Source organism: Plecotus auritus (genome assembly GCF_963455305.1).
Source record: "Plecotus auritus genome assembly, chromosome: 8".
Lineage (NCBI taxonomy): Eukaryota > Metazoa > Chordata > Mammalia > Chiroptera > Vespertilionidae > Plecotus > Plecotus auritus.
Window position 1 is genome coordinate 52,070,199 of NC_137782.1, and position 285,209 is coordinate 52,355,407.

Sequence of the window (285,209 nt, forward strand, 5' to 3'; positions counted from 1 at the left end):
TAGGAATACTGGATTTCCCTTTGGGCTCCACTGCACTGAGGTGATTTGTCCTAGTGCTGGAGAGTGAGCCTACCAGCTTCTGATTTTCACTATTCAAATAAAGGTATGTTAACCTGTTCTCATGCTTAAGAGCCCCTCAAAGAATCGAAAATGGTTGTGGCTTTGTGGGAGAAGTTTTCCAGGGATCTCCTCTATGCAACCTCGATCTACTTCCTTTATAACACCTAGCCTTCATAATAACAACAAATAGAAGGGCTGCAAGATCAATTATTTCTATTAGTCACAAGGTCCATGTCCCGTTGGGTGTTTTTCCCTTCCAAAAAAACAAACAAACAAAACCCCAAAGGCAGAAATATCTGGTAACTCCAAATCCAAGCTATTATGACTGTCTGCAAGACACATCTGGCTGCTGAGACAAAAGCAGATGAGTGCAATACTTGTAAATTTTGCATTTATTTTAACAAAAATTATGACATGTTCATCTGTGCATTCGGCTTTAATGTAACTGTTGGTATGTAAATGGTCTAACTGGACTCTACAATCATGCTGATTGTGGCAGCAGAAAGGAACACAATTAGAAAGTGTCTGCAAAAGTCAAGAGGCTGGGTAGGCAGGAGAGGACGGGAAAGGGCTCAGAGGACCCTTGGGTGCAGTTCTTTTCCAGTGGCCTAAGAGGCACCTTATTTGAATGGAAATGCTCTTCGTTGCTCAGCCTCATCATTGAATGAACTAGTGTGGGTTAGGAGGTGGGTGAGGGCGGGAAGGCTCCTCAGAAGGGGAGGGAGGGAAAAGTCATTTGTTTAGACTGTGTCTTTATGCCAAAACTACAAAACATCTGAAGCATCACTATACAACACGGAGCTATTTACAATAGAAATTTCTCAATCAACTGTTCTCTCAGAGAAAATTAGTGAATCCCAGTGACTAAAGTCACCTGACAGAGTAAAGCAACTCCTAGGAGTTAGTCTCCATATTCTACAAATGTCTATCATTTTCAAGACAAAAAAAAAAAAGCCTTTCCCCCCAGAATTACAATATTATTAAATCATTGAGCACTGGCAACCTGCCCTGCCTTCCAAACAAACAAAACAATACAAAGCCATTTTAAAAAATATTACATTATCATTAACTGTTTCTCTGTAATATATTAAACCTTTTGTTCTTTGTTTTTACACATCTGATATGTTAGGAAAAGAAGTTAACAAATTTAAATCATATTGGTAAAGCATCACTAGAAGAAAAGTGGTAATTATTTTAAAAATCACCAACAGGAGGAACCTACAGACTAGCTGCAAAGACAGGTTGGGAGAGAGTCTGGGAGAAGGGTGTGGAGTAAACCCCTGGTTTAATGCGAGCCTGGGAGACTCTTGCAACTCCGTCTTTCTTGGTTAGTTTGTTAAGTGGCGCCTGCGGGTCATAGCGGTGTGTCGCAGTAGTCCGGCAGCGGGTCGGCCGGGCACTGCCGCGGAGGCTGCAGGGGGAGCTGCACGGGCGGCTGCTGCTGCTGGTGGTGCTTCATGATCTCCTTGACCTCCTCCTCTAGCTCGGGCGGTATGATAAACTGATCCTCGGGATCTGGCTGGGCCGGGGCCGCAAAGTAGCCTCCATGCTTGCGGAGAGGCGCTTCCGTGGCCACCTCTATCACATTGTGGCTCCTTTCTTGGGGCGCCACGGAGCCGTTAGCCCTCCGGCGCCCGATGGTCCCCACGCTGGCGAAGTCCACCTTCCTGGGCAGCCCAGGCTCGTCCTCGTTGGCGCTGATGACGATGCCCTCGTCGCTGGCCTCGGCCGGCACGTGCAGCAGATGCTGCTGCTTTTCCCTGTCCTTGGCACGACCGCAGTGGATGTCCACCTCCACCTCCACCCGGCTGCCGTTGCTGAAGACGCCTTCGATGGGTTCTTCATCGTCGCTGTCCAAGCCGTTGTCAGAGAAGGCGCTGGAGAAGGTGGCGCTGGACAGCTGGCGCTGGAAGGCGCTGGACAGGCAGGCGGGGTGCAGCAGGCAGCGCTGCTCGCCGGGGTAGGCGGGGCCGCTCTCGCTCAGGGCCCCGGGCGGGGGCTCGTCCGAGGCCGTGGAGCCCACCTCGCTGCTCATCTCGGAGGTGGACAGCTCACTGCTGATCTCGGAGGCCATACCGCTGCTGGACGATGGCACGCCCAGCCCGTCCGACGGCCGGTCCTTGATCACCATGCTGACCGAGGGCGGGAAGATGCCCGGGCTGGGCGGCGGGCCGGCCCCGCCCGCACCCAGGTCGCAGCAGCAGAAGCTGTCCTCGGTGACGCTGAGCTGCACCACCACGGCGCTGAGGCTGTCCCGGCAGCCGTAGCTCTGGGCCAGGGTGCAGAGCTTCTTGGCGGCAGCCAGGGCATCGGGCACATTGCGCACGGCCCCCACGGCCTCCTCTATGGACAGGCTGTCCCACAGCCCCTTGCTGCCCAGGATGAAGAACTCGTCCTGGGGCGTCAGGGCCACGGACTGCACATGGGGGCGCGGCACCACGCTGGGGTGGAGGAAGGTGTAGCCCAGGATGCGCGTGGACTCCGTCACTCCGTTCACCTTGCCATCCTGGAAGAAGGGGGTTTCCAAGCAGACGTTAACACGGAGCCCACCCACGTGGCAACTTCCCTGGGCCTCCTGCCTGAAGGCCCCAGAGAGCATGCTGTGTGTACCCAAGGGAAGGACTGCTCTCTCTCTCTGATGAGTGGCCAGTATCCATCTCTCATCAGAAACCAGGGCAGTGGCCTAGGCAGGGCAGAAACAGGAGGGACAAGAGGGACCATGTTCACACTGGATTCTAGCAAACCGCGATCTAGCCTGTCACAGCACCTCTCACAGCACCTTGGGGATGCTTCTGTAGCCACAGGAAAGGGCTTTCTGAAACAAGCCAGTCCTGAGCAGACACAGGCAGGTCTGGTCAAAACAATGCCCCATGCCTTACATTCCTCACCATCAGTCCAGCAATCATAGGGCCCCAGGAGACACTGCTTTACACTTAAGAAGGTAAAAAATAATTGGGTGGGGAGAATCTCGGTGTGACTCACTAGGTCAGAATGCCCACGCTGGAGAGGCAGATTCTGAGGGAGAAGGGACAGTTCCCATCACTGGCTTTGCTTATGGCAAAGGGAGAAGACAAAGTCCCTCAGCTTCGGATCAGTTGGGTTCGTGCCATTTAAATAATGAGTCAAAGTTTCAGACCATTTGCCGGTTAAAGACCTTTACTCTGAAACTAGAGGGGAGGACGGGGTGACCCTGTGTACCACTTAGTTCTTTATTAAAGTTCGAGGGTCTCAGGTCCATAACGTGCCTCTCTGTGACCCTATTTTTAACAACTTTGCCAGGAAAGCTTCATGATGACAAATACAACTTTCAGCAGTATGTGTCTAGGATGAGGTAACAGGGATGGTCCCCTAAAGCTGCTATTTCTTCCAGAGAGTGGTGTTTCCTTCCCAACCCTACCTCCTTCCCTTGTGTGGGATTTTGTGAGGTGTTTGATTAGTGTTCTAGGGGTGCCCTCTGCGACTCCACACACAATCCCACCATGATACTCTCACGAGCAGGCAGAGTTCTTAGAAGGAAAATTACCAAAATGGGGCTTCAAGCATAATTTTCAGCTCCCTTGACTCTACTGATGGAATTCTTTGCTCCATGAAGTGTGGAATTGGCCAGAAATTACCCTTGCTGTTCTGCCCAATCCTTTAGCTCTTGATCCCATCAGAACCAATGGTCTTGTGTCTATGTGCGCACAGGTGCACATGTGTGTGTTTGGGGAGTGTGCCTCAAAGTGGAGAAGTAACAAAACCAGCAATGCAGACAAAAGTGAGTAGGAAATAGGGTGGTGAAGACCTGGGGGATGGAGGGTGAGTAGGGGCTGGGAGGAGAAGGGTGGGAAAATGGGAGACATATGTAATACTATCAACAATAAAAAAATATATTTTTTAAAAAGTGAAGAGAAGAGGCAGGGAAAATAGGAGAAAAGTTCTGAAGCACAAACTGTGAGGCATTTATGCAGCAGAAACTGTTCATCTTTGCATGGTGTAATGTTGAGTGTTTAATTCAATTACATCTGTCCCATCTTAGACTGTCTGCTCCCTGAGAGAGTGTCTATGATCTACTTTAATCCTCTCTGCTCCCAGACAGGCAGACAGGGAACTAAAACCAACCCACAGACTCATTTCTAGAGTCTCACAGTGGATCCCAACTCTTTCCTATCTTCCTCATGGTCCTTATCAGAGCCTGTCCGGACACAACAGACTCATCTCTACTGAACTGTCTACCTGGTTACACAAGGCCTGTGGGTTTTTTCCACAATACAGACTGGACACCTCCTGCAGCAGATGTGTGTCTGCAGGGTCACTTCTATATCCCCTGTCATATGTCAGCGCCCACCAGGTGATAATATTGTTATGGTGAGTGGGTGAGTGGAGTTGGGCTGCTAGTGCCCAGGTGGAAGTTGTGCTGTAACAAACCTTGCTATAATGCAGACTGACTTATGTCAACCTTTCTCAACAGGGGCACGACTGACATGTTGGGCCAAGCAATTCTTTGTTGCAGCGCTGCCCTGTACACTGTGGAATATTTAGCAGCATCCCTGCCTCTACATGCCCTAAGCACTGACCCAGTTGTGACAACAAAAATGTGTCCAGGCATTGCGAAATGTCCCATTGGGGAAAAATGGCCCCTGGCTGTAAATCACTCACTGCCTTACTCAGATGCAACAGGAGGTATGACCCAAAGTACCAGAGAGTTCATTTCCACAGATACAGTAGCCTACAGGACAGATACACTACTCTTCCACTTTACAGATGAGGAAACTGAGGCTTTGATGAAGGTTTGAAGGTCACAGCCACCAGCCCCAAAGCGAGGAAGGGATACCAACAGTGTGATCTCAGGGGTAGAGCCCTCACCACCAAGCAAACCAGTATCTCCCATGAGGGCCAGATGGGGCAGCGCCACGGAGCACCTGCCACAGTCCGACACAGAGAGGCCATCAATAAGCGGTTTATTATTCTATACAGTATAAAGTCTTCACACCTATCCTACAAAAGAACTTGCTATATGACACCAGGGGTTTGGGATTTTAATTCTAAACCAACTTGAAAGAACATTCTTTGAAGGGAGATGCTCCCTGGCTGGTCCTGTCCTCCCACCCCCCGAGGAAAGTGGCTCTCTCCTCACCTCCGTGATAATGGCCTTGTGCTGCTTAATTCTCCTCAGCTCTTCCTCACAGCTCATGACATACGACCTGGACAGAGGCAGTGGCTTCCCGTTCCGACAGAGGACCGTCTGGCACTTGCCCACATTGGCAGAGGTCAAGGTGAAGGATCCTCCTGGGTCCACAGGGTCATGCTTGATGTGACAAAGGACAGCAGCACCTCCAAGTTTCTGGCCAGCAGTCCCAAGTTTCCTGGAATCCACAGAGAGGGCATAAAAACCCAACACAGCCTGTATTTGTCAGTTTTGCTAATTCAACAGGGCAAGGAGGAAACAGAACCTGGAGTCAGCCTCTCACCAAAGCAGGTGCCACTCAACTCCTCAGAGGAAAAGAGCCCATGGAATCGGCAGACACACCCACACAGAGGGGTCTGCTCACAACTGGGCAAAGTGTCCCTTTGCACTAAAGCTCCAGAGCTGATGTGCAAGAAAAGGGCCCTTGTGCGGCTGTGCCCAGTCTGCTACCCCGTCAGCACACTCCAGAGACAGCAACCAGTGACCACTGAAAGCCCTCCTACCCCTCTCCAAACCCCCTCTGCTCCCAGGAGGGGAACTCTGCAGGGACCACTTCAATAGGAGCAGGTGCAAACACCCCACCCACTGACGCACAAACCTCAAAAGCACCTGACCACCCTCTCCCCCTGCAATACGGATGTTTACTTGGAGGAGCTCTGACATACTGGGCCGTCCATGTTCTTGCTCTAGATGGTGTAGACTTGCTGGATCAGTAATGTCAATTCTAGAACATTCACAGAAAGGACATTCTAGTAATTAAGCGCCACAGCGCTTTTATTCTTGACCATCAATCCACTGACTTACGCAAAGCATCAAGTCCCAACCATCAAGGGGGCTTGAACTCCTGTTTTGAGCCCCATAGATGGTGGTGCCAACCACAATGATGCTGTGTGTGCAGGAGCACGAGATGAATACAAACAGATGCCTGTTTACAAGGGCAGATCCTCAGGTACTGCCAACTCCTGTCTCCTCTAGGTTAGCAAGTGGCAACACTAGCCATGGAAGCCAGGGCTGCCTTCAAGCATGCACTAGCATGTTACACAAAAAGAACATACAATTCTCCCAAGAATCGAAAAGGTCACACATCCCATATCCTATTAACAAACATGGAAAATAAGAGGCCTACAAATGACCCTAAAGATGGGCCAGTGGTTTGGATCTCAAATCCTAACTCCTGAATATCCATGGCGGATTTGGCACTAGGCCCTGCCAATGTAGCACTCCTTTCTTACTTTCAAAGGCACATGATTGATTTGAGCAAGGCCAGAAATAGGGTGGCATCTGTGGGAAGTACAGCTGGTAACCCAAGTTCAAGGTTCTTACATTTTTAATTCTTATTCAGTGCTGGAGGGTCTATAACAAGCAGACTCTTGGGGGTGTGCGAACGGTGTGTGTGTGTGTGTGTGGGGGGGGGGGAGGTTGGTGTGCATGTGCGTACATGTTATCTATTTGCTTTTTTGCTAGAACAAGCTGGGGTGAAAACAGAAAAGTAGATATATGTCCCTGGTAGTCAGAACATTTTCCAGAGTCTTACTGCCCGAGGCTGAATTCTGGCTGCACCCTCTACTAGCTTTTAGAGCAATGCACTTCACCACTCTTCCTCTAAGTTTCAACCAGTAAAATAACAACAGTAATACTACCTATCCCCTGGGTACAACTTATGGCACTAAGGTATTTGGAATAATAACTAGTACAGAGAAAGACTCATTGATATTAACTATGAGCAGAATTTAACTGTACATGCCCACTGCCATGTGAGTGACAGAGGTGAGTCTAGCAGCAAAGAGCCTCCCTGGGCTGCCTCTGCTGAGTTCGTCAAGAGGAACCAATTATTCAGGACTGATGGAAACTTTAAAGCCTTCTCCACTATTCCTTAGCAGAAGATGCCTTTTCTACCCCTATTTCAAATCTACCCTCTGGCAGATTATCAAGGGAGAGAAAAAATAGTCATTGTTCCCATGACCTTTAGAGCACTCTTCACTTCCTGGTCCCACATAGGCAAATGTTTGAGTGCAATATTAATAGATAGGCAATGTCTTTACAATGTACAAAAGCCAGTAGAGAATGAGCAATCCTTTGAATGAGAGAATGCTTATACCATTCAATCCTAAGAGTTACAATTATTCTAAAATTTCTATGGTGTCCATAAGCTCCGGACTAGGATTCTGCTAGTAACACTGACTTAAACATTTAATAAGGGGGAAAAACAACATATGAAGAATGATTTAATTTCCGGCCTAAATTTCGACCATCTTCTTTACAAAGGACTGCACTGTCTCGAACCAGTCATAGTATTTCATAAAGGTGAACAATCTGAGACAGGAACAGTCCCTTTCAAAGAGAAGTCCACACACCAAAAGGGCTAAGGAGCCTCCGGAGTTCGAGTGACTTGGGGGAAGTGGGAAATGTGTTGTAAGCAAGTGTGAAACCCTGGAATCATGACATGCCTGTGAGGTCATTCTAAGAGAAACTAAATTCCTGTCATTGATGTGGCCTCTTACAAAGTTGTTGAAATATCCGTATGTCTCAGGGGAAGCACAGTCCATTCCTGATGCTTGGGCAAAACCAAATTGCCTGAATGCATCTTTTTAAATATATATTTTTATTGATTTCAGAGAGGAAGGGAGAGGGAGAGAGAGAAATATCAATGATGAGAGAGAATCATTGATTGGCTGCCTCCTGCACGCCCCCACAGAGGATTGAGCCTGCAACCCAGGCATGTGCCCTGACCAGGAATCACACCATGACCTCCTGGTTTATAGGTCAATGCTCAATCACTGAGAAACACTGGCTGGGCACCTGAATGCATTTGTACTCCCACATTCAACAACAGTGCTTTGAGATTACTGGGCATCTATTTTTCTAACCAGAGGCTAAACCAGGGGTGGGCAAACTTTTTGACTCGAGGGCCACAATGGGTTCTTAAACTGGACCGGAGGGCCGGAACAAAAGCATGGATGGAGTGTTTGTGTGAACTAATATAAATTCAAAGTAAAGGAGTAGAGGGGGAGAGCAAGAGAACCGGATAGAACAGCCGGATCCGGCCTGCGGGCCGTAGTTTGCCCAAGGCTGGGCTAAACACTCAAAGAACAAGAAAACACACAGTAGAGACTCTTAATTTTACCTTTGCATGACAACAAATGTATTGACCATGTACTCTTCTTCATTTTTTGTTTTCTGTAGCTCTTCCGCCAAAATGTCACTCATAGTACATTGGAGAAGGTAGGGCACCTCCACATTCCGGTCTCCATCAAATACACCATACAGGGCCTCCCGGTTGTCACAGAAGTTATTCACTGACAGGGCTGCCACACACAACCTGCAAGGCAAGAATGCTTTTGTGCTAAGTCCAATCTTTCCTTCTCCATGCCCAACCTGACTCTATAACAAGCAGACTTGTCTATCCCAGTCTTGTCTCTTTCTTCATGACTCAAGACAGAATAAGAATAGGTCAACGAACCTCAGCTAATTTTTATCAACTAATGTCTGTAAGCAAAGAAGAATGATTGATAGATGCTCATGCTTCACACATGGCTCCCTGGACCCTTATCTCCTGATGAATTATTTTAAATGGCAGTGAAAAGAGAATAAGAGACACGGGAAATAACATGATTACAAATCCATATGACCATATTCATTCACATAAAGTTATTAAGAGAAATTCCACATGGGGTAAAAATGGAGTAATAACAAAACACTGGAGAAATATGAATATAGGAAAAGTATATTAAAATACTAGAGGTCCGGTGGACGAAATTCGTGCATGGGAAGGGGGTGTTCCTCAGCCCATCCTGTACCCTCTCCAATCTCACAATCCAGGACTGTTGGCTCCCAACCGCTTGCCTGCCTCTGCCTGATTGCCCCTAACCGCTTCTGCCTGCCAGCCTGATCACCCCCTAACCACTCCCCTGCCAGCCTGATCGACGCCTAACTGCTCCCTGGCTAGCCCAATTGGCCCTAACTGCCCTCCCCTCCCGGCCTGGTCACCCCTAACTGCCCTCCCCTGCCAGTCTGGTTGCCCCTAACTGTCCTCCCTGTAGGCCTGGTCACCCCTAACTGCCCTCCCCTGCCAGTCTGGTTGCCCCTAACTGTCCTCCCTGTAGGCTTGGTCACCCCCAACTGCCCTCCCCTGCTGGTCCGGTCACCCCTAACTGCCCTCCCCTGCTGGCCTGGGTCCCCCCTCAACTGTCCTCCCCTGCAGGCCTGGTCCCTCCCAACTGCCCTCCCCTGAAGTCCTGGTCCTCCCCAACTGCCCTCCCCTGCTGACTTGGTCTCTCCCAACTGCCCTCCTCTGCTGGCCCAGTCACCCCTAACTGCCCTCCCTGCTTGCCTGATTGTCCACAACTGCCCTCCCCTGCAGGCCTGGTCCCCCCCAACTGCTCTCCCCTGCAGGCCTGGTCCCCCCAACTGCCCTCCCCTGCAGGCCTGGTCCCCCCAACTGCCCTCCCCTGCAAGCCTGGTTCCCCCACCCCCCAACTGCCCTCCTCTGCTGGCCTGGTCACCCCTAACTTCCCACAACTGCCCTCCCCTGCAGGCCATCTTGTGGTGGCCATCTTGTGTCCACATGGGGGCAGCCATCTTTGACCACATGGGGGTGGCCATCTTGTGTCTTGGAGTGATGGTCAATTTGCATATTACTCTTTTATTAGATAGGATATGAATGGTCTCAAATTCTGAGTCCTTCACTGTGTAACTCAGGCCATCCTGACATCAACCATATGAGCATAGGCAGTATTTTCAGTGCCATTTTACAGGTGAGGAAATTAGGCCAAAAGGAGGTTGGTTAACTGCCCAAGGTCATACAGCAAATAAGCACAGAGCCCAGATGCAAAGCCTGTAGCCCGGCTCTTATCTCAGCACTGTCCAACTCCTGCCTCCATTTACTCAGAAGAGTATGTCATCCCACGTTATACGGCAATTAGAGGCAGAGTGAAACTTAATAATATATATACTTGTCTTCTAATTCTGTCTTCCCTCTATAAGCTCTCCTTGCTAGTCAAAAGGGGGGGGGGCAATAAAAATGATGTTTTTAAGAAAGTACAGTGATGATTTTTCTTTTCTGCTGAAGTTTCCCATTTGTTGTTTAGTTTGAGGAGGAACCTAACTTATCCGATTGAAGCTCCCAGCTTGGGTTTTCCGGAGGATCGGCAGTAACCCAGTAGGGAGAGACAACCACAGTTCTTGCCTCCCCTCAAGATAGCAAGCAGCAAGCTCCTTGTTCACATAACCCTCTATCTACAAGTCTAAAACAAAACACTCGAGAAGCTTCCACTGGCAAAACCAAAGGTAAAAAGGTGAAGGGACTAAGAGAGGGCCGGGTGATGTGGGACTTCTGAGGTGCTGGTGATGGTCCATTTGTTGGTCGAGGTGGTGATTTGCAGGTGGGTTCACTTTAGGATGATTCCTAGAGCTGTACACTTACCACTTTTGTACGTTTCTGCACCTACGCTATCCTTTAACATAAAATTTTTCAAAAAAGTAATTGTGGAAGGATTGATTATGTAAAAAGGAGATTAACTGATCATTGCTTTATTAATATATATGAATGGATAATACGTTTTAATATCTACAGATGTTTTAAAAACCAATCTTGGATTTCACATTGGTGTTTGTTGAATTCAAAAGCAGTTTCACATACTTGTGTTTGCAAGCAAGACGTAAGGTCTTTTAATCTAAAAAGAAAGATCTCTAAGAAGAAACTCTGAGTGCTCCAAAGAATGTATAATTTCTTCCCCTCTTCCCCAAACACAATGACATACAGTGCAAAGCACACAGAAACAATGCGCCAGAACCCAGGCACCACTGGGGGCACATGGAACAGGGGGGCTGAAGTGGGGCCTCCTCTCCTTTTGCCAGCACAATGCCAAATCACACTCTTAAAGAGGAAAGGACCGTGTGTCAGATCCAGAACTTGAGCTGATTCTGTTTTCCGTCCCAAAGAAAAGCAGTTAGCAATAACCACAATTCCACCTTTTATTTTCCACGGAAGGTATTCAGCTATACAATGGTTCTCAAACCTGGGTACACATTAGGATCACCCGGGGAGATTTTAAAACATTCTGATTTAATGGACCGTTGGTTGGAGAGTTTTTTTTAAAATTTGTCATCTGATTGATTATCATTGCACCCAGGGTTGACTACTAATGTTAGCTATTATTGGCTCGTCCCCAACTTCTGTTCTTCCCCTACTCTCAATATGCTGTGTCCTTGTACCTTAGCTAATTAAATTGTGACTATTCTAATTTATATTCTTACTTTTCCAGTACTAGTTATTATATTAGCGCCTCTTAACAAAAAGCAAGCAAGCCTGAAGAGCTAGATTATAATTCTCAGGAAAATCAACATTTGCATACAAGACAAGGAAGGTTGGTGAGAATAAGGAAGAAAAAGAAATTCAGACGGACACGTCCTGGTGGCAAGACAAGAAGCTGACATTGTAGAAAACAGACATCAAACTCTTGCCAAGCTCATTTCAAAGGTAGAAATAGCTCAACAGAACCACTCACTGGTCAATAACATAAATGATGTCAAATGTGGACAATCAAGGGTACTTCTTTAACACGACCCATTTTGCTGGGCAAACAGGCTTCAGAGAAAGAGAAAGGGGCTTTTAAAACGTGCAGGGATGCATTTCAATACTTATGCCTTCTCTAAACACTGGAGTCTGAGGCAGATATAATGTGTCAGTTACACTGTATCCCAGCAACATTTCTCACAAAGAGAAAGTATGTGATGCCGAGTAGGGTTTAGCTTAATGTTTAAATAAGTCAGGAGATGCCCTCACTTTGGGGAAACATGTTCAGAGAAACCTCACGTGAGGCAAGTGTGTGATGGCACTGGGTTTCTTTCTACCCCATGAAAGAAGGAAAGGGAGCAGGAGGATTTCATTCCTAAGCTTCACCCACTCACTTGTTTTTCACTCCTGAAGCTTCGGTATAGCCATGGCTCCACACAGCTGGGGCTCCAGATGCATCTCCTGTAGAGGGTTGATCAATCCTGAAACAGCGGATATTACTAACAAGAGAAACAGAGGGACAGGAATCAATAAAACCAAACATGTACATGTTGCTCCCTTTATCCGAGAAATGAAAAACACTTGCTAAGTACTCTGTACTTACCATTTCTTACTGTGGTTAAAGTGTCTGAAATATATATTTTTAAATATTTTATTTATTGATTTTTTTTTAGAGAGAGTGAGAGAACAAGAGAAAGAGATTTGTTGTTCCACAAATCTGTATGCATTCATTGGTTGACTCTTGTATGTGGCCTGAGTGGGGATCAAGTCTGCAATCTTGGCATGTCGGAAAGGTGCTCTAAGCAACTGAGCTACCTGGCCAGGGCCTAAAGTGTCTAAAATATTTATCAGCAACAAGAACTAGCTACTATTCATAATAAAAACAAAGGGTTAAATATCCAGAGCATGAAAATTTGTTTTTATCAGCATTCTACTGGGATGTCAATTATTAGAGACTGTTGCATACACTGCACTAGATGGCTGCTCTCTCCTGAGAATAAAAAGGACAGCTCTGAACCTTGGTGCGAGAAAAGGAAATTAAACATGAACACCCAGATTTGAAAAGATGGAAACCCAAGTCACAATTATATTGTGTTTGGATGATGTGAGAGAATTCTGCAACATTCATCCTCAATACCAATTTCTGCTCACATCACGCCTTAAAATATTTCACAAAGATTACTGAGGACTTGCTATCCCCTGAAGCTTCCAATTCTTTACTCACTAGCACAGTCATCCATACTAAGACTAATATAATAAAATTACAAAGTAAATGAGGAGTATTTCAATAAGTTAGATGTTAACTACATATATTTAAATGGGAGATAAGCTGTTCTCTCACCTCCACTCTCATGGGCCATAATTGGTTCAATAGGACCCACATAGAAATACTAAAAGGGTAGACTCTCAAGTGGGGTTTATTAATAACCAGCCTACTGAAAGCAGTCAGTGCCCCCAAACAGGAAGTCACACAGATGTGAAGCAGGTTTTTGAAAGGCTGGCTTCCACATGGCAAAATAAATCCCTCCTACTTGTAAATTACCCACCCCCCATTACTTAAACAGTATGCATAATCTCCTAACTTCAACAGCACCTAAACACTTATCATGACTCCAAAATTTTTAATTATCTGTTGGCGTTCATTATCTCTAAGATAAAATAAATACTGAATACCTCTCCTGAGAACCACTCAACTCTAAGAAGTAAATCAATATTGAATAGTATTCACTTTAATTCTAGAAATAGCTGGTGGCAATTTCTTTGAAATTCAAAAACATTTTGTTAAAGTTTCTACTCTCAATTACTAGCAGACATTCACTTGTCCCTTTATTCTAGAAAGCTGGAAAACATAAAAATCACAGATGGTGCCAATAGAAAATCCCAAAATCAAATTAATATCTCATTTTCCAGCAGGGATATATACTAATATATGTATCTCCTCTTTTCAAAGTTTTCAATCTTCCCAGTAAGAGAGGGGCACTAAAAAAAGACAGGCTACCATTATTTGCTCTCCACATGACCTGGTGCCAAGTTTTATCCATGTACAATGCTAAGCGATGCAATGTTCTCTCTTAAAGTATGCCTAAGGGCTCTCACTACATCTCTGCTACTCTTCTGAATTTAGAGGAAAACTGAAGGGTCATTTCTAAAGACATTGTACTTTTTACAGATAGAACATAGAACCTTCAAAGAAATAATTCCATTCCCTAGCCTGATTATTAAAGAATACATAATCCTTAAACTCCCCCATAATCCTTTCCGGAGAAGCAGTGATTTCTCATTCTCCACCTAGCTGAGCAGCTGTCCGAAGTGACCTGAATGTTGACTCTCGTAGATCTTTAAGTGAGCATGAGATTACAGACTGGGAGCTGGAGTGCAGTCATACAGGAGAGTCACCAGAGGCACACCCTGGCTCGTGTAGAACAAACAGGCCAACCCTCTAAAAGTGCAAGTAATACATTAGTTATGGAGACTCTCCCAAGTTACTAAAAGGCCACCATCTTCTAGCTGTTAGAGAAGGTAACGTTTTTACTTAAGAGTATTATGATTTCATTGTTATATATTTAGTATTTTTAAGAGAATATTATTTTGCTTTAACTTACATGTTTAGAATATTTTAAAAATATATTTTTATTTATTTTGGAGAGGAAGGAAGAGGGAAAAATAGAAACATCAATGATGAGAGAATCATTGATCTGTTGCCTCCTGCACACTCCCCACCGGGGATTGAGCCCACAACCCTGGCATATGCCCTGACTGGGAATCGAACCGCAACCTCCTGGTTCTTAGGTTGACGCTCAACCACTGAGCCATACGGGCTGGGCTCATATTTTAATCTTTTTAAACCTTAGAGCACACATGTGCTTCACTATAGTAGCTCAGGCCCCTCCAGTGACATGCTCACTGTAGAGAACTTTAACAAGTAGGTTTCCTTTCATCTATATATATAAAAGCCTAAGCGACCATTACGACCTGACGATAGGCTGGTAGCTATGATGCACACTGACCACCAGGGGGCAGATGCTCAATGCAGGAGCTGCCCCCTGGTGGTCAGTGCACTCCCACAGCCAACCTCCTGTGGTCCCTCTCCCAGCCGGCTGGGTGGTCAGTGCACTTCCACAGCCAGCCTCCTGTGCTGGTCAACCTCCTGTGGTCCCTCCCCCAGATTGGCTCGATTGGAACTGGGCAAGATGCCCCGATCGCTGGTCAGGCTGAGGGACCCCACGCGTGCATGAATTCGTGCACCGGGCCTATAGTGTATATATACTAGCATGTCTGTCTGTCTGTCTACCTACCTCCTACATACCTACACTCCTACCTATCTATCTATAGCTTTGCATCTTTTTGTTCTGATTAAATCATGGACATTTTTCATTATTTTACATTGATCACAAATAAAATTAGAAATATCTTGATGACTATTCTGTACCCAAAACATATTTCTGATTATTTGTTAGAATAAATTTTTTCCAGAGAAAACCTTGGTCTCAGTATGAAAATATTTTGAGAAGCTTGATACACAGGGCCAGTAGATTTTAGGAAAAGTTATATTCATTTATAGTCCTAATGGAGCACCAAAGAGAGGGAGAAAATCATTATTATTTAAATATTTAACATTTCCTTGATGTACTAATAATGTTGAACACGATCTTTTCATGTAACTATCTGTATTTCTTTTGTTAAACGTTAATGTCCTTCACTTATTTTGTTTTGAGTGCTTTTCTCACTGACTTATAAGAACATTTTCTATTAAATATTAATGCTTTTATTTTCATACTTTTGGCAGTGTTTCTTCTTAGTTTGCCATTCCTTTTAGATTTAATCTTGATAGCTTTTGGAATAGACATTTAAACCTTTTATGCATAAATAGTATTATATATAAACTAGAGGCTCGGTGCATGAAAATTTATGCATGGGGGGGGGTCCCTCAGCCTGGTCTGCGCCCTCTCACAGTTTGGGAGTCCTCAGGGGAAGTCCTACTCATGGCTCCCTGTGGGGAGCGGGCCTAAGCCACAGTCTGGCCTCCCTCTGTGGGAGGCGACTGGGTCGGCTGATTGGGAACGGCACTGCCCCCATCACCCTGTCGCTGCCACCACCCAGCCTCCCTCTGTGGGAGGCAACTGGACAGGCGATCAGGGGACAGCACCGCCCCCATCACCTTGCCATTGCTGCCCGGCTCCCCCCTGCGGGAGGTGACCAAACGGGCTGATCAGGGGACGGTGCTGGCCCCCCCCCCCATTGCCCCTCCACCACTGCTGATTGCTGCCCCCCATTGCCATTCTCTCTTTCTGCCCACTGGCACATGCCTTGGCTGGCCTGGCACCACCTGCTCGCTGGCCCCACCCCTTGCCGACTAGTCATTCCGCCCTTTCGTCAATTTGCATATTATACTTTTATTATATAGGATATACATAACATAAACATAAAATCCAATCTACATATATTATAGATTTCTCTTCTTATGGTCCCCCCCCCCTTTTGGCTAAAAAATCCTTTTCTGGCTTGTGAATATATTCATATAATTTCTTCTTACTTTAAAAAATTATTTTATTTTAAAGGTTTAATTTAGCTGGAATCTATTTTAGTATGAGATAAGAATTCAACTTTTATTTTTCTCCAAACATCTAGTTGCATTTATTAGCAAATTTTGATGCAATTATTTTTAATACAAAATTTCATATTATATGGACTCTCATTCTGAGAAGTACCCTGGAAAGCATGTTGGCCATCCTCCCCATCCTAGAGAGAAGAAAACCAAGTTCTGGACAGACTGAGGGATTTGGGCCAAGGCTTCCCATACTGTTCGATGAACAGTAGAGAGAGTCCAGGTCTCTGTAGCTTCCTGAGGACACTACTAAGGCAGTATTCTTCAATTATATATTAAAATCAATGTGCTCATTCAGGACTTAAAATATCAATAAACAGGCATTGATTAGGCCAATTCATCTAGGAATCACCTTAAATGCTTTTCAAATTTTAGTTTGCACTAAAGGTTAGGATAGATTAATGAACCACAATTCTACTTTCAAAATTCTACCCTTTTTTCCTAAGATAACAGAGGATGACTTTCAGCAATAGATATTACAACAGGGTTTAAGAATATAAGGCATACATAATGACTGATAGCTGTCACTGTCCAAGACTGTTACTTTAAGATACATAGCAAAAAAGTCCAAAAATTCAGAAAAGTTTAAAGAAGAAAATTAAGACCACCCATAACCCTATTATCCCAAGAATAACACTATTTTAACTTTTTTTTTCCTATCCTTTCAGGCATTTTTCTAGATGTGCCTGAGCACATACATGATCACCCAATGCAGAGATTTATTTTTACAAAAAGTGGAATTATATTATACAAACTTTTTCTTTAACTTTCCTTTCACTTAACATTATACTGTGGAGTCCTCTCAAATTAGTAATATAACGTCACATCATTTTTAATGGCTGTATAATATTCAACTGTGGAGCATAATTCATTTAATTCTATTGATAGATATTTAGGGCTCTGAGGTAACATTCCTATAAAGACAGCTTTTCTAATGAGGTTACCTTTTCAGTATTTCACATAGAGAGCTTGAACCCTTGATTCTCCATCAACTTTAAGAATGAGACAGTATCTATGAACTCTTTCCCAAAACCCAAATAGAACATCACAGGACCTAATTATCCCACACTCCCAGTTTTGTTTAAATAATCTAAATGGTAATTTTCCCACATGCTTCCTCTCTCAAAATCCTACTGAAACATCTGCACTACACATCACCCATGTTGTCAGTAACTGAGATGGAAGTTCATGTCTTGGTCATTTGTTGCTCTCCCCTTTGTCTTTATCTACCATTTTCTTCTTTGTATTCAATATTCTTGCTTCTTTTTGTTTATTTATTTTTTTTAATTTCTGGAAGGACACTTGAGTGTCCAACTATTAGAATTTTTTGGTCCTCCATTTTGGTGAACTATAGACTTTCAAATGACTTCAAACGAGTGAAGATACCACTGGGATGTGAGTGGATGCCAGACTGATGTTCTTACTCAGCTATAAGCCTGTTGTCAATGCTTCATGAAACACTTACTTCAGCAGTTCCAAGGTTTTGTGATCGAGAGCCAACCGGGGGTTTCCAGTCAGGTCTAGTTCTTGCAATTTTGGAGGCAGGTTTTCTGGTAAAGTAACTTCACTTAGCTCATTACAGCTCAGGTCCACGCACTGAAGAAATAAGTGAAAACAAGGAGAGGGTCAGGCAGTTCAGAGCTTCTACGTCTCCCAGCAGAATCAGCCTAACCATTTGCTACACTTGCTGGTCAAATGCAGAAAAGTTTGGCTGCCACTCTGCCATAGATGTTGAAAACAGGTTTTGCTAAATGCAGTTTAAATTTTTACTGTCTTTGAATAATGCAAAAAAAAATCCATGCTCTTTCTTCTCCCCATCTTTATCCTTCAAAGTTTTCTGTACATTTAAAAATTAAGAGTTAACTGAAATATCCTCAGGATACTTTTTCTTATTGCTGACAAAAATCTCTGCACCTGTTGTGGCCATGAGGTAGTTACAACATCAAAATGGAACTTCTTAAAACAAACAAAAAACCATGCAAATGAGGAAAAAGCAGGGAACAAATACTCAGAATGAGATCTTCAAAAGAAGCTAAGTAAGATATCAGTAAAAGAGAGACTAGCACATGGGCCTGTCTACTGTATGCAATAGAAAAGGGCAGGAATTAAGTATGGATCCTGCTCTCCAGGCTGCAACTCCCACCTAATCTCATTAGAAAGCAAGCAGAAGGGTCAGCATATTGATTAGAGCAGAAATTCTGTGTTATTAGTGAATTGGAATAATGCCTCCTTTCTCACACCACCAGTGGAAGGCTTACATGAGGTGAGCCCTAACACCAGGGGCTGTGCTTCTGCTCCGGGAGCAGGGAATCAGGGCAGAAGGCTCGCATGCACAGGTCAGAACGAGAGTAACTGGTAAGTTTTCTGGATAAGAGAATATGGACCCCAAATTCAGCAGGATGAGGTGGAAAGCATTCAGTTCTCTGGCTTGAGCTGGCACCTGACTAAAATTTTATTTTTAAGTTAGAGGCCCAGTGCACGAAAAATTCGTGCACAGAGCGGGAGGTGGTTCCCTCAGCCCAGCCTGCACCCTCTCGAATCAGGGACCCCTTGGGGGATGTCCGACTGCCGGTTTAGGCCCACAGGGATCGGGCCTAAACCGGCTGTCAGACATCACTCTCACAATCTGGGATTGCTGGCTCCTAATCACTCACCTGCCTGCCTGCCTGCCTGATTGCCCCTAACCATTCTGCCTGCCTGATTGCCCCTAATCACCTCTGCCTGCCTGATCTTCCCTAACTGCTCCCCTGCTGGCCTGATCTCGCCCCCAACGGCCCTCCCCTGCCAGCCTGACTCTGCCTTGGCCCCCACCACCATGGCTTTGTCCAGAAGGAAGTCGGACGTCTGGAAGATGGCTGGTCAACCTGGTCTAATTAGCATATTATCCTTTTACTAGTATAGACAGATTATATAGGATAGGATTGCTTAAATGGAGGCGGGGGGTGGGGGGGGGGGAAGCCAGCCATATGCACTATACTGCCAAACTGGTCATTAAAAAATTGAGCCGCTTTCTTACACCTTACTCCAACTAGCTGTTGCCCTTAAAACCCCTCCTCAGCCCCCACCTTAGGTTATGCCTTCACAGTTCACCTAGATTAGGTTCTGATTGGTCGGATTCTATGCCAGTCAGCATCTCTGGGCCTATCCCTGGGCCTGATCCACAGCCACCACGGCAGCTGTGGATCAGGTCCTGCCTCTCTCTCTGGGCCTCTCTCCAGGCCAATCTCTGGGCCTGATCTGCAGCCTCTGCAGCAGCTGCGGATCAGGCCTTGCCTCTCTCTCTCACTGGGCCTTGCCAGCAGCCGCTTCTGGGCCTGATACGCATGTGTGCCCCTCCCACACTCCCCCCCCCACCCCCCCGCCACCGTGCTGTGATAGGAGCCTGTGGGCCATGGGGAAGGGACTGAGAGGTGCTCCATGCATTTCCTGGTGACCGGTCATCCTTCTGATTGTTTAGGTCTTGACGGCCCCTGGTCTTTTATAATGTAGATCTTTATTTTAGAAAGTATTACATATGTACACCATTTCCCCCCATTGAATCCTTCTAGCCCGCCCCCACCTCAAACCTTCCCCACACTATTGTTTGTCTATGTCCATGGGTTATGCATATATATGCATACGAGTTCTTTGGTTGATTTCTTCCCAGCCACAACCCACACCTGCCTTTTCTCTGAGATTTGAAAGTCTGTCCCATGCTTCTCTGTCTTTAGACCTATTTTGTTCATCAGTTTATTTTGTTCATTAGATTACACATATAAGTGAAATCATGGTATTTGTCTTTCTCTGACGGGATTATTTTGCTTAGCATAATACTCTTTATGTCCCTCCATGTTATCTCAAAGAGTAAGAGATCCTTCTTTTTCACTGTTGCATAGTATTCCCTGGTGTAAATGTACCACAGCCTATTAAAAACCTTAAGACAGTTTGAAAGCAAATTGTATTCAAGAATTTCGGAATCCTCAAAAGTGGACAAAATCATCGTTATTTGGAAAAATTCTTAAAGAACTTAAATCTATAATGGATTGGGGAGAGCTATAGACTAGGCAAAATGAGAACCTATATTTTTGGAGAAATGTGTTCTTAACTGATAATACAATGTTTCACACAAATTGTTTCATACTCTTGCTCCCAAACTCCAGCAATGATATGAAGTTATATTATAATCTTAAGTAATTACTTTTTACTACAAGAGCTTTATGACCCCATTACAAAAAGTTGGACAAACAGAAAAGCTTAGAAAACTTACCCTTAAATTCAGCACCTTAACACTACCAGTGTTAGCATTCTATATTTTTCTTATAGGTTTATCCTAATCTAGTGGCCTGGTGCACGAAATTCGTGCACATTAGAAGGCAACTAACTAGAGGAAATATTTCAATACTAGAGGCCTGGTGCATGAATTCGTGCATGGGTGGCGTCCGGCCAACCCACCCCGATGGGGGCCGAAAGGGCCAAGCCGGCAGGGGGGAGGGGACATTGGAGGTTGGCCGGCCAGTCCCACCCCCGATCCGGCTGGGGTCAGCCAGGGGAAAGGGCCACCCCAATCCCCTGATCAGACCTTTTGGCGCATCAGAGCCACCAGTCTTTCCGGTCATTCGTCGTTCTGTTCACTTGGCTTTTATATATATATAGATTGCTATTTTCCCTTTCTCTATAATAGAAGTGTCAGAGATGACAGAAAATTAGTAAAATGTATATGAAACTCTCCCTCCTGTCAGAGTCTGGGGCACGCCAAGGGACCCAGAGTCAAGTCCCTGCTCAACTGCACGTTCCTTGAAATTGCGCGAGACCCAGACCCGACTGGTCCCACCCCTGTCAAGCCCTGCTAGGTGGGGGGTGTGGTCTCAGGTCCCCTGGCCAGGTGCTGGGGCGGGGGATGTGGCCTCAGGTCCCCGGCCTCGACGCCAGGGCGGGGAGTGTGGCCTCAGGTCCCCTGGCCCCAATTATCAAAATGATAATTAGACCAGACAGTGGTATGACCTTACGGAATAACCAGTGGATGGAAGGTGGGGGCGCAAGGCAGCTGGGCAGCCAAGAGGGGCTACCAAAGGGGGCCGCCAAGGGAGGCTGCCAAAGGTGACCACCAAGGGGGGCCACCAGGGCCACGAGGGCCAAGCCCCTTGCACAAATTTCGTGCATTGGGCCTCTAGTTATTAATATAAAAAAACTTTAAAAGATCATAAATGTAGGTACCATTTCATTACATTTCAATTATTCCATATTTTCACTCCCAATACCTTTAACAGCCTTAATAATTTCAGTGTAAGTATAATAACTCACATAATCAAAACATTCATAATAGAAATATGGTCATCTCCTTTTTGTTTTATTTTCCAATTATAAATAATGGTTGCATGAGTAGTCAACTGGACTTTAATGAAAAATTTATAATACTGGTTAATAATGGTTTATTCTGCCAATACAGATAAGACAACAAATGGTATAAATATAATCCATTGGGTAATTTTGAAACCTGAGCTTAAGGGCTGGCAGGTGTGGGTAGCTTACAACATACGTGATTGACAAAAATAAATTCAGAGGTCAGAGCATGGATTATGGGAAAGATTCCCATAATCTAAAAAGGCATTTTAGAACATTACTAAATTTTATAAATTTGGTTAGCAATGTTTTATAATGTGATCTAAGGTTTTAAACTTTCAGAGTTCTGTCAATGTAAAATTGCTCATTCTTATATTACCAATTTATAAAATGAGTTCACTAGAGTGTTTATTTACAAAGATAATCACTGGCCATGGAAAGCAGACCTTCTTAGAGATGGTGCTTACACATTTACCCTGCCCAGGCCCATTTGGTCATCACGTGTTTAATTCACTGCAGCCAATTCCCTTCTGAGTCCTTCCTTATCCTGTCCATCACATTCCCCTAGAGCAGTGGTCGGCAAACTGCGGCTCGTGAGCCACATTCAGCTCGCGAGCCGCCGTTTGCCGCTCTGTTGACTAATGAGTTTGCTGACCACTGCCCAAGAGGACTATGACCCTCCCTAGCTTTGCTTTCAGTTTCCTTCCCTCTGACCCTCTCCCCACAATGCTGTCGTCAAGGTGATTCTCTGATGACATTTATTCCATCTGGTCACACTCCAGGTTTACACTCTTCCTGTCCTTAAATCTGCCACCAAACTTCTAAGATGTCAAACAAGGCACACGTCAACCAGGTAAATGTATAAAAACCACTGTCATAAAAAAAATTATGCATGCTATTTATAGTATCTTCAAATGTCTATGATATCAAGTTTATATCGGAAAGTGCCTGAAAAGTGAGGAATGGCTAAGTAGGACAGCTTTTGTTCCTTATTAGGAGACTAGAATATGCTCCAAAGTATATAGCCACTGAGTTATTTTTTATTAAGCATAAAACTGAGTATAAGCAGAAATGCCAAGATGCAAATGAAAAGCTACATTTTATGTCTATAAGGAATTCCTACTTTTGCACCCACCACCCCCCGACACACACAAACACATACACACACACAAATAAAAACCTGTTAGATGACTCATCCCAGTGAACAGATTTCACCCCATTATGTCTACCTGACTCAGGAATCACACCAATTACTGCCTTCATTTACATAGATCATTTCCTGTTTCAGCACCTCAGTTTCCTAACCTATCAAATGGGAGTATCTGTTCTATCCCATTTCATTAAATTGAAATGAATATTTGGTGACCTATACAGGGAATGATTATGAGTTGGGTGCTGTGGTGGTGAATACTACTTAATTAGGGGAGCTGGTAGGGAGGAGCACACTGGCACCATTAAGTTTCTCAGACTGCTATCATACGCCATTCAGTCTCTGAACCTGGAAATAAGTAGGAAAATAGATTAGGCAGATGGGAAACATTCGGTGGCTATGTGGCTAGCCTCATGTCATGCAGCTGGTAAGGGCTGGAATACAATTTCCCAATCCCAGTTCAGTGGTTTGGTTTCTGGTTGTTTTTTCCTTCTGCTGACTCAATAGTTTAGCTCAGTGGTTAGAAAGGATGGGGCAAAGACAACTGAGTGTCCATGCTGAGGAAGTCAATGGTGCAAATGCCCGAATAAGTGAATGAGAGACAAAATTCTCTCTTTGGACACCACAATTGATGGGCTGAAACCACACACCTTGATTTCTGGGAGGTGCATAACTTCAGGAAAGACCTCAATACAGTTGGAGTGGGCGATCACAGTGTGCATGCGCCGGCAGTTCGTGATGGTTGTTGGGATCGCTTTCAGTTTGTTCCCGCTGATATCGACTTCCTCAAGTTCCTCCAGTTTCGCCATTTTACTAAAACAAGAAAAAAACCCACGGCATAGGAAGTCATAATTATAGGGCAAGTTAAAAAGAAAATAATACATAATGAAAATCAAAGGTGGAATTTACTATGACTTTAAAGATTCACTTGTGCCCTAACTGATTTGGCTCAGTGGATAAAGCATCGGCTTGAGGACTGAAGGGTCCCAGGTTCGATTCGGTCAAAGGTATGTACCTCGGTTGTGGGCACATCCCCAGTAGGGGGTGTGCAGGAGGCAGCTGATCGATGTTTCTCTCTAATCAATGTTTCTAACTCTCTCTCCCTCTCCCTTCCTCTCTGTAAAAAATCAATAAAACGTATTTTAAAAAAATAAATATTCACTTGTAATAGTCATTTTAACAAGTAAAACTATTTTTTCACTATTGTTTTTTGAGTATCAAATTATTTTAACATCTCCTTTCCTACTACAAAACAAAAACTATTAACTTGAACTCTTTAAATTAGCAACAAGAAGGAAAACAGATATCCTTTTCCTCTGAAAACTGTGTGAATTAAGTTATCCTGACAACAACCTTGCTATGCAGGTTTAGTCTAAAAGCTAATGAAAATCCTGCTCAAATAGGTCAAAAGTCAGCATTAATCCAATATCAGTACTTTCAAATAGCTTAGTTGGAGAGTCTGATTTCTTTTGTATTGGCACTGAAAACTCAAGGGGTGCAGGGAAAAAGGATTATAGCTCCTATGAAGGTATGTTTTCTCCTAAAACCAAATTCCCGACATCACCTTGAGGACAGATGCTGGTGAGGAGTGGGTGGGGTGTGGGGGATGCTGAAAGGTCATCTGCATCATCTCTCCACTTGCTGGCAGGGCCCAAACTTAAATTGTGCCCCAAAGAAGTTTCTCTCAACTCCTCCCAAACACCCACAAAGAAGGACTCTCTCTGATGTTACCTTAATAATTTTCCTAATGTAATCTAACACTTTTGTTTAACTATGTCTTTTGTTGTCCAATCTTAATCTATAATTAATCTTAATAATATTAATCAATAGTTACAGTAATCAAATAAAGGAAAATTTCTGAGTTAGTGTATCTTGAGGAGGAAAAACCCCTCTACCTCCACAGTCCTATGATACACAGGCCATCTGACACTCAGCCATTCCTCCCTTTTTCTACCACTGTGATGCTGGTTTCCAAGAAGCTCAGGATTCCCAGTGAGTGGAACTCAAATCTGTAATGTGAATCATTTAGTTTACAGCAATTGGTATCTTCTCTGCTTGCTGTGGTTTTATTTGTCACAATAAACCTTTACAAATTTTAGCAAGAAAGCCATTATTACTTTTCTTTCTGTCATCTCTCACATATAAAAGTTACCTTATCTGCTTATCTTGAAAAAAAAAATACATGCCTAAGATACATAAGAACTAAGTTTTTGTCTATTGAAACCCAATCTTTCAATCTCATCAATATCCAACTTGGTATTAGGATATGCTACAAACAATATTACAGATGCAGACTGTGAAGTAATCCATTTACATTAGCCCGAATTTGTAAGACTATTATTTGAATATGCTATCATATTTTGAAAAGCAACGTGGAGAAATCAATGGGTAACGGGGCATAAAAAATGACTCAAAAGTTAGCAGTCGGGCCCAAGAAAGGAGAAGTTACAGAAGTTAATATGGAAAGAAGGTGGTCATGAACACCTTGACCATGGAGTACGTCCTTTAATTCAGCATCCATCCATGTAGTCTACCCTAGGCCAGACCTCGTGTGAGACATGAGGCTCAAGGAGACAGGTAAGTCCCAGTCTTGTCTTGTAGGGCAGCTGCTGTGCCACATCACAATCCCCAGGGAGACAGAAATGACACCAAGGTGTGTTTTGATGGAGTGCATAAAAAATTCTCTGTACTTTGGCTGATTACAACTGACATGGGTCCCTGGGGAACACCCGCAGGATCTGAGTTTGATAATCATTTCTCAGGCAGGGCTCGGACATTCACCATCTGAAATAGGACAATGAGCCCTTTCAGATATATTATCTTATGTAATTACTATGTTTTTGTCCCAAAATATCATCTCCTCATTCCACAGTAGACAGAAGTTTAAAAAAAAATCGAATCATTAACATCACGTGAAGGGAAAAACTGCAGAAAGAAATATATTCTACAAAAAAACAAAACAAAAAACACAGAGCAATACTTTAAGCCCATGCCTATTTGGGCCTTCCTCCTTCAGTAGGGTTTAAGCAAACAGGTAATCCTGAGGGCAGCAGAGGGAGGTTGTGCCAGTATTTTGCTTTGGCCCAGGCTCAGTGGCAGTTAGCAGAATACCAGAGAAGTTAGTGTTTGCTCCTTTGATGTGTGGGTATGTATTCTAAGTCTCAACTTGTGTGATGGATGAATGCCAATGAAGTGGACATGGATGGGGAGTGAATCCCTCAGGGCAGGCTCGGCGTGTGGATTCCTGCAGAGCTAGACACAATGCCATTGCTCGTAAAACAGAAATCAATACCAAAATATTAGAAACGGAATCTTCTGAGGGCCAGACATCCTTCGTAATGTCCCACAATTTCTATTATTGCACAAGCCACCACGGCTACCTATACCATAAGCAAAAACACAAAAACTGGTAGCTAATTGATGTTCTAATTAACAACCACCATATTAGGTTAAGTTTTCCAAAATTAATTTGGTTAAAAAGAAGCTAAAGAAAAAAATACATATGCTAAATAACATATCTTATTTCAAAACCATAAGAATGTTCTAGTGATTGGGTCTGTGGATATATTCATATTAGAAAAACCGACACATTTCTCTTTAGGAGAGTGCTGATCGTGGCTTATATAAAAGACAACCGTGAAGATGAATCAGGGAGAAAAAAGCTTTACATCATCTGGGAAATGACTGCTTCGCCTTTCCATCTGTGACTTGATTTTCAGGAGCACAGTGAAAAGCGTCCCTCGGTGGCCTTCTTTTACCTTGCCGGGAAGCTCTGAAGGCGGTTGTAGGCCATGTGCAGGATCTTCAGGTGGGGGTGTCCTGTTAACAAGGGCACACACTTGTCTGTGAGGTTGTTGTTTGTCAAATACAACTCCTGTAAGATGCTGTTCGTCTCTTCGGAAAGCGTGGCCACAGGAAGGGTTTCCAGTTTGTTGGCAGATGCATTCAGGAATCTCAGACTACAAGGACAAAATGCAACAAAATCCCGATGATAAGACAGAGTTCTAGTCCGGAATCCTCAAAAAGCCCAGTTTTCTGATGGATACCTCACTTATTAGAAACTGGGTTTAGAAATGGGAATTTAAGGACAGGACCTGGCATTAGCAGGCATATCGATACCTGACTCCCCTGTCTACGATGAACACAACAGCTATCTATGTGTCTTAAATACAAAGAGAGAGAAATTGATTTTTATGGAAGCACAAAGGTGACAGAAGTGACTAATTTTATAGCTGACGGGGAGTGGGAGAGAGAGTGATAAATATTTTGTCTTTAGGAAGAGAAAAATAATTGCCTTAAAAAAAAAAAGAGCTCTTATAGTAATAAAACAATTGGATATTAGATCACAACCCATCTAAAGCACATAGTGACTAAGCCCTGTCAGTATGTTGTCAAAACCACATTTTACTGACACAGATCCACAACTGCAGGAGCTGATTTGCTCTGATGAAGGAACACTATAAAGCCAGGGAAATGAAGAACTACAACTTCATGATCAACAGGACAAATCTCACAAAAGTAATGTGGAGTGAAAGAAGCCAGAGAACAGGGGATACACCATGTGAATCCCGAACGACAGGCAAGACGAACCTGAGGTATCAGAAGTCAGGGAAAAGGAAGCAGTGTCTAGGAGAGGACTCTGTTTTTTCCAACAGGATGACGTCTGGTTCTCGATCGGGATGCTGGTTACATCAGTGTGCTCACTTTGATAAAATTCATCATGTGCTACACTTATGATTTGGCCTCTTTTCTGTATTTATCTTATTCTTCAAAAAATTTTACATTAAGAACAAATAAATAGTATCTATATATGCAATTGGTTATCCAAATAACAGAGTGAACAATGGCTAAAATATGAAGAACGTTTTTATACCTAAGATAACTAATATTGTCAAACAGTAATCCTAGAGTTATTGTGAGACACAGATAAACGCAAAATGCAAAGCTGCAGAACTGAGACAGAATCCTTGCTGTGACAAGGTTCCAAACCATTTGGAAGGGAAAGGAAGGACAGCGCAGGAACTATGTGCAGCTCACGACTCTGACAAACCCTTGCTTCACAATGGATCTCCGTGATGTATGCTCCATGGTGAAGCTGCAGCTGCCCACAGGACTCAGCTGCTATAGTGCAAGGTCAAAGCTGCCCTGCCTCCACCCTAGAACTACTGTGTTAGTGAACCTCCATCCTCTCACTTCAAAATCACTTGGGTCTGAAACAGCACTCAGTTCAGGACTATTCTATCAGATCTTTGGAAAAAAGAATAAAATCTTCCTTAAAAAAAAAAATGGAATACCAGGTACAGTTATTTTTAATCTTGGATAAAAAGAAGGCTTTGCATTCAGGAGTCATCACCAGGATTGTCATTCCAAGCTCTCAACCCACTAATTTAATACTCCCCAATTTTGCAACCACACACGTACACACACACACACACACACACACACACACACACACACACACATACACACACCTAACTCCACTACTTATCTGAGGAAAAGCAGCTTCCCCAAAATAGAACATTTTCCATTAAAGAAACTTGTATTCTCTTGACTTTTTTTTTTTAAAGGGAAGTTAGAAAAGGGCTGTAGAGACCATAAATAGTCATGGGAAATTATAGTCATGTGTGCTGCAGAGAGGAAAATAAAGGTCATTCATGCCGCTTCTGAAATGGTTTTGAACTAGGAAGGAAACCAGTGTCAGCACCATATTTCTTTAAAGCATCTTATGAGTATCTCTTTATTTTATTTAGTTATTTTTTTAGTATCTCTTTAGGTCCCACTTGTATCACCTGACTTAAATGCCCTGTTAATAATTTCTTCAGTGTAGAATTAGGAAAAATTAAAATGCACTGCTCTAAAATAACATGGACTGAGGTTGGCTAGGAAACTATCTGACAATTTCATTAAAACAATTCTCCAGGAAATATGTAGTTATAGATTCAGGAAAAGAAAAGAGAGAAATTAATTCATAAAAATGTTTGCACACATTTAGGCCAGAAAAAGAGGGAGAAAGGAGAAAAGACTGAGAAGTGAGTGCTCATTTAGAAAGCTGCAGAGGGGACTTGGGAAACTGTTCACGCCATCTGAAAGAAGGCGAGACTGTGATTTCCAAAAACGTGTTCTCTTCTCTTGCTGAAATCCGCCTGTACTGAAGAAGCTATATACTCTTTATGGGAAATTAAGGGGGGAGGGAAATAAATTCCACATCCTACCCCTCCAGGAAATAAAACTAAGTTGAAACTACACTGGCTGGTTCCAAAGAATTTTCATTTGTGCTGAATAAAGCCTGACTGAGTCACCTTGTTAGTCAATGGGCAGAGAGCAAACAACTGGATTAAAAAGACCTTTTATTATAATGGTCTCAGGAAATTAAATTCAGCATCCACCCTCTTAAATATAAAAAACTTGTCCTACAACCTCACAACGTTTTAGGATACAAATTGGTTTAATGTAGGTGTTGTATTTCCACCAGAATGAGCAACTACTTTAATTCTGCAAAATTTAACAGTTTTACTCAATAAAGATGGTATATAACCCCACCCCCTGCTTTCAGTTAAATTCCTAAAGCACTGAGTTTAGCCTCAACCTCAATAGGATGTGACAACCTCATCAAGCTTCTTCCTTATAGGTTTCTGCATAAAATATTGTTTAATGTGCCAACAGATGTTTCACCCATTCAACACTCCTTACTATGCAACCCTCCTCTACTAATTAGAAAAAAAGCAGTAGCATCACTGCTTTCTTTTCATTTGTAAATTGCTTTGTAGAAACTACAGCTGGTTCCTATTTTCTATTTCATTCGATTCTCCCATCATCCTAGAGATGCCCCCTCATATTTCACAGAAGACAGAAACTGAAGCTGAGAAAAGTCAAATTACTAGGCAATGGTTAAATAGTAATTAGTGGCAGAGCCAGAAATAAAACACAGATCTCGTCAATCTTAAGAGTCCACTATTCCCTAACAGATCTCTCCAAATTTCAAAAAAAAAAAAAAAAATAGTAATAATAAAACATTTTTCCTGAGGACATTTTCATAGGCCCTTCTCTCCAAAAAAAAGCTGGAGGTCAAGCCAGACACCTTGCTGGGTAGCAGGAAGACCACATGTACACAGCACTTTAAACTAAATGCTTAAAATAACTCAATAACTAGCACAGTACTCAAAAACTTTCCTTAGCAGAAGTGCAAAAGTTGTAGGAAAAAGACATCATGTATGGCCCCTACCCTAAAATATTTGGAAAGCTGCCCACAAGAGCAGTGAAATGAGTCCACTTCCTGCTTCTTGAGCAATTGCTGTGTTCTTCTTTGGCACATTCTGTCCATCTTTCTGGCTCATCTAATTTTTTGCTTTGTTTTGTTTTAAATTGCTTTTTAGTATTTTCCAGTGTGCCCTTAAACTTTACAGCCAAACTATTCTTGAGATAAAGCACAGTATTTGGAATCACAACAGATTTACCTACTTGTAGGCATACCAAGCAGTCTGCATTTAAATATTTTTCCTGGATATCAGTACTGGGACTTGCAGTCTATTAAAAATGCAAAAGGTTAAGACTAAGCCCAGCAAACCTCTCCTACTTTTAGACAACCCCCTGACTTTTGGCCCCAAAATGTTCCAGAAGTGTCAAACAAAACAATCTATAATCCTTGTCATCTTTACAACACAGTACTTCTATTTCATACATCTTCATAAGGCTGGTAGCTCATAAAGGGCTTTCAAATTTTTTATGATGGTGACCAAGAGTACAAAATACATTTTACATGACCATCCAGCACAGTACACATGCAAAATACATATGTGTAACTGGAACAAAAGTTTCATGAAGCCATATTTAACCTTACTTTTACACTAGTATTTTCTATCCTATTTAATTTTTTAAGTGCTGAAAGAAATTCACTAAATCAACGTTATACCTCGCTAATCAGTTTGAAAAAAAAACAACAACCCCACAATTATTAATTGCCTAGCAACATCACCTAATAGTGGGGATTGCAAGTGAAGGAAAAGTGTATACAAGTCCAATGGAATTCACACACTTATTTTGTAAGGTCTGAAAATCTGCCTGGCTTGGGTAACAAAGATCATAAGTCTATAACATAAAGGAACAAAAGTTATATAGATATAAAAATTGTTAAATAAGAACTTGAAAAGAATTTTAAAAATTAAGTATAAGTAATTACTTCACACTGATGCAATACTTTAAATTAATGTACAGACCGTATCCTAATTTCATCAATGATCCCACTGATGTCCTCTATCTGGCCCAGGATCCAATCCGGGATCCCACTTGCATTTCATTATCATGCCCTTAGTCTCCTCCTCTAATCAACCTTATCTGTCTCAAATGATCTTGACATTTTTGAAAAGTATCAGACAATTATTTTGTAGAATACCTTTCAATTTAGGTTTTATCTTCATTAGTATACAGTGATGCATTTGGCAAAGGCACACAGAAGTTATATTGTACCCTCCTATCAGAAGATACATGATTCTCAAATTCAGCCCCCAGATATTCTTAAGTAGGTTAGAGGAAGGCCTCAAAATCTACAGAATTAAAAATTCTGTTGAGTGGCCAGTTGAAGCAGTGGAACTGAGATAAGGGCCAGGAACCTGCATGTTTAATAAGTACTTGAGGGGATTCTAAAGACACACTTTAAGAAATACTGTTTTATTTCACTATGGCTCTTAGAACTTCACAATATAGTTCTCTTCACTTAAAAAAAAAGTGTAGGCAACTTAGCTCTTCAAAATGCCAGAAGTATCTGTCTTTGCCAAAAGGCACCAGTTGTCATGGTCTATCGATTGTGCTCTCTCCAATTTTCTGTTCCCTTTTAGGCCCCTTGATATTTACACATATTCTGTCTGAGTCACTAAAACTTATGGTCTGTAATGTGACTAATACTCTGGAGATATTTATTAATTACCATGTACTTTATTTGTACATACACTCCCCCCATTCCTGCCTCCGAAAATGGCTTATACTGTTCTAACCAGGGATAAAAAACAGACCCTAATGTCCACCCACAACAGGAATCTATAAGTTGCCTTTAAAGGGTCCGTTGTGGCTTTGTTAATTTGAGTGATCTCATCAGGAGCAGCTCTTTGGCCATCAAATGAGTGTACAGATTCAAGATGGACAGGGAGCCAGGCATGGCAAGATTTCAGGAAGAACAGAAGGATGGCAATACCTCATCCATCCACTCTAGTGACCTATGGGGAATATCAACCTCCACTCTTGCCCATCTATTGATGAAAACTAACTATTTGTAATTCTTCTGGGGGTGTCCATCAAGAAAATCCTCAAATCTAAGCAAAGAGAGGTAAGAGGAGAGCTTTAGGCCAGTAAAATCCAGATTAGAATATTTACCAGTTCACCCATAAAACTAAAACCCGATCTATCCTAAGATCAAAATCACAGTCAATTTTTTTAATAACATATGGTCCATCATATTTCCAATCTATCTATAGTTTTTAAGCTGCCAGTGAAAAGCAAATAAAAATAAACAAAACTAAAAAATGAACATGGAGAGAAAACACATAAACTGAAATTCCTGATTCAATTCACAGGAATTTAAATAAAATTGGTCTAAAGTTTTTGGAGAGAGATAAAGATGTGAGTAAATGTCATCTAATTTAGAGTAGAGTCCCCCTTCCTATTTGGTTACCAAACATCTTCCTGCTACCAGGTAAAGCACATTAACATATACCATTCTAAAAGTGTAGTATTCAACAGACAATGCCATAGAACTAAACCAAGATACTAGTTTTAGCAGCCAAGATTTGTAGTAAAGAAAAACTCCCAAGAAAGAGTCTTTTGCTGTGTCCAACAATGCATGTTTTTCTGATAGTTCTCTTGAGATTTCCAAACATAACTTCTACTTAGAACACAAACGAAGACTTGTATTTGGGTCCTTTCTTCACTTACATAACCCAACAAAATTGGTAATGCTAATTTAGTACCACAAGAAATATATGAAAAAAGGTTGCCTATACATTTTTAAGATTAGTATTATGAAGCAAAAGGAGTGGAAGAACTGAAGCAGTTGCATTACTGCCTGACGCTATTTACCAAGCACACAGCTATGTAACATACAAGGAAGTGCTGGTCTTCATACCAGGAGCCAAATTAAAACCACTCGTATCATTCCTTCTCTTTTACCCTCTCAAACACATCTTTGTATTATTGTTTATTGTGTAGTTATTTTAAACTCTATGTTAGATTGTAAGCTCCTGGAGGGTAATGCCTATGTTAGTCATTTCAACCCCTACATCACTCAGCACAGTGACTTAAACGTACTTGGTCAGTAAGATGCTGGCTGCTTTGAACTCTGTGAACAACACAAATCACAGCTGAAACCACCTGCAAGAAACTGGCCACAGAGATTCTCCTGAAAAACCCTCTTCAATATTTTACACTTCATGGTTTCTGGGTGGACCTGCTCCTATAACTGTCAGTACTAGTTTATTCTTTCTGAGTCCTAACTGATAAGATCAGGTGCCACACTGGGATGGAGATGAGGCTATTATATTGATTGGAAAATAAATGCACCACAATGTCTCCTTGAAAAAGTTCCTATTTTAGCCTTTTTTTGGGGGGGGGGGGTCATTTGCTTTCTTCTCATAAAATAAAAGCAGGAGGATGCTTGCTTGCTCTAATTCCAGACCCCTTACTCCAGAACCTTCTGTACTAGAGAGGCACTTAGCACAGCCGGCCCTCTTCCCAAGACCAACAGAGGCCAGCTAGTTTCCCCACAACAGCACCTATTTCCAAAACACAGCTGGCTCTGGATAGGCCTGACTATCCAAACTATTGGGATGTCTGCCTAAATACCTTTAGCTTACACTGCAGCTCAGCTCTTCTGCTTCCCATGATAGCAACGGTCCTCTTCCAGTGGCCAATTCAGGTTCTGGATTTTCCATGTTGCATTACTAGAACTATTCCAGTTCACACAACCCTTCCTTTGCCAACTTATAGATTCCATCTGGAAACTATGAAATAGGCAATGTAGGAAAACCAAGACTCAGAGTGACCTGCACAGGGTCACAAGTCAGTTCACACAATGGTTCTAAGACCTTGGGAGTCAAAATCACCTGTGGAACAATGTAAATTAGTGTTGCTCCACTCAATGCCTTGTTTAAACACATCAAACATGAAAAGGGTCTCCTTGACTACACTAAGAGCCCTCAAGGTCGTGTTTTCAGACCCGCCCTGGCACTCAAGACTTCTTACTGACTGCTTCTATAGAATAAAAAATACATAGCATTGTCCTTTCCAATCAAATCCTCATAAATAAATAAGGGACGGTTAATATTTATTGGAGAGTTCCAGTGCTGTTTACCTACTCTATTAGCCATGAACTTAGCAGACTTAGCCAGATTCAGAAATATTTTCTCACTCAAAGACACCTAAAACTTGAATCCATTACCTACTTGTTTCTACAGATTCAGTGTAGTCCCAAGAAACAGGTGTATTTAAGCTGCACCCAAAGTTTGCCTAAGTTAAAGTTAAGAAAATACAAGGTGACAACCTAACTTAGATTTCTGCACAGGGAAGACACAAAATCCTACAGTATTCATAACAACAAAAAGCTCATGTCTAGAGCTACCTATACCTACCAGCACATTGTACTTTGATATAAATGCAAAAGTAAGAACAATTCTCTAAATGATCTTGAAACATTGCTCTTTTTTGTCAGAGGAATGATATACCACTGGTCAATTACCATATAAAAATCCTATTTTCTCACAATTCCATTATTTCTCTGTAATTATGCCAACAGAAATCATTATAACTTATTAAGTGCAGAGAATAAATGCTTTTAAAAGTGAGAAAAGGGAAGGAAAGGGGAAGGAGTACCAGAAATGTTCTCCATCCTAATCGGGTGGTGACGGCATATAGAATGTATGTAAAAACTCATTCAGCAGTATGTTTAGGAGTTGTACCCTCCCCCACCCCCCGAAAACGGTCTCAGATCATGAGACAAGAATGCTAAGGAGCGGACATTTTACAACTCAGATGAATAACCGAAACAATCACGCCGTGTTACCTGTCGGCCTTCATCAGCAGGTTGGGTGGCAGCTCCAGGAGCCGGTTGTGCTGCACATCTAAGACCTCCACTGAGGTTCTTTCTAGCCGTTCAGGTAGACTGGTCAGCTGGTTGTGTCCCACCAGCAGCTTCCGGAGACTGCCATTACAGAATAAGCTGTGCAACAAGGGACAGAGACAGAAGGAAACTTACTTAGAGCTAACGTGGGATAAATATGAGAAAATGATCAGGAGTGGAAGAATACTTACAATGATCTCTCCAAAAAACAAATTCACTCAGAGCAGCTGCAAATTCACTTTAACAGAAGCTCAAACTTGGAGCTGTTAATATTTATTTATTTTCTATACTTAAAAAAAAAAAAAAGGTGGCAAAAACCATGAAAAGGAATTTTAACAAAGAAGCTCTACTTAGTGAAAGAGAAGGACACATTTCATAGAAGATTCAGAAGAGAGCAGTCTAATCTTCTTAGGTTTACAAGGCAAGCTTTAAAAGGTGCAGGATTCTCAAGGTAGGGCTTGTGCCTTATACACCACGGAACTCGGACTGTTTTACCCACAACAGATTCTAAATAAATGCAGTCAAACAATTTTACCTACAAGATCAACATTCAATAAAAGATCCATCTATCCAATTAATTTTTTACAAATGCCAACTGGGAAAATGTTAATTATTTCTCCCTTTCCTCACTTCCCTAAATCTGTATATTTTTGTTTTCTCTTTGGTTTAACCCTAGACCAAAGTAGACACTCCCTCCTAAAGAGAACAGAATGCCCTTAATCCACTATTTTCTGCTGTGCCCTAAAGAGCTCTTTGGAAGCTTGGCTGTGTGTTTCTTCTGTGGATTTTCAAAACTGCAATAAATGATGAATACTTAATCTAAAAAGTCCACTCTATATCAAACATCAACAGTTGTAGAGAATAAAACAAACCATGGGTTTCAATACAGAAATCAATGGTCTGTGGGAAACGAAGGCTACGATATGCATCAGGATCACTTCACAGTGAGAATTCATTTATATACTGCTGTCAAAAAATGAGGCTTCCTAACCCACAGACTATTTCCCACCATTGTGACCTCATTCACTGACATCTGCTGTTAAAACAACTCTATGTTACAGCCATAACTTTATTCACTTTAAATATCAAAACCAGATTCTTCGCTCACAAAGATACCAGAACCTGTTCCAATGCTGTGACAACACAGGTCAACATTAATGACATCTAACATGATTCACTTGGCAGGTTTAGATATCAATGTGACAAGACAGATTATCTAGGACTGTCACTCAGTCACAGTTAACACAGGGTCTTTGTCACGGTCACTCAACCCAATAATTCAGGATCTGCTTCACCAATTTTACTGCCTTGCAGTGGAATTTAGAATTGGGTTGTTTATTATTTACATGCACACACACACACACTTTATTTTTAACAGATGGATAATTGAAAGACAGGTGACAAAATCTTTATCCTGATTTTTCCAATTAAAAAGGAGATATGATAACTAAGGATGAGTATTAAATGCTAATTACTGGATTTAATTCAATTCTTTTGGATACTAAGCACTAAAATACCTTCTTTTCTTTTTAGTACATTTCCACTTCTAAATACTAATTTCTGGTCTGTCAAACCCTTCATACACTTAGATAAACAGAGCTTGAATAGTAAGTCAACTTCTAATGAATCACTATCTTGTCTGAAATGTTACATGATTGATGGGCTAATACAAAGTTTGCAACTAAACATCACCATAAATGAGAAGACAATACATACTGTGTTTGTCCCACGGGTTAAAAACAGAAACACACAAAAACAAACACTGTTTAAATTCCCTGACAATAGAGCATTTGGGATTTGCTTTGAATAAGCATTTGTTTCATTCCCCCAAAAGGCTTGTACTAACGTAGAACAAATCAAAGATGAACTCTGGGGGATAATTTGATAAAATATGTGTTATCTTGGATTTATTTAATTGTTGATTTATGTATATAATATCATTGTTGTAGCCAACAGTGAAACAAAGGCCTTAGACTCCAATATGCTATATATCTGTGGATTGGGGTGGTTGGAGTGGGGAACAAAACAGAAGAAATAGAAAAGAAGATCAGAAAATATTTTTTAACTAATTATTTTCCCCTCTATTTAGTAGTAGCCTGTTTTCATCTTTGCTATTTGTTTTCTAAAAGCATCCCCCCCCCCCCCCCCCCCCCCCCCCCGCCACACACACACAATGCTGTCTGTCCACAGGGCACATCACTAAACCTTCTGCTGATAACGGTGATGAGCTGCACTGAGTCACCTAAATGCTCAGTCAACATAAAACTCTAGGGCAGAAAGCATTTTCAAATGATTGACTTTATTGGTATTATGTATGGCTGAAAAAGTAAAATGAACTGAGCTTTCTGGGGATTGAAAATGTAAACCATGATTTTCTTTATGAGAATTATATTCTAACACAGTGTTATCCAACAGAAATATAAGGCAAGCCACGTACGTAATTTAAAATTAAAGGTGAAAAGATTTAGGTAAATTAATTCTTACAGTACTTTTTATTTGACTCAACATATCCAAAATATTATTTTAACATGTAACTAATACACAACATTATTGAGATATTTTGCACCCAGTGTATATTTTCTAATTCAGCACTTCTTAATTAGGAATACTCACATTTCAATTGCCCGACCCTTGGCTAATAGTAGTGACTACATATTAAACAGCTTAACTCTTAATGCCTTTATTAGGCTTACCAAGCATGTATATATGTCACCATCTTTGTTCTTTACAAGAGACTATAGGAATACCAATCACATACCTTTAAAGAACATGCACCTAAAGTAAACTTAACTCCAAAATAGTGACATATTTCTACAGTATTTTCATTGATATTTTTTGACTATACATAGTTAGAAACAACTGACTTCCTTTGTTCAGTGATTGACTGAGAATGGTGCAAATAGCTAGATCTGAGTTGTAGCAGCCACTAGTCACAAATGGCTATTTAAATTTAAATTAACTAAAATGAAATAAAATTTAAAATTCAGTTCTTCAGTCACAGTAGCCACATTTCAAGTGTTCAACAGTCACATATGGTTAGTGGATAGTACACTGGACAGCACAGATTAGACCACTTCAACCATCACAGAAAGTCCAAAGGCCAGCACGAGGACAGACTGTCTTCCAGTTATTGATTGCATGGCTAGTCACTAACAGCCCCAAAATGCTTTGTACCACAATTAGTTAACTTGAAGATGTCCATGTCTATGGAGACATCATCACATGGCTGTTTTAGAAATCTTGGCATTAAAGTGAAAATTATGAAATAAAAAAGTATCTAGTTCGCTCTTTTTAGGTTTAATGATCTAATCATTTTTTCTCCCCCTAAGTTATGTTCAAGGAAAACCAAACATTGTTTGTGGGTTAAGGTAGCCATATCAAGTTAATGGACCGAAGGGGAGGATTCTGAAAGAGTGAAGATGAAAGAGTCACTAATCGTATTGTTTGGCGCATCTTTGAAAATTTCAGCTTATTTAAAAATCTCCATCAGGAACCACCCACTGCATGACTTTGAAAAGTCTGATGGAGAGTCACAGCCTCACTTCTCGAGGGAAGTTTATAACTTGAAGACACCACATGGGGTAGAGATAGTAAATATTAGGTTTAAAATATAAGGTTTAAAAAGCTCTTTTAGAGGAAGGTGCAGGAGGATATAGGGGAGATAAATGGTGATGGGAGGAGACTTCACTTGGGGTGGTGAACACACAATACAGTGGTATTTGGCACCTGAAACCTGTATAATTTTGTTAACCAGGTCACCCCAATAAACTTTATAAAAAGGAAAAAATAAACACACATACAAAAAAAACTCTTTTAGGGGTTCCTAGTAACAAGTTAAACACTGAATCAGCAATTTTCACAACTGCTTATCTGATTTGAGATTCTCTAACTCAATCTGTCATACTTACCGAGCAGGAAGTTCACATATTTGATTATGGCCAATATCTAAAACTTCAAGCTTTCTGCTTTCACATACCCACTCAGGCACATTTTCCAAGCAGTTCCTAAATATAAGAATATATAATAGTTTTCTTTGATTGGAATGTGGCCTAAAATATAGTTTGAAACTCAAAATAATTACATAGACTAAATAAAACTTCAAATGAAATACCAAAGTACAGCGAGTATAAATCCAAAGGATATGAGTATTCATCTTAATCTAAAAGCAAAATTGTGATAAGGAATAAAAAGTAAAAAAAAAAAAAAAAAAAAAAAAGGAAAGGACATTGTTACATCATTTCTAAAGTCTTTTTTTTTTTTTACTTTGGCTCCCAGAATTGCTTTTCTAAAAAGTCTATAAACCCACTCAAGTTTAGGAAGAGGAGGTCTTAGATTGGAAACAAACAAACAAGCATGCACTTCTAGTTAAGTTGAATAGTCAAATGGCATAAAAGTTTTATTTTCCAATTTACCTTTCACCCTTAACATTGAAATAGTTCTCAACTCCATTAGGCATCATGAAAGCACAACCATAGAGAAATGGAAAGATGGCAGCAGGGCAAGTGCACTGGCCCTTAACACTCAGAATTACCTGAAAACATTTACTTGGGCACTAGGTGGTAATTATAATTACCAGAAACAAGTGAACTAAACTAATAATGACTTTAATTATTAAATGAATTGACCTGTTCTTACACAAATTTATTATATTTGAATGTTTCCCTAATTATAGGTGGTTAGTTAACCTTTCACTTTAAAAACAAAACAAAACATGCAAAATGACCAGGCACAAGGAATCTAAAATGGTATGGATGTTAAGACTATTATTATTTAAAAACGGATGCACAATTCTGTAAAAATAAAATGCTTGGGAGAGGATTATATTAGAGCAAAAGTGAAAATAGTTATGATATTGGGGGTGGTGGCATTATGTGAGGCTTAAAAATCATGTTCTTTATTTTTGCTATTATATCAACTTTTCAATTACAATACAAAAACCATGCGTTATTTTCTGCTTAGTGTCTACATGGGCACATCAGGTTCTGGCTTTGGAGCCCTAAAGATTGATACACTTAATGATTTTATTTTGGTAGTAATTAACCACATCTTAGTAAGATAGGAGAATGTGCCTCTCAGTATAAGCAACCTCATCATAGCAATAAAACTCTTGCAAGTGTGGAACTCTGAACGTGAGGAGCTCTAAGGACCTAATAAACACCATTTTGGATGATGGCTCAGTTCCTTCAGATAACATAAATACTCACACAAAGGGAGGAGACTGAAATACTCAGGGCTATCTGAGGGGAATCAAAGGTTTTCTAACACAAAGTCCTGTGGTTTGGAAGGTGAATGAGGGAGAGCACGTTACAGTGAAGATTCTGGATATGAGAGTTACAAAGAAGGGGAATAGCATTTAAGTGGGAGAATTTAGGAATAAGCATGATGTAAGAGTTTCCAATTCTGTCTCACTTAGGGGCTTCAATGAGAACCAGTTGCCAATTACATACTATAAATAAAGGGAAAGTAGATTCACTCCATGGTCAATGCTCTAAAATAAATCTTTTCAAAATAAATCTTTTCTTGCAAACTCCACTCCAGTGCTGTTCTTATTTAAAAGATGAAGATAACAACCAAAGCTAATAGGAAAAATAAATAAATAACTTAACCAGGTAATATTGAATTTCAAGTACTTTAAAACTATTGACATGAATTTAGTAGGAAATGCATGAAGCACTACTACACATAAAGGATTTTACCAGTTTCTAAGAAAATTGTAATAGTAATAATTCTCACAATATCTAAATTCGAACACATTCTTATGTAACTATGATTGAGCATATCATTAACATATCCGATTTACACACTGAGATGAGTTAACAGTGGCACTTGGAGAGGACCACATCCTCCCAAATACTGTGGCTGTTCAGAAAGTATGGGGTATTTTGTTTGGAATTATGTTAAAAGTTAGTTTTCAATTTTAGCATGTTAAGATTATTAAAGTTTAATCTGTGTAAATACATACTTTATGTCTTCAGGAAAAAGTCTTGTATAATATTTTTGGAGACTGGAGTAGTGAGTTTGTATAAAAGGTGAGATGGTCTGCTTATTCACAAATAAACTGAGAAAAATGAGTAGGCGGCCTGGAAATACTACGTTGGAAGTTTAGTGGCTACTTTCTAAGAGTTCTTAGCAAGGAGATATATGTACAAAATAACAAAGAGGAAGAGGAAGAAAATCAAAGAAATATAACACAATATTTTTTAAATAAAATCAACATCATTTTGGAGAAAGACATGAAGATAAGGTTAATATAATTAAAGAACTATTGGAACTTCCAACCACGTGACCCAAACTCACTAATCTTCCAAACCCAAGCCTTGGTGTTCAAATTGCCATCCCCACCAACATAACACCTTGATTCTTCTAGCTTGAACTACAGTACACAAATGTAGTATTTTAATGGACAGATATTTATATACATTTTCAGAGGGTAAGTAAAAACTTCTGAATTTAATTTATGTTATTTACCTTCAAAACAAATAAAAAGTTTGTATGCATATGCTCAGAATTCTCTAAGTGATTTTCAAGCCTATTGTAGAGCATTCTAGGACTTGGCTTCTTACCTTGAAATGTCCATGTAGGACAGATAATTCGGAACTGGGTAAACATCAAGCTGAACAAGTTCTAGGAGGCGGAAAGAAACACAAAAGCGTTATCATTCAAGTGACACAGAGCCTCTTTGTGTGCAGAATATCATTACTGAGCTTTTTTCTCCATTGTTTGTTTAGGCTAGGAAGTACAATATGTCCATCTGTTCTACTTTGAAACTCCAGGAAAGGACAGAGAACTTCTAATTTAATCACAAGATCTTACTCAAGGTTTAAAACGAATCACTTGTTCTACTTTCCTACCTCAATCCCATCCACTTACTGTGGTTCTCCTATTGTTAGGCATGCCAAATTTTATCTGGAAGATGAATTGTATGAATACTGTGTTGTTGTTTTTAATATTCAGTGTTCCTTCCATAAAACCAAATGCATCCTGGCTTTTGCCTTTTTCACTCTACTGAAACAGCACTCCTGAGGACCACAAATGACATCCTCTACTCAGATTGAGAACCCTTCCTCAAAATTATATGGAACGTGTCACTACTGTCCACCTAAGGCTTTGTTTTTGGGACACAGTAGGTTCTAATCACAGGGTCAGTTCTCACCTGGTTGTCCATTCTGGCAACAGCTACCTGGGAGGGTTTGTAAGTCTACTTTCACCATCTTCTCTTTTCCAGTTACCTTAATTCCATGGTTTCAGGTACCACCTCTAAGTCTCAAATCAACATTTGCAGTCCTGACTGACAATTCCTATCAGCTCAGCAAAGACCACTACAATAACCTTAGCAGGAATGGGTGGCTCCACTCTTCTCCCACAAATGCACTCTGCACACTACTTTCACGTTAACGGTCCTATAGTGTCACTTCCATCACATGCCTCTTCAAAGCTTCACCAGGACTCCAAGCCATGAATCCATAATTATTTCTAACCACTTCAAAAAGTTCAGAACCCCCTGTCTTCTCCCATCTGCCAAGCACACTACATTCAAATTCTTTCTTCTTTGACACCTACTTTGTGCCTATGGCTATCCAAATCCTGTAACCCTTCAGGGGCCTGGAGCTGTTTAAGATTTGGCTTATTTCTCCAATGCGATAACAGTAAACGTATTTTTAAAAATTCCTTATCCTTTAGAATTCATATACTACACTATGCATAATACAAGTGCTTGTTAAACATTCTGCTTAACTTGTAGTAGTAAGTACTTGTTTTCATTCATGCTGGTAGGAACTAAAGTCTTCACGTTAGCAAATATATGCCCTGATGACCATTTCTTGATCAGAATGGCCATGATTTCCAAATTCTAAGAAAGAGAGCTTGTTAAATAAGTGAGACTCTTGCTTTGTGGTGTGCTTGTGGGTATATAATTTAGGTTTTCTCTTAAGGTGACTTCGTCAGTGGAGCATGAAATCTGAGACCCTGAATAGAATCCACAATGAATTCCTTTGCTTTCACTCTCCAGGATTAAATCAAGGTTCCAGATTGACTGTCATTAACAAGGTAGCTCAAGAAATAGTCACCCTCTCTCCTCTTCCTTTTAAGCAGAGGTGCCCAATCAAAAGTGGGAGCAACTTATCTAAATATCACAATATGACAAAAACAAATTAGGAACAATAAAATTTTGATTCCTTTAAGTACCAAACCAGAGTTCTTCTTTTGTGATTTTTTTATCTTAGCAAAATTTTACACTTATTTTACTAAAGAAATATCAAAGCAAGGCCGAGATGATGGAACCAGTTGAGAAACTTTGATGTGGTCTATGTTACATACCATTAGAAGAGGCATATAGTGCTTTGAGGAAATAGCCACAGATGTTTAACGTCACCAGTTGATTCCTTTCACAGTGTAAAACTTCAATATTGTTGAAAATCATGGCATCTAGATCACCAAGCTTATTGTCACGCAGATCAAGCTGAGTGATTTGCTGGAGAAAGTCCACTTCATCTGCTATTAACTTCCTAATTATGTTCAGTCTTGAAAGGAAAAGGACACAAATAGAGACTATAATTAACAGCAACACTATAAATAAATAGATACACCCTAATACGGTGAGATAAGGAGAAGGGACTCAGGTCGAACTATATTCTAGTCCTCCAGGATTTCTTTAATCTCAGCATCTAGCCTTCCTTAACAGGCCAGATTCTCTGGTTATTTTTAGCTGCAACTCCATGAGGTCTTAACCTTGGCAATATATTCTGAAACACAATTTAGACCCTTAAGGCTGGAGGAAAAGCATGATTTTACCTTAATTCATTTCAAGAGGAAAGAAATCCATTTATTTCCAAAGAATGTGGTTGAAAGAATACAAGAAACAAAACCCAGAACAGCCCAATAAGCACATTACAGCTGCACTGACTATAGTGAGCTGGTAGATGAGCAGCCATATAGGAAAGAATTAAAGGATGAACTTGGAAAGAAAAATAATGAATGAGAGCCACATATGCACCAGAGACTGGAATGCAAATATCTGGATTTTGGACAGGCTCAGAACCAAGAACAGATTACCAAAACTGTATCTTTAAAATATTGCTTGAAAGAGCAGACAGCAGAAAATACTAAAATTGGCATCTAGGATTCATTGAGAAATTATAAAATGAAGGACAACAGTGAAGAGCAACAAGTCTAGAATGGAGCAGGGCACAGGGAAAAGCTGGCAGAATCTCAGCCATGAGAACCAGATAGCCAATGGGCTGAAGTGGCTGGGGATGAGCTGCCAAGAAGGGAAGTACACAGGAATGGGGACTAGAAACTGATATAACAAAGACAGATTTAGCTTCAAAGGGGAGAAAAACAGATGAAAATCCCAATTCCCAGTTTGCTAGGCTATGCCCAACTTCTTTACAAACAAGAACCCTCTACTTCTCTTTGTAATGAGAACAAAATACTGAGACTGTGCACTTGGGTTAGAAGAGCATTAATATTAAGGCTGGAGCTTTGAAAAAAGCCCAGCACTCTCTGATAGAGTTTCTGACCTTTCAAAATGTAAATAAAATGATGGACTGAATTATTAATAGCAATAGCATAAAGCCACTGACACACAGGATGAGTGACAGCACAGAGTGAGGATTCATCAACCCGCAAGTACAGCATATGGTCTCTTCAAATGTCCCCAAGAGGATGCTTTTGACTCCTTCTCTTTTTCATTCCAGGTTGTAAGATTAAAAAACTGGCCTCATCCCAGCTTTTGATTATTTCCAAATGCTGGCTAGATTCCAGAATATGCATGTAGAATAAAAAGAAAAAAACAAATCTCATTTTGGATATAAAAGACTGCAAGAACTGAAATGCATATCCCATGATCTCCCTATTCTACACTTTATATTACCTTTGTAATATGGCATTATCATGTTCAATTGAAATAGCTACTCCCACAATTTCACCATAGTAATCCTAGCTAATAAAAGAGTAATATGCAAATTAACCATCACTCTGTTACACCCACAAGCCACGCCCACCAGCCAATCTGGAGCGAGTATACAAATTAACCCAACCAAGATGCTGTGGCCACGGAGCGAGCAGGAGGCTTGGGTTTCCCCGGCAATGGAGGAAGCCAAGCTTTCCGCACACCCTGGCTGGCCCAGGCCTCCACTCAAGGCTACAAAGTTTCAATTATAGAAAATAAATAAATCCCAACAAAAATGGCAGCAGCCATTGAGCTGAAGAGAGCAGGAGGCTTGAGTTGCCCCCGGCAATGGAGGAAGCCAAGCTCCCGCAGCCCTGGCCTGCCTTGGTTTCCACTCAAGGCTACAAAGTTTCAATTATAGAAGATAAATAAATCCCAGATCCCAAGGCCTCCCCTTGGGTCACCGGGGGGTGTGGCTGGCCTGCAAACCACCATAGGCCCCTCGCCCAGGCCGACCCATGCCCCAAGGGAACCCCCACTCTGATCCGGAGACACCCTTCAGGGCAAACCAGCTGGCCCCTACCTGTGCACCAGGCCTCTATCCTATCTAATAAAAGAGTAATATGCAAACTGACCATCACTCCAACACACAAGATGGCTGCCCCCATGTGGTCAAAGATGGCTGCCCCCATGTGGACACAAGATGGCCACCACAAGATGGCCACTAGGGGAGGGCAGTTGGGGGCAATCAAGCCTGCAGGGTAGGGGGGGGGACCCAGGCCAGCAGAGGAGGGCAGTTGGGGGGGACCCAGGCCTGCCGGGAACTAATTCCAGCATGTAATAATTACAAGAGTTCCATCAAAAGGTTGATGGGACTTGGTGGGCTCAACAAGGGTGAGCCACATATGTAATTTGCCTGTTGGAAACAGGTAAGGCACTTCCCCCAAATCTGAATGGGATTGTTAACTGCCAGACAGCTCAGGGCATTTTATTGCTTCCTGTTGGCCAAACACCTGAACAGCTGTAGGCTATTCCCCAAAATGACAATACCCTTTGATACCTTACCCTTTGAAGTGTATATTTTCACCTTGCCTTGGGACAAATTGTGTTTAATAAAAGCACGGGGTCCTGAGACAAGGAGAGTCTTTTAGCTCCTTCAGCTGAAGCTCCTCTGACCCCCAATGCCTTTCAAAACTATCTTTCGTCCATGGACTCCTTCTTAATCATCTACGCGCAGCCCCTTTCTCCAGAATGCTGAACCCTTTGTAAGGCTTGGAAAAGAACCCCGGCACAGGCCTGCAGGGGAGAGCAGTTGGGCGGGGGGGGGGGGGGGGGGGCGGGGGGAAGCCTGCAGGAGAGGGCAGTTAGGGGTGACCAGGCCTGCAGGGGAGGGCAGTTAGTGGTGACCAGGCCTGCAGGGGAGGGCATTTAGGGGCAAACAGGCTGGCAGGGGAGCAGTTAGGCATCAATCAGGCTGGCAGGGGAGTGGTTAGGGGGTGATCAGGCTGAGAGGCAGAAGTGGTTAGGGGCAATCAGGAAGGCAGGCAGGTGAGCAGTTGGGAGCCAGCAGTCCTGGATTATGAGAGGGATGTCCGACTGCCCGTTTAGGCCCGATCCTATCAGCATCGGGCCTAAATGGGCAGTCGGACATCCCTCGAGGGGTCCCAGATTGGAGAGGGTGCAGGCTAGGCTAGGCTAGGGACCCCCCTCCATCCCCCCCCCCCCCCCCCCCCCCGTGCACGAATTTCATGTACCGGGCCTCTAGTTTACAATAAACTTCTAAAGAGTCAAAATATGGTCCTGACCCGTTTGGCTCAGTGGATAGAGCATCGGCTTGTGGACTGAAAGGTCCCAGGTTTGATTCCAGTCAAGGGCATGTACCTTGGCTATGGGCACATCCCCAGTAGGGGGTGTGCAGGAGGCAGCTGATTGATGTTTCTCTCTCATCGATATTTCTAACTCTCTATCCCTCTCCCTTCTTCTCTGTAAAAAATCAATAAAATATATTTTTAAAAATATGGTTAAAATTTCCTTCCAACAACCCCCTCAATTAACAGTCATTTTATCTATTTCATAAATTCTCATTGAACATTACTTTGCAAACAGTGAAAGACTATGGTGATAATGATGATGATGACTTATGGTTTTATGTTCATAAGAAATAAATAAAACAAGGTGTCTTTCAACAGCTTCTGAAATTTAGTGAAGAAAAATCATATATGCTTTCATATATAAAGTATAAGGACTACAAGTAAGTGATAAGTGCCATAAATGATGTATAAATTCAGAGAATGGTCAAAAAAGATGCGATGGAAGAGGAAACATATCATCTGAATCCCAAGGGTAGGCAGAACTGAAAAAATGTAAATGGGAGAAGAAAACGGTCCCAAGGAAGCAGCAGGATGGCTTCTGGACTGAAGAGAAGGGCATGGGGTGAGCATCATGCATGAACAGCACAGAGTATGTGAGACAAGTGAGAATATGGCTACGAAAGTGGGCTAGTCAATTAATACTTATCAATTAACACTGCATCTGCTAAGAGCTAAATCTGGTGGATCAAGAACCAGTAAGAGCAGTGCTTCCCGGTTACTACGGTGAAATACCTATTTTCTAAACTTCTGATGTCATAGACTGATATGTAGTCACACTGCACACGACCAGCATGCAATTCACACCACTTCACCAACATGGAAACTAGTCTGTTCCCTGTACAATGAGATGAATCTACTTTTATGAGCCTACTTGGATATTGTGGCAATGCTGAATTACTGTATGTTTCTAAAATGTTGTCTCAATATCTATACATATCTTGCTGTGGAAAAGTAGCAAATAGTTGGCTTGCCAGCACAGGTCAGAGGACCACACTTTGAGCAGCTCTGAGCTAGAACCTCCTCCTCAAGGGATTCACAGACTAGTGGGTAGAAACCAGATATGAGAGCTTGGATACTTTGAACTGGAGTATTGAAGGCTCTGAGCAAGACTGTACTTGCTCAGCTAGGAAACAACAATAGCAATGAGAAGGAAAGGGAAAGGACTAGGGAGAAACTAGAGTGAAAGAAGAACTGATAGAACCTGGTGGTAAACCAGAAACAGAGTCAAAGCTGTGTGGGAAAAACCAATGAACAAACAGGAATCCAGGGGAAAGAAGTGGTTGAATAAAGAAAAGAAACTGAACTCTGTTTCACATGTATTTGGTTAAGTGTATCAGTAGGGGAAACCAAGGTGAAATTATCCAGTTGGCAGCTAAAGTGGAATTAGTTCCAAAAAGAGAAATAAGAGTTAGAGCAGCTGTGGGCAAACTATGGCCCGAGGGCCAGATCCGGCCCGTTCGGCTGTTCTATCCGGCCCGTGGAGCCGAAAGAGCGGAGGGTTCTCTTGCTCTCCCCTCCGCTCCTTTACTTTGAATTTATATTAGTTCACACAAACACTCCATCCATGCTTTTGTTCCGGCCCTCCGGTCCAGTTTAAGAACCCATTGTGGCCCTCGAGTCAAAAAGTTTGCCCACCCCTGAGTTAGAGAAAGACGGGAATAATTAATAAGGGGATAAAAGGTGAATGACAAAGCCCTGAGACTACAGGCAGAGAAGTGATCAAGGAGAGAGGTGTGGGTAACATCCACATTTTGAACAGAGAAGACAAGACGAAGGAATTATTAATGATGCCATAGAAGAAATACCAAACTCAAAGAATAGCAATACAAGAAAAAGAGTAAGATTAAAAGAAACGCGATCACTTTTAATCTGATGTAACATTTCCATCTGAATAAAAAATGAATCAATAAAATTAGCCCTTTGCTTACAGAAACTAAGTGAAACTCCTCCTAAATCATTCCACTAGCTTCAATTTAAAATATTAAGACAGACTTATAAGCAAATCGGACCAGATTCTCCCCTCCACAGATCAGTGGCCTAGTGGGAAGCAGTTATCTACTCACGTTTATTCAACCTTGACAGAATGACCAAAGTCTTTTCTAAATATGAAGGTTTTTTTTAAATCCAAGTGACTTAGAGGCAAGTAATGTTAACAATTTAGAAAGAAAGTTAACAAGACAAAGTGTTCAGTTCCCTCACTTGTCACATTCTCCAAGTCAGATAAATTAGACCATTTGCATTTCCTGAATTAAGAAATCTAGGTCTGCAAAACTGCTATCACTTTCCCAGGTGTGACGGGCTTGATTATTCCTTTAGTCCGAGGACAGGTTAAGCCAAGCAACAACTTGTGGGACAGGAATAAATGGGTTTCCTAGGCCCAGATCACATGAATGCAGAAGAAAGGAGATCAAAAGATGATGTTACTTTATACTGACACAACTCAACAGGTCTGAGTGAGGGCCTGGATTATCAACAGGAAGGAAAGCGGGTAGTAAGGCAAGGAAAGAACCACCTTTGACAAATGGAGAGGTGTAAAGATGCCAAGAATGACAGCTGAGCAGGTTCCATGAGTAGAAAAGCATCCTCAGTGAGGTGATAATAATAATAATAATACAATCACATTTGCTGGGAGAGTGAGGTTTGTACCTCAATTCCTTCCAAAACTCTATGAATTGGGTTCTATTAACTGTAATTTAGAGATGCTAACAGTTGCACAGAGACACCAAATATATCACCCAAGATTGAACATGGGGAATATATGGTTATCAACCCCTAGCTAGCGGGAGAGTTAGTTTGGTTGAAAAAGTGTCAAACTGGGCAAGTTAGTATGATAGCCTAAGCCCCATATGTTGTTTTTGCAGTAATTCAATCCCATGACAGGCTCTTGTTTTTCTTCAAATAGAGAAAGTTAGAATAGCTTCCTCCTTGTGGACTGGTTCTTTCTACATGAGAAGCGAAACTGAACCTTACGCACTGAGGGATGATTACTGAGCATCTCTGATGTAGCAAAGATTGTACTAGTGGTTTCCAGTTGAGTTTAGTGTGATTGGGATTCAAACTACAGGTTCCCTGCTCTTGCAAGGGGTGAGAGTGGAGGTTCTAGCCAAACCTTGGCCAAACAAGAGATTGTGAGTTCTATATTTTTGTAAAGACCAGTAAACTAGGCAGAACCACCTGATTGGAGAGATGGAAGAAAAACAAATTTAAAAAAGGAGATATACTCTATGATGTTAACTGTTTCAAGCCACAGAGAAGAAGGACTAAGAGAGTAAAATATCCATTTTGCTGTTAGTGATATGGTTTCATTCCCCATAAATAACTCTCCCTGGCTCAATGGCCCTTATCTATTCATGCAAATTAAAACAGGGTTCAAACCTACAAAACAAAGCAAGACCTTCAAGACATCTGATCATTCCATTAATGAGAAAATTTTAAAAGCAAGTATCAGGTATGAACAAATCTTACTATTAATCATTATTCTTCCTTCTGGACAGAAATAGAAAAATGGGCTCTAATTATAACTATCCAGCCTACAGCCCTTGGCAGGAAAATGTTACCAAAGGGGTTATAAACTAGCCCCCCAAATATAAATTAGCCACTCAAATGGGATATATTTCTTAAAAAGAGTTACCTTAGGTCCACATGTTTAATGTGAGGCATTTTCCGTAAGGCCTGCAGCCTAAGGGTCTCCATACAGTTTCCTGACATACATAGTTTATCCACAGCAGTCAGTTTCTCCAGTACCTCAGGAATGTCAGTGAATTCGTTGAAAGAAAGACCGAGATAATTAAGCTGATGCATGTTCTCCAACTCTGCAGGAAGGCTCTGCAGAAAGTTTCCATCCAACAAAAATGTCTGTAAGCTATTAAAGAAAACATAAGAATTATAAAGAGAATATGTAAATTTTACATCTTTATTATCAACATATAAGTTCCATTAAGTCTAGATCATATTACTAGGAAAAGAAAATGTACTTTCTTTGCAAAATATATGAGGGGAGGGCCTGAGGCAATAATACACCAGAGAAAAAAGATCAGATAAACATCTTAAACATTTATTGAAAACAAAAATTATGGTTAATTTCCCTATCTTGGATAGGCATAAATGGGAACAACGTGAGCTAATTGCAGTGTGAGTGCCATAGATGAAATCAGCCCAAATACCCATCTTTCATTGTTATTTTAAAAAAATTAACTTCTAAGTCTTAGAATTCAACAGAACCTAGAAAATGAGCAAGTAACCCCTCCTCCCATGTTTAGACACACTCATCCACAGGGATCTTTCTTTCTAAAGAGGGATATTTTAATTTTTTACAAGATACTAACAAGTATAAAAGCTAACAAATGAACTCCACATAAGAGCCTAATTGGGGCCAAGACTTATATGACCAACAGAAGTTAATATCATGTGCTATGGTCCTAACGTAGCCTCCTAAGGGGTTTGGAGGGACACTCCACAGTGGGGTCTCAAGTACGCACTTGTGCATGACTCCGACGGCTGCTGGGACTGCTCGAAGGGCATTGCAGGACACATTCAGCTCCGTCAGGGTTGGAATACTGCAGACGGCTAATGGGAAGTCCCCTAAATGATTATTGGAAAGGTTGAGACTCTTCAACTTGGTGAACCTATTACAATAAAACAAAACAAAAGGAAAGAAAAGACAAATGTCATAGATGTACAACTTCACATAATTTTAGCACAGCCTTAGAGATAATCCAGCCCAACTCAATTCAACTGAGGAGGAAACAGAGTCCTCAGAGGTTAAGCAAGCAGCAGAGCTGGAATGCACAGCTTCAGACTTGAACACCAGTGTTTTATCTGAAATATAAACATCACATTAAAAAAGCAAACATCACTCTACAGTTGGGGAGGTGACTTCTGCTGGAGCACAATATTTCTTGGCTTTCCTTTAGCCAGCTTAATTCACACACATGTGAATGATAACAGAGAGGGAGGATAAGAACATTATCTTCTGAATTTCTGGGTTATCCCACACAAGTCAAACACTTTTCTGCTTCCTTTCTCTCAAATCCAAACCTGAAATAATAAAAAGCTACACTCTCAAAGGCAAATAAGTTTGTAGTCCCAAATTTAAGCACCAATTATCATTCTTCAATCTCAATGCAGCCATTGGTATTGCTAACCAGACACCCTTGGAAAGGTCTTGTCACTTTAATGACACTTGACTCACCTAGCCTCTTCCTAGCTCTCTCAAAAACCTTTCTCCAATGTTTTTCTTCTTTATCTCCTCTTCCCCACCCCACAATTTGGTATTCCTTACAGATCTCTTGTTTGTCATTTCTTTTCTCTCCCTACGTTGTCTCCCTTGGAAATCATTTCGCTGTTGTGTGAGCAACTCTCTCTAACCTGTCATCTCTTCTCTCCAGACCCATCCTGTGCTTCCAGTCCAAAACCAAACTTACTATCCTCATCCCAGACCAGCACTTTTTCCTGTTCTAGTTTTCTCATTAATATGTTTTTATTGATTTTAGAGAGAAAGGGAGAGAGAACGAGAGACAGAAACATCAATGATGAGAATCATTGATCGGCTGCCTCCCGCACACTCCCTACTGGGGATCAAGCCTGCAACCCAGACATGTGTCTTTGACCAGAATCAAACCAGGGACCCTTTAGTCCGCAGGCCAACACTCTATCCACTGAGCCAAACTGGGGCTCTCCTGTTCTAGTTTTGTTAACAGCTCTTCCATTTTCTCAGTTGTCCAATAAATACTAAGTTTTACTTTTCTGTGCATTCCTATATTTGGCCCATTGCCAACTTACACACTTTTTCTATTTGAGATGAGAATCAGATGAGTTATTATAGTATGCTAAATATTTTTAAAACTGTCCAAGCCTAAATACTAGAAGTAAACATATGATATGCCCAGAATAGATATACACATATCTTAAAAATAAATCTAATTCAATCCAGTCAGCATTTTAAAGAAACTGTCATGTGAACTATTTATTATTGTTTTTTAAAATTGATTTTTTTGGGGGAGAGGGAAGGGATGGAGGGAGAAGAGAGAAACATCGATTTGTTGTTCCACCTATTTATTCAATCGTTGGTTATCTCTTGTATGTGCCCTGACTGGGAATCAAATCTGCAACCTTGGTGTATAGGGACGATGCTCTAACAACTGAGATACCTGGCCAGGGCCAGCCTATTTGTTGAGTTCTGTAATAAAAAGCGGTAAGCTTTGTTGTCAATAGTTACATATAGTTTATTCTAAACAGAAAGCTAACAATGTGCCTATTTTACAGGTTGAAAGAGTTACCTTGACTTTTTTATAATAGCTGTTTTCTTGGAAGGTGGAGTATAGACCTAATAGTATTTTAAAGACAGAAAAACTCCTTAACTTAAGAATGACTGCTAAACTTGAATAATCATTTTAAAATTTGTTTTCTATTTTACAATTTGATTCATTAGGCCTTCCTAAAACAAGAATGCTTATCCTCGATTCTGATTGTATATAATCTACATAACATAAGCTAGAATGACAAGGTTTGCTATTCCTAGTGGAGGGATTCTCAAAGTAATGCTGGGGACCCCAGAAGAGGTTCCTGAGAACTTTACAGGAGGTTCCCAAGTCCAAAATCATTTTCATAACAATACTAAGATGTCATCTGCCTTGTCACTCATTTTCATCTCAGTGTCCTTCAGAGATTTCCAGATAGAACCTGCCTTTGTGAGAGCACACCTGATTGGATTGGAGATTTCCAGACAGAACCTGCCTTTATGACTGCACACCTGATTGGATGCCTGCTAGATTTGGTCTAACATTTCATTAACTCACCCCTAGTGCCTTAGCAGGGCCAGACCAAATGATTTCTCGGGCTGGATGTTCCCCACCTCTGATCTAGGTTGACACACCTTTGAAATGCCCATTTTTCAGACCCCTCGGAAGCATAGCCACGAGAGCACACAATCTAAACTATCTTGTAATCCAATCCCCACCTTGCTTTCTCCTACCTTCATAACCTCCTCAATTTCAAATGCATAAAAGAAACTTGTAACTGCCCTTCTTAAAAACATTTGAGATTTTTGCTTCCTGGAATTGTCATCAATTTGGCTCAAATAAACTCTTATAAAAATTCTCTACAGGTCTGAGGTTTCTCATGTCTACAGGTACAAAGACTTTTCAGAAAGTGAAGAATGGAAGAATCACAATTCCAGTAATTACTCCAGATGGGAAATGGAAGCAATGAGTTTTGGAAAAGTATCTGTCAACAACGGGGGTGGGGGGGAGGTGGGGGGGGAGGTGAGATATTCATCTATGCAACCAAATTTACTAGGATCACACCATTCCTGAGAACAAAGAAAACAATAGTGAGTTTTATAAGCTTAAATGGGAGAGAGAGAAAAAGCAAACTCTTAACAATTACCCTCCATCAGTTTTATGTATATAACTTTTGTATTTTAAAATGGCCACTAGCTCTAAATATAAAGAAATGCAATTATTCTTTGCATCAATTCAAGGACAAAAGCACTATCAGACCTTATGGTGAAGACAACTGCCCACAGTCCTAGGAGTAAGAGACCCCCATGGAACAAGGAGTCTGGCACCCTTCCTTAGTTCTACTCTGTCCAATAGGATGCGATGGGCATTAGGTAGCTGCTGAGTACAAAAAAACTTAGTACAAAAAGAACGTAAACTTATTAATAATTTCTTAGAACTGATAATCTCGATATATTGAATTAAATCATATATATTATTAAAATCAGTTTCACCTCTTTTTTCTTACTTTTTTGAATGTGGCTACCAGAAAATTTAAACTTACTTACATGGTTCCCATAACATTTCTATTGAAGAAGTATTCTCTCCATTCTAACAGTAAACAGGACCCTGGAATTCCCTACCCAGATGATTCCAAATCTGTTTTCAGGGCTTGTGAGGGCCTCTTCCTTGGGCCCATCCTCCCATAATAGATCCAAGGACTTTACAGAGAAGTGTGGGCTGTGTGGCCACCACACCCCTACAGGGTGAAGGATGGAGCTAGAGAAAAGAAGAGATCTGGACCATTGGGCCCGCTCTCTCCACGATGCCACAGCCCTTATGTATGGAATCCCAAGGGATCTGAGGATTTTAGATTAGAATCTATGTCTGCAGATATGGGGGTTGGGAACAAGTCACCTGAAGATGTGCCTCTGTGGTGTAGTTTGTTCTGCCCCTCCCTTAACTACCTAGAACTTGAATTAGAGGCCTTGCCCATATTAAGAGAATATCAGAGGTAACATCTTTTGACCTGTCTGCAGAGCAGGACCATCTTGCAATGACCTTTCGAAGCCCTCAAGACATCTTACCTCATCCCTACCTCAGAACATCACATATTTTCTCTTTGTTTCTGAACCTTCCGTGCACACAGGCTTCCCATACATATATGTGTATTGAACTGGGTTGTTTCTCTTGCTAACCTGTCTTGTTTCTGTTTCAGCTGTCAGAACCTTGAGGATAGAGGAAAGTTTCCTCCTCCTCCACACAAGTCATCATACAAGCATACTTGTCAAGGTCGGAGGAGAGATTGTATTTTATTTAACAGCTTGTTAGCTTGGTTATAACTTAAATATTTAGATAAATGGCATGGGGCCTCCATTTATACTCTTTCCCTACACCTGTATATTGTAAGGGCTAATTCTGATTTATAAGTATCTTAAATTTCTCTTACTCCTTCTCACCACCGTCCCCACCCCCGCCTCATATTCCTCCCTGTGCAGCCCCTCCCCCAAACTCTCCCCAGAAAAGAACACGGGGTTCAGCATGCTTGTTCAGCTAACAAAGCACTGATTGTTTCTGAGAGCTCAAGTTCTTGATCAGAACACATTAAAGCTCATCTGTTTTGGAAATTCTATCCCTTAGCCTTCTTAGAGTCCCTCTTTTTCTTTATAGATATAGAAAGCAGTCAGATTACAGGCCTCTGCCAATTCAAAAACCCCTCCTGAGAAAGATAAGAGGGCTAGTCTACCTAGAATCTACTTCCACTTTGTCTTAAAATGGGTGGAAGAGATACCTGGAGGCAAAAGTAAGAGAGAAATACTACGAGATGAAAAATGGGGAGTGGATGTCTTTTCCTCCTTTTACCTTCCTTCAAAAAGAATGCAGAGGAGAGAGCTAGGTGACAACACATCTATGGAGGAAGACTAGAAACCTCTACGTCTCCTAAAAATAAAAGACTTACAGTTCTGTCTGTCATGCTAACAGGTGAGCCAGATATGTTATCAAATGTGCACAGCTCCAGATTCTAAAATAAAATTAGACGGCTTCAACAAAAATACATATTTGGTGAAATACTTTAAATAATTTTATTTTAAACTAGTATTAACAGTTTTTAAACCTTAAAATAAATCCTTAAAATGAAATTACATTATAGTACTTCAGGCTACAAGTATTTCCTCATAGCTTTTTGATGTAGGTAAGCAGAGCAAAATCAGAGCATCACAAAATTTAAGGTCAATAAAAATTATTTTAATGATGATTGTAATAACTATAGTGGTTGGTTTAGCAATGACAAGGGATGAGTCTTTTTGATGCTTTAGAAAGTAAAAGGAAAAGAAACTGTGGCTTGTTTTTTAAAAACATCTGTTACAGATGTATACTCACACCCAGTACCAAGGCTAAAGAGAGGTACTTGAAATAGATAGATCTTCCATATTCCTCAGGGTTATCAGAAGTGAGAATAAAAGGGGCTTTTGAAATCATTTTCTTTCATGTCCCAAGCTCATAAATTAAAAAAATAGGCTCAGAGAAACCATGTGACTAGCACATTCAACTTGAATCTACTGCATTTCATCATCAGTACTGCTTCTCATCTCACCTGCTCTTCTTTTATTACATTTTATTAAAGAGTTGAATGTAAACAGGTATCAATTACTAATAATTCTAAGTCACAGGTCAAAGAAGGGCCTCGGAGTAGTGTCTGGAAAGCATGCTTTCCCCTCTCTTTCCCCCTAGTGGGTGGCCTTCCCAACAACAATGGATATGTGGAACACTACACACACGAATATTCAAACCCATTCAGGCACAGCCCAGGGCTCTCCAAACCACCCAACACCTGAAAAGACTGACTTCACTTCCCACAGCAAGCAATATGCTTCAAGGAAAGAGACAGAACTCGTGTGCATTTGTTCTATAATAGAGCTCAGAGTAGGGAAAAGAAATCAAGTTAACATTTACCCAGAGTCTAATAAAAAGTAATCTTAGTTAATTCCTAAAATGAAGTTACAAGGTTCAGTATTTCAGTATTACATTAGCAAATGGTAATGGGCACTGTGTGTACTTTCAGAACTCAGGTCTGACTTAATACAACGTTCCAAGGCACACGTGTTTTTTAATACCAAGTGTCACAGAAAAGTACCATCAACCAAAATACTTGATAATCTACACTGACAGAAAAGTCTAATTGTGTGTGTTCACATAGAAACAATGAAGTCCCTTTCAAACTAAGTATCCTAAGGGACATATAACAAAGTGCATGATTATTTGCAAAGGGTGGGCCCGAGATGATAGAAGGTCAAAGTGGAGATAGGGAAAGATGGCAGAATAAAGCTTTAGAATCAATGCTTTGCCAAACTGACGACGTTTCTTTCATTTGCATTTCTTACTGTTTTCATATTATAAGACAAAGTTATAATAACAATGATACTGAATCTAGACACAAACTGTGCTAAACTGTCCAGGGGTTTGATTTACTGATATTTGTACCTCTTTCTGTCTTTCTCCAGCTTCACAGCCATAACTAATTAACAGCAAAGCAGGAATAGCACACACCTTAAAACTGCCATTGAGGAAACAGAGTAATCATTAGTTTTGTCCCTGAACTTCTTTTAATCTAGACAGCAGTACACCATGTTAATGTATTTTATAGTCTTCACTTGTCTTTAAATGGATTTTTTTCTTCAACACTAAATTTCCAGGTATAATATTCCAAACTACTCTCTTGAGCAAATTATTTAATGCTACAAAAAGAGTGCTTAACTTCTTACATTAAATCCAAAGGTTGAAATGCATCACATTGATGCATCCGATTTTCCAGTCTTTATCAGGAAGATATATAGGTGTTTAAAACAGATCAACTGCAGCTCAATAAACTTATTTCATTCTGGTTTCAAAAAAAAAAACAACTACTTAGACAATGGAGAGGAGCCATGTTTTCCAGGGCAGCAAAGAAAAGGCAATGGTTCTATGATACCAAATTTAAGAAAAATAAACAAATGCAGAAAGGCCGCCAATTCCCATATACCTCCTCCTCCCCAGCTCCTTTTATCAGGATCCTAGAAGTGCTTCATCTTCTCTCCTTTCTCAGCATTTATCCACTCATCTACCCACACTCAAAAATTTAAGTACAAAATTTTTACTCCATCTGAGCTAAAGAGAATGGTTATATATACCTGTATATATCTAGGACACAAAGCCAATAAATAGCATGATGAGTATTTGGAAACATAACACTAACTGGTTTTTAGATCCATCTAAATCATTAGTTTTCCTTTCAGGAACTAAAGATATACTAGTAAAATTTGACAGTAAAATAAAATAACAGTATGGTAGAAGTAGTTCTATTTTAAAACATATTTCCACTGTGCTGAAAATGAGTGTTACACATTACACTCATGAAGAGGAAACCATACTTGTTTTATTCAATGAGTCAGAGGGGAAAAAAATCAATATTATTTTCTGGAGTTATCATTCACTACAAGTGGGTCAATTAAAAAAAGATCCCCTGGGTGATTACATTTCCGTTTCGTAGTAACAGTCCATGTTTTTGTCCCTGTGGGGGGACATGCTAATACACTTCGGAAATTATTAGGCTTCAGTATTAAGTAATGAAGGACCTAATGGAGCTGTAAGCCTAGCTCTGGGCTTAGTCCACTGCTTCCCATTAATTATCAAAAGCAGGCTCCCTAATAATGGTTCGGAGTGGCCACACCTTAGCAGGGTGTGGCCAGGCAGTCAGTGCTTTGTAATACTCACTATATTAACTTCTAAGAGAAAGACTGCACTTGATTACCAAAATATTCCATGCTCATTCTAACAGTCAAACTATAGGAGCATATAAAGAAAACATTAACAGTCTCTCCAGCTTCCTTCCAAATCCCAAGCTCCTGAGAGAACCAGTGACAAGAGTGAGGTGTACATCATTCCAAAGCTTTTCCTCCTGAGAAAATACAAACATGAATAAATAGGAGATAACCTCCCTCCCTGTTTTGTTTTGTTTTGTTTTAGTGGGATTATACCATATACCTTTCTTCTGGAACTTGTTTTCCCATCTAATACAAACAATTCTTATTTCTGAGTCAGGACACAAAAATCTAACTCACTCTGACAGCTGCAGGATACACAGAGCACAAATGTTCACAATGTATTCCATCCTTCCACAGACTGACATTAGGAGTTCTCCAGTTTTATGCTGTTAGAAAGAATTCAGCATCTCTATTTGTGAAGCAATGATTTCACTTCGTAATATTTATGGGTGCCCAATGCCTTATCCAAATTCTGAAATCCAACGAGCTCTGAAAGTTCAAAGATCTTTCATTGATTCATGTGGTGGCAAAAGCTGACCAGCACTGATGTAAATAGTCATTTTTCCTCTTCAGAAATGTGAACATGTTTGCTTATGGAGTGCCGTCCCAAACCCTTCTGGAGGTGTTATATAAAACATGCAGTGTAGGCACCATAGTGATAACTTCAATAATCTGTAAATCTCTGAATTCTGAAACACTAATGGTCTCCTGAGTTTTGGATAAGGGATTGTGAACCTACATTTCTAAAAGGATACTGGTCCTAGAGCATGTGCAATTTAAGTTTTAATGTGTGCTTCAAAATTAGCAAAAAGTTACAGAAATGTAGGAGAGTTTCTTTCCATGCTACTGCCTCCACTAACATTTCATGTTAGCATCCTTTCCAGCACTGCTCATGTGAAGGCCAAAAGCTGGCAGGTCTTGGTCATCTCAATTTATATTTCTCAGGGAAGGTCATCGTCTTTGAAACTCACCTTCATACACTTTGCCCATTTTTCTGCCGGGCTGCTTGTCTTGTATTTACCTGTATGCAGAACTCCCTGAATGCTGTGTGCCACACTCAGGGTCCCATGGTGCACATGTCACATGACACTCTCAGCTTACCGTTTCCTTTTTTCCAGGGTTAACCATGATTTTTGCCACACATGAATTTTTATTTGCTCAAATTTGGCAATCTTTTTCTTTATGGACTCTATGTTTTTCACCTTACTTGAGAAGGTCCTCTTATTCCACCTCAAAGTGGTACAAATGTTCTCGTATATTACCTTCTAATATTAATGTATTTTGTTTTTTACATTTAGATCTTTATTTTACCTGACATTTATTTTTACATAGAATGTTAGGTAGAGGTCTAAATTTTTTTCTAGTAACTAATTATGCAATACCATTTATTAAATAAAGCTTCCTTTTCAAAATCCATTCAATTTAAATAAATTTCATACCTCAGTGGAAGAGAGAAGGAAAAGAGAAAGCTTAGTGTTGTTCAAATAAAATAGAAATATCTGGGTAAAAACAAGTTACAATTACTTTTTGTTTCTCTTTCCTTTTTCCCCAAGAGAGTGTATAAAATCAAGTGCCTGTGTTTTTGTTCTTCCTAGGAGCAAGCCCACCTTGTAGTTTTGAGCCACTAAAATGCTTGAAATAAAATGATTAGCTTGACAGAGTAACGCTCTTTATCTTTAGAAAGACAAATGTTGGGAAGGGCATCAAAGTACTTTGAAAAATGTGTATTGAATGCACTTACTCCCAAAGAAGCCTAGTGAAGTCAATGAATGAGAGACATCAGTCAGTAATGTGCTTGATTTATCTTCCACGCCCTCCTCAAATCCTGATTCCTTAGTGTGGAACTTCACTGGCTCAACATGAACTTAGTCCCACAGCCATGTTTCAATAGTTTTGCCCCAATTCAGGTATGAGATCAAGCAACTTGTATGTGCTATCACAGTTATGTAAGAAAACAAAACAATTTGTGCAAGATTTAAAAGGCTCTCTCATGGATGCAGAAGGAAGAAAAGAATGCCTTTTGCCCTATGTTCCCTTTGGACCTGTCTGTGGCTGTGGTGGCATGAGAAACATCTTAATTGCTGGGTCTGCTTCAGAGTTGCTGGGAACACCTACGCCTCAGAAGGCATGACTCAACTCCGTTCAGCTCTCACACAGCTCTCCACACCCCCACTGCCCTGGGATTGAACTCTATTGCTGACTTCTCCGTTTCTTGGTGCAGCACTTTTTCCTGATGTCCCTTTACAATGTCTGAAATGAATCCACATGAACTTATGTCTGCCATTCTGTTCCAAAGAATTCAGCATCTCTATTTGTGCAGCAATGATTTCATTTTGCAATCCACCAGCCTCCTTTCCAGTGAGCACCTGCCAGGGTCTTCTGGGAGGTTCAATCGCACAAATGCTAATGGGGCACATGACCAGCTTCTCAACACTCAAGCCAAAACAAACAGAATCCATCTCATCTTAAGCCTAGCCATCATAAATGACTTTCCATACAAGCAAAATAAGCATAAAACCTTCTCTTAAGAATAAGGAAACAAAAATAAACATTCATATTTTACTTGGATAAAAATGAAGATTTACAGCCACAAAAAGATTTGAGCAAAATTTTCTTAATTGCTGCAGATGTTAAAAAACAGAATAAGTATACCAAAGCTACAACTGATAGACATAATTTTTCTGAAATAATAATCAAGGAAATCAAGAACACTGAGTGTTGGCAATAATTACAGTGGACATATTGCTGTAAAGGCGAATTAAAGCATTCCCTAAAGAGAGGAAATTTTATTTTAATCCCCCTTTTAAAATAATTGCAACAGGAGGCACTTATTGTACCAGACCCTAGGTTAAATGAGTCCTATGAATACAACAGTCAATGCAGGAGAGGGGAGGGCCGTGCAGGAGCAGGTTCCCATGAATCAAGTACATTCTATACAGAAAGTCACTCCAAACCATGAGACAGCAATCATGTGGAAATAGCAGTCACTAGATGCACAGTAACCCTGCACCATCTAATTCATGAAAACAATGTCATAGCAGCATAAATCTGTCATTTTCTGACTGATAAATTGGCAATATACTAATGATAAAAAAGACAAGAAATATGTTATCATGTTACAGTTAAACATCTCTCTTATGAAATGGATTCTTTACCAATTTATCCATGACTACATTTTTTCACCAACAGATGTGCTGCAGTTGGCCAATTTAGTTGCAATACTGTTGGAGGGGTGTTTCATATTAACTACCACACTAGTAGCACAAATAACAAAAATGTAAAAAGAAAACTTATATAAAAGGAAGGCGACAGATCACTATTTCCACTCCTCTTTTCAAAGTAAGGAAGATCCACATAATATACTTGGATAAAATCCCAGCTGAGTCATACAGGGATATATAAAAATGAAAACTGGACATCTCTATCATGGGTATTAGATTATCAAAGGAAAAAGTGAGTATAAGCTAAAGCCACAGATAAAAATTATGTCATGAAAATGTGCTTAGCTATGAGTAGCTTAAGTTCATATTGGGAATAGCCCAGGCATATCTGGTAATTAAACAGAAAAAAATCTAACACCCAAAACTTTAGTGGGTATACAAAAGTCTGATCCTAGGACTGAACCATTCATTCACCAAACATTTTCTGAGTTCTTATTGTGCACAAAGGTGTGTGAAGCATGCAAACATGGACTGGGCGTGGTTTTCACCTTCCAAGAACTTGAAACAGTTTGGGAGCAAAGATGCTATAACATAAAGCAGAAGATGAAACTTACTGAGGGAAAAAAATCATGACTGTTTCCAGAAGAGAACACTCACTTTTATCTAAGGGATCTGAACAGAGTTCAATAGGCAGATGGGGACTGGAAGAGAGAGCATTCAAAGAGAATAGGGTGGCGTGACTGTTTCTCAAACTTGAGCATGCACTGTTAAAAATGCAGGTCCTTGAACCACCTCACCAGAGGTTCTGATTCAGCAGCTCTAGGATGAAAACCAGGTTCCTCTGTTTCCTAAACCCCCCAGGTAATTAGCATGCAAGCATCTCATGAATCATATTGTCAGATACACTGACTTGGAGGGCTACAGGATGTATTTGGGAAACAGTAAGCAAACTATTTTGTTAAGCAAAGAACTCTAAAGTTGTCAAGGACGCTTAGAAACTAATCACAGACCACCTTGAATTCCAGAAGAAGACACTGCAATTTACCTGTGAAAATTTTTTAGCAGCAGAGTGACATAATCTTTCCTACGATGCATGCATTTGATGCATGCATTTGTATATCACATAAATCAAATAACATCGCCTCTTCCCTTGTTGCACTTCCCACACACAGCCCACACATACATCACACACACACACACACACAAACACACACATGCACGCATCTCTCTCCCTCTGTAGGTAAAGAGTGCATTCTGACAGAAAAATGTAAGAACTATTTGGAAACTCAGACTTTCCTTAAATCTCTCGTTAATTATCTGTCCCAAAAACAGCACTAGGGAGGGATGGGTGTGCCCTGCTTTTGAGAGGTCAGTCAAATATCCTGCCAGTTGGAGCATCGAAACCCTAACCCACCCGTGGGAAATGACCACAGGCATGTGACTCCTCCCATTCAAAGCTCTATTACTATGGAGAGCATGGTGAGTGACATCAAAATTACCAGCACTCTTAGGAAAACAGAAACTCTCGTGGGTCTTTAATTTTCAGAAGTTACACATGAGGGTGGAGAAGGAGCCCCAGAAGGAGCTGTGATGAGAAAGAGGAGCATTACTGCTTTCCATCAGTGTTCTCACACTGGCAACCAAAGAGTTATTTCAGAAGTCATCAGTAATGATGTTAACCATGCTCCTAAGTTCCAAGCGATGATGACACTCTCCCAGCAACAACTGCACAATAAGCATCTGCTGGCCCTCTGTCTGCATGCTTATCACTCTCCCCTAAGACCCACAAGGAGGGGAAAGTTGGTTATCATGCAAATACCGTGTTTAACGTTAAACTCTTGCAGTCAAGTTAGAGCTGAGAGGGTCCAGACAGAGCTCAATTAAAACAAACAGAAGAATGGAATTGGCCAGAATACAATAACCTCACTGGAATTAAGCCAAGGCTTCTGAAGATCCCGCCCCACATTTTATTTAAGGGAAGAAAAAATGTTAAAGAACAGCTTAAAGGATCCCCAAAAGTCAATAGGGCAAACTGTAATTTAGTACAGTCTGCCTGATAAATAAATCTTTTGTCTCTCTCTGAACTCTCCCTTCTAAATGCACTGTGAAGGGAAGAAGAAAACAGGCCATTATTGCCAGAAATGAGGTTAGGAGCCACCAAGGAGAGGACCCAAGGCTACACTATCTCAGTGCCTCAAGCACCAAGTAAAGGCTTTCCTTTGATCAAAGGCTCAGGGAAGGAAAATGGAAATTGTGTGAAATGGAAAGCTTCCCAAGAGGATCAAAATTCCATCTGAAAGCAAAGCTGTATAAGAAAGGAACCTCCAGTGGGGGGAGGAGTTAACTGAAAGAAGGGCATTCCATACAGTCCATGACATTCCTTAAACATGTGGCAAGCCCCCTCCCACCCCCAGAAGTGTAATTCCTTCCCAAGGTTCTCTTTACCCCTGAGCAGCACTTGGGTTAAGTGTTTCTTCTTTAATACATCGGCTTGTGCTTGTGCTTCAGCAGTTGGCACCTCCTGTTTGCTTGTAATGTTTTTTATATGGCAGATCATCTGCAAAGAAGCTGACTTTGTTCTAAGTACTGCAGTTTAAGTCTGGCAAATGAGCTGCAAAAACATTTCAGCATGCTAGTCCTGATTCCTTGTATCCTGATCTCCATTTAAAGTGAGTTTTCAAAAATTAATGACAAAAACAAAAATTAAAATCTCTTTCTATAAAAACCTGGGAATGTGAACTCTTGGTGAGGATAAGTAATTACATGAGTAACTCCACAGCTCTGGAATGCCAGATCCCCGAAAGAACAGAATAGGAAATAAGATCAGGTTTCCCACTCCATGGGGACTAAAAATGTAGAAAATCACACTTTCTAAGAAGAAAGGAAGGTACTTAATAAATTCCAGGCATAATTGTGAGGTTCTGTGCTCATTTCTTCATAACCTTCGTTCTACTACACCCACATACTTGGACACCCAACTCAATCTCACTCTTTCTCTCCCACTGTTCTCCCATCTGAAAACTCCACACACCTCCCTATCTCCCTTATTCTTTTCAGCTAGAACAAATTTCACATCTAATTAGAGCTCAAATCACTGCTTTCCTCCAAGTCTTTAATTCACTCTCTTGTTGACCCAAAGATAATCTTTTATCTTATTTTAGGTGACATTATACTCATTTTATACCACAGCCTGTAAGGCACAATCATGCACTTACTCCTAAATTCCTTGGAATTGATCTCTGGGAGCCATAAAATGTAATGCAATTGATCAACAATCATTCTGAATGCCTACTGTACCCTTAAATTAGTAATCTCAAGCACTAAATATATGAAATGGTCCCACTGTTCAAAACATTTTTGGATGCTCTCTTCTGCATGGATCATATTCTTCTGATTATCATTAGTGGTGGGAAAACCAGCAATTCAATTCAACAAATACTTATTAAGGGGCTATATATAAAGTACACTGATTACAAAGAAAGCTAACAATTCAGGAATGAAATAGGTCACATGGAACTCAAATAACCAAAAGCTTCAAGAAACAAAAATCATTACAAATATGCTCTGAAGGGTGGGGAGGATTCACCAGGTGCAGCCTGGGTTTTATAGATATAAAGTCAGGAGCATCCCCCTCCTTGCAGGGTGAACCTGAGGTATGTTTAGAGAATGGCGAACAGACCCACAGATTTTTAAAGCTGCCATCTCCTTTTCCAACTTGCATCTTTTCCTCTGTAATGTTTTCTGCATCATCTCACTATGCAGGCTGTCTTCTCATCTCACCTTCATCCAAAGAGAAATATAAAAAGTGATAAATTACCAGTCTCACTTCCTTCTACAAGTTGCTACTAATACTCTTTGCAAAGAAGTAGGGTGCATTTAACACAGAGCTGGAAAACCCAATTCCCATCACCATTCATACACATATATGTTCATTTGCCAAGACCTGGCCAGAGGTCCTCCCTCTGAGGAAGAACTGACTTCTGCCCTCTAGGAACTCAAAGCCAGGCAGAGCAGACAATATAAAACAGAAGACAGTGAAGTAACAAAGGGGACAGGCTGCAGTAAACTCTTTCCTTATGATATCTACACTGTAAGTCACTTGGGCAAACATAAATGTAACCTTGAATATTTAAAAGTTAAGACAACAGTGCTAATCCTAGGCATTATGTCCTTATTAAAACTGGCTCTTTTTAAACTATTGCATAAAATATTGTGAAACTATGAGGGCACAATAGTAGCAAAATAATAACAAAATTCAGTATCTAAAGGAGAATGTTTTTAAAAAGCTGATGGTGGTACCGTTTCTTTTGTGTGTGTGCCAATTGAAGAATCACATATGGCAGACGCACATTAATAATTCTATAGTCATACAGATACACATGATTTATTAAGTAACTTGAAATATCAACTTCTACCTAAAGTTAGTAATCCTCCTATTAAAAAAAATAACTCAATTCCTAGAACTTGCTGGGACCTCTAGCTGATCTAGCTTTGTTTCTCTCATCAATTCACTTACAAAGAGCAAGAGCTGGAAGGCAGATCCACCTCCTGTATTAATGGATGAAAATGATAAATAACCACCAGCTATCAAACACAACTAAAACATAACCAATTTCTGATAGTAATGATTTTATAATTTCCAACGCATAGAATTAAGCAATTTAAGTGTGTGTATTTTAATTATCATCAATCTGTCAAATACTTATTAAAATATAGGCTTATCTCTAAAAGTGGTAGGTAGAAGTAATGAGTAAATTAAAATTACCTAAAATGAAGACATTTAAGTTCAACTTAAGTGGCAAACTTGACAAATACCATGGATGAAGCTGTCAGGAATGCAGACATACATTATTACGATCAAACATTGCTTCTGAGTTTGCTCTCTGCACTGCTGTTTGCACACATTGCGGTGGGATATCACCAGGAAGAGCTCTCTGATCTAGAAGGACTTACAAATTCTAGGACTTTCGATGCAATGTTACCACTTCTGACACTAATAAACAATCAATGTGAAAGAGCTAAATTTGTCAGCACAGCAAAATGTTTGAACACCAATATAATTTAGTAGGAATTAGTTCACACTGCTTTGATACATTACTAAAAACAATAAAGATAGGACATGGACAGGACCCTTAAACCAGCAAAAAGTTGCTGTCTTCATTGACTTTACAAAGAAACTTTCACTAAAAATAATTCTCCATTGCAAATAACAATCTTGGTACTAATACCAGCTGGGTCATCTAAATGGAGATACAGTTAATATATAGAGTACTAATAAAAGAGAAGTAAATAATGCATTATAATTATTAGTGACATAATCAGGAAAGAACCCATTAAAACTACCAAAAATTACTGATTTTGCCTCTCCTGTATTTTGAAAACTAACTTGAAGAGTTCCAATGCCAATAAAGGAAAAACAAACAGCAGTGGTTCCAAGAACAGCGTTTTCCCTCTGAAACCGCTGACCTGTGTGTGTACATCAGCATGCCATCTTTCCAGATTTAGAACGCTGCTGCAAATACCAGTTTAAATGTTCTGTGAAAATAGCTCATTCGTTTAAAGTGAGAATTTGCCATAGGAAGCAAAATTAAGGGGCTATGTAGTTAAGAGAAAAAGTCTCAGAATGCCTGCCTGTTATAAATGTATTGTACCTAAAAAGTTTCTCCCTGGACATTTGCCCTAACATTGTAATCTAAATATTCATTCCTTGAGACTTAAGTAAAACATGAAAATAAATTATCCTTTGGGAACTCTCTAAACTGTTCCCTGTGAAACATACACTAGATTAGCACTAATTTCTTAAACATACAAATAAAAATTAGATAAATGGCATATTCTCAAAACTGCATAGTAACTGCATGAACATAAAAATACAGGAATGCTCTTTGGAGTAAAAATATGAGTTTTTAAAATTTAAGTCCCTAGCATTAAATGTATGTGTGTGTATGTCTGTGCATATTTACATACACTTGCACACTTACTACTCTGAAACATAGCAAGAAACCTTTCTTGGATAATGCAGGTGGGGGCCAAAAATCTTGTAGAAGTATGTGGTGGAAAAGAAATTGGTTTAAAGCATCATTTTTCCAAAGGGCAGTGCTACGGCAGCTGCACCAGTTGCTCAGCCCTCACATACCAAGTTCCCTTGGCATATCTCCCCCCCATATCAATGTTTATTGCATGTAACATTATTATACTTCAGATCATTTTTCTTGATATTAAAAATAAGCCAAAAAAGCAATAGAAACCTTTGCAGTAATATTTTGTCAATACAGGTACTGGTAAAATTGATTTATTATTTTTGTAAACCCAAATGTACACTCACATTTGTGGCTTTTCTATGTTTTTTGTTTTGTTACACTTCTACAAAAGAAACGTTCAAAACGTTACATAAGGGGGTGTTAGACCTCGTATCATCTCCCCAATTCCAGAAGGAGACAGTTTATTCCCCAGAAGAAAGTAAACCAGAGAGTTCTGGGCTCAAAGACAGTAGGCATCATAGAAAACACTGCTCTGCAAAAAAGGAGATCAAATAAAAATCTACATGCTAAGCCTTGAGATTCCAGTTCTCTTTCCTGTTCAGCTCCCCGAATCTTGGCATGCACTGCCCAGGCCAAAGACCAAAGGATTCCTCTCCAGTAAAACTGACATGCCCTAGGGAAAAGATCCACAGACACTGTCTTTGGAAGTTTCCCAATGAAACCACAAGGCTTGCCCTGACAGCCCTCACAATGAATCCGTATGGTGGAGAAGCCCCGCCCACCATCCAAGGCACCAGATTCACTTTTCAGTGACTCACCATTAAATAGGAATAGAGAGCTAATGGTCACCAAGCAGTTCACTCAAATTTCTAACAAAAAAGTCAGGCACCTATACAAACAGGAAAAAAAAGAATCAGGACAGTGCAAGAAGGAAATAAATAAGTAAATAAAATGTCCTCAGAAAGAGAAAAAAATGCACCATGGAAAAAATAACAGAATGCTATTAAAATGCAAACAAATTAAAACAAGAATGCGCTCTTATAAAATAAAGACAGCAAAAATTCAGAAAGGTTAAAACAAAATAGATAAAACCTGTCAAGAAGTAGGAAAGGCACTGAGACAGAGATAGGAAAATTAGAGAATCCGAGGACAAACAATGAGGTCCCACCTAACTAACAGGAATTCAGAGGAAGAAAGGAGAAAACCAAAGGGGAGGAAATCACCAAAACACATAATGAGAAAGTTCCAGAACTGAAGGACATAATTTTTCAGATCAAGTATTCATCATAGAGGCTGAAATAAGGAGTGTCATGAAAAGAAAATCCTAAAATCCTTTGGGGGTTGTTAATTTAAAAAAAGAGAACAAAAGACAGATCACTTACAACACTTTTTAACAGGAACTGTAGAAGCTAGAAAACAATGGTTCACTGGCTTCAACATTCTGAGGAAACATGTTTTCCTCTCTAGAAGCCAGCCAAATCATCAATCAAGTGTGAAAGAAAAACTATTTTCAGATATACAGTGTCTAATAAATTTGCCCCCATATCCCCTTTCTCAGGAAGATCCTAGAAGACATTCCTTTAAAAAGAGGAAGTAAACGAAGAAAAAAGTCACAAGACATAGGAAAACTAGGGGTCCCACAAAGGAGAGACAGCAGGGAATTCCCAGGAAAATGGCAAAGGTATTCCCAGGACAGCAGCTGTGCAGTAGGTCTGCAGAGCAAGGACTGACTAGCTCCAGCTCACAGAGGGAAGCCTGTCCCTGGAAGAGGTGCTAAGAAGAGGGGCATAATGCTGCCAGAAAGCTCAGGATACTGGAGGAAAAGGAAAGCACACCTGTGAAAAAGAGAAGCAGCACACAACAAAGGAAATGGAATCACTGCATTTAAGTGCCTTAGCTGTGAATCATGGTTCCATGTTCAAAAGAATGTCAACCCTCAACGCCAAGTCAATTAAAAACTAATACCTCTACACAGCATGGGGAAACAGCAGTTTCTACATGTGGGGAGGGGCAGGGGGCGTGCAACATATGTAAGAGAGTTGAAGTCTCATGTTCCATTGTAATATGTCAGCATGTAATGTATAATAATGAAAAAAATTTTAAAGAGAAGTATATACATATTATTTCAGAAGATGGAGGAAAACAGCAAAAGGACTCAAAGGTGGTTGCCTAGGGAGCAGGACTTGGATGAAAGGATGGGCTGGAGTTCTACACACCTATTCTTACTATGGGTCTTATTGCTTATTATAAAAATGTTTAAAATCTATATATATTAGCTTGATGAGGGAAATGTTTAAATTTTTAAAAATTCAGAGCAATAGGCAAGAAAAGTAGAGAGAATGAACTGCAGTGGGAAAATGACAGTGAGACAACCAGTCTCCAAGCTCCTGCAGAACTCTAGGTAAGAGCAGGGAAGTGCTTCCTCGGATAGCTGGTGGACTGGGGCTTGCTGAGGGGTGGGGAGCACAGGAGAAAGGGGGATGGTTTTGAAAGATATTTATTTATTTTTTATTTTGGGGGGGTTAGAAAGGCATTTATAGGTGGAGAATCAACAGGTAATGGGAGACAATCAGGAGACTGAAAGAACAGGCAAGGCGATGCCACAAATGTCTACCCCTCTAGGTATTTATTTACTTAATTAGTCCACAAATGCTGGCTCCTTGGTATTTATTTACTTAATTAGTCCACAAATGCTGGCTCCTTGGGAGCATCATATCCTTTCCCTCCTCCCCAAGAATATGGAAGCATTCTGATTTGCCTTTTGTTTAAAATTTTTGGTTATTATTAAATATACAAATAGAAAAATACAGGCAATAGGAATGATCATCCAAGTACCAACTTTTCAGCTTTTTCAAATATTAGTATTTTGTCATATTTGCCACTAATTTCTGTCATATTTGCCACTAATTTTTTTTTAAAGAAAAAAAACATTATGGACATAGTTGAAACTCTCTTCAAACCATTCCCTAATCCCATCCCCAACCTTCCTCCCATAAAATGACCACTAACTTGAATTTGGCATTTAAAATCTCCATCTACCTCATGCCTAAAATAAGAGCACTGGTTTGCATGAATTCTAACACCGTTTTCTATTCTGAGACACCAGGATTCAACAGAATGAGACAAAGTTCTTGATGTTCCGTAATGAAGTGCAAAAACCTATATATACTGCTGTGAAACACACACAAAAATTCAAAATAATTTCCAAACTCAAAACAGACCAAATCATAATGTGACCTTTGGCAAAACCATCATAGTAACTTTATTATAGTAGTGTCAGTAAATATTATAATCAATGCATAGGGCATATGAAAACCTAGGATCAGGATTTTGCTGTGCCTTCCTTTCATCATACCTATCTGCTCCAAGGAAGGATAAGGAAGTGCTTGAACATCCAGTTCCTTACTGGAGTTCTGACTGCCTGTGTAATTAATTCAATGTAGCACCAAACTGTCCCAGCTGTCATTGACTTCTTCGCTAGCAAGTGATCATAGCAAAAAGATTTTTAAAAATTTGTAATGCCAGTTTTACTTAAAATTGTCCTTGATGCAAGGAAGTTATTTGTATTACATCTCAACCTGTGAGTCGATATCTTTATTTTCTGGGTGATAACATGGAAAGTACATATAAAGCACTTCTATATACTAGTGCACGAAGGTCATCTCAAGGAGAACACTTGTACGATTATTCGAGCTGTGAGCCAAACAAGCCACGATGTTTATGGAATACAACTTTTACTTGAAAAGATAACTGACAAACTCGTTATTTAGACTTGGGTATCTGGCAGACACTTCCTCTACAATGAAGGGAAAAGGTCAATTCAGGAAAAACAACTGACAGTATTTGCTGCCAAGGGACAGCTTTCCAGCTTTCAATTGAAATTAAAATTTTGGAAAACTTGTTTCCACCGTGAGCTTGACAACATTCCAACACAAATATTTTTTTGATGAGATGTGTGGTAATATTAACAACTGTGATTTCTTGAAACTGCATAATGAAATGTGTTAACATTTGGAATATCTATATTACCTAACAAACCAGTATTTTCCAAATGACCAATACATAATGCAGTAAAATGATGCATGGGCAAAGACCCATTCAAAGTGTGAGAAAAACCAATAGAGCCTAATGTAAAACAATTTTAAAAGTTCACTAGTAGAGTCTTAGATTCTACATTGGAACTAACATTTAAGAAATGATTGCTTGTCACGTTTTGTGATAGTATCAAAAGAATATTCACAATTATCAGAAAAGACCATTAAAATACTCTTCCCTTTTCCTATATATCTGCACAAACTTTATAATAAACATTTATTGAATTATTCTTCCTGGAATTAAAAATCATAAACACATAATCACAATGATTAATTACCATAGTTTAATCTCTGATCACTATCGGTCATTTAAGAACAAGTGAACCATTCATTATTTATTTAAGTTACATTCTTCTGCAATTATAGTCTCATGTATTTACAACAAATGTTTGTCTCAAAGACTTCATTTACTACAGAATCAAGACTGATCATTGCTCCAAAAAAGGAAAAGGATATGAATATGGTAAATTCTTAAATCTATTTTAAATGCATACAAATAAAGTGCCTTTTCTCTAGTAACAAAGGAGCAGACCCTAGTCATTTAACACAGACTCTTGACATCTACACACTACATCTAGGATGACCTAGATCAGTGGTCGGCAAACTCATTAGTCAACAGAGCCAAATATCAACAGTACGATTGAAATTTCTTTTGAGAGCCAAATTTTTTAAACTTAAACTTCTTCTAACGCCACTTCTTCAAAATAGACTCGCCCAGGCCATGGTATTTTGTGGAAGAGCCACACTCAAGAGGCCAAAGAGCTGCATGTGGCTCGTGAGCCACAGTTTGCCGACCACTGACCTAGATGGTATTAATGGATTTAAACCTTAGTTCTTAAATTTCTAAGGAAATGTCGTCTCATAGAAAAACTCTGACCTTTTGTGAATTTCAAAAGCAATAATTCAATCTGATCAAACCCCTGTAGTTCAGAAGTAATGCACCAAACAGCATTAACTTTTCACTGACCCACTTGTAGATCGGTTAAGAAATAAAAGTGACTTAAAGAGAAATGTTCTTCTTATACAAATCTATCCCATTAGTGAATATCATAAAGCATTCATTTCAAAGGCAAGAGCCTTGAAACTAATTTCAGAATAAGAATTGCTAATGTCTTTACTAATAAAGTCCTATTACCCTGCCTCTGAAAGTTAAACACTATAGCTTTTTAAGTCAGAATATTCAAGAAACAACCGGAAGCTGACACCCCTCCCCTTTTGAATGACCCATTTCTGCATGTTCACCTTTGCAGTTCACTGAGCCCCCTGGCAGTGGGCAGACTGGGATTTTGCCTTAGAAAGTTTTGTTTTAAGTTGAGATGAGTGAGGTCTTGGCTGTAGAAGAGGTTGGCAGGCAGGTGCTCCAGGCTACAACAGGAGAGGTCCACTGAGCTAATACGCTGTGATGCAACCTAGAAGGGATAGAAACACAATTCCATTATAACTCCACCCATTTATCAGATAACTGCTTTCTATGCATAGAAATAAGATAAGCCCATTTGGGAACACAGACATACTATGCAAGTAGCACTAGTCGTCCAAATATAAATGGGGCCGGTGAGCAGGCGGCGCCAGGCCAGCCAGGGCGGGTGCCTGCAGGGGTCCCCCTGATCACCCCACCATTTGCCCCGCAGATCAGCCCTGATCACCGGCCAGGCCTAGGGACCCTACCTGTGCAAGTATTTCATGCACCGGGCCCCCAGTATAGTTTAAAAGCAGAAAACAGTGTCCCTGCCTGGAAGGAACTTACAGTAACCTAGTATAGCAGACAGGTTACAAAGAGCACAGATTATCCTATCAAGTTCAGTGATATCAGTAACCACCTCCAACTGTTTTCAGGGGTTATGTTCCTGAAAACATCCATTGTAAGAGATGAATTCAGAACTAAATAATACAAGACTTTAGAGTAAATACCAGGTTGGGAGACAGACACGAAGATCTAGACTGAACCTATGAAAATCCTTGTATATTTTGATTTAAAACAGTGTCAATAAAGAAAAGTACCATTAGTGGTCTTGTACATATTTTCTATATATATAAAAAGCCAGCATAACGCCGTAATGACCGAATGACCGGTCGCACACTGACCACCAGGGGATAGACGCTCAACGCAGGAGCTGCCGCCTGGTGGTCAGTGCACTCCCTCAGCGGGAGAGCCACTCAAGCCAGAAGCCGGGCGCATGAGCCTCTCCCGCCTCTGGCAGGTGCAACCTCCAGCAAACAGACTGCAGTCCTAACACCCGGGTGGTGAGGGTGTAGCCGGAATGACCACAGATCAGCCTTTACCGGCCCCTGGAACTCTCCCTTCAGACCCTGTGGCTACACTGCACCTCTTACCTATTGCCCTCTGGGTCTCCGGATGCAGGCTCAAGAAAAACCCACAGAGGCGCCCATCTCAAGAGCAAGTGCTGGTGACATCCAGCCCAATGACCAATACCCACACGTGTCCACGGGCAAGCCCTTCGCAACTTCCACCTACCACCTGGCCCCGGCCCCATCTCCCGGAAAGGTCCGCGACCTGACACCAAATACCTGCTCCTGGATCCTGCAGAGCACTGGTCAGCTCCAGTGGGCGGAGGGGCACCAGCAGGTGCTGGCCTGACCTGTTCGGTTCAGGCAGCCCCACACTTGGGCTGGGAGTTGTGTGGAAAAATCACCCCCTATACTCTGCTGATACAATCTACTGTGAACAAATGCAGCATGGAACATTTGCGTGTGACTGGGATGACCTTGATACTGACACTGGCCCCCTGGAACTCCCCCTCAGGCATCAGGGCCATGTGGAACTGAAATATTAAGAACCCACCTTACCCAGGACCGCGATCCGGCTCTCCCTCCTTCCTTCCTACCACCCTCAGCTGCCATCGCACCCTTCCCAGGCCTGGCCTGCATCCTGGCACCCTCGTTCCCCACAGATCCCCGGTGGCTCCTGCAGGCAGGCGGCCCACGAATGGCAACTCCTGTGGATGGATACCTCCCCCCTCCCCCATCTCCTGGCAGTACCCGCCCCGGGGACGCCCACAGCTCAGCCAGAACTTGCTGTGAGGCACATACCCCATAAACCTACAGGTATAATCTCCAGGGAATGGATGAAACACGGACACTCAGAGTTACCAGGACGAGCCTGATATCGGTGCCAGGCTCCTGGAACTCTGCCTCGGGCATAGAGATAAAATCTCATCTCTTACCAATTGCCCCAGAGCTACAGAGGAATGCAACAATAAAGAAATGGCCACAAGGTGGCAACTGACAATCGGGGTAAAAGTCAGAGATGGATCTAAAGGGTGGGGCTGTTGGAGAGAAAGCATCCCCTCCCTCCAAGATCCCCGACTTTGTATTGTTCACCTCCAAGCATCTCTTATCTGGCTCTGAGCAGTGGAAAGCGTTCAGCATGGCCCCAGGTGTTTACTGGGGACCTCCGGCCGGCAAGGCACAACCCTGGCTGTAGAAGGAACATTTGGAAATATTTTTTCAGGAAGCTGAGGGGAGGAGGACAGACTCCCCACACGACTTCCCAGCGGCTCAGGGAATGTGGAAACTCCCCGGGCACAAGGGCGCGGGCTCCCAATTTCCTTTTGATGTGCACGAATCCGTGCACCAGGCTACTAGTCTTTAATAATAACGGCAGCATGTAATCAGATTCCACTGCTTGCCTGCTATAAACTTCTTGATTGCCTCCCACAGTTTCAGGGAGCTGCTTAAAAATTCACTGTGCTTTGCTTCATGTAGGTATTTTAAGTAAAATTCATTTTATCTAAATGTTTACCCACATACTCCTAGTCTTTCTGGTTAGATAACCCTTCCCATGGCCAGAATCCCAGGGCTAAAGACCAAATGGCATGCTGGAGACAGTAAAGCATTGGGCAACCTGTATTTCTCAAATGCTCTCTCAATGTTCCAGGTAATGTGGTGCCATCTCAGGCCACAACGCGTGGCTTTAGCCCCATGTACACACACCTTGGTGCCTTCTCTCCTGAGAGAGGCCATGGGAATAATGCTCAAAGATCTGGCTGATTCTCCCTCAAGCTCTTTATCTTCATCAAAGCTTTATATATGATCAAATTTGAGGTCCTTTTTCTATTACCAAACCCAAGATTTCTGTTTCTTAATTAGAGAAGGCAGAGAGCATGGTCTGAGGAGTGTGACTCTGGTCAGTATGTGGACCACATCCTAGCTCCCCACTTAGGAGCAGACAGGACTTGAGCAGATCACGGGGCTCTCCAAGCTCCGGTGTTATCATCTGCACAATGGACATAAAGATGACACCTGTATCTACATGCCCGGCACAGGAAAAACATTCAATAAGTGGTGATTGCTATTATTACCACAACTACTTCCAAATAGAATGGTTCGCATCTTACATCCATTCAATCCAAATTCTCCCAATGCTAAGAAAGTCCCAAGAATTAAATTTGCATAAAACATATTCAGCTGATGACATGTTTGAGGTTAGAAATAAATTACTGTGCACACATGAAAGCTACAATTGGTGAAATCATTCATTCAAAAATATGTGTTAAGCATGCAATGTTGTGCCGCACCTTTTATTTCCTGAGGTACAGCAATTCAAGATAGACACAGTCTCTGCTCCGAACGAGTACACCCCATGAGGAGAGGGCAGTTATGATATGGTGCATGATAATGGCTGCCGGGAGCATGATCTGTCAGGAAGGGGTCCCAGAAGGTTTCATGTCCAAGCTCAAGTTTGAAACTTGAGTGGAAATATGTGTGTTTTTTTATCTGCCCCAAATGCTTTCTCCACTTCTTTCCTGTAACAATCCTTCAAACACATGTGATCATGGTGAGAGCTGCAAATAAGTAAGATGACCCTCTGGCTATAGGCGTAGGCATGTATTCCAGGCTTGAGCAATCAGAGTCCTCCATCTGCTTAACCCACAGAGTGACCTAAGCTAAGCTTATTGAAGGCCTTCTCTGGGATGTATATAGTGTGAAGCCAGGAGAGAGAGAGCTGCAGTTAAAATGAATAAGCTAGATTCATACGCATTGATCTGAACTGATAAAAAAAAGCAAGTATAAAGTTATACAGTATAATGCCATATGAAAACATTTTAACACAAGCACACAAAACTCCACATATTATTTATGAACTAGAGTCCTGATGCATGAAATTCGTGCAAGAGTGGCCTTCCTTCCCCTGGCTGACGGAACTGGCTTCCCTCTGGCACCCAGGACCTGGGCTTACCTCTGGCACCCGGGACCTGGGCTTCCCTCCGGCCGCCAGCAGGCACCTGGGACCCGGGCTTCCCTCACAGCCCTGGCTTCATCTGAAAGGTCATCCGGAAGGACATACGGTCTAATTAGCATATTACGCTTTTATTATTATAGTTATGTGGGCAATAAAACTATAAACCATATGTTGATCGTATAGCAAATTAATGATAATGATTGCCTCTAGATAGGCAGGGAGGGAAATGGAAACAGGAATGGGAAGATAGGAGAGCTGGAGTTTATCTCTAATGTTTATTTCCATATAAGAAAAATAGAAGATATGAAAGAACTGTGTCAATGTACTGACAACCAGGAGGTGATACATTGAAACTGTAATATCCTGTGTGCTTGTGTGTGTGTGTTTAATTAGAAAAAATAATGTAATTGCAATAAAAATGTCAGTAAGAAAAAGGAAACTATATGACAAACAGCAATGGAGAGGTTAAGGTAGGGGCAGTAACCTGTAATGAGGTCAGAAAGGTAATGTTAGGGTGGGCAGCAGATCCTGCAGAGCCCTTCAGGTCGTTGTAAAGACTAGCTTTTCGTGTGAGCAAATGAGAAATGCAGGGAGGTTCTGAGAAGAGGCCCTATCTCTAGATCAGAAACTATAAAGTGCAGGATTTCTGCCTATTTGTTCACTGAAATACCCTATATTCAGCACTTGGTACAACCCTCAGAAGTATTTGCTGGAAGGATGGCTACTGCCCTACTTTATGACCCCTCCCTTCTCACCAGTGTGCACCCAACCCCTCCCATATGTTCTTTCAGCTGGAGATTACTTAGAAGAGGACAATTCTATTTCCACTGAAGCATCACACTAAATACTCCCTTTGGACAACTTTGGAAAGATAATGACTAAATGTCAGGTTGTATTTGATTCCCTTCCTCATTCTGGACTGCAAGCTGTTCCTGCTAGAAACCAGGGAGAAGAAACCACAGTAACAGAGCTACAAGCAAGAGCAGTCTGTGGGAGGCGTGGCAACACTGGGAACAACCACGGTGAGAACAGAAATTAAATAGCCCTGATGGCAGTGGAGCAGTGAGCTGCCAAGGTGACCACAAAAGTGACCACTGGCTGTACCTCTGCCCAGTCCTGTCCCTGCAACCAGGGGAGGCTGAAGTGTTTATGTCCAGACCCGCCTAGGCACACAGGGCTCCACCACAAAGAAGACTGGCTTGTCCTAGTGAAAAGACTACCAGCCGGGTTACCTACAAACCACCTGTTAAAACCAAGATCCTTCCCCAAATAAGAAAGACCTAAACAAGTAATAAAAATGTATCAGAAAGCTACTTTATACACCTCACAGCAAGTAGCAGTAATAACAGCAATAAAAGCTAACTTCTAGTGGATGCTGCAGTTGTGATAGGCACACTTCTAAGTGCCTCAGACATAATATTTAGTTTAATCTCACAATGACTCAGTGAAGTAAGGACTTCTCATTTCAAAGATGCAGGTTGAACTGAGTCAAACAGGGTGCCCAAGGTCACACAAAACCAGTAGCAGAACTCAAGTGTGAACCAGAGCCTGTGCTGTTAATAACATGCCATCCAGTCAGGACCTGAACACAGTTCAGATCTTGCCCAAAGGGAAGTTCCTCTAACTTCCATGATAAAATAATAACATAACCCTTCCGAACAGAGCAAACACAATGAGATGCTATCCTTAGGAAAAGCTTCAGCCCCAGGTATGAAGATGGGGAGTGAAGACGGCAATGATGGACAGGAGTCCTTCTGGGCTAAGCAGAGGAGACCATTTGCTGACCACATACAGACCTCAGGCAATGAATGGGTGCGGTCCCATGGGTGGGAAGGGGGGGGCACCATTCCTTGACATCGTAGGCTGGACCCACTCCTACCTCACACAACTTGTCCACCCGGGCAGTGATGATGCTACCTGGTAGCACCTAATTAAATTTTAAAAGGTTACAGGAAAAGTTTAAAGGAGGCTACAGAAATTTGGCAAGAAAATTAAAGAAACAGGCACAGGTAGGAATCCCCTCAAATCTTGGTTATGAAAAGGAACTTCTAAAGGAACTCAAATCTATACTAATAAAAGGGTAATATGTAAATTGGTCATGATGCCCTCACAGTAACAACCAAACAGCAGGCTGCGTGGGGCGACAAGGCTGGTAGGGGGGTTAGCGAGGGGCGACCAAATGACTTACTAGCAGGCTGCGTGGGGTGACCAGGCCGGCAGGGGGGTTAATGAGGGACGACAAATGACTCACCAGCAGGCTGTGTGGGGCAACCTAGCCGGCAGGGGGGTTAGCGAGGGATGACCAAACGACTGACCAGCAGGCTGCATGGGGTGACCAGGCCAGCAGGGGGGAGGGGCAGTGAGTGGCAACCAGGCCGGCAGGGGCATTAAGGGGCGACCAGGCCAGCGGGGGGTGGGGGGGGAGTTAGGGGCGACCAGGCCAGCAGGGGGGGCAGTTGGGGGTGACCAGGCTGGCGGGGGGCAGTTAAGGGCGATCAGGCTGGCAGGCAGAGGTGGTTAGGGGTGATCAGGCTGGCAGGGGGGGCAGTTAGGGGTGATAAGGCAGGCAGGCAGGTGAGCAGTTAGGAGCCAGCAGTCCTGGATTGTGAGAGGGATGTCCGACTGCCGGTTTCGGCCTGATCCCAGCAGTTGGACATCCCCCAAGGGGTCCTGGATTGGAGAGGGTGCAGGCTGGGCTGAGGGGACCCTCCTCCCCCTGTGCACGAATTTTGTGCACCGGGCCTCTAGTTAGAATATAAAGTCCTTATTACTATACTTCTATTACACCCCCAAACAGCAAAAGAGTGGATGACAAAGTTGAGGCCCAAGCAGCTGGATATAAAGAAGGGCACAGTTATAACAAAATGCAGGGCATGTCGAGTCAATTCTACCTCTTAGCCATGTGGCCCTGGATAAGTTCCTTCACCTATGTCTTCCAGTGTTTCCTTCTCTAAAGTGCGATAGACAGTACCTGCCCTGACCAGCTATACAAGCTGTTGCAAATAAAATGTTCTCATTTAGAAATTCAGGAGAGCCCCTGCAGACCAAGGATCCCTAGACCAACGCCCAAAGCTGCAGGCCACAGACATCTATAAGATAAGAAAAGACCACAGCACAGGCCACTGCTCCTGCTGACTGAGCGGTCACACAGATAAAACTCACTCGGACCAAGGCAGAACTACACTACACACTACATGCAGCCCCACAGACCATCAGTGAGCTACACACAAAGGAATTAATTTCAAAGTAACTGTAGCTTGGGGAAAAAAATCAGTGCTAGTCTGTATTAACAACAAAACATTTTTTAAGGCTGGTTATTTTGAGTTAGTAAATTAAATGGGATTTATTTTTTTTTGTCCCCATGATCCTACATACGTTGGGAGATATATTAAAATGAACATAAATCCCAACCACCTGCTCAGGTTGTCTTCTTTTCCAAATGACTTGTAAACATGTATGAAAAAAGTTCATTGGGCCCGCAAAATATTTCCCTCAAGGAACATCTCAGGGTAAAAATAGAAATGATAATATGAACAATGAACTTTTCAGGTTACCTACAGGGTATCCATACATTTCTAACATGCTCTCAGCGCAGCACTTTTCCTCAGTGGTTTCTTTGCCAATCTTTAGGACATTTATGTTAAAAAACATCTGTTATGACTCTAGCTGAGTTGCATTTCTAACCCAGTATATCTCTCCTATCCCTAACTATGCCCACCATGCTTTCAAAATTAACCACCCCCCTCTTGCAACAGGACTGTACCTGCATCACTCCCGTCATTCTTCACGTTCACCGAGCGGACACTCATTTTCACAGGCAAGGGAGAGTTCAGAATGATATTCATGTGATTTTCTGTCCCCACTATACTTTAGTAAAGTGGTATTTATCCTTGTTATGTGTATGGCGTATTCAAGTTAAGCAAAATGACTCTGAAAGGCTTGGTCAAAGCAGCTGAAATAGCACAAATAATTCTGCTTGTATCAAGTAAAGGACTGTCGTAAACTGGCGTTATGAGTCATTAATTGCTCTGGTCTGGCCTTCCGTGGCTTGGGAAATTATGCCCTGGCTACAGGGGTAGTCTCTGGGGAGTTTACTTGACTTCTGTAAAAAATTACTGACCTCAACTGACCTAGTTTACATCCTCACCTCCCCACCCAAATGCTTTGGGAAAGTAAGGGGTAGAAAAATATAAATTTAGAATATTTATTAATAATCTAAACTAGAGGCCTGCTGCACAAAATTCATGCATGGGTAGGGTCCCTAGGCCTGGCTGGCAATCAGGGCTGATCAGGGCTTTCTGGCTGCTAGCTGGGGCCTTCCTTCCCCCGGCTGCCGGCCAAGCTGGGCCTTCCTTTCTTCGTTCTGTGCCAGCCCCTGGTGGTCAGCGCACGTCATAGCAAGCGGTTGAACTCCCGGTCAGTTGAATTCCCGAGGGGACAATTGCATATTAGCCTTTTATTATATAGGAGAATAGCAAGTTTATTAATCTTTATTAGCTAAGAATTCTAACAACTTTATTTTCTATTTCATCCTCAAGAAAGTGTTATATCAAACAAAAATTTCTAATTTTAATAAAATTTAAATCCTCACTGCTCCATAACATGCAATCATCTCTTTTAAAAAATTCTACAAATATAAGAAAAAACAGAAAACATTCCTATAAAATCATATACATTAATAATGTCCTAACAGGAACATATCAAGCAGTCAATTTTGGACCCAGTAAATCTTACTTGAAATTCTAGCATCTTTCCATTTCTTTGCCTTAAATGATATGGGGGGAAAAACACCAAGAAATAAAATATACAAATTTACACTATTCTAAACCACTAGGGATAATGAAATGGCAAACTGATGAAAAACAACGGGAAGATATGGAGAGGCTATCACTAGTAGGCAGAAACGAGAGGTGGGAGTTGAGGAGGGCAAAAGCATCCGGGTAGGAAAGGGACTATGATTAAGATTAGAAGGGACCTAAGAATACTAGTAAAAGTGTATGGAGAGAGCAACAGGCTGGAGAAGAAGAAAACAAACACACGAACACCTGGCTCACTGTTAAAGCACCAGCCAAAACAATATGGACAAACCAATACTGAGACAATATGGACAAACCAGTACTGAGAGCCCCTCCTAGGCATCCTGCCATCTCTTTTCCAGGGAGGTGGAAGGGATGGGATGAGGGACTCTTTCAACATATATTTAGCATATGCCTTTATGAACCAGGCACTGTATTTGGTACTAGAGAGATGTACTCCTTGTCTTCAAACTCTTGGTCTCCTGAGGACACAGACACTCAACCACTGTAATTTAGGAGCCTGTGAGCAGTAGTTCATTCAATAAGAGCACACAGAGCAGAAAACAAACCTCAGAGCTCCCAGTGACAATTCCAACCCTGACAGTCCCCTCGACTGACAAGATGGGCAGGCATTCCCAGGCACTGGTACAGGGACCTGCTCGTCACCCCAAGAGCAGGCAGCGCTGTAGTATTTGTCCAGCGAGCTCACTGCACAGCCTGAACTGGAAATACAGGCCTGGCACTCACTCTCTCTGAGTCAGAGCAACTGTAAAAGGCTCTGAGAAGATGGCACTGACAGCCTTGCAGAATCATTAACTGTGTCACCCTGACAGTTATCTCCCCTCCACATACACAAACCCCATTGTGTTTCTCAGTTAACAACAGAAAAATAGAGCTCGCCTTGGGTGGAGATCAAATCTGAACTCAGAGTTCCTTCCTCATTTCCTTATTGGCAAAATGTGTGTAAACAACCTCTTTAGAAAGTGGCCACCTGAGAGTGTCTCTGAGGTCCATCACGCAGCATTCCCCAAAGGTGCACCTTGACAAAGGAGAGGGGGAAAGATAGCTAACCACGAAAAGCCTGTATTCTAACTTTTGATTAAAAGAAATAATATAAATACATACTTAAATTATTCTATCATTAGAAGTAAGCCACTTATTTTGTTTGTAAAATACAAAAACCTCAGTGCTCAAGTTCTCAAGTTACAAGATCAGTAAGTTTAACATAGAGACCTCAGTGATACATTTTCAATTATTCCATTATTCCATTCTTTATAAAATTATAAGGTAAGTGCATGGAAGAATTTAACTCAGAGTAGTTGTAGAAAATTCAGTACTTTGGGTTACAAATATAGGGATCTTCCAAGATAAGTAAATACTGTGTATCATGAAAACTAAACCCTTAGGAAGATAAAACATAACCAGGTATAGACATCTGGTTAGTGACATATGCTAAGTTCCTGATATAGAATATCTCACCAGTTTTATTTATTTATTTATTTATTTATTTATTTATTTATTTACTTACTTACTTACTTACTTACTTACGTATTTTAATTGATTTTTGGAGAGAAAAGAAGGGTGAGGGAAACATTGATTTAAGGTTAAACTAAAAACAGGAAAACATCGATTGGCTGCCTAATGCATGCCCCCTACCAGGGATCAAGCCCGCAACCCAGGCACGTGTCCTGACCAGGAATCGAACTGGCAGCCTTTCAGTGCACAGGACGATGCCCAACCAACTGAGCCACACCTGCCAGGGCTTGACCAGTTTTTAAAGAATTAGACACAGTAGTCCCCTCAACACTGAAACTAATCTAATCTGCCTTGGATGCCTCAGAAGGCATCTCAGATTTCTTAAATACCTCTTGGTCATCATTTAAGAAGATCACTGGCCGAAGCACAGTGGCTATGCTCAAGTGTCCTTAGCAGCACACCCCAGTCAACAGATTGCTTGAATAAAAGCACCTTTCATTCTACTACTGAGCTGCCTGAATTCTGTTGACAACTGTGTATATGAACACTTCTCTGGCATTTTCAGTAAATCTCAGTTGTTATTTGAATACTGGGGTTTTTGTCCCTTCAGGCCACTATAAACATTAGAAGTACAAGTAAAAAAAAAGAGCGAGTCAGTAGAACTCTCTGTATAGAGCAGTGCTGGGTACTTTATACCTTAGTTTCCTCAACTGCAAAATGGAGATTATACTATCTCCTCATAAGTTGTTATCTTTTATTGTAAAAACCAGATCAGAGTTGTTATGAGGATCTACCTCACTATGGTACCATCAAGAACAGTGCTTGGTGCATAGAAAAAGTAACTAAAATGTTAGTTATTACTATTTGAACTTTTGCTGTTCCTACTGGATCAATTCTGCAGGTGAAATGATTTTATCATTAATAAAATATATCAACTAGTTAAGGAGAAAGAGAACTGAATAAGGAAAGATTTCGTAACATGAAATTTTATCTAACAGGTCCATTAACATATTGGAAAGTTACAGTATTTGGTAACTTAAAGTCAAATTTCCCCAAGAAAATGAAACAGAACTAGCAGGAAATAGTCTAGAATGGCCAGCATTTTTTTTACCTAGCTTCTAATATTTTCTGTTTTCCACACTTCTCAGACATCTGTGATAAGATTACATTTTTTACATCTTACCCAGCAATGCCTTTGTATACACTTGACCTCTTCTTGAAACATCCTTTCCCCTCTTGTCTTACAGGTGAACTCCTATTCAGCCTTTAAGACGCAGCTTGCCCTTTACTTCCTTGAAGTCTTCCTGTACCCAAATATCTCATATAATGAATTTTCTCACAGCTTCACTACGGAATTAGTGCAAGAGCAATTTTCTCGGGATGAGGTGACATATTCACAGTTTTCAGGTTTATGGCATGAATATCATCAGCTGTGAAACATTATACTGCCTACCACAGCCTAACTTTAAAAAATAAGAACTTTAGAAATATGTTATAATAACTAATTTAAAATAAAATAAAATACGATCTTCTTTATTCCTGACAACTTCCCCTCAGTTTAAATACTTAAGACCAGTGGTCGGCAAACTCATTAGTCAACAGAGCCAAATATCAACAGTACAACGATTGAAATTTTTTTTGAGAGCCAAAAACCGACTTCTGTGCATGGGCCACAAAGTTTCAATCGCACTGTACGTGCGCGCCCATGTGTGGTATTTTGTGGAAGAGCCACACTCAAGGGGCCAAAGAGCTGCATGTGGCTCGTGAGCCGCAGTTTGCCGACCACTGACTTAGACCAAGAAGTGCAATTATATTTATTTTGAGGTGATTTTTTTAAACTGAAAATTAATAATAAATTTTTAAAATACAAAAGCAAATAAGTAAACAAATTTATCACAAAACATTTTAAAAACTAAAATCCATTTCACTCAGACCTTCAGTTCTACTTCATATTCTACCAGAGACTTGCTAGATTGTCTTTGGTCAAATGGCCCTTGATTCTTTATCTAAAAAATGGGTATGAATTGTGAAGTGAGGATTTTCCCCCAAAAGCCCTGGACACCTCAGCAGAACAGTACTAAGAGCAAAGTTTCTTTATCACTATAACCAATATAACCAACTTTTTGTCATCGAAAAGGCCAGTGACAAAAAGCAGCACACTCCCTAGATTACAGTTCAAATTAAGAGGTGAAACATGTGTAAAAGATGACTAATCTTAAAGGGTTCCTTGCAACTACTACATTTAATGACACAAATCTACATGTTAAAAACCTCAATCCTATTACACCAGGATGATCTGACTGAAGTGGTTAGTGTAGTATTCTTGAGTAAAATCTGAACAATAAAATGCTTATTTTTAAGCACATGAAACCAAAAGTTCAATTGTGACTCACCATATATATTAAAGGGTGATGTTTACTCATCATTTCAGGTGGTCTCTAATTCAGCATGAAATGTGGCCCTGATTTGCCTACATTATGTATTTTAAGAATTAACTCAATATATCATGACATCCAAAAATCCACTGCAGTGACTTAAAAAAAAAAGCCTGAAGTTAAAATACTATGGTTAATACTGAAAGACCTCAGGAAGATAACTACTGTGATAACCACAGTCACCAGCAACTGCCAGCATCAGCCACCAATCAACAAGGAGACACATGGACAAGCTACGTGGCCTTATGCAGCATGCATTTGTAACGTTGGGCCATAAAACATATATATGGCTACCATCCTCAAACTCATACATCACTGCCCCTCCAACCACTTTGAAAACATGCTGGATACTTGTATACATGTTGCGCAAACAGAGTCATTTTTGACACTGCATTTAATAGGATGTTTACTGAATTTTTAAAGCATGCCATGCATAAATATTTTAGGGATGACTTTATAATCAATATTGTAATCCTCCCAAAGGAACTATTCCCACAATATCTACCACTAACACCCACCCAAAATAAAAACTCTAAAGGGACTGCCTTAGGTATTATTTTGGCAAGCTAAGATTAAGTTTAAAAAATAAGTATACAAGAACTCATTTTGATAGAAAATATCTCAATAATCTTTTATAAAGCTTCCCAAAATCAAATGAAACAAAGATGAACACTTCTCTTGCAGCTAAGATCCAGAAGCATACACTGAAAATAATAAAGTTTCCTTTTAAATTAATACTAGAGGCTCAGTGCACAAAATTCATGCATGGGGGCATGGGGGGGGGGAGGATTCCTCAGCCTGGCCTGCACCCTCTCCCAATCCGGGACCCCTCCGGGGATGTCCGACTGCTGGTTTAGGCCTGATCCCGACTGAGCCTAAACCGGCAGTCACACATCCCAGGATCGGGCCTAAACCGGCAGTTGGACATATCCTCTCGCAATCTGGGACCTCTGGCTCCTAACCGCTTGCCTGCCTGCCTGCCTGCCTGCCTGCCTGATCACCCCTAATCACTCGCCTGCCTGCCTGATCACCCTTAACCACTCTGCCTGCCTGATCGCCCCAACCCCTCTGCCTGCCTGCCTAATCGCCCCTAACCACTCACCTGCCCGCCTGATCGCCCCTAACCAATCTGCCTGCCTGCCTATATTGCCCCTAACCACTCGCCTGCCTGCCTGATCACCCCTAACTGCCTCTGCCTCGGCCCCCACGGCTTCGTCCAGAAAGACGTCTGGAAGGTCATTCGGCTGTCTGGTTTAATTAGCATGTTATGCTTTTATCATCATAGATTCTAATTCATTTTAATTTTAAAAAGATTGGACTGACTGGGTTGGGGATGGTCATTAAAAATCAGAAACCCAGATATTTCTGTTGTTGGTTTGTTTTCCTTTTAGATCCTTATCAAAATGAATGACGCTTCATTTAAATATCAGGATGTAAAGACAATCCATTCTGTGCAGTTTCATTTCTCAATCAGAAGAAAAGCAACAATTTCCATAGTAACCCCGAGTGTGACTAAACTTGATACCCACATATGAGGAAGAACAGAGGACAATGGAAAGGGGAAGTTGGAAGAAGAAGTGGCTGAGACTAGTCAGGCCTTGCCACCCCAAATTTCCCATCAACACATATTCCCAGATGGAGCAAGGTTCTCATCCTTTTTCCAGCAGCCCCAACCTATTCTCCCAGGATGCTGGATTAAAGAAAAGGATATTCTCTAAGGGCTATCCACAATCTACTAAGTTTAAAGGAGCCTGTGGCCATATTTTATGTAGGATTCATATCCAAATAGGGCATTCTCACTTATTTTCTCAATAATATCTAACTTCTTTAGTTAATCCTTTACGACTCATTTCCCCTTTAATTCACTAACCATAACAACTTATTAAAATTTTTGTGTACCTGGTTTTTAAGATTGGAGAAAGGGAAGATCCTGTATCTAAAATCTGCTAGTTACTAAAATGTTTTGTCCTTAGTCCCCGATTCCTGACTTTTCAGGAAGAAATCTTTCTCCCCAATGTCTGCCATTCTTAATGACTTGTAAGTATGAAGTGTAAGCTGTAATCTTGTGTATGTCTATGTGTGTGAATTGTCTTTTGCATATAGCTATATTACATTTCCACATATACATATCAAACCCTTCTAATGGCAATAATCAGTGAAATGAGAAAAATCACACCAATGTTCCTCTCCCCTTTCTTACCACAGTCATGTTCTCTGGCCTCACAATTCTTCCCCATCATCTACCTTCCTATTGAGAAGTTGGGATAATTACAGAGTGAGAGCCTTATTATAGACTAGAGGCCTGGTGCACGAAAATCGGCACTGGGGGGAGGGAGTCCCTCAGCCCGGCCTGGGCCCTCTCGCTCCCCCCGGGGATCGGGCCTAAGCCAGCAGTCAGACATCCCTTTCACAGTCTGGGGCTCTCACAATCCAGGAGCCCTCGCTCCTTACCGCCTGCCTGCAGTGGAGGTGGGAGAGACTCCGGCCACTGCCACTGCGCTCGCCAGCCATGAGCCCAGCTTCTGGCTGAGCGGCGCTCCCCCTGTGGGAGTGCACTGACCACCAGGGTATTATTGAGCATCTGCCCCCTATGTTGAGCATCTGCCCCCTGATGGTCAGTGTGCATCATAGCAACCAGTTATTCTGCCATTCGGTCGATTTGCATATTAGGTTTTTATTCTATAGGATACACTATCCTATTAGACCTTGGAGATGGCATTTTGACCAACCAGCAACAGAAAGGAACATTAACCCAGATTGTAAATAAGACATTTACAATCACCAGCAACAATTTAGAAATCAACATTTTCCACACCCTTTTAAGAGATATTTCATATCCTACCTCTTGTGCTTCACCTCTCTGCTGACTCTCCAGAAAGCCCTCTGAAGTTAAGAACTGCATTTTGCTACAGTATTAAAGGTGCAAATATAAAAAGTCTGATTATGCTATGATTTTTGACTGATGCTACAATTTATCCAGTAACTCAAAGATCCCAGAAACCACGCTGTATTTCACCATTTTCCTCACACTCCATATGTAATTCATCGGTAATTCTGTCGCTCAGTCTCCAAAACAAATCTATCCACATCTCTCCATTTCTACCCTTGCCTCCTGCCTAGTATATACCAAAATAGCCTCTCATCAGTCAGGCCTCCCTGCTTCCATCCTTGCCCCCACAAATCTCTTCTGCACACAATAGCCAATGTCAGAGTGTAACTTTAAAGAAAGAAAATTCTTTAATAACTTGCCATTATGCCAATAATAAAATTCAGCCTATTTACCCTGGTCTATAACATAACACTCCTGCCTTTCGGTCCCTCCTTCTAGTTTTAGAGCTTCCAGCAGGATCTTCTCCCAAAACTCCTTCCACCAGATCTTCAATAATCAGATTCTTTTTTCATAGAAGTTTCCGCTTAAAGCCCCCTCCTCAGAAGAGCTATTCCTCCTCTGTCATTCTTTGTCATATGACCTTGTAGTACAAAACTACGATTATTTGATATTTTTTCTTTTGTCTGTTTACTTATTTATTGCCTGTGTCCCAATGTAAGCCCATCCAAGAGAGGGGAATTGAACTTGTTCCTTGCTGTATCCCAATGCATAAAATGCATACCTGACATATAGAGTAAATACTTGCTGGCTTCTGAACAGTGACTTATCATTTGTGTGGATGTTTAATACACAACACTATTAAACTCGATACCTATTCATCTTTTTGTTATTATTGTTTAAATCAAAACTATGTCTTTCGTAAACTTGATAATTTACATATACTTTTATTTACATCCTTATTCATGTTTAAGAAATTAATTATGCCTCTGACTTGTTCCAAAAAGAATGCGAAGCAGCTGCCTATTACATTGTATTTAGTGTGAAAGATCAAAATACCTCTATGTAGGACATTCTATGAAATACCTGACCGGTCTCCTCAAAACCATCAAAGTCATGAAAACACAAAGACTGAAAAACTGTCCCAGACGAGGCGAGAAAAAGGAGACATGACAACCAAATGCCGTATGGTACCCTGGATTAGATGCTGGGACAAGAGAAGAATGAAAAAACTAGTGAAATCTAAATACATTCCAGAATTTAGTTAAGAGAAATGGACTCATGTTGCTTTCTCAGATTTGATAAATGCACTGTATGTTTGGGAAACTGGGTGAAAGGTATGTAGAAACTCTCTGTACTATCTTTGAGGCTTTTCTGTAAACAGAAATTTATTCCAAAATAAAAAGTTTATATTAAAAAATCGACAACTCCACATACAAAAAAATTTACTGTACTTTGACCATAATTTCGTATGGTCAAAACTATGGTCAAAAGCAGAGTGTGGGCCACTGACTTACTGCCTATACAAGCACTTAAATATAAAAGCACAATATTATTTAACTCTTATTCACATTTGCCACCACAAGAGTAATTTCAAAACAATCAGACAGATGTGCTTTTTGCTTCTAACATCACCTTAGTTCTACATGCAGGTCTGAAGAAGACATGCCATCCTTCCCCTTTTCTCTAATGTGGGTGCTACCCTGTCATTTAGAACTTCCGTCTGCCTACTAGGTTGGCAGATTCTTCTAAGTCTTATCAACCTAAACTCTGCCCACTGCTTCTCTAAAAGGAGCAGAAACTACTATTTCTAAGGGTATCACATCATCAGAGAATATCTTAAATTGATCATTCAAAGGCAACTAGTATTTCAAAAAGACTTCCTAAACATTATTCTCTAATTTTCTGTTAAGCGTTTTACAAAGTTATTCTCTATTCATTCACTTGACAAATAATTACCATCATACTGCAGTCTGAATCATACTGAGTTTGGATAAGAAATTAGATTATAAATTCAAAACTCTGAAAGCAAATTCCATGGTCATGCTTTTGTACCCTAGAGAGGTTTCATCATTTCATAAACACACCCAAAACCAAGAGCCAAAGCACTATAATTCATCCATTCATCCATTTTACACACAATTCCATAAATGTGATATAAAAACATCCTCACACACAGTACCTTATAATCCAAGCATTTATTTACCTTATTTATCATGCTATTCTGGTTTCCATTTCACACACACAAGTATATTGCTTCATAGGTCATGGTGATCTTTTTTTAGGGGACTACCAGTATGTAATATGGTCAAAAAGTTAATTAAGATTAAGAAAAAATTAAACCATTCAAAAGGCAGAAGTTGAAAAAGAAAAAGGGAGATGATATAAGATTAGACTCTTACAAGAAGAAACAGTCAGAGGATGAGGGGAAACTTGTGACAATTCTCTGGGTATTTTGTGGTTTTGCAGCTGTCTTCCCGGGTCCATGCTTTTAAATAGTCTCAGCCTCATGTTCCTCATCTATGACATGAATAGAGTGATGCCAGCCTACCCACTGAATTCTTTTTAAAAGTATAAACAAAACCTGGCAAACAGAACACCATTTCTAAAAGCTACTTTTCAGCCCGAATGAGCTTTTAAAAAATGAAAAATTGCCTACTAGAAGTATATGAAAAAAAATTTTTTGAATGTATTTTGGAACTGGGTAAAGCTGAAAGAAAGCAACTTTTCATCAAAGAGAAGCTGAACAGAAGAATTCTTGGGTAAGTGCTTACCTTAGAGACTTGTCGAAGCCATCTTAAATACTCTGTGAATGTATCAAAACAAATGTAGTAAGTCTGGCTTTGGGGTCCAGAGGAGCTAAATGCTAAACAGTGCTGGTGCTTTTTCACTTCTTCTACCTAAACAAACAAAGAGACAAAAACAAGTAAGAAAGCAGAATCATCTACGTTTCTTTAACTATGCCTTAGATCAGTGAGCCTGCACACATTTGTATCTTTCCCTATATATATTTCTCCTATTATTTTAACCCGTGTCTGATAAACCAATTTGAGTAACAAGAAAACAAAAAAAAAGGGGAATTTTATCTCCATGAGATTTCCCCACAATAGTGAAATTCTTTTTCCTGTTTAAAATTGGAATAGACGCCCTCTTTCTTATCTTTCTATAGCTTCACAATAGGATGTTGGGGTGCTTAGTTCCTCTTGGGAGGATTTTTACTTAAGAATTTTTACTTTGGGTGGACTTTTACTTAAAGAACTTTTGTATTACTCTGAATTACAACCTTTTTACTCTGAATTACAACCTTTTGTATTACTCTGAATTATAACTCTTCAGGCACCTTAAATTAGTTTTTTTTATTTAATGTGAAATTCACCTAAAATAAAACCTTACCGTGACAACTTTCAAAGTCCTAATAATGCAGTGATATAGTCAAATCAAATTTCCAAGCAAACTTATAAGCAAATTTTTAGAAAAATATGTTTTATCACCACTAAGTCAATTAAATATTTTTAAATTAATTTTTTATTTAAGTACAGTTTATATGCAATTTTATATTAGTTACATTAGTTTCAGATGTACAATATAGTGATTGGAATTTTTATATCTTACAATGTGATCACCCCACTAATGCTAAACCATCTGTCACCATGTAAACTTAAAATTTTTTAAACCTCTCAAAATACCAGGTTTTATGGTTGAGTTCTACCAAAGTTACAAGAAACAGATCATTCCCAACTTGTGCAAACTCATCCACCAAACAAAAAATGAAGAAACCCCAACCTATTCTAATAAGGCCACTATAATGAAAAACAGATCAGGACAGTAAAAAAAGGAAAATTACAAGCCAATCTCAGTCATGAACACTTATCTCAAACATAATATTGCATCAGAATTCAGTAATATAGAAAAAAAAATATCAAGAACAAGCTAGAATTAGCTCAGGAAAGATGTTTTAGCATTACTATTAGAACTATAAAATTATTAATCACATGAATAGATTAAAGAAGAACATCCTATGATCATACCCACAGTTGCAGAAAAAAAAGCATGTAATAACATTCACCAAACAGTCATCATTCATTATAAAAAACTCTTAGCAAATTAAGAATACAAGTAACTCCCTTGAGCTGACAAAGGGTATTTATCTAAGTCCTATCAACCTAAACTCTGCCCCAAACATCTAAGGCAAACTTCAATGTTAATATCAATCTCTTTAAAATCATTGATTAGATAAGTATCTACTGCTTCTTTTCAATACCACACTAGAGTTTTGGTCATTACAATAAGACAAAGAAATGCATTAAGGAAGAAATAAAATTGTCATTATTTAAATATGCCATTATTAGCTACATAGTAAACTCCAAAGAATCTATAAACATATTACAACAAATAAGAAAATTTAGCAAGGTGGCTGGACATAAGAAACACTAAAACACAAACTATTTCTATACACTACAGAAAAAAATTTTTTTATAACATTTAAACTAATCTATATTGACAGAAATCAGGCCAGTGGTTCTTGGGGATGGGGAGAAGTGAGAGGAAAAGGGTGGAAGGGAAGGGGTGCAAAGGAACACAAGAAAACTTTTGGGGTTGATATGATCACTATCTTGATTATGGTGATGGTTGTATATAGCTATCAAATTACAATCATGGGAGTATACAATTATAAAATGGTTATCAAAATGTGCATTTATTGTATGTTAATTATACCTCAGTAAAGTTTGGTAAGCTATAGAGAAACCAGAACACTTGTACAATGATGTGAGTGTAAAATGGTACAATAACTATGAAAAATAATTTGCTATCACTTTGTAAAAGTAAATATGCATATGCCTTATATCCCAATAACTGCACTAAGTATGTGTCCAAGAGCAGTATTTCTCAAGAAAGAAGGTCAAAATTCCTACAATAACCAGTTTATTTTTTAATTTTGTCTTATATCCAGTCACCTTGCTAAATTATAGTAACCTATAGGAATTCTGGATTGAACAGTTCTTCATTGTACATTGTGAAGGACTGTCTAATACTTTGCCTGACATTTTACTCTCTGAGTCCCTGCCCTATATGTGCCAATAGAGTACCCTTACAGCTAAGATATTGATATTAACCATATACTCAACTATTTCTCCACTTCCCAGCCCCTTTGCAATTAAGGTGGAGTCATGTGACTAGTTCTAGCAAATGAGATGTGAACAGAAGAGGCATGTGTCACTTTTGCAGCCAAATATACATAAGCTGGTTAATGACCCTTCAGTTACCCCTTTCCCTGCCTAAGCAGCAAAGGAAGGCCTCATCTTCTAAATGTTGTAAGAGAGCAGAGCCTCTATCAGGCTGGGTCCCTATACAATTATGTAAAAAAAAGAAATCCCCACCAATCCACAATGGACATATGGTGTGAGTGAGAAATAACTGTTATGATAAGTCACTGAGATGTGGGGCGTTTTGTTACCACCACATAGCTTAGCTTACACCCTGATAAGGCTGACTGTTTAATCATTTGACAATTATAACACACGCACATATTACCAAATGCCCCCTTCAGGCACAGTAATCTAATTGGGAACTACTGCCCTAGAAACACTACTTGCACACTAGGAGGCATATAAACATAAGATTATTTCAGCAGCATTATTTATAATAATGAAAAATAGAAGCAACCCAAATGTCCATCAACAGAAAAATTTATTCAGAAATTATGGGAATTTAGAACATTTACAGAGTGGAATATCATCCTAATATATAAAAAGCCAGGGGGCGTCATGACTGAAACAACTGGACAGACGACCGAACAGCAGGCTGCATGGGGCGACAAGGCCGGCAGGGGGGTTAGTGAGGGACGACCAAATGACTGAACAGCAGGCTGCGTGGGGCGACCAGGCTGGCAGGGGGAGCAGTTGGGGGTGAGCAGGCCAGCAGACAAAGGCAGTTAGGGGTGATCAGGCTGGCAGGGGGGGTCAGTTAGGGGCAATCAGGCAGGCAGGCAGGTGAGCAGTTAGGAGCCAGCGGTCCTGGATTGTGAGAAGGATGTCCGACTGCCTGTTTAGGCCCCGATCCCAAGGGGTCCCGGATTAGAGAGGGTGCAAGCTGGGCTGAGGGGATCCACCCTCCGCCCCCGTGCATGAATTTCGTGCACCGGGCCTTTAGTACAGAAATAAAAACCACATATAGCAAGCATTATAAAACTTAATATTGAGTGAAAAAAATTCACTCACAGAAGATCACACACAGTACAATACCATTCTTATTCAGATCAAAACCTAGCACAACATAGTTACATGATAAAATTTATTTAAGAAAATGATGGATACATATTCTAGGACAGTGGATACCTGTTGGGGAGGCAATGAAACAGATGTAAAGAGAAACAAGTAGATGGGATTAGCCAAAGAATATATATGCATAACACATATAAATAGACAACACAACAGTGTAGTAATAGAGAGAGGAAAAGGGAGGGAGGGGTAGAGGGACTGGGTGGAGGTGGGTAAAAGGGGGAAAAATGGGGACATCTGTAATAATATCAACAAAAAATAAAATCTAGCCCTGCTCAGTGTTGTTCAGTGGTAAGAAGGGTTGTGGATTTGATTCCCTGTCAAGGGCAAATACCTCGATTGCATGCTCCACCCTTAGCCCATTTCAGGGTGCGTGTGGGAGACAACCAATCGATGTTTCTCCCTCTCTCTCTCTCTCTCTCTCTCTCTCTCTCTCTCTCTCTCTTTCTCCCCCTCTCTCTTTCTCTCCCCCTCCTACCTTCCTTCCACTCTCTCTAAAAACCAATGGAAGAATATCCTTGGGTGAGGGTAAATAAATAAATAATAAAGTAAAAAAACAACAACGAGAACACAAGTAGAAACACTAGTACTGATTCTGCTACTTTTCATGAGTAGTAAGTTAATAAGTATTCAATTTATTATCCATTATAATTTAGCAAATATTAAATAAAATGTATATAAAAATCCATTAAATTCCTAAGAACAAATTAAATACAACATAGTTGTTCAATGAATAAAAACTTCTGTACTACACAAATACCCTTTTTCATCAATTAAATTTTAAGAGAGCTTTATTTTCTTCACATTTGGAATTCTAATTTTAAAATGCAAACAATCATGCTCAATTATATGCCAAATTTGATTATTATAACAATTATGTCTAGGTTATGACCAACCTATCTAACACTCATTACAAGCTATCCTATATAATAAAACCATAATATGCAAAGCAATCGAACAGAGGAATGACCAGTCGCTATGATGCACACTGACCACCAGGGGCAGACGCTCAATGCAGTTGCTGCTCCTGCATTGAGCGTCTGTCCCCCAAGAGGGAGGCAACTAGTGGCGGTGATTATGGGGCAGCCAGCCAGCCAGCGGGGCCAGCCAGCCAGTGAGGCCAGCCAGCTAGCGAGCGGCACCAGGCCACCAGCCAAGGAGGGTGCTAGCAGGGGCCCCCTGATCACCCCGCCTGCCGGTCACCCCACAGATCGGTCCTGATCGCCGGCTAGGCCTAGGGACCCTACCCTATATATTGGGAACAGTCTCTTAGATTTAAAAATTAAAACCTGACAAGGCTACCCTAACACTGAAAAAATAGGATGATGCAGCGATGATACATGCATGGACTCTGAATTGCGTATTTTGTGGTCAGCCCTGATTCTGACACTTATAACTGTGTGACAAAGCCAATTACTTAACTTCTCTCTGCTTCAGTTTTTCTACCCATAAGATGGGGGAAATGGTACTACTGCCTCAGAAGGATCATGTTATGTACTACTTTTTATAATCAGGGCAAAAAAAAATGTAGCTGCCCATACAACAGCAAGATGCCTTTCACCTGTATGAAAAGTATGATCACTGCTGCACGCAGCGTCCCGGATTGCGAGAGGGATGTCCGACTCCCTGAGGGTGCAGGCTGGGCTGAAGGACCCCACCCCCCATGCACGAATTTAAATTAAAAAACCTTTCCACTTACTCTTGGTTTTTCCTTTAAGAACACAACTGAATAAAAAAAGGAAGAGTGAATTATTTTTCATAACTTGGTCATAGGGTTTTAAAAGACTTAAGTTTTTCAACATACTCAATTATTTTTAAAGGCATAGTGCAAAACAGGTTTTACAAGGTTTGTCTATGAGAAAAGAAAGCTATTAACTTTCAATTCACTCAATGGTAGAAGTACATCCAATAACAGGCCTGGGAAACAGGACAAGAGTCTAGCTCTGAATGAAAATGCTAATTATAATTGAATCTTTTGACCTTATCTGAACATTCCACTGCTTTCCTGACTCTGCTTCTCTGAATATAATAATCTTTATGACCATCTCCTTCATATGTCAATAGATTTTTTACTCTTTAAATTCTACCATAATGGCTACCTCCTTCACCACAAAATTCCGATTCCCCACACAAAATGCAGTATTCCTACCACTAATCTTCCACACTACTCTTTTCACCTCTCCTAGAGCAGATATTGCTATGCCATCCTCATCTCTGGGGAGTAAACTATAAGCTATTCAAAGCAAGGATGGTGACTTATACAGCTTGGTATTTCTGGGACACCAATCAAAGTGGCTTCCCTACGTAGCATCTTATCTAATAAAGAGTGAATATGCTAATTGACCCTCATGCCATTGCAAAGATGGCGGCGCCTACAGCCAATAAGGAGGGAATATGCTAATTGACTGCCCGCCCTCAAAGATGGCAGCGCCCACAACCACAAGATGGTGGCACCCAGTCCCCTTAGCCCCGCCGGGGCGGCAGGCGCACAGCAAGGCCAGGCCCACCCCACACGCCTGCCTCCAGAGTCCCCCAGTCCTCTCAGCCCCCCAGCTACCCAGAGGCACAGGCAAGCCTCGGATGGCAGCTCCTAGCCGCCCAGGGCCACCCGAGGCTCAGGTAACCAGGGCCAGCTGAGGCTTGTGCTGCCAGCAGTGGCAGCAGCAGAGGTGTGATGGGGCATCGCCTTCCCCTGATCGCCAGGTCGCCTCCTGCCCCTGAGGGCTCCCAGACTGTGAGAGGGGGCAGGCTGGGCTGAGGGCCCCATTCCAGTGCATGAATCTTCATGCACCGGGCCTCTAGTATTTAATAAATAATTACATTAAATTTGCCTATACAGATCCTTAACATCATATAGAAGAGACTGTTGACCTAACAGGGTATCAAGCATTAAATATGCATTTTTAATGACGACCTATGGGAGTAATAACATTGACTAAATTTTCAGTGATTCATCCAAAGGGCAAAATCTTCAGCAATAAAATATCACTAATTCTTCAATGTTTGGACAAAAGTTAAGAAGCAATGGTTTCAAAATGGATGACTGAAATATACCTTGCAGCCTGGCCAAATTTTATTTTTTAAAATGATCAAGTACTATTAGTCTTCTTAGGACTAGAATGTATAATAGCAGAGGGGGATTAAAACTGACATTGGGCTATATACTCATAAGGAAAAACTAGTATAAACTTATTAATGAAAAATGAACTTTTTACATAGCAGGGGAATAGCAAACCATTTATTACTGCACACATCCAGTTTTACCTGCTTCATTTCTAATCCCTGAAACTAGCAGATCAAATTTGCCAAACAAAAAAAGTTCACTTTAACAAAAGTTGGTTTCTTATTTTTCCTCTATATTCTCCACATCTCACCTTCTTTCCCATGCCCATTGCAGGGGGGTGGGGGTGGGAAGGAGAATGCGGGGGAGGGGAAATGGAAAAGGAAATATTTCTTTAATATGCCCCCAATTTCCAAAAATCCATTTCTTCATCCAAATTTGCCTTCCTATCTTTTAACAGATTATAATATCATTTAAAAATCAGGAAATACATAGAATTTGGTAACAATACCCCTACCAACACTTGGAGTTTATAAATAAATCTGGCCAAAAAAGAGTGTAACATTTCCCCCAAGCAATCTAGTTATTTTTATTTTGCAAATCATATGAATAAAATAGTTAATATACCTAAAGAAAAGCAGCCAGTAAGTGTTAGAAATATCTATCAGCTGTATTACAGGTTTTCTCCAAAATGACTAACATTTCAAGTTCAGAAATATGACTAGCTATAGTGATAACCTAAAAATGCTAATCCCACTGGTCTCTAAACATGAACGGTATGGCACAGTGGGATCAAAGATTCATCAACCTACAGTCTAACCTTCAATAAGCATAGACATAAAGGGTCACTTGTATTATACTACAAAACATATGCTCAAGATATCAAAAGCTGTTTCCTTATAAGTAATAACTTATCATCTACAGCCTAAACTATAGCACTGAAATTCCAGTTTCTCTATTTTCTGTCCTGTTAAGTAAGATGCATTACTATTGAAGCGAGGACCCACAGCCTCATTTGAGGCAATAGCATCATTATTTTCCGCAACTCTACCGGCCAACAATGCCCACTGGTGGAGTACAACAGGAACTGAATAAGACCTTAGATGAGTCAAAAACCATCCACCCATTATTACAGAAATGGCTTAAAGTAAGCTCCATCATGAAGCTGGGAAACCTGCTAGTATTCTGTTTGTTTTAAACTTACTTTCCCACCAATCAGTGGTAGAACATGCATCTTTCCGGTCAAGCTGTCTTTCACAGATGATACTATTAGGCAGGTCCCACACAGGATGACTTGGCGTCTGGTCCATCGGTTCACTGGCAATTGCATTTTGCCTTTCCGGACATTATACATTCCTGAGAGCTGAATCCGTTCAGAGCTACAGGTGCTGTGAGGTTTTCCTGGAACAAGTGCAAACAAACAGTTTAGTCTTAAAAGAAATAAGCCTTCTTCTACTCATAAATTACTTGGACAACAGAGAATAATTATAGTGGGGGGAGGGAATCTAATTTGTAAGTGTGAGAATCTGAAACCTGAAGTTAGGCAATTATGGTAAGAACTACCACATCTCCTCAACATGTACATTTCAATATTAGGTGAAGAAGAGCTCTTTCCTTAAAAGCCTAGGGAAACACTCCTCTGTTGTAACTCAAGTTTTATTTTCTTCTATATCCTTCACAGTTTAATTTTACATTAAAAAAAGAGGTGATTTCAGATTTTTATGAATGGCTTGAGTTAAAATATTACAGGCTGAAGATAGAAAAATAACATTCAAGATCTAGCACTTAATGAACTGATCAGCTTTAGTGAAATTAACTTTTGATATTCTTCCTTCTACAGTTACTCAATGTATACAGTGTGGGGCAAAAGTAGGTTTACAGTTGTTCCTGTGGAAAATAATAAATAGTAATCTATAATATAATATGAGCATAATATGCTAATTAGACTGGACGACCTTCAGGACGAAGCCAGGGCTGCAAGGGAAGAAGCCTGGGTCCCGGGTGCCTGCTGGCGGCCAGAGGGAAGCCCAGGTCCCAGGTGCCAGAGGGAAGCCAGTGCCAGCAGCCGGGGGAAGGAAGGCCTACTCTTGCACGAATTTCATGCATCGGGCCTCTAGTGAATATATAATGTCTAAGAGTACTGAAGCGCATGCTAAGAAATGAACAAGGGACACGTGTCCACAAACAGGACCCAAGCCAGAAATGTTATATTTATTTGGAGGTTTGCCTAGTTGCCAAGGGCTAGCAGAAGACACAAATTCAGGAGAAATTATATTCTTATGAATATTAAAATTAACATAAACACCAAGCATTTTTTATAGATGTCTAATAGCTACTGGAGAAGGAAGCAGGAAGAGCAGCAGCATCAAAAATAGTTATTGAGATGGTCCAAAGAGTAAACCCTCCCTACACATACCTCTGGGCAGAAATGTTATTAGCAAATAAAACCAGATCTGAATTTCGCTTTCTCTTTCTCCCAGTATATCAGAATGTCTTATAAAATGAGTACTGCCCACTATATAATTTTGCTGGAGCTGGGCCAGAGTGAAGTGTAACAGTGGTCCACTTACTTGAACCTGGCGCCCAGCAACAACCACACAACTAGCACTCTGGTGGACCTGAGAGCTCCTCAGAGTTGTTAGTCCACCAAATGCTAATGCTCCTACAAAGCAGCAGGAAGCCCAGGAGACTTCAAAATAGGTGTTAATTGCCAAAGGCTGCCAGCGAAGGATCAGACCACAGCCACTCACTTGTCCCACTTACACCCAGCGAGGAAGATGCCCAGGTTCCTATCTAAGGATTCCTTCCTACATGACAGATGCTCTTCCTGTGGGGAAGAAGGGGAGAGAAGAGATTCGGAGGAAAAGTGAAAGGTAAGTGCAAGACTCAAAACAATGGACAATTGGCAACTGGATTTCCAAATTCCAATTTCCATGATTAACATTCTCTAATAAGGGATCTGATCTAAATTACACACACACACACACACACACACACACACACACACACACACACACACACTCGTAAAAAAGCCAGGCATTTTATTCAGCCATATCAGAGAGCAGCTTGTTAAACTGTCACATTGTGAGTAATTAGAGACTAAAGCAAAAGACAAAAGAAATGCATAAGGAACAGCCCTTCAATTCTCCAACTCAGCAAAAATCCTAGAGAAAGCCCCAGAACAAAACCCCAGATAGAGTGAACTGAGGCTGGAAGGGATATAAGAGAAAAGTAGAGAAACACCAACAGAGACAGGCTTTTTATTCCCCACTTAGAAAAATTCCCAAGGGGCCTGAATAGTCCTGGAGCCTAACGGTAAGATCAGTTTGTCCTTAGAAAGCCCTAAACATCCCAGTCTGAATCCAATCACTCTGGTTTGTTCTGACTGAATTTCAATATCCTTGTTGTCTGCTGACACCCTGGGTGTTCCAGATAGACACACTCTCTGAACTCTGAGGCTTGGTGTGTAGCAACTGGGCTCTGGGGAACATGGAAATGAATGAGCAATATTTATCTGGGCAGTCACCCAGGTGCACCCTTCTTGGGGTCAGACTTCCTTACTCTATGACATAGGAATTACTTAAGCTTTCCCTACCAATTCTCAAACTTCTCAATTCAAAATAATTCCAATTGTCCTGTGCTCTAATAAATTGGACAACACCAAAGTGACCAATGCCTGTAATGTGAAGTTGGATCAGTTGTTGTAACTTGTGTTTTAGAAATGGTAACTCTAATTCCCTGCAGATTTAAGGCATTTCTTACATGATCCAGGAGGAAAGACAGACAACAAAGGCAAGTATTTCAAGCTGAGATAGAGACCTGACCACAACAGAAGGTGATTTAAAACATATACTTTCTCTTTCTTATTCAGTTGGCACATGGTGATTTGATTAGACTGGACATAGATACCCATAAAACCATTGCCAATAGTTTCCTTGTGCCCATTGTAACCTCTCCCTCCCCCTCCATCCCCACCGAGTGCCTCCCATGCTCAGGCAACCACACTGATCTGCTTTCTGCTACTTTTTGTCCACATTGTTCAGTGTACCAGGAGTTCCCTCTTTTTATTTCTTTTTTTTTTTTTTTTTTTTTTTTGCTGAATTGCATTCCATTGTATGAATATATGAGTTTGTTTAACTATTCAGCTGCTGATGGAAATTTAGGGTGTTTCCTCTTTTTTTGGCCCATTTTAACAGAACACTGGTGTACAAGTTCTTGTGTGGGCATGTGCTTTTATTTCTCTTGGGTAAACAAGAAGGATGGGGATGGCTGGGTTGTACCATTTTACATCCCCATCACTGGGGCAGGAGAGTTCCAGTTGCTCTGACTCCTTGTCAACACTTATAGAGCATACGTGGTAGTATCTCATTATAGATTTAACTTGCCTTCCCCTAACCACTAATGATGCTGATCATCTTCTCAAAAGCTTATCTGAGACCTATATGCCTTCTTTGCTGGTGACTAATTCAAATCTTTGTCCAGTTTTAATAGGACTGAGTCCCTCATATATTCTGAATGTAAGTCCTTTGTCAGATATATGACTTGCAAATATTTCCCCCAGTCTGGCTTGCTTTTTCATTTTTTTAACAGTACTTTGAGAAAGCAAAATTTCAATTTAATGAAGTCTATTGATGTATCTTTTATAATTAATGCTTTTTGTGTTGTATTTAAGAACTCTGAAAAACTCAAGGTCACTAAGATTTTCTCCTGTGTTTTCTTCTAGAATTTTATAGTTTTAATTCTTATATTTAGGTCTATGATTAATTTTAAGCTATTTTTATACATAGCAAGCAATAAGTATAGTAGTAGGCTCCATTGTCTTTTGTTTGTTTGTTTTTTGACAAGAGGCTATCTAAATTATTCTGGGGCCATTTGTTGAAAAAAATCATGATTCCTATTGAAGTGCTTCAGCACCTGTATCAAAACTGTACTGACCATAGTTGGCTGGGTCAAGTTCTTGATTATTTCTGTTCCACTCATCTATTTGTCTATCTTCACCTAATATTACATTAACTTGATTACTGAATCTTTATAGTCTTGAAATCAGGTGGCATGAGTCCTCCTCTGTGAAGAACGGCTGTTTTACTTCTTTCATTGCAATCTGTGTGCCTTTTATTTCTTTTTCTTGCTTCACTGCACTAGCTAGAACATTCCTTCCATACAATATTGAACAAAAGTAGTGAAAGCAGACATCCTTTCCTTTTTCTAATTGTATTGGGGTAGCATTCAGTTTTTCACCACTAAAAATACTACTGCTTGTATGTTTTCCATAGGTGCCTTTTATCAAACCGAGGAAGTCCCTTCTATTCCTAATTTGATAAATTATTTTCTTTCTTAATCAGAAAGGGTCATTGAAATTATTCAAGTGCTACTTCTGCCATCTATTGAAATGATAGTGATCAACTTAATTGCCTCTTAAATGTTGAACTAGTCTTGCATTTCTGGGATAAAATGCACTTAGCCATGACATACTATCATTTTTACATATGTTGGATTCAATTTCCTAAAACTTTTAAAATTATTACATTTATGTTCATGAGAGATTTCAGATTATACTTTTTTCATATATTTTTCTGGCTTTGGTGTCAGACTTAAGTATTCTTTTCTCTTTACTTTTCTGAAAGAGTTTGAATAAAATTAATATTATTTCTTCCTTAAACATAAAGATACATTAGTAAAGCCCTTTGGACCTGGAGTCTTGTTATTGTGTGTGTGTGTGTGTGTGTGTGTGTGTATGAGAGAGAGAGAGAGAGAGAGAGAGAGAGAGAGAGAGAGAGAGAGAGAGATACTAATTTTACTAATTTTGGGATTAATTTATGTGTATTTTTTCTAGTTTCTTAAGGTGTAAACTGAAGTCACCAATTTGAGGCTTTCCTTTTTTGCTAATATAGGTATTTAAGGGCTATATAAACTTCCTTCTAAGTACTGCTTTAGCTGTATATTCCACAAATTCTGATAAATTGTGGTTTCAGGTTCACTAACCCTTTGTTTTGCAGTGTGGAATATACTATTAATTCCACCCAGTGTACTTTTCATCTCCAGAAGTTCAATTGGGGTCTATGTGTGTCACACACATACACTTACATACACACAACAAAACATAATTATAATAGTTATTTACATGTACTTTGTCAACTAATTCCATCATTGGTGTCATTTCTGTGTCAGTTTCATTTCATTGAGTTTTGTCCTCATTATAGGTCCTATTTTCCTGCTTCTTTGCACACCTGGTAACTTTTGTTGGATGCCTTTTATCTCCTTGAGAGCTGGCTATTTTTTATTTCTATAAATATTATGGAGTTTTGTTCTAGAACACAGTTAAGTTAATTGGAAATAATTCAATTCTTATAAGGTTTGCTTTCTAAGACTGGTCATATAAGACCAGAGCAACCTTCAGTCTAGAGCTAACAGTCATATTAGCAAGTCCCCGGACACCCTGTAAATCAGCGGTCGCCAACAGGTAGTCCGTGGACCACTGGTGATCCGTGAGGTCCGAAAGGTTGGTGACCGCTGGTTTAAGGAAACCTCTGGAGCAGTGGTCGCCAACCAGTGGTCCATGGACCACTGGTGATCCGTGAGGTCTGAAAAGTTGGTGACCGCTGCTGTAAATGGTAACACTTTCTTCTGCAGCTGGTGGGAACATGAACTATTCCAGGCCCTAAGCTTCAAGGTTTGTCCACTCTGCTCATTTTCAGTGGTTTTCTTCCCCCCAGCTTTGGGCAGTTGCCTCTCTCTCTCTCTCTCTCTCTCTCTGATCATGACTCAGCTGGAGGCTTACTGAGGACCCCTGACCCACTCCAGGACCCTGTCTCTCTAAGCATGTCTTTCCTCCCCAGCACACTGGTCTGTAAACTCAAGCTGCTTAGCCTCCATGGACTCCAGGCTCTGTCTGTGTTATCCCATCTGTTAGTTGGTGCTGCCTGATGCCCCAAGTCCAAAAGCTATTTCACATGTTTCATCTGATTTTTAATAGTTTTGGGTGAGATAGTATATGCAGTCCCTGTTACTCCATCTTGGATGGAATGAGATGGTATTATTTTTAATTTAACTCAGTTTCTAAAGCCTACTATTCACTTATTTTTTTCTTTCAAAGTGCCGAGTACCAATACATTACTATATTCAAAAATTCAGAGAAGCTCCATAAGGCCAGTGGATTGGAAGAACTATTAGCCATTGTCCAGAAATGGCTCTAAACTACAGCATTAATATAGTTTGTCTTTTCCAATTATTGACTCTAGTGAGTATATAAGCAACTTCTAATCTGCTGCCTTACTTTACATTCAATCCTGAAATTAGCTCTCTACCCTTTTTCAAAGTAAAGACAGAACTTTGTGGTAAGTCTTTCTCTCTACTTAGAGGTCCTTCTTGACTTCCATATTACAATCTAAATAGTTAAAGCTTCTGAACAAGTCACTTCTGGTCAAGTGTCACCACTGTACCACCTTTCAAAAAAAATGTAAATAGAACAATAGTTCTGAGTTCATATATCTTTCTACCCTGCCACAAATAGGAGAACTTCATCCTGAACAGACATAACTAAGATAAATGGATTGGGCTACTCCGATGGAAAAATCCTGACTGACAATTCTAAATAAAATAGCCTTCTTTGTCCACTCAAGTGGGAGTAGGGCAGTTATTATAATAATTGCTTCTTCTGACACAGTGGTTCTAAAAGTGTGGTTCTAGGACCAGAGTCACCTGAAAACTTATTAGAAATGGAAATTCTCAGCCCCACCCAAGAACTACTGACTCTGTCTCTCTGGGGGTGCAGCCAGCAATCTGTACCATATACAAACAGGGGTCTGGATCAAAGAACAGAGAGTTCATTGTGAGGCTTAGACAAATTCCTCCATCTTTTAAAATAAGAGCCTGGATTTTATTCTTTTCTTTTTCCTTCTCTTTACCTTTCTTCTCTTCTGTGGCTTAAAGTCCTACACTTAACTATCATTCCACAAGATGAGAGAATTTTAACTTCTGAGGGGGGAAAAATAATATAGTAAAGAAAACCACTAATTTGGATATCACTAACTTAGAATTTTGACCAGAAGCTTTTTTATTTGGTTGTTTGGTTGTTGTTGTTGTTTTAAAAGATATTTTATTGATTTCTTACAGAGAGGAAGGGAGAGGGATAGAGAGTTAGAAACATCGATGAGAGAGGAACATCAATCAGCTGCCTCCTGCACACTTCACACTGGGGATGTGCCCGCAACCGAGGAACATGCCCTTGACCGGAATCGAACCTGCGACCCTTCAATCTGCAGGCTGATGCTCTATCCACTGAGCCAAACCAGTGAGGGCGACCAGAAGCTTTTAAAACTGAAGTCTACTTCTGTCTTATCTATCAGCAGAAATATTACTAAATAAATTAATAAACATGACTAGAAGTATTTATTTATGTAAGGGAAACTACAATGTGTTTCACTTTGATGAAACACCAATTAGTTCACATATGATGTACACAGAAGATGATTTCAGTATCATATGTCTATTGTGTTGGTTCACAAATATTGACTGAGGCAAGGGAAGCAAGAATAATGGAAACAGAATGGTAACTTTCAAAAACAAAGGAAATATCACACAATAAATGCACTGTCTCAGTGCCCTAAGCCAGCATTTCCACTCCTCTTTTATTGGGCATTTTTAATATTCCCTAAGGCAACTCAACTTCCAGCCACACTGCCTGCCTAGGCTGTCCAAGTGTTCTACCAAGGTGCCCTATTATTTTTTTTTAATATATTTTATTGATTTTTTACAGAGAGGAAGGAAGAAGGATAGATAGTCAGAAACATCGATGAGAGAGAAACATCGATCAGCTGCCTCTTGCACACCTCCTACTGGGGATGTGCCCGCAACCAAGTTACATGCCCTTGACCGGAATCGAACCCGGGACCTTTCAGTCCGCAGGCTGACGCTCTATCCACTGAGCCAAACCGGTTTTGGCTGCCCTATTATTTTTGTTAATACTCTGGTTATAAAGATGCATGGAGTTAGAATCCTGCCCTTTCCCAACTCCATTTTCTCATAAACCTTTTTCAGAATTTTCAGCAACATACATACAGTAGCAGAAACACCTGTTTTAACTAAAGGACCATTGAAAAAAAACAGAAATAAGTACTAATTTGGTTGCTGCCAATTTCATGTCTTTGCTAAATACATCCTAGTGTCTACTACTGCAGTAGTTTAAAAACAGGTCCACAAATTTCTTTACATTCTTCCCTTCAAAAGGTGGAGCCTAATGTGACTCCCTGGCATGTGGACTGTACTGAGTGACTTGCTTCTAATAAGCACAATGTGGCAGACTGGAAGGCTGCCTGGGACTTCTGAAGCCAGGTAGGAAAGGGCATATATATAGCTTCCTCTTTGCTCTCTAGGATCACTCCCTCTGGGGATGCCAGCTCCTATGTGATCAGGACATTCTGGGAACCCTAAGAAAAGGCCAACAAGGTGAGGAACTGAATCTGAAAACAGCCAGCAAGGAACTGAGTCCTCTTTTAGCAGCCACGAGAGCAAGCCATACTAGTATACGATGCAGATCCTCCAGCTCTTGCCAAGCCCAGAGAGCTTGGCTTCCAGGACTTCATGACAGTCTCCAGCCAGAACTACCCAGTTAAGCCTACTCCTGAATTCCTGACTTAGAGAAACTATAAGATAATAAATGTGTGGTGTTTTAAGCCACAAAGGTTTGATGCAATAACTAATATAACTTTACTATGTTAATTTCACTTAGTTCTACTTATCTGAACATATTAAAATAATATGTTCCTAAAATAATCTATGAAAGTATTTACAAGGCTTTGTATAAACTGGTGAAGGTCTACTGTAATACGAAAGTCAAAAATAATAATATGAACAGCACATTAAGCAATCATAATTTCCAAAACTTTAAAGAATGAAAATATTCATGATATGGCACCAAAAACTAAGAAAGCTTGATCACTACATAAACATTAATGAAAGAATTTACCAGGTCCCTAGAGCTGAAAATGGTCAGGAATGAGTGAAAATACTCAACTCTCACTTCACCTTACCAGCTTAGGCTGATAAAACTCTAAGCATGTTTCTTATTGCATATAAATCCTTAAATCCTTCTTGACTACCTCTAGTGACAGATTGAATTAAATGACTGCCGAGGGTCATTTGAAGAGCTGGCAGAAGGATTTAAACGGCCCCATAACAAGGTCTACAGACCTGAGCACTGAACTGGCACCTGGGAATCTTGTCTGGGAGCTGAAAGGCTGAAGGAGCTCAGCAAGGCGTGCTGGCAGGAGCTTTGAAACAGATTTCAGACTAGTCACTTTTAGCTAATGGAAATGACAGCCAGCTGCTAAATAGATTTGGGGAGGGTTAATTTATGCGTCAGATCAAAAAATATATAGTCAACTGCCCAGTAAATCTTGCTTCTTATTGACAGCTACTCAATTTGATCAGGTTTATTTATATCTCCCAAATTACTGTAGACTCTCAAATTACTGTATGTCTGAGAAATGTCATGCCCTGAAACTTTCTCTAATCTCTAAATTCTTGAATACATACCACTAGAGCTTATAATATTAATTAAAGCAGTACCTGGAAAATGTGAGCTACCCCTTCATTCTCTTACAGATTCTGTAAACACAGGCCAAAGTAATTTAAAAGGGGGAAAAAAATCAACCAAAGCAATATAGTATCGCTAACAGTTTTAGCAATAAAACTATTGCTAATGTAACTAATACAAACTACAGTAAAATTAGCCATGAACTCAACAAATCTGAAAAATCACGGTAGTGAAGATGATTACCATGGCTGGACATTGTGTGTTACTATATAGCAAACCATGATAAATTAAAATGCTTAAGGGAAATGCAGAATGAAGACAAGTTACAGCAGATGGCCTCAAACTTTAGCATGCACCAAAATTACCTGGAAGGCTTGCTAAAGACAGACTGCAGGCTCCACTCCCTGCTCCCCCCAGTTTCTGATTCAGTAATTCTGGGAAGGGGCCTGAGATTTTGCTGATGTTGCAGGTCTGAGGAGCACAATTTGATATGCACTCAGTTACAGTATTAGATTAACATGTCTTTTTGACCTGATGGACTATCAGCATTTGGTTGATTAACCTTGACCAAAGAAGCAAGTGAATCAAGTTGGGGAGAAGATCAGAGAGGCAACTGGGTGCTACCTTTTTATTTTTTTTTTCCTTCCCTTATCTCCTGTCCTCATAAGGAACTAAATTCACTTCTCAGACATCTTTAAAGATCCCCCCGCCCCCCCCCACACACACACTCCATCATAGAAATAAGTTTTTAGTTGTCTATCTGGTGCTCACGTTTCTTCTTGGGATGTATATTTAGAAAAGCTATTTTTTTTCGAGTGTGGGTTTCATTATAATTTTGCATTCATGGACACCATAATCGCTCTGCTTTATGAGCTCCTTCGGGTCAGTTCTAGGAGCAATATATAGTTAGCTGGTGTGGCCCCCCCTTCTTAACTTCATATTTGGCAAAGAAAACACGTTTGAAAAATTTCATCAAGTCCTTCACTGGTCAGTTCACTGTTTTCCGCCATCTGTGACATCCCAGAAATGATAGTCTTGTTTCTCCTGTGCAAAACTTCAGACCATACTTTAAGAGTATTTTCACCATCTTCTTGAATTTTCTTTCTCATTTGATGCGCAAATTTTTCCTTGGCTAGAAAAATCACTGAAAGAGTTTCACTAACTTTTTGTTGTCATTTCCGTTATAATGGATGGTAGACTTCTTCAGATCCATACTTTGGTAAACTTCTGCCTTATTCAACATTCTTAAATTACCTACAACTTCTATTTTCTGACTAAAAACCATCACTTTGGTAGACTTCAGAATTTTTATCACCTGCTTGCCCAGCTGGCTTTATTTTGTGGCACTTCTCCACAAAGAATACTGTTAAAGGCACAAGCATTAAAGCATACACCACCAGGAATGAGGGGTAATAGCTGAACTTTGCTGAAATAATGACGCTGGGCCGCAGGCCTCAGGAATGACTAAATCTTAAATCTGAGAATGCCTAAGGTCCAGTGTACCCCTATTTACTCTGACTGCTCTCAAAATAACATATGCACTACCTCCTTTAGATGAAAAGTGTGACTTGTGTCAGAGGTGATGCACACCGCTGTGGGTGTGGAAATCAGGATGATGAAACTAGACAGCTCCAAAGCTCCAGCTGGGTTAAGTTTTCACTATGACATGCTTTCATTAGGAGTGTTGTGATGTCCAGCCAGGTACACACACCATCATATACAGCAAAATTAAAATTCTAAAGTCAAGCATGAATGAATTTTGGATAATCCACAACACTATCTCTCTATCCTAAAACATAGTAAAACAAACAAAACAACAGACAACTAAATTTCATTTTCCTTTTCTGTGAAGAACACGTCAGCCAAGATGACTTGAAAAGGTGACAATGTCCACACCATTACACAGGACATAATCTGATTCAGAATTCTTTTCCACTGTAGTTCTCTCTTTAAGATAGGGTTAGGTTAGAGTTTACTTTCCCCTTTAGATTACATATCAATAATGTTTAAGTTTGACTTTTACAAAACAAGAACAAAGATTTCAAGAGCAAAACAATTTCCTAAAAACGTTGTTTTCTTCTTGTCTCTACTGTATTAGATAATATTCCACTGACAACCCTGTTCCCTATGAGGCTGATTCCATTAAGGAGGGTTGAGTCGAGATTCAAAATTCCAAAACTGACCTAAAGAACTATCTTGTAGAACCTTCACCTCAGAAACATCTACAATTCACCCATTCCAAACGGATGCTATCTCTCAATTTATTAGGAATCTCTAAAAACATTACAAAACCTCCCATTATTAGCCCATTCTTTTGATATACCTATAGGAAACTTCAGGATCTTCATTTCAAACATTCTCAAAAGCACACACAAAATCCTCAAAGTTCTCACTTAAATTATTTTCAATTATTTTAAATAATTATTATTATTCAAACATTAAAGGGAAAAAGAATAAACAACAAAATAACCATAATCCTGCTTTTTTGGTAGTATTATACACATTTTGATGAATTTTTTCAATTTACAAATAATTTACATACTTGTTTTAATCATAACATGCACACCACTTTATATCCTGCTTTATCCTCTCCAAATTACATCATACACATTTTTTCCTAGCTGTCAGTCTTTTAAGCTTAAAGATTTGGAAAAAACTACATAAGCTATCATTTGTTTACCCATTTCCTCATTATTGACAATTATTTCTGAATTCTCATTCTATAAATTGCTAAACCAAAGTGCATGACTTTTTTTTAACTGCTGATCCCTTTAATATCACCAATTCTTTCTAGTAGTTCTAAATCAGCTATAAATTAAAATAAGCAAAAATACGCATGCTTCTACTACTGAATATTTTCCCCAGAAAAAAAGAGTAACCTTTCCAGACATCCTAAGAACATATGAAAGAAAATAGCACAATAAGCTATATTAGTAATAAAAATTAACCCACATCCTCAACCCATGATGAAAATAGGTTTCATATTGTTGATACCAGTATGTGTTTGAATAAGACATGTGAAATCACTACTTTTTAAAGACTGATTAAAAGAAAATAGACTAAAAAATAAATGAGGAAAAAAACTTTAATTTTTCTGGTGATAACCTTGGTATTAGTGCACAGATTACTGCACATTCTAATTTTATCCAGTATTCTATATTGTTTTTCCTCTCTGCTTCCCCTCAAAAAAAAAAAAAAAGGAACATTAGTCCCTACCTGATTGTAACTATAAGGAGTAGCAAAACATTTAGCAATGGATTTTTTTTTTAAATTCCAAACAAGTACAATGATAATAGCTGTAACTGACTATCATGGATTTTACAGTGTTTGCTGTCATAAAAATATATTTAATTAGTCTTTCACATCTAGGACACTGATTTAAGTCCTTGGTGACCTGATGCTAGGCCCCATTTCTTACAGATACCATACTGGCAGCCTGTTCTCAAACAGACTGATTCTGAGCAGGAGTTGGAAAAGCAGAGTGGCTCTGAGAGTAGCACATGATCCATCTTTTACTGAAAATTAGTCTTAGAATCCTAAACTATCTGTATTAGCTGCCTATGTCTACCATAACAAACTACCACAAATTGAGTAGCTTAATGCAACAGAAATTTATTTGCTCACAGTTCTGGAGTGTGGAAGTCTGAAATCAAGGTGTCAGTAAGCTGGTTCCTTCTGGAGGTTCTGAGGAGAGGCACACTGTCCCAGGCCTCTCTCCTAGCTTTTGGTGGTTGTAGGCAATCCTTCATATTCCCTGGCTTGTGGCAGCATGCTTAGAATCTTTGCCTGTCTTCACATTGCCTTCTTCTCTATGTGTATCTCTTTGTATCTTATAAGGATCTGATCTTAACTAATTACATCTGCAAAGACCCTAAATTCACATTCTGAGGTTCTAGGTGGACAAGAATTTTGGGATGACACCTAATGTTGACTATTAATCTCTGATCTAAACAAGTCTAATTTTATTTTATTTAATAATTATTTACAGTACTACCTTTCTTCAGTAGTGTCATAATGTATGTTCAATACAATGCAGTGAGTATATTAATTTACAATAAAAGTTACTAGTACTTAATTATGGAATATCACCATAACAAGATCAAGCAATTCTTGCTAGCACAGCTCTACAAAGATTGCTAGGTACAATACGACATTTTGACTTTAAATGTTAAAGGCCAATGCCCTTGCAGACAAAAGTATCATGTCTCCAAGCAGTATATCTGAGAATTCAAACTACTAAAGAAACATTAAGCATTCTGTGATTTTTGTTGGTAGTAGGGTGATGACGTGGCTCAAATCCAATAATCAGAACATTAGTAGACTAACCCAGTGTTAGCACTTCACTTCTAAGTTAAACAAACTTCAGTGTTTACTTAACTGTCTTCAAGAGAAGCTCTTAACACTTGAAAAGGACTGAAAAACTATGAAGATTAACCCTGCAGACTATCACAGTATTACATATTTTTCTAGACAATTTTACAGATTTTTCCTACCTACTCACAACTCCAAATAAAGCTTGCATCCATCAATTAAATAAACCAGTGGATGAAGAATCAAAATGCCAACACGTATACAAACAATTTTCACAATATTTGTAAAACACTAAATAGAACGTACTTATTTAACATACATAGTCACTAGTATTAACCTTTCCATCTTTTGTTAGTTGAAGAGCAAAAATCATGCCATTCTTCATATTCTCAGAGGACCTAGACCAATGACAAACACACAGCAGGCATTCAATAAAGTCTGAACAAATTAACTGAAATAACTGGAGATAAGAAAATATAAATCACTGAGAAAATTTCAGTTTATATATGGTATTTTCTAATAGTAAGCTGGATATTTTAAAAACGTCCTCAATAACCTAAGATATAAAGGCAATATAAGCTGAAGAAGAACAGTTTAGCTAATAGACATTTTAGAAATAAGTATGGATGTACAACCAATCAAGTCTATTACAGAACTTGTCATCATACACACAAAATATTAAATTTAAAAATTTTTGTATTTTTAGGAGCACAGAAAAACTAGTTATGAATTCAAATTATATACTACAGTGATCAAAAACAAGCATAAAGCTTTCTAAGAGACTATAAATAAAAGAAAATCCATCCATTTCTCTCTTTTTTCCATCATCTTCTTATGATGAATACCATAAACCCTTTCATTCTCTACATTTATCACTACTTTTGATGACAAACTCCTTTAGGGTAGCATTCTTAACTTTTTCATTCACTCAGCTCCTGTTTATTAGCCTCTGCTTATCTGCATCTGGGCTTGCAGGTTAAACTGGAGAGGAGACTTCTCCAGCACTGACCAGAGGACAAAATGTTGCTCACCTCTGAAAGTGAAAGCAAGCTGGAGCCGCCCTAGAGCATTACCTCACACATGGGACTCTCTCTTCCTCCCACAGAGCAGAAATAGAATTCTGGAATACACTGCTGAATCAATGATTTCTAAATGCTCACCTCAGAATAACCCACAGATACAAATGTCTTAGTCCTATTTTAGTTTATAAACTATGTGGGTACAACCATGGCATCTTCTTGTTTATGCTTCTACCCCAGAAATCACAAGCCTTACAACAAAAGCTTAATACTACATACAACTGATATTGACTTAAAATTTTAACCTTACCCCTTAATTTTATGTCCTCAAGTTTTAGGGTAAATAGACTAATCAGTGGGAAATACAATTTCCTAGACAAACTAAGATTGATTATAATTAATAAGGACTCTCCTTGACCAGTGGTCGGCAAACTCATTAGTCAACAGAGCAGCAAACCGCAGTGCCGCAGTTTGCCGACCACTGTCCTTGACCATCATTATCTCTTATATTTTGCCAATTACTGTTACAAAGATGTGAGTTTCCTTTTCATATGATAACAAAATAATTTTGTGGTTGCATACTAAAATAATTCCTAAAGATTATTAACTTGAAGAATACCTGATTAATATACTCATCTTGCACTAAACCAGAAGACTTCATCATGAAAGAGAGAATAATTTTATTATGAAAAAAGGATTTTAAACTAAAAGCTAATAACTTTTGGGTAAATAACATACGGATTTAAACTAATTCCTGATGAAATAAGTGTTCAAGGTTTTTATTACTTGGAGTTTCCTCATAGAGCTTCTATCTTTGTCTTATCTCCTGTAGACAACACTTCAGCTCACATAATCCCAAACAAATTTATAGGGAAAATAAAACTATACTTAAGAGCTTTGGAGTTAAAGAACATAATCTGATACTAAGATCTGAGGGGCAAAGCTCTGTTTAGATAAATAAGAAATTATGGATTTCAAAACAGATGTTAAGCTAATCCTCATAGATATCATTTCAACATTGTAAACAACATTTAGATAGTCCAACTACAGACAGAAGTAGTAAATACACAATACACTGACAAATACTTATCTTTTTATTGCCCTACAAAATATCTGCCTTGGAAATATTATCTTTTGGAAGAAAGGAGTTTTCTCAAAATTATATGACCAATACAAATGACCCCTTCCCTTAAAGAATCAACTAACCAAATTAAGAGGATATTCTGAAAGTATAATATATTTTCACCAGTCCCACTGCTAAAACCATTTTTAAACCTTACTAGAGGCCCAATGCATGAAATTCATGCATGGGTAGGGTTCCCAAGCCTGGCCGGTGATCAGGGCTGATCTGGGGGGCAACCAGTGGGGTGATCAGGGGGTCCCCTGCTGGCACCTGCCTTAGCCAGCCTGGTGCCACCTGCTCGCCGGCCCCGCCCCCCGCCACCACCACTGGTTGCCTCCCTCAGACACCTCCCTCTGTGGGCGACCAGCGGGGCAATTGGGTGGCCCCAACTGGCACCTGCCTTGACTGGCCTGGGGCTTGCAGGCTGAGGGCAGCTCCTGCATTGAGCATCTACTCCCTGGTGGTCAGTGCGCATCATAGCGATTGGCCGTTTGGTCGATTTGCATAATTAGGCTTTTATTATATAGGATGCCTAAAAATGGGGAAAGCAGGAAAAATGAAAAAAGGATCTATAATAATAAAAGGGTAATATGCTAATTAGACCGGATATCATTCTGGACGTCCTTCCTGACGAAGCCAGGGCCAGAGGGAAGCCAGCCTGGGTCCCAGGTGTCTGCGGGCAGCCCGAGGAAAGCCAGCTTGGGTCCTGGGCGACAGCCAGAGGAGGGAAACAGCCCAGGTCCCAGGTTCCAGAGGGAAGCCGGTGCTGGCAGCCAGGGGAAGGAATGGCTACTCTTGCACGAATTTTTGTGCATCAGGCCTCTAGTAAATAATATTAGAAAGAAATAACATGGAATAACTTTCTTTCTGAATCTATCAATAAATCCTTTTTGGAATCACTATGAGAAACCAGTCTAAAAGGAAGAAATAGGAAGGAGTCAGGTAATAGAAATTACTGCTTTTCCTGACAGACTTAGGTAATTTTATCTACCAACTAGAGGCCTGATGCACGAAATTCGTGCACTGGGGGGGGGGGGGGGGGGGCGGGTCCCTCAGCCTGGCCTGCCCCCTTCTCACAGTCCGGGAGCCCTCAGGGGATGTCCTACTGAAAGCAGGAAAAATGAAAAAAGGATCTATAATAATAAAAGAGTAATATGCTAATTAGACCAGATGTCATTCCGGACGTCCGTCCTGACGAAGCCAGGGCCAGAGGGAAGCCAGCCCGGGTCCCACTGGGAGTGGGCCTAAGCTGCAGTCTGGCTTCCTTCTGTGGGAGGCGACCAGCTGATCAGAGGAAGGCACAGCCCCCATCACCCCCTTGCTGCTGCTGCCTCTGGCCTCCCTCTGCGGGAGGCGACCCTGCAATCAGGGGAAGATGCCACCCCCATCATGCCTCTGCTGTTGCCACTGCCAGAGGCGAGGGTGCCTGAGCCTCAGCCAGCGCAGCCACTGCGGCTTGCCTCAGCCTCATCCGGCCCTCACTGCCTGAGCCTCGGGCCCTCGCAGTGGCAGTGGCCATCGGTAGCTTGCTGGAGCCCCAGGCCGGCCCTGGGCAAGCGGCAGCAGCCATCAGGAGTGCTCATAGCTGCTGCCATGTGGGGAGTATAGGCCACTCTCCTCCCGGCCCTGCCTCCCCCGCCCATTCCTGATGCTGCAAGTCCCTGCCCACACCTGCTGCGCATGCAGCCTGTTGATCGGTCATTATGTGATGGTGTCCCAACCAATTTGCATATTATCCTATTATTAGATAGATTCTTCATTCTTCCATGCATGCATAAACAGACCCAAGGATGGCCTCAAAGGTAGAGGTTATTTCTTGTGTTTAACAAAAAGACATGACTGCTGAGGGGAAAGACACTATGTGAAACTCTTGAGCTTAAGTGTGTGTATTCTTTTCTCTGCAGATGGATGAAGAGAAGAAGATGGGCAAGTGAAAAACCAGTTTGTTGGCAATTTAGGATACTATAAACTAGCAGAAACAGAACAACCATTATTTCTATTAAGAAAGACTTTAAAGTCATTATTTGCAGAAGAGATTAAGTAGATAAAACTTTTTTTTGAAAGCAATTCTGGCTATACATATGAATGGAGGAGGCAAAAGGAATCTTAACCTCTACCTCACACCCTAAGTAGACATTAACATTGGAGAATATCTCTATGACCTTACGCAGGCAAAAATTTCTTATGTAGGATACAAAAAGGAGTCATCATAAGGAAAAGGTGGACATATTAGAATGCATCTAAACTCAGAACGTCTGCCATCAAAAGACACCATTAAGAAAGTGAAAAAGAACACCCCTGGCCAGTGTGGTTCAGTGATTAGAGCATTAGCCCATGCACCAAAGGTTCGAGGGTTCGATTCCAGATCAAGGGAATACACCTGGGTTGCAGGTTCTATCCCCAGCCTCATTTGGGACAAATGAGGGAGGCAACCAATAGATGTGTCTCTCTCACACTGATGTTTCTTTCTTTCTCTCTCCTTTTCCCTCACTCCCTTCCACTCTCTCTAGAAATCAATAGAAAATATATTCTCTGGTGAGGATTAACAAAACAAAACAACAACAAAAAAAAACAAAAAAAAAAAAGAGAGAAAGAAAAGCAAAACAGAATAAAAAAAAAACCTGTAACGTAGCTAACTAGCTAAGGGCTCATATTCAGAATACATAAAAAGAACTTCTATAAATTACTAAAAAAAATGTTTAAGACAACCAAATAAATAAAATGACACACCCCACCTTCCTCTATCATATACACAAATATCTACCTACCCAATCAACATATGAAAAGTGCTCAACCTTAGTTCTTGGGAAATACAAATTAAAATCACAATGAGATCACACTATACACTAACCAGAATGGCTGAACTTAAGACCAATAACAAGTGTTGGCAAAGGTGTGGAAAAACACAAACTCTTTTACATTGCTAGTAGAAATATAAACTGGAACAGCCTCTATGAAACTGTTGGCAAGATCTACTAAAGTTGAAATATGAATACATTAGGATTCACCCATTCCATCCCTAGAGATTTACGCAGTAAAAATATACATGGAAATGCACTAAAAGATGCACAAAAATGTTCATGGCAGCAATAACTGTAATTAGAAAAAAATGAAACAACACAACTTGATTTAGAAAACTAATGATAAGCAGACAAATGTTTAAATGAGAATTTCTAGTATACAAAGTGTTAACAGCAATATGAATCCTTAGTATATCCAGAGAGCATACTCTTCCAGATGGAAACATTTTGACAATATTTTAAATCATTTTAGAGTTTTAAAACATAAAATAAATAAAAAATTATAAGTGTTTAAGGCACAGGCAGTATGCATTCTCCATTCTCCAGCCTATTCTGCAAATTTATCTTCTGCTACTCACCTTGTATCCAATCTTCACTGCGCTTCTCCACACTTAGATCCTTTCCACGCTTGCCCTACCTTCAATCCCTGCCTGAAATGGCTTTTCGGAACTCCTATTACAGTCCAGTGTTTTACTTGGCTTCTACAGAACTGGACTCTCCCTGACCCAAAAGGCATAATTAATAAGTTTCCGCATAGTTCATACTCCTTAAACAACTTTAGAAGTTCTCATTTGTCTGCCTAAGTTCCCCCTACAGAGGGCATTGTCTCAGATATTCATTTATACATTCCCATGCAATGGCACACAGTAGAAATATGGGTGAAAACATTCACATGTGCATTTTTTTAAAAGTAACAGAACGAGACCAAATTACTTTCAATTAAATCAGCCTTTCAGTACTAATTTTATCCAATATATTGAATCCTAATTAGAACATTAAAAATAGTTACTTGAATTCAGCTGCATTTTTGTAGTCAGTGTCTTGCTACTCTCTCCACCTATTTAAGTCAGCTGTATGATGTTCTAGAGCAGTGGTCGGCAAACTGCAGCTCGCGAGCCACGGTTTGCCGCTCTGTTGACTAATGAGTTTGCCGACCACTGTTCTAGAGCCACAAATACTGTAAATGCAATGCTAAGAACAGTTTCAATCACCCAAATTAGTAAAGGCCAATCCCTACTTGGGAGCCAGTTAATTCCCACTTGCTCAGGCTCCACTCTTCTTGCCTTCTATGTGATTTAACCTGCCCCCTCCCCCAATGTGCCCATCCAAGGAGATTTGGGGTCTGCTTTCATTTGCTTTCTGAGTGAGCTCAGCTGCAATCCAGCTGCTGAAATTCAGCTCCACAGTCCAGCAGACCCACCACTCTCGGTCTCTGGGCACGAGGTCCACCCCACCCTTCCCTAGCCAGTAGTGAGTTTGCTATACTTTTCTCTGGGCCTCTCTTTCCATCAACTAGAGGAACAGGTAGCCCACATCCTTGCCTCCTGCTCAATCCCCCAGCTCTTCCTTGCCTCTAAATGCTAGCCCCCACTCTGGCAAGGAAGGAAGGGGAATGAGGGAAAGGGAAGGTGAAAAGGAAAAGAAGAAGGGAAAGAGAGGAAATAAAAATATAAAGGGCACAAATATAAAGCAAAACAACACACAAAATAGTGTTCCTGGGGACTAGGAATGATAGCCTCAGTATACATGAATGTGAGTGTGAAAGGTAAATAGAAAAGATGGAATATGGGAAAAGCCAAGAAATAGGTGAGAAAATGTATTAAAATGCTGAAAGAATGTAAATGCCTAAGACTTGGTAAGAAAGTATGGAAAATATAGACATAAAAATGAAGGGAATGTCTCCATAGCTTAGCAGTGAAGAGCGTGGGCTGTGTGGTGAAGACTGTCCAAATCTCGGCTCTGTCCCTTAGGAACTGGGCAACTCTGAGCAGGTTCCTCCAACAACTCCCTACCAATAGAATTTCTGTTGTTCTGCTTTGTTTTAATGTTCTTGTCAACGCTGTATTCATGGCACCTAACACAATGGCTGGCACATACTATAAACTCAAAAGAGCATAAAATGAATGCAGTTTATTTACCTCTCTAGGACTCAATTTCCTTAGCTATAAAAGGAAGATTACATCAAACCAGATTGTTGTGAGAATGAAATGGAACACATGTAAAGCATGTAGAACAATGTCAGGCAGCCCAGAAAACATTCAATAAAGTGGGCTTTTTATTAGACAGCAAGCTACAGTCAAACCTTGTTTATCGAACGTCTCCCATTTCGAACAATTCGGTTCTCGACCAAGTTGTTCACAGACAACCAAAACTTCAGTTTTTGACCTGACAACCCTTTCATGATGAGGTATCAAAAAGCTTCCAGCAGTCAACAAGCAAAGGAGAGAATGCTTTTGTTGCTGGTGGTTAGCACAATTTTAAAACATAAAGAGGCCATTAAGAGCGCTAATGTTGCTAAGGGTGTGAAAGTGCTCACAAAACAGCAATCACAGACAATTGAATAGGTAGAAAAATGGTTGATTGGGTAAAAGGTAAAGCAGAGGCAGTGATATACGAAAAATTCCTTTAAGGCTAGCAGAGGGTGGTTCAATAAATTCAAGAAAATAAATATTTACTTATAAATTAAACCGTACATTAGACATGTACAGCATATAAGAAAGGTTGAAATCATTTGGGGGTCTGGGAAGATTAATTCAATTTACATTATTTCTAACGGGAAAAAATGATTCAGTTTTCGAGCAAATCGCTTCTCGAACAGCCTTATGGAACGAATTAAGTTCAAGAAATGAGGTTCCCTGTATACTAACTAAAGACATATGAGCACACACACAGAAAAATACTCCTCTCATCAGTCTGCTCTAATAAGCAAAATTAGCAATAACAAAATTTTTAAGTAATTTATTTTATAAGGTATAGTGCTGTCAATTTTTAAAATCAGGATATAAAACGTACATAACTATTTTGATCACCATTGATACAAACAGTAGAACTCCATTTCACTAATTGTTTTAGAAAAATAAGAGCTTAGGCTCATTCAGCAGTTTTACAACAGACTGCACAAGTCAGCTGACTCCAGAGACCTGGGATCCCATTTTTAAAATAAACACTGGCACACTCACCCAAGTAGCTGATCCCAAATACTAACTTATCCAAGTACTATATAATTACTTTTTGACACATCTGTCTCACTTGTCCAAATGAGTAATTTTGGTAGTGAAACTATATGCTATATAAAAACAGTTTTTGTTTGATGCATCTCTTTGGCTCCAAACCAAACCAACCGTGTAAAACATGTCACATTGGCAAACCTACAGCTAAGATTAATTGGTCTGGATAATTATACTAGAAATCAGCTTTAATTCAACTCTCTTTAGTTCAGCTTACTGTGCACAAATACCAAGAAGGGAATTTTTTGGTTAAGTAAGAATAGACAATAAAAATACTTTATAAAATAAATGCCCACTGAATTTCTTCTCTCGTTATACATCTACTACCACCAGCGACAATGTTATTAGTGTTTACAAAGACTCACTACTAAGTTAGGCAAAGAATTCAGCTAGAGCAAACAGCTCAGTACCCAATACCTTCAAGGCACTCTAGAAAATAAGGCCCTATATCTCAATACGTTATTATTAGGATCATAAGGAAATAAGACAAATTCTCTAAACAATAAAACAAATAACTGGAAGACAGACAAATATCAAAACAGAGAGGGTCTTTCCCAACAGAGATCTTTCCTTCTTTTCATAGGCTTCTCTGAAGGAATGCCTCATTCTTCAGTCACCCTCACTTCACCTCCCCCATGAGAATAATTTTAACTGCATATAATGAAAGATGATATAATGAAAGATGTGAGAATTTGCATGCACTACACGTGATCAGTCTAGAGCAGTGGTGGGCAAACTGCGGCTCGCGAGCCACATGCGGCTTGTGAACCACGGTTTGCCACTCTGTTGACCAATGAGTTTGCCAACCCCTGGTCTAGAGGCAAAACATCAAGGCCACTACTGTACAGTTATCTAATATTTATAACTTTAGAGCAAGTTTTGAAACATGAAAACTGTACTTGCTAAAAATAATCAAAGCACAAAAACTATAGAGTTGGCTCAAATAAATTATATTTATGCAACACAAACTCTAAAGCCTTAATTTATCTGCTCTGATTGTGGTGGCAGAGAGTGGGTAGAAGAGGGTACTTCAAAATTCTACAACGCATGCTAAATAAGCTATCATAGACTATCACTGGGGAAGTCAAATGGGGATGCAGATTAATCATGGTTTATCTACAAGATGGAGAGTCGTAATAAAAGAAGAGGAGGTGACAAGCATTACAGTTAATTAGCCACTTGGTTTCTTCCCTCCATCCCCTCAGGTCTTTGATCAAATCTGCAAGGCCTGCCCTGACTACCCTATTATACCACTACCTGTCTTCTCCCAATGTGTTGCCACCCTTCATCCTGTCCTACTTTTTCTTTTTTCCATAGCACCTATCACGTATTATAGTATACTAGAGGCCCGATGCACAAAGCTCTTTCAAGGGGCTCGGCCCCCACTGCCGCCGCGATTGCCTCTGCCTCTGCCTCAGCAGCTGCCTCTGCCTCGGCCCTCATAGCCCCAGCTCGTCCAGAAGGTCGTCTGGAAGGATGTCCGGAAGGACGTCCAGTCTATAATTGGCATATTATGCTTTTATTATAGAATCATTTACTTCTGTATTATGCTTATCTCTCCGCCCACAGGAATATAAACTTTATGGGGACACAGACCTTTGTTTTGTCCTTGGCTGTATCCTGAGCACCTACAATACTGTCTGCTGCAGAGAAGTTCAATGCCTAACACATGGTGGCCTCAAAAAAAGTTAACAATGAATGGCTGGGTAAACTTGAAGATAGGTTTTATTATAATGAAAGTGTTTTAGTTACACAAAAATAATCTATTAACCAAACAGGTTGGAAAGTAAGAATTGCATTCATTAGCTTTATTTACCTTGTGTTGCAGGATTTAACTGAAACAAATGGGTGAAGATCAAAGTTAACTACTGTTCAATATGACCTGTATGCCACTTGATCAACATTCACAGGTCACCTGCCTATATAAAGAATTCTAAGAAATGGCTATTTGAGTTTGGATTAGAAAAGAAACTGAAAACAGAATTTTTCTTCCCAAGCAAATAACAATCTAGATGACAATGTGCGATCCATAAACAAACAGTAATCAATAGTTTTCTGTCAATTCTTAACAAGTTCATTTCTATCTTCCAGCAGATGGCTGACCAAAACAGGGCTTTGATGTTTTAAACCAATTTTCACAATGACTAATCATGTTCAAATGCTTTCTCTTTTCTTTGCTTATGGATAGTCACTGGGTACATTCTACCCAAAGGCACCCGATTGTGCTCCAGAAAAAAGAGCTGTACTTTTTCTGTTCTGATAACCTTCAACTCTTCCCTACTTCAAACATTCAAATACTTCCATCTATAAAGTTCAGCCAAGTTCACAAACTATCTGGCAAAACAACAAAATACAAAGAGACCTGGGACCTTGCCAGGGGGAAGGATGAAGGTTAAAGTTATGTTTGAATGATTCCTTCCTTTTTCTCTACTAGGTTCAAAGTCTTGCTTTTAACTATTATTCAATGTAGAAGCAATACAGCACAATGGTTCAAAAACATGGATTCTGGAGCCAGGCAGCCCAGGTTTGAACCCTAACGGCCACTCACTTCCTCTGTTGACCTCTCGGTCTTAGTGTCCTCCTTGTAAAATGGTGAAAACAGTACACTAGTGTGTTGTGAGGGCAAGGAGGCTGATATACAGGATTTGTAAAGCACAAATTGACACTCTGAATTTACCATTATTATCAGGGTCTCTGAATATTTTACAAACTTCAAGTTTACTTTTAACAGTATACTTTAATAAAATCCATTATGACCAAGAATTTTAGGTTTGTCACAAAGGTAATTACAAGCTATACTCTGCTTTATAAACTGTGGGTGGGGTACTGGGTAAGGGAACCAAGTTGATAAATGAGAGTCTCCCCTTCCCTTCAGAGTCACATACTGGCCCCCACTATTCCATAACAGGCTCACTCTTGAACCACTCTCCCAGCCCCACCCAACCCTATTCCCATTTTCTGTAACATTCCTCTGGTTTTCTTCTATTTCTCCAGACTCTTTTCAATCTTCTTTATGGGATCCCTTCTTGTGGAAGCCCCCATCATCAAGTTCTGTAGACATGGCGGGGGGCCAAGGGGGCGGTTCCAGGTCTGGCTTCTCAGGCTCCTCTGTTACCTCAGCTACTCACTGCCGTGAATTCACTTGTAGCTTCCATAACTCAAAATCAGCCCAGATTTCCCCTGAACCGTAAACCAGTACCCAACAGGCCTCTGAATCTCTCTACTGGGAAGACACACAAGCACATGAAATCCAAATCCAAATTAAACTCACCATCTTCTCACCTCCTAAAAGTTGCTGTTCTTCATATGTTTTCTCCCTGGCTTCCACATTTGTTACTCAGATCTGAAGCCGCTAGTTATCTGGACACTTTGGTTTTTCCATATCAAATTAATCACCTGCTAAATGTGTATTCTCAATCTCTCTAATCCATCCTTTTCTTCCTCTACTCCCCCTGCAACTGCTTTAGTGAGTTCCTCAATTTGTCTTACCTAAATGATTACTGCAGTAATGTGCTTGTCCATCCCACTTAATCCAATGTCTCATCCCTCCAGCCTGCTTGCTAGAAAATTTTCTAAAATGCTAATGTCATCCATTATTCTCCTGTCTAATATCCTTTAATGACTGCCCTACAGCCTTCAGAGCAGTAATAATTACATCACCACCAACAATAATAGGAAGTAACATTTATTGGGCACTCACTCTCAGGTGTTGATCTAATTTAATCATTATAACATTCCTATGAGGTAGGTACAATTATTAGTTATGATTCATTGATGAGGCAACAGAGAGTCATCCCAGGCACAGAGCAAGTCAGGAGCACAGACAAAGCCAGGATCCAACCCAGAGCCATGCTCTCAACCATGGGCCAATACTGCGTCGCCTAAACTCCTAGCACAGCAAAGGAAGTTCTTCAGGACCCTATACCTGCTGACCTTTGCAGTCTCATCTTTCTGCATATTCTATTTTAACTTTCCACCCCTGTAGTCACACTGGACCCATTTGCAGGACTCCAAACATACCAATATGCTCTCATGTCTCACTGATGTTCCCTGTTTGGAACATTCTTCCTTACCTCCTTCCCCAGGTTAACTACCTTTCTCATCAGCCGAGTCATATGCTTGAGATGCTCTCTAGGGCAGAAATATTGCCTCATTTCTGCATCCACTGTACTTAGTAAACAAATGTGATTTACTATCAATGCTATACGTAGGCAGATGCTAACATCTCCATGTTACAGAGGAAAAAATTTAAAGTGTATCTAGTTCTTTGCATGTACTAATTATTGTTAGTAAGTCCCTTCAAAGTATCTGAAAGCATAATTCTTAGTATGCAAAATCTCATCCAATTAGTTTCTCATTAAGTAACTTTTCAGAACCTATTTTTCTATACAAAAATCTACCTTTCAGGTCATGGCAGTACCCCTTGCAATCTACAGCTTTTCTAATGGAACTATGCTCTCATCTAAGTTAGAAGTGAGAAGAGAGCAAAAGCAAGTCACTTAGAAAAGGGTAGCAAACTGGAATTTAGTTTCCCCAAGGAAAAAACGTGATGTGATCTGAAAAAAAAATCATGAAAAATCACTTAAACTAAAAGAACATCAGCAATAAAATCAACTGTTTCACATCAGTGTCCATGGAGCACAAATGCAACAGTAAATTACAGTTTTACTCTAGAAAATAATCATTAGAGATGCAGCAAGTTACGCCTGAGAAAATACTTCTCTAAACTGCCTTCAGGCTCCAGCACTTTGAAAGATGGGAAACTCTCCAACTCTAGAAAGAAAGCTTAGCCAGGACTGTACACTCCCCTTGAGTTTAGTTTCCTGTTTCTGCAGCATTCACTGGAAATAAGGTTGCAGCACAGAAAGACGGGTCTGATTTAATCACTCTTGATTACAAAAACGTATGCTTAAGTTTATAACAAAATCTTCCCCTTGGCTATAGGAATCCAAGCTGATTATATCCAGACTGGGGGAAAAAAGTTATTTTTATAATTCTTTACCTAGAAAGAAAATGTCTCACTCTGGGAAAAAGTAGTGTGCTCATTAATTAGCAGGGTAGTAATTTCTTTTTCACTGTTGACAGTATTACAGATGCCCCCCCATTTCAAGTCACCTAAGGTTTGACTTCCCTTTCATCCACCAATTTAACCATTTGGACTCTTAAACCTTAAATGACAGCATCTGCAATTATTCATTAGCTATTTCAATAAAAAGCACCATTTTCTATAAAAACGGAAGTCCTAACTAGTCACTTCAGAATTCCCTTTTACCCTACTGCAAATCCAGCCACGATACTGTTCCATTAATATGAGCTGTACTATCTTGCTTTCCTAAGAGCATTTCATAATGCCCTGATAATTTAGATTTGACTAAAGATCATGAAAATAGCAGCAAGAACATTCAATGATGTACCAAAAGAGCTGTCATATTGCTGGCAGGAAATGAGATTTCCCTTTGCAGCTCCAAATCAGGAGCAAAGCATACCTACACAGAACCAAGAAAAGCCGAGCAAAACCACAAGACAGACACAGTAGGAACCTCTTCATTTTGAATTGATGGCAAGCATTAATAGTCTTAAAAATTATATGAAAATAAACATCATGGAGTAGAATGGAGATTTTACAGGCATTTCAAGAGAAAACCTGAGACTTTACAGAGATGTCAGGCTAGCATGCCTGCCTCGGCTTCTGTTCCCACTCTCCAAGTGCATAAGCAGGTCTAATTACTGACTTTTTACTTTTACTAGTAAGTAAAAACTATGTATCTGTACAAAGTCTGTTTTAAGCAAATCCAATCATCCCACAAAACTCAAAAGAGCTACAAACCAACCAATAATTACTAAGCACTTTCCAGGGCAACAATGAAAGCATGCCTGTCTTTGCTTGTCTTTGCTGAAAAGAGCCTCTTAAGGCTCCAGGCCCTCAAGTCCAAAGGCCAGCAAGTCTCTCACCAGCTCCTCAATTCAGCGCCTCAGAAACAAAGCCAGACTCCCTACCTGAAAAATCAGCAGTCCTGTTTCTGTGGTAGTAAGCAACAATTCTCTCCCTCAAAAACTGCAAAACCTGGGATCACTTTTAAATCCTTCTCCTTCCCTCTTACCAACATGTCCAGTTAATCACTTCACCCTACAGGCTTCAGGGTATCTCTCTTGCATCCACTCTTCCTCTCCATTCCTCACGTCACTACCCTGGTTCAGGTCCTTGACCTTAATTCCCTACTTCCCCTTTTTATAGCCACCTGACTACTGTTCTGCCCTCACCTTCTCCCCACCGCACACCACCAGGACACTTAGCACCCCCAGGACTTGCTGTGGGTACCTTTTCTTGTCCCACTGAGAGCCTATGACATTTTCTGGAACATGTTAAATCCTACTGTTGTTAACAATAATATCTTGGCATTCTTTTTTTTTTTTAATCTTTATTGTTGAGATTACTAGTATTATAGATGTCCCTCTTTTTTTCCTCCCTCCACCCGGTTCTCGCCCCACACCAGGCCTTCACCACACGATTGTCTGTGCCCATAAGTAATGCATACATGCATATAAGATCTTTGTTTAATCTCTTCCTGCCCCCCCAACCCCCTTTCCCTCTGAGAATCGTCAGTCTGTTCCATTTCCATGCCTCTGATTCTATTTTATTCACCAGTTTATTCTGTTCACTAGATTTCTTATTCGTTTGATTTGTAGATTCAATTGTTGACAGATATGTATTTGTTGCTATTTTGTTGTTTATATTTTTTATCTTTTTCTTCTTCTTCCTCTTCTTAAAGAATATTCCATATAATACTGGTTTGGTGGTGATGAACTCCTTTAGCTTTTTCTTCTGTGAAGCTCTTTATCTGACCTTCAATTCTAAATGATAGCTTTGCTGGGTAGAGTAATCTTGGTTGTAGTCCTTGCTATTCATCACTTTGAATATTTCTTGCCACTCCTTTCTGGCCTGCATAGTTTCTGTTGAGAAAACAGCTGACAGTTGTATGGGCACTCCCTTGTAGGTAACTAAATGCCTTTTTTCTTGCTGCTTTTAAGATTTTCTCTTTGTCTTTAGCCCTTGGCATTTTAATTATGATGTGTCTTAGTGTGGTCCTCTTTGGGTTCCTCTTGTTTGGGACTCTCTGAACTTCCTGGACTTGTAAGTCTATTTCTTTCACCAGGTAGGGAAGTTTTCTGTCATTATTTCTTCAAAGATGTTTTCAATATCTTACTCTCTCTCTTCTTCTGGCACCCCCATAATTTGAATGTTGGTGAGCTAGAAGTTGTCCAATAGGCTCCTTACACTATCTTCTTTTTTTTTTGGATTCTTTTTTCTTTTTGCTCTTCTGGTCGGGTGTTTTTTGCTTCCTCATATTTCAAATCGATTTGATTCTCGAGATCCTCTAGTCTACTGTTGAATCCCTGTATATTATTCTTTATTTCAATCAGTGTATGCTTAATTTCTGACTGGTCCTTTTACATTTTTTTGGCATTCTCACTAAGATCCTTGAAAGTCTCACTAAGTCCCTTGGAGGTTTCTAGGAGATTCTTGAGTAGCCTTATAACAGTGGTTTTGAACTCTATATCCAGTAGTTTGCTTTCTTCTATTTCTTTCATTTGTGACATGTTTCTTTGTCTCTGCATTTTGGATGCTTCCCTGTGTTTGTTTCTATGTATTGGGTAGAGCTGCTAAGTCTCCTTGAGTTGATAGAGGGGTCTTGTGTAGTAGGTTTCCTATAGGGCCCAGGGGCTCAGCCTCCCCAATCACCTGAGGTGGACACTCTAAGCACACCCCTTTGTGGGCTGTGTGCACAATCTTGTAGTTGAGCCTTGGCTGATGTTGGCATCACTGGGAGGAATTGACCTCCAAGCCAAATGGCTGTGGGGACAAGCTGCGACTACAGTGGGAGAGCTGCTGTGCAGGACACATCCTTATGGAGAAGGACTTGCTTCAGTGGGGCTTTGGTGCTCACTGAGTCTGCCCCTTGAGTGTGTTGCTTACGGATATGTAAAGTTGTAATCTGGTATGCTCTGACACTGACCACTGGGTACACTGACTCTTTACTGGGTCTCCAGGGAGGTGTAAAGTCAGCCACTGCCTGGGGCCACTCAGCAGAAGCTACAGAGAGATCTGCAGATTCCTCCTCTTTTTATTGGGTTTGGCAGTGCCCAGACAAGGCCCAGCTGTGAAGCAAGGCAGGCTGATGCTGGTGCAGGGTCTTGGGCCTTTTATTGATAGGTTTGGGGCTCCCTGACCCAGCTGCAGCTTCTTTGACAGGTTTTAGCCTGAGCAAACACAGGCCATTCATATGCAAAAAGCAGCTACGTGCAGCTTGGGTGGGGTTGTAAATTGGATGGGATGGGGTGTCAGGGAATCACCAGGGCAGAGCAAACAGAAATGGCTGCCAGTCAGCCCTGCAACCAGGGAGGTACCAGCACGGGAATAATGACCACTTCGAGCACCTCTGTCTGGGAGAAAGCCACCGAGTTCCTGACCTAGTGCCAGACAGTCCAGTTTCTCCTCGTATGTGACTGGGTCCCCCAGAGCCTCACCTGGCACTGGAGCTCAGAGAAAGCAGAACCTTGTAAGTTCAGTTTGTGTGCTGGCCTTTTAAGAGAAGCAGCTGGGTCTCCAGCAGCCTTGTGTCACTGAGCCCAAATCCGCGCTGGTTTTTACAGCCCGTAGTTCTTACTGCCAGTAGGGACTTCTTTTCCCAGCTCTGGGACCCTGGGCTGGCGTCTGGTGTGGGCTGGGACCCCTTGCTTCTCCGAGCAGCCTCCACAGAGAGGATCTCCCTCCCAATTAAAAAAGTGGCACATGTGGGTGCCAGACCAGCCCATTTGGTGCCTCCAAACTCCTACCAGTCTCAATGTGCTTTCTTCTTTACTTCTCTAGTTGTAGGACTTCCATTCAGCCAGCTTTCTGGCGGTTCTAGATGATGGTTGCTCTGTATGTTAGTTATAATTTTGATGTGGTTGTGGGAGGCAGCGAGTATAAGCATTTGCCTATGCCGCCATCTTGGTTTCTGTCTTGGCATTCTTAAGCCTGAGGATCACATGCATTCTAGATTACTGAGCTTTAGAATTTGTTCTCACCTATTCTTTTGGCGGTAACTTTCATTTCAATACTTTCGAATAGACCATAACTTGCCCTGCCTTGTCAAAAATCAAATAAATGGTGAATACTTTTGCTTGATGGCCTTTAGTCACCATCATTAAAGGCTATGTAAGAGTATAATAAATGATATTCATAAAACTGTCCTCAAGGACTACTGCAGTCCCGGCTGGTGGCTCCCACTTTATGAATGCTCTTCTGATATACAACAAGTACTTACACTAAAATTCTGTATGTCCATTTGGGCTGCTTAGAGGCCTTCTTTTTTGCTAACCTCCTGGCTCAAAGTTATATTTGCAATTGATAACACTGCTTCATACCCAAACACCAAACTACCCATATTCACTTTCCTATTTATAAAGGCTTGCCTTTCTAAATTCGTTGAAAAATCATGAAGGCAGTGACTCCATTTTATGCAATCTATGTTTCCTGTTATCCCTAGCAACTGTTTTATCATCCTATAGTTCATGAAATCCCTAGCCGCATGAAGACTTTTTTAAAAAATTAGCTGGAAAATAAGTGTACTTCCACATAGGGCTATAGCTATTGCATTAAAGAGGAAAAACAGCCAGAGAACTTAAGTTGCTCTTAAGAAAAGCATCAAAGGTTTGTATGTTTAGCTCTCTCTCACACACATATATAATTGGCCTCATGTACAGCCTGGAACTATTTACTTTTGTCAGTCAGAATTTCTGCAGCCTCAGGAAAAGAAAGCTGCGCTCCTATGGGCATAAGGGATGTGCAGTATAAAGAAGCAGAAGCCAGTCAGCAGGACCATGATACCTAGAGACTAGACAGCAGGAGGTCAGATATGCAGAGCAAGGAGACTGATGAATAGAGGAGGGCATGGGCCCCTCAGGCCACTGGCACTTCTACTTCACCTACACCCAGTCATGGCAGAGAGCAAAATCAGTATTTCACCTCTGCATGTCAACAATAAAAAACAAAATACAAAAAAGTCTAGGAAATTCCAGTAAAAATTCAGTCTTTTATAAAATCTGAGATGTACTTATGTGTTTGTGTCTTCAAAAACAAAGGCACTGTGTTTGCTTTCACTCAAAAACAACTAATTTATTATTTATTATTTGATCAATAGAGAGACAGACAGACAGATACACACACACACACCCATGTCAGACTTTTCAAGCAATGATTCTCTTAGGACAGCAAGGCTACCTACTAATATAAAACTGTTCACTGCTGTCTGTTTCTGTAAAAATAAATAACAAAGAGTCTTACATATATTCACTAATGCTCAAGGAAAATTATAAAGCATAGCTCAGACTCCTAACGTACGTTAGTTGCTCTTCCTTTCCCACAGGACCACATGTGCTCATCTGACACACATCCCAGCAGCCCTCCCTGGCTCGTTTATGGCCCTGACACAGCCTTGATGTGGCCTTGTTTAATTTAGCTTTATGGGCTTCCCTGCCACAACATCAACCTTCCAGTGATGGGAAATAAAGCCAGCCATCTCCAAGCAGGTTAAAGTAGGTTCTGTGCTCTCTCCATATTTGCTAACACCAAGATGGAAGGGCCTGGAAGAACTGGTTCCCTCTGCACAATACAGAAAAAGACATAAGAATACAGGAAGAAAAAAGTAAGGTTAAGATATAAAAAGTTTCTGCATACAATCAAACATGCTAACGGAAGGAAAGAATGGTATGTAAAATTTCAGACACTTGAAAAAAATTACTTTTTAATGCATTGTGATTTTTCTGAAGCTCCAGCCAAAGTTAATATTAGTTTACACTCCATGAACATATATAATATCTAATGAATGCAAGAGGAAAGAGTGTGTGAGGGGAGAGGAGGGCTGCCCAAGATATTCTGGAAGTTTCTACTTGTCTAATATTTTACATAAAGATAACTGGAATTAACCATAATCAAAAATTGAGAGCAACTTGCTAAGCAAAAACAAAAACAAATGGAGAATGAAAGAGGGAGGGGAGGGGAGGGGAAGGGAGGGGAGGAAAGAGGCATCTTGAGTAAACCATCTTTTCTCTGGAATCCAGATTACTCTTTTCACATAAACGTTTAAGTTTATGCATCTAGTATCAAAAACAGAAGCTATGCCTTATCAAAGCTTGGCATGGTAATTTTAAACTCAAGAATTACGTTTTTAAACACATAAGATGTAACAAGTTTTAATTACAATTTATGGGGACATACCATAGTTGACTGAGCAAGAACAGCCCTTAGGTTAAAAAAATAAAAAACAAAACCATCTCCTACTACTACCCATCTATTTTTGAAGATTCACTGGAATCACATAAAATGATGCTCTGTTATAAATAGCATGCAAAAGGAAAAAGCTTTTACCTTTTGCCAGGAGGCACAATTCCAATATAAAGTGAGAAGGGGCAGGATAGTTTCATGTTAGGCTGGCTGTGGTAATTACAGTGGGATTACACACCCGCTGCGGGTCCCGTCTAGTCCTGGCTGTCTCTGTCAACAGTCATCCCTCCCTCTTTCCACTTTTCCTGTTCCTGCTTTACCACCTCGGCTTCCTGTACTCCCAGTAAGTATCCAGCTCACCCAGAAAAATACAAGTGTGCCAACTACACAGCATGGAGCAGTGAAAGACAATCCATCTCCCAGGGATGCAGCCCAGCGTTCTCTGTAACAGCCCATTCAAATGAAGGAATTTAAAAGAAAACATAAAAGGGCCTCTTGGCTGACCTCAGGAGAAAATGCTACTGGTATAACTTCTTCATTGACAAATTACTGAAAAATATTAAATAACATAAAACAGAACAAAAGTTTGTGACAGGAGGGTGCTGAATGAATACTAAACCACTGAGGTTTAATAAAGCCAGACATAGTCTCCCAATGGCAGGAGATTTGATAAAGAATGAACAGAGAACACGCTCTTTACCAACTTTCAATTAACTAAGCCACCAAAATAACCACACATCTCCATTCCTTCAGTAAAATACACTAGTGATACCCGGGGCACTGTGAAGTCCCCACCAGTATCACAGCACATCTCTTACCCCACCTGCTGAGAGCTGGGTTCAAATCATAATTAAACATTACAACAGTAATGCCAACTCTATTTGTTGACATTATATTACCTTTCATATAGACAAGGAAATCTGAACGCAAAAGGAAAAGTTACTCCTATGAAAATGAAATTGAATACTCAAGAAGTGAATAAAGTAAATAATATTAAAACAGGTTTGTGTAAAAACTTTAAAGGGGGGGAAGGGACATGGATAAAAATCTAGTAGCCTGGTTCTGAGACAAGTACTACAGTAACTGGTGTTTGTGATTTAATCGGCCTCGGAATATTACAAGAGAAACTGCTGCCCTTTGCTCCTCTCAGATCCTTTCTTTGAAATGATGGTTTCCCAGTACCCTTCTTCCCTGCCTCTTTGCAAAGTCCAAAATGAGGAAAGCATTCAAAATTACCTTAAAACATTGTATGCTTTGCTTTAACAAGCTTTTTCAATTAACTGACCAAATGCTAGTTCCCATCCTGTAAAATAAGAGGTTTTATAATAAGTAACCTTAATGCAAACCATCCAACAGCACAAAAGCAAATGTATTACTGGTTTGACACAGTCGGCAGCTGTGGAAATTTCAGAGGAAGCTATTTAGCAGAGAAAAGTGAGTGTAGACTGTAAATGGAAAGGCCACCAGCACCATTTCTTCAAATTATTTCTTCCCAATGTGGCTACTATTAAGGGCAACAACAGTTTCAGACATTCTTTAAGTGTGGATGTGGGAGAAGTCAACACTTTATTTCTCTGCCTTGTAATAACATTCTTACTAGTAAATTACAAATTACTTTTTTTTCCTTAATATTGATCAAGAAAATTACAGGTCTAAATGAAAAGTTTGTGGCAAAAAGAGAAGATAGTAAAGCTTATGGGAACAGTTACTCTTTTTAATTGCGGAAAAATAACAAAATTTACCATCTTGGCCATTTTTAAGGGTACCATTCTGTGGTATTGAGCACATTCACACTGTTGTGCAACCATCACCGCTGCTCATCTGCAAAACTTTATTCATTCCAAACTAAAATTCTGTACTCGTTAAATATTAATATTTAACTCTCCATTCTCCCCCGGCCCAACCCCTGCCCTCTAAAATCACCATTCTACTTTCTATTTCTACTAGAGGCCCGATGCACGAAGATTCGTGCAAGAATGGGCCTTCCTTCCCCTGGCTGCTGGCACCGCCTTTGCTCCAGCCTGAGCCGTCTTTCCACCTTCCCTCGTTGCCCAGAGGGCCAGAGAGGCTGGGGTGGTGCGGAACGCCTGCGTCCCGCCCCCGGCCGCTCGGTGCCTGCGTATTCCATCTTTGTTGGGTTAATTTGCATACTCACTCTTGATTGGCTGGTGGGCGTCGCGAAGGAACGGTCAATTTGCATCTTTCTCTTTTATTAGTGTAGATGATTTTGACTACCCTGGGTACTTCAGACAAATGGAAAAGCATCTGTCCTTTCATAACTGGTTTATTTCATTAAACATAAATGTTCTTAAGGTTCATCCATGTTGTAGCATGTTCCAAAATTTCCTTCTTTTTTAAGGCTGAATAATATTCTGTTGTATGTATGTATGACATTTTGCATCTTTTCAGACATTGCTTCCACCTTTTGGCTATTATGAATAATGCTGCTAAGAACATGGTATACAACTATCTCTCTGAGACCCTGCTTTAAATTTTTGGGGGTATATACCCAGAAGTAAAATGCTAAGTCATATGGTACTTTTATTTAAAATTTTTTGAGTAACTGCTATTTTGTTTTCTTTAGCAACTGTACCATTTTGCATTCCTACCAACATTGCACATGGGTTTCATTTTTTCCCACATCCTTGTTAACAGTTTTTAGAATAGCCATCCTAATGACTGTGAGGTAGTATCGTATTGTGTCTTGATTTTCATTTTCCTAGTGATTAGTGATATTGCACATCTTTATGTGTTTACTGGCCATTTGTATATCTTCTTTGGATAAATGTATAACCAAGTCCTTTCACATTTTTAATTGAGTTTTTTATTTGTTTAATAACTCTGAATTTTAAGCTTCCAGGCATTTCCCTCTTCTTTTTCCAAAAAGAGACAGCTGCACCTATAGCAGGTGCTTGTTCTTCTCCTCGTGGCACATACCAGGCAAGCCAGGGCACCCACTACACAATGCACAACTCCAGGAGGAGGCCCCAGCATAGACGGCACCCGTTACCAGCACCCCAAAGGACTGCAGTGTACAGTGGGCATGTCACCTGTATGCAATGGCCTTGCCTTCTCCTCTCCTGGCCTAAATTGTAAATCCATGCTTTTGGATTTACTACCCCACTGATAGTGGGGGCTCACCACTACCAGGCACTCAGTGGACATACCACAAACGCTAACTTCTCTTCATCTTTTCTCTCAGTGTATCAATAACTTCCTTTTTTTTTTACATCTGCTCCTATAAACAAAATTCAAGTTTGTAGACTAAAAAAGGTCCTTCTACATTTTTTTGGAATTTTTCTATAACTAAGACTCAGTTATGGAGTTACAGAGATGAGGAGTAACAGGCCTTGTCATTAGAATTCCTAAGTGCCACAGGTACAGAATAACATAAAAAAGGGCCTGCTCTGGAATCCTTCAGACTTGAGATGAAATCCCAGCTCTGCTATTTACTATAAATGGAGTAACATCTGGGAACCTTAGTTTCCTCACCCAAAAAATGTTAGTACTATATTTAAATTACAACATGACGAATAATTTACATAAAGTATATAGTCCATTGTGATTTCATTCTGCTATATTGGTATTCAGTTTCTTTCTCTCTGTGTTTCTATTTCTCTTGGTCTCTGTCTCTCCCTCTCAAATTGATGGTCTGAGCTAAGGCGGAGGCAGAAAGCCAGAGAAAAGAGGGTGTTAAAAGAGATACCTAGGAAGTAGAAGTCTCCCTATACAAGTATTTATCCATTATTATGTATAAATTATTATAGTTACTGAGTTATGCACTTACAGATCAGGCCCTAAACTATGGACTGAAAATATGGAGATAAAATTAAAGGATTAACTTCCCCAGTTCTCCACTCATTTTGCTCACTACCCTTTCCTCTACACTGCCTGCTCCTGCTATGCCAAATGACAGCATGGTTTCCTCCTCTCTAAAACATAAGTGTTAGACAGCATACTCCCTTCTAACGTCAGCTCCAAATCCAGCATAAGTGGTAAAAACCTAGGAAAAAGACATGCCAAAGTCTTGGCAAAACAGCACAGTGCACAGCTGATGAAGGCCTTTGGCATTTGGAAAATTAGTTCTAAGTTAGATTCTCCCTTCCTGTAAGGTGTCTTTTTCTTTTTCACACAATAAGTCTATTGTCATTCTCTCCCCAAAAGATGTTAACTTATCTATAAACAGTATTAAAATTTACAGTCTAGGTAGGTCAATCCTGCCCAACACCACCATCTCTAATGGCCACATTACGAGTTCAAAACCAACACTGTTTTTCTCTATCTCATTCCCAAAGTACTGTTTTTGAGTTTCTGCTTCTGCTTAAACAAATAGAGCTTTGCTCCCTATACAGTATTCGTTCTTTTCCTGGATAATGCTAAATATAAAAGTAATTAAATGTTGAGATTATTATTTAAGCAACAAAACAGAGGAACACCGTAGGAATCTTAATACTGCTTCAGATTTTGCACAAATTCTCTGTCCTTCTAATGGTAGTTATAAAGAGTCTTAGATGGCTCTTTATCTGCTGAGTGTGACATCTCTGTTGGCAGCCGCTACACTGTAATTGTTTTGGAGAGAAGCATTGCACATCTCTGAGCTGTTATCACATGCATTCTCTATTCCCTCCCTATCATTCCAAACACTGTATTTAGTGAACGATATAAACAATACATCAATTAGAGTCCTTTAAAATTGAGAGTCAAATGGGAAAACATACCAATTATATGGTTTTCCATGTTTTACAACAACACAATTTTGGAACTATGATTAATTTGCCTCAAGTTATAAATAATGAGTTTTCAAATTATTCTCCCCTCCTCTATTGCTTATGTCATATTAATCTTTTTCCACAAATATCTATATATTTTCTGACTTCATGATTCATTTTGCCCTGAACAAGCCATCCTTTAATTTCTCGATTAGGGCAACTACGTCAAAAAAGAAACCACAATTACTAAATTCTAAAAAAAGATCCCTATAATCATCTGTTGATTTAAGTGTCGTGAAAGTAGATCTGTGCTCTGTTCCAGCTCACTCTGAGAAAGTTAAATTAAGACTGCATGAAATGACAGTCAAGTGTAGGCACAATAACGTGTCACGTACCGAATCAGGCTATATGGCATTTTGTAAACCAAATGGGGTTATTTGGTGACCATTCCCTCATTTCTTGAGCACACAGACAAATTTGTGGCTTCAGTTGTCTCTGAATCTGCATCACTCACTTAAATGCAAGATGGCCTGAACTGGAACTAACTTAGCCCATAAACTTCACTTCTTTCTAAAGGATTTCTGTGTGAGGCCACAAAACCTATGTCATGACTTACCATAGTATGCCAATTTCTATTACACTCATTCTAAGGCAGGAGCTAAAACTGGAATTCTGTGCCTGCTTTCTCTCCTAGAACTACCCTCCAGGGTGAGCATATCACTGGAGAAACCTTCCTCACTGGGAGATAATGCATTAAGCAGTAGGTTTCTCAGCCATGAAACCACAGTATTGACATTCTGGGCTAAATAATTCTTTATGGAGACGCAGTTCTGTGTTCAGTAGGATGTTTTGCTGTCCACTGACAATAGATGCCAGGAGCAATCCCTCTGGTGTGACAACCAAAAATGTCTCCAGATGTTACCAAATGTCCCCTGGAAGGCAACATTGCCCCAAATGAGAACCACAGAGTTAGATATCCCACTGTTGTCTGCTTTTATATAAAGTCTAGGATAAGGAAATACAAACAAAGAATGGGAATAACCTCAAGATTCTTCCGATAATCTCACATTTTAAAACTTAAAAATACTGAAAACCATGAACCTGGCCCTGGAGTTACTAGTACACCCGCTGCCCAGGCTAACTAGCAGGCAGACAGGAGGACCCTCCTACTGTGGCCATCTTTCTTATTCTCAGGACCTTGAATGAAAAGTCACACCTAAATTTTGAGAAGTATGAGTTTCCTAAAAGACAAATATAAATATTCACTTTTCTTCCCAGGCCTATAGTCACTCATTTCACCCTATCTGAAAGACTATTTACAATTTAATTAGGTTACCCAATGATCACAAGGTAAAGAGCGGGAGGGGCCCAGTACTGCTGAGATGCATCACTATACAATAAGGAGGGATCTAGAATGCTCTGGATCAAGATGTTACCAGCAAGTAAATAAAGAACTTGACAAACTAAAGCAATGGTTCTCAAAGTGGGGGTCTCAGACCAGCAGCAGCGGCATCACCTGGGAACTTGTTAGAAATGCAAGTTCTCAGGCCCAATCCCAGACCTGCTGAACCAGAAACTCAAGATGGGGCAGCAATCTGTGTTTTAACACATTCTAGAAGCAATTTTGATGCCCATGCTAAAGTCTGAGGTGCAGTGAAGTACATATACAGAGTGGGTAGGATATACAGTATTCTATGGTATTTCTCAAAACCGATGTGTCTCTAATGTCAATGAAGACTTATATGAACTCTAGGTACAACTGATATGCTAAGTAAAACACATGAAGCCAAGTCAATTACAAAATTCTTAAATGATTTTCAAATAAGAGAAAGACTGGGATACTTGAAACAGTGATAAGGCCAAAATTAGTATCCTGTGATAAACCTTTATTATCCACTTAAATGTCAATTTAAAAATCAATGCCTCCAATGTAAAATATCTTACCACAGCCGATACCAAAAAAATAATCCAAGTGAAATAAATCAGACCACTTCTGAATTTTTCAGATGTTTTAATGTGCCACTAAATTAAACAAATTTGACTTTCCGTTCTTGCAAAAACTTGATGGTTCCTAGACAACTACAGTGTATCACATACTCACCCATACTACCTATAAAAACTCCCAGAAGTGAAAAAATGACTGGTTCATGCCTGTATTACAAAATTACACACTGTTAAAAGAGGACAGACATTTAAGATCATTTCATTCAACCCTATTATTTTATAAGTTAGGGAACTGAGGGCCAAAAGACTAATGAGGAGAGCTGGCTACTGGCAGAAACTAAAACCAGAGCCTGGCCTCCTGACCCCCAGTCCAGAATGCTCTCAGTCTACTGCCCTGCCTAAGCCACGTAAAAACAGAACACATGATCTATTGACATTTCAGCAATTTCCAAAAAGCCTCTAGAATATAAATTTAAAAACAGGAAATATTATTCAGCTATCTCTCTGAAAGAACTGGGGAAAAAAACAACACCATGATATGACAAATTAAATAAAAGATAGGATCTTGTGTCTGCATACCAGCCACAGCCACAAGAGACAGTATCTGTTTCTACCATAATTGAATTCTGTACTATATAATGAAAAGATCAATTACTGAGTAAACAATCATAGGAATTAGTACCTGTTTAGTCACACGTTGTTTTTTACTTATCGCTTTATTTTGGTGAGGATGATTATAAGGATTACATTTATCCCTCTGAACACTTACAAAGCACCTGCTACCTGTCTCCATGCTCAGGGTTACAGCAGCCAATGAACCAAATAGCTAAACCAGGCTCTCCTGAGGATTACTGACCAATTAGAGGGAAGGTGACGAGTATTATGAAGACAATAAGAATAGTGGAATCCAATATGGTGACTGGGGAAGAGGAGACAAGTAAAGACCTCTCTGAGGGGTGACATTTGATCCGAGACCTGAAAAAGGCATTTGAAGGTCTAAAGGAAGAAGATTACAGACAGAGGTGACTCTGAGTACAAAGGCCAGAGGAGGGAATGAACTTGCATGCTCAGAGGGCATAGCACTGAAGTCAGTCTAATGAGGGGAAGAGGGATAGAAGATAAGGCTGGGAGGCAAGCAGGAGCCTGTGGGCCTGGTAGGGTGTTTGGATCTCATTCTGGAGTGCAATGGGAAACTCTTGGAAGGTTTTTAATAGGAGCACAACAGGATCTGATTACTTATAAATAGAACAGAATCATTACAAATTCTAAACATGCCTTTGAGTTTAACACCCCCAGCAACTCTCATTCCCTGAACTAAAAATGTATAAACCCACATCTACCTCATCCTATCTAATAAAAGAGTAATGTGCAAATTAACCATCACTCTGCTACACCCACAAGCCACGCCCACCAGCCAATCAGGAGTATGCAAATTAACCCAACCAAGATGGCTGCAGCCACAGAGCGAGCAGGAGGCTTGGGTTTCCCCAGCAATGGAGGAAGCCAAGCTTTCCTCACACCCTGGCTGGCCCAGGTCTCCACTCAATGCTACAAAGTTTCCATTATAGAAGATAAATAAATCCCAGAGCTGGAGAGAGCAGGAGGCTAGGGTTGCCCCCGGGTGATGGAGGAAGCCAAGCTTCCAGCACACCCTGGCCGGCCTAGGCCTCCACTCAAGGCTACAAAGTTTCAATTATAGAAGATAAATAAATCTCAACAAAAATGGCAGCAGCCACAGAGCTGGAGAGAGCAGGAGGCTTGGGTTGCCCCGGGCGATGGAGGAAGCCAAGTTCCCGCAGCCCTGGCCTGCCTTGGCCTCCGCTACAAAGTTTCAATTATAGAAGATAAATAAATCCCAACAAAAATGGCTGCGGCCATGGAGCAAGCAGGAGGCTTGGCTCCGCTCAAGGCTACAAAGTTTCAATTAGAGAAGATAAATAAACCCTAGATACCAGGGCCTCCGCTTGGGTTGCCAGGGGACATGGCCAGCCTGCAAACCACCACAGGCCCCTCACCCAGGCTGCCCCATGCCCCAAGGGAACCTCCACCCTGATCTGGGACACCCTTCAGGGGAAACCAGCTGGCCCCCACCCGTGCACCAGGCCTCTATCCTATCTAATAAAAGAGTAATATGCAGATTGACCATCACTCCAACACACAAGATGGCTGCCCCCATGTGGTCAAAGATTCTGCTCCCAGGTGGACACAAGATGGCCACCACAAGATGGCCAGCAGGGGAGGTCAGTTGGGAGGGACCAGGCCTGCAGGGGAGGGCAGTTAGGGGTGACCAGGCCTGCAGGGGAGGGCAGTTAGGGGCAAACAGGCTGGCAGGGGAGCAGTTAGGCATCAATCATGCTGTCAGGGGAGTGGTTAGGGGGTGATCAGGCTGGCAGGCAGAAGCAGTTAGGGGCAATCAGGAAGGCAGGCAGGCGAGCAGTTGGGAGCAGCAGTCCTGGATTGTGAGAGGGATGTCCGACTGCCTGTTTAGGCCCAATCCTACTGGGATCGGGCCTAAATGGGCAGTCGGACATCCCTCGAGGGGTCCCAGATTGGAGAGGGTACAGGCTGGGCTGAGGGACACACACCCTCGTGCACAAATTTCATGCACCAGGCCTCTAGTGGGACTATAAGAGTCAGAAGATTTCATTTAAAATACAGTGGAACCTTGGTTCTCGAACTTAATTCCAGAAGGCTGTTTGAAAACCGAATCATTATTTCCCATTAGAAATAATGTAAATTCTAATAATGTAATTAGAATTAATCAGTTCCAGACCCCCAAATGATTCAGTTTTAACCTTTCTTATATACAGTACATGTCTAATGTACTATTTAATCTATAAATAACACTTTAAAAACAAAAGGACATGAAATATAAATAATTTAATAAAAGCAAATAAAATATACAGTAAAAAATGAAAAATTATTAATAATAAGCAACAACAAAAGGAAAAAAACACAAAAATATTCACAGCACACTTTCCTGGGATGTTAACAATGTGGTAAACTGACTCATACTCTCGAATGTGGTAAACTGACTCACACTCTCGAATTTTCTCCTTTGTTTGTCTCCCAAGAGACCCATGACTGATCACACAAGTATCAGAATGAAAGGGCTGTTGGGTTGGGAGTCGAATTATTCGATATGGGAGACGTTCCAGAATCAAGGTTTGACTGTATTTCCAAAACACAGTTTGAACAAACATGCTAAGAAGTAACTCAAAATCTATACCATATCATCAAGCTCTAAACATTAAATCAATACACTAACACATAGTTATTCCATATGGGCAAATTATTCTATCTAGAATAGCAGTAGTAAAATAGTTTTATGAGATGCCTTTTTAGAACTCTAATGCTACCTCCATTAAAAAAAAAAAAATCCTCCAAAGGACAAACTCAATTTGAACATATGCTTCTATATCTCTAAAAATATGTAATCTTGCTGTTTAGAAATCTATTTCTAAAACCAAAACAGTAAGGTCCTAATAGAATAGCCACAGTATACAATATGTCCAAAAAAATGAAGAAGGATGAATCAATGATACTCATCATTCTCTTCAACACATCTTCACTGCCAGTTCAATAAAAGTTACTGCCCAATTAAACTGAAGGCTGTATTTAGTCTTTCAGATTATTCTCTTTAAATTAGGGCCTCTAAATGTAAAACTACAAGATTTTTTAAAAATAATATAGCATCCAAAAATTATTGGCTGCCTATAGTTCTCTTCCATCACTGTTTTTTCTAATTATACCCTTAAAAAAAAAAAAAGAGGTATGAAAACCTTTCATGTCACGTTAGCCTGTGTCAAGTGTTAGGGAGAACATCAAAGGCAATGTATTAAAAAGTTTAGTCTAATAAAAAATAATAACAGAATGTGATAAATTAATAACAAAAGCCATGCCTACTAGTACATTCTCCAAGTCCAAACTCCTTTACATAGAAAGATGACTGATTCACCTTATGCTAGACATCAGCTAGACTTATTCTGGGGAAATGGATAGTTCTTGAGGATTTTTCAGCAGAGAGGAACATGAACAGATTGAGATTTAGAGTAATAACTTGTGGCATTATATAACTGGATTGGATAAGAAAGATAGCATATATAGGACATCAATGAGAAGGAAAATTTAATGTGAAGGTCAAAGACAAGAAAGGCTTAAACACAGACAAAAGAATTTAAAAAAGAAAGAGTCCTTCCTCCAAGGGGGAGGTGGGATACTGAATCAGAGATTTACAATACACAATATCTAATTATGAAGAGTTTAAGATCATAAGAACACAAACTGAGATTTCGCAGAGAAGGAATTCTGCCTAAAGTCTGCAACACAGAAATCCTGCCTGAATTTCCAGCCTGCCTGCAGATTTTAGACTCAAGACTATAATATCAACTCCTGAATTTCCGGCCTGCTGGCCTGCTCTACAGACTTCAAACTCAAGACTGCAACGTCAACTCTTTTGTGAGTTTCCAGCCTGCCAACCTGCCCTAAAAATGTTGGACTTGACAGCCCCTACAATCATATGAGCCAATTCCTTAAAATAAACATCTTTATATAGCTATAGATATATATAGCATATATCACTAGTTCTCTTTCTCTGGAGAACCCTGAATGATACAGCTCATGAGTCCATTTATAGAAAATACAGAAAATGCAAACCAATCTATAGTGACTGAAAGTAGTCCACTGGTTCCCTAGGGCCAAGGATAGAGAGGAAGGATGAACTGACTGTCAAGTGCTGTGGGAAAACTTTTCAGGGTGATGGAAATGTTTTGGGTCTTGACTATGGTGATGTTTTCATAGGTGTTTATATGTCAAGATTGATTATATACTTTAAATGGGTATAGTTTACTGTACTTAAGTCATACCTCAATAAAGTATACCTCAACTGGGCAACTAGGTGAATGTAAGTGCCATTAGCTGAGATCAAGAATATAAGTACATGCTGAAGTGGATTTAGCTATAATTATGTTAAGCTATGGTTCTGCTGGGATGTTCTGTGGTCATGCAAAAAAAAAAAAAAAAAAGCCAGTGAATATGAGTCTAGGCTTCTCAAGATAAATCTGAGCTGAATACAACTGTGGGAATTATCTGTACAAAAGAAATAAGAATGAGTAGGGATAGACTGGAGAACAAGATAGCAGTGAAGAAAAAGAATGCCTCATGATGTCCAGTAGAATATGCTACTGGGTGTTTTCTGACCTTAGCTTAGGGAGAGCAATTTCAGTCGAGTAGTAGGGAGAAAGTTAAATTAAGTCAGTTTTGGAAAGGAAAGGAAAAATGTTTAAGTGACACCAGTGCTATGAGTTATTTTATCAAGAAGCTACCTCTATTTTTTTTTAAGAGATGATAAATAGGTTTAATATTTTTGAGGAGGTATTTTTACTTTGTTTGAATTTTCCTTTTGCTACTCCTTTGAACTGACATATTACTTTGTTTTGCTTGTACACAGAAAACTTGAATGCTTTTAGTCTGAATTAGCCCACAATGTACGCAGATTGGTGACACAAAAGAGAAAGGCAAGGTTTCTAAATGAGAGATCAACAAAGGGGGAAATGTTACCTTAAATAATTATCTTAACGAGGACCACACATTCTCAAGACAACTTTCAAATTTACTGCAATTTTAAGTAAGTAAGAAAGTAAGTGTGTGTGTGTGTGTGTGTGTGTGTGTGTGTGTGTGTGTGTGTGTGTTGCCTCTTAAAAGAAGCGATAGGGATCATTATGACATGAGCTCAGTCAAGCTAAGGGAAGAGAGAATTTATTAGGTGACCTTTATGTCAAAGGCTTTCAGATTTATTGGCATGTAAATATCACAACTTTGCAATCCATTTATAGATGAATGAAAGACTCAGAGAAGTCAACTAACTTACCCAAGGTAAAATAATATAGTTGGCAGCAGGGTAAGGCTCAAAATGAAGTTGCTCTGACACCAATCCCATTGCATTTTCCCATGTCACACTAAGTGCCTAATAATGTGGAAGTATCATAGGAACAAGACCTGTTGATTCAGCTGCAGTGAGTATGTAGGAAGAGATCAAGAATATAAGAAGTACATGCTGAAGAGGGAAAAGACTGCTGGAACCACACCTTATAAGACCTGGAATCTAGCCAACCTAATCAGATTTTGGACAATAGGCAGAATCAGCCAATGAATTAACACAGATTTCACAAGAAGGCTATGACATTTTCTACCAAATTCACAGAAGCCTCAGTGAGACTTTTCATTACTTTGAGCTTCCTTAAAGTTAAAATACTCTAAATTTTTGTTAAGAACAAGCAAACAGAAGACCCACATCCTCCCCCCAAATATGGCAATTTGTAGTGATAAAAGAGTGTAAATAAAGAAGACACACAAACTAACAACAAGGAAACTTTACATATAACCAAGTTCTTACCAACACTGGTCTCTGAAATTTACTTTACCATAGAAAGACAATAAAGGCAAATTAAATCAACGCAGATGGGAAACACACACACACACACACACACACACACACACACACACACACACACAAACCACCACCACAACAACAAAAAAACAACTTGCTGATATACAAAGCTCCAGGTCTGGAAGGGCTCTGATAATGTCGCACCTTGTACCTAACTCTGAGGCTTGGACTAAACTAACACATATGTTCCATTGTATTTTCTGAAGTTTCCCAGCAGTTCAAACCTCTGACACATATACAAAAGCGGGATGGGGTATCTTAGATTAAATCCCATTCAGCAAGCAGTACCACAGAAACTAAAACTGAAAAGGTACTCTCAAAACCCAAGTGCCCAAATTCAGGCCTTTCTAGCTCGTGTACTTTCTAGCATCCATCCTTTCTTTTCTACTTCCATAAAACATCGCACACTTACCATCTCCATTGGCCCTTGTCATACCATCAGGGTACACTGTACCCAATTTTAGTTTTTAAGTTTCTTTTCCAAGCAGTTCTAACTATTTGTAAAGGACTATATTTCTGATGTATCCTTTCTAAGAGGTATTCTGAAGAACAAAGAAAAAAACTACTTATTATTATAATTACTAGAGGCCCAGTGCATGAAATTCATGCACGGGTTGGGTCCCTAGCAGCTGCAGGCTGCTGGCTGGGGCCTCCCTTCTCCCAGCCAGCTGCAGCTGCCACCAGCCAGGATGGGGCCTGCCTGGGGGAGGGGCCACAGGCGGTTGACCCCACCTCCTGGTCAAACTCCCAGTCGAGGGACCAATTTGCATATTAGGCTTTTATTATACAGGATTATTATTCATCCTCACCCAAGGATATTCTCCATTGATTTTAGAGAGAGGAAAGGGGAGAGAGGGAGAGAGAGAGTGAGACATCGATGTGCAAGAGAATCATCAATTAGCTGCCTCCCATACACACACCGACCGGGGATTAAACCACCAACCTTGAATTAAACCTGCAGCCTTTTTGGTGTATGGGTCAATGCTCAACCACTGAGCAACACCAGCCGGCCTTATTATTTTTTAAAAAAGAATAAAATTCCTTGTATCTCGCAATTATAAAATGGGTCCAATGGACCATTTTGTAAATCTGAGGTACACTATGGGATCTTAATGATCTTACTTTTCCTGTATTTGGAAACACTTTGGTATTTGTAAGGTGTTTCACCCTTACAAATCACTCTAAGATTATTTTATCAATAGTAATAAGTTATTCCCAACTGTACTTTTAAAAAATACTAAAATAAGAAAGAAGATGATACAATAATTAAATAATTGTTACTACTGTACCATCCTTCAGTTTCCTCGTTGCATTGCCAAAGTATTACATGATCTTTCCAGAATGTTTTAGACTGAAGATTCCAACTTTGTTGTCGGCTTTTAGCACTTATTGAACACAGTTGAGAATTCAGAATTTTTCAATTTCTGCCCATAATGGCAAAGAGAAGAAAGCTGACAAATGAAGGTATGTCACTTTACATAAATCAGATGAATGCAAAGAAACAGATGACAGGACTCTAGACTCTAGTGATGATGAAATTAATTATATAAGCAAAATCTCAGGCTGAGTCTTCAAATTAAGAAAGCCTAGATGGATTTTTCTCAAATTCAAGAATTGATGCATGAACAATACATTGCTAAGTACTAAAAGTAGGTTATTCTCACACAATAAGTCATTCAACAGGTGGGACTACATCATGCAATCAATATTATCCGGCAAGAACGTGCACCACACCATATGCTAAAAGAGCCTGTGACAGTGTTCGTTCATTTATTATGATGTTTGTCAAAATTTACTTCATATGATTCATTAGTAGATTGCAAATTGACATGTTGAAGACAGGGTAATGAAAGGATATACATGATATGGAAATGAAAAATGTTAATTAGAGTGACCAGCTAACTGGCACACACAAACTCAGAAATAACAATGTCTTGTAATTACAGGTCAAAGATGATGGCCTTCTTCTCTTTAACAGAACTATGAGCTGTCCAAGATTTTAAAAATTCTTCGAGCATGACGTGATGATCTCTGGGCAAGAAGAGTAATGATAAGCTATTAGAGATATATTTGAAACCTGGATATTTCCAGATTCATGCATAAGAGGTAATGAGCAATGTACTCAGAGAATGTTATCCCTTTGGGATGTACATACCTTAAAAACCTACAACACATGGAATAAGAATTTGGATCTACTATTTTAAACTCTTCTTAAAAAGTCCTAATAAAGCTATTTCTAACTAACCCTTTATTGTTCTGCAAATTATTTGTAAACGGACTTAAAAACACACACAAAAAATGTTTAAGGAACCACTGAACCCAGATAGTAAAAGATAAATGGATTAAACATTTCTATGAAAGTTTAGAAGATGCTTTTTGGAAAGACAGAATACATACTTTTGAATCCTGGCAAGGTTAAACAAGAGTTTGTTAGTTTAAAACTATGGTTGTTGATCCTCTCTCCCCACAGCAGTTAGATCATTATTCTGCTCATTTTATAATCAGAAATCATTTTTTTCAACGCATTAATAATTTTTACCTTTAACATGATGGGTTTTTAAAACTGAAAAATAAAACAGCCTGGCAGGAACCAGGGATTATCTGAAATCCTTGTTAAGCCCTTCCTACCCTTAGACTTCTGATGCCAAAATACTAAAAATTGTAGTCAAGATTTATATCCAACAATCCATTAAAAAGTATTTCTAATCTACAACTTCAAATCACACATAACTACTTTGTTTCTTTCAGTTAAATAATCATCTCTGAAACTTTGTATATAGAATGCTAAGTGAATGAGCAGTTCTTAATTTTCTACACACCAAAGTTATCCTTTTAAGGACTCAGTCTTTATCATTATCCTTAATTTTATTAGCGATCATTTTATCCATGATGCATTAAACTTTCAAAAGTTTATCTCCTATTCAGCCCTGATGATGAATGAATGTATCAAACATCACTGACAGCCATCCTCTCCACCCCCACAACCCAACCACAGAAGCCAGAATATAAACTGTTGTCTTGATCTCTATAAAAAACTTAATTGTAATTCTAATCCTTAAAGGCTTATTAGATATAAATTGTTTGCTTTTATCCTAATTAGAACACAGCTTCTGAGATTTTAAATCCTTGTATTCACTTTCTATGATTTTTACTTTTTCACTGTTCGGTAATCATATAATTTTTTATCTACACCCACATACCTGCTTGATACTGTCACTGTGATCACCAATAGCAACCTCCTTCCCAATTGGATATTTCCAATATAACCACATAACCAAGCCTAGCAGAATCGTATTTCAATACAATGAAAGCTGAGCCAGGAACAGTTTAGTGACATCAATTTGGGATATTCAGAAAAACTTTCTGCCTATTTTCTTATTTTTCCCTGTATTTCAGATAGGAGAGGGTGTTACAGAGCCTTTAGTTGTTGTGCTCTCTTGTTTGCAAAGCAATGTAATTATTAAACTCATATTCCAAAGAGTTGTAACCTCCTCCATCCCCAGTCAATGATATCATTGTTGAGCTTGTTTTCAACAGAGGCTTTGGCCATACTTCCTGCCTTACAGGTGAGTCTGGCTCAGCTTTCAGACTTTACCATTGTATGCCATCTCTTTGGTTCTCAAGGTGCCTACTCACAGATTTGAGGCGTGAGGCACAGGAGAAAATGTTTTGTTTGTTTTTGAAGTATCTTTTCATTTGTGCTTTTCTTGAATCACAGAAGCTGATTTTTTTTCATCCAAGCTGTGGTTTCTTTACTACTATAATGTCAATTTTTAACTTCTGTAGATAATTTATTTCTAAAATAGAAATTAAATAAACCCACAAAACAGGGCTTCTCAGCAACATTCCTTTTCCCAGATACAGAGGTACTAGCGAGTTCTCCTCCCTCTCCTGGACCCCTAAGATGACTTGGACTTCACATCAACTCTCTTTTCTACTTTCTATGAGTTAACTAGTGCCGATCAAATATGCATCTTAGCATCTTTCCTTCTAAACCACGTTGTGGATAAAGAGGGTGGATTAAATGGGCCACTCCCTGAACTGATTAGTTTTTTGCTACTGTATTTCGTTAAACCAGATTGGGGGAGGGGAGCACAATTTGTCCAACATAAAAGCAGTACACTCTATCTTCTCTTCCACACCCACAAACATGTGCTACCACAAGATTCAAGCAGCTGTCACCTACTTAACTACTTAGAAATGCAATTAAATATAAACATTTTCAGAGACTGAAGTTCCTAAGTTCTAAAACTCAGTGGCAGCAGCAAATCTCATGAGTCATTATTAAGGATTTCATGCCTATGCCACAGGTATGACTCACCTGTGCTCCAAACCATTAAATCACTTCAATTAAAACTCTTAAAAACTGAGTTGGGTTTTGCCATGTATGGGCTGTATTTTTCATATATGGAGGAAAGGATCAAACCCAACAAAAAACTGCAAATTATTGTTTCTAGTCTTATATAGTATAATGGATGTATACTCCCAAATTCTAGGACTTTCTCGATTGAGAGTAGAAACTGGTTTTGCTCTCATAATCCAACGCAAGCACATTTCCCACAGTTCATTAACTTTAGGGCCAAATAGCATGATGGTAGTTTTGAAAAGCTGAGGCTAGTGCCCTCCTTTTAAATTAACTCTCACCATTCCTATTGGAAAATTAAATCTCTTGTTCTGATATTTCCTCATTCCCATACACTTGATATCATAATATTATCATTTAGAGCCTGATACCCAGGTTACATTCAAAGTGAGATCTTTTTCATTTGCTATTTTGACTCCCTCCCTTCTCCTTCCCCTCCCCCACCCCTCCTCTTCCCCCCACTCCTACCCCCCATCACCACCACCACTACCACTTCCCAGGAAATCCAAGGATTTGGCAGGGAGTGGCTGGCAGGAGCTAGGATTTAATCTCTGGATGGCAGTTAATTATAAAAGTAACAGGTTCCAGCTTATTTCTACTTTCCACTCCCAAGAATATTTATAAATCTATATAATTGTAGGCAGTTTATTTTTCAAATACTTCATGCTATATATTTTATCCTTATATAACAACACTCAAAGTTAGTGATTAGTTACTTGATTTCAGAGATGGAGGCTTTGGTGTTGAGGCGGAAAAGATTCAGTACATCCTTATTCCCAACCCTCAGCTTTAGAACCAGTGAGAGACACACAGGGAAACCAGACAGGTGGAGATAAAATATCAGCTTTATTACTAGTAAAGCCTAAGTTAGGAAAGAGATCTTAAGTCATTTAGCCAAGTGGTCTTGCTAACACAGGTACAGGTCCAACAGCCACAGGCCTTCCAGCAGAGGCTGACCCTAGGAAACTTACAGGGGAATGGGCAGGGCAGACTGCAGGCTCTCCACAGGAAATAGTGAACTGAACCAGACATGCCCAATTCCTTTTCCCAAACTCCAAAATGATGAGTCATTTCTCCTGCCCTAGGAAAGAGTAAATGAAGGTTCCAAGAGAAGAGCAGAACCTTAAATACCCATACCATATAAGCAAACTTGAAATCAGAAGATTCTCACCCAACATGCAGCACCAAAGGGACCTCAAGCTGCCTCCAAACCCAGAGGATATTCCCAAATTCTCACACATTGTTCTAACACCTTTCCTCTTCCCCTATCGAAATCCTATTCATCTTGCATTATGAATATTGTCTTCAATCTCCTTTTTTGCAGGAACCTTTATAAGTCATTTATCCATTTTGAGAACATTTTGCTTATTAAAAACTAAGTGAGATACTCTATAAATTCCCCTCAGCAGACACATGTAAACTGTAATAGATCACAATATGCTAAAAAGCAACAAGCAATGAAGGGGCTGTTAACCCATCTTGCATTCTTTCCCTGGGATATTTCAAGGTATATGGTCAAATGATTTCTAGATCAAGGATGGTATCAATGTACACCTCAAATATCAGTAAAGCTTAATTTAAGCATAAATATGAGTTTTCATATTTTCTCCCCACATCCAAATGTATCCAAATGTATCCAAATGTATCTCTATGATACAAGCACCCCTCTTTGGAGACCAGCACTTCAAGCCAGGGGAGTGACCAGCACTTCAAGCCAGAGCTGAGCTTTTAAGAACAATAACTCTTGGGAAAAGTTGAAAGACCCGAGACTTAAAATAGGACATGGGAATGAACATGACAAGACTATGCAAGCAATGATAGAAGTGCAATCAACAGGATTTGGGGAAAAGTTAGATTCGGGGATGGTCTGGAGAATGGAACTGAAGGAGAAAACGGAATTTTAGAAGAATCCTATATAATAAAAGCCTAATATGCAAACCGACCAAACAGCAGAACAACCAGTCGCTATGATGTGCACTGACCACCATGGGGCAGACGCTCAATGCAGGTGCTGTCCCCTGGTGGTCAGTGCACTCCCACAGGGGGAGTGCTGCTCAGCCAGAAGACGAGCTCACAGATGGTGAGCACAGTGGCAGTGGTGGGAGCCTCTCCCACCTCCATGGCAGCGCTAAGGATGTCCGACTGGGGGAGCGGGCCTAAGCTGTCAGTCAGACATCCCCAGAGGGCTCCCAGACTGTGAGAGAGTAAGGCCGGGCTGAGGGGAGCCCCCCCCCCCCAGTGCACGAATTTCATGCACCGGGCCTCTAGTTTCAAAATAAAAATCCTGGAAGACTCAAAGAATGTAACAGCATTAATAAAACAAAACAAAACAAACAAACAAAAAAACAGCAATTTGAGGGAATGACACTTAGATGATCGAGAGATCCTTGAGAAGTATTTACATTTATTTTTTTTAAATATATTTATTTATTGATTTAAGAGAGGAAGAGGAAGGGAGAGTGAGAGAGGAAAAGAAACATCGATGATGAAAGAAAATCATTGATCGGCTGCCTCCTGCACACCCCGCACTGGGGATCAAGCCTGCAACCTGGGCACGAGCCCTTGGCCAAAATCAAACACGGGACCCTTCAGTCCACAGGCCAACATTCTATCCACTGAGCCAAATCAGCTAGGGTGAGAAATATGACATTTATAGGACAAGTAGAACAGAAACTAAGGAAGGAACAAAAATGGTCAATGCCACTGAACAAGGACAGTAGTGTGTCACAGCAGCCAAGGGAAGGGAGAAGCTTTTTAAAAGGATGAGATGATCCGTATCAAGCACTGTCACTAGTTAAAGGAGACCAGAGACAAAGACAGAAGTGAATGTGGCAAATAATAATGAAAGCTAACACCTCCTGAGTGCTTACCATGTGCCAGACACATCACTCCAAGAGCTTTACAAGTGTTCACTCATTTCATCCCTCCCATTTTATAAGGTAAGTATTATTACCAACTCATTTTGTTGATCATTAAGAAAATTATTTCATAATAAGTAATTTGGCAGGCAAAACTCAGATTGGATGGGGTTGAGAACAAATGAAAGTTGAGAAAGAAAAGTTTTAAAAAATATATATCCGTTTATAAAAGGACCCTGGGATAGAAGACAGAATAGTAGGTGGGTGTGAAAATGTTTTTGTTTGGGGCTTTAAAAAAAACAAACAAAAAACATCGATTTGGGGTTTTTTGTTGCTTATTTATACATTCATTGGTTGATTTTTATATGTGCTCTGACTGGGAATCAAACCCACAACCTTGGTATATTGGGATGATGCTCTAACCAACATAGCTACCCAGCCAGGGCTGCTTGGGGCTTTTTTTTTTTTAATTTATAAGATGGAAGCTATTTTAAACTTTAAATGTTTATCAACTGAAGAGAGAATGTAGGCCTGCCCAATGGGAAAAATATCCTAGTGCCACTGGGAAAGTCACAGTAGAGAGGACAGTGGCATGCTACCAAGAGTCCATGTGGCAGGTAGGAAAGGACACAGTAGAGAATGCACAGCACTGCCAAACAACAGTGCCACAGTGCCACGGACTGGCTGACTCTGCAAACAGAGAAACCAAAAAGAAAGGACTGAGAAACGATAAGATCTGAGAGGGGGTGGGACAGAAATGGCAGTTATGTGGTAGTCTGTCTTCCGTGTTCCCCCGCACTTGGATGGGGTGGATAGCATTGATTCTGCACAGACTCTCAGGGGCTGAATGAAGCATGCCCATGAGGTTCTGCAGGCAAGATGTGTGTACCCAACCACAGGACAGAAACCGGGCTGAGGACAGTAGTTTGTGTCCAGGAAGGGGCCTACTTATAACCTACATGGAAATCACTCTTGATCTTCCTCCTCTCTTTGGTAGCACCTGCTTCCTCCTGAACTCCAGAGAAGATCAGAGAGCCTGGTTACAGGCTATCTATATATATAAAACCCTAAGTGACCAGTCAACCATTTGACCGGTTGACCATTTGACCAGTCGCTCTACGCGCACTGACCACAAGGGAGCAGACGCTCAACAAAGGAGTTGCCCCCTGGTGGTCAGTGCACTCCCACAGAGGGAGCGCCACTTAGCGAGCTTACCCAGCGGCTGCGGTGGCAGGCTCAGTGGGGCCCAGATAAGCGGGAGCGGTGCAGCCCCCAGCCTGGGCTTGGGCTCCTCCCCGGCCACCTGCCGCTTTGCGTACTACTACATCCCCCAAGGGGTCCCGGATTGTAAGAGGACGCAGGGCCTCTAGTACACTATAATTATTTAAGAAGTAAGATTGTTACAGAGAGAAAAGAACACTCAGAGCACAGAGGGTGGCAAACAAGTTACTGCAACCACTTTAGTAAAAACCATCCAGCACTTTCCTAAGTAGCTGGTAGCTCATGCAAATCCTGGAGGTGGGGATTAAACTCATTATACACAGGAGCAATCTGGAGCTTAGGGAGGTGATGAAAAACTGGTCCAAAGACACCCAGCTAAGTAAATGGTAAAAGTTGGATTCAAAACCTGGCTCCCAAAATCATTTTTTTTTTCACCAGTTCACAAGCCACACACAGTAAGCACAGAATAAGCAGCAATCAAGGTAGAAAATTCAATGCCTTAAAAATGGGGATGCACCGGTAGTTAAAATTCTTCTGGAGTGGGACTGCGAGCTGAAAATGCCTGGAATTCAATGGAATTGGGGAATAGGAGACTACTACATCATTCCAAGAAAGTTACTTCAGCCCACCTGGCATGGCTCAGTGTCAACCTATGAACCAGGAGGTCACAGTTCAATTCTGGTCAGGGCACATGCCCAGGTTGTGTGGTCAATCCCCTGTGTGGGGCGTGCAGGAGGCAGCCAATCAATGATCTCTCTCATCATTGATGTTTCTATTTTTCTCTCCCTCTCCCTTCTTCTCTGAAATCGATAAAAATATATTTTTAAAAAAAGAAAGTTACCTCATGCACAGGCATTGCCAGAGTTTCTGCTTCTTTCTAAGAGATGGTGCAAATAATCTCATTTAAAAAAATACTGACAACTAATTTTTAAAAACTATACTGCTCAAACAATATAAATCTGTGGACCACTAGCACCCAGCCCCTGGAACTGCCAGATTGCAACTACTATCTGGAGGTGTTACTATTGTTTCTAATAGAAGTAGAAATAGACTACATGGAACCCAAGGGGCAAAGAGGCAGAGTTCTCAGAACAGCTGCAAGACTGTAACATTAGTTGGATTACTGCATCTGTTTAATCTAAGCTGAAATGTATTAGCAATATGTTCCATTCTCAATATTTTGGCTTTCAATTTCCCAGTGTTAAAGAAAGAGAGCAAAAAAATGGGGCGGGGAAGGGAGAACAGACAAACTATTCAGTAGTAATATTAATGCCCAGGCAAAACCTACTCTTAAATGAGTCCATTAAGTCACCTGTTTTGAAACTCAGTAATATCACCAATTCTGACTCAGTTAAGAATAATTTCAGTAGTAGTAGACAATCCCAGACTCAATACTACCTTCTCAGTAAGTTTCTAATATGTTTCAGAATTACACTGACAATCCTGAAAAAATACATACAAATATATACACAATATATCTAAAGCTACAACAAAGATGATAAAGGAAGATAAAGATGAAATATCCAATATGGGGAAATTTTTATTTTATAGTTTACATTTAGATACTGGGGAGGCTAAAATATTGATAGCCTAAAAAAATAAACTAGCAAGATAGAAACATCAAAAGGGTAGAGAAAATTTTAACAATTAAATTTATGTATTTCCCAATTATTTCACTAGTTTGAAGGCTGTTCACTTTGAACACATGTATCTAAAGTGGTTCATTTTTTAAAACCATAATGGGAAAAATCACTAGACTCAACCCATCCTTCCTGTAGACCCCAAAAGGACACATGTAGCTAAAATTCACTCTGGGGTTTATAACAAATTAAGAGAGCAAAAGACTCCATAACCAACAACTACAGTGGGGTCTACACATAAGGATAGAAGGAACTAACCTCCAAAACCAGTACACTACAGTATATTGTGGCTTTGCCAACCAAGTGCAGAATTAGTCATTTTTGACCAGTTCTTGATCTTTGCTGACCAAGCCTAGTCAAGGGAAAGTAAGCACATCAGCGTGTTACATTTCAAGCAAGATTTTGATATTAAAACAGAACTTTCACATGCTCAAGAGATTTTAACAAATATTAAGACAAAGATAAAAATGAGAACATACCCAGTATAGCTAACTCTTCTTCCCATCTCTCCATGTATTCTCAATCTATTGCATCTTCAAATAAATATGTTTGTGAATAAATTAAAAACAGTCTAGTAGCAAACACAACAGAATCTTGGAAAGTAGGAAGTGGCTTAAGAGTGAAAAGTGTTTTCATTTTGACAGGTGAATGGTGACTTTTTTAAGCTTTCAAAGGAAACATTTTTTCCGACTTTATTTGTGGTCTCAAGACAATTCTTTTTACCTGTGCTTCTATGGCAATCCTCTCTCGCTGAACCACATGGCCACCTGGCATGCTCCACACCATAACAAACACTCAGACTCTTGATGTGGGTACCTACCACATTTATTAAATCACTTTCTACTAAATCACTTTCTAGCCTATTTATGTGATTTTTTTTAAAAGTAGCTCTAAGTTATTTTAAGGACTGTTCTCTCCCTCTGTTTACCCCAAAGTAGACTCACAAATTTAATCAGTAAGCATTTCCATATTAATCCTGTTTTTAATTCACAAACATCATTTATATATATATAAAAGCCTAAGTGACTGTTATGACCGGTTGACTGAACAACTGGTCTACCAGTTGCTATGACATGCACTGACCACCAGGGGGAAGACACTTAATGCAGGAGCTGCCCCCTGGTAGTCAGTGTGCTCCCACAGCCAACCTCCTGCGGCCAGCCAACCTCCCACAGTCCCTCCCCCAAGACAGCCCCAATTGGTGATTGCCAGCCAGGCCTAGGGACACCACCCGTGCACGAATTTGTGCACCGGGCCTCTAGTAGTTCTATAAACACTACATAGGTATCAAACACAAAATTTCCCCTCTTTCTTGGGTTAGAAAGATTTGGATTCAATGAGAGCCTCCATTCTGCATCAGGACTTCACCTTATAATCCTCCCATCACTGAAAGCACCATGTGAAAAGACATTCATTTACGTGTGGTTTCATGTAAAACTAGTAAGTTTTCTTTATCCTTAACAGGCAAGAATTTTCAGAGATGGAAAGATCTTGTTTTTAAGAAACTCGTAAGAATTAGTTCCTGGGCTTTTACATGCAAAATACAAGGGTGGTCATTAATCTTAATTTTATTTTCTGCATTGGGTTTACTGAGGAAAATAATAAACTTAGCAAGATGTTTCATGTCTGTCTTACACCAAGTCACTAAATAATACCTGGAAAGTCAAGATTGCAAAGGCTCCTTAGCTCAGCAAAAATAAACTAGATGTTTTTTCTTTGTTTGGTAATAATGGATTTCTATAAATACGTCAAAATACACTGTGGCATAAAGGTTTTGCTTTTATTTTATCTTTTTTTCAACAAGTTCTAATGGTCAGTCACCAGCCTAAAATAATAAAAGTGTGGAATATATAGTTCTGACATTCCTTTCACTTTTTAAAACAAGACATAAACTAGATCAAAAGAACAAAAGCAACAACAGAAGAAAAGGTAAAGGAAACTATGGAGAGACCAATGTCTACAGCAGGGCTGTGCACAGAGGTGCATAACCTTGATCAAGTTACATCACCTCCCTGTGCCCATTTCCTCACCTTTCAGATCTCAGTTTACTGGCCCTGAATAAGGCCTTCCATTTTGTCTTTTTTTTTAAGCTATGTTATTAATTCCCAGATGCCAAAAGTATGATTTACTTTGGTAAACATTCCCTAATAGGTAAAAAACAAACAGAAGTTCACCACTATAATCAAGTAATTTTACCATCGAAAGCATAAAACATTTTCTTTGAATAAAGGGGAAAGGTTCCTAATTTTCTGATAATAACAACAGACTTTTACCTAAATTTTTAAAATATTTTTCAAGCACTTGAAGAAAAAGGTATTTTACACATATGGAAACCATCTCAGGGGGTTGAAATGTGAGCTGTCTCTACCATTCTGTAATCTATGAGGTTTTATTTAGAAGTGTCCATAACCTGAAACTTTCACAGATGAAAACTAATTGAACAAATTTCTTTCACACCCTAAACACACAAATAAAAAGGCCTTGCTCATGAAAACAAATACCTTAGAGCCAAATAGGCAAGATGAAAATGTTTCTGCAGGAAATACTCAGAGGCTGATCTACTCCTACAGGTCTGTAATCAGGTAAAAGAGCAAGCCAGCGAGGAGGACTAAAAGCTAACAGGCAATGCTGGGGCCCAAGGCAAGGGCCAAGGCAACAGGTATTCTCTGCCAGGAGTCCTGCTAAAGAATTAGAAAGAAAAACCAAAAAGGTAAAGCTATAGGCCAGCCAGTGTGGCTCAGTGGTCAACCTATGAACCAGGAGGTCACTTGCCCCAGTGGGGCAGCCAATTGATGATTCTCTCTCATAACTGAAGTTTCTATCTCTCTCTCCCTCTTCCTTCCTCTCTGAAATAAATTAAGAACAGTTTTTTTAAAGGGGTAAAGCTATAAAGAGAGAAAGTACATCTCCATCAGCACACTGCCAGTTCTAGGGATTAGTACCTTTCCTGCGTACCTCTGGGTAGAAGATGAAGCTCAGCGCTGTGATAACAGAAGTGAAAATGGGGCCACTCCATACAAATGGATAGACATATCACCAGTCTAGCCTGCACCAGAGAGATAAGGAGAAAGTGGAACATACCTTTCTCAAAACCTCAGAGACACACCAAGCTGGATTTGAAACACATCACTACAACATTACTAATGCATCTGTAATAGCGAGAAATGAAATAAAAACTAAATTCACACCAGAGTTTTTTTTCTCATCCAAGCAAAAACTAAACTGTTTCAGAGATACTAGAAGCAATAGCCTATTTCTGGTTTGCTTCAGCTAGGTTTCTGTTTGTTTAGGTAGGAGTCCTATAATGACAGATGACACATTCAGGCCTGGCCTCTCCTCTAAAGCAGTAGTACCTGGCATCTATGGCAGTGCTGTGTGCACAATGTTGACTTTCGTAATCACAATCATATTCTCTATCTGCTGAACTATCTGAAAAAGAGGTTTTAAAGTTAGAGTTACCCCTTGTCCATTCAAGTCTCCTTTTTATATACCATCTTACACCATCAGAAATGAATCTCTCTCATCACCTCCAGAGACAAAAGCTTGGCCATATGTGTACATGCTATGAAGTGTGTGGCAGACGCTTGCAGGAGGCTCATCCTACATTCCCACTTTTAATTTTTAAAAATATTTTTAATTAATTTTTTTCATAGAGAACGAGAGAGGGGGAGAGAGAGAGAAACATCATTGCAAGAGGTAAACACCGCACGCCACCCCTACCAGGGATCAAGTCCCCAACTCAGACACCTGCCCTGACCTGGAATTGAACTGGCAACCCTTTTGTGCAGTGGTCGCCAACCTTTCAGACCTAACGGACCACCAGTGGTCCACGGACCACCGGTTGGCGACCAGTGTTTTAGTGCATGGGACGATGCCCAACCAACTGAGCCACTCCATCCAGGGCCCCTGTCTTAATTTTAAGTACCCACCTTTCCTGCCTACAGCCGTGTGCTTCAGGGGGAGGCTGACCCTGCTCCTCGCTCCAACAAGCAGACTGTGGTCTCTAAACCGATCATGGTGACTGATTTAGAATAGACATGTGACAATTCTTCCCAAGAAAACATGACAAATCTATTGGGGGCTTCTGAAAAAGATTTCCTAAGAAAAAGCACCAGTTTCCTCTTGTAACCTTTTGTTCTGCAGAACTTCCATCATTTCTGGAAATGCTACCTGGACCTGCTAAAGTAGCTTCTGACCAAGAGTAGAGGCTGCATGAGAGCAAAGCTCCAGGTAAAGGATGGCAGAGCTGATAGTCAGAAAGGACTCCCTTGTGGTTGGGTGGGATCATGTCACTTCAGCCATGTGAGCTAAAGCCCTCTCAATTGCTCTCTATCCCTTTGGCATGGCAACTAGCAACGTTCCAGACAGTGTTTGCTCCATCAGCCTCGATCCCTCAGTAATAATGGTGTTTGGATTGCCCCACATTTTATTTAAAAATAAACAAAAACAAATGAAAAAAATTATGAGTTTCTAGTTAGCACAAATCTAAGGAAAAAATATTCTCAAAAATCATGTTTCTGTTTGTCCTATTCAGATGTAAATAAATGGGGGAGGGGAGAATTTGCTAAGGAAAAATAAGAGAAAATTGTACCACAAGAAAGAATAATACCTTCTGTGAAACCCCCAGCAGTAAATGCCCAGGTCAAGCAAACGAAAGTAGCTACAAACTATCTTACTAGGACAATGCAAAGCAATTTTCTATCTAAATGTTTCCCTCTTCATCCTCATAGGAGTCATTAAAGGGAAAGGAGTTATTTATGAAGAAGACTGGCACTGTAAGAACACAAAGGAAAAGAATGAGCCCATGGGCTGACAGCATTACTGGTTTGGATTTTGGACGTTCTGGCTAGTAACAAAGTGAAATGCTTTTCATCTTTTCCATCTCCATACAGAATCAAAGGGTTACAATGATGATTGTCTATCTAGAGGGCAACAAAAAACGGTCTAAGTGTCTCCTGCAGCCTGCAAAATATAATGACTAGCTCACTTGACTCCATCAGTTATTCACAATGCTGTTACAGTACATTGCATATGTCATTAAGTTATCCTTACAACAAAGTAGAGGGGAAATGGCAACTTCCCTTACACTTTGACACAAGAGTGGAGCAGCCTTGCCTTCTGACATTTGTCAGGAAGGCCTACTTTTGACACTGTCCATCCTAACCAAGTTAGACAAAGGTTTCTCAGACACCTTTTAGTCCATTCCACCATTACCCTCCTGAAGCACCATACCTCTCTCTCTCAACATAACTATAAAACTCAATCTACTCATCCCTCTTCCCAGAAACCCTTCTTTGACAGCCATTGTATTATACTGACACCTTGGCAAAAAAGTTCTGGAAAGAACAGTATGGAGCCAGCAGTGGCCAAACTTGCAGACAGGACCATGCATACAGGACCATGCACAGACACACCCCTGTTGCTACCCCAACATCTAGACCCAATGACAACCACCGGGCCTGGCCCAAGCACGGTCTGCCAGAGCGATGGAGAATGCCTGGGGTTGCACAGGGATGAAAGGAATTCCACAGCAGAGCAGGAACAGCTGAGCAAGCAAGTTGTGCACAAATGAGAGGCCGTATCCAAGGCACAGCACAATGGGCACACTCTCCCCTGGAGAAGGTAAAAAGAGCAGCTGCAGAGGTCAGGGCAGGAGGGGTGGAACCCACAGACTGAAGGGCTAGTTATATGACTACCAAAAAGCTTCTACCACACAGCCCTCACCGGGAATCAGGAGTAGGTGAGAGCTCACAGAAATTCATCCAACTCCAAAAGAGCTGACTTCAAGAAAAAGAAAAAGCCTCAATCCCACAGGATCAAAAATCACCACGGTATCTCTTTCTTTGGGTCGTTTTTACAAAACGGTCAATTTCTCTAAGCAAAGTTGCAGAGAGAGAAAAGAAAGCCAAACTTTTAGAGTCATTATATTGAGGAAACTCCTCTTTTATTTATCTAACTAGGGGCCCAGTGCACGAATTCATGCACCTTGAAAGAAACTGTGGGCCACGCGGCTACGGTAGGCTCAGGGGCAGGTTTTGGCCCACCCTCTGCGCCCCCGCCTGGCCCCTCCCACCACGGCCCTGTTCCCTGTCTGCGGGCAGCCCCTCTCCCACCACCGCCGCTGCTCCCATGCACTGACAGCACTGGCCCTGCTCGCACCTGCTGATAGCACGGAGTGGTTGGGGCTGGCGCCAGCAGTGGGTGCGAGCAGGGCCAGCACCGTCAGTGGGTATGAGCAGCAGCTGCTGCCCTGATCGCCCCTCAGGAGCAGGGAGAGGTGGAGAAGCCCTCAGGGGAGATCAGGGCCGGCAGCCACCGCTCGCACCTGCTGATGGTGCTGAGTGATCAAGACCAGCGCCGGGCACCAGCAGCAGGTGCAAGCGGTGGCTCCAGCGCCGGCTGCAGGTGCGAGTGCCAGGCAAGACCGCAGTGCGAGGGAGCAAAGGATTTTCAGTAACCACCAGAGGCTCGCCGCGATGACAGCGACCGGCGCCCTGCCTTGGTCTGGCGCCCCCACTCACCTGCTCCACCATCGCACCGCAGTCAATGCCCGCCATGTTCCGCATACTCGCCCTGGTGGTCAGCACACGTCATAGTGACAGGTTGTTCGGGTTGTTCCGCCATTTGGTCTATTTGCAAATTAGCCTTTTATTATATAGGACTAGAGGCCCGGTGCACAAAATTCATGCATGGGGGGGGGGGTCCCTCAGCCCAGCATGCACCCTCTCCAATCTGGGACCCCTCGAGGGATGTCCGACTGCCCGTTTAGGCCCCATCCCGGTAGGATTGGGCCTAAACAGGCAGTCGGACATCCCTCTCACAATCCAGGACTGCTAGCTCCCAACTGCTCGCCTGCCTGCCTTCCTGATTGCCCCTAACCGCTTCTGCCTGCCAGCCTGATCACCCCCTAACCACTCCCCTGCCAGCCTGATTGATGCCTAACTGCTCCCCTGCCAGCCTGTTTGCCCCTAACTGCCCTCCCCTGCAGGCCTGGTCACCCCTAACAAGCAGAAGGCTTGGCTCCACTCCAGGATACAAAGTTTCAATTGTAGAAGATAAATAAACCCCAGATACCAGGGCCTCCACTTGGGTTGCCGGGGGCATGGCCGGCCTGCAAACCACCACAGGCCCCTCGCCCAGGCCGACCCATGCCCCAAGGGAACCCCCACCCTGATCTGGGACACCCTTCAGGGCAAACCAGCTGGCCCCCACCTGTGCACCAGGCCTCTATCCTATCTAATAAAAGAGTAATATGCAGATTGACCATCACTCCACCACACAAGATGGCTGCCCCCATGTGGCCAAAGATCCTGCACCCATGTGGCCAAAGATCCTGCACACAAGATGGCCACCACAAGATGGCCAGCAGGGGAGGGCAGTTGGGAGGGACCAGGCCTGCAAGGGAGGGCAGTTGGGGGCAATCAAGCCTGCAGGGGAGGGCAGTTAGGGGTGACCAGGCCAGCAGAGGAGGTAAGTTGGGGGCAAACAGGCTGGCAGGGGAGCAGGTAGACATCAATCAGGCTGGCAGGGGAGTGGTTAGGGGGTGATCAGGCTGGCAGGCAGAAGCGGTTATGGGCAATCAGGAAGGCAGGCAGGCGAGCAGTTGAGAGCCAGCAGTCCTGGATTGTGAGAGGGATGTCCAACTGCCCGTTTAGGCCCAATCCCGTTGGATTGGGCCTAAACGGGCAATCAGACATCTTTCAAGGGGTCCCAGATTGGAGAGTGTGCAGGCTGGGCTGAGGGACACCCCCGCCCCCCCATGCACGAATTTTGTGCACCGGGCTTCTAGTTAAAATAATAAAATGTTTAGAATAATGTGAACATAAATACCTTAAACAATTGCATTTTAGCATAAAACATAAATGTGTATTCATTTATCTATCTTTTGATGCAGAGCCAAGTATGAACTCATGGTTCTTGCATAAACCACACTTATAATGCATTCTCTAAAACATCCAGTTTCTGTTTCTTTAAAATGGGAGCTGTTCATTTGTTCAACAAATGTTGAGTGCCCACTACAAGCCAAGCACTATTCTAGGAATTAGTAAGGACTCTGGCTTTTACTCAAAGACAGATACCACTGAAGGGGTTTGGAAGAGTGACATGATCTGACTTTAATTCTATCAGGATCCTTCTGGTTGAGAGAGTGGGAGCAGGGGTAGAGGACATTAAGAGGCTATTATAATAATAAATCCAGGAGAGAGATGATTTGACTTGAACTGAGGAGGTGGCAATGGAGATAAGCCAAATCCTGGACATATTTTGAAGATGACGCCAATATAACATTCAACTCAACTGGTAAGGGAGGAACGTATAGGCATACCAGAAAATAGCCTCCCTACTCTCGAGGACCAGTTAAAATGATAAAATAGTAGTCTAGTCACTAACTATGTATTTTCTCTTCTTCTGTAAGAGAGTAACTTACTAAGCTCAACATATCCAAAACGGAGTTCATTGACTCCTGGATCTCAGTTTCTTCAAAATAAGTATACCCATCTGAACGTGATATTGTAAAGGATTAAATTAAAGTGCACTTCACTGTAATTGTATTGAAAGCACCTATACCTCTTCTGTTTCAGGCATAAGGAGGCAGCACTGTGGAACACCAACTCTAGACTTTACCTGCTCACCCATGTGACTGGTGGCCTCTACAGCTGAGCAGTGCATTGCCCATCAGGACATACTCAGCAGTGCCTTTTGAGAAAAGACCAGAGTTGCATTTCTACCCGGCCACAAACCTACCTGCATGATGTTAAATAAAATCCTTGACCTTTCTGGGCTTTAGCTGTAAGTGGAAACAGGTATCTTAAATCAGGCACTCCCCTCATCTCCCCCCGCCACGCCCGCCCCCCCCCCCACACACACACACAACACTGCTTCTTTTATATTCTTCATTTCCACAGGAACTAGAATCCAATTTCAAATGTTTTTGTCTTTTCTCTTAAGTTCTCATCCTATTTTCACCAATACCTGTAAGTTCTTTCTCTAAGCAGCTGTGAACTTAATAACCTTTATTTCCTTTTTCCATCCCCATTGCCTCCTCTCTCCAATGAACTTCAACAGTTAGCCTTCCAACAGGTTGGTCCCCTTGCTTCTGTCTCTTTCACTGCCCTAAAGTAATCTTTCAGAAATAAATACCCACCTACAAGGTTTCCCCATGCCTACAAAATAAAGTCCACGCTCTCCATAGCATGGCAGACAGGGTCCTTCATATACTACTTTTACTAAACCGACTCCAACCTCATGCCATTCCCTCCAGTGCAATCTTCATTCCGGTCACACAAAACTTAAGCACCTTTCCCAAAATCTACATACTATTTTAATGCCTCAGAACCACTGTACGAGTTTTCTCCTCCACCCAAAATGATGCTGGTATCCCCCTCATCTGGCAAAATCCCACTATTTTCAAGACATCCTCTTGAAGTTTAATTTTGCATCTTTCACTTAGTTTAATTTCATCCCAGATTGGGTAATTCAGCCCCCTCTGTGCTCCCACAGCATCTGGTTCATAGGTTCATAGGTCTATAACAGCACCTGCACGATGCACTGTCAGTGGGAGATTCTGAGCAGAATGTTTGTATCTGCTCTGCAGTGCCTGACAATGCCTGGAACATCATGGAAGGTAAATACATGTATGAGTAACAAAGAAAAACAGGCTCCAACTCTGCAGGTTGTTTAGTTTAATATAAGTACCTCACATGGCACTATTTAAAAAAAAATGTTTCAAGTCTTGGGAATCTCAGTGTTCTTCTCATAAGAGTCTCTTCCTTTAAAATTCTTAGCAGGCAGGTATATTCTATGGGATTAAATCAAACACCTTCATTTTCACTACTTAGGCATTTTCTACATCAGGGCTTTTAATCTTCAGCACTATTGATATAGTAGAGCCAGATAATTCCTTGTTGTGCGGGCTGTCCTGTGCATTATGGGATGTTTGGCAGCATGCCTGGCCTCTACACCTAGATGCGAGTAACCACCACCCCCATCCCACCCCCACTCACCAAGTAGTAGCAACCAATACATCTCCAGACATTGCCAAATATCCCTTGGAGTTCAACTATACTCGGGTTGAGGACCACCATTCAAATGTTTTACATTTGAAATTGAATAGTTTAATTCATTGTGATGAAAGTTACAACTTCAATGACACTTTTTTTTTAAATCCTGGCATAAACATTCCACTCAAAATGATACAAGTCATTTTCTTTCTCACTTCTATTTCTCCAAGTGCCTGGTTCACAGGTGCTTAATAATTTAAACTGAATTATATAGATATCTTTAAAAGCAACGGTTTCATGAAAAATCTTTTAGCAAGACAACTTCAGTTTAAAGATTAAAAAAATTTTAATTATCAGATGGTTCAGTGGTTGAGCACTGACCTATGAACCAGGAGGTCAGGGCACATGCCCAGGCTGCAGGCTCAATCCCCAGTGTAGGGTGTGCAGGAGGCAACCAATCAATGATTCTCTCTCATCATTGATGTTTCTATTTCTCTCTCCCCCTCCCCCTTCCTCTCTGAAATCAATAAAAATATATTTAAAATAAAAATTTTTTTAATTATTACCATTAAGTCTTAGTTTAATTTCACTAAATTTAAAACAAAGGGTGAGTGAAAATGAGTATAAGAACATCATCACCATTCCTTTGTATGGAGTGTCCATGCCAGGCATTGGGGATACAAGAGTGGAAAGGAAGGCAGAGTTTCTGGCCCATGGCCCTTGCATCTCATCAGACTGGGAATTCAACAGAAAGTGTCAGTAGTCCAGTGCCCACTCTAGATTAGTATCAGGAAAACCATACTTTATGAGGGTGCAATCTGAAACATAAGCACTGTCATTCATACCAGCACATATCCTATAAGAAAAACATCACGCCATGAAGAGCTATAAAGGATATACATATTAGCTGAGATCTAGTTTCTTATTAATCATAACATTTATCTGCAAATATAACTAATGATAAAGAAAAATAACATTCAAAAAAGTGGGAAACTAATTTAAATATTTTGGTTTTATCTCAGAAATTATTTTCCCAAGGCATGAAAACAAAAATGCTTGGGAATATGAAAATATGACCCGTTTCTCTTTCACAAATTGTTTTAATACAAATTCACTAATATGCTGGACAATCTCTGGTACAACATTTATTTCAAATTTAACTAGAAGTATTTTTGTTATCAGCTTCCCATAGTGGAAAGGACTTTACCTAATACATGCTTCAATGTAATCGGAGGTACAGCCCTGCAAGTGTGGCTCAGTGGTTGAGCATCAACCCATGAACCAGGAGGTCATGGTTCAACTGTTGGTCCCGGCATATGCCAGAATGCAATTGCAGGTTCGATCCCCAGGAGGCAGCCAATCGATATTACCCTCACACATAGCTTCCTCTCTAAAATCAATAATAAAAACATTTTTTAAAAAATAAGAGGTTACAACACATTATCATTCCTACCTCATCAAAACCAAAACCAAAATTGTACTTATTTCTCTCCGTGAAAACTACTGAACATTCAGTTGTCTTCATCCCCTCCTATTATTTGGTTTCCTATGCATCCAGTTAAGGACTCCAAATTTGCAATGACAGAAATTCTTCCTGTCATATTCCTTAAGTAGCTAGTTTCTTCTGTAATTATAATTTTTGAAAATTTATTTCACAGTACAACTAGACTTTCCTTTAGTTTTCATCCAATTATTCATTCCTGTTTTCTACTGAAAATTTTACAGAGATGAGGGGTTGTCTGATTTTATCTGGTTTTTTAACTGTATGGCCAGCTTCAAAAAGAATCGACTGAGACAATAAGAAATCAGAAAATTAAAATGCCACATACCCCAAAGTCCTGAAAGAAACACTAAATATGTAACAAGAATTGACTCTAACCGTGACCACCCCCTGATAACTTCTCCATTTCACGTACCAAGATTTCTAGGTAAGCAAAATTCAACAAGATCAAACTTCCCTGGGGTTACAGAACTACCATTAACCAGGATAAAATCCTGGCAATTCAAAACTGGTGAACTATTTATTTACTTTCCTGAGTCCACCTATATTCATCATTCCTTTTTTTCCCCACCACCACCAGCCTCTCAAAACAATACAAAACTCAGATCATTCTTCTTCCCTTCTTTATGGGCATACCTATAAAAAAAGTTGGAAATATAAGCAACAATTCATCTACTGGTAAAAAAAAAATCACACATTCAAAATCAGACCTAAAATAATGAAAACTCTGTGAAAGGAGAAGATAAGCATTCCTTGCCCTCCCCATTTAGATTTTAAGATGTTCACTTGAACTCCTGCTTCTCTGTGTCAACTCCCAACCTGACTGCTACTACACAACTGGAAGGAGTATTCTTAACCTTCCCCCAAACCCCCAAATGAGTCCTTTAAAATACATTCTGTAAAAAGAAGTAAGTCCTTTGGCACACATTAGCATCTATTCTTGCAATGCCTCCTATCCTCATCTGACCTGAAATGCTTTTTCTATGTGTTTTAGTACTATCTGAAATTAGATACCAGAGGCAGACACAACTTTTCTGTGATTTTCCAGGAGTTAGCAATCCACTGAGTCACTTGAGAATTTCCTTTATAGTTATCTTCTTGAGTTTGCATTTTGTTTTTTGGGTTTTTTTTGTTTTTTGTGTGTGTGTTTTTTTTTACGGAGCAGAGCAGGAAACGGGCTGGCGGGGAAAGGGGGGTCACACAGTCCTTCTCCCCACCCCACCCCAGCTTTCCCCTCCCCACTTCACCCACCCCTAAATGAATGTGAGAACTTCCTGCAGGGAGAACGCCATGAATAGGGCCTGGCATCTAGACAGGAAAGATAGCACAGGACTGTGAATGTTCTGAATAAAGCTTCTATGCAGCCACTAAATTAAAGGAATTCAGGAGCTACACAAAGGGCCTGGCTACTTAATATATTCAGTCTTTTATTTGACAGTATAATTAGGCAGCATACAAATGAAAGCCTTTCCCAAGGAGCTGGACTGCACTAACAAGGCCCAATGACTCTCCCCTGCAGGCTCCCCATTTCTCTCTCCGCTTGCGTTGATGTTGTTCCTACTCTTAGAAAAACATTTCAGAAGGAAATTGCTAGATAGAATTTAATCCACCCTTCTTAAGAAGTACAAAATATTTCTACGTAGAGGTCAAATTCTGAAGGACCTTCAAATTGTATTCCTTGATAGATTTCCATTGAAATGTGCCGAATAAATCTTATGATAGAGATATAAAGCACAGGAACATAAGCTGGCACTCTGACCTTTATATGAATAAACATCAATTGTTAGACAGTAAAACAGCCCAAACACCAGCTTGGAGCAAAACATGTAGCAAAAAATGAGAAGTAAACTATCATGCATAAAATTTAAGTGACTCCACACAGATAAGAGTAATTTTTGTTGCTCTAAGTCAGGGCTCACAAACCCACCACCCCTTTGGGACCATGCAGAAAACCCCTATGAGTGAGGCACTGGGGTAACTTGGAGAGGATAAGCACTGCTCATCAGGTAAGCCTGGGCGCATCAGCACAGACACCCAGTATGCCCAGATCTTCTGGTTTAAAAAAACAAAAGAAAAAGGAACAGAAATCTTGATTTTTATAGGAAACTTTACAATATTTAACTGATGGCAATTAATTTTAAAACATGTGGTCTGTGAGCCACGTGTGGCACCTGGGCACTAGTTTTAGACCTCTGTTCTAAGTCCTCCAAAAGATGGTCCAATTTAACTCTTTTGATCAAGATAGTAAAAGTTAAGCAAAACTCCAAAGAAAAGGAAATCCAGAACTATATACTCAAACCCTACAGAACAAAATAATCTGTTTTAGTCAAAAATAAATTGCCAGGGAAAGTGAGGGAAAGGGTGAGAGTGGAAGTGGAAAGAGGAGGGACAGAGGGGAAGAGAAGGGGAAACCTAAAACTAAAAGAAATTTAAAAGACAGAAAAACCAATCACAAGGTATGGACCACATCTGCATCACAATTCAAACTAAAAATTTAAGACAATTGGAAATTTGAACACTGACTAGATATTTGTTGAAAAATAGGAATTAGTGAGTTTTTTTAAACAAAATAATAATGTCATGATGTTTTTTTTTGAAAAAAAAAAGAATGCTTATGTTTTAGAGATACTTAAGTTTAGAGAAATTTATAGATGAAATGATATGTTGTCTGAGATGTGCTTCAAAATAATCTAGGCAGAAGAAGTGGCTGGAGATAGGCTGTGAGTAGGTAATTGTTGATGCAGGGCAATGAGTACACATTAAGTTCATGACACTATTTTGTCTACTTCTTAAAATGTTTTTAAATTTTCCATTTTAAAAAACCTAAAATAAAAGCTCTTTTTATCTCTTTCCTGTTTACTATCGCTTGATCTCATCAAAAGTACAAAAATGATTCAAAAAATAAAGACCAAGAAGGGGAGAAGGGAGAACAGAGAGTGATCACTTCAATAATAACTATAAAGAAACTAATTAAACTGCCCTTAATTGAAAAATTGACTTTGTGCACATATAACCCTGAGACCACTCTTGTTTATGGATAAAAAGTGTACAAAAGAAGAAATCCTAAGCAGGTATAATCTCATTGAATGCCTCCCTAATAGGGCATAAAAATTGTGATGCTGCATTCCAACTTCATTAAAATGGAAATCGGTTGCTGAAGTGCCAAGAGAACACACTGATTTGGTATTTTTTTAATTTCTTCAGTCAAACATGCTTGATGTTCAACACTGCTTATTATTGCTGGGGTGAGATAGGGAGAGTTGGGGTGTCCAACAGGGAATGTTTATACACTCATTTAACAAGAGGTACTATTTTTTCTTTTCTAAGAAAGGAAACATGAGTGGACTGGAATGGGGCAAAAGAGGGTAAAATAAAGCTTTCTGTAGAAATTAATGTGAGGTCGTTTAAAAGGCTGTGCATTTATTATCCAGCCATGGTCCCATGTAATTTGGGAGCATCTTGGGTTCTCAGTGCAGAGTGGATATGGCTGGTAAGGATCTAGGTGGCTAGGGAAAGCTAGAAAGATGAAGAAGGTACCCACAGGGCGGGTATACAGGTGGCTGTTCTTAGTGTGTCTAGAATAGAAGGCTTAGGAAATATAGAAAAGACAAGTTACTTTTATCCCTCTGTATCCCTCCTACCGATAAGATGAAAGGAAGTTACACAGTCATGGCACCTGGCCTTGAAAGAGACAAATCTAAATGACATTTGATAACTCAATGGAATGGCTTCCTATCATTCTTTTTTTTTTTGGTTTCCTATTATTCTTAAAATCATTTCCAAGACCCTAGCAGTGACATATAAGGCCCTTGCAGCCAGACATAACCTAAAGTGCATATCCACCCATTTTGCATGTAATTTAAAGAAGGAAAAAAAACAATGATGACCAAAGCACTCTGAACAAAATAGAAAGTGGCCTAAGACCATGCACACCCACGACTATTTCTCCAGCCTAGCCTCATGGAGTTCTCAGTTTCATTCACAGCACTGCACTCACAGTGGTTCCCTCCTCTAGATCCATAAACTTGCTGTGCTCCTCACCTCAGGATCTTCGCACATACTGTCTCTGCAACTGGAGCACTCTCCCAGGTACTCTATACCCCAAGCTCTCCAAACTCACTATTCATCCCTCAGGTCTCAGTTTAAATTACAAGAATTCAGTTACTGAGAAACCAAGATGGCGGCATAGGTAAACACCTGAACTTGCCGCCGCACACAACCACTTCAAAACTACAACTAAAAGACAAAACAGACATCATCCAAACCACAGGAAGGCTGGCTGAGTGGAAATTCTACAACTAGAAGGGAAGAGAAAAGCACACTGAGACTCAGAGGAGCTGCAGAAGTAAAGTACAGAGGTACGGAGACGCGTGTGAGGAAAGGGCTGGCAACTGAGTACGCGGCTGTCTTTTTCAATCCGCAGGGAGACACAAGCTCCCACTGCTCCAGTTCATGACACTATTCTCGCTTCAGTTCCAGGCGAGACTCTGGGGACCCAGACTCATACGGAAAGAAACTGGACTGTCTAGCAGCGGGAAGAACTCAAGGGCGGCTTTCTCTCAGAGGTGCTTGCAGCGATTACCGCGGGACACTGAGACCCAGGGGCCTCTTAGGGCAGGGCTGAGGAGAAGCCATTACTGTTTGCTCGGCCCTGAGACTCGGCCCCATCCAAGGTGTGTGCAGAGGCTTTTGCATATGAATGGCCTGGTCCTTTGAAAACTAAACTTACCTAACAAACTGCAGCTGAGTCAGAAAGACCCAGAACATCCAAAAGAAGGCCCAAGGCCCCCAAGCAGCTTGCATTGCTTCACAGCTGGGCCTCATCTGGGCACCTCCAAAACCCAAACAAAGAAGAGGAATCTGCAAATCTCTCCATAGCTCCTGCTGGGTGGCCTCAGGCAGAGGCTAAATTAGCACCTCCTTGGAGATCCAAGAGCCAGTGTACCCAGGGGTCAGAGTAGGACCATCCAGATTACAACTCCTCAGATCCAAAAGGGACACACTCAGGGGGCAGACTCAGTGATCACCAAGGCCCCACTGAAGCAAGTCTTGCCCCATAAGGGTGTCTCCAGCACAGGAGTTCTCCCATCGTAGACACAGCTGATCCTCACAACCAACTGGCCTGGAAGTCAATTCCTTCCAGTGATACCAACAACAATCAAGGCTTAACTACAAGCCCACAAAGGGGTGCACCAAGAGTGTCCACCTCAGGTAAATGGGGAGACTGAGCCACTGGGCCATATAGGACACCTACCACACAAAGCTACTCTATTAATTCAGGGAAGCAGCAAAAATGTGGAGACAAAGAAACAGGTCACAAATGAAAGAAATGGAGGAAAGCAAACTACTAGATATAGAGTTCAAAACCACGGTTATAAGGTTTTTCAAGAATTTTCTAGAAAAGGCCGATAAATTTAGTGAGACCCTCGAGGATATGAAAAAGGACCAACTAGAAATTAAGCATACACTGACTGAAATAAAAAATATTATACAGAGAACCAACAGCAGACTAGAGGATCACAAGAATCAAGTCCAAGATTTGAAATACAAAAAAACACCCAACCAGAAAAGCAAAAAGAAAAAAGAATAAAAAAATATGAAGATAGTGTAAGGAGCCTCTGGGACAACTTCAACTGTACCAACATCAGAATTATGGGAGTGCCAGAAGAAGAGAGAGAGCAAAATACTGAAAACCTATTTGAAGAAATAATGAAAGAAAACTTCCCCCACCTGGTGAAAGAAATAGACTGACAAGTCCGGGAAGTGCACAAAACCCCAAACAAAAGGAATCCAAAGAGAACCACACCAAGACACATCATAATTAAAATGCCAAGAGCAAAAGACAAAGAGAGAATATTAAAAGCAACAAGAGAAAAACAGTTAGTTACTTACAAGGGAGCACCCATACGATTGTCAGCTGATTTCTCAACAGAAACTATGCAGGCCAGACGGGAGTGGCAAGAAATATTCAAAGTGATGAATAGCAAGAACCTACAACCAAGATTACTCTACCCAGCAAAGCTATTATTCAGAATTGAAGGTCAGATAAAGAGCTTCACAGACAAGAAAAAGCTATAGGAGTTTATCACCGCCAAACCAGTATTATATGAAATACTGAAAGGTATTCTTTAAGAAGAGGAAGAGCCGAAACCGGTTTGGCTCAGTGGATAGAGCGTCAGCCTGCGGACTGAAAGGTCCCAGGTTCGATTCCGGTCAAGGGCATGTACGTTGGTTGCGGGCACATCCCCAGTAGGGGGTGTGCAGGAGGCAGCTGATCGATGTTTCTCTCTCATCGATGTTTCTAGCTCTCTATCCCTCTCCCTTCCTCTCTGTAAAAAATCAATAAAATATATTTAAAAAAAAAAAAAAAAAAAGAAGAGGAAGAAGAAGAAAAAGATAAAGATAAAAATTATGAACAACAAATACATATCTATCAACAAGTGAATCTAAAAATCAAGTGAATAAAAATCTGATGAACAGAACAATCTGGTGAATATAATAGAATCAGAGGTATAAAAAGGGAGTGGACTGACAATCCTCGAGGGGAAAGGGGTGTGGGGGGTGCGGGAAGAGACTGGACAAAAATCATGCACCTATGGATAAGGACAGTGGGGGTGGGGGGTAAGGGCATGGGGTGGGGTGGGAGCCGGGTGGAGGGGAGCTATGGGGGGGAAAAATGAGGAACAACTAATAATCTGAACAATAAAGATTTAAAAAAAAAAGAATTCAGTTACTAATATATAGATAGAGATAGAGGTATAGAGTGTTTTTCTTAGGGGTACACATCACAATTACAATTAAGTGATTAGTTATATGTGTTTAACAAGTCTTCTCTTTCCTGCTATGAGTCATGAGGGACTGCATCTGTCTTGTTAAAGACTGGCATGTAGTAGGTACAAGGTTTAAGAACTCTGAGAAAAAGCAGGGCGAACTCTACCTGTACTATTTTCTCTTCTCTGTTTTCTGATCATCTGTGTCCTTCTGCAATTTGGCTTAAGCTTCTGAAAAGGCATAAGATCTGACTCATCTTTCCCCCTAACCTTCAAAGCACCTTAATCTTGGGCCACAAGCACTCCAAAACTGTTTGAACTGATCCAGTAGATGGGGGGGGAGGGGGAGGACATTAATCACATATAAAAACAGTTTCTGTTACAATAATCAGTGACTTTTGAACATAAACAAAATTTTGTGCCAACAACTACCAGCCCACTAAATATGAAGTTCCTAAGCAAGTAAAGCAACAACAAAAACATAAAAATTCTACTGCCATCCCACCAGTCTCTCCAAATCAAAAGCAAGAGTCCTGCCCCCCCACCCCACCCCCCACATATTACTGCTGTTTGGTAACTCACCACGTTTGATAATAAGAGTTACCAATTATGTCTCTTTCTCAAGAGTTACTACCCTATTCCCCAAAACATCTTTATTAAAAATTTGCAGAAAACAACTTTGCAACTGGAATATAAAATAACAAGATAATCTAGATACCTCAGTAAATATTTGGGTAACTATATTCTTAAGAACAACCTAACTGCTAGTTTTTCATGTGTTTCCATGACCACAATTTGAAAACTCAGCATCTAACCCAGGATTGAGCACAAAACAGAAATTTAATGCTTACTACAATTAACAAGAGAAAGAATGATAGGTTTAACATGGTTTCTTAACAGTATTTATTATTTAACAATAAATTATCCCCTATACAATCTGGTTTATATCTATCTAAACTTACAATGTATCATGTCCTTACACTCACTTTAAAAACAGATTCAAGGGACAAGTAACTTTGACAATCTAGAAATGAAAATCTATTCTTCAGAACTAGCTCTTACCTCTGCAAGTATAATCAATAGGTCATAAGAAAAAAAAAAAATCAAACTATCTCAGAAGTTTTATTATCCCACTAGAGGCCTGGTGCACGAAATTTGTGCAAGGGGGGGGTGGGGGGGCTGTCCCTTCAGCCCAGCCTGCACCCTCTCCAATCTGGGACCCCTTGGGGGATGTCCGACTGCCAGTTTAGGCCCAATCCCGGGGATTGGGCCTAAACCGGCAGATGGACATCCCTCTCACAACCCTGGACCACTGGTTCCTAATCACTCACCTGCCTGCCCGCATGGTCACCCCTTACTGCCCCCCCTGCCAGCCTGGTCGCTCCCAACTGCCCCCCTCTGCCAGCCTTATCACCCCTAACTTCACCCCCCCGCCAGCCTGGTCGCCTCTTACTGCCCCCCCTGCTGACCTGGTCGCCCCCAACAGCCCCCCTCTGCTGGCCTGGTCGCCCCTAACTGCCCCCCTATCGGCCTGGTTGCCCCCAACTGCCCCTCCTGCTGGCCTGGCCGCCCCCAACTGCCCCCTCTGCGGGCCTGGTTGCCCCTCATGGCTCTCCCGCCGGCCTGGTCGCCCCACGCAGCCTGCCGTTCAGTCGTTTGGTCGTCCCTCACTAACCCCCCTGCCGGCCTGGTCATAGGCAGCCATCTCGTGAGGGCATGAGGGTCAATTTGCATATTACCTCTTTATTATATAGGATAAGTGATTTTATGAACAGACAAGAAACAGAATATAATGGAAGGTAAAATCCCAGTTTTGCCATTTGCTGGTTGCAACGTTTCCCAAGTTTTCCGCATCTACTGCCCCTCCTCGGTTGGGATACATACAGAAGGCAACCCATCCATGTTTCTCTCTTACATCTATCTATCTATCTATCTATCTATCTATCTATCTATCTTTCTCAACACGTCCTTGGGTGAGGGTTAAAAAAAAAAGCCTGTGTGAAACAAACTGCCCAATGCAAGCATTAACAAACCTGTAAAACAGAGTTTGGCAATTATTTTTCCACCTCCCGTTTACTATCTACCCTCCCCTTCCCATGCAGTAAAGGTTTTAAAATAGTCCAAGAAAGGATCACCTTACAGAAAATTCAGAATTGGTTGAAATCACAGTCATAAATTCCCCAAAGAGGATATAACCTATGATTAGTTGGTTCACTCAAGAAAATGCACATTACAATCAATATTGAGACTTAGCTTTTCCTTAATCCCTAATTCACTAAGAAAATTAAAACTAGACTTCATGAACTGGCACTTAAATGAATCTTTATCTTTATCCATCCTTCCTAACAGCCTCAAAGAAATAGATGCCCCTCTTCCCATTCACAGAACACTCCTTCTTGGGTGTTCATGATTTCACCTTCTCTTATTTCTTTCAGAACTTGCCTTTGTTAATTTTTCCCTCTCCGTTCATCTGTCATCCTTAACCTCTGTCTTTCCCTTCAGGACAGAAACGATGTTTAAAGTTCTTTAGGGCCACTTCCTTTCTTTCTACGGAGGTATAACTTACATCTAGTAAAACACACAAACCATAAGGGTACATGCGAAGTTTTCATATACTAGTATGAATAGACCCAGGAAACTGAGAACCAGAAAAATATGAAGAACATTATCATAACAGATGGCTCAAGCCCCTTCTCATCTTCTAAAAGGTAACAACTATTATGATGACCAAAAATTAGTTTTGCCTGTTAATTGACCTTCATATGAATATAGACTATTTTATATCTGACTTATATCTGACTTCTTCCAATCATCATAATCTATTACCACTTTCTAAATACAGGCATTCCTCAGAGCCCTCTCTTTACCCTACCCACTCTAGCAATTTCATTCCATCGAAAGACCTCAACTACTACCTAAACCGAGATGATCCCCAAGCTCTTTAGACATACCTGGTGTCCTTCAGGCACCTTAAATTTAACACATTCACCATCTCTCCCCTCATCCTAAAACCAATTCCTGCTACTGTATTCTGCCTGTTGGTTAATGGGATAACAGTCAAACAAACTAGAAACCTCCAAGTCATCCTGACATACAAAACCCTGTCAGTCTTGTTCACACTACATCTAACATGAAATATAGCCACACACTTCCTGATGTGGAAGACATACTCAAATTAGCTCAAGAATGAAAAATAAACCCTGAACTACTCCTTCTCTCCCAACATGTCATTATTCAATAAGACCCAGGACTCTACATTCTAAACAATTCCCATTTGTCCCCAGTTCTTCATCTGCACTGATCTAGATCTTCCTCATCTAGTCCCTAGGGTCCCTTGATCTCCCTGCCAAGAATGCCCTAAAGTACCATCCACTCCTACTCCTGTTCTACTCTTTCAAATAATCAAAACCATCTCCCATTTGCCCCAACTGGAGCAGAGTTAATTAAATCCCTATTTGGTACAACAAGCACAATGTACAAACCTCAAAAGTAGTGTACTCTGTATTGCAATTATTTTTACTTCTGCTACTAGGCTGAAATTGGTGGAGGCAAGGCCATTCTTTCTTTGGAACTCCAGCTCCTAACATAGTGCTTTAAATATTTACTAACGGCCCTGCTAGGGCAGTCTCCGAATCTCTAGTAGCTCCCTCCCTCTCCAATCCATCCTCCAGCTGGCTACCAAAAATCTAACATGTCACTCCCCACTTTAAAATGCTCAGTAGCTCCCACTGCTTATCAAATCAAGTCCCTATCATGTAAGGTCTTTCATCAGCTGGACCCAACTTCCTTTTTAGTCTCATCTCCTGACACTTCCCCACTACAGCTACTCACCATCCCCTACATACACCATGCCCTTTCATTCATGCTTTAGTTCCTGACATGCCCATTCATGCAACACTAGTCACCAATTCACATAGGGAATCCTTCCCAGCAAGCCTTTCAAAGCATTCCACTTCCAGGGAAAGTCAGTTTGTTGGGCTTCTGGGTTCCCTTGTCACTCTGTAAATGGCTTCATTAAGGCACTGCAAGTTTTATTATAATTGTTTATGTAAATTTCCCACACACACATACCAGATAGGAAAGCCTTGACATTCAGAAGGCATTCATCCTGAGAGCTTCGTAAATTAAATATAAACATTCTTTTCAAGACCTCTTCACTTCTGTCCATGGCCATAGTCAGCATTAGCATTTATTCTGAGTGTGGGGGGAAAAGGCTCTTATAAGAAAACCAAGTAAATAAATAATGTTTATATCACCTTCCTGAGAGTAACCGCACATATGGTAAGCAGTAGAAAGCAAAAAGGCCCACTGAGATCTGGAAATTGGGTGGTGAGCCAGACCATTTACCAGTTAAACGAATAGCTACACTCAGCTTAACATGCATTACCATTTCAAATTCATCCTCAGTAAAATCCATCCTCAACTGCTAAATAATTGTAAATATCAAGAGCAGGAGTCATGCCTTCACTGATTCTAGTATCACCAACTCCTAAGTAGTGTAGTGCCTGTTCCTCAAGCTTCACTGAATTAATGATATCCCCTGTATAACCTCTTGCTTCCTACTTTCATGAATTCTCTCATCTCTCAAACTATAAATTTGCCATCTTTGAGCTTCTATTGCCAAAACAGCCAATTAGCTACTGAGTCCTAGGATGATGTCTAAACTCTCCTTTTCTCCCTCCACTGCTCTAGTTCAGACCCTCTGAAATTCACTGAACCACACAAGCTCCTAATTTAAGTTTCCCTCCACCAATTCCAACTGTCCTGACTCCTGATTGTCCAATGCCAGCACTTCTTAAACTATACTGTGTAGATTAATCACCTGGGGATCTTGTTGAAATGCCGATTATTCAGTAAGTCTGAGTGGGGCCTGAGATTCTGCATTTCTAACATGTTCCCAGGAAATGCTGATGATGCTGGTCCATAGATCCACTGCAGTCAACAAGCAGAGGCCAGATGACAGTCAGTCTGGAATATAGAAGCACGGACTTCTATGCTAGGTAAGAAACTGAACTAAATGCCCCCTGGCCCCCTCCTTTGTTCAGATTCTATGCCCTTCCTGAGATATCCATGACTTGCTCACCCATTTTTCACTGGAAGTCTGACAAAGCTACAATCTAGCAAGTATTATTTCAAGTATTACATTTAGCAGATTCCCACAGACAAGTCTCATTTAGTTTATACTCCACTATTACAACTGTTTTTAAAAAGATACTGTACAAGGGGATAAGGATAGTTGTCCTTATAACAGTCTATAATAATAAAAGCATAATATGCTAATGAGACCGGACATCCTTCCAGACAAAGCCAAGGTGGTGGGGGCCGAGCCCTTTGCACGAATTTAGTGCATCGGGCCTCTAGTGTTAAGATAAATGAACACCACTACCTCTTTTTATCCATCTGTATTATCTGGAGGTTAAGGTCACATGGGTCAATCAGTTTCTGAGAACTAAAATTTCTGTTGTGTTTTGTTGTTTAAATGGGGGTGGGGATGGGGAATGTTATGCATGTCTACAGAAGCAGGAAGCAATGAATTCCATCCCAAATGTACTGTTAGATGATCCCTACTCACAGAAAAGGACTTTTGTGTGGTTATCTTCAGAATGACATTATCTTTTAAGCAACTCCAAGATTATGTTTACAGAACTTTTGTCAACACGTATTTATGTATCAATGAGACATTACCATTCAGATTTTGGTTAAAAAACCAAATCCCTCATAACCAATGGACACAGACACCACGGGGGTAAGGGCATGAGTGGGAGGGGGGGGCAAAGAGGGGATAAGGACACATATATAGTACCTTAATCAATAAAGAAAAAAGAAAGCATGTAAAAGAAAAATATATCTGCACCTTTTATCTCAAGTTACAGTGTTACTCTGACGTTATATATTTCAAAAGTAAAGTTAAACTGGGTTACAAGTCTATAAACATGTAACTATTATAAACTAGATGCCCAGTGCATGAAATTGTGCACGGGGGGGCAGGGGGAGGTCCTTCAGCCTGGCCTGTGCCCTCTCGCAGTCCGGGACCCCTTGCTCCTTTGCTCCTTACTGCCCGCCTGCTCACTGCTCCTTACCGCTTGGCTTGCTGCTCCTTAGTGCTGCCATGGAGATGGGAGAGACTCCCGCCACCACCACTGTGCTCACCAGTCATGAGCCCGGCTTCTGGCTGAGTGGCGCTCCCCCTGCGGGAGCACACTGACCGCCAGGGGGCAGCTCCTACGTTGAGCATCTTCTCCCTGGTGGTCAGTACACATCATAGCGACTGGTCATTCTGGTTGTTCCATCATAAGGGTTGCTTAGGCTTTTATTACATAGACTAGAGGCCCGGTGCATGAAATTCGTGCACGAGAGGGTGTATCCCTCAGCCCAGCCTGCACCCTCTCCAATCTGGGACCCCTCAAGGGATATCCGACTGCCCGTTTAGGCCCCATCCCGGTTGGATCAGGCCTAAATGGGCAGTCGGACATCCTTCTCACAATCCAGGACTGCTGGCTCCCAACTGCTCGCCTGCCTGCCTTCCTCATTGCCCCTAACCGCTTCTGCCTGCCAGCCTGATCACCCCCTAACCACTCCCCTGACAGCATGATTGATGCCTAACTGCTCCCCTGTCAGCCTGTTTGCCCCTAACTGCCCTCCCCTGCAGGCCCGGTCACCCCTAACTGCCCTCCCCTGCAGGCTTGATCGCCCCCAATAGCCCTCCCTTGCAGGCCTGGTCCCTCCCAACTGCCCTCACCTGCTGGATCGCCTACAACTGCCCTCCCTTGCAAGCCTGGTCCCTCCCAACTGCCCTCCCCTGCTGGCCATCTTGTGGCGGTCATCTTGTGTCCACATGGGGGCAGCCATCTTGTGTGTTGGAGTGATGGTCAATCTGCATATTACTCTTTTATTAGATAGGACTAGAGGCCCATTGCAGGAAGATTCCTGCAATAGGGCTTCCTGCAGAGGTCTGCATCCCTCCCTTCTCCCCCGCCCCGCCTGCTTACCTCCCTTCTCCCCCGCCCCGCTTGCTTGCTTCTCCACAGCTTCTCTCTCTTCTGCAGCACTTGGCTTCCTTCTACACTGTCTTCAGTCTTCGCTCTGTGCCTGGATATGCAAATTAACTGCCATCTTGGTTGGGTTAATTTGCATACTCGCTCCTGATTGGCTGGTGGGCGTAGTGGAGGTACGGTCAATTTGCATGTTTCTCTTTTAATAGATAGGATATTCTATTATATCAATATAATAAATATTCCAGTATTATAAACAACTAAAAGAATAGAAATGTCATAAAATAATCTACATATTATAAAATGTTTGCCTTCTGAAAATCAAATTAGGAAAAAAATCTGAAAAAGAATTAGATGAGCATACCAGTTGAAAAAAACAAGAAAAAAAACAAGTCCCTCTTATGAGCTGGTTATAGAGCAATGGATTTTGACTGTCTACTTTATAATCCCAAGAGCCAGTAACTATTGTCCTTATTATTAGATTGATGCTAACTTTTCTGTTAATATCCCCCATGAAAATCAACTTCTCTGGTGTTGATAATGCTCTAGTGAGTGAACTGAGGTCTCTGTAAAAATTTGTTACAGATGGTAAAAAGGTGCTAATTAATGAATGGAAAATCCATATTGGCAGGTAATTAACCTGATGTTGGTTAGTTTAAATTAGAAGTATTTTCATTTGAATTAGAAGCATGCCTGTAATCAGTCAGGATCTGAATAACTTTTTTTTTACCATGTTGCTTTTCATAATTTAAAAACTAACATAGAAAGCAAAATGAATACCTTTTTCCAATGTTGCCAATCACATTACTATATGAGACAATATTTCAGAGACATCTGCCTTCCACTTAAAACAAACAACGAATAATCATAGGCTATTACTAAAGACTCAACTTGCCATAGGTGTAGTAGAGGTTTTACAGCCATAGATAAAAGAGTTCTTTCTGCTTATATGAACACAAGAATTATGTTTCCTCCTGATATACACAAGATGTTTAAAAATGTCCTTCATTGACAAAGAGCCAGACAGTAAATGGGCAAAGTTAAAAATAATACTCCCAGATTATTACCAATTTATCAACTTCCAAATTTTACATTAATGTGGTTTGCATATGACACTAAACTAAAAGAAAGTACCTGCCTCCAGAACATGAACACAGCCTTTTCCTTAAATCTTCTATATCCAAGGAAATCAAAACTCTCACAGGCTTTAAAAAATGATATAAGAGAATGTCTTTCAAGTGGACTGTAGGCACCCCCTGCCAGGATCCAGGGCAACCTGGAGCATATGTACATTTGCATTTTCTTTTCAAAGAAGCAAAATTATTATTTGCTTACCTAGAACTTAGACCTCCACAAACCACAGTACCAAATGGAGCCCAAAGATTCAAGGGGATAAAAAGGCCTATATGCCTAGACCAGTGGTTGGCAAACTGCGGCTCCTGAGCCACATGCGGCTCTTTGGCCCCTTGAGTGTAGCTCTTCCACAAAATACCACGTGCGGGCGTGCACATACAGTGCGATTGAAACTTCGTGGCCCATGCGCAGAAGTCGGTTTTCGGCCTGGGCGAGTCTATTTTGAAGAAGTGGCATTAGAAGAAGTGGGGATGTCGGTCAGTCAGGCGACGGGAGACAGGGCGCAGGCGGGCCGCGGGATACGCAGCGCAGGGGAGGCGCGCGCGATTCATGCACGAGTTCAGTGAGCCAGTCAGTCAGCAGTCTCATTGTGCAGTGGTTAGTGCTAGTTGCATCCGCAAATCGCACGTGGGTGACAAAAGTACGTACTCGAAGCATAAAGTTACCTGTATTTTTCCAACCAGCTGCAAATCCTACATGTATTTTTGTCATCAATTTAAGAATTGTAATTATTTTGTGTTAGTGGCTTTATTATTAAAAAATGAAACTTTTTTTAGGTGGCCTGTTTGACATGGCTACAAAGAAGAAGCAAAGAAAAACAGAAGACAAAAACCGTGAATTTAAAGTTGAATGGACCGAGACTTTCGCGTTTATTCAAAACTTAAATGGTCTTCGACCTGTCTTAATTGTCAGGAAAAATTGGCGCATAACAAGAAATCAAATTTGGAGAGACACTTTACAACTAAACACGTGTCATTTAGTACTAAATATCCTGTTGGTGATGCAAGGAAGAAAGCAGTTGAGGAACTTCAGAAGAGTCAAGAAAAATCAAGTTCTGTATTTAATTACTGGATGCAATCTTCCAACAATGTTAATATTGCATGTTTTGTGGTTAGTCAAGATATTGCTAAGAGAGGAAAACCATATACAGACAGTGAATACATAAAAAGTTGTTTTATAAATGCATCCAAAGAGCTATTTCGGGATTTTAAGAACAAAGCAGATATTCTAAAAAAAATTAAAGAGTTACCAGTGTCTGCTAAAACAGTGAAAGATAGAACAGTCAAAATGTCTTCGAATATAACCGACCAGCAAGTCGAAGATCTTAAATTGGTTTCAGCTTTATCAATAGCAGTTGACGAGTCTTGTGACATAAATGATACAGCACAAGTTTCACTTTTTGTACGATTTATTTCATCTACAGGTCCTAAAGAACTTTTAGGATTATTGTCACTCAAAGGTCAAACACGTGGAGAGGATATAGCAAATGCTGTAAATGAGTGCACTGAAAAACATCATATTCCACTCGATAAAATTGTCTCAATTTCAACAGACGGGGCCAAAAGTATGACCGGCGTAAGAAACAGGTTTGCTGCTATTTTGAAAGAAAAAATTAATCACGGGATACTTACTTACCATTGTATCATTCATCAAGAAGCGCTTGGTGCGCAGACATTTCCAGAAGAAATTTGCAAAGTTATGGAATTGGTGATTAACATTATCAACTCCAGTATAGCTAAAGCTCTTAATCATCGCCAATTTAAAGAATTTTTAGTTGAAATGGACAGTGAGTACGCAGATCTTCTGCTGCATAACAAGGTACGTTGGTTATCAAGAGGACACGTTTTGAAACATTTCGCTTCCTTATTAACAGAAATTAAAGCATTTCTCCTTGAGAAGGGTGTTCACTATCCAGAACTAACGAACGATCAGTGGATCCAAAAATTTTATTTCATGGTAGACGTTACGTCTCACCTAAATCAGCTTAATCGTAAACTACAGGGGAAAGGAAACACAATTTTTTCAATGCTAGAAGAAGTTATTTCATTCGAAAACATATTATCTCTTTTTGCTCAAGATTTTGAAAGAGAAACTTTGATTCACTTTCCAAGCCTGTTGAAACATCGCCAAGAAAATAATTCTGATATTGACATTTGCTATTTCAAAACAACACTTTTAAATATGAGGGAAGCCTTTCTCAACAGGTTTCAGGAATTCAGAAACAGCAAAGCGATGTTAGCCTTTGTTAAAAAAAACCTCTTAATGCTACTGTAACAGAATTAAATTTTTCTCCCGTTAATATTGACATTGGCAACTTTGAAATGCAATTGCTGGATTTAAAAAACAAGAATTGTGGAGCTCGAAATTTGAACGTCTTTGTGCTGATATAGAAATACTGGAGAAAAACAAATGTGAACTTAGTTCACAGCACAAGTGGTCTGCTTTGAAAGACCTAGAGAAGGAAGACATGTTGATTTTTAACACCTGGAATAGTATTCCTGACTCATATAATCAAGTGAAAAAACTAGCGTTTGCTGTTCTTTCCTTATTCGGGTCTACATATTTATGCGAACAATCATTTTCAAGCATGAACCTTATCAAGAGTAAATTGAGAAGTCGTCTTATTGATGAGAACCTGGAATCGTGCCTAAAATTAAAAACAACAACATACAAACCTGACTTACCCAAACTTTCCAAGGACATTCAAGGCCATTGTTCACATTAGTGTTTGTCATTCATTGTCATGATTTAATTTTATGAATATTGTAAGGAATTTAATTTTATCAATAAATAATACCATTATTAAGTATGATATCAAGTTTTATTCAATGTACCTATAGTTTAACTAAGACTTAAAACTTTAAAGTTTATTAAGTTAATTTTAGGGAACGTTGTGGAGTGAAAGAAGATATAGTGTCGAGGATTGAGTAAGGTATGTTGAGATAGTTTGGACATATAGAGAGGATGAACGAAAGGAGATAGAGGAAACATGTATACAAGATGAGTGTGGATGGGAGAGTTGGAAGGGGTTGACCTCAGCGAACGTACCTCAATCAGATTGAGGACGTTTTTAGCAAAGGCCAGCTTAGGAGTACCCTAATTAAGTTAATAACAATGTACCTACCTATATAGTTTAAGTTTAAAAAATTAGGCTCTCAAAAGAAATGTCGATCGTTGTACTGTTGATATTTGGCTCTGTGGACTAATGAGTTTGCCGACCACTGGCCTAGACCAAAGGTACCTATTGAATCTTAAAGCATTAAACTGGAATTAGTAATCCTAAACTCAGTCTCACTAGATTTTGAACTACTAATTTAGGATTGCTCCTCAAATAATTCAATTGCCAGAATTATAGCAACAGCCTATTCCTTCTGATTACCCTTTCTGGTTCCTGAAGACTTAGTTCAAGGGCCTCCTGGAGATTCACTCAGTGGAGTCAGACCCCTCTCTGCTTTACAGAAATCTGTGAACAGTGTACCTCTATTAGGACACTTTCCACTTTGTATTGTAAATGCTGTCTTGTTTGTTCCCACAAACTTACCCTCAAATCTGTATTTCAAGGGATCCTAGAAAATTCGAATTAGTCACCTTTAAACCAAAAGCTATTCACAGTAATTACTGGATAAAGGAATCATGAATGAATGAGTGAAAGTGGACAGTCTGCCAGTATATCCCATCTTCCCTAATGAGCCCTAATGAACTCTAATTAACATTTGTGGCAATTTACTGTTGCTAAAAATAATAAAACCACACTACATTTGCTTAACATCTGACAGTTTACAAAGCACTTCCACATATATCACCAAATCTGAACCTCACAAAGTTCTTTGAGACAGTTATTTTTTATCACCTTTCCCCCCTTTCTAACAAATGAGCCTTCAGAAGGTTAAGGCATTACCCTTACCCAAAAGTTTTGAGTTCAGGTTAAAAACGAGCTGCAGTTTGCCGACCACTGGGTTAAGGACTCACATTAAGTACAGGTATATCTCGGAGGGAATGCGGGTTCGGTTCTAGCCCACTACGATAAAGCAGGCATCTCAATAAAGTGAGTGGGGTCTGTGTAAGGAAGAGAACAAGTCTGCTCCAATTATAGTGTTTATTCCCCCCATAAGGAGAGATCCTTATTATATAAAACTGAATGCCAGCTGCCCCCAGCCACACCCCCTCTCTAAGAGAAATCAAGAGAAATTTCTCCTCTGCCTCAGCATCTGGAGTACATATTTATATACCAGATGCAATGTAATTTTACCCTTTGTACTTTTGCACTTTAAAACGTTCCCTTCCTCATATTAAAAATAAACAGTTGTCTCATGAAAAGATGCTCAACATCACTAGTTATAGGGGAAATGCAAATCAAAACCACAATGAGATACCACGTCACATTAATCAGAATGGCTATCATCAAAAATGCAAGAAAATAACACGTTGGTGAGGCTGTAGAGGAAAAGGAACCCTTGCACACTGTTGGTGGGAATGCAAATTAGCACGGCCACTATGGAAAATGGTATGGAGATTCCTCAAAAAAACTAAAAATAGATCTACCATACCACCCAGCAATTCCACTTCTGGGTATTTATCCCATGAAAACAAAAACACTAATATAAAAAGACATATGCACTCCCATGTTCATTGCAGTATTATTTACAATAGCCAAGATATGGAAGCAACTAGGTTTCCATCGACAGATGGATAAAGATGTGAGATATATTTGAAATCTTAACATTTGTAACAACATGGATGGACCTAAAGAGTATTATGCTAAGTGAAATAAGTCAGACAGAAAAATACAAATACCATATAGTTTAACTTATATGTGGAATCTAAAAAAAAATATACACAAAAGAACAAATAAAAACAGACTCATAGAAACAGAGATGGAGACCCTGTAAAGGTAGCTCAGTTAGTTAGAGTGTCATCCTGATATACCAAGGATGCGGGTTCAATCCCCACTCAGGGCACATACAAGAATCAACCAATGAATGTATAAATAAGTGGAACAAATCAATGTCTCTCCTCCCTCTCTGTCTCCCCCCCTTCCTCTCTCTCTCTCCTTAAAATCAATAAATAAATTTTAAAAAAAGAGAGAGATCAAACTAATGGTTGCCAGAGGGGAGCAGGGTAGAGGGATGGGTGAAAAAGGTAAAGGGAAATACAGTCAATAACATTGTGATAACTTTAAGTTTGTATGGTGACAGATGATTACAAGACTTACTGTTGAATCACTAAACTGTACACCTGAACATTGTATACCAACTATACTTAAATTTAAAAAATGAATAATCATCTTTGAAGAATTGAATCAGTAGGTAAGGGAAGCTAAAATTTTCATTAAAGGTAAATGATTCAATTAAACTAAAACTTAATATAAAAGAAAATCTCTTTCACCCCTAAAAAGATATTCACATATTGTCTTTTTGCTAACAGGAACAGATATTTCTTTCTCCCTCTCTCTCTCTTTTTAGAGGGGACAGACATTCAAAGCAATAGCAGATTTCATAGTAAAGACTTCCAAAACCAGCAAACAAAAGCCCAAAGATTACTGAACTGAGTTGTTCTGATTTTTTACATCATACAAAGGTAGAACTGTGTATGTGTACATGAATATGTGCATTTAATTATGAGAAGACAAGTTCTTTTCCTTAAATAAAACTTGAAATAAAGAATATGATGAATACTGAATCTTTTCAATAAACATATGTCTGAATGGGAATTTTTTTCAAAATCTATTCTTAAATATTTCTCCCAAATATTTTTTTAAATTCAATTGTTTTTTTTTCCCAACATTTCCATACTTTTAAAATATCCAACTGATCCATTAGAAGCCCTCCTTTATAATCTGTCAAAGTGATATGTAACTTCTCATAAGTATTGATTAGAATGAAAAAAACAACTAGAAACACTTTGAATAGAGAAACCACAAATGTGTGAAACACACTCCATTTTTTTTAAACTTTCATTTTGAATACTAAATATACGGAGGATCCAAGATAGTAAGTATAGAGGTTCAAGTGTGTGTGTGTGGGGGGGGGGGGGGAGATGGTTAGGGGTGGAGGGCAACAATGGATTGATAATCCAAACCCTGGGTGTTATCCTAATTCTGAGACTGACTTCATCTTGAATCCAACACTTATTCACTGGGTTTGCTTTCCTCATTTATAAAAACAGATGTTAGAATCTCTACGGGATCCTAAATTCTGTAATATGATCAAAATAACAATATAAAAATGCCATTTTCTTCAAGTTCTTTTTCTCCTACTGACTCTAGGCCCAGTAGACAGGTATACAGCTCACTATGAATGAAAGTCAAACTAGTAAATTTGCACATTTGGATCCCTCTAATAGAGTTATTATAGTAAATTTTTCAAACTGGATTATGAAAGTATCTTGCTTTATAAGTCAACATAAGAAAAGTTTCTTGAAACCAAGATGGTGGCACAGGTAAACACCTAAACTGCTGCCTTGCACAACAATATCAAAACTACAATTAAAAGACAAAATGGACACCATCCAGAACCACAGGAAAGCTGGCTGAGTGAATTCTACAACGAGAAGGCAAGAGGAAAGCACACTGAGACTCAGAGGAGCTGCAAAAGGCTGAGGTATGGAGACGCATTCGCGCAGAGAGGACGGGCGGCTGAGTGCACGGGCGGCTGAGTGCGCGGCTGCCTTTCTAAAGCAGGAGGGAGACGGGAGCTCCCGAATGCACTGAACTCCAGTCCCGGGCAAGACTCTGGGAACCCAGACTTATTTGGAGGAATCTGAACTGTCAGGAAAAGAGGAAGCACATGGAGACTCGGGGAGCTGCAGAAGGCAGAGGTCCGGAGGCGCACGCGCGCAGAGAGGACTGACCGCTAAGTGCACGGGCGGCTGAGTGCACGGCTGGCTTTCTAAAGAGGGAAGGAGAAAATTCAAGAATGGAGAGAGACAAAATGGCAGCGGCATAGACGGACGTGTCCTGAGCCTTGTCCCAGAGCAAATAGAGGGAGCAGCTGAAACGAGTGGAATCCAGCCCGAATTGGTGAAGGAGGCGCAGCTGGGTGAGACAGTTTGCAGCTGGGAAGGGCAGAGATCCCCCCAATAAAGGTAAAATCAAAGATCTAGGCAGTAGATTCTGCCAGACCTCTGTTCCCAGAAGGTTGGGGAGAAACTACATGGCGCTAAGCCGCGTCCCTGAGGACAGGCAAAGCGTCTGACTGGGAAAAAAAAAAGGGGGGGGGGGTCCACGGGACTGCGGGAGGTAGGGGATTGTAGACCTTGGAGTCTGGATTTGGGATCTGAGCTCAAAGGCAGCCCTGAAGAGCTGCCGGACCACACAGTGCGGGCAAGAGAGGAACTTGCAGAGACGCGGTCCCTCCTCGCGCTGGGGCCTGCGCCTTTCTACACTGAACCTAGTTCGTAGGATCTTTAGGATACAGACACTTACCTGTGGCAGAGGTGCAGAAGAAGGGGTGAGCTTGTGGAATCTGGGGAGTGTAGGCAGCGGACAGTCCAGGAGAGGTGGAAGTGAGTCTGGTGCTGAGTCATATCTAAGCCCCCATCGCCATTTTCTCCCGAGAGATAGCCCCTCCCTCCAGTCTCCAAGCAACCAATATAGCCACACCCAGATCCCACACTGATTAACACCATGGAATCTCAATACTCCCTGAGGCCATAGGATCTGCCCTAAAGAGTAATCTTTAGAAGCTAGGAACCTCAATTACACAGCTACACCGCCAGGGCCCTTCAGAGTGCTTCAGTGTGCCTCACTGGTGAACTTACTGTGGGTGCTCCTGTGAGCCGCCACTGGGAGTAAGCGCCTATCCACCACAGGTGCAGCAGTGAAAGCTGAGTCTACCCACCCCATAACTACAGAACTCTGGGCATCACAGTCACTCCTTTCCACAGAGCAGGCCCCCTGAGCCACATCACCCCGACAGACAGTTCCTTGGTGCCACTGTGTGTCCCCACTGGGCACGCGTGATTTCAACTAAGGGTGCAAGACAGCAAAAATCGGGATACTCCCTTCCACAGCTGCTGACTTCTAGACACGGCAGTTGTGCCTCTCAAGCGTGCAGGCCTATATCAAGAGAATTCAAATAGCTCAAGTAGGGAGCTACACTAGATTACCAAGCCCAGGAGAACTGAGAGATTACACCAGTAGCACCATCACCAAAAGAACCTGGGTAGCAAAGCAATTGGATCTACAATTAAAACATTACAGGAAAACATGGGGAGACACAAAAGCAACTCCCAAAGGAAAGAAAAAGAGGAATCACCAGAAAGGGAGTTAAATGAAATTGAGGCTAGCAGCTTAACAGAGAAAGAATTCAGAATAATGGTTATAAGGATGTTTAAACGGATGGATGACAAATACACACAACTCAATGACAAATACACACAACTCAATGAGAACTATAAGGAGCTGAATGAGAATGTCACCAACATGAAAAGAAACCAAGAGGAGATGAAGAACGACATAGCTGCAATAAAGAACACATTAGAAGGCTTAAACAGTAGACTAGAAGAGGCTGAGGACCGCATCAGCAAATTAGAAGACAAGGTAGGAAAAAACACACAAACACAGCAGCAACTGGAAAGAAGACTTAAAAAGCAAGAGGAGAGCCTAAGGGAGCTGTGGGACAACGCAAAACGAAACAATATTAGAATAATAGGGATACCAGAAGGAGAGGAAGAGAAGCAAGGAATAGAAAACCTGTTTGAAGAAATGACAGAAAACTTCCCTGATATTGGCAAGAAAAAAACTATGCAAGTCCAAGAAGTACACAGAGTCCCAAACAAGTTGAACCCCAAAAGACCGACACCAAGACACATCATAATTAAATTGGCGAACACCAATGACAAAGTAAGAATCTTAAAGGCTGGCAGAGAGAGACAGAAAGTTACCTACAAGGGATCTCCTATTAGAATATCAACTGATTTCTCAACAGAAACACACCAGGCCAGAAGGGAATGGAATGAAATATACAAAGTGATGCAAAGCAAGGGTCTGAATCCATGAATACTATACCCAGCAAGGCTATCATTCAAAATTGAAGGTGGAATCAGGAGCTTCACAGACAAAAAAGGGCTAAGAGAGTTTATCACTACCAAGTCAGCAATGCAAGAAATGCTAAAGGGACTGCTGTAAAAAGAAGAAAGAGAAAGGCAAAAAGAAACACAACCACTAAGGAAAAATATGACAACAAACATGTACTTGTCAATAATAACATTAAACATAAATGGATTAAATGCACCAATCAAAAGACATAGGGTAGCTGAATGGATAAGAAAACATGACCCATATATTTGCTGTCTACAAGAGACCCACCTCAGAGCAAAGGATTCACACAGACTGAGAGTGAAGGGATGGAAAAACATTTTTCAAGCAAATGGAAATGAGAAAAAAGCTGGGGTTGCGATACTTATATCTGATAAAATAGACCTCAAAGTAAAGGCCATAACAAGAGATAAGGAAGGCCTCTACATAACACTAAAGGGAGCAATTCAACAAGAAGATATAACTCTGGTAAACATATATGCACCCAATGCAGGAGCGCCCAAATACATAAAAAAACTCCTGGAAGACATCAAGGGAGAGATTGACAACAATATAATCATAGTAAGAGACTTTAATACACCACTGACATCACTGGATAAATCCTCTAGACAAAAAATCAGCAAAGAAACAGCAATTCTAAATGATGCACTAGATCAAATGGACCTAATTGACATCTTCAGAGCATTTCACCCCAAAGCCACGGAATATACGTTCTTCTCAACTGCACATGGGACATTTTCAAAAATAGACCACATACTGGGTCACAAGCAAAGTCTCCCCAAATTTAAAAAGATTTAAATCATATCAAGCATTTTCTCAGACCACAATGGCATAATATTAGAAATAAACTATAATAAAAACATTCCAAAAAATTCAAACACCTGGAAGCTGAATAGCATGATATTAAACAATGATTGGGTGAGCAACGAGATCAAAGAAGAAATTAAAAACATCCTGGAGACTAATGACAATAAAAACACAACAATGCAATTGCTATGGGACACAATGAAAGCAGTCCTGAGAGGGAAGATTATAGCTCTACGGGCCTACCTCAAAAAACAAGAAAAAATGCTAATAAATGATCTAACTCAACAACTCAAAGAATTAGAATGAGAGCAACAAGAAAAGCCCACAGTGAGCAGAAGGAAGGACATAATAAAGATCAGAGCAGAAATGAATGACATAGAGACCAAAAAAACAATATAAAAGATCAACAAAACCAGGAGCTGGTTCTTCGAAAGGATAAACAAGATTGATGAACCTCTAGCCAGGCTCATCAAGAAGCAAAGAGAGAGGACCCAAATAAACAAAATCAGAAATGGAAGAGGAGAAATAACAACAGACCCCACAGAAATACGAAGGATTGTTAAAAAATACTATGAACAACTCTATTCTAACTAACTACACAACCTGGAGGAAATGGACACATTCCTAGAAAAATACAACCTTCCAAAACTCACTCAGGAAGATTCCAAAAATCTCAATAGGCCGATAACTATGGAAGAAATTGAAGCAGTCATCAAAAAGCTCCCAGCAAACAAAAGCCCAGGGCCAGACGGCTTCACAGGGGAATTTTACCAAACATTCAAGGAAGAACTAAAACCTAACCTCCTCAGACTATTTCAGAAAATTCAAGAGGAAGGAACACTTCCAAGCTCCTTCTATGAAGCCAGTATCACCCTAATACCAAAACCAGATAAAGATAACACAATGAAAGAGAATTACAGGCCAATATCCCTCATGAATATAGATGCCAAAATCCTCAACAAAATTCTAGCAAATCGAATCCAGCAGTACATCAGAAAGATCATACACCATGACCAAGTAGGATTTATCCCGGGGATGCAAGGATGGTACAATATTCGCAAATCAATAAACGTGATACATCACATAAACAAATTGAGAGATAAAAACCACATAGTCATATCAATTGATGCAGAAAAAGCATTTGACAAAATCCAACACCCTTTCTTGATAAAAACTCTCAGCAAGGTGGGAATAGAAGGATCATACCTCAACATAATAAAAGCCATATATGACAAACCCACAGCCAACATCATACTCAATGGGCAAAAACTAAAACCATTTCCCCTAAGAACAGGAACAAGACAGGGATGTCCACTCTCACCACTCCTGTTTAATATAGTGCTGGAAGTACTAGCCATTGCGATCAGACAAAAAGAAGAAATAAAAGGCATCCAAATTGGAAAAGAAGAAGTAAAACTGTCCTTATTCGCAGATGACACGATATTGTACATAGAAAACCCTAAAGACTCCATCAAAAAATTACTAGACTTAATAAATGAATTCGGCAATGTAGTAGGATACAAAATTAATGCCAAGAAATCTATGGCATTTCTATATACCAATAATGATCTTACAGAAAGAGAGACTAAAAAAGCAATCCCATTTACCATCGCACCAAAAAAATTAAGATACCTAGGAATAAACTTAACTAAGGAGGTAAAGACCTATACGTGGAAAACTACATGACACTGAAAAAAGAGATAGAGGAAGACATAAACAGATGGAAGAACATACCATGGAATTCTCAGGAATAGAAGGATCTATTCCCATTGAGTATGGTATGGGAATGCTCAGGGCCTACTCAAGAATGCAAATAATCCTTTCCACTAATATTTACAGAGTAAACTAAGATTGTTGGTAGAGTATTAAATTTGACAGTAAAATAATAATCAAGTTTTCAGATTAATGTAAATAGGCTAATTGAAATAAGTGAATATTCAAGAAAATTTAATTGTACTGGACAAAAAGCTGTTCCTAATGTGGTAACTAAAATTTCTATTGTAGTTCATCTCATGGTAAAATTCCTGAACATGCAATGAAACTAAAACAGTCATATTTTTGTCAAAAAATTAAAATTTAAAGTCATCAAGACTGCATTATAAAAGTTACAAAAGCCTCCATTAATCAAAAAAGGGGGGATAGAAGGGTAATATCATGTAAGGAAAAATATCCTATAAGTAAATTACATCTAGAAAACTTTTACTTTACAAAATTAGTTTTCATTTGTAATGCTAACAGCAAGACACCCATGAAAAACACACATGGTGTCTAAATAAGACAAAGGAAAATCGTTTGGGCATAAATAAAAAGGATCCCAAATCAATTATATAGAAAAGATCGCTTTATTAACTTTTGGTCGAGAATATGTTTGTATATTTTCAGAAAACAACTCCAAGACCATGTGGATTCCTGCAACAGAGAGGAATTCACAGGTCTGCTCCAACCACGAAGACAAGAGGAGAAACAGTCCAGAGATGGAAGACGCTGACGACGCCTTGCCACGCTAGCAGTTGCGATGCAGCAAGTTGCCTAGGACCAAACCAGAGAAGGGCGGACCTGCATTGCCACCATGTGCCCACCATCCTGGTATCATTGCTGACATGTACACTTAAGGAACTGTTTGACATTGAAACGGAGACTCAGAACTGTTGGACATGGAAATTGGGACTCAAACATTTTTTGTTATTATATGTTTATTTTTAGTCTGCAGAGGCAAGATTTTTTAAAGGAATGAAATGGGGAAAAAAATAGATACAGAGGCAAAGAAGCATTGAACAGACTGTCAAACTACAGCGGGAAGGCATAGGAGGTTGCGGGTGGGGGGAGGGGCTGTAAGAGATCAACTGAAGGACTTGTACGCATGCATATAAGCATAACCAATGGATAAAAAACACTGGGGGGGGGGCAGGTAAAGGCATGTACTGGGGAGAAGGGGAGGCCTGGGGAAGGTCAATGGGGAAAAAAAAAAAAAGGAGACATATGTACTACTATTTGTAATACTTCAAACAATTAAAAAAAAATAAGAAAAAAAATAAATAAATAAAGCGGGAGGGAGACGGAAGCTCCCGACTACGCTGAACTCCAGTTCCGGGCAAGTTTCTGGGAATCCAGACTCATTCGGGGAGAAACTGGACTGTCTGACAGCGGGCGAAACTCGAGGGCGGCTTTCTCTCAGAGGTGCTTGCAGCGATTACTGAGGGACACTGAGACTCAGGGGCATCATAGGGCAGGGCTGATGGGAAGCCAAGGCTGCCTGCTCCACCCTGAGACTCCGCCCCATCCAAGCTGAGCACAGAGGCTTTTGCAATTTTGCAAGTCTTGTCTCATAAGGGTGTCTCCAGCACGGAAGTTCTCCCAGCGTAGACACAGCTGATCCACACAGCCAATTGGCCTGGAGGTCAATTCCTCCCAGTGATACCAACAACAATCAAGACTTAACTACAACAAGGCTGTGCACACAGTCCACAAAGGGGGGCACCAAAAGTGTCCACCTCAGGTAACTGGGGGAGGCTGGCCCACTGGGCCATATAGGACACCTACCACACAAAGCTACTGTACCAACTCAGGGAAGCAGCGAAAATGCAGAGACAAAGAAACAGATCATAAATGAAAGAAATGGAGGAAAGCAAACTACTGGATATAGAGTTCAAAACCACGGTTATAAGGTTTTTCAAGAATTTCCTAGAAAAGGCCGATAAATTTAGCGAGACCCTCGAGGATATGAAAAAAGACCAACTAGAAATTAAACATACACTGACTAAAATGAAAAATATTATACAGAGACCTAACAGCAGACTAGAGGATCACAAGAATCAAGTCCAAGATTTGAAATACAAAGAAGCAAAAAACACTCAACTGGAAAAGCAAAAGAAAAAAGAATCCAAAAATTTGAAGATAGTGTAAGGAGCCTCTGGGATAACCTCAAGCGTACCAACATCAGAATTATGGGGGTGCCAGAAGAAGAGAGAGAGCAAGATACTGAAAACCTATTTGAAGAAATAATGACCGAAAACTTCCCCCACCTGGTGAAAGAAATAGACTGACAAGTCCAGGAAGCACAGAGAACCCCAAACAAAAGGAATCCAAAGAAGACCACACCAAGACACATCATAATTAAGATGCCAAGAGCAAAAGACAAAGAGAGAATATTAAAAGCAGCAAGAGAAAAACAGTTCATTACCTACAAGGGAGCACTCATACGATTGTCAGCTGATTTCTCAACAGAAACTATGCAGGCCAGACGGGAGTGGCAAGAAATATTCAAAGTGATGAATAGCAAGAACCTACAACCAAGATTACTCTACCCAGCAAAGCTATTATTCAGAATTGAAGGTCAGATAAAGAGCTTCATAGATAAGAAAAAGCTAAAGGAGTTCATCATCACCAAACCAGTATTATATGAAATGCTGAAAGGTATTCTTTAAGAAGAGGAAGAAGAAGAAAAAGGTAAAGATAAAAATTATGAACAACAAATACATGTCTATCAACAGGTGAATCTAAAAATCAAGTGAATAAAAAATCTGATGAACAGAATAAACTGGTGAATATAATAGAATCAGGGGCATAGAAGGGGAGTGGACTGACAATTCTTGGGGGGAAAGGGGTATGGGGGTGCGGAAAGAGACTGGACAAAAATCGTACACCTATGGATGAGGATAGTGGTGGGGAGGTAAGGGCAGAGGGTGGGGTGGGAACCGGGTGGAGGGGAGCTATTGGGGGGGGAAAAAGAGGAACAATTGAAATAATCTGAACAATAAAGATTTATTAAAGAAAAAAAAAAGAAAAAAAAAGTTTCTTACTTTAACTTTTAAAAGAATGCATTTTTTTAAGTTCACCTCTACCATGCAAAAGTCTACTTTTAAGACTAAGGGTTGGCAGGGAGAGGGTGAATCAAACATTATCTGTTCTGTCAGTCTAATTCACACCAAAAAGGTGGTCTGCTTTGGTTGGCAACCTTTCTCCTGAGAAAAGGCAGGTTGTACTCTCTTAAACCCATGGGCAGATATTACAGAACTTCAGAAACCACAACTTTTAGTCCTTCTTAATTAGAGATTTTCAACCAGTATGCTGTAAGAATTTTCAAAACATGTAATACCTATTTAGGCAGGGGCAATGACCTCTTTTCCCTTAGATTGTCAAATAAAAAAATGACAACAGCCAACACAACAATAGCCACCCAGTGTGATGAATCAAATTATACATTTTTTAATTTTTGTCATATAGACAATGAATATATTTTTGGTGTGTTGTCGAATCTTAATAATTAGTTTATATGTGCCATGATATGAAAAAGGTTGAAAATCGCTGTTCTAATTTGAAGAGTAGGCTATCTAATGGAGCCCCAGAATGTTTCAAGTTGGCAGAGATCTTAGATTCCTTCTACTTCAAGCTCAACATTTTACTGAGGAGAAAAGCAAAGCCTATGATAGGGTAAAACAGGGGTGGGCAAACTTTTTGACTCGAGGGCCACAATGGGTTCTTAAACTGGACTGGAGGGCCGGAACAAAAGCATGGATGGAGTGTTTGTGTGAACTAATATAAATTCAAAGTAAAGGAGCGGAGGGGAGAGCAAGAGAACCGGATAGAACAGCCGGATCCGGCCCGCGGGCCGTAGTTTGCCCAAGGCTGGGTTAAAATAAATGCCCAAAGTCATACCACGTCTCCCAACTCTCAGGCTAGTTTTTTTAAATGACAGACCATTTTCTCTCCATGTGAGATAAAACGGTACAAATTCTTCCCCAACGTTGTTTTGGAAAAGAACACCTGACCCTGGCAAACAGCAGCCAAACTCAAGAACCATAATGTAGCACTTATTCAAGCACTAAGATACAGCAAGGCAAGCTCTCAAAATACAGGATGGGGACAAAGACAGAATTCCTTAGGAATATACTATGTATTTGTCATAATAGACAATAAAGGTAAAAAACTGGTTCTGTACATAAAATTTTGTTCTTTGAACCATGTCTTAGAAGTGCACTGATTGTAAAATCCAGATAATTATTAAATAGCCAATGAAAACGACTACAGATCATATTTTCTTTTGCTGTATTTAAAAACATGCCTCACATTTGAAAAGAGAGCCCAAACATTCTAACATACTATTATGAGAGGCAGATATAGGAAAAGACTCATTCTCTAACTGCTCTTCATCAGTTGTATGAGTCAGTAGAAATAGCAACAAATGCAAAATTCTTCCTTCTTGAAAAGAATGGAGAGGAAAAAAAAGAAAAATCAACTAACTAAAAACTTAAAATTTCTAATTAGATTTTTCACTCATTATTAAAATGGTCCAAAACCATATTACAATTGACCTTTGAACGACACAGGTTTTTTCCCAATAAACTCCGTATATAAAATTTTATTCAGTCTTCAACTGAATGCTTTCACATAACTAGAAATAAGACTAATTTACTTTTATAAACTTCATTTGGAAAAGCATATGACACAAAATCTGAACTTTTGTTTTTTGGTAAAGTATAGACATTTACAAAAAATAAAATAAAATATGTACACCCTACACAAATAGAGTATATGAACCCACTTCCAAAAGTACTTCTAGGTTCCAAATTCAAAGGCCACTGGACTTATAACTCAACAACACACTTTATCATTAAAGGCATTTTACAATGCATTAAGGAAATCTCAAATGTAAAAATACAACAGGAAAACAATTATTTCGACATGAATGTGGCATTATGGGATGACTGTGCTTTGTTTCATTTAACATACTGAAAGATATACCAGGCATATATATTACATAGGATGGGGCAAAAGTAGGTTTACAGTTGTTTGTATGAAATTAATACAATAATTAATAAACAATAAAACAAGAATAAACTCTGTGTTTGGCATACTCACAACTGTAAACCTGCTTTTGCCCCAGCCTGTATGTAGACATCCTATCTATTAAGAGAGTAATATGCAAATTGACCGTCACTCTAACACACAAGATGTCTGCCCCCATGTGGTCAAAGATGACTGCCCCCATGTGGACACAGATGGCTGCCACAAGATGGCCAGCAGGGAGGGCAGTTGTGGGTGATCAGGCCAGCAGGGGAGGGCAGTTGGAAGGGACCAGGCCTGCAAGGGAGGGCAGTTGGGGGTGATCAAGCCTGCAGGGGAGGGCAGTTAGGGGTGACCAGGCCATCAGAGGAGGGAAGTTGGGGGTGACCAGGCCTGAAGGGAAGGGCAGTTGGGGGGGACCCAGGCCTGCATGGGAGAGCAGTTGGGAGGGACCAGGCCTGCAGGGAGGGCAGTTAGGGGGGACCAGGCCTGCAGGGGAGGGCAGTTAGGGGAAAACAGGCTGGCAGGGGAGCAGTTAGGCATCAATCATGCTGTCAGGGTAGTGGTTAGGGGGTGATCAGGCTGGCAGGCAGAAGCGGTTAGGGGCAATCAGGAAGGTAGGCAGGCGAGCAGTTGGGAGACAGCAGTCCCGGATTGTGAGAGGGATGTCCGACTGCCCGTTTAGGCCCGAGGCAGTCGGACATCCCTTGAGGAGTCCCAGACTGGAGAAGGTGCAGGCTGGGCTGAGGGACACACACACACACCCCCCGTGCACGAATTTCGTGCACCAGGCCTCTAGTAATATATAAGAAAATCATCCCATCTCTAAATCGAAGTGTAATAACACTTGAGTAATCCAGTAACTATCACTATGCTTAATTCTGAAGTACAGTATCACACTACTTGAAAGAGCTGCTATTTCATAGTTAACCAAATATCTGAATGTTCCTTAATGGAAGTATCATTAAAGTCTATTCTTCTCAGATTCCTGAGTTTCAATTTATCAAAATTTTCCAAAGCCTAGAGTTGAAGTTTCATACAAACCCAAACACAAGCAGTCACACAGACTTAGATTATAAATACCTTGTATGTCTAAAGAATCCACATGGTCAGTTTTTTGGTTTTGTTTTAATTATGCTATCTTTAGAAAACCAAAGGTAAGTATAGAAAAGGGTTTGCCCTAGAAGCACAGGAACATGAGGCTAGATTCAAAACCCCTCATTACCAGTGTTGTATCAGATGCCTGGGATTAAAGGGGTGGAGTAGCTTTCAGAGGTGGGATTTATTTTTCTAAAGGCTTCATTTTCCCAGACTGTTTTGGACATTTTGATAACATCTCTTTCTCTTTTTCAAAATGTCAGGCGTCTGTAAAGGAAAAGCGTTTCTATTGAGTGCTTCAGGATCTCTCGACTTTCACAGTACAATTAAACCCTTCTCTCGTCCAGAGAGACTGAACTGTGTTCAACCCTGGCACACAACAAAATCATTAAATCTAAGATGCCTCATTTGACAGATGCCTCATTAAATTCATCTCAAAGTTGAAGTAAGATATGCCTTTGAAAAGGGGGTGGAAGGGTGGAACACCTGTTAACCCTAAGAAAGCTTTGAGAACTGCTGTCTCAAAATCCACATAGAGCTTCACTCACGTGAAATAGAAGATATTAATAGTATGTGGCACATCTAAAATCTCTTGCCACTAGAGAAATGCCTCTGTGTGTATGTGTGTTTAACACTTCCCTGGTGACCCAAACAGCATGGAAGGCTGAAAAATCAGGGCACGCACCACCAGCTGCTGAACAAAATTCCACAAATTCAATTCAACAAATGTTTAAACTAAAATGCCAAGTATTATGCTAGGCTTGGATCATATACGATGTCAATGAATGTTATGTTATCAATAAATCAAATTCAGGGTTCTAAAGAGAAATAGAATAAAAAACAACAAAACATCTTACACTTTAAAAATAATAAACTTTGAATAACCAATCACTTAAGGAGGTTGATTTAACTATCTTATAGCAACAAAAAGATACAACTTTCAATACAGAAACTTTACAAACTCATTTACACACATCTCCTCTCCCTACAATTATTTCAATGAGCACAAAAGATGCCCCATTTTAGGAATAACTATGAAATTCAGGGACAACAGCTAACGCTCTACCTCTATATAACATATAAATTATAAAAACTGTACAACAGCATAGTAATACCAATAAAGCAGTACTGATCACTAAAGTACAAATAACTCTATTTTAAAATAGAAGATTTAAGCAAACCTTTCATGATAGATTTTTTTTCAAAACTTTATAAGTACAGCTATGATTTAAAGGAACTGTATTGTCACACACCTAGCCTCAAGTTATCCACTTTTTAGATGAAGTGTTAATCCTCTATACCAGTGGTCGGCAAACTGCGGCTTGCGAGCCACATGCAGCTCTTTGGCCCCTTGAATGTGGCTCTTCCACAAAATACCATGGCCTGGGCGAGTCTATTTTGAAGAAGTGGCGTTAGAAGAAGTTTAAGTTTAAAAAATTTGGCTCTCAAAAGAAATTTCAATCGTTGTACTGTTGATATTTGGCTCTGTTGACTAATGAGTTTGCCAACTACTGCTCTATGCCCAATGAAGATTTATAGTCTAAAAAATGAGGCATGCATGAATAAGAAAATAGAGAATTGTTAGGTAAACTTTATTTCATATCACCTTAAATGCAAGTATGACTATTTGCAACTAGGATACTTATTTTAGAACATTTCTCTTTCTATCCTGTCTACTTATTTGCCAGTCTTGGTTCTTTATGTTTTTAAAGACAGCATGACAAAAATAGAACCCTCCACATTTCACAATGAACACCACTTTGGACTAGAGGACAATATCACCTCATTACCAACAAAAATAGCATATTTTCTGAATGCTTTTAACCAAGTGAAAATTCAAGTGTAAATGAAATTCAGCATCGATTCATGGAAAGAGATATGAATTGCAAAACAGAATATCCAAACTAATCTATTCTCAGCTCTGCCAAGGACTGAAAAACCACAAGCGAGAGTGGAACCTCTCTGTGCTTCAGTTTCTCCATCTGAAAAGATTGACACAGACTCCTCCCTGATAATGTTTTTGAAAGGACAAATGAGATAATTTATGTGAAAGCCCTTTAAGATTTTTGAAGAAAATAAAACCCAACATGTTAATACATGTCATCAAACCAGTTACAAAAGAAAAGATATCATGCACTTTACATAAAAACAACAAATATAAAACAAATATAAAAAACAAAGTTAAACCTTTTGTTCTTAAAATTAAAAGGACTGTTCAGGCACACACTGGTGTCACATGTTCATACCACGTTACTCAATACTGCTGTAATTATAGTAATAAGAGACTGCTTGTCAATATTACAGCTTAATGCTGAACCACCCCTTCTTGGTTTGCATGTAGGAAACCATGTAAGGTTTGATCATTCCCAGAAGAGAAAAAGAGAAGATATATGAGAGGGGTAAGGAGATCGTTCTCAGCAATGCTAAGAAGTCACACATAAAAATACCTTGTCCAAGATTCACTAGGCACAGTGGATGTGTTCTCCATTCTGTCAACATCCTTTCCTATTATTAAAATTTGAACTGAAATAGCTAGACTACTAAAGTCTAAAAGGTGGTAGAAAGTAAAAACCATAAAAATATATAGTTTAATACTGCATGCACTTCATCAATGACTCAGACTCCAAAACACAAGCTCGTGAGTGTTCTGAAGTCCATAACTTACGTTGAGAAACCTAAATTCTTGCATTTTTTTAACCTAAAATTACTCTAAGGCAAAATTTAAGACAGCTGATTTTAAATGGAAATTAAATGTTAACATACTTACCATAATTAAGACAAGTAACTTCAGAGAAAGTCATTTAAATTTTTTCATATTTTAAATCAACAACAAAAAAATGATTGCTTGGTAGGAGCAATAACAATTTTCAAAACAACTTTTCATTAACAACCTAGTAATGGGTACTTTTTGTCCAATACCTTCTAGTTCCTTAAGGACTTCCATTTCACTTTATCCAAATAAATATTTAAATATTCAAAGCAACCACAAATGGCTTTCAAAGCCTTTTAAAACTAACTTGAGTGGGATAATAAATACTAAAATTTAATTGAACGGTGACCCTCAAGAGAATGGAAGTTCTTGGCCAAACTAGAACTTCTCAAAAAACACGCTGATTAAACAAACTAGATAGACAGCAGACAATATGCTCAATTTAAATACAGGAAGATATTCTAAAAGCTTCAAAGATAACTTCCAACTCTATCCTTAATTCCAAATACAAGTATAAACCAAAAGATATTCAGCAATAAATTCAAGAGTAAGTTACATGTTAAATTATAAAAGCAAATGTGGCGTACAACACCCTCTTAGAGGGTGTCATCTAAAACAAACACTAATTCTCTCCTTCCTAAGGAAAAGAATTACTACCAAAATGTAACACTTGCCAGTTGGGTGTCCTACATTCCACTGCAACACAGGAGTAATTTCTAGGAATCTCCTCCTGCTTGGTGCAAACTTGCTGCATGTGAAGTCCTGACAATGTTCCCATACATAATAAGTGAGACCACCTAATAACAAGGCTCTTCTGTTTATGAACTTCCTGCAAAAGTTCAAGTGGATTCATTTTTGCTAAATTTTGTTCTTTAGCGAATGGTGTTTGGAATATTAATGTAAATAAGGTAACTTTGTATATTAAAAAGGCAATTAGACATCTTTATAACAACCAAGCATCTTCCTTCTAGACACCTGTACACTGGCTTCATATTCTAGAACAGTTTGGATACTGTGTGTGGCTCCCTATTAGTTATTTTTATGAGCGTATACAGAGAAGTATATATGTATTTATGGTGTGTATACAGAAATAAAGTAAGTTCAGAATGAAGTGACAATTACTGCTTTTCATGAACAAAACAAAAAGACAACAAAAATTAACCAGAAAGATAACTTGTCACTTTTATACTTAGATGTTAAAAAAATATCGTGTATCATTCACTTAAGAGTATTTTAGACACACCTGAAGAGACAATCTAGGGGAAATCCAAGATTTAAATTTCATGACCATGACACCCAAAAACTTCCCATTAACATTTATCATGACCAACATATCTAATCATGAGGAAAACAAAAGAGCAGAGCTCTTCCCATATAAAATATGTTCGATACTGTTTAATATATTCCATATAAATGTTTGTTTATATGGGTATCTATCACTCTCAGGTTAATAAAGTATTCTCGTGATAAGTGTGAGTACCATTTAATGCTTTTGTAATTTTACAAAGTAGATGAGCTACAGGAGAAAAGGATGTAACTGTCACTCCTACATAAAAAATAAAGCCACCTATTTTCCAGGCCACATAAACTTTCAAGGTACGTCATCCAGTTGGGATTTTATGTTCAGAAACAGCAAATACTATTATATTGTGACATGGTTTTCTTCATAAGGCAAAAATCTATCAGAAATCCACTTAAATTACAGAAAAACTTCAATGAAACTCAGAGGAACGTCTCAACAGGAATGCTACTGGTCGTGCATATTTCAATGTGGGAGTGGAAAGATTTCTTTCTTCATTCAAACTGACTGAACTGCCACAAGTTGGACCAGAAATAATTAAATAACACAAACGGCTACAGATTAGTTACAAGTATGATTATTTTTCCACAACCTAGAATAATAAAGTTGGGGAAGATTTAACTCTCCTGATTTAATACTTTATGCTAACTTTTTAAAATTCCTTATCACTAAGAACATAATTAATTCTTCAAACCAGAAGGAGAACAAAGGATGCAAACAACTTATAAAGCTCAAATATAACAACCAGGATCTACAGCTCCCTAATTTATTACTGGTCAAGACTTTAACCAAAGGAGAAATATTAGTCACCCTTAGTCAAGAATTTGATATGTCAATTATATCTCAATAAAGCTGGAATACGTAAAGAATATTTTTAAGAATTTAACCTAGGACTGAAAAAAGAATGAGGATTTTAGAGATACTAACCACTTCAAGTCTTACTCTAATCTCAATTGCAAATCACACTGCAATGGTCAGTTCTGGCTATAAAGGCTGTAAGTAAGAAATGAAGGAAATAAGTAGACAAAATAGTTTTTGATGAAAGAATCAAACTTGCAGAGGAAATGGTAATAAAGCATAAAAGCACTGGGGAAAAGTATCACTGAAAGGATCCCATCTGTGAAGTTTCTAAGGAGGACTAAGTGGGCATATAAACACGGCAGAGAGCTGAATGTGCACCAGCTGACAAGTAAGGAGCTCTTGGGGAGTCTATGACGCCTAAAATGGCCAACAGCGGACAGTCAATGTAGAGAGAGTGTATTAGAGCATATCTGTTGGCCATTTTCCTCTATCGGTATTAAGTGCACGTGATAGTTTACTTGAAATCCCAAACTGTCACAAAACCCAACAGGTTCATTGTTAAATGTACTACCGCCTCTTTCAGGAGTCTCTGCTTGCAGTACTTCCTGGTGGCTCTGCCATCACCTCCACAGGGCTTCCCAACCTCTGAGCCCTCAAGATTGGCCAAACCCGCGCACTGAACAATTGCTCAACTGAGTATTACACAGATTACCACCGTGAAAGCTGTAAAGAAATAACAAAGAGCGCTGAGAACCAGCTTTTACTCTGGGGTCTGGCCAACAGACACCGACTTGACTCCTTTTTCGGGACCTGGAAGTGTTGACACCCCACACGTCCAAGTGCAGGTGGTTTCCTTACCTGCATAGAAGCGAATGAGGCAGCCAATCTCCGAGTCCATGCCTTCCTCCTGCACCCTCCACAACTCCCCAAATCCCAGTTGAAAGAGGTAGTCGTTTTGGATCTGCAATGGCTTCTCGTCCGCCTCCAGGCGCCGGGTGGTCTCTCCGTGGAACTGCACGTAAAGGGTGGGCAGTGGAGGCGTCTTCTCAGCGATCGCCCCGGTCCCACCCGGGATCGACTGGGGGAGGCCAGAGGCCACAGCTGCTGCCGCCTTTTCCTCCCTAGGAGGATCGCAGGTGGCCCCATCAAGGCCGTCGACAGCTCTTGGGGCTTTTGGCTGCAACAGAGGCGGGGAGGCCATCGGGGAAGGCGGCCGGGCATCCGCTCCGGGTCGGGTGTGTGCAGAGCGGTCCGGCGGGCAGGACTGGCCCGGAGCTCCCGCTGGGGTTGGGGCCAGGTCGGCCTCGAGCTCCTCGGACGAGGACGAGGAGCCGCCGCCGCTGCTGTAGGGGTCCAGCCGGTCAGACACGCTCTCAGCGCTGGGGCTCAGGCTGAAGCTCTCCGTGTCGGAGACCGGGCCCGAGATCGCGCCGTCCAAGGGCCGCGGGGTGCCGGTCTCGCCGGGGCTGGAATCCGAGAGCGCGGGGCTGACACGGGAGGTGCAGTGCGTCCACCCCCTCGGACCGCGGGGCAGCGGCAGGTCGGCAGGAGGCGCGCGCGGCGGGGCCCCGACGGCAGCCAGCCCGCTCTTCCCCGGGGGTGGCCCCAGGTCCCCCGGCTCAGCAAGCTCGTTCCGGGGGCCGACGTCGGGGGGTCCCTTGCCCAGCACCTTTACCACGCCGCCGCCTTTGTGGCCCACCTGCAGCAGGCGGGCGGCCACCTCACCAGCCGTGGTGTCCAGCGTGCAGAGCACGGGGCGCAGGTAGGTCGAGGCCGAGTGGCGGTCGAAGACATGCACGCAGCCCCGCTGGAGCTGCTGCCTCACCCAGTCCCGGTCCGATGGCTGCAGCTGCAGCATCTGCCGGTGCTTCAGGAGCAGCGTCTTCCTGTCCAGGCTCCGGGTGCACAGCGACGCCGAGGCCGAGCAGGAGGCGGAGAGGCCGGCGGCTCCGGAGGAGTGCGAGGCGGCGGCGGCCGAAGACGACAACGATGAGGACGAGGACGACGAGGCGGCGGCGGTCGCGGACAGATTTCTCTTCAGCCGCCCTCTCCTTAGCAGGAGGGAGTTGGCGCCGCTGCCGGCCCCGGACCCTGGAGCAGCCCCGCCAGCGTTGGGCTGGGGCGCGCCGCGCCGCCTCCGGCGACCCGTGCCTCCCGCTCTGCCCGGCAACGGCCCGGGCTGCGCCTCGCCGGGGGCCTCCTCCCGCGCCCCGCCGCTCGGGGCCGCCCGGGTCGGTGCGGGCTCCGGGCTTCGGCCGCCCCCGCCCGCCTCCAGAGCTGCCGCTGCCGCCGCCGCTGACGCCGCCACCGCAGCCGAAGCCCGGTCCTCTCTGCTTGTCTCTGGCAGTCGCTGCGCCGTAGCCGCGGCGGCGGGCTCCATTGCAGTGGGTCTTCGCGCTTCCCCCCCAGCCCGGGAGGCAGCGGGCGGAGAGGGAGGCGGGGAGGCGAAGGTGGGAGACGGCGGCGCGGGGAGAAGGGAGAAGCCAATGGCGATCGGCGCGGCCGTTCCAGGGGATTATGTGGCAATTCGGAGCATTCCGTCGGTGTCTCGGTGTTCCATCCCGCGCGCCCGCCTCGCCGCCACCGCCCCCCCCACACACACACACGCCCTCCCCACCCGGCTCGCGGGCTCCCGCGCGCAGGCTCCGCCCTCTCCCCCACCTCCCGCCGGTTAACCAGCCGCAAAGCTAGGCTCATTGAATATTAATCACGCGCCTGGAGCGGGAAGGCGGGAGTTGGGCAGGGCGGGCGCTCCACGTGAGCCTCATGAATATGCATCACTAGCATGACGGCATTCCTGGGAGCAGTGGGGAGAGTTAGGGAACGCAGGGAGGCGGGGCTTCAGAGTAAACAAACCTGACGCGTGCGTACGCGGGCGGGGCAGGGGCAGGGGCAGTTTCCCGGGAGGTCCCTGTGCCGAGGGAGAGGCTTGAGGAGAGGCGTGCGATGCACCCTGGGATTTGTAGTGCCAGTGAAGGGACGGAGGTGCCCGGCGGAAACGGACGAACTACAAGTCCCAGAGATCCTTACACTTTGCCCCTCCTTGCCGCCTGCTGCGGGCCATTGACAGTGGGTAGTGTGCCCTCTGCTGTTGAACTCTGTGCCAGGGAATGTTCTTGTTCATTAATTTGTATACGACCCTCCCGCTCCTGCTCCCCAGAACACTTTCATTTTCCCTACTAATTGAAAATAAGGGCTCTGAGGGACTCTAAATGGTACAAAGGTCCCGAGTTGTAGGTCCTCACCTTCACCCATTATGTGAGATACAAATACACAAACTAAGCCAAGCTCAGGTTTTCCCCACTTTTTCAAGGCCAGGGGAGACAATGTCTGGTTATTCTAACTTGGATAATTGTTAAATGTGCTTGGTGGAAATCGTGCAACCCAGAGCCGATCCTCTCCTATGCCTATACCTGAAAAGGAAAAAAGGCCTAAGTCAAGGGTCTCAATTTGTTTCCCTTTGATCTTCAAGTTTGGAATAAATGACGTGGAAAGCAGTGAGTGTGTCTATATTTTAACTCCCATATATCTGATTTCTAAAGTTATATTTCTTTAGCTAATGTAACAAACTCAATGAAAGTTTGTTTTAATTATAAATACTACCACCATTAGCCTAGTGTTCAGTAGCATCCTCTCTAAGAAATTACAAACAGCATGGAGTTTCCTCAAAAAATTAAATATGGAACTGCCTTATGACCTGGGATTCCACTTCTCAGTATATATCTGAAGAAATTCAAAACACTATTTTTTTCTTTTTTTGAGAGGGGGCGAGGGAGGAGAGAGAAACATCAATGTGAGAAAGAATGGGTTGCCTCCTCGCACACACCCAGACCCCAGCCAGAATCAGGCCTGCAACCCAGGTACATGCCCTCGACAGGGAATCGAACCTGGACCCAAAGGCACCAGTCCAACCACTGAGCCAAACCAGCCAGGGCCAAAACACGAATTTAAAAGAATATATGCACCCCCATGTTCATTGCAGTTATTTACAATAGCCAAATATGGAAGCAACTCAAGTGCCCATCAATAGATGAGTAGATTTAAAAAGTTGTAGGTACATATATGCAATGCAATATTACTCAGCAATGCAATATTACTCAACCATTTGCAACAGCATGGAGGGACCTAGAGGGTATTATGTTAAGTGAAACAAGTCAGTCAGAGAAAAACAAATACCATAGGATTTCACTTATATGTGGACTCTAAAGAAAAAAATAAATGAACAAACAAAATTGAAACATACTCATAGATACAGAGACCTGACCTGTGGTTGCCAGAGGAGGGGGAGGAGGGTAAAAGAGACGAAGGGATTAAAAAGTACAGATTGGTAGTTGCAAAATAGTCATGGGGATATAAAAGTACAGCATGGGGAATATAGTCAATAATATTGTAATAACTATGTATGGTGTCAGGTGGGTGCTAGAATTTCAGGGAAAGTATATGATTATCTGACCACAAAAAGAAATTATAGTACTGTACTTAATCTAGCTCTGGTTCTTGTCATTTAGCATTACACAGTCACCTAGCCTTTTTATCCACCAGGAATTTTGTTTATTCTTTGAAGTTATTATAACCAGAACACCTCCTCCAAGGGGAAACATTTTTAAAGAAAAAGCATTGCTCAGAGTATTTAGAATCCAAAATATAGGAAGGGGGCAGAGGTGGTATAAGGAATTATTAAATTGGGAGGAGGAGGAGGCTAATGTAGAAACTATTGCATGCATAGTGTTCATAATCTGAAAGATGCTATAATCCCTTTTACTTAAAATAATGAAAATCAGAGTTGGGTGGAAAGAAGAGCAAGGATCCACAGTGTGACTCATACCTTGTTCCACCTCCAAACCTTCCATAAAGTTACTCAACTTGAAGGTGAGAGGAGAGACAGAAAGAAAATGAGAGTTCATAAATAGGCAGTGCCCTTAACACCAGATCAACTGGAATCTGGTAGTTGAAATAATGCATTGATAGGGCCACGAAACTTGTACTTAGAGTTTACTAGTATTGTAAAATGTCATTCAGACCTTCTGAGCCAGCACACACAATAATGAATAAGAAAAGGATTTCAGTACAGGATAAATATTTTCCAGACACCCATGAAATAGCTTCTTCTACTTTAAAGTAGAGTGGGGAATAGACCAATATCCTGAAACCACATGACTCCTGAATGACACCCTCCCCAACCTTTAAAGTGCTTCAAATGTACAATCATCTAATAACACATTTCTGACTAGCCACACTTTTCAAAGAATTACCTCTTAAAGTGCTAAAAGATAATCCTGAAAAGAAATAACAGATATAAAAGTTGCAAACCTTGATGCCAACTTGTTAAAATATTTTAACAGTTAAGTATAGAAAAAGAAAACATAATTTTCAATTTACTGCCACAGTTTATTTTATGCTGTGTGACTTATTACTGACTTGCTGTGTTTTGCATCTAGGTTAACCCTGTTTGCATCCTTAGATCTAAGATAAAAGTAACTATCTTTGGAATTTTTTTCTAATATGAATAGTTGGAATTTTAATGAAGGCATGAATTGATAGCTGGGATGCCTTCAGTCTGTTAAGGCATCAGCTGTGTCCAGAAATAAACTTAGAAAGATGCAATATACAATGTAATACATTTAGTTAGTACATTATGAACAGGAATCTAATTATAGTTTCACATTTTTATATCCCTTGAGCTACTAGTGGTTTACCATGACTAAATTGCTCACTGTTTACTCATTCCTTTTTCACTAGGAGGGATCCATTTAGCAAATTACTGCTCTGGTGCACTAAATGAGCCCCAGGTGGCCAAACTGAATTCATATGTTTTCTGCTCACTGGCAGGATGAGACCTCCTGAGCTCGTTAAAGCCTTACCCCGCCCTTCCAATAACTCTTCCAGAGCCTAGATTAACATTACTACCTTAGGTAGTCCATTTTATAGATACAGTTTGACAGCTTTTCAGATTTTAGTGTACCCTTTTAATCCCATAATCCTTTGTTTTTTATTATTTCTCACATCCTGCCTCGTAGAAATAAACATGTGTTCAAGGTCACAACAATGAAGTATTAGATCGCATAAAGACCATGGAATCCCAGTACTTCTGGTAACAATGTAAATTACCTGGAACTTTTATGTGTCAGCATCATTTACCCCCACTAAAGAGAATGAACAAAAATGCCTGCACTAAGAAAGCTTATATATAGGCATTGTCATTTTCTTTTCATCTTTAGTTAAAATTTACTTATTCTCTTCTTTTGTACACACAGTTCTTGTTTTAGGCAAATGGGAATTATGAAAACTTAGATATATAAATTATATATTAAGGTATGAATATTTCTTCCCAGGCTATTCTTCATTCTTTCTCTTACATAAGACTTTATCATACAATTGCTTTAAATACTGGGTTCCTAAATTATTACTACATTCAAAATGTATTAATTTTTAGAAATTGATGTATACCCAGCTTTTTAGAAATGCATTTTGGGTTCTAACAAGTGCCTAATACCTCTTTCCATCCAGATTCATATCTAACATAAATCCTTCTACATAATTCCAAAGCATTTTCCCTTAATCTTCTGTGACTAAAAATAGAAATGTATCCTCGATTCCCTATACTTACAGTCATTAATTATACCCTGAATAAGTAACTTTCTATTCTCTTTTTTGCCCCAAAATAGATTATAGGAGACACAGTCAACCCCTAGAAATCTTGCCCTTTTCTCTTCTACTTCCCATGACATCCACTGGTCTGTACTTCTAGATACATGGTATTCATTTCTTAGGGCTGCTATAACAAAGTACCATGAATTGGGTAGCTCAAAACAACAGAAATGTATTCTTTCACAGGTCTAGAGACTGGAAGTCCAAAAAAATCCAGGTGTTGGCAGGATCATGCTTCCTCTGAGGACTGGTGGGGGTGGTGAGAGTGGTGAAGGTGGATCCTTTCTTGCCTCAAACAGCTTCTGGCAGTTGCCAGCATTCCTTGGCTTAAAGCTGCATCACTGTAATCCCTGTCTTCTGGTATCTGTCCTCGCATGGTTTTCTTCTGTGTCTCTGTACCCAGATACCCGCTTCCTATAAGAATACCAGTCACTGGAGCAGGGTCCTCTAAGGCAGTGTGATCTCATCTTCACTTGATTGGATCTACAAAGACCCTATTTCCAAATAAGCTCACATTCTGAGGTTCCAGGTAGATGTGAATTTTCAGAGGACATGCCAATACACTAGGGTGCTTTGGACTGCTTCTCAGGAGCGAGAATCTGAAATTTACCAGACTTCTACATTTCAGCCATTAGTAAAATTCTCTCCTCGCCTGCCCCCGACCCCCAAATTGGTGACCAAACTACGTTTATTAACTTTGTACTAGTTTGTTTAAATATTTATCTTCTGTTATATGTCAGTCACTATGCTAGGAACTGCGTATATGATAGTGAAATAAAACAGTTGTAAGCATTGTCCTCAAAAATATTTTTAAACTATAAATATGAAAAATACTATTAGAGAAAGTGCTTTTTAACACACAAAAATGTAGAAAAGATAAGTCTTAGCATCAAAGGTAGTCCCTTAACTTTATGAAAAACTCCTTGCTTGTGTCCTTTCTTTTTTTTTCTCACATGTTACCACAGACGAAGAAAAACACCATCCCAAACTAGTACCAGATCTCAGACAGACATTTTGGAATCACAGGACTAGAGTTTGCAAAGAGTTGCTGTCTCCCATGCTCTTCCATTCAGTGGTTATGGTAAATACAGAGCTGCGACCTTCAAGAACCTAACAATTTACAACCATCTGCTGCCATATGGATTGAAATATTACAAAAAAGTGACCATTGCACCAGTGCCATAGCATATGTATCATCTTATACATGTGTGATAAAAATGAGGCGTCAGGAGAATCAAGCAGAAGGGCTCATATTAATGTCAGATGTAATGATGGTGACAGTGACAGAATAACATTCTTAGTCTTCTGCACTTTCAATAGTTTAAAAGGTGGCTCTGCCCCGGTTGGCGTGGCTCAGTGGTTGAGCATTGACCTATGATTCAGGAGGTCAAGGTTTGATTCCCAGTCAGGGCACATGCCCAGGTTGTGGGCTCGATCCCCAGTAGGAGGCATGCAGGAGGCAGCCAATCAATGATTCTCTCTCATCATTGATGTTTCTATCTCTCTCACCCTCTCCCTTCCTCTCTGAAATAAATAAAAATATATTTTAAAAAAAAATTTAAAGATGGCTCTGTGTAATATTTTGGGGGAGTTTAATAATATACAAAATTGGAAGTCAGAAGTTCTTATTCCGGTCTTGGTATTACACTAGTTAAGTATGACCTTGGGAAGATATTTGACCTCAAGGAGGCTTCAGTTACTAATTTATGAAATGAAGGGATTGAACTAGGTAGTGTCTCTAAAATCTCTTCCAGCTCAAAACATTTGTTTTCTGATTCTGGCTAAAAACAAATTGTCTAATTTGAGATATTGGCAAATGTTTTTGTCAGTCACAAAGAGAGACTTTCGCATTTATATGCTATTAATTTGAAATAAAAAAAAGCTTTTAAGACTGCTTCTTGCCATTTAAAAGAATTTTGAATGCATTTAAAGTAACAGCAGGTTTATTCTGACATTTAAGAAAACTGCTGCGTTTTCAGTCCTTTGAAATATGAATTTGTCATGAATAGGAACCAATCCATGACAGCAAGATCCACAGCTTCAGATTCCCAAACTCCAGGGTCTTTATCAGTTTTCCCTTTTATGGTCACAGATGGGTAGAAATCTCATTAGCACAGCGTAAGGTCACAGAAACTAGAATACCAGCCCCAGTGAGCACATGTGCACCAGGAGACATGGACAGGCATGTTGACAGCAGCCACAGTTCACATACCAAAACCTGGAATCAACCCAAATATTCATCAACAGCAGAATGGACACATAAGGGGTAGCATAGTCCTAGGTTGAAATATCAACACAGCAACAAAAAGGAATAAATGATTACAATGCTAGACAAGCATGTTTAGTAAAAGAAGCCAGACCCATGATTCCATTTATATCAAGTTCAGGAACAAGCCAAACTAATCTGTATTTTTTCGGGATGCAATTTAGGTGGTAAAATTGAAATGAAAAGAAAAGAAAGCAAATTACACAAACCAACTTGGTAGAAGAGAGTGAGCTGTGACTGGGAAATTAGATAGGGGGCCTCTGGGGCACTGACAGCCGTCTGTGTTTTGACCGAGGTGGTTACCTGGGTCTCTGTTTTAAAAATAATGTACATTTGTATTTTATACACTTTCCTGTTTGTGTTATGCACCATAACAAAGGGGATTTTTTTAAAGATCAACTGTATGATTTTGTACAATCTGAACACACTATGTTTTGTCAATAAACTTACGTTGTTTCCCACCACTTGTTTAATTCACTTAGGATTCTATTTGTCAATTAAAACAATTGCTAAATTGTGAATCTAATGTAATTTAAGAGAGAACTTTAAACATTACCTTCAAGCTAAGAGTTCATTGTAGAAAGTTTTGACAATATTGAAAACTCTAAAGATGCAAGAATGAACAAAAAAATCTAATAACCCAGAGTTATTGTCATATTTCCTCCCAGATATTTTCTATGCATTCTAATGTTGTAGAGAGCAGAATGTACTTATAATTTTTCTATTCTGCCTTTCTCTCTCAAAACTATGCTAAAAACACGTTCCCATGTTATTAAAAAACTTACTATAAACATAATTTTAAATCTCTAGATGAAAATACATCATTTGAGAGAACCATAATTTATTTATACTCTCCATAAGTTGTGAATTAATGACCAGGTAGGATACTATGCTGGCCCTCAGTGTTTTAATGCTATTTTTTGTACTATTCTATTTGTGATAATAAGAATATGGTTATAGCCAATATTGCTACAGTCATCTTTCCTTATCTCCCCATCCTGCAACCACAATTTAGCAACACTTAAATCAGGCAGTGTCTGAAGTCCTTTTTAGATCAGCTTCTGAGGAAGTGAAAATGAGAAAACATTACCAAGTGCCTCTAACATGCTAGGGTAAGGTGGCCAGATTTAGCAAATAAAAATACAGGCACCTAGTAATTAAACTATTCAAACATGTTTATATGAAAAAAAATCACATGTGGTTTCTCTGAGATTTGAATTTAACCAGGCAGCCCCATCCCAGAGCACTGCCACACTTGTCATATATATTTTCTAACTTAGTCCCTTTGACCCTTTGAGAGTTAAATGCCCATTGTAAAGAAGAGCTCAGAGAGGTTCAGCATCTTTTCTAAGGTTACACAGCTTGAAAGGGGCAAAGCAAGGGTAGAAACCCAAGCTGACACCAAAATTAGGGCTCCAAATTTCGTAGCCTGCCCTCTTGTGCTTGAGTTATAGGGACCCAATTCTCCCTCAGTGAGAGAGGGTGTTTTTGGTCTTCATTTGCTGCCATTATTTCTTTTAAAAATTTTTGCTCTTCGCTCCTAAGTATTGTTATGTTAAAAACAAACACTAATTTAAACAACATAATTACTACACCCTGGTGACAGGACATGATTTGAAAACAAGGCTCAGGAAAAGAGGCTTTTTGTTCACCCAGAGCAGCAAAAGTGAGCTCTGACACTCACCCCCCTACCCCTTCTCCCATCACACATTCTGATCACTGTCAAATGAGATCATTTACCTTAATTGCTCCTAGAAACCCCAAGAGTATCTGAGTATCTGTTTTCTGATGTGCTTTTTTATTTTATTTTTTTTCATATTTCTGATTAAATAAATAACATAAAGGGCGAGCCTTCCAGAACTGGCTCCTCTGGAGTCTGGGAGGATGCAGGACCACAGTGTAAGTTATCTTCATCTTCCCCTCCTGAGGCATATCCCAGCTCACAGCGTGGCACCAGCCAGAACGGTCTCTCTTGCTTCTCCTCATTGATCCCTTTAGCCTACTGCTTCCTTTCCCCACACGCAGATTCTTTCCAAACAAGCCATTTGGCACAGAGATTGACTACCTCTCCTGAGCAGAGGGTGAAACTTCCCTAGGCCTTGAAATAAGGAGGTGCCAGAGGGAGCAGTGCCGGAGGGGAGTGGGTGTCGGGAGGGGAGTGGGTGTCGGAGGGGAGTGGGCGTCGGAGGGGAGAGGGTGTCGGAGGGGAGTGGGTGTCGGGGGGAGAGGGTGTCGGAGGGGAGTGGGTGTCGGAGGGGAGTGGGTGTCAGAGGGGAGTGCGTGTCAGAGGGGTGTAGGTGATAGAGGGGAGTGGGTGTCAGAGGGGTGTAGGTGATAGAGAGGAGTGGGTGTCAGAGGGGAGTGGGTGTCAGAGACGTGTGGGAGGTGGAGGGGAGTAGGTTTTGAAGGGGTATGGGAGGGTGGGTGTAGGAGGGGTGCAGGTGTCGGAGGCGAGTGGGTATTGAAGGCAAGTGGGTGTTGGAGGCGAGTGCGTGCAGGATATGGAGCTAAAACAGGAAAAGATGACCAAGTCCCAAGCCCTGGCTATGCTCCTGAGATGCCCATGGATGTGGCTCCATGAAAGGCCCAGGTGAGGTACATAGTAGAGCTCTGAAGACTCCACAGTGCCACCCACGAGGCCCCCAGTCCTCACTCCAGGAAAACATATCTGGCCAATGGCATCTAGCTCTGAACCAAGAGGGTCAGAGGTTCTCTCTTCCGCACAGAGGGAAGCAGGTGTCAGACTCACACCAGAATGTGGCAGCAACTAGCAGCCACACTTCCCCTTCGGAAGCCCTGAGAACCCCATCAGCCCCCAGAGCAACTCAGAGCCCTGGCATCCTGGCCAAGCTGGCACACTTGCCAAGTTCAACCAACTCGCAGACAAACAAGGTAGTTGGCCAGGAAGCAGATGGCAACTCCAACGTGAGCTTATTAATTGTCTCAGAGAGGAAGGTGACCAAGACAACCACAAGGACTCCCTCAGCTAAACTTGAGACAGGCTTCTCACTCACTGGAGGCCCTGAACTCCTTTCACTTAAAACATTTTCTCTAGAAAACTCGTTACTGCCTATTCTCTACCTGCTCTGAGATGTATGTAATTTTTTAAGCCTCTTGCCAGTTTAATAACCCAAAAATGTCTTTCTCAAAGGCCTAGGAGCCACCTCTTTGAAATTTCATCATCTCCCAGTTGCTGTGGGAAATTATGAGCCTAATTTCAGTGGGTGTCTTGATCCAAGTTGCAAAACGACCTCCTATCATAAAAATATGAATTTATTTTTCCTTTGGATAAAGTCAAGTAACTAACACAGAGGGCGTAACATTCCCCAGTGCTTTCCCCCTTGCTCACCAGCCTTTAAAAACCTTGCTGCCCCCAGTGCAGTGGGATTAAGCTCATACTGAGTTCCAGTCTGTCTCCTCTTGTTGCTATAGCCTTAAGTAAAGTCTTCTTTGCCTGTTTAACTTTGGTGCATCTTTGCTTTGGAAGGAAGAATCTACTTTCTGATAATTTCTTAACTTTTAAACAAGTTATAATTTTGCATCATGCTTATAAATTAGAATTGCCATAGAACAGAATTGGACATAGATTCAAAGCTGCAAACGTGGACGCTTTAGAGATGTGACTTGAGAAAAAAGGCTTTCCTTCCCCCAAAACATCTCCACAGCTTCTCTGCCTAGCTTGCCTTGAAATGACCACATTCAGACAAAGTAATAGAATGAGTACCAAGGTATTTGAAGGAGACAGAAAGAGCTCACCACTCCTAGGCCAAAATTAAAATGCTGTGGAACATTATACAAAATAATAACCCTATATAATAAAAGGCTAATATGCAAATCAACCAAACAGAGGAACCACCTGTCACTATGACATGCACTGACCACCAGGGAGCAGATGCTCAGCACAGGAGCTGCCCCCTGGTGGTCAGTGCACTCCCACAGGGGAATCGCCGCTCAGCAGAAGCTAGGCTCACTGCTGGAAAGCCCATTGGTAGTGGCGGGAGCCTCTCCCACCTCCGGGGCCGCGTGGGACCCCTTGGGGGACGTCTGACAGCCAGCTTAGGGAGCGGGCAGTTGGACATCCCCCAAGGGGTCCCGGACTGTGAGAAGATGCAGTCCGGGCTGAGGGACCACCCCCCCCACACACACCCAGTACACGAATGTCATGCACCAGGCCTCTAGTAATAATAATAATTTGAGATGGATCTTAGATCTAAATGTGAAAGATAAAATTATGAAACTTCTGAAAATGACCTGGGGACAGATCGGTCTTAAGACACAAAAGCTCTAACATAAAAAAAGAATGGTAAATGAGACTTCTTTCACAATGAGAACTCTGCTCATCCAAAGACATCATTAAGAGAGTGAAAATGCAAGCCACAGACCACAAAGAGACAATGGGTCTATATTTAAAATCAGTAAGAAAAATGCAATCCATTAAAAAATAACGTGCAAAACCATCAAACACTTACGAAGGCACTTCACAAAAGAAGATATCAAAAATCCAGCTAGCATGTGAAAAGGTGCTCACCATCATCACTCATCAGAAAAATGCAAATTAAAACTACATAAGATACCACTACATACCTTAAAAAGACTCAAATTAAGAGTGACAACACCAAGTGATGGCAAGATCATAGAGCAGCTAGAACTCTCCCACATTCCACTATGGAAAACTGTTTGACAATATCTATTATTCTAAACATATGCCATATTCCACTCCCAGGCATGGTCGCCAGGAGAAATAAATGAATATGTCTGCCAAAAGATAAGTACAAAAATACAAATATGCATCTCATCTTCATTCATAAATAGCCCAAAATGGAAAACAACCCAAATATCCATCAATGGGAGAGGGGATAAATAGTGGCATATGATTATACAATGGAATACTATACAACAATAAAAAGGACACCGTATTGAAACATGCAGTACCATGGGTAAATATTAAAGACATTATTTTGATCAGAAGACACAAATGGACACAGAATATATGACTCTGTATATATGAATGAAGGTTAAGATAGCCCAAACTAATATAAAATGATACAAGCCAGTCACAAAAAGACAAATACCATATGATTTCACTTATATAAGGTACCTAGAATAATCAAATTCATAAAGGCAAAGTAGAATTGTGGTTGCCAAGGACTGGAGGCAAGGGGAAATAGGAAGTTTTTGTTTAATGAGTAGATAGTTTTGAGTTTTGCAAAATGAAAAGAGTTCTAGAAATTGGTTTACAAAAATGTGAATATATTTAATATTTACAAAATGGTTAAGATAGTAAATTTTATGTTCTGTATACTTTAGCACATTTTGTAGAAAAGAATAGACAAAACAAATCTGGTGAATGTCAGAATAGAAGTTAGCCTTGGCCTGGGCAATAAGTAGAGGGGGCTTCTGGGCTTCTGGTTAATATTCTATTTTTTTAATCTGGATTGTAGCTTATAGGTGTGAAAGTTTATAGATATGTGTGATATGAGTTCTTTATGCATAATTCTTTAATAAGAGGTTTTGTCTTGTCTTTGTTTGTTTGATTAAGATAAGGGAACATTGAATTTATTTAATACTAGAAGCCCGATGCTCGAAGATTCCCTGCCTGCTGGCACCACCTTCGCTCTGGCTGGAGCTGCCTTTCCGCCTTCCCACACTGCCCAGAGGCCCTGAGTGGCTGGGGTGGTGCGGAACGCTGCATTGTCGCCATGGTGACCACTCAAGTGTCCCGCCCCGCCCCCGGCCGCTCAGTGCCTGCGTGTGCAAATTAACCTGCCATCTTTGTTGGGTTAATTTGCATACTCACTCCTGATTTGCTGGTGAGTGTTGTGAAGGTATGGTCAATTAGCATGTTACTCTTTTATTAGGTAGCTATTCATTACATAAAACTCTGGGCTTGTGAGATAGGAGACAGGTAGACTGTTAGGTAGGTTAGGCAGGCCCAGGGCAAGGCAAAGCTGGGGTGAATATATAAAGACAATACCAAAATAGGCAGCAAAATCTGGAAGAAGGGATAGAATGGCATATACCTTGCAACTTTGTCCATGAGCCTTAATTCTACATTTTTCCTGTAAAATAAGTGTTCTGTGCAAAAGCATATGGACCAGGACCTATCTCCCCTTGTTTGAGCTCCATGTGAACCTACAGATCTGAACTTAAAATGAGTTGTATTGATTGACTTTAGGCAATATAATAACACAATCCAATTTTGATGATCCAGTTATGCAGATTCAAAAACATTTGATGAGCATCTACTATGTGTCAGGCGCTTGGCTAAGAACAAAGAATACATCATCCATAGATCCATCCCTCTTGGGTCCAATAGCTTTGGAAGGGAAAATGCCCACCTACTAACCAGCATTACTCCTATAAACTAGATGCTCTCAATTTTGCACCAGGAACCAACTTCTCAAACTGGACTTCAGCTCTGTCCTTTAGAATCACCTAATCTGGGAACACAGAGAAGGATGGAGGCAGCAAAGGAAGGAGGGAAGGAGAAAAGAAGGGAGGAAAGAGCTGACTATTCTATTGGGTTGGAATATTACATGTATAGTTTTTTTAATTAAAAATAGGAAAAACTCAAAATCTAACAATAGAAGAGGTTTTTTTGCCCCCATAATATTAAGAAGAATGAATGAGCATTTCCTAATTATACCTCTTCCATATTCTGAAGGCTGATGCTTACTAGAATTATTTCTACTTTGCAAATGGTGTTTAAAAGTGCAAAAACCTAACTGTGAAATGAATGCATGTTAGACTTAAATAGGACAAAAGGCTCTCAAGGATAACAGTGTGGGAAAGCTTATATTTGTATTTTCCCAAATGTCAGTACATAAATACTATTACAGTCAAAGTTGATTGATAAGATTTATAATTAATGGTGATACCAAAACACAGGGAGATAACAACAACCTTTAGGCAATGTATTTAACATTTTTAAATGTTGGAGACTCATAATCCAAAATTAATAGACTCCAGAAATACACAGAATTTCTAGACTAAATATTAATTAATTTATAGCATGTTATGGTATCTGCAGTCTACATCAGTTCTATTTTAAATTAGTTATATTTGTAAAATAAACATAATTTTTATATAGGACTGAGCAAAAACAAGCTTGATTTATTAATAATATTAGGGGAGAAAAACAAACACTTTCAAATGAAAAGCATTAAGCCCACTGCAAAAAAAAAAAAAAAAAAAAAAAGGAAGAAAAAGAAAGCTAACAAAACTTGAGCTATTGTTCTTTTATATACATAAGACAGCTTACATTACATTTATGTCTAAAGGTCTGTTAAATTATGGATTTTTTCCATATCAAAGGTTATTTTCTAATTCATTAAACTTTTTTCAAGTTGGACTATAAACAGAGAATAGGATGTATTGCAAAAATAATACCTTATATCTTTACAGCACATTCCTATTGACAAAGCATCCTCATGTCCGTACATCACCTCCCCTGATTCTCCCAACAAGTCTAGGAGGTAGATAAATGACAAACATCAGGATGCCAGAAGTTCTGATTAGGTGCTCCCACCCACAGAATGTGAGGACAAAGTCTCCAAAAATAAACAATGATTGAAAGTAGACATTTGTAGAAATAGCCCATATTGAGATCTAAATATATTGCTATGGAGACCTGAAAACTACTCTAGTTCAATCAAAGTGATTACAGTTGTACTACAACTTTTCCAACTGTGTAGTAATCTGTCTGAAAGAAGAAAGTTTTAGGAGAAGGACTGTTATGATCTGAAGGGGCCAAAGAGCAAGAATTGACCCACATTGTCTAGGAAAAAGATGTTCTCCTCAAGAATGAATGAATGAATACCAGAACAAGAAAATAGTTAGGGAAGATAAAATACTCTCTCATGTATGCAAAGTTCTGCAACCTGTATCACTTTCTCAAGAATCTACTGGAGAATATGCTCCAAAGAAATAAAAGAATTGCCAAGAAATGGGAATTTAGGGAACCCGGGAAACAAACCCCAATTCGAGAGAGGGGAGGAGAATCGCCAGGTTGATGATGAAGGAAGACTAAGATGTGGGACAGGCCTGGAGGTAGCTGCCTGGGATGGGCAGGTCAGAAGGCTCCACGGTATAAAACTGATAAAATGCTTGATGGTCCCAACACCATGGGGAGATATATGCTCTTCCAGTGAAGTGGTTGGGGCTTGATTAATGATAATTAAACAGACAACCAAGTGAATGAAAAAAACAAGGCCATTATTAACATCAGCGAAAACAAAGCTTTAGAAGAAAGGGAAGTAGTTTAAAAAATACTACATCATTCAGTATGGAGTTGCATAGTCAAAAGAATTGCAAAGTGATCTAGCCACAAATTGTGATTTAACCATTTTGGGAGGATGTGTGGACAGAGAGTGAAACTGTGTGGTGTTGGTGAGAGATAATGCCTAAAATGGAGACATGCAGACAGGTTATTTTTGTGATAAGGAGGAAATACCGAAAGAAATAGCTAAAAGGGTGGAAAGCATTTGCCTTTTGGGAGAAGGAAATGGGGGAACAGGGAACTGTCAGTTTGACTCATTATGTATAACATTGATGAAAACAAAAAATTAATTTCAAAAATCAGAAGGACCATACTTTTTATTGGAAGGAGGGAGGGCGGGACATAAGTCAGGTTATAAGCCAAGTGTGTTTTTGCAGTGGAAGCAAGGTATTCAGATGATCAGAAATAAGAGATCACAGCTCAGGATGCAAGACAAGTTTTGGAACAGAGATTTTGTAATTATTTAGATTGGAAGGGAATTAGCTCTATAGGAAATGGGGTTGAGAAATAAGAGAAGAGGGCTTGAAGACAAACATTTTGTAACTGCCATTTAGAGTGTCAGGGGACAAAGGGAGTCCATTCAGGGAGATGTCAAGAAAACCAAGGAAAATAGGAGTTTCAATAAAGGGGGAGGGAGGGGTAGCGGGGAGGGGTGACCAAGGTCAAGTGCGCAGGGGGTTGAAGAAGCCCAGACCATTAGAATAAACAATGAAATTTTTCTAAAAAGGGTATTCTCATCTAAGGATTAAGTTCACATCCTTTACTGAGCCTTACGTTTAAAAAAAGGTTTTGTTTGGGGGATGGTCTTGTGTTTCTCCAGGACACCAAACAATGACTATGACCCTGTTTTCAGTAAATACACAGTTGTCTTTCATGGTGTGGTCACACAAACCCTGCATTAATAAGAAAGTGAATCTTAGGGCATATTGTCAGTACCATGCCCATACAAAGTTCTGTCCCTGTTTTGTTTTTTGTTGTGTTTTTTGTTTTTTTTTCCTCCCACACAAGGGATAGCATTGTCTGTGTCAGAGATGAGCATTTGAACTAAAGTTCATGGCTTGGCTGGGATCTTTTGGCTGCGTTTCCCCAGTGATCAGCTGCCTGTCACAGGCCGCAGCGTTACTGACACCAAACAAGATGGAAACACAAGAAAACAAACAAAACGAGGCTGCTTTTCCTCCCTGGCGTGTCGAAGGCTGTGTTCAAAATGCCAAATGTTAAGTTAAATCTCATCTTAAGATAAAAGCCAACTTGGTGAAAGATTTCACTATTTTATTCTGCTGAGTCGAATTCAGGACTTGGCTGTGGGAGGGATAGAATAATTGGTAGCAAATGTTACCTAATCTCGCCATAAATGATTTTCTCTTTTGTGTATAGATTGCACTACACACTTCCACACCCCCAACAGATGCAAGACCAACAGAAAGTCTGGTTTTGTGTGTTTTTTCAGAAGCCACTGTGATACTGGATTGCTTTTCCTGTTTGCTTGTGACGGTTATGACTGCCTTCCTGATGCTCCCATCTCAGACTATCAGAGGGACAAATGGTTAAAACAATGTTATTGATTTAGAATTCAAAAAGCTCACACAAAGCCATTAACATCCCCAAACAGCCTGGTTAGCAAATATTTTTTTATGCCTGTATATTTAGCAGTTTCCCCATGAAGTGTCAACCAATTGAATAGTCTTGGGGCAGAGCAGTAGTTCCCAAGTGCACAGGGTCAGAATTTCTGGAGTCAGCATCAGAAGGCCCCACCAGACCACCATTACAGGCCTACCTTCCCAAACAAACCATAGGAACTTACTTCTGCAAAGCGCTAAATAGCTGAAACATCATTCCAAAATGCATACTTTGAACACCAATGAGGGAGTGATGAAATGGACAGATATTAAGTAGAAATATGCAAATATTTATGAAGCTTAATAGACAGCCTTGGAGATCACGTGAGGATTCACATGTGAGCAATGTATTCATTGATAACATCAGTTTATACTTGAAAATGTTTTTCAAACAAAAAAATACAACGGTGAGATCAGTTTTAAATGAGATGTGACCATCTGAAAGTTCGTTGACTTAGGTCAATCACAGGGCTGCTTTGGGAATAAAAGACATGAGAGAGTTCTCTAGAATCTAGCCATGTTCTTTTCCTCTGTCAGTGGAGGGTCTTCAGGGTTGACTGGAGTCTGGAGAAAATGTTGGACAAGAGGTTAATTTCCAATCCAAGTAGCCAGCCTTTCTCTGCAGGTTCTGCAGGTGTATCCTTGCTCAGCAGGTATCCTGGTTCATTTCAGCACGTACCGTATTTGCCTTATTAAAGGTTACTTGCTGGAGTCGGATATGAGCCCTGAAATGTAGTCTCTTCTGCAATGGTAAATGTCAGATCCTTTATTCAGTGACTTGAAATAGAAAGGAACTTTTCAGTTGAAGAAGTCAGCCACACCAAACGCAGAGAGAGGCTTTTTTTTTTTTTTTTTTTTACTGTAAATAATGTCTTAAGGTTGGGAGAGCATGGTAAGCAAGAATGATGTTTTCAGAGGAACATTTGATTTTCCCATAAACCCATGGGGATGAAAGCTGCTTAACCAGGAATTATGAGGGTCCACCTCAGATGTCCTTATCTACTGTCCTCCACTTTTTCACATTCTCTGATATGAAGTAGAAACTGAAGTTGCAAACTAAAAGTTGCAGCATCTTTAGCCTTTGAGAGGGCTGCCTATAAGACATGGGTGACAGCTCATCATTAAGCAAATTAAAAAGTCCCGGTAAATGTAGCGGGGGCATGCAGCCGCTGGATCAATTTGGATGCAGCCTGCTTTGAAAACAGACTTGCTGGGGACCAGCGGGAGGCCTTGCCATTAATGAACGCTCTCCTTTCTTTCCTTTGGCTACAATGAATGTGAATAACAATATCATTTTTAAAGTCCTGGATTAAAGAAACACATTTGTGAGGAAATAATAATCCCCTTCCTCTATCCCACTCCCAAGCCAATTAAAAAAATCCAACAGCTTTGTACAAAGGCCCAAATGCCTTTAATTGTCTGCTTGGCCGACTGACCAGATGTGACAAGGGGTTGGAGGTGGAGAGACAGTTACCAAATGTGACGCTTCTGAGTTTTCTCAAGCCACGGAGGGCTGAGCGATTCGGAGCATCACTTTGGCGGAAGATCCCGACCTGTACAAGAGCCTACAGCAGCGGTTGGAAACTGTGGCTCGCGAGCCACATGCGGCTCTTTGGCCCCTTGAGTGTGGCTCTTCCACAGAATACTACGGCCTGGGCGAGTTTGTTTTGAAGAAGTGGCGTTAGAAGAAGTTTAAGTTTAAAAAATTTGGCTCTCAAAAGAAATTTCAATCATTGTACTGTTGATATTTGGCTCTGTTGACTAATGAGTTTGCCGACCACTGGCCTACAGCAACCAGGACCAAGCCCAATGGAAAGAAATGGGAAATAAATGACTGATAGGTTTTGGGTCTTTCAAGTATTCCAAGAACGGTTAGTTAGGTCTCCCTGGTTTCCTTTATAAACCAATAGCTTCATTAGAGGAGTCTCTTCCAGGGTGCCACTTTATTAGACTTAGAAAAAAACTTACCTTAATTTCAATTTGCATAACATCACTAGTATGGGATAAAGAGACATCAATAAATAGTAACATAAGCATCCTACACAACAGCCAACATTGTTAAAAGGAAAAGCAAATACTGTAGTGGAATACAGGGTGGGGCAAAAGTAGGGTTACAGTTCTTTGTATGGAAAAGAATACAATTAATAAATAAGAATAGACTGTGTTTCACGCACTCACACCTGTAAACCTACTTTTGCTCCACCCTGTAAATTATTTCCTCTTTTAACTATGGCTTAGCAAGTACTCCAAAACCAGTGCAAATATATAAACAGGGTCTCCCCACCCACTTCCAATTACATTTATTATCATAATGATAAATCAGCATTTAAATTATTTTAGTTCTTAGAATAGTTTTATTTACTAATTCTATCATGGAAACCCAAACCAGAACTCTCACTTGTTTTGCCTTTTGCTGTCTATTTACATCGGTAACAATAGGAAGGAAAACTGTTCCCCCTGGTGCTGGACGTGTATTCATTCCATTTGCCCCTTGAAATTTGCTGTCCACCCTTCTCCACCCTGCTCTGTGCCCCAGGCAGCTGACCAATGACACCATATCAATTGGTCCCTTCCCTGCTGCCTTATGCCTGGGCTCACTAATGGAAGCAGAGAGGGCCAGAGGACAGAGTGGAAGATTGGGGCCCCCATTCTCCAGCTCCCTCGCTCCCTATCAGGCCATCGTAGGTTGGCTATGCCTACCATAGTCCTTGGCTCTGTTTAGGCTGCCCTCTCTTTGGTTCAGGTAACTGCTCCTTCCTCTTGGCTCAGAGGTCTTAGGGGTATATAATAGCTATTTACTACTGTGTAACAAATTACCACAATCTTAGTGGCTTGAAACAACACACATTTATTATCACACTAGAGCCCGATGCACAAAATTTGTGCAAGAGTATGCCTTCCTTCCCCGGGCTGCTGGCACTGGCTTCCCTCTAGCCACCGGCAGGCATCCGGGACCCGGCTTCCCTTGCAGCCCTGGCTTCATCCAAAAGGTCTTCGGGAAGGACGTCTGATCTAATTAGCATATTAGCTTTTATTATTATAGATATTATGTTAGTCCATTCAGGCTGCTCAAACAAAGTACCATGGACTGGGGGGCTTATAAACAACAGAAATTTATTTCTCACAGTTCTGGAGGCTGGAAGTCTGAGACCAAGGTGCCAGCATGGGGGCGTTCTGATGAGGATTATCTTCTAGGTTCAGACAGCTGCCCTCTTATTGTGTCCTCACATGGCAGAAAGAGAGCAAAAGAGCTATCGGGGGTCTCTTTTATAAGGGCACTAATCTCATTCGTGAAGGTTCAACTCGAATGATCTAATCACCTCCCAAAGGCCCTATCACCTAATACCATGACTTTGGGGATTAGGTTTGAACACACAAATTTTGCAGGAGACACATTTAGTTGATAATACAGAGTTCCTGTGAGTCAGAAGTCTGGGCATGGCCTAGACCAGTGGTCACAAACTCATTAGTCAACAGAGCCAAATATCAACAGTACAACGATTGAAATTTCTTTTGAGAGCCAAATTTTTTAAACTTAAACTTTATAGGTAGGTACATTGTCATTAACTTAATTAGGGTACACCTAAGCTGGCCTTTGCTAAAAACTCAAGGGGCCAAAGAGCCGCATGTGGCTCGCGAGCCGCAATTTGCCGACCACTGTCCTAGATGCATCTTCTGCTCATGGTCTCTTAAAGCTACAGTTTAGGTGTGGACTGGACTGTGTTACTTTCTGGTGCTTCTAAGCCCACGTGGTATTGACAGAATTCTGTTCCTGTGGTTGTAGGACTGAGGTCCAGGGTTTCTTGCTGTCTGCCAGCTGAGGGCTGCTCTCAGCTCTTAGAGGTTGCCCCCACTTCCCTGCTTATGGCCTTTATACAATGTGGCAGCTCACTTCTTCCTCAAGGTCAGCAGCAGAATCTCATCTGCAGTCTGCTACAACGGACTCACACAATTTAACAATCACAGAGCGGCCTCCATTACCTCTGCCACATTCCATTGGCCAGAAGCAAACACATGGTCCATGCACATTCACCAGCAAGAGATTCTTCAAGGTTGTGACTCATTGAAGGTCATGTTAGAATCCTGCCTGCCACTTGGTAGTAAGTCAGACCACTCTTTTAGCCTGAAGTTGTTTTCCTGAAATCCCACCTACGCCTTTGTAAAGGGGCCCTCAATTAAATTCTCCTCAAATTACCCCACTAGAGTGTTCCATCTGTTCCTGCCAGGACCCTTCTGATAAAATCCCGCTGCAAGTGGCCTACTTTGGTAATGTGCTCTTCTGTGAGCCAGGGCCAGCTGGTGGCTGGGCTTGAGGGAGCTGACACTGAGTTAAACTGTTTAGCGTTGCAAAGCAAAGGGCTGCGGCCATGGTCTCCTCTTGGCTGCAGGCGTCGAGAGTCAATGGAAAGAGAGTAAGGCTCTGTAGCCGGAAGCCAAGCAGAGAAACTAGGAAACAGATGACTAGCGGGGAATTTGAGGAGGGAAATGCTGAGTAGCGTGCAATGTAAACCCTCTCCCAGTCCATAAACTTTACGTGGCTCACTCCCGCCTCAGGTTGGCCTCTTCTTTCCAAGGACCAGAAGGATGAGCAGAGTCCAGAGCTGTAGTCTGGGTGTGCGTGGGCACCTAAATTCCTGTGCCATTGGAATCCACACTGCCTCCCATCAGCACTTTGAAAACTCATCTTTTCATGGTCTTTTCTATCTTAAAACATTTTTTAAACTTTATGTTCAATTATTTTACTTTACAATAGAAATTTTTGAAAATTTTCTTGTTAAAAAGTTCCTATGCTCTTAGACCCCTGATTACCATGCATAGAGAGGCCCTGGTGAAAGTGTGGAAAGTTGCCCTATTACTTAGCACTCCACATATGAGATTATTTCATTAACATTCACACACAATGATCCTATGATCTATCTTCAGAGGAGCCAAGGCCAGAGAAATAAAACCACTAAAATATAAGCAGCCCAAACAAGGTGATGCTTTACATCTTGCAACACGACATTTATGTGAGTATTTGAGAGATAGGGAAGCATCACCTCGAGTTCCACTGAACTGCTTCCCACAGACAAAGTCATAGGAGTCATCAAGGCCATTCTCAAAGACAGCATGTACAGCGGTCCTCCTAACGTGTCCCCAGACCAGCAGCACCAAGGTCACCTGGGGTACATGTGAGAACAGCCAAGTCTTGGGCCCACAGACCTACTGAATCAGAGACTCGGACCCAGCAGTCTGTGGTGATGCTGATACTTGCTACCATCTGAGAACATCTGGCTGGAAGCAGAAGGGTTAAGGACTTTGTGTGTCAAAGGGAAGTACCCTCTATAAACAGAGAGAGAGAGTACCCTCTATAAATAGAGGGAGAGAGGGGAAGGAGGAAGGAAGAGGAATGAAGACTAGAGAGAGAGGGAGAATTGCTCTCATTCCTCTGGTGTTGTGGTATATGTTCAAAACCAGTTTTCCAGGGTGTGGACTGTGGGAAGCATGAAGCCCTGCTGTGTCATACTTGCCAATTGCCATGGTATAAATACTGCTGCCACAGTCTATTTCAAGGTACCAATGTGAGGTCGTGAAATGTGGAAACAGGGACCTTGTAAGCGGGCACAGGCAGCCTCCACCACTTGGTCACATGAAGGAGAGGACCTGTGCTATGGCCCTTGGGAAGTCCAGTCAATCTTCCTGGGGTTGTTTATCAGGTTGAAGATTCCCTCAATCAGGGTTTCTCAACCTTAGCATAGTTTTGGGTAATTCTTTGCCCTGTGCATTGTAGGATGAGCAGCATCCCTAGCTTTTGCTCACCAGATGCCAGTAGCACCCATCCCCTCACCCAGGTGTGACAATCAAAAATGTCTCCAGACATCGTCAAATGTCCCTTGGGTGGCAATATCGCTCCCAGTTAAGAATCGCTGCCCTAAATAGACTTTTCAGTTCTTTGGAGACCTTTTTCTTACATCCCTCCTTTGGGCCATGTTAGGTTCAGCCCCACAATTCCAACTCAGACAGTTTTTTTTCCCTGTACTAACTAGACTTTGACATGCAGATGACCTTCTGACTAGTGTGCCAGACTTGGGTTTGTTATTCATTCCTATTATTATTATTCTGCTCAATGGCCCAGATTTTTTTTTAAAAAAATATACTTTATTGATTCTTTACAGAGAGGAAGGAAGAGGGATAGAGAGCCAGAAACATCAATGAGAGAGAAACATCAATCAGCTGCCTCCCTCACACCCCCCACTGGGAATGTGCCCGCAACCAAGGCACACGCCCTTGACCGGAATCGAACCCGGGACCATTCAGTCCGCAGGCCAATGCCCTATCCACTGAGCCAAACCAGTAGGGCTGGCCCAGATTCTTGTTTTGAGATTGGTCCCTTAAGGTGATGCTATCTGTGTATCCTAGTATTTTAGTCCCAGCATCATAAACTCATGTCTCTTTCGCTCTGTTGCTGTTTCCTTGTTCTTCTTTCTTAGTTATCCCTGGAAGATAAGACATTACTCTTCCTTTTCCTTTCACCTGTCTAGGGAGTAAAATGATTTATCTGTCTCTAATCTCCCTCTCTTTTTCTGCCCTCTACTTTAAAAAGTAACAAAGGACTTTATTCCCAATAATGTAAAACCCCTTTCCATTTTTTTAGACATGTGATAGTACTTACCAAGTACATCTGCCCTGTGGAAATGGTCTTAAATGAACAAAATCAGGAAGATTATCCCAGTCGCTAACGTTTTAAAATCGTTACTAACCAATCAGTTAAACAGCAACAGTGAAGAAAGCAAGTAAACTTAATGTCCTCCTGGCAACAGAGAAATCAGTACCTGGAAGTGTTAGGCTCCTTGCTCCTGGCTACCTGGAACATCAGGCAGAAGGGGTGAGCCTGGGGCAGGTGCTGCCTGTAAGTTACTAGGCAACAGCATGTCTCCACGTCAGACCTTCTCCATTTCTGTCCTTTGTGCTTATTTTAGTATTGGAGTTTACAGTTTTAGTTCAGCAGGCCCCAATACTGGAAGGCTCATCGACCAAGGGTGGTTTAAGATAAGATATAGAAAACTAATTTTAAAGGCACTTTTAAAAATGACCATTTGTATTTTTTTCTTTTTAATTATTGCACTTTAGAAACTGGAGATTAAGACAGATGACCTCTGATAATCCCTCCCAATTTAGAATTCCATTAAGTTCAAATGTTATTCTTAAAAATACTTTAAATACCATGACTTAAATAAATCCAATTAACAGCAGTGTAATGTTTTCTTTTTGAAACATTTCTCATGATTGTTTCCAGTAATTGCCTCTAATTTTCATAATTTCTCTTTTGCCAATCCTCTCTCACAGAAAGGGGAGAAATCTGTACATCATTTATTCATTCCATTAACTTGAGGATCATCAATGTGGCAGGAATGGAGCCAGGTGATGGGTATAGAAGAAGCTTCCCACCCAGTAAGAGAGAAAGACATGGAGACAGGTCACTACAGAGTGGTGTGAGGGTGCAATCCCAGGAAAGGGCCCACCTTGTACCAGGAGCTCAGAGTAAGGACCTTGAACCTGGGGCCAAGGAAGACTTTCAGGATTATGTGAGTAGCAGTGAAGAAGTGGCAGAGGGTGGAAGGCTCAGAGGTGAGAAAAGTCACGGCGAATGCAGTGGGATGGCTGAAATCCAACAGTCAGAGGCAGGATGTGCCCCCAGATGAAGCATGTAGGGACTGGTCAGTGAAGAAGCTGTAGAAGATAGGCAGCCACCAAAGAACTGAAAGCGGAAGGTTGTGATTCCATTTGCTTTTAAGGATGATCTTTTTGGCAGCTGAGGGGAAGACTTGTGGGATGGTAGGACTGAGAAAGAAAGACTGGCAAAGATGCTGGCACAATGGTCCAAGAAGGAATGATGCCTGGATTGGGACATTGGTAATGAGGATGAAGGAAACTGGGCCAACCTGAGGAATACTGAGTGATTATCTCGGTTAATGATGAAAGAAGAGGTTTATGCCCTGACTGGTTTGGCTCAGTGGATAGAGCGTCGGCCTGCGGACTAAAGGGTCCTGGGTTCGATTCCAGTCAAGGGCATGTACCTTGGTTGCAGGCACATCCCCAGTAGAGGGTGTGCAGGAGGCAACTGATCGATGTTTCTCTCTCATCGATGTTTCTAACTCTCTATCCCTCACCTTTCCTCTCTGTAAAAAATCAATAAAATATATTTTTAAAAAGAAGAAAGAAAGAAGAGGTTTATGTCACTCAGGATTCTAACCCAGTGACAGGTTACCTGTTACTGTGATCAAGGATGTAGGACAAAGAGATGGTTTGGGTTTTGTTTTGGTACATATAGATGTTTATCTCTCCACCCATCTAGTAGGCAATAGGATATCTGAGTCCTCTTCTTGAGAAGAAAAACAGAAGTGCTAGAGAAATTGATCTGAGAGTTGTCAGTGCACAGATGATGTTGACACAATGAGTGTGGATGAGATCACCCAGAGAGAGTGTAATAGGGATTGTGGGTGGAAGATTAAGGCTTCAGGGACACAAGTTTAAAGGATGAGTGGAGGAAGTCAAGCCTACAAAAGAGAAAAAAAAAGAATAATCATAGATATCAGGAATCACAAACCAGGAAGTGTCATGGAAGTCAAGGGGGCAAGTGTTTCAGGAAGGAGGGACGTGTTAACAATGAACGATGCCTCAGAGAGATGCAAGAAGAGGACTGAAACACTCACTGCTCGGAGCAACTGGAAAGTCATATGTGGTCTTTCAGGAGCAGAGTTTTAATAGAAGCCAGATTGCAGGGGATTGTGGGTCAAAAAGAAGTTGAAGAGGGAAAATGAAGACAAGTCTTTAGAGAAGAGAGAAATCAGACAGCTGCTTTTCCTTTTAGATGGGTGAGACTAGAATCATTTGTCATATAAGGGAAGATACCAGAGGGAAATATTGAGGAAATTCGAGAAATGAAAGAGACGGAGCAAAATGTGGTGGGAGAGTGAGTGGCATCATAGAAATGGCAAAAGCATGTAAAGATATATACACTACTCATCAATCCCTGGGCGAGGGAAGGAGGACCGGGCAAGGGGAAGACCAGCCCAACAGCCTGGAAGGAAGAGGCTGGGGAAGAAAATTCTTGGGAGAAGGGAGAGAAATAAGAACTTTAAAGGGCGACTTTGTATACAGGGGCATCTGGAATGCAGCACACAGGTCCAGATGCACACTCAGAAAAGTCCTGAATGGAACCTACGCTTGTACCTCTGGCTGATCTTTGGGCCCCCTGCTAGCAGGCAGTGAAGGCTAAGGCAGAGCTGAAGTATCCCAGACAATCTGCAAAGACAAAGGAGAGTATCATTTAGTTATTTGGTCTCAGGTGCTTGGTTATCGAACACTTCACCAATAATAGCAGGATACACATTCCTCACAAGTGAACATGGAACATTCTCAAAATAGACCACCAAAAAATACCTCAATGAATTTTAAAAGATTGAAATTCACGTCTGAAACCTATATGATCCTATTGACCAATGTCACCCAATGCATTTAATAAAAAATAAAAGTAAATAAGTAAAAAAGTTTGAAATCATACACAGTAGCTGTTCAAACCACTACAGGATGTTGTTAGAATCAACAGAAAACTGAGAAATTCACAAATACATGGAAACTAAACAAGCAAGGGGGTCAAAGAAGAAATCACAAGGGGAATTAGAAAATACTTTAAAGTGAATGAAAACAAAAACATAACATACCGATACTTACCAGATGCAAAGAAAGCAATTCTCAGGGGAAACTTACAGTTGTAAATGCCTACATTAAAAAAAAAAAAAAGATCTTAAAGCAATAACCTAAATTTACACCTTAAAAAATTAAAAAAAAGAACAAATCAAAACCAAAGCCAGCAGAAGGAAAGAAATAAGATTAGAGCAGAGATAATTAAAATTGACAAATAGAAAACCCATACAGAGAATCAATGAAACCAAAAGTTAGTTCTTGAAAAAAATCAACAAAACTGACAAAACTTCGGCTAGACTGACAAAAAAGAAAAAAGATGCAAATAACTAAAATCAGAAATGAAACTGGGCACATCACTATCAACCAACAAGTGTAGAGGAGGATGTGGAGAAAACAAAACCCTTGTACACTGCTGGTGGGGATGTAAAAACAATTCAGCCACTGTAGAAAACATTTTGGTGTTTCTTCAATAAATTAAACAGAACTATTATATGGCACAGCAATTCTACTCCTACGTATATATCCCAAAGAAATTAAAACAAACACTGTCCAAGAATGTTCATTAACAGCACTGTTCAAAGTAGCCAAAGGTGAAAACAACACAAATGCCCATCAATGAATAAATGGATGAAAAATTGTGGTAAATACTTATAATGAAACTAGAGGCCCAGTGCATGAAATTTGTGCATGGGGTGGGGTCCCTCAGCCTGGCCTGCACCCTCTCACAATCTGGGACCCCTTGGGGGATGTCCGACTGCCAGTTTAGGCCTGATCTCACATAGGGCCTAAACTGGCAGTTGGACATCTCTCTCGCAATCCAGGACCGCTGGCTCCTAACCACTCATCTGCCTGCCTGCCTGCCTCATTGCCCCTAACCACTCTGCCTGCCTGCCTGCCTGACTGCCCCTAACCGCTTGCCTGCCTGTCTGATCCCCCTAACTGCCTGCCTGCCTGATTGCCCCTAACCACTTGCCTGCCTGCCTGATCACCCCTAACCACTTGCCTGCCTGCCTGATTGCCCCTAACCACTCTGCCTGCCTGCCTGGTCACCCCTAACAGCTCGCCTACCTGCCTGATCACCCCTAACCACTTGCCTGCCTGCCTGATTGCCCCTAACCCCCTGCCTGTCTGATCACCCCTGTCTGATCAACCCTAACTGCTCACCTGCATGTCTGATTGCCCCTAACCACCTCTGCCTCGCTCCCTCCCCCCCACCACAGCTTCATCCAGAAGGACGTCCAGAATGACATCCAGAAGGCTGTTCAGCTGTCTGGTCTAATTAGCATATTACGCTTTTATTATTATAGATATTACTCAGCCATAAAAAAGAATAAAGTACTGATACATGCTACAATATAGATGAATCTCAAAAACATTATGCCAAATAAAATAAGCCAGACACAAAAGGTCAATTATAATATGGTTTCATTTATATGAAATATCCAGAAAAGTACATCCATAAAGTCAGAAAGCAGATTAGTGATTGCCAGGGGCGAGGGGAACTAGAAACAGAGAGTGACTTCTTAATGGGTATGGGGCTTTATTTTGGGGTGTTGAAAATATTTTAGAAGTAGAGGGGGTGATTGCATAGCACTGTGAATGTACTAAATGCCATTAATTATTCACTTAAAAGTGGTTAACTTTGTGTGATTTGAATTTCAGGTAAATTAAAAATAACCTTGCAGGAGCTAAAAGAATAGAGGGTCAGAACATAGGTGGGAAAGTTGACCTTGAACTGAAAAAAGGAGACAGGATGGATTTTAGGGTACAAAGTTACAGAAAAAAATTTATAATGGCTTTAATTTTCTCACTGAAGTAACAAAAAGATAATTTGTCTCCCTTTGGTATTTGTGAGGATGGATAGATGGATGGATGATGGATGGATGGATGGATGGATGGATGAATGGATGGCCTGGACCACAATAATGATTCACCACTGAGCATGTTAGACTGTTTCCTGAGCAAGGAGCAGATGATTCAAATTGCAATTGTTTTTTGTGTTTGTTTTGACCTAAACAAAATAAATCTCAAGTGGATATGCTTATTCTAAGGTCTTAGAAGGTACTACAGTCTTCCAGCAGTGCAGCTGCAAGGTCCAGAGGGCTCTGTTGATCCTCAGGCCCTGGCCTAGCTTCTGGTCAAGCATCACCAAGCTTCTAGAACTTAAAATGGCCACTCTCTTTACCAGATCCCCTCTGATAATAAAGAGGGATACTTGTGGCCAGGAGTTAGGTTGGGTTGTAAGACCTGTTTAATTTCTCTCAGGAAAAAATACAAAGTAAAATGAAACAATCTGCTCTGACTGGTTTGGCTCAGTGGATAGAGCGTCGGCCTGCGGACTCAAGGGTCCCAGGTTCGATTCCGGTCAAGGGCATGTGCCTTGGTTGCGGGCACATCCCCAGTGGGAGGTGTGCAGGAGGCAGCTGATCGATGTTTCTCTCTCATCAATGTTTCTAACTCTCTCTCCCTCTCCCTTCCTCTCTGTAAAAAAAATCAATAAAAATATTAAAAAAATAAAAAAATGAAAAATGCATATCCTTTAATATATAATTAAAATAGTTTAAAAAAAAATGAAACAATCTCTGAGTGCTTGCAACAGGAAAAACCAACCCTCTGCATAGAAATGTTTACTCTGTTACAATTGCAGAAGCTCCTAGGACTCAAATTATCATCATCACCATCTCTACCATCATCGCTATCATCACTATCATCATCATTATTATCATTATCACCATCACCACCATTATCATCGCATTTGGTCACCTCACATACTTTTTAGAATGAGCAAAGGCAAAGGAGATAGATGAATAACTGAATGGATGAATGATTATTATGGTTGTAACTATTATAATTAATTAATCAAAGCATGATAATGTCCAGCTCTTATCCTGGTTCAAGCGGCAAGTGCTTTATCCTCAAAAGATGCCTAATTGAGGAGCCTATAAATCTCAGAAGGCTTTATTAATGATGACTGATTGTGTTAGCTCAGAATTTGAGATTCTTTTCATGTCACCCTGGAATAAAATGAGCCTCTAACTATACAAGATCTATAGGTTAACAGTAAAACTAGGAGCCCAAGATTAGAGGGAAAGAAGCAGCGTTCTTTCCAGAAATTGGCCTTATTTGGACATAATGTTCCTTCTACAAAGGGCTCTCAGGGCTGGCCTTGGGCCTATCATTTGACCCTCTCCACTCTTGATTCTTTAAGCATGGAAACTCAGATTCCTAAATCCCTAATGGGAAGTGTGTGTTGTTCCAGGAAAGCTCTTTGATTAAATGGCAAATTTTATTCCCTTGTACTGAAGTGGCATGGGTTTGTAGAGAGCTGAATGTATAAAACACGCCCCACTTTACAACCACTCAGCTTATAACTGGCCTTGGCATTAGCCCCTGGAAGATACCTCTCCCCCTCCATTCCTCTTCCCTCCGGTGGAAGGCCTGCCACTGCCCCCAGGTCTTCCTCTTCCTGCCTGGGCTGCTCTCCTCCCCAGGCCCTGGAGTGCTGTGGTTACTGTGGTAACAGTAAGTACATTTCTGGTATTTGTGGGTTCGCCTACGCACCTACTCACCATGACTCACGTTATTTCTATGGGAAAATACTTTCTGAGGTTTAAACCAACAATTTACAACTTGCACTGGAATATTTATATTGCCTTTATAATGCCTCTTCTTGGAGTTTTGTGTAAATGAATGGTCATAATCATAAAAATGAACCAGTGAAAGTCAATCCCCTTAGTATCTGAAATCAGTTTTCTCATCTGTAAAATGGGACTGCAAGGACCAAATGGGGGGGATCATGTGAAATTGCTTTAGAAGCTGTGGGGTAATATATAAATTCAAATATTTTTATCTATAGTGCATTTGTATAAGCAAGGACTCTAGAGTAGGACTTCTGTGGTTCACATCCCAGATTTGAACCATTCTATTTCACAGGAAGTCCTCACTTAACATCGTCAATAGGTTTTGCGACTTTAAGTGAAATGGCATAGTATAATGACACTAATTTCACCATCGGCTAATTGATGGAAACAAGAGTCAAGTTTTTTTTTGTTTTTTTTTAAATATATTTTATTGATATTTTTTACAGAGAGGAAGGGAGAGGGACAGAGAGTTAGAAACATCGATGAGAGAGAAACATCGATCAGCTGCCTCCTGCACAACCCCCACTGGGGATTTGCCTGCAACCCAGGTACATGCCCTTGACCGGAATCGAACCTGGGACCTTCCAGTCCGCAGGCTGACGCTCTATCCACTGAGCCAAACCGGTTTCGGCACAAGAGTCAAGTTTTTACGGCATCTCATCGATTTTATAATGAGACAAAGTTGAGCCAAACAATGTTATTCAAGAACCTGCTATATCTGAAGTATTGACCATTCGTTCTATTTGAACTATGCTAGCTATGTGTACCAGTTACATAACTGCTCTGAGCCTTACTCTCTCATTGAGGATAACAATAGGAACTATAGGAAATGATGGTTGTGAGGATTAGAGTGTTAAAGGTGCTTGGCACATAGTAAGTGTTATTTAAGTGCCTGCTATCATCCTCATTGCCTTCAACTTCAGCAGCAGCCGCGTCTGTGAGAGGCAATGTATACTAATGGAAAGACAATGGTCTGTTAGTCCAATAGGGCTGAGTACAGTCAATGATTCTTATTATTGTAACTATATATAGCTGCTTTATTGGTCATTTAAGAGGAAAGTTGGTAATTGTTTTAGGTATTTGTTTATTTAGGCTTAGGCACATCTAGATAAACTGTGAAGTGGATTAGTGTTTATCTTCATAACTTCCTATTTTTTTTCCCTTTTAGTCCACATGGCTGTGGGTGTGGACTAAAAGCCTGAGGCTTCTTAGCGTGGATTCTGAGAAGCATTCACCTGGGTTTGTTTTCTCACCGGCAGCTGTCAACTTCTGGTCAACTCTGCAGATTGGATGCGTGCCTTTATTTCTATCCCTCTCCAAACCCACTAAGTCAGCCATAAAGAAATAAAATAGAAGGAAGCAAATGGAAGAGGAAATGCAAAAATAGTCAACAAAATTTTGGGAGATGCAAAGTGTTTGGACAAAATGTAATTTTGTCTCAGTTTTCTCCATTCTGCTGTATGACTGTCCCTGGAGAAGCCAACAAAATGTAAATTGAATCCACCATGAATCCTCAAAAAGGCTGAGGATCTGGAAGCACCAGACATCTCTGAATGAGGGGTCAGGATGAGGCTAAAAACAAGAGGAGTCGCCCATAAGTCTGTATAAGAAGGAGCTCTTCTTCCTAGCCCCACACAGCCAAGGGCTATTGCTCCTCTACCATCCAGCAGATGACTGATTCACTATCTGAAGAGGCTGAGCCTGAGATATTCTGATCCAGAGGACATGAAGCATAGCAGCGAGCAAGAATACAAAGCCTTATTGAAAAGAGTAAGTCTCCCAGAAGTTGTATATGACAGGCTACCTCTTCTCACCCCCCTGGAGACAGTGAACTGGCACACTGCTTTCTCTGCATTGCAGATCCAGGGAACCATCATTCCATAGACTGCAAGGTGAATGGTGCTCCCTGCAAGAATTGGTTAGCTTCTGCCCACCCTCTTCCCATTTCTGACCTTGTAGCTCTGTTTCTAGCAGGAAGAAAAATCATTCATGCCAACTGTGACTCCAATTTACATCTCATTGGACAGAACTATGTCACATGACTGGAGCTAGCACAAAGGTGGCTGGGACAGTCTAGTTAGGCATGTTGCTATTCTGTACAGAGACCTTCTGTCAATAAGAATGAAGGAGAGATGTGTTAGGTAGGTAATTAGCAATCTCAACTGCAGAAATAAACATTTTCTCCAGAACTAAAAGACATGGCTTCCCACCTTTAAAGGGTCACCGAGCTCCTAGAATAAAAGAAACCCCACAATAAGCCATAACATTATGAAATTTGAGACACCAGAGATTGTCTTTTTAATCCTAAAAGCTGTCAGAGAGAACAAGCAGATAACACATAGGATATCAATAAGAAGCATTGGTCTCAATAGCAGCACTAGAAGTAGACCCTTTAAATGGCTTGGTCAAATGTTTGTTGACATTGACCATCTACCATGGGAGCTGTACTTGTGTCCTTGACCACAAAAACCAGAAGGTACAAACCTACTGAAGAAGTATCAGCATATCTTTCAAGTTAGTATTTATTTTAAGAAGTTATTTTAGGCAGCTATTCCCAAAGGCAACAATTTGCTATGTGTAGCTGTCATTTACATATCACTCTGGGAAGCAGGACTTTTTGTTGATATCAAATTACTATTCTCCGAAGTTCATTTTGCTGCTTTCTATTTCAAATTTTCTTGCAGATATGAGAAATGAGGCAATCACTGTTAGTGTTGGCTCCATCAGCAGTAGCAGAACTTTGCACATGGTTAGTGAGGGTGGTTTGATATTGTGTCATCAGGAATTTCAAAAAGAAAAGCAGTTTCACCCAATGATAATGGCTCTTATTTGTTGTAGGAGTTTCAGACAGTTCATGGAATTAAGGTAAAGTTTTGGAGCTTTTTTCCTCTATTAAAGGTAAAATGTCTGACTTTATAGCTTATCCTATTATAAATTCAGTTCAAAAGGTCACCATTAAAAATAAAAAGGATTTCGTCTGAGAGATGCAAATCAAAACAACAATGAGATACCATCTCACACCTGTCAGAATGGCTATCATCAACAAATCAACAAACGGCAAGTGCTGGCGAGGATGTGGTGAAAAAGGAACCCTCATGCACTGCTGGTGGGAATGCAGACTGGTGCAGCCATTGTGGAGAACAGTATGGAGTTTCCTCAAAAAGTTAAAAATGGAACACCCATTTGACCCAGTAATCCCACTTCTAGGACTATATCCCAAGAAACCAGAAACACCAATCAGAAAGGATATATGCACCCCTATGTTCATAGCAGCACAATTCACCATAGCTAAGATTTGGAAACAGCCTAAGTGCCCATCAGCAGATGAGTGGATTAAAAAACTGTGGTACATCTACACAATGGAATACTATGCCGCTATAAAAAAGAAGGAACTTTTACCATTTGCAACAGCATGGATGGAACTGGAGAGCATTATGCTAAGCGAAATAAGCCAGTCGGAGAAAGATAAATATCACATGATCTTACTTATATATGGTATATAATGTCCAACATAAACTGATGAACAAAAATAGATCCAGAGACAAATGGCAGGGGAGGTGGGGGGTTAGAGAGCAACCAAAGGACTTGTATGCATGCATATTAGCATAACCAATGGACATAGACACTTGGGCAGTGAGGGCTTGCCCAGGGTGGGAACGGCTGGGGGGGGTGGGGTGGTCAATCGGGGGGGGGGGGGAGAAGGAGACATATGTAAAACTTTAGATAATAAAAAAATAATAATAAAAATAAAAGGATTTGATTTTGCAGGGAAAATGTAAATACACTTTTTGAAGGAATACTGCACCATGGAAAAAATAATACACTTACTCTCAATATTGTTAAGAAGCCAAATGGTCTTGGCAATGATTTCTTGGATGTGACACCAAAAGCAGAGGCAACAAAAGCAAAAAATAGACAAGTTGGGCTACATCAAACTAAAAAGCTTTTTAGTTTGCAGCAAAGAAAACAACCCACAGAATGAAAAGGCAACCTACAGATTGGGAGAAAATATTTGCAAACCATAAGTCTGATAAGGGGTTAATATCTAAAATATAAGGAACTCCTATAACCCAATAACAAAAAAATATTTTTATGGGCAAAACGTTAGTCTGTTCTCTATGAGTCTGTTTCAACTTTATTTATTCTGTTCTTTAGATTCCACATATAAGTGAAATTATATAGAATTTGTCTTTATCTGCCTTATTTCACTTATGTAATACTATCTAAGTCCATCCATACTGGGTGAAAAAAAATGAAGAGATTAAGAAGTGCAAATTAAGCCTGGTCTGTGTGGCTCACCCTATGAACCAGGAGGTCACGGTTCAATTCCAGGTCACATGTCAGGATTGCAGGCTCGATTCCCAGTGTGGGGCATACAGGAGGCAACAAAACAATGATTCTTTCTCATCATTGATGTTTCTACCTCTCTCTCCCTCTCTGAAATCAGTAAAAAAAAATTTTTTTAAAAGAGGTACAAATTGATAATTATAAAATAGTCAGGGGGATGTAAAGTACAGCATAGGGAATATAGTCAATAATGTTGTAATAACTATGTATGGTGCCAGGTGGGTGGGTACTTGAAATATCGACAGAATACTTTGTAAAGCATGTGATTGTCTAACCACTATGCTGTACACCTGAAACTAATACAAAATCACATTGAATGCAAATTGTAATTTAAAAAAACACAAAGATTCAAAATAATCCATTTTTAAAAAATTGGCAAAGCACTTGAATAGACATTTCCTAAAAGATAGCATTCAAATGGCCAACAGGTACAAGAAAAGATGCTCAACATCACTAATCAGGGAAATGCATTCGGTCCTCTCTGGACCTCAACAAGTCCTTCCTGACCTGCCTCCCTGCTTCCCACTCTTGCCCCTTTTGCAAACCATTCTCCTTGCAGAAACTAGGATATCATTTAAAAGCAGAAAGCCAGACTTATGGGTCCCTCTGTGCTTAAAAATTCTCTAATGAGAGAATAAATTTCACATTCTACTCTAGCCTGCTAAGGCCTACATGATTGAGCTCCTGTTTGCCTCTCTATCCCATCTTCTGCCTCTCTCACTCACTATACTCATCCAGGCTAACTTTTGTACAATTCCTAGAACATATTAAGATCTTTGTTACCATAGGGACTTTGCACTAAAGCATTTCATTTGTCTGGGTATCATTCCCTCAGATCCACATGTAGTTGGCTCCCAGCTCCTCAGAGAAGGTTTTTCTAACCAGCCTATCCAATGCCACTCTCTGACACTTTACTCCATTTTATTTTTTTTAATATCACCACTGAAAAGCATTGCTTCCTTTTTAAAAAATATTTTTATTGACTTTTAGAAAGAGAGAGGAAAGAAAAGGGAGAGAGAGGGAAAGAGGGAGAGAGAGATTGATGTGACAGAGAAACATCCAGCACACCTCCTAGTGGGGAATTGATTCTACATTCAAACCGGCAACCTTTCAGTGCACAGGATGATGCCCAACCAACTGAGCCACACAGGCCAGAGAAGCATTGCTTCTTTAAATAGGTTTACTGGGGGGGGGGGGGGGGTCTGTATTTTTCACTAGAATGTAAGTGCCACAAGAATAAGATGGCTAGATTTAGCAAATAAAAATACAAGGTACCCAGTTACATTCAAATTTCAGATAAACGAAGAATTTTTAGTATAAGTATGTCCCATGTAATATTTGAGATATACTTAATACTAAAAAAAATGTTTTCATTGCTTATCTGATATTCAAGTTTAACTGGGCATCCTGTATTTTATCTGCAACCATATGGAAGAGCTGAAACCTTGACTGTTTCATCCTCTAAGCACATACAGTGATGTCTGATATGTGGCAAGCACCCAATTAAATGGTGATGAAATAATATAGTGATTGAATCAATGAAAGAAGATAAAGGTCTCAATTTCTACGATGCTCAACCTAAAAACTAGTTTTAGTTATTGTGACAGTTAATTTTATATGTGACCTTGAATGGGCTGAGGGATACCCGGATATCAGGTAAACCATTATTTGTGGGTGTATCTGCAAGGGTATTCCTGGATGAGATTAGCATTTGATTTAGTAAACTGAGTAAAGAAGAAGGCCTTCCCCAATATGGATGGGCACCACCCAATCCACTGAGGGCCAGAATAGAACAAAAAGGTGGAGGAAAGGTGAATTTGTTCTCTGTCTGCTGGAGCTGAGACATCCATCTTCTCCTGCCCTTGGACATGCGCGCTCTGGTTCTTCAGGTTTTGGACTCAGACATGGACTTATACCATCAGCCCCCTGACTCTCAGACTTTCGGACTCTGAATTATGCTGCCAGCTTTCTTGGTTCTCCAGCTTGCAGAAGGCAGATTGTGGGATTCTCAGCCTCCATAACTGCTGAGCCAATTCCTATAATAAATCTCCTCTTATGTATATCCATATATAGCCTTTTGGTTCTGTTTCTCTGGAAAACTCTGACTAATACAGTTATCTAGACTGTAACCCAGTGCTTCTCCAACTTTAGCCTATATCAGAATCCCCTGGGTCTGTTACAACACAGATTGCTGAGCCTGGGCTGCCGAGAATCTGATTCGGTGGGTCTGCCGTGGGGCCTGAGAGTGTGCCTTTATGTCACATTCCCAGAGGAGGCTCAGGCCGCTGATCCAGAGCCACACTTTGAGAACCACTGGTCTAGCTCCCAGTTGAGGTCTCTGCCTGCTTATCCAATAGCCAACCTTCATTTGAATTCAAATTTAAAGATACAGGAAATAACATTGGAGTGTGTGGAAACAAAAGGTGGACTGGTTCTCACTCTGTAAAACAGAATTCCCTTCTGCACCATGCCTGGCCTTTAGCTTTATTCAGCTGAATCAATGTTTTTTAAAAAGAACAACCCTTAGCCCTAGCTGGTTTGGCTCAGTGGAAAGAGTGTCAACCTGAGGCCTGAAGTGTCCTGGGTTTGATTCCGGTCAAGGGCACATACCCCAGTTGTGGGCTCAATCCCAAGTAGGAGGCGTGCAGCAGGCAGCCGATCAATGATTCTCTCTCATCATTGATGTTTCTATCTCTCACTCCCTCTCCCTTCCTCTGTGAAATCAATAAAAATATATTATTAAGAGAAAAAAAAAAAAAGAACAACCCCTAGGCTAGGAAATATTGTGGCACACAAGGATGTATTTTAGGACAGGTACGCACCTTGAGAGGAAACTCATAGGACAGAGTCTCAGCACAGAAAGCAGAAGAGTCACATGACAGACAGTGTCTTAAAAGCTGGCCAAACAGAAAGAAGTCCCATGAGGCACCATTTATATTTTCCAAATTAATTAAATTTATTTAATCAGTTGTTTCAGAGCTAGTTTTCTCTCCGGGATTGATCGCCCATGACTACAAACGCAGAGGACAAAGGCATGGCTCTACCAGGTGGCAACATGAATTGTGTCTCAATACAATTTATGGATCTTTAGGGACTCCTGGGAACCTTCATTTCCATAAAATGATCCCTCTCTCCTATTCCTGAACAACATTAGCTATTTACCTTGGAGATATTTTCTCCCATCTTCTTATTTTCTCTTGGTCTCACGTGGCTATAATAATACCTTGTAATAAATTTTTGTGTGCTTACACTTCTTTAATTTTATTTTATGAGTTGAGAGACTGAATTGAGAGGCTACCTATGCGTCAGTGATGAAAATAATCATGGTTGCTTCCTAAGGGATTTTAGCCACAATGCCAGCTGCCCCCTCCCTTCCATTTTCCCAGTTTCCCAGGTTTTTAACCTTGAAGCCATTTCCTACCGCACCCCTCCCATTTTACCAATTCTTCCCTTTTTTCTTCCCTTTCACTCCCACCCCCACTGCCCTGGATCAGGTCCTTGCAGCTCTTTCCTGGGATTCCTACTTCAATTCTTTGCCAGTTAATCCTTTGTGTGTGTTCTTGTTCATTAATTCACTCAATGTCAACTATCGAGTACTCTTGACACGTCAAATTGTGTTAAACACAATCAACAAACAGGGAACGAGATGGTATCTCTCCCTTCTTGTCAAAGCAGTTATTTGGTCATCTCATCCCTGAGAACCACCCTGATTGGTACATGACATGCCCTGAACTCTCCTGGTGTTTGGGTCTTACCTGAGTTTTCTCCTCCTGGGAAGCTCTCTGCATCTCACTTTGTTGAAGTCCTTCCCCAACTTCAAGGTTCCCCAAATCGTCTCCTTCAGACTCTCTCCTTTCCTCTTCCCCACTGCATATCATTGTCCCCTTTAACATAAAACACATCATAGTAATTCATACTGATATACCATGGCTTCACATGGTATTTGTCATCTGGTAGTTCCCCAAGAAATAGTTCCTCTAAGATTCGTTTGTGGTTGTAGGGGAGGCAAAACTTTATCTCCATACTAGAGGCCTGGTGCACAAAATTCATGCACGGGGGGGGGGGGGGTCCTCTCAGTCCAGACTGCACCCTCTCCAATCCAGGACTCCTTGGGGGATGTCCGACTGATGGTTTAGGCCTGATCCTGGGGATCAGGCCTAAACTGACAGCCGGACATCCCTCTCACAATCCTGGACCACTGGCTCCTAATCGCTCACCTGCCTGCCTGCCTGGTTGCTCCAACTCCCCCCCGCCCCCCGCCAGCCTGGTCACCCCTAACTGCCACCCCCCCTGCTGCTGGCCAGGTCATCCCCAATTACCCCCTCCCTGCCGGCCTGGTTGCTCCTAACTGCCCCCCTCCCCCCGCTGGCCTGGTCACCCCTTACTACCCCTCCTGCTGGCCTGGTCGCCCCCAAGTGCCCTCCCCTGCCGGCCTGGTCGCCCCACGCAGCCTGCTTGTTCAGTTGTTTGGTCATCCCTCACTAACCCCCTTGCCAGCCTGGTAATAGGCAGCCATCTTGTGAGGGTCTGATAGTCAATTTGCATATTACATCTTTATTATATAGGATGTCTTAGCTTTTCAGATGGTACTCTTCATAAATGCATGCAGGTCACACCACACAGGAGAAACCTCTAGGAAAAGGAACTCAAAATGGTGGCCTAGCATTCCAGGTTATATAGCATCTTCATTAAAGAATGATACATTTATAGGTATATGACAGGACCAAGGGGTTAGGGCTAGGGGTAGTAAATTGTGGAGCAGAAACTAAGAAGATAGGGTTAGTTTAACAAGGTTTGTTTGTATAGATTCTCAGCCCAATTCCCCGTCTTTGGTGATAAGAATGTCTACCTTCTTCCTGGGACAGAGTTGGCACCTTTCATGTGGGAGTTTTATCTCCAGGTTTCAGGAAGAAAAAGAGGGTCAGAGCACCCTTCCTATGGCTGCTGTTTCTCAAGTGCCTTTAACTTAACCTAACCAACTTGCCAAAACAGCATATTTGGGAGTGGCATGTTCTGAGCTCCTTCATAGTTAAAGAATTCAAAAGAGTACGATGACCTTGGCCAAGTGGCTCAGTTGGTTGGAGTGTCATCCCATATACCAAAGGGTTTTGGATTCAATTCCCGGGCAGGGCACATACCCAGGTTGTGGGTTCAATCCCTAGCCAGGATGCATAAAGGAGGCAACCAATCGATGTTTCTTTCTCACATCGATGTTTTTTTCTCTCTCTCTTCATACCTCTCTCTAAAAATCAATAAAAAACATATCCTCGGGTGAGAATTAAAAAAAAAAAAAAAGGTATGATGGATGATGGTATTGTAAACCACTCCAGGGTAGCATAAAAGTCATTAGTGTACAGTATGAGTCTCGAAAGAAAAAAGCATGGTGGGCACATCTTCATTAAAAATGGAATGCTAATAACACCCCCCTCCACTAGACAATTACATGTGTCCTCTACCCTCACTTGGGAGAACTCAGTATAACAAATGGCACATAAACAGCATTATAGTCAATCATGTCACAAAATCGACTTAAGCCAAGAAATTCTGCAACTGACAATCTGTTGTCTTCTTATTTTGACTCTCCTTGGAGTAGTTCCAATGTTGCATTTTATCTTTTTATTTTTGCTTATTATAAAACCTCTATTAAAATAACATTTTGAAAGAAAAGAAAACCCTACTTCACTTTCAGCATCTGAATATATGTGTTTTGATGTTCTATATTCTCTTCCAAGCTCTGTTTCTCAGATGTTAGTATGTTTTTTAAAAAATACAATCTTAACCACAGGGCATGGACAATTTGTATTCTATTGTTTTTAATGAATATTATATTATCAACATTCTCCTGTGGTGTTACATAATTATAACATTCACTTGCAGCATAAAATTCTACTGGATAATTTATATAGATGTTCTACAAATATTGAATAATTTATATGTCCCCCTTTCACACCTATTCTTTTATAGAAATTCCACTGCAAAAAAAAATCTTTAAGCAAAAATATTTCAAAATTAACAAAATATTTCTCGAGATTAATTTCCAGGAGTGAGTGGAATTATTGTGTGAAAAGAAATGAATGTTTTTATGGTTCTTGATACCACCACTGAAGAGCTGTCTTAAGGGATGTTACTATTTTAAGTAGTAAATTTGTACAACACATTGTCAGGATGCCCCCTAACAACACAGGAAATGGTCCATTAAGCCAGAGTTCTCTGATAGGACTTTCTGAGGGACACACCCCGTATATGAACTGAGGAGTGTTACATTCATAACCACTTAGGATCTGCCAAACTACAGGTATGATTTATGCAAACCTACGACAAAGTGTTATCTCTTCCTAGGCAACTTCCAAAATACTGTATGGTTATTTTTTTCCTGGAAGATTGATGTTGCTGGATATATCTGTCTATATCTCCATTATAACTGACCTGGGTCCAAAACACTGGAATGGGAGGCACATGGGCCCTCGCCAGTTTAGTGGACAGAGTATCAGCCTGTGGACCAAAGGGTCCCGGGTTCGATTCTGGTCAAGGGCTCCTCCCCAATCGATGTTTCTCTCTGTCTTTCCCTCTCTATTCCACTCTCCCTAAAAACCAATGGAAAAATATCCTCGGGTGAGGATTAATACACACACACACACACACACACACACACAGAGAGAGAGAGAGAGAGAGAGAGAGAGAGAGAGAGAGAGAGAGAAAGGGAGGCACATGAATGTAAGGAGCGGGTGGATGTTGAGAATGACAGAAACTCAAAGCCACTAGATTTTGTAAGATTGACAAGAATTGGCAAGTATGTAGCAAAGCACTAATCTTTGCACTGTGATTGCTTCATTTCTTAAATATTTTCCTTTAAATCAGATTTGGCTCCAAAAGCATAAAAACATAATGGTATTTAACTGACAGAACAACCTAATGTTTTTGAATCTCTCTAGTGGGGGAGAAGAAAAACATTGTGCCTCTCCCTATCTGTACATTTTCACCCCACCCAGCCACCCCACCCCACCAACCAGGTCTCTTGGGAAAGCAGCTTCTGCTCTGTGCCGAGTTCTTTGTGATAAACATCCAGCGCTTTATCCCTCTTGCTACTTCATGGATATATGTGAAAGTGAAATCAACGATATATGTGAAGACTTTTTTAAAAATTGGAAATAAAGCACTAGGGTTCAAGTATCAATATTTATTAGTATTAATTATCATTAACATTTCCAAAGCAGCAAAACAAAGGGAGGTAATATTGCTAAAAATAATTTACTGGAAAAATTGCTGATGTAGAGGTCAATTTAAGAATACAGTTAAACATGATTCGGGATGGCTGGTCAAATATGGATCCAGTTGGTATTAAAAGTGTTACATTTTAGATCAGTCCGAGTACACAGGCATTTTGGGCTTCCTGAGAAAATTCAAAATTTTAGTGAAGAATGATGAATATCTTTTTCTGGAAACCTTATTTACTCATCTATAATAATAAAAGTGTAATATGCAATCGACTGAATGGCCATCCGGATGTCCTTCTGGACAACCTTCTGGATGACCTTCTGGATGAAGCTGGGCCTGCAGCCGCAGGATCGAGGCAGCTGCTGCAGCTGCGAGGGAGGGATCTAGGCAGCCACAACAGCTGCGAAGGCCTACTCTTGCACGAATTTCGTGCATAGGGCCTCTAGTTTCAGATAAATATGTATGACATTTCAGCGGGTGCATGCTAATACATGGTTAAGACAGATACCCAGTCAATCACTGAGAGCCCACTAGTAGGTAATATTCTGATATTCATCCAATAAACAGCCCTTGAACCCTTGCAATGCTCAGCTTTCTATGGTTGGCACTTTGGAGGATTAAGTAAGAATACAACTATCATTTCTATTTTTAAATATAACTTTTTCTCTAAAGGAAGGATTTGATGTTTAGATGATGTAGTGTATAAATTGCTTGTTGCTATATTGAGGGCTGAGGGAAACCTGATCTTGTCTAGAACTTGGAGTTGAATCAGCTGATGAATTAATGGTCATTATTGTTTTAAATCCCCATTTTCCAATTCTGAGATGCTAAAATAGGGATGCAGGGAACATTATAAACTGTCATTTGATTATTTTTATGTGATTTTGGGAGCTTCTTTGAAGAACACACTCTCTCACTTGTTTGTTATTCCCTAAAATATGAAGTTGCTTGGTTCCTTTGTTTTCAGACACTGACCTCTTTCAAAATGATAGATGTCAACTAGCTGAGCTGAAAGTTATTGGCTATAATTGGCATTTGGTGTGACTCAGTTTCAGATTTGGTCATAAGAGGCACTTTGTTTGGCAAAGAGCTTAAGACCCCAAATATGGGAGAGGGACTCCAGTCACAGGTTGGGGACCTCCAAAGTCCTCACAGCACCATTTGGTCTAGCATCAGCACTGTAGAATCACCAACAACAAATCTTAAATAAACAGGTAAATCTGAAGTCTTTATGTAAAAATGTAAAACAACATGACATTCTACAAGATGACTACATAAAAAGGAAGAAGAGGACTGAATTTCCAGGAGAAACATCTGGATGGTTAAGATGGAACTTTACCCATCCAGATTCAATCAGGCCTGGGAGAGACACGGGCGACAGAAGAGGGAGCCCCCTGAGAAGTGTAGTTAAGCGCTCTCCTAGCTGCCCAGGGCACTGGTGATTGGGTGAGACTATTTGGTGGCAACCTAAGCCCTACATCACTTGCGGGTGTGGATTTTACCAGTCTGCCCCTTCTTGTGCATGCAAGAGAAAGTATAGATTGCCCAGCGACTTTTCATTCTCCAAACTTGCGTTTCTATAGACTAGTTGGGAGTGAACATGCGGATTCTTAATCACCTCCCTCTCAGATGTGGTGACTCAGGTAGAATGTTCCGAGCCAGGTAAGCCATGGTGGTTCTGCCCACCTCTGGTCAGGAGCAGTGCCCAGCTTTCTTCCTGGGAGGATCTGATCCAAAACCCTTAGCTTGCAAAGCCTTCTGTTACAGCAACCTAAGGAATGATTATTAGGACTTACATCTTGTAAAACAGCCAAAACTCCCTAAAATTCTTTCTTGAGAAGGCCCCTATTATGTGAGGAAGTGCCAACTCCACCCTTGGGCCTGCTTCCTGCTTGGCAGTTTAGAAAGAAAGCAGCACCGTGAACTTTCCTTGCCCATTAGTCACCTCTGAAAGGTAGTCAAAGGGAATGCCTTTCCTCCTATTATTCTATTGTTCCATTTTATGGAGGCCAGCCTCTGAGTATAGCTGCTAATGTCAAAGAAGCCAAGAACATAATGTAAATAAGGACTTCCAAGTAGTACTTGTTCAAATGACCTTATTCCCATGGCTAGCGCTGCCCAGTTCCTGAAGGACAGTGAGCCATCACGTCTGAGGCCTCATGTTGAATTTAATTCACTCTCAGAACCTCTATCTGCAGGACATCCAAGTAGATCATGGGACAGTAGCTTTAAACATCATCTATCTATCTATATAAAAGCCTAAGCAACCGTTACAACCGGATGACCAGATGACCAGATGACCGGCCGGTAGCTATGATGTGCACTGACCACCAGAGGGCAGACACTCAACACAGGAGCTGCCCCCTGGTGGTCAGTGTGCTCCCACAACCAACCTCCTGCGGTCCCTGCCCCCAGCTGGCTGGCCCCGATGGCCCCGATCAGCCCTGATCACTGGCCAGGCCAAGGGACCCCACCTGTGCACAAATTTGTGCACCAGGCCTCTAGTATAATTACAATCATACCATGTGTATTCTTCTGTGTCTGGCTTCTTTGATCAAGCTCACATTCATAAAAGCTTGTCATGTTGTTGTATGAAGCTATAATTGATCATTTTAATTTCTGTATAGCCTTCCATTATAGGAATATACTACCTTTTATTTATCCATTCTGCTCATGGTGCACATTTGGGCTTTCTCCAATTTGGAGCATGTATTACTTTTTTATTGCTATAGGAACAAATTACCACTAATTGAATGGCTTAAAATAACACAGAATCATTATCTTGTAATTCTGAAGGTCAGAAGACTAAAATGTGTCCAGAAGGTTGGGTTACTTTTGGAGCCTTTAGGTGAGAATCAATTTCCTTATTTTATTTTATAGCTTCTAGATGCCAGATATATTCTTTTGCTCCAGTAACATAGCATCTTTTCTGCTCTCTGCCCTCTGCTTCCATCCTTTTTTCTTCTCTCTGAGTTCATCTTTCTGTGTCCTTCTTATAAGGATGCTTGTGATCACATTGGGCCCACCTGGGTAATCCAGAAAAATCTCACCATCCTTAACTTTATAACATCTGCAAAGTCCCTTTACCATGGAAGGTTGTTATTCACAGGTTCCAGGGACGTGTTTGTGGAAGTCTTGGGGAGGGGAGAGGGTGGACAGGGCATGATTTAGCCTACCACAGAGCATTATGAATAAACCTGCCATGGACATTCATCTAATGTCTTTTGGTGAACACATTCTTCATTTTTTTGGGGGGGGGTATATCAGGTATGAATATATTCAGCTTTAGATTCTGCAAAATGGCTTTCTGAGGTGGTAATAAGTTACATTCCTATCAGCAGCTTATGAGAGTTCTAGTTGATCCACATTCTCTCCAACTCTTAGTATTGACATTTACCATTGTGAGTATAGAGGCATCTCATGGTTTTAATTTGCACATTTTTGATGACTGCTAATGTTGAACAGTTTTTCATATATTTATTGGCCATTGGAATAGCCTTTCTTGTGGTCTGTTTTGTTGTTGTTGTTGTTGTTGTTTAATCTTTTCCCCCTCTTCTATTGGGTTGTCTTTTTCTTATTGATTTGTAGGAGCTCTTTATACTCTGGATCCAAGACCTCTGTCACTTATATGTGTGATAAATAATTTCTCCCCCTCTGTGGTTTACTTTTTTAATGGTATCTTTTGACACATGGGAATTCCTAATTTTAATGTAGTCTAATATCTATACGGAAATCTCAAGAAATATTTAAAAATACTTTGAAATGAATGCAAATTAAAACACAACATCAAAATTTATGAAGTAAAGCTAACACAATACTTAAAGAGAAATTTACAGTACTAGCTTTTGGCATTGTTGATTTTGTTGATTGCAAGTTTATTTTCTATCTTACTAATTTCTAGCTTTTTCTTTATTTCTTTGTTTCTACTGTTAGATTTGATTTTCTGATTGTTTTTTAAATTCTTTAGAGATGGATTCTTATATCACTGGTTTTTCCGCTTTAAAATGTTTTCTAATATATGCATAGTAAAGCTATAAATATCCTTCTAAGCTTGGCTTTAGCTGCACCTTCCAAGTTTTAAAACATGGAAATTTAATCATAGCTCAAAATATTTTCTAATTCCCATTGTAATTTCTTCACTGACCCATGAGTATTCCAAAAATATTGCTTAATTACCAAACATATGAGGATTTTCTCCTTAATTTTAAATTTATGTTTAGCTTCAATTCACTGTGGTCAGAGAAAATACCTTCAAGTACGGCAAGTTTTCAATAAGTTGGTAGCTCTCCAATGACTTAAAAACATTTTAATATTTAGTCCAGCTTTTCTAGTTTTCAGAAACAAGTTTGATACAAAAAAATCCTATTTAGTCCTGGCTAGTTTTGCTCAGTGGTTAGAGTGTTGGCCCATAGACTGAAGGGTCTTGGGTTCAATTCTGGTCAAGGGCACATACCTCAGTTGTAGACTCAATCCCTGGCTCTAGTGGAGGCATGAAGGGGAGGCAACCAATCGATGTGTTGCCTCTCTCACATTGATGTTTCTCTCTCTCTCTCTCTCTCCCCCTCCCTTCTACTCTCTCTGAAAATCAATGGAAAAAGATATCCTCAGGTAAGGATTAACAACAACGTAAAAATCCTATTTAGCTATTGCCAGAAACATGACAACCACCAGAGATAATTTCATTAATTGTGATGCCACTATGACCTCCAGATCACTAGTATCCCAGAAAAAAAAAAAAGAAAAGAAAAATCTATCACTGAATTCAAGGTCAGGGAGTTAAGCAACTTGATCTCAGAGTTCCATCTCATTTTCTCATGTTCTTGCTATTTCTAACATGCCTTTGATTACATTTATTGCTGCTTTCAAGGTCCCGCTGACAGACTCTGAATTTTCTATCTAATCTTATTCCTCCTATATCTTAACTTGGTGCCCCACCACACTTTTCAATACTCTTCTCCCTCCTGTTTACGAATACCAAGTGAATGATAAATTGTGTTCCTTTGTTATGTTATCTTCAGCCTCTCTTCACTTTGTTTATTTTTATCTAATGTATAAGAAAATACATACATAAATATTACAATAAAAAGGGGGGGGGGTAATCTTCATGTCACTGAAATTGCCCAGAACACCAGCAGTGGCACATGTCACATTTTCTGAAACTCTGAGTTGGTGTGAGAGGCAGGGTCTTCACCTCCCTGGGTAGGGAGTGGGAGTGGGGGGATGGAAGAGTCACAGTGACTTGCCAGGGATGTTATCAAAAGCACTTCTATGTCTAATGGGTCTATACCAGATGACCTACACAATCCTGTACATTTTGAGATTCTCATTTCATCTTCAAAATCTCAACAATGGCACATAATTCTAGAAACATTTGCTTTACTTTGGTATAAAAATTAAATAGATACTCTATAGTCCTCCCCAAAGCTGACAATTGCAGGCTTCCCTCTATGATGGGCAGCACACTGAGACCAGAGACATATGTAATTGTAATATTCCCATCAATGGATTCCACAGTATGACTTATATTTGAGAGGCTCCTAGGCAGAAGGCAGTAAGTGCTGGGTCCCCCCAGACCAAAACCAACCAACCAAATAAACAATAAAACCCTCTTTGGGTGACAGTGGTGTTAGTGAAATGTGTTTAGTGTGATAGGTTTATTTCGTTATGAGACTTATTTAATACCAACCATTCCAGGCAAACTAAATCCATTCAAATTGTCAAACCCATCAAGAGAAGACATCCCAGGAAGACACTCCTGCGTGATCCATTCTAAGACTCAGTCCCTCTCCTGCGCCTCAGGCTCTGACCTCTCCTTTCCTTAGTGGAGGTAGACAATAGCTGGTCCCCAAGTCTGTAAAATAACCCCCAAGGTGCTGGACACCCCAGTTATTAACCTGCTCCTCAGCCTTCTCCCTTCAACAATCTTTGTCCCTTTAACCTTTCTTCACTGGCTCAGTGAAAACTGAGTTCTAACCCTCATCTCAGACTCTTCTCTGAATTTGTCTCTCTCCTGAGAAGACAGAAGTGAAATCAGCACTGAATGTAAGTGTAGGGCTGAACAAGGGACCGTGTGACCCCAGAATTATGCATATGGTGAAAAATAGGGCTGCTTCCCCGCATCTTCAGAAGTGTCTTATTACAATGGATAAGGCGCAGCCAACACAGTGAAGTCACCTCAGGGGAGGAAAATGAACATCCGTGGCTTGAGACTAACACCCCAGGGAGATGGGCCAACAGAATGGAAGGGCCCTTGCCAGCAAAACCAGGTGTAAATAAATGGAGCTAAACATGAATGAGTCCTTTTGTTCAATGGGATTCTAAGCCCTGGGAAAGCTGAAAAGCATCATGTATAAATCATATATCATAGAAGTATCATATATGAAGACACATGACAAATACTTGCAGGGGTGTCTTACTGGTATGCAAACAGGAAGTAGAAACACTAGTTGATAACAAGAGATGATTTTCTCAGCCTTTCCTTGTGGGAATTTGAAGACTCATGGTTAGAGCAGAGAGGTGGTGAATTATTCTGTTAGGGATCCCAAAAGATAAGATTCTTCTTTCCTGCCTGACTTGAGCCAATGCAGGAACAAAGTGATAAAGAAGGAGGCTACCTGACCTTTCTGAAGCTGATATTGAAGATGCAGCTTGCATCTGTGAGCAAATAAACTTTCCAAGACTGAACTCCTTTCATGGTGGCCTGGACCATGGCAGCCTCCCACCTGGCCCTGCCCTTCGGTAGCTCCTCAACTCATGCCCTCTGGTAGCTCCCAAAGAGGTAATCATGGAGGGACTGAATGGATCACATCGGTTTGTTCTCTCTAAATTTCCTATCTGCCAGATCTCTCCATCTCTGAGCAGAGGAGACAGGCCAGATGTTACAGAAATAGAGCCCCTTCCTCCAGAAAGAGCCATCAGACATGGGATAAGTATACCCCAAAATCCAACTCTGATTCCTCAACTTCTCTATGGACCTCATTCTCTGATCCCTCACCATTTCACATCCAAATGCTCTTGACAAAACTCCTCCTTCACAGGTATGATAAAGTGTGAGTGTGCTTATGTGTTCTCTCATGTGTGTGCATGTGTGAGTTTGCATGTGTGTGCCTGAATACGAATGTGCATAGGTGTGGCTATGCAAGTGTGCTGCGTGTATGTATCAAACTCTGGAACCTGGCATTTGTGGTACATAGTTGGACAGATTCATTTCAACAAACATTTGTTGAGTACCTACAATGACCAATGACCGCCACAACCATGAAGAGGAGTATTAATTTCACTAGACCCCAAAAGCTTACAAGCTGGGAGGAAAGATGAACATATAAGTAACCATGTACAGCATAAGATCAAAGATGCCACATGCCATGGTGACACAAAGAAGAGGAGCATTGTTCTGATCTGTGGGGTGGCAGGGATATTTGAGATCAACTTGAGAGAAGATGGGGGTACCAGGGGCCACTCCAGGGAAAAGCATGGCATGAGCTCAGGCCCGAGATGGAAATACAGAGTTAGTTGTTATGCTAGTACAGAAATTAATATGAGGGTTACTGCATTATATCAGGTGAAGGGTAACATCTGGCCTTTCTTTACCATATTTCATAGGGTATGTGGTGATGAATGATGGGAGATGGCCAATTTGTGGAAAAATTTGACTGCTGTATTAGGAAACATGAACTTCCTGTCTTAAGGCAAAGGTACACCCTTATGTTAGAATGGTGAAAGGGAATGGCAAAAGTGGGTTGGAAATTTCAGGATGAAGAGGTTTTTGCATGGGTCTAGGTGAGAGATAATGAGGGCCCGAGCTAGGTGACAGAACAGAAGGGTGTGCCGCGCCAGCACAGCCAAGGGTTTGGCGAGCCTGAGGGAGGGCCGGCAAAGGATGAAGAAAAGACAGACAAAGAGAATGAGCTGGGTCTAGGTGGATCTTCTGTGCGTGACTGAGACCACAGAACAGATCCAGACTGCAAGCTGATGCTTTATTTTATAGTCAGAGGTAAACAAGGTAATTTACAATGTTCTTGTAAGTTCACTTGTTTTGGCAGCACTTGCTGCACCTCCCACAGCCCATTAGCTACCCAGGAAAGATCTAGGGAGCAGTCACAAGATCAAGCTTAATTATGCTAAGAGGGCTGTGCCCTCTAAGCTGGGATTTGTTTGTGGCTTTGCCAGCAGGTCAGTCCGAGGCTTAACCCTATAACCGCTCCCTACAGAAGGGTCAAGGAGGTGACACTTTTACAGAAACACTCAGCAGAATTCTAACAGGATGAAGAAGAGGTTTTTAGATCTGGAGACTATCTGTATAATGATGTCACCCACATGAGGAAAAAGAGGATAATGGGGTAAAGAAGATGACATTAATTTTGAACTACTGTGTCTGCTCTGATAATCTACCAGAGCTACACTTTGTAACCCCCAAGTCTGCACAGATGTTGGCTTTTGGGAATTGTGTCCTCTTGCTGGCTAGGCATCAAAGAACGGACGTTTCTTCCTGTCATCATGCCTCATCTTCCAGAGAAACTGTTCACTTCCAGGGGAAGGCAATCCCTCTCCCATATGGAACCTTTTGTCTCTAAAGACTTTATCTCTGCAGCTCTAACTCAAGAAAAGTCTCGATTTGAGTCCTCAGTGGGAGCTCTGAAAAAGTAGGCTTCCTACAGCAAGGAGATATTGCCCTGGTCTGTTCTGCTCCAAGTCTGGCAAGCCATACCTGTACACTGAAGTGGGCTTATCCAGTGGTGTATGACCTGACAGATTGAGGGAGGGACCTAAACCACATCGGCTGTGAGCAGGCATGTTCATGGGTCCAAGGAAAAGTCAAGTTCCTGGAGAGGACAGGCTACATGGTGACTCCAGTCGACACATGCAACTCTTCTGGAGCAATTAGGATGCAGAGTGGAAGCCTAAGACCACATGAGCTCCACATCACCCTGGGAGGACAGGGAAAAGGTCTTAGGCTGCAGAGTTCAGCAGAACCGGGGGCTAAAGATAGCATGAAGTTGGAAAGGTCAACACAACAGCAACTGAGGTGGATTCCAAGAATAAAAATGGCTAGCCAGAAATATGTCAGGACCAGGCAGCTAAAAGCCAAGTGGGTAGACTCCAAGGTGGGGGCCTGAGGACTGAAAAGGATCGAAAACTCAAAAGATCCCATGATGCAAGGACATCCAGGCTAGGGATGCCCCTGGTTCTAAGCAGCATGGTGTAATCTGAGAAAGCTTAGTAAGGCACTGGGCTTCACTGGCCTGGAGAAGAGATGGTAGCTGTGAAGGAAGTCATTACCTTCTGGAAGGCAGAGAATGAAGATGTGATGTCTTGATCAGTAGGTGATCAACAGACGTTGGTTGATAGATTGTTTAGATAAGGCTTTCAAAAAGATAGCCTCTTAATTGCTACCTTAAACTGGAATAGTTTTTATTTCCAGTTTCTCTCTTTCTGTTTTTTTTTGTTGTTGTTGTTGTTGTTGTTTCCCTTTCTTTTCTGGCAGCTGGTGTTGCCTCAGCAAACTAAAGCTGTTGCTATTTCAGCATCATTGCTAAGAAGAGCATCGGAATATCTTAATGTCAGTCTGAGCTCACTCATCCAGATTCATTCCTGAGATGTTCAGCAAAATTTCTCATAAAGCCACCTTTCGGTCAGAGCAAAACAGATAACTCACTTTATTTGTGAGCCTTTTATCTTGTTACAAACCAAAATTCTCATCCATCCCAATTTTCATGGGGATTCAAGACGTTGCTGGGAGAAGAAATGTGGAAAGATACACAAAGTCGGCCCTTTGCTCCTCAACGTCTCGTAGAGGCCTCGCCATCCCGGCTGTTTCTGACTCTGTGCCTTGGGGATTACACACACAGTGATGACTGTGTCCTCCAAGCTTCCCACTGGTTTTAAAGAAGTGGCTGATTTCCACTTTTATTTGCAGTAACATCAAAAGTGATCTCCAAAGGCCAAGAGCCTAATAAGATACCCAGAATCTTGAAGTTTGAAAGGATGTGTGGAGTCACCCACACCCTCGTGTGTCAGATGGGCAAAATGAGGCTCAGAGAAGTGACTCTTGCCTACGGTCCAACTGAGTGGAATGCTGGCACTTGGAACTGAGCTTCCTATATTCTTCTATTTCAGCCTCCTTGTGGACAGAAGTACTTACACTGGATTCAGATATTACAAAACGAACACAAAAAAGGATTAAAGATCTAATAAAAAGCAATCAAAACAAAAAATGCAAAAATAAGGGGGAAAGTCTTTAAAAAAATGCATATGGCATTTTCTCCTTTGACCAGGTAATCATTCTGCTAAACACATCTATGCATCTATAAGACAAAGTATTCCCAAGCTGTTGAGACATGTTTCTCTAAAGTTTCGTTATATTCTTTTTTTTCCTTCTTTCTATGCAGAAATGACAAGCAGTGATATATTTTTCTGAGCAACTAGTAACAATCCCTAGCACCCAGCATTATGAAAATTCAGGCATATAGGTTTTGTCCTTCATCTCTCTCAGTTCTTATCCCCCAGAAAAAGGAAAATTATAGACATTGTGCCGATGGTGGAAATGTTAGCTTTCCCCCCCCCCCGCCCCCCCGCCCCCCCGCTGTTTTTTTGTTGCGAGGGCATAAGACCACGTGTGCCATAAAACTCTCTTCCATCTGGCTGGCTTTGAAACATCTCTGAGACCCAGTTCTTACAGTTGAGCAATTAATTTTCCCCAGTACTTGGGAGCTGTTGAAATAAAGGAGATTTCAGAGAGAGCAGGTCATGACCTTATGCCTTTGTGAGCTGTGCTGAGAACTGACCTCCTGCGCTACTGGGAGAGAAAAGCCTATTAAAATCTCTTGGGTGAATACTTCAACAAGCTGATTTCATTTGGAAACTAATCATTTGGTGCATTTTTGAAGGCATGATGAATGCTGTCAGCTTACATATTAATGTTGTTATAACCCTGGATAACATGCTTTTGCCTCAGATTTAGAGCTTCACTACAACATTTCAACAATTCCATTAGGCCACACCTAAAACATCTGAGTCTGGTAAAATACAGGGGGAAAACTCAACATTATTCCATATTGCTGAAAAAGTATCAAAAGCTGTAAAGTATCTATGAATTAACTTAACCAAAAAAAAATCACATGAAGTTATGGGCAAAAATTTAAACTCTAATAAAGGATATAAGCACCCACCTAAATAAACAGAGATATATTTTCCATATTTATGAATAGGCCGACTTTGCACAGAATAGATGTTAATTTTCCCTAAATTAATCTCCGAATCAATGCAATTTTAATCAAAACCTTGAGACAATTTTCCAGGGGACTGTGCTGAACATGTAGGCAGACGGAATCCAATGTGATGGTTAATTTTATGTGACAATGTGGCTGGGCCATGATGCCCAGATATTCGGTCTGACATTATTCCAGATGTTTCACGAAGATGTTTTTAGGTGAGATTAACATTTAAATCAGTGGGCTTTAAGTGCAGCAGATTGCCCTCCATAATGTGGGGGGGCCTCATCCTATCAGTAAAAGGCCTGAATATAGAACAAGGACTGACCTCCCAGAGCATAAGAATTATTCACCCTGACAGCCTTCAATGTGAACCACAACATCGGCTCTTCAGCCTGACAGCCCACCCTGCAGATTTTGGATTTGCCAGCCAATTCCTTAAAATAAAGCCCTCTCTCCACATATACATATGCTATTGGTTCTGTTTCTCTGGAAAACCCTAATAGACCAAGGAAATCCCCTAAGGGGCTGATAAAAAAAAAAAATCAGCCAAAGGGTTTATGCCATCAGGGTTGGCAGTTGGGATCAGTGATAAGTAACAATGATTTCAGAGCAGCATCCTGGCAAGAGATGCTCAGATTTCATGTAGGCGGCGCTCAATTTCCAATGAACAGAACTGTTTATACGAAGCAGAAAACATCCCTAAAACAACAAGAACCCACCATGAACCCCAAAGCCCTACTTTTAACCACAACAATTCACCAGATGGCGCAACTTGATTTCCCAGAACGTGAGGCATTCCATGAAGGGAAATAAGCTGATTTTTAAAATTGGAAATTACTCAGATTACATAGGTTTGGTTTTTTTCTTTTTTAGTTTTGTTTTGTTTTGTTAATAAGGGCCCGTTGCCATGATGTGTGAGAATCCTAAGTGGGTAAGGTTGGAGGCCAGGTTAAACATTCGTGAAACCCTGGGGAAATCTCAGGACAATGAGTGGGAAGAGAAGCTGGGTCACTCAGCCTGGTAGAATAATAGGATCATGAGGAATTGTTACCCCTGTTTTAAATTCTTAATATTGTCTCAAAGTTGTTTGACTAAATAAATAACCTTTTCTAAATTTAAGCATCCTTCTCAAAAACAAAGAAAACAAACATGCTCATCTTTCCTTCCTGTCCATCATGCTTTGGGGAAGCTTGACTGCCTCCCTAGGAGGCTATAATCAAGCACGTTTTCTCAGTTGTCATAAGGTTTAACGACAGGCGAAAGAGGACATGAAAAATAATCAGAGACATAAAATATGGGTGGGTGGAAATGGAATCCTAGAGTTGGAAGGAGCCTTGGAAACGTGTTTCATCCATCTCCTCAGCTCTTGGCCACACCTAAACTCGGAAAGCCCTTAGGAACGCGCTGTGCTGAAGACCTCCAAGCACAATACCTCATCTGTCTTAGAAACTCATTCTAGTGTCTAAGAATACTCCCCGTCAGGAAATTCGGCGTGGTAAGTTCAAGCTCCACTCACACCCATTTCCTCAGGCTCTGAGCTTGGGTGGAGATGGACAGACAGCAGCAGAACACACACTCTACCTCACCCAGTGAACACATGTGAAGGTTGTCACCAAATACCATTACTTCCCTCTCCCGCCGGCACCAGCTTCTCCTTCCTGCTCTGAGTTAAATGACCCTAATCTCTTGGATTAGTTTCATTCTCTGAACAAGGCCTATTGTGCCGAATGATGGACAAATAGTCCAGTAGAGGTTTGGTCACTCCTGGCTCTAAGGGAACCACCTGCCCCAGTGTGCCAGGGGCTCCCCAGAATGTGGCACTTTCGGTGTGAAACCAGGGAAATCCCAGGCAAACCAGGATTGGTTGGCCACACTGGCTCTTTAAGAGGAGAAATGTCTCCCCCCACATTTCAAGGGAACTGCTAACACCATGGACTCGTATCTGTCCCTCGGCTGTGATGCTGAGTCTGTGCAGAGCCCAGCCTCTCTCTCAAAGTCATTGCCCAAAGTGTGCCCCTGTGGTAGGAAGGGATCTGGGCAGCCATCCAAACTCTGGTGCTAAGAGGGAGCTTCTCAATTAATGACATGTCACTGTCTGGGGACGGGAAGATCAATCTGGGCTGCCTCACTTGTTCTGTTCCCAGCACGACCTCCACCTGGAGGGGACATGGCAGAGTCTGCCCCACAGCGCACAGCACCTGCGTGTCCTCCACCCAGTCACCTGGCTGAGGGGCACACATCGGGATGCAGCATCTGTGGCTAGAAAAAAAATCAGGAACAAAAACAGGAACAGACATGAAGTGTGAGAGGGGGAGGGGAACGAAGCAAGGAGAATGCCATAAAGGGGGAGGGAGGATAGCTTAAAGGGTGTAGGAGAGAAAACGTAACTTTTTCTCCCTCTGCCTTTGTGGGTTCATTGGCTGAGCCTGTAAATTAGACTGACAAAAAATATTAAACAAATACAATCAGGAGTTTTTTTGTTTGTTTGTTTGTTTTTGTTTTTTTTTATTGATTTCAGAGAGGATGGGAGAGGGAGAGATTGAAACATCAATGATGAGAGAGAATCATTGATCAGCTGCCTCCTGCATGCCTCATACTAGGGATCGAGCCCACAACCCAGGCATGTGCCCCGACCAGGAATCAAATCGTGACCTCCTGGTTCATAGATGACACTCAACCATTGAGTCACACCGGTCAGGCTCATATAGCATCTTAACAAAAGAAAAAGAAATGTTTATAGCAGTGACAAGACAAAGGAAAAGGTCTTTGAGTTTCCAGGGTGGAAGTACATGAAGGAATTAAAGAAGATAGGCGCTAGTTAGCAAAGTCTGTTACGTCGTAGATCCCTGTGATGGGTCTCGATGAGGGTCTAGTGTTATCTCCAGCAATTAACTTCTGTGCTTTCTGGTAGAGAAGGCAGGGAAGACACCTCTACAAACTTACGTCCTGCTCTTAGGTGAATGGGGGTGAGGGGTTCTTGTATCTGCCTCTTCTCAGTTGCCATTAGCTCAAAATAATTCTTATGCCAAGGTGGCATGTGTTGGGGGCAAGGGCATATTCTACTGCACTTCAAGGGCTAAAGCAAAAGCAATAGAGAGAATAAGGTTAGAAACATACTCAAGGAGAGGGAGAAATTCTCCAAGGAACAGGAAAAAAGAAGGAAGACCGTGAGAAGCAGGAGGAGAAGCCTGTGTTGGTATAAGTTCATGCCCTTGCAGCATCAGGCAGGTTCACCGAGTGAGAGCCCTGCCCACCCCTCTTGCTACTTCCTCACACCTTTTAGAAGAATGGTTCTCAAAATATTGGATTTCATGGATCAGGGAAAAAAAAAAAAAAAAAAAAGGAGGACAAACTTAAATTTAAACCTGCAAAAAACATGAAACTAAAAGGACCCTCTATTAAGCTCATTATTTCCAAAAGCAAAGGACAGTGTGCACTCGAGATGGAAGAAAATCATTGGCAGCCGATGCCAACATACATGCACATGTCATTGTCCTTATTTCCCCCATTCTGCCAAGGCATGCTAAAAACCTGGTCACAGATCTGTGCCAGGTGTCCGCATGGTGTTGGGAGGTCTTCATTTAGGGCCTTCATATTCCAAATAAGGAAATGGAGGCCTGGAAATGTAAAGAAACTTGATAGTGGTCAAGTGGGAGAGGGAGGTTTTAATCTAAGTCACCAGGCTCTGGGACCAGCTGTGCTGCACTTTGTAGACGTGCTCCTGGACGAAACGGGTCTTCCTACTTTCGGGACAATTTGGACAGGTTTTTATAAGCGCTACATCTGCCTCCAACTCAAAGAGAGGGAAAAGTACCAGGGTCTCCCTAGGACTGTTTCCTGAAGCAACAATACTTAAGACATTTACATGCAGTGATGTCTGTGTCTCCTCTGGCCGGACCCCCAGCCAGGGTCACCTCTGGGTCCCTCATCCCTGCCCTGGCTCCATGTCAGCACCTCACGTTGCATCCAGGGTGGAGCCTGTGCTCTCCAGCTGCTATTCCTATCTGTGTTTGTTCAGACTTCCTTCCTGCCATCCTTTTCACGGTCAGATCCCTTTTCAGCACTTGACCTTAATGTCTAACTCCAACTATATCTCAACATCAGAGTCACAGAAAGATGTGGACTGTTAGAAGTTTCTTTCTTAATTTCCATGCCAGACACTTGGTGCCCATGGATGAATGAAGGCTCAGACAAAAGCCAATGTCCCTGAAATCATCCACAAGGGATTAAGTGCTGGCTTGGTCCATAAGAAACTGGGCTGTGCTCCTATTAACCAGGTCTTATTAGGGTATGAATATTTTACCTGTTTACCATTTGCTGATTTATTAGTAACCTAATGATGAGGGACGCTTTCATTATGGCTCTTCTGCGAGCGTGGGGGAAACAGTACATATCTGTTTACTATGCTGTTGCGTAAATTGGAACGTCAGCATCAGGGTTTAAAACCATCCCCAGCGATGGCCTAGACAGATGAGAAGTCCTCCTGGTTTGAGCAATCTCTCAAAAAGAATCTTCCACAATGAACTCCTTTAGCTGATGCTAATGTTTCATTGTCCTTATTGCTAAGACATTTTTCTGCCTTTTCCAAATCCTTTCTGCTGTAGTTTAGACACGTTTTTTATGGATGCCCTTGGCAGAGGTGAAAATACCACCTTCCATATTATTTGCTGATATAAACTTCTTATCTGAAAGAGAAAATTCTGTCACCTTTTCTCTTTGCCCAGCCTTTAGAAGCTAACCTTTCTATCCTCTTTCGCATGGTCATAGAATTGGAAAGGGACATCAAATATACCTGGCTTACTAATCCTCAGAGCTAGCATTTCAAAATCACTTGTGAGTTAATGCCGGAGTCCCACCCCAGCTGCAACAAATCAGAACCTTTGTGAGTGGGACTCCAAAATTTATTTTTAATAACCCCAGGTGGTTCTGATACCAACATTGTTCAGTCAGGCAGATGGGAACCTTGGCTGGTTCAGTTCATTCTTAGATTTCCTCATGGCGTCCAGATGGAACACCTCCAGCGAGAGTCAACCGCTTCCCATGAAAACCCGTCCCACGGCCAGAGCCCTTCAACCGGAAGGAAGATTTTCCTTTTCATGAAGCCAAAATTTGCCTCCTTGAAGTTTCTAGGAATGATGCGAGATGTGGCCTCTGGGGCCACAGTATTTCTGATACTTTTCATTAATTTTTCCAACCCCAGTAATATACAAATCACATTTCCAGGCCAACATCAAAGAGGAGAATAAATGGTGCGTTTCTGCAGTAATTGGTCGCATGCCCGGGGAAACGACATATCTGACTGTCCCAGAGCTTTGGGTTTAGTCATTGGCACATCAGCAAAATAGGAGTTGTCTAAAGATCTCATTCAAGCCTGGCTGGTGTGGCTCAGTGGTTGCGTGTCGACTTAGGAACCAGGAGGCACATGAGCTGCCTCCTGCACACCCCCTACTGGCTCAATTCCCAGTAGGGGGTGCAGGAGGCAGCCGGTCAGTGATTCTCTCTCATCACTGATGTTTCTATCTCTCTCTCTGAAATCAATAAAAAAACATTTGAGGGGAAAAAAAATATATCGCTCATGGTTCTCAGACTTCAGTGTGAATTGGAACCACCTAAAGGTCTGTTAAAGCCAATTGCCAGGCCCACCCTGAAAGTATCTGCTGCAGCAGATCTGGGTTGGGGCCCAAGACTCTGGTTCTCTAGTTAGGACCTGGGTGATGCTGCTGTCAGTCCACAGACCACACTTTTGGAACCACTGGGCTAAGTAAGCAGGTGTGGGGCAGCATTTAATACCCCGTGGAAAGAGAACCCATTGCACCAGAACCAGATGGGGAAGCTAGCTCTACGCTTATTTCAATGTTATCAATTAGCATAGCGTCCTCAGGATTCATCCTTGTTGTGGCATGTGTCAGAATCTCCTTCATGTCAAGGCTGAATAATATTCCACTCTATGCATAGACCACATTTTGTTTATTCATTCATCCACTGATGCCATTTGAGTGGTTTCCTACCTTTGAATAATACTGTGAATAATGCCACTGTGAACACAAGTGTGCACATAACTGCTTGAGGCTTCTTCTCAGTTTTCTCAGCTGTGTCCAGAGATGCTCTTCTGCCCACAGACACAGTCCCATCTTGTTCCTGAGTCAAATATGGTGAAGGCAAAACATTGATTAATAATCTGGCAGGGTTGAGAATGAAGTCACTAGCTCAGGGTTGGGTTCTGGGACTCGTTATAAATGCTAAATTTTGCAACCAATCCTAACTCTTCCTACTGAATACCCCCCTTCATAGAACGTTTTCTTCCAGGACAGCGGGGCCATACCTGTCTTACTGCTGTGTTCCTGGTGCCCAGGACACTGTCTTCTCCATCCCAGGGAGGAGCTCAGTGGAGATGCTGAATGAGTGAGCCATATTCTCAGCCAGGGTCCCCAATAGAGATTTCTGGGCAATAGATTCTGATGTTGAGACCCTAACCCCCAATGTGTTGTTTCTAGGAGGCGAGGCCTTTAGGTGGTGCTTGGGTCATGAGGGTGGGACCCTCATGACTGGGATTAGTGTCCTCATAAGAGGAGACCCAAAGAGCTCCCTTGTCCCTTCCCTCCACCATGTGAGTTCAGAGCAAAATGTCAGCTGTCTGCAACCCAGAAGAAGGCTCTCGCCAGAACCTGACCGTGCTGGCACTCTGACCTCATCCTTCCAGGCTGCAGACAGTGAGAAAAAACTGTCTGTTGTTTATGAGCTACCCAGTCTGTGGTATTTTCTTCTAACAGCCTGAACGGGCTAAGACAGAGCTCAACTCCGGCCACCAGCCCATCCATGCACCAACCATTGCCACGTTGTTTCCCCCTTTTTCTTCCTGGGATTTCTCTCCCACACATCAGGGCCTCCACTTCACTCTGACCCACCTTTGGAGAGCTCTCTGCTGGTCTCCTTTCTTTTCCTCTCCTCATCTTTTTGCTCTCTCTCCTGCCCTCTTCCCTGGTTCTGGGAACTCATAGTTCTAACAAAACAGAGCATGGTGCTTGCAGCCTAATGATATCCAGCCCAGGGAATTCGGCAAAACACAAAACAGACACAAACGCTCCAAATCCCACTCTAGACACCCACAGCTGCACTCAGGGGCGGCTGCCGCACAGACCAGCTGCTGCTCATCTGCTGTCGTCCCCCCTCTTCCAAATGAAGGCTTCCAGTATCAAAGACACAGCCAGCTGTCAAAATAAGGGTCCTATTTTCATATATAGGACAATGAGTGCTGAAAACTGATGATGCAAACACGTAAACCAACGAAGGAGAGGCAGGGGTGGCTGCTGGGCTGCCTCCCTCCAACCTCATCCTTCTTACAGAAGCACGGATTGAAGTCACCTCCTCGTCCTTAGAACGAAACTGATAAGCACATCCCCTCAGACATAAAGGCGTGCATCAAAGGACACTAGGAAAAGGGATAAGAGTTTGATCTCCAGAGGAGAAAGGCAGGGAGGATGCAAAGTGCTGGGGACAAAGGGACAGCCTAGCCTGGGAATTAATTATTCATCCCCCGCCCCCAGCATAATGTTGTGTAATGAGCACAGAAGAAAGCAAGTCATTTCTAATGAAGATAACAAGGAAGCCAAGACATGCGACCAGGGAGACTGGAGGCATAAGTGGGGTGACCTTCGTCTTCATTTATTGATATCATTCATCTTCCAATCCTGGAGAAACACCCCACATGGACACATCTCCCTGCTCACATCAAACTGAAGGCAAGAATATGGTTAGAAGTTAGGAAATGAAGGTTCTTATTCTTGCCCTGTTACACTGAACAAATCACTTAAATATCTCTGCCTAGTTTCCCCTAAAACCAGACTCCAGGGTTGTCTGTAGGATCAATGAGATCACGCTTGGGAAAGCAGTGTGTGTTCCTCCAAGGGTCCTAAGTAGGGGTGACTGGTACCTTGTAGGGAAATGTCAACTCATTGGCAGCTTGCCAAAGTGACTGAGATTATTTTTAAATCTCATACAACATAATGATAGTGTGTAGCGCGCATCCGCAGTGCCTGCCCCCACCCACAACTTCTGTGACAAAGCTGTCCAGCCCATAATCATGCAACAAGGTCAAAATCAGCTGTGAGACTCTTGTGTCCCTCCTTCCCCCAGAGGAATGAGGCCAGCCCAAGTTATTGCTAAGCAACAAAGGTCTTGGGATGTTGGTTTTCAGGACTGTAGCTATTGAGAGCTGGTCACTCTAAAGGGTGTGGTGATCCAAACACATGGAGATCCAAAATCATTCGTCGATAATTTGAAACACCGTAGAATGGGACTTGATGAGCAGCCCCCAGAGGTTCTGTAGGAGCTGTAACATAAACAGCCCCAGCCAGCCTGGCTGGTGTGGCTCAGTGGTTGAGTGTTGACCAGTGAACCAGGAGGTCACGGTTTAATTCCCAGTCAGAGCACATGCTAGGGTTGTGGGCTCCATCCCCTGTGGGGGCATCTACAGAAGGCAGCCAGTCAATGATTCTCTCTCATCACTGATGTTTCTCTCTCTCTCTCCCTCTCCCTTCCTCTCTGAAATCAATAAAAATATATTTTTAAAAATCCCCAGCAAAACAGAAGGGGTGTGTCTCACTCAAAGGTTGCTGGGAATTTGGGTCCCTCTGTTCATCCTGAGACCTTAGAACAGAGCTGGAAAGCCAGGTAGTGCTCCCGTGATGTAGGCGCCAGCTGAAATGTGGCATGACCCTCCCAGCAGAAGTTCCGGAAGTCAGATTCGGCAACCAGAACTCTGTGTAGCGCAAAGAAGTGAGGGCACATGGGGACCCCCAAATTCTCCCACCATCCACATGGTGTTGGGTCTCCACTGTGAGATAACAAATTTCTGTTATTTTAAGCCACCTGGTCTGTGCAATGCTGTTACGGCAGCCTGAGCAAACTAATACAAGGGCCAGTGCACATCTCTCTCTTGGGGACTGGAGCTAAGAGATGAGGAGAATGAGGCAGTCTGCGAGATGTGATGTGCAGAGGCCTGGAGGGGGCAGTGGGCTCTCGCTAAGCAAGCAGGACCTGTGAGCAGCAGGGAAGCTGGGCAGAGGAGAGAGGAGCATCCAGTGGAGAGTGTCCAGGGAGAAGGGTCCTGCCAACCAGCGTGCAGAGGGCCCACAACCCCGAGAGTGTCCCTCATCAATTCTCACTCAGCATGGGTGACCTTAAAATAAACCCTCTTTTTTTCCTTTTTAGTAACTCAAGACTCTTACTATGGAAAGAGCCCAACTAGAGCAGACAACATGGTCCCGATTCATCTAGGAAGTGGTCTTGTTCTATGTAGGTGTGTTCATCTGAACATAAAGGATCCCGCTTTCTCGGCTATCCCGCCCAAGCAAACTTTTTTTTTTAAAGAATATATGTTTTTATTGATTTCAGAGAGAGGAAGGGAGAGGAAGAGAGAACTAGAAACATCAATGATGAGAATCATTGATCTGTTGCCTCCTGTACGCCCCCCTCTCCTCTTCGGATAGAGCCCGAAACCCAGGCATGTGCCCTGACCGGGAATCAAACCATGACCTCCTGGTTCATAGGTCAATGCTCAACCACTGAACCACACCAATAATGACTAAGAGCACTGCTTTACTTGGCTGGTCCTCAATCTTGTATCATTCATAGTATTAAGGACTGTTTTTACTGTGGTTTGGACAGTTCCCATATTTCTAAAGTGAACAGCAGGGAGAGGAAGCAAATGGATTGTTTCCTTTCCAGGGAAGGAAGCGAGCTTAAAACAAGGTCTGGGTCTCTCCAGCATCAAATGGAGAAAGGACAGAGAAAGCCAGGTACTCCTGGGGGACTAGGGGTGCTGTTGGCCAATGAATTCAAGGCTCTGCGAATTCCCCTGGGTGTCCTAGAACACAGGGTTCTCTTTGGCTACACCCAATTCCCTTGTAGGGGTCACCCACTTCGGAGCCTGGGGCCACTGGATGGCTGCCCTTTCCGCTTTCTTCACAGGCATAAGAAACTGTGTCAAGCGAGAGATGGTGGTTAACTTGGAGATTCAAAAAGAGTGTAAAGCATCTGTTGGAAGGACTCTCACCAGGGGCTAGGGAGTGCAGAGGTCCTAGCTGCACCCCAGCCAGAACTAGCTTTTTGGATTTTGTTTTGTGTTCACCAAAGGGGAGCCCCTGGAGGCTTCCCAGACAGCGCTGAGCAGCTGATTGATGACTCACTTGCAAAGGGCTCCTGAGCAGGCCAGGCAACCTACTTAGCGCCTCGTGGGTGAGCAGGAGGTACATTTAGGAGCCCTGAGTGGGGAATAAGCTGCACATGGCAATGCCTCAGCAGAGGCTCGCTGCTTGGAGGCCAGCTCCTCACGTTTCCATTCAAATGCCTCCTCCTTTGTCCTGGTGTCTAGGTGTGTCCTGGTGTCCAGGTGTGTCCTGGTGTCCAGGCCACAGCTGAGGGAGACTGCTGACAAGGCAGTGAGGTGGGGAAATGGTGATTTGGTCACTTGGCTCTTAATAACTGGATGCTGTTACGAGGGTCGCATCAGGGCCATTTACCATTTCCTGTTTCAGGCCCAACTTCCAGCTCCCCTCAGCTCAACCTCCAAGAGTGTTGGAGGCCTCTTCAGGCAGAGGTTACCCTGAGGGCATTGGATAGGATTCAGAGTCCCTGACCCCTGGAAATGGCAGGTGAGGCCTTGTGGATATGTGCATTTTTCTGGGAAAAAAAATCCATAGATTTTGTTCACCATTTTGAAGAGATGGGTGAGCCCAGAAGGGCTAAAAACATTGATAAGGGGTTTTTAGATAGAACAGAAAAGGTGATGGGAGACCCAGAGTTTTCTGGAACCAAAGGTGGATAGCATTTCCTGTGTTTCCCTCTGAGCAGCTTGGATCATGGAGAGGAGCTGGGCCTTGGCATCAGGAGTCGTCTTGAGGCTCTGAGTGAGTTTCTTGTTATCTGATGAGAAACAAATGCATTCACTACCCTTCCCCCCAAGCATTCTGGACCCATTTCCTGCCCCACCCAGATCCCCAGGTGTCTGCATTTGGAGCCTCTCCTGTGTCTATTCTCTTGACTTTCATGCCCCAACCTACACCTGGCTGGTTCCTGAGGGCACTGCTGCTCCTGGGGCTCTCAGGGGCTGCTGTACCCTTTCCTCTGGGCTAGCAGGAGCCACCTTTCCTCCTGGCTCCTCCTTGCAATTCCAGAATTTCCCCCTCCCCCTTCCCTAAGTCAGCCACAGTTGCACCCCTCCCCTCTCCACATGCCCTGTGTTAGTCAGCGTTCTCCAGAGAAACAGAACCAATCAGACAGATGTAGACTCAGATCTATTATGAGAGATTGGCTCATGCAATTATGGAGTCTGAGGAGTCCCATGACCTGCCACCTGGAGGCCCAGGAAAGCGGGCGGTGTTGTTCCAGTTCAACCCCGAAGACCTGAGAAACAGGGGAGACAAAGGTGGAAAAAACTCCAACCTTGGTCCCATCGGTTCTCTGCCTGCTCCATGCCAATGCGCACTGGCTGTGCTTGGCTGAAGAAAGACACACAACCACGATGGGTGGTCTCTCCTTCAATGCATGACCACGCACATCAAGTGGTCCTTCCTGCTGCCCAGAAATCACACATTTCCCTGGTCCCTACACCTGTCCATTTACCCAGATCACGACGGTATTCATTTCCTCTCTCCCCAACCCTCCAAAATGCCTCCTTAGCCTCATCTCAGCTGCAGAGCCGGCTCTAGGTCACTTCCCTCAGCTTGGCGCTCTCGTCCCCCTGCGTCTTCAGCCGCAGCCCTGCCTGTCTCAGGGTGCTCTGAGAGAGCATGGACCTGTGCACTGGACCCGTGTCTGCTCCCCTTCCCAGTGAGACTCTTCTGTCCACAGTGATGTTCACTCACCTCCCTCCTCTCCTGTCACTGGAAAGCTTTCAATTGGACTTTTGCTCCACAACTCCATGGAAACTGCTCTTGCCAAAGTCAGAACGACCTCCCTCAGGTGTCAGTCCTCAGTTCTTGTCTTACTGACTTATCAGCACCATTGAGTTCATGGAACAACCCCCCCTCTCCAGACATGTTCTGTGTCTGTCTTCCTAGACATCCCAGTCCTCTGGATTTTGACCTGCCTCCCAAGCCCTTCCTTCTTGTCTCCTGGCAGGTGCATCTCTGGCCTCCGGAGTGACCCAGGGCGCAGCCTTTGGACTTATTCTATTCTCTGTCTACATGTGAGAGCCTCCTGACAAATGCCAGCTACATGGTGATGCCTCCCCAGTAACTCTCCCTAGCCTGGTGCCAGGTTCCTATATCCAACTAGATTTCTAACGGGCATCGCAAACCTCCCCGTCCCAGAGTTTTCTCTATTTCACTCAATCTCCATACTTTCTGAGATAATTACTGCCATAGAAATCATGAAGTCATCCTAAAACATCTTTGACTGTGGCAGACTTAAGCCAACGCTTTGGGTTCCATGAGTGAGAAGAAAGTTCCAAGAAATGGATAGTGCCAAGGAACATTCCAGGTGTGGTCAGGGAAAATAGCGAAAAAGAAGGACAAAGCCTGGAGCCATGGAGGAAAATGGACAGGGGTCTCCTTCAGAGGACAGGGCAGGGAACCCTCACAAAGCCAGCCTCACAGGGAGGAGCTGTCTCTTCCACAACCAGGCTCCTGCACCTGCCCTTATCTCAATGGGAATGTTGCTATTTCCACTTCACCGCTGTACATTGGGTGTTGGGTGGGGGGCAGACAACTTAGTCATCAGAACACAGGATCGCTGCCCACTCCTGAGGGAGATGAGTGCGTGATGTGGATGCCACTTTGGGTTGTCTCCCGAGGGAAGGGGATGGATGTGTCTGAGTGTGGGAAGAAGAATAAGATGGTTTGGTGACCAATGGGGTGTACTGTGACAGACACAGTGCAATTTCCCTTCTTCTGGGCACACAGGAAGAGGATGTTTCCCAGTCTCCTCTGTAGAGGGTGGGGCTGTGTTACAAGTTTAGCTTGATGTAAGATAGGCAAAGACTGGTCCATAAAAAGTTACCCTTGTGTAATCCTCCCTTTTATCCCTGCCCATGGGGACTTTGGAGGCCACACATTGAGGATGTCAGTGTCACAGGCGGGATGCAACCTAGTTTCCCTGAGTGACTACATGACACAGAGCCATATTGCCCTTCCTAACTCCTGCCTTTTCTCCACCTCCACCTCAGACCACACTGGCAATTCTCCAGTTGTATTAGGTCACTGAGCTTCCAGGGCTGTGTGTTAGTTAGCCTATCCTGACATATACAGTAGGTGCTCCATAATTATGGTGATTGAATGTGCTAATTAATTTCAGAGCCCAAGCTTTTAACCATTACTCCTCTCTTGGTTGACTTTCTGTGTGCTCTGTCTCTCTTTCCTCATAAAATAAAATTCTTTTGTGATTTTAAAAGTAACATGCACTCAGAAATCAATAGCAGCAACAACAAAACCCAACAAGCTGATTAAAAATTGGGTACAGGACTTGAATAGACATTTCTCCAAAGATGTACAAATGGCCAACAAAGACATAAAAGAAAGCTCTCAACATCATTAGTCATTAGGGAAATACAAATCAAAGCTACATTGAAATGCCACTTCATATCCATTAGGATGGTCCTATCCAAAAACCAGCTGGTAGCAGCTGTTGCCAAGGATGTGGAGACATCAGAGCCCTTGTGCACTGCTGATGGGAATGCAAAATGGTACAGCCGCTAAGGAAGACAGCATGGTAGTGTTTCAAAAAAATAAAAAAATAGTTCGGCCGGCCTGGTTCAGTGGTTGAGTGTCGACCTATGAACCAGGAGGTCATGGTTCAATTCCGGATCAGGGCACATGCCCAGGTTGCAGGCTCAAAACTCAGTGTTGAGCATGCAGGAGACATCCCATCAATGATTCTCTCTCATCATTGATGTTTCTATCTCTCTCTCCCTCTCTCTTCCTCTCTGAAATCAATAAAAATATGTTTAATAAAAATATAGAAATATGATCCATTGTTTGTAGATACCACAGTTTCACCTGTTGATGAAAATTTGGGTTGTTTCCACTTTCTGGCTATGAACAAATAAATAAAGCTTCAATGAACATTCTTGCACAAATCTTTGTATCAATACAAACTTTTCATTTCTCTTGGGTAAATTTCTAAAAGTAAAATGTCTAGATCATGGTAGGCATATGTTTAACTTGTTAAGAAACTGGCACACTTTTCCAAAATTATTGCACAGTTTTACGTGCCTGCCTGTTCCTCCCATCTTTGTCAACACCTGGTGTGGTCAGTCTTTTTCATTGTAGCCACTCCAATGGGTGTGCGTGCGCCTCACTGCAGTTTTAATTTGCATTTCCCTGATGTCATATGAGGTTGAGCAACTTTTCATGGGCTTGACATTAATATTTCTTCTTTGGTGAAGTGTTCAGATCTTTGGGCCTTTTTTTATGATGTTGTTTTCTTATTTTGAGTTTTTTAAAGTATAATTTTATTTCTTTCAGAGAGGGAGGGAGGAAGAGGTAGAGAGAGGTAAAAACATCAGTGATGAGAGAGAGAAATTGATTGGCTGTCTCCAGCACACCCCACCCTGGGGATAGAGCTCACAACCTGGGCATGTGCCCTGATCAGGAATCGAACCGTGACCTCCTGGTTCATAGGTGGATGTCAACCACTGAGCCACGCTGGCCAGGCTTATGTTGAGTTTTGAGTGTTCTTTATATATTCCAGATACAAGTCCCTTATCAAATACACAACGTGCAAATGCTTCCTCCAAGTTGATTGCTTGGCCTTTTATTTTATAACCATGTTTTTCAAAGAGCAGAGTTTTAACTCTGATGAAGTCTGATTTATTAATCTGTTCTCTTTTGAATCATGTTTTCAGAGTTGTAGCTAAGAAACCTTTGCCTAAGCCAGTCATAAAGACTTTTTTCCCTGCGGTTGCTTCCATTTTTCTCTCTCAGTTTATTATCAGGTTTTTAAGGGCTGGAGACCCCAGGAGATGGGAGAACTCCAGGCTCTGAGGTCCCAACTTCAAATCCTGACTTGGCAAGTTTCTAGCTGTGACCATAAGTTGCTAAACCTTTCCTTGGCTATTTCATAGGCTTGTTTGAGCATTAAATACATGGAAGTGCTTGGGATAATGCCTGGTACATTAGGACTCCTTAAAAGCTAATTGTTATTACTATTTTGAATGAAACAAACAAGCAGCAGAGAAGCAAGACTTCCTATACTTTCTGAAACCCCTCTTCCCATCCTTAGAGCAGCTTTCGCGTGTTTCAAACTCTCGCTTCAGTACGTTCGGTGGTTGTGTGGGCACCGGGCGGCATCTCTGCAACCCATTATTATTAGTCCCATTTCACAGATCAGAATTAAGGCATTTAAGTATCTGTCCAAAGTTACATGGCTGCTGGGCAACAGTCAAGATCTAAATCCAAATTTTTAGGCTGCCAGTTTGTCCAAATCGACATGTATCTGAATGTCCTCTGTTTGTGAAATGCCCCTTCTCAGGCGCCAGGCATTCTGTGCAGCGGGGCCTGGAGCTTGCTTTTCACAGGCTCATTGAGGGTCCTTCAATGGCAGTGGGAGAAGTGCTGAGACCCCCTGTGCTCCTCCACTGTCACTGGACTTGCAGGGCCTTTTCCAACTGTTGCCACCAAGAATTACGACCACCTTTACCAGAGTAAACACACATCCCCTTTCCATGAGGTGTAGTCTGATGTAAGAGGAGAGTGGGATTCAGAACCAGCTTGGCACAATGGTTTCTTCTCTTTGGGGTTATAGACACTCCGTGTGTTTCAATATAGCCATAAATGTGCACATTTTCATGCTAACTCCAGAGAAGATATGTAGTTACTCTGAAGCCTTAGGACGTCGCATCGATTCATCAGGAGAGGGTGGGGTGGGAGGGCTAGTCTGGGGACCCGCAGGAAAAGCCCCTCCGTGGAGCTGAACTTGCCCTCCACGGCCAGGTGATGCTTTTCCATCCTGTGGGAAGCAGACAGGATTAATCGTCTGGCTATTGTCTTTTGTTCCCTCACACCCTGCCAAGAGCTGTGTGTGTTCCAGGAGGCACATCTGCCCCAAAGCCACAGGCAACACCTGCAACCCTGCTTGAGGCCTGAATTAGAAACCACTCACTTCTTCACTCCGCATGTCTATAAATACCCAGGGGAGGGACTCAGTTCCTGCGTCCTAGTAAGACGGAAGAAGTTATGAGTTATGGCACTGTGGGCCCACCGTTTCTGGCAAGCAATAGGAGAGGTCAGCAGTGGCCCAACCCCCTGAGAGTGCCTGTTGTTCCCACAGGGAGGGACTTGGACATCCCCAGGGTCCACCCCCACAGCCAGGCAGACAGCACTAGTTCTGGGTTGAGGATGTGGCAACCACTAGGGAATCCCCTTTTGGCCCATTCTGAAAGCACAAGGAAGAACCACTGGAGCATGCTGGGAGTTGCATGAGAATAAAGACAGAAAAGGGAAAGGGTAAAGACAGAGTTGAAACCATCTGACTGGTTTCAGTTCCATAGTGTGCCCACATTTCCATTTCATTATATTATAAAGGACAAAGCATTAAAAGAATGGAAAGACAAGGAGAAAATATTTGCAAAGCACATATTTGGCAGAGGATTGGTATCCAAAATATACAAAGAACTGTTAAAACTTGACAATAAATTTTTTTTTTAAATCAGCAAAAGATATGAACAGACACCTCACCAAAAAGCTGCTCCACATCATGTCATTAGGGAATTGCAAATTCACATACGAATGAGATACCACCACATACTCACTAGAAAGACTAAAATCCAAAACGGCGACAACATCAAATGCTCGTGAGGATGTGGAGCGACAGGAACTCTCTCATGCACTGCTGCTGAGAATGCGAAAGGGTACAGCCTCTGAGGAAGACGGCTTGGCAGTTCCTGCAAAACTAAACATACCGGTACTTTTACCCCATGCTCCAGCAATTGTGCTTTTTGGTGTTCACCCAACTGAGTTGAAAAGTTATATCCACGCATAAACCTGGATGCAGATACTTAGAGCAACTTTATTCATAACTGCCCAAACCTGGAAACAGCCCAGATGTCTTTTAGTAGCTGATGAATAATTAAACAGTGGGGCATCCAGACAATGGAATATTCAGAAAAGAAAAGAAACAAACAAAAAAAAAGAAACGAGCTATCAGGCCATGAAAAGGTATGGAGGAACCTTAAATGCATATTACTAAGTGAAAGAAGCCAGTCTGAAAAGGCTACATACTGTCTGGTTCCAACTTGTATGACATTCTGAAAAAGGCAAAACTCCGGAGTAAATGATCAGGGGTCGCCAGGGCTTGGGAGGGGAGGAGGAATGACTAGGCAGAGCACAGAGGGTATTCAGGGCGATGAAACTACCCTGTCCGATACCATAGTGATGGGCACATGTCATTACACATCTGTCAAAACCCCTAGAATGTACCACACCGACAGTGAATGTCAAGGTAAACGATGGACTTTAGCAATGAAGTACCAATATGAGCTCATCAATTATGAAAAGAAAGATATGAAGTTCATATAAAGGGTGATATGTAAAATAAAAATAGCTAACACAAACAAAAGAACAAAGCACCGCTTAATACAAAGAAGGGAGGCGTTCCTCCTTTAGCAGGCTCTGAAATAGGAAGGCCGGCTTTGAATAAGAAGACATGTTTAAAGGAAAGAGAACAATGTGTTGGCTCCCTGAATGCAGGGCACCACCTGTGAGTGTATTAACCCTCACACCGCCGACCAGGCAGACACTCCTGTCACCTTTCCTTAGAGGTGAGGGCCTGCACTCACAGGCCCCAGCTCAAGTGGCCACGTTGGGGATCAAATATGCCGATAACCACTCTATTATCCTGTTTTTAAAAAATTAGTCACTAGGCTGAGGTTAAAAGGTTGTCCAATGACCTCGTACAGAGTCGAGCCATAGCCAGTTTGGCTCAGTGGATAGAGCATCAGCCCACGGACTAAAGGGACCTTGGGTTGGATTCTAAAGGGCACGTACCTTGGTTGCAGGCACATGCAGGAGGCAACCAATCGATGTTTCTCTCTCACATCATGTTTCTCTCTCTCTCTCTCTCTCTCCCCCTCCCTTCCACTCTCTCTAAAAATCAATGAAAAAATATCCTTGGGTGAGGATTAACAAAACAAAACAAAAACCACAGAGCCAAATGATAATAACACTTCTTTGGTAGTAAATAGGTCCTTCTGAAATACTTGCCCTAGTGTTTTAAACGTGGAATCGGTGCTTTTGTGTGTAGCAAACCACCCTCCCTCTGCTCACCTCAACAGCGTACTGCAGGGCAAAGGCAGCCACTCATCTTGTCACGTGTGTTCCTATAAATCCTAATCGTGCCGTCCTGGGGGCATTTCCATCAGCGGCTGCTCCTGCACCGAGCTCAGTGCTGTCCCACCATCGCTGCGTCAAGACAGCTCTTCCGGTGGCCTGCTGCTCTGCTGTCCTCAGCTCCTTTGACTGCTAGTGACTAGTGACTTGTGGGCAAGGTTTGGGTCTCCTGGGACTTAACCTGGATCCGCGCCCTGGAAGCCGGGGGCAGAACCGAGAGCCAGGAAAGTGAAGGCTGGGAGGGAGGGGGAGGCTGCAGCACCCCGGGCCCTGGCCAGAGCCGCTGTGGCCTGACTTCCCACAGTGGACACGGTAAGCAGGCCTGTATAAGTGACATAACAGAGCTGTTGGGTCAGTGACGGGAGAGGAGGAAAAGACGACCCCCAGAGGCCACTTGATGAGCCAGGGCGGGGAAACAGCACAAATCTTTACTGGGCCTCAGACCTCCACCCTGGAACCTAGGGTCCTGCTTCCTTAGAAGGATCCTTCCCCAGTGCTGTGCGATTGGCCACACCTCAGGATGCCTGGCATCCAGAAAGGAGAGGCATCGGGTCACTCTCCTCTTCCCATCCCTTTATACCCTCCCTGCGGCACTCCATTTCCACGGCCTTCTGTCTGATCCCAGGCCCCGGCCCTGCTCTCCACCGGCCCCCTCGTCAGGGCCATCTTAGCGTCACCAGTGACCGGATTGTCGTCCACGATTCCTTGTCTCTGCTGCACATGGCAATCGTGACCACTTCATTCTTGAAGCTTTTTGGGGGTCTTCAGGGCATATTGTTTATCTTCTCCAGTATCTCAGAATTATCATGCTCAGCCTCCTTAGAGGGCTCTGCTTTGCCCTCCCCACCAACAAAAATTTGGGAACTTCCCTTCTGAAGTCTGCTTTGGGGAAGGGAGAGCCGAGCCATCTGTGCTCTTAATTTAGCCCTTCAGGTGGATCTGCTGCAGGTGCGGGAGGCCACGCCTGGGAGATAAACACTGGACGACTATGTCACTTGAGCTCCACAAGTTCAGCACAAGCAAAGGACCTCCCGCTTCTCTCTTTCAAACCTATTCCTCCCTCCCTCCCAGGTTAATAAGGAAGGGTCTGCACTGCCCTGTCCTCACCCCCGGCCATCCCCTCCCAACCTGGCCTAGCTCCCTACTCTGCATGTTCCCTAGCGGTGCTTTTTCTGAAATGCTTCTTTGATGATGCTGTTTCCTTCGCCCTCTCTCACCTGTTCCCTAAGAACTATCACTTCTTCTTTGAGGACCCTCCCCCCATTCTCTGCAGGCAGAGCTCACCTCCGTCCCCACCACTGGTCACCACACTGTGACAGCTAGAGGTCCCCGCGCTACCCCCACCAGGTGCTATTTCACTGAGCTAAGGAGACACAGCACGAAGGAGAGTGCAGATTCCTGCACTCACAGCGTTAGGACCTGAGAGACTCTGGTGGGGGCTTGGATCAGGGTGACATACATCAAGGGCCAGCCAGCTTTTCCCACAGCCAGACAGACAGGGCATGTTTCAGGCTTGAGGGCTATGGCCTCTGTTGTAACTGCTCAACTTCACCGCTGCAGGAAGTACCAGCCAGAACTATACAGACACTTGCAGGAGTGGCTGGGGCCCAATGAGCTTCATCGGTAGACACTGAAATTTGAACTTCACCTAGTTTTCCCGTGTCATGAAAAATCAGTCCTTTGCTTCTTTTTCAGCCATTTGACAATGTGAAAACCATTCTTAGCTGTGGTCATGGTTTGCTGACCTTATGTGGCCTCTCTGCGGGCTACACCTCACCCCATCCTTCAGCACAAGACTGTGCAGGAACTTCATGCTTTGACTGAAAGGTCCACCAATGACACTTGACCAGCACAAGTAAAGAAGAACCTAGAAACTTCAGGGTAGGGGCTAAGGAGGAAGTTTGCGGGAACGCTGCTTATGCTGCCATCTAGTGACCAACCTGAGGCCTTCCCTCCTGGCTTGTCCCAGGGCCTGGAACATTCTCCCCTCTCTTCAGCATCTGTGTTCCTGACCACACCCGGTAAGGACTTCAAATCAATTAAACCTAAAATAAGTGTAAAGGTCAGGAATTAGAAAACCTTGATAAATCATTTAAAGTGAAAAGCTTCTATCCATTTAAGATCATTGAGTTCTACCACCTTTTCCTAACCAAACACTCAGCTTTCGGACAAGAAAGAGAACGGTCAAGGAGGGCCAGCTGCTCGCGATGACAGGGTGAGGCGGAGCCTGCCTGGGAGTGCTGCTTGCCTGATCCCTGTGCGGGGCTTGTGCCATCATACTCACATGCCCGGAAGATCCTGTGACATGAGCACTAACATGAACACAAAGCAGGAGCGGAGTCCCCCGTGGTTAAGAGCAGTGGGTTCTGATCCCAGCCCTGTCCCTTAACTGCTCTGAGTCCTTGGACACTTACTTCCTCCATGGTAACAAGGGGCAGAGTGTGGACCTCCTCGGGCTGCTGTGAGGCTGAAAGGAGCTAAGAATGTCTGGCCTCTACAGGGCAGTAAGGTGTTTGCTACCATTAAGAATTTATTGTGCACCTGCTATGCGTTCGACACTGAGTGTGTATTTTGCCAAATTTAAGCCATCACTAACCTACAAAATGAATGGTGTCCCCGTTCTGTAGGAAGTCTGAGAAAGGTCGTGTGTACAGTAGGTGGGTGCTGAAAACAGAGCCCTGATCGATGCCACCTCCTGCACAAATTCATTTGCTGACAGCGTCCAATACACAACTGAGTTACCATGTTGCAACCATGACACAACCCTGATACTCAAGCAAGAATTCACACCAAGTACCTACTGGCAACCTGGCAGCACTCTTGGCATTCATTTTAGTGTGGGTATGACTATCACTGTTCCTGCCTGAAGGCAAAGGCCGTCATTCTTGGCCTTTGGAGTCTATGCATAGTGGTGGCTGTATGGGACAATCTTTTGCAGATGTCAGAGCTTTAAACATATCAGCAGTTATGTGTCTGTTCTGTTTGCTCCACTACATTATTTCTTACTTTCTGAAGTGTTAAAACTAATGAAATATTCACTTAAGACTCAATTTATCAGGACACCCGGGGGGTAATAAAAACCTGTGCACAGAAAAACTTGGTGTCCCAGCAGGGGGTATGCATGCATGTATGTCTATAACCTTGCATGTAGATGAGAGTGGCTGCTCCTTAAATTTATCTGAGACAGGCACATGCTTAAAGTCTGGTTCTAAGAGCCCTGAGGTTCCCATCTCTGGAAAGGTTTCTTCCTCCCACATCACCAAACCCTTCAACAGAGACACAGAAAAGGGAAGTTCTGACCGAGGACCTAGGCCAGTCCTGTCTCAGGAATCCAGGGGCCACATGGTTGTTAAGATCATGAGTCGTTCCTATTGCTTTGTATGGTTTTAAAAAGTCATTGTCCTCCGTTCTGCTAAGAAGTGCTTGGGGGCAGGAAGCAGTGGGGGAGGTAAGCATTAGCTTGAGGTTGGGGCCTGGCCTTCATTACTGGCATGTCTGTGGCACTTTTCCCCTCTGCACCCTGAGTTCCTGCTCTGTACAATAGGGAGAAGGAAGACCCAGTATCCTTCACAGTTGTGCTAATCAATGACCACAGAGAAAAAGTGCAAAGTACCACTGATGCATTTAAGATGTTTATAACAAACTTAGATCGCAATGGCCCAAAGAGGAGATTGCTCAGATTGCCTTTATGGCCATCTGCCCGCACTCTTGAAAGTTCCGGGCACAGGATAATCTCAAATGTTTTCTGTCCTATGCTCAATTTTCTCTAAATTAGGTCAGTGGCAAATAGCATCTGCTTGAGTGCACTGTCCTTGTCCCCCACGAGGTGGCGCTGCTTCCCAATTAGCAATTTCTTTTGGCGAGAGGCTGGCTAAGACCTTTCACTGTGGATGAAGAGGAAGTTGGAGCTGTTAAGAGAAAAAAAGAAACACAATGAAGAACAGCCCGGGCGGGGCACCTTGCCCCACTCCTGCCCCCAGATTTCAGTAGCAAAACAAGATCTCCAGATTAAGAGTGCTCGTGACTAAGGCCTGCAGTCGCTGCATAAGAGTTGTGGCTGCAGGAAGGGTCTTTGATGCCCACTGTAATGTGCCTCTTCCTATAGCAGGAGAGAGGAAGGAAGCCTAAAGCCGCTGTGCTTCCAAGATGGACAGACATTTGCACAGAGTTCGGGCACTGTGTCCAGAGGGCTCACGTTTTTCACAAGAGGGATGATGTGAGGTCGACCTTAAGAATCCAATGTGCTGGGAAAGGACAGTCATGTGAGGGTCGGGTCGAGGGTGCTGCCTGGGCTCAGACCTGCTTATCCTCCTCGGAATCCAGGGCCCTTTGTTCTCTAACAGCTGACCCCCAACTCCCACCCCAGAGAAGGAAGGTCTGGAGTGCAGTGCCGGGGTTGGAAGTCAGAGCACCCCCTCTCTGGCTTCCTCCCTCACCTCAGCTCCTGTCTCTAAAAATAAATGGGTCCTTTTGGAGGTGGACAGCGTGGAGGAAGTCAGCATTTTTTCTTGAGATAAAAGGACGGGAGGATTATGGGGCTGAACTATCAAAATCTCAGCTTGCCTCCATCTGGTTTCACCGCCTGAATCTTGGGATGGTTTTGTGATCAGTATGGAGAATGGAAAAGAGGTGTCTTCCAAGAGCAAATGGATGACGCTCATGAGCGCTAGATGCTACCTGTTAAAAAAATAAAAAATTATTTTACACCGCGCTTTCATGTTTTTGGAACTGTCTCCAAAAAGATTAGTATTTAGCTCTTACATAAAAAATTAAACGTGGGTTTGCCTTGTAATGAACTTATTCTATTTTAGTACTGAAAAATCAGGACTGCGGGACTGAGCCCATGTACATATAGCCCATCGCTGCCATTAATTGGGAAGCTCTCCAACGAGACTTAATTTCTAAGGACCAGGGATATGTTCTATCCTTTTTTCAGTGGGAAGAGCTGAAATAATTAACCTTAATCTAACGAAGAACCGATTGCTAGGTTCCTCACCACCCAGAGAACCACTGCCTTCACTCTCAGGCCTAATCCTCTTCCACATGTGCCCCGCCTCTTGAACCAGAATCACAATCCTCAAAACGGGCAGGTTTAGGGGTGCAGAATCATCAAAATTTAATTCAACTAACATTTGAGGACCTTCCTGGTGCTTTTTCTTTATTTTTAAAACAATAGATTTTTATTGATTTCAAGGAGAGAGAGAGGGAGAGAAACATCAATGATTAGAATCACAGATCAGCTGCCTTCTGCACACCCCCTACTGAGGAGCGAGCCCGTAACCAGGGCCATGTGCCCTGACCGGGCATCGAACCGTGACCTGGTTCATGGATGGACACTTAACCACTGAGCCACACCAGCTGGGCCCGTTGCTTTTTCATTCATTAAGTTGGACCTTTCCCATTTATTATTTCATTCTATCTTCATAGCCATAATTTAAAATAAGCAATCTCATTTTATATCTATGAAAAAATGAAGTTCAGAGGCTCAAGTTTCTACTTGTCTCTTCCATCTCCCCTTTCTTCCCAGCTGCCTCACCCTAACCAGCCTCTGAACTTCCAGGCTTTCTTTAAGCTCAGCCATCCACCAGTTTCCTTAAAAACCACTATCAGCATATTTTTCCTCTATTTAAAACTTGGTAACTCGCAATTTTTCATTCAGTCAACTGCAAAATCTCCAGTCTAAGTCTGTTCTGTTGAACCATAAATCTCCTCTTTCAAAATGTTCCCTTGAGCCCAGCCAGTGATGCTCAGTTGGCTGAGCATCATCCCATCACCAGGAGGGTGATTCCAGGTCCATGCCTGGGTTTCCAGCTCCATCCCCAGTACAGGGCATGCAGGAGGCAGCTCATCGATGTTTCTCTCATCAATGTCTCTCTCTCTTCTTCCTCTCTCTGAAATCAGTAAAAAAATATTTTTAAAAACTGTTCCCTTGACTACAACTGCCCTGTCTCCTCCTCCTACCTCCCAGTGACACAATTCCACCACTTCTAGTCTGTGCCCTTCTTTACATTCTCTCTCCCCCGCCCCCCAAAACCTGCCCATACTGTTAGGCTCTGCACACTCACCTGCTCCTCAGAGCCTGACACAAATGCATGCAGGTCAGACTGTGTCCTCCCTTGCCAACCTTCCAGGCACTATCACTGTATCATTTTGGGAGAGTGTCCAGTGATGGACTGAGGGACCTGTCCACCACTGGTGTGAGTGCAAACCTTTTGGAAAGCAGTATGGCGCATCTTGCAATATACTATATATTTATACCATGCAACAGAATATTGTAGAGTTAGTAAAAATGGCTGAACTGCAGGAATGCAATGTCAGGACTGTTAAAATCAGACGAGCTGAGGCAGTCACAGAACACCAGGGCACCCTATAAAACCCAACATATTTAAGGGAGGAGGATGTAAAATGTGGGAAGTGTAAAATTTATAGTAGTGGTTATCTTCTGCAGTGGGGAAAGGAGGGGGAAGGGATGGGACACAGGTAACACTGTAGGACAGCTGTCGCCAACCAGTGGTCCGCGTCTGCGAGGTCCGAAAGGTTGGCGACCGCTGGTTTAAGAAAACCTTTGGAGCCGTGGTCACCAACTGGTGGTCCATAAGGTCCGAAAGGTTGGTAACCGCTGCTATAGGAGACCTGCGTGCTAACTTAAGAGGTGGTTCCTAAAGTCATAGGTTACTCCTAGGTACACACTAACTGGCTACAGGGGAAAGTTGGTGCACTGTAAGCCATCAAACCCCTGCCCACTGGGGACAGAGGGGACTTATGTTAGATGGCTCCAGACAAGCATATTCTGAGAGGAACAACCTGAGGATCCTGGGCCGAGTGACATTAGTCATTGCCAGGGGACATGAACGATCTACAGATGCTTGGAGAGTGCCTCCCCATAATACTTTCTAACAAAAGAGTAATATGCAAATTAACCATCACTCTGCTACACCCACAAGCCACGCCCACCAGCCAATCAGGAGCGAGTATGCAAATTAACCCAACCAAGATGGCTGTGGCCACAGAGTGAGCAGGAGGGAGGCTTGGGTTCCCCCGGCAATGGGGGAAACCAAGCTTTCTACACACCCTGGCCGGCCCAGGCCTCCACTCAAGGCTACAAAGTTTCAATTATAGAAGATAAATCCCAACAAAAATGGTGGCAGCCACGGAGTTGGAGAGAGCAGGAGGCTAGGAAGGCAATGGAGGAAGCCAAGCTTCTGAAGCCCTGGCCTGCCTTGGCCTCCGTTTAAGGCTACAAAGTTTCAATTATAGAAGATAAATAAATCCCAACAGAAATGGCTGCCGCCACAGAGCGAGCAGGAGGTTTGGCTCCGCTCCAGACTATAAAGTTTCAATTGTAGAAGATAAATAAATCCCAGATCCCAGGGCCTCCACTTGGGTCACTGGGGGGCGTGGCCGGCCTGCAAACCACCACAGGCCCCTCACCCAGGCTGTCCCACACCCCAAGGGAACCCCCACCCTGATCCGGGACACCCTTCAGGGCAAACCAGCTGGCCCCCACCCATGCACTAGGCCTCTATCCTATCTAATAAAAGAGTAATATGCAGATGGACCACCACTCCAA

General features: G+C 41.4%; 1 protein-coding gene across 1 annotated transcript; it reads right to left on the reverse strand.

The window, feature by feature from the left end:
• Positions 1 to 434: 434 nt before the first annotated feature.
• PHLPP1 (PH domain and leucine rich repeat protein phosphatase 1) lies at positions 435 to 206,990 on the reverse strand. The gene is made up of 17 exons (XM_080685114.1): positions 205,261 to 206,990; positions 99,212 to 99,408; positions 91,443 to 91,568; positions 73,174 to 73,340; positions 51,155 to 51,301; positions 50,308 to 50,538; positions 43,233 to 43,435; positions 41,480 to 41,540; positions 38,825 to 38,920; positions 34,860 to 35,015; positions 26,575 to 26,775; positions 23,467 to 23,629; positions 17,813 to 17,943; positions 12,137 to 12,241; positions 8,352 to 8,546; positions 5,177 to 5,405; positions 435 to 2,566 (listed from the first exon to the last, which is right to left on the reverse strand). Exons 1-17 carry the CDS (start codon positions 206,780 to 206,782, stop codon positions 1,415 to 1,417), a joined length of 5,082 nt encoding a protein of 1,693 aa, XP_080541240.1. The 5' UTR covers positions 206,783 to 206,990; the 3' UTR covers positions 435 to 1,414.
• Between the last annotated feature and the right edge of the window lie 78,219 nt (positions 206,991 to 285,209).

What these genes read in the sequence shown, in the direction of transcription:
- PHLPP1 (XM_080685114.1), bottom strand. Translation starts at nt 206,782, where the DNA reads ATGGAGCCCGCCGCCGCGGCTACGGCGCAGCGACTGCCAGAGACAAGC. An exon ending in TGCACCTCCCAGAAATCAAG is followed by an intron (nt 17,944 to 23,466) that starts GTGTGTGGTTTC and finishes TTATTTCTTCAG; the next exon opens with TGCGTGGACCTGAGCTGTAA. An exon ending in GCTTCAGGAGTGAAAAACAA is followed by an intron (nt 8,547 to 12,136) that starts GTGAGTGGGTGA and finishes CTTGCCTTGCAG; the next exon opens with GTTGTGTGTGGCAGCCCTGT.